This window comes from Trachypithecus francoisi, unplaced genomic scaffold, assembly GCF_009764315.1.
Source record: "Trachypithecus francoisi isolate TF-2019V2 unplaced genomic scaffold, Tfra_2.0 Lachesis_group11, whole genome shotgun sequence".
NCBI classification, from domain to species: Eukaryota; Metazoa; Chordata; class Mammalia; order Primates; family Cercopithecidae; genus Trachypithecus; species Trachypithecus francoisi.
The window spans coordinates 78,304,960-78,508,528 of NW_022681456.1; the positions used below are offsets into that span (position 1 = coordinate 78,304,960).

General features: G+C 47.3%; 8 protein-coding genes across 26 annotated transcripts; 2 read left to right on the forward strand and 6 right to left on the reverse strand.

Moving 5' to 3' along the window:
• Window positions 1-34,398: 34,398 nt before the first annotated feature.
• Window positions 34,399-37,326, reverse strand: RPS26 (ribosomal protein S26). Its single transcript, XM_033221728.1, has 4 exons — window positions 37,016-37,326; window positions 36,590-36,767; window positions 35,091-35,221; window positions 34,399-34,502 (listed from the first exon to the last, which is right to left on the reverse strand). The coding sequence occupies exons 1-4, from the start codon at window positions 37,016-37,018 to the stop codon at window positions 34,467-34,469; spliced, it is 348 nt and encodes a 115-aa protein (XP_033077619.1). The 5' UTR covers window positions 37,019-37,326; the 3' UTR covers window positions 34,399-34,466.
• Window positions 37,327-41,011: 3,685 nt separating this feature from the next.
• Window positions 41,012-74,041, reverse strand: IKZF4 (IKAROS family zinc finger 4). Of its 8 annotated transcripts, none has more exons than XM_033221731.1 (12): window positions 73,702-74,041; window positions 69,698-69,881; window positions 62,745-62,796; window positions 60,887-60,985; window positions 58,644-58,793; window positions 56,779-56,872; window positions 55,375-55,479; window positions 53,187-53,447; window positions 52,294-52,461; window positions 46,685-46,834; window positions 46,077-46,208; window positions 41,012-44,861 (listed from the first exon to the last, which is right to left on the reverse strand). In XM_033221731.1, exons 5-12 carry the CDS (start codon window positions 58,728-58,730, stop codon window positions 44,101-44,103), a joined length of 1,758 nt encoding a protein of 585 aa, XP_033077622.1. In that variant the 5' UTR covers window positions 58,731-58,793; window positions 60,887-60,985; window positions 62,745-62,796; window positions 69,698-69,881; window positions 73,702-74,041; the 3' UTR covers window positions 41,012-44,100. The 8 variants fall into 8 exon arrangements, with proteins under 8 accessions (XP_033077622.1, XP_033077621.1, XP_033077620.1 ...); XM_033221730.1 differs by lacking the exon at window positions 69,698-69,881 and adding an exon at window positions 69,941-70,018; XM_033221729.1 differs by lacking the exon at window positions 69,698-69,881 and adding an exon at window positions 69,941-70,018 and having other exon boundaries at window positions 60,887-60,988.
• A 2,196-nt stretch (window positions 74,042-76,237) lies between these two features.
• SUOX (sulfite oxidase) lies at window positions 76,238-83,291 on the reverse strand. Of its 2 annotated transcripts, XM_033221747.1 has the most exons (5): window positions 83,137-83,267; window positions 82,753-82,861; window positions 79,469-79,528; window positions 79,020-79,197; window positions 76,238-78,132 (listed from the first exon to the last, which is right to left on the reverse strand). In XM_033221747.1, the coding sequence occupies exons 3-5, from the start codon at window positions 79,516-79,518 to the stop codon at window positions 76,723-76,725; spliced, it is 1,638 nt and encodes a 545-aa protein (XP_033077638.1). In that variant the 5' UTR covers window positions 79,519-79,528; window positions 82,753-82,861; window positions 83,137-83,267; the 3' UTR covers window positions 76,238-76,722. The 2 variants fall into 2 exon arrangements, with proteins under 2 accessions (XP_033077638.1, XP_033077639.1); XM_033221748.1 differs by lacking the exon at window positions 82,753-82,861 and having other exon boundaries at window positions 83,137-83,291.
• A 2,414-nt stretch (window positions 83,292-85,705) lies between these two features.
• RAB5B (RAB5B, member RAS oncogene family) lies at window positions 85,706-106,847 on the reverse strand. Its single transcript, XM_033221750.1, has 6 exons — window positions 106,709-106,847; window positions 93,319-93,569; window positions 90,367-90,518; window positions 89,642-89,764; window positions 88,991-89,084; window positions 85,706-88,332 (listed from the first exon to the last, which is right to left on the reverse strand). The coding sequence occupies exons 2-6, from the start codon at window positions 93,479-93,481 to the stop codon at window positions 88,217-88,219; spliced, it is 648 nt and encodes a 215-aa protein (XP_033077641.1). The 5' UTR covers window positions 93,482-93,569; window positions 106,709-106,847; the 3' UTR covers window positions 85,706-88,216.
• Window positions 106,848-107,979: 1,132 nt separating this feature from the next.
• On the reverse strand, window positions 107,980-114,310 carry CDK2 (cyclin dependent kinase 2). Its single transcript, XM_033221749.1, has 7 exons — window positions 113,960-114,310; window positions 113,147-113,224; window positions 112,916-113,036; window positions 112,125-112,295; window positions 111,489-111,590; window positions 109,534-109,737; window positions 107,980-109,260 (listed from the first exon to the last, which is right to left on the reverse strand). Exons 1-7 carry the CDS (start codon window positions 114,073-114,075, stop codon window positions 109,156-109,158), a joined length of 897 nt encoding a protein of 298 aa, XP_033077640.1. The 5' UTR covers window positions 114,076-114,310; the 3' UTR covers window positions 107,980-109,155.
• A 129-nt stretch (window positions 114,311-114,439) lies between these two features.
• On the reverse strand, window positions 114,440-150,988 carry DGKA (diacylglycerol kinase alpha). 8 transcript variants are annotated; one of them, XM_033221738.1, is made up of 25 exons: window positions 146,042-146,353; window positions 145,443-145,587; window positions 144,965-145,038; window positions 144,512-144,647; window positions 144,003-144,077; window positions 143,496-143,545; window positions 142,753-142,827; window positions 142,437-142,556; window positions 142,213-142,327; window positions 141,571-141,659; window positions 141,314-141,433; window positions 141,028-141,126; window positions 140,770-140,853; window positions 140,423-140,496; window positions 140,164-140,238; window positions 139,668-139,753; window positions 139,488-139,577; window positions 129,833-129,993; window positions 129,514-129,578; window positions 129,185-129,275; window positions 128,685-128,883; window positions 128,457-128,577; window positions 128,207-128,267; window positions 123,908-123,968; window positions 114,440-114,557 (listed from the first exon to the last, which is right to left on the reverse strand). In XM_033221738.1, exons 1-25 carry the CDS (start codon window positions 146,072-146,074, stop codon window positions 114,535-114,537), a joined length of 2,322 nt encoding a protein of 773 aa, XP_033077629.1. In that variant the 5' UTR covers window positions 146,075-146,353; the 3' UTR covers window positions 114,440-114,534. The 8 variants fall into 8 exon arrangements, with proteins under 8 accessions (XP_033077629.1, XP_033077632.1, XP_033077633.1 ...); XM_033221741.1 differs by lacking the exons at window positions 114,440-114,557; window positions 123,908-123,968; window positions 146,042-146,353 and adding exons at window positions 127,586-127,924; window positions 146,595-146,695; window positions 149,842-149,937; XM_033221742.1 differs by lacking the exons at window positions 114,440-114,557; window positions 123,908-123,968; window positions 146,042-146,353 and adding exons at window positions 127,586-127,924; window positions 146,595-146,695; window positions 149,710-149,937.
• On the forward strand, window positions 114,553-127,504 carry PMEL (premelanosome protein). 2 transcript variants are annotated; one of them, XM_033221745.1, is made up of 11 exons: window positions 114,553-115,135; window positions 119,564-119,674; window positions 119,833-119,979; window positions 122,991-123,125; window positions 123,516-123,677; window positions 123,929-124,651; window positions 125,381-125,497; window positions 125,737-125,821; window positions 125,931-126,136; window positions 126,218-126,326; window positions 127,261-127,504. In XM_033221745.1, exons 1-11 carry the CDS (start codon window positions 115,060-115,062, stop codon window positions 127,394-127,396), a joined length of 2,007 nt encoding a protein of 668 aa, XP_033077636.1. In that variant the 5' UTR covers window positions 114,553-115,059; the 3' UTR covers window positions 127,397-127,504. The 2 variants fall into 2 exon arrangements, with proteins under 2 accessions (XP_033077636.1, XP_033077637.1); XM_033221746.1 differs by having other exon boundaries at window positions 115,009-115,135; window positions 126,239-126,326.
• Window positions 150,989-153,994: 3,006 nt separating the features above from the next.
• PYM1 (PYM homolog 1, exon junction complex associated factor) lies at window positions 153,995-185,727 on the forward strand. Of its 3 annotated transcripts, XR_004439818.1 has the most exons (4): window positions 154,442-154,851; window positions 172,569-172,659; window positions 183,935-184,028; window positions 184,776-185,727. XR_004439818.1 is itself a non-coding variant. In XM_033221751.1 (3 exons), exons 1-3 carry the CDS (start codon window positions 154,155-154,157, stop codon window positions 185,257-185,259), a joined length of 615 nt encoding a protein of 204 aa, XP_033077642.1. In that variant the 5' UTR covers window positions 153,995-154,154; the 3' UTR covers window positions 185,260-185,727. The 3 variants fall into 3 exon arrangements, 2 of the variants coding, with proteins under 2 accessions (XP_033077642.1, XP_033077643.1); XM_033221751.1 differs by lacking the exons at window positions 154,442-154,851; window positions 172,569-172,659 and adding an exon at window positions 153,995-154,191; XM_033221752.1 differs by lacking the exon at window positions 172,569-172,659 and having other exon boundaries at window positions 154,476-154,851.
• Window positions 185,728-203,569: the final 17,842 nt, after the last annotated feature.

A 203,569-nucleotide genomic window follows, 5' to 3' on the forward strand; every position in this document is an offset into this window, starting at 1 on the left:
AACAGCTGCCTCCCCTTCCACTCTGGAGTCTGGCCGCACCGTCCATGCGGCCGCAGTTCCCGCCGCTCTTCTGGGGACCCAGATGGGCACACACCAAGGCGCTCACACCCTCCCCGGTGCCTTCTAAGTCCAGGCTCGCGCAGGAAAGGGGTGGGGCGGTGAAGCGGGATGCGGAGAGGACACTAGAGACTGCGTCCACCAATGGCGTGGATCTCTGGAACCTCCAGCACCAGCTGCCCGGACTGGCCAGAGGCGGTCGGGCTCGCTGCGGGCTGCTGCCCAAAGCCCTGCTAGTCCCGGGACGGATCCGACCGGCGCCGCCTGGTGCCCAGCCTGTGGCAGTGGAGTCCCAGACGGCCTTGCATTTCAGATCCCTTAAACTGGGATTGGGGATCTCGCCCAGAGAGCCTAGTTATTTTCCCCAGAACGTCAAGCCTGAAGACTTCGAAAACAGTTGAGTCTTGATAAACAAAAATTTCACCCCTCGGGCCTAGCAAGGACTACCGGCTAACATTCCTTAAACAGGCTCCGTATTGATATGCAACCTAGAGGGCCTGTTCTGTATTGGAGAACCTCCGCTTTGGGGAGGTTGGCTTTCTCCAGATCACGTGTATAGCAGTCATAATAATAATAGCAACAACAAAACCATTAACATATACAGTATCTCCATATATCATTTCATTTACAAAGTATGTCCTCAAACTTAGTGCCTTAGAGAATGTGTCACTTAACATAAAAATTATATGATTTAGGCAATATAACTCTCCGTTTTACAGAACTTGAAATGTGTGACTTCTCCAAGGTCATCCACCTGGTGACTGGTGACAGTGGTTGAGGTGATCAGGTGACTGACAAGTGGGGCTCAGACTTTTACCTAGAATTTCTTTCTCTTTTTTCCCCCTTTTCTTTCTTTCTTTCTTTTTTTTTTTTTTTAAGACAGAGTTTTGTTCTTGTTGCTCAGGCTGGAGTGCAATGGCTCGATCTCGGCTCACTGCAACCTCTGCCTCTTGGGTTCAAGCGATTCTCCTGCCTCAGCCTCCCAAGTAGCTGGGATTACAGGCGCCTGCCACAACACCCGACTAATTTTTGTATTTTTAGTAGAGATGAGGTTTCACTGTGTTGACCAGGCTGGTCTTGAACTCCTGACCTCAGGAGATCCACCCACCTTGGCCTTCCAAAGTGCTGGGATTACAGGTGTAAGCCACCACGCCTGGCCTTACCGCCTGGCCTTACCTAGGATTTCTTTATTATTTTTGTATGATGTAGAGATGGGGAGGTGGGTCTGGCTATGTTGCCCAAGCTGGTCTTGAACTCCTGGCCTCTGGCCTCTGCAATCCTTCCACCTCAGTTTACCCAAATTGTTGGGATTTCAGGTGTGAAGCACCCTGCCTGGCCTTCCCTAGGATTTCTTACTATTCTACTGAGACTGGAGCTTCATGTGTTCGGATTCACGCTCCCATCAGATAACAGAGCTGATGCCACTTAAGGGTCTCCACTCCTACCTACCCTCCCCCACATTAAAGGGCTTTTCATTGTATTACTCACTCAGTCCAGCTCAACCTAGTATTCAGGGTCCAAGTTCTGAAGGAGAAAATCTTCCTTGGTTTCCTTGTTTATAAACTGTTGTATCTACTTATAATACTGTTGTTTGGATTTTTTTTTTTTTTTTTTTTTTTTTTTGAGATGGAGTTTCACTCTTGTTGCCCAGCCTGGAGTGCAATGGGTTGATCTCAGCTCACTGCAACCTCCACCTCTCGAGTTCAAGCAATTCTCCTGCCTCAGCCTCTGAGTAGCTGGGATTACAGGCGCCTGCCACCACGCCTGGCTAATTTTTGTGTTTTTAGTAGAGACAGTGTTTCACCACTTTGGCCAGGCTGGTCTTGAACCTCTGACCTCAGGTAATCCACTCACCTCAGCCTCCCAAAGTGCTGGGATTACAGGCATGAGCCACCGCATCCAGCTGACTGTTGTTTGGATTCAATGAGAAAAGTCAAGTGGAACTCTGAATTACTGTGCTCAACCTTTAAGAAGCATTCAATGAATGCTAGCTGTATCTTCTGCTATTTTCCCAACCCCAACCCTTCCCTCTCAGCTAGATCCCAAGATGCGATGGATTCTTCAACACTTAGGGAAACATCATGCTAAGCATCTGGGATATACACAATAGATAAAGCTGCCAGGTAACTGGCCAGCTCTGTTGGGTGCTGTCCTGACTGAATAAATGAAAATCCTAGATGAGGCCAGGCATGGGGTTTCACTGTGTTGACCAGACTGGTCTCGAACTCCCAACCTCGGGCGATCCACCCACCTTGGCCTCCCAAAGTGCTGGGATTACAGGTGTGAGCCACCAGGCTTGGCCCTACCTAGGATTTATTTATTATTTTTGTATGATGTAGAGATGGGGAGTCTGGCTATGTTGGCCAAGCTGGTCTTGAACTTCTGGCCTCTGCAATCCTCCCACCTCAGTTTACCCAAATTGTTTGGATTTCAGGCGTGAACCACCATGCCTGGCCTTACCTCGGATTTCTTACTGTTCTACTGAGACTGGTGATCCGCCTACCTTGGCCTCCCAAAGTCCTGGGATTGCAGGCATGATCCACTGCACCTGGCCCAGGATGTTTTCTTTTACTTTTATTTTCACAGTAAAATAATAGCCAAAGTCATCAGCTAAGAGTAAGGAAAGATAAAGGGATGCTGGAAAACTGCAGAGATTGTTCATAAATAAAGCCTCCCTTCTTTCATTTCTTCAGATGAAAACAAAAATTAGCTGGGTGGCCGGGCGCGGTGGCTCAAGCCTGTAATCCCAGCACTTTGGGAGGCCGAGATGGGCGGATCACGAGGTCAGGAGATCGAGACCATCCTGGCTAACACGGTGAAACCCTGTCTCTACTAAAAATACAAAAACTAGCCGGGCGAGGTGGCGGGCCCCTGTAGTCCCAGCTACTCGGGAGGCTGAGGCAGGAGAATGGCGTAAACCCGGGAGGCGGAGCTTGCAGTGAGCTGAGATCTGGCCACTGCACTCCAGTCCCGGCGACAGAGGGAGACTCCGCCTCAAAAAAAAAAAAAAAAAAAATTAGCCGGGTGTTGTGGCAGGTGACTGTAATCCCAGCTACTTGGGACGCTGAGGCAGGAGAATCGCTTGAACCCGAGAGGTGGCGCCTGCCACCACGCCCGACAAGTTTTTTGTGTTTTTAGTAGAGATGGGGTTTCACCAGCCAGGATGGTCTCAATCTCCTGACCTCGTGATCTGCCCCACCCGGCCTCTCAAAGTGCTGGGATTACAAGCATGAGCCACTGTGCCTGGTCCTTATTTGTTTTTTGAGACAGGGTCTCACTCTGTCACCTGGGTTGGAGTACAATGGTGTGATCTCAGCTCACTGCAACCTCTGTCTCCTGGGCTCAAGCAGTCCTCCAGCCTCAGCCTCCCAAGTAGCTGGGACTATGGGCACAATCCACCACACCTGGCTAATTTTTGTATTTCTTGTGGAGATGGGGTTTCAATATGTTGCCCAGGTTGGTCTTGAACTCCTGAGCTCAAGCGATCCACCCACCTTGGCCTCCCAAAGTGCTAGCATTGTAGGCATGAGCCACTGCACCTGGCCTACAAAATTTAACCTTCTGGGTTTTTTTTGAGAGGGAGTCTCACTCTGCACCCAGGCTGGAGTGTAGTGGCACAATCTCGGCTCACTGCAAGCTCCGCCTCCCGGGTTCACGCCATTCTCCTGTCTCAGCTCCCGAGTAGCTGGGACTACAGGCGCGCACCGCCACGCCAGCTAATTTTTGTATTTTTAGTAGAGACGGGGTTTCACAGTGTTAGCCAGGATAATCTCGATCTCCTGACCTCATGATCCACCCGCCTCGGCCTCCCAAAGTGCAGGGATTACAGGCGTGAGCCACCGCGCCCGGCCACCTTCTATATTTTTTGTGGAGATGAGATTTTGCCATGTTGCCCAGGCTCATTGCTCTTAACTGCGGCAAGATGTTCTATTTTGTGGATCCCTACACTTTGTTTGCAACCCCAGTGACAAACCGTTAGATTGCCTCCAACTTCCTGTTGCCACAAGAGATACTGCAATAAATATGCTCCCACATGACTCAATTGGTTGTACTATAATTTTTTTTTTTTTTTGAGGCGGAGTCTCGTTCTGTCGCCCAGGCTGGAGTGCAGTGGCCGATCTCGTTTCACTGCAAGCTCTGCCTCCCGGGTTCACGCCATTCTCCTACCTCAGCCTCCCGACTACCTGGGACTACAGGCGCCCGCCACCACACCCGGCTAATTTTTTGTATTTTTAGTAGAGACGGGGGTTTCACCATGTTAGCCAGGATGGTCTTGATCTTCTGACCTTGTGATCCGCCCGCCTCGGCTTCCCAAAGTGCTGGGATTACAGGTGTGAGCCACCGCGCCCGGCCCAGTTGTACTATAATTTCTCGTGCATACAGAGCTCTACACTCTCCGGAATGTCTTTACCTTCCCAGCACCAATAGTGGGATTTCTACGTTCCAACTTCCTTGCCAATACTTGATGTCATCGAAGTTTCCAATTTTCCAATTTGTCTTGAGCTTAAAATGGTATTTCAGCCGGGCATGGTGGCTCATGCCTGTAATCCTAGCACTTTGGGAGGCCGAGGCAGGTGGATCACCTGAGGTCAGGAGTTCGAGACCAGCCTGGCCAACATGGTGAAACCCCGTCTCTACTGAAAATACAAAAATTAGTTGGGCAGTCATCTTTTTCTTCTCCTTCTCCTTCTCCTTCTTCTTCTGAGACAGAGTCTCGCTGTCACCCAGGCTGGATTGAATGCAGTGGCACGACCACGGCTCACTGCAACCTCCGCCTCCCAGGTTCAAGCAATTCCTCCTGCCTCATCCTCATGAGTATCTGGGATTACAGGTGCCTGCCACCATGCCCAGCTAATTTTTGTATTTTTTAGTAGAGACAAGGTTTCATCATGTTGGCCAGACTGGTCTTTTTTTTTTTTTTTTTTTTTGAGTTGGAGTCTCGCTCTGTCGCCCGGGCTGGAGTGCAGTGCCGCGATCTTGACTCGCTGCACGCTCCCCCTCCCGGGTTCAAGCCACTCTCCTGGCTCAGCCTCCCACGTAGCTGGGACTACAGGCGCCTGCCACCACACCCAGCTAATTTTTTGTATTTTTAGGAGAGACGGGATTTCATCGTGTTAACCACGATTGTCTCAATCTCCTGACCTCGTGATCCACCTGCCTCAGCCTCCCCAAATGCTGGGATTACAGGTATGAGCCACTGTGCCTGACTGGTGCCTTTTATCCCAGCTGCACGGGAGGCTGATGCATGAGAATCGCTTAAGTACGGACGCTGAGGTTGCAGTGAGCTGAGATCATGCCACTGTACCCCGAGGCCTGGGCAACAGAGAGAGACTGTCTCCAGTAAATAAATAAATAAATAAATAAATAAATAAATAAATAAGGCCAGGTGCGGTGGCTCACACCTGTAATCCCAGCACTTTGGGAGGCTAAGGAGGATGGATCACAAGGTCAGGAGTTCAAGATCAGCCTGACCAACATGGTGAAACCCGGTCTCTACTAAAAATATAAAAATTAGCCAGGCATGGTGGTGCACACCTGTAATCCCAGCTACTTGGGAAGCTGAGGCAGGAGAATCACTTGAACCCAGGAGGCAGAGGTTGCAGTGAGCCGAGATCACACCACTGCACTCTAGCCTGGGTGACAGAGCAAGACTCTGTCTCAAAAAAAAAAAAAAAAAAAAGTAGCAATTTTAATTATTAATATGTTAGAGCATTTGCTCACATTTTTCCTTACTTTTGGTTTTTCTCTTTTATGCATTACCTATTTATTTTTCTTTGCCCACTTTTGTATAGAGTTTCCCATATTTTTTATGTTGATTTCCAATAGTTTATTATATATTTCAGATATTAGTCATTCTTTGATATTAGACATTGTAAATATCTCCAATCTTTAACATTAACTCAGTTAATAATATTCTTTATTGAACAGAAATTCTTTTTTAGCCTGGGTAACATAGTGAAACCCTGTCTCCACCAAAAATTCAAAAAATTAGCTGGGCATGGTGGTGTGCGCCTGTGGTCCCATTACTCAGGAGGCTGAGGCTGGGAGGCCAGCTCGAGCTGGGGAGACACAGGCTTCAGTGAACCTGACACTGCACTCCAGCTGGGGGACAGTGAGGCCTTGTTTCAAAAAAAAAAAGAAAGAAAGAAAGAAAGAAAAACACTATTGAAACTGGAAATATCTACATAGCTCTCTTAGAAACTGATAGATCATACATAAGCAGAATGTGTATGTAAAAAAAAACGAAAAGGGCCGGGCGCGGTGGCTCAAGCCTGTAATCCCAGCACTTTGGGAGGCCGAGACGGGCGGATCACGAGGTCAGGAGATCGAGACCATCCTGGCTAGCATGGTGAAACCCCGTCTCTACTAAAAATACAAAAAAAAAAAAAACTAGCCGGGCGAGGTGGCGGGCGCCTGTAGTCCCAGCTACTCGGGAGGCTGAGGCAGGAGAATGGCGTGAACCCGGGAGGCGGAGCTTGCAGTGAGCCGAGATTGCGCCACTGCACTCCAGTCTGGGCGACAGAGCGAGACTCCGCCTCAAAAAAAAAAAAAAAAAAAAAAAAAAAAACACGAAAATTAAAAAAAGAAACTGGCTGGGTGCAGTGGTTCATGCCTGTAAGCCACTTTGGGAGGTCGTGGCGAGTGGATCACCTGAGGTCAGGAGCTGGAGAACAGCCTGGCAAAATCCCGTCTCTACTAAAAATACAAAAATTGGCCAGACATGGTGGCACACACCTGTAATCCCAGCTACTTGGGAGGCTGAGGCAGGATAATCGCTTGAACCCGGGAGGTGGAGGTTGCCGTGAGTCTAGATTGCGCCTCTGTACTCGTCTGGGTGACAAATTGAGACTTTGTCTCACACAAAAAAAAAAAAAAAAGAAAGAAAGAAAGAAGAGAAAGAAACTGATAAATCAAGCAGACAAATAAGCAGAGATTTATAAATTCTGAATAATGTAATTAATAAGCTCAATCTATGATATATGGAGATTTGTACATCTAACAAACAGATAATATACTTTTTCTGGCACATGTGAAACACTTACAAAAAATGGCTATGAACCAAGTTACAATGGCAGGCTTAATACTGCATTTAAAAATCTGTACACCAAACCCCATGACACACAATTTACTTACTAACAAACCTGCACATATGCCCCTGAACCCAAAATAAAAATGTACCCCTGAACCTAAATAAAACCCAAATTTAAAAAATACATTAGCATAGAAAAAACTGTGAAAATATACAATATATTACTTTTTTTTTCTTTTTTTTTTGAGGCAGGGTCTCATTCTGTTGCCCAGGCTAGAGTGCAGTGGTGGCACAATCATGGCTCACTGCAGCCTTGACTTCCTGGACTCAAAAGATCCTTCCACCTCAGCCTCCTGAGTAGCTGGGACCACAGGTGAGCATGAGATGGCATGAGCCATAGCGCCTAGCCTTTTTTTCTATAGAGATGGGGTTTCACCATGTTGCCCAGGCTGATCTCGAACTCCGGAGCTGAAAGTAATCTGCCTGTTTTGGCCTCCCACAGTGTTGTCATTACAGCCGTGAGCCACCGCACCTGGCCTGTTGTTTTTGAGACAGAATCTTGCTCTGTCACCCAGGCTGGGTTGCAGTGGTGAAATCATAGCTCACACAGCCAAGAACTTCTGGGCTCAGGGAACCCTCCCACCTTATCCTCCAGGGTAGCTGGGACTACAGGCATATGCCACCATGTCCAGATAATTTTTCAAATTTTTTTGTAGAGATGAAGGTGGGAGGCCAGGGGTTTTTTTTGGGGGGTGTCACTATATTGTGTTGCCCAGGGTGGTCTTGAACTCCCAGCTTCAAATGATCCTCCCCGCTCAGGCACCCAAAGTGCTAGGATTACAAGCATGAGCCACCACGCCCAATACATACTTTTTCTTTCCTAGATTTGTCAATTGTTATTTTATAACTATAAATTGTGGAGAATAATAGTAGTTTCTCATAGGACTGTAATAAAGATTATGACTTAATACACAGAAAGCCAGCCAGGTGCAATGGTTCACACCTGTAATCCCAGCACTTTGAGAGGCCAAGGCAGGTGGATGACCTGAGGTCACAACTTTGAGACCAGCCTGGCCAACATGGCAAAACCCTGTTTCTACTAAAAATACAAAAATTAGCCTGGCATGGTGGTGCATGCCTGTAATTCCAGCTACTTAGGTTGAGGCAGGAGAATCACTTGAACCCGGGAAGTGGAGGTTGCTGTGAGCTGAGATTGTGCCACTGCACTCCAGCCCGGTCAACAGAGCTAGACTCTGTCTTAAAAAACAAATAGGCTGGGCGTGGTGGCTCACGCCTGTAATCCCAGCACTTTGGGAGGCCGAGGCGGGCGGATCATTTGAGGTCAGGAGTTTGCAACCTGCCTGACTAATGCGGTGAAACCCTGTCTCTACCAAAAATACAAACACATTAATCGGACATTGTGGTACGTGCCTGTAGTCCCAGCTACTCGCGAGGCTGAGGCAGGAGAATCGTTTGAACCTGGGAGGCGAGGTTGTAGTGAGCTGAGATCGCATCACTGTACTCCAGCCTGGGCGACAGAGTGAGACACTGTCTCAAAAAGCAAAGAAACAGGCAGGGCGCGGTGGCTCAAGCCTGTAATCTCAGCACTTTGGGAGGCCGAGAAGGGGGGATCACGAGGTCAGGAGATGGAGACCATCCTGGCTAATCCGGTGAAACCCCGTCTCTACTAAAAATACAAAAAAAAAAAAAAAAAAAAACTAGCCCGGCGAGGTGGCGGGCGTCTGTAGTCCCAGCTACTCCGGAGGCTGAGGCAGGAGAATGGCGTGAACCTGGGAGGCGGAGCTTGCAGTGAGCTGAGATCCGGCCACTGCACTCCAGCCTGGGCAACAGAGCAAGACTCTGTCTCAAAAAAAAGAAAAAAGAAAAAAGAAAAAAACGAAGAAACAAACATAAAGCCTATGACACATGCCTGACACATCAAAGGTACTCAATAAAGTTAACTATTACTATTTGTATATATTTTTTTCTTGTTTACAAGAAGATTCAGAAGCAATATTTGCGTATTCTGAATCTATATTGGCAAGTACATTTACAGTGGTTATATTTTCTTGCTTTCTTGTTTATTCTAACACTTTCTCTTTTGTGCCATAACTTTTTCCCTTGAATTTTGTCACATATTAAAATCTAATCTTAGGCCGGGCGCAGTGGCTCACACCTGTAATCCCAGGACTTTGGGAAGCTGAGGTGGGCGGATCACAAAGTCAGGAGTTCAAGACCAGCATAGCCAACATAGTGGAGCCCCATCCTTACTAAAACTACAAAAAATCAGCCAGGCGTGGTGGTAGGCTCCTGTAATCCCAGCTAATTGGGAGGCTGAGGCAGGAGAATCGCTTGAACTTGGGAGGCAGAGGTTGCAGTGAGTGGAGACTGTGCCACTGCACTCCAGCCTGGGTGACAGTGCAAGATTCCGTCTCAAAAAACAAATAAACAAACAAAAAAAACCTCACCTCTCTTTTGGGTTATGTTTGCCTGGTACAGCAAAGCTTTACCACACTTTAATTTCCATGGAAGCCAATTATAAGGTGGAAACTAGAGTGTGGGAAGCTTATGAGTGAGTGCACTTGGGATCAATACTTGTAGGAAAAAAAAAGGAAGAAGCAGGACTGGACAGAAGGAGAAGTTGGGCTGCAGAGTAGACACCCCACCAACAGCCAGGCATGGTGGTGGGGACCTGTGGTCCTAGCTACTCAAGAGGCTAAGTGGGAGGATAGCTTGATCCCAGAAGGTTGAGGCTGCAGTGAGCTGTGATTGCACCAGGTACTACAGCCTGGGTGACAAAGTGAGACCCCATATCAAAAAAAAAAAAAAAAAAAGACCAGGTGTGTGACTCAGGCCTGTAATCCCAGCACTTTTGGGAGGCCGAGGCGAGTGAATCACTTGAGGTCAGGAATTTGACACCGGCCTGGCCAACATGGTGGTACCCTGTCTGTACCAAAAATACAAAAATTAGCCAGGCGTGGTGGCACACACCTGTAATCCCAGTTACTTGGGAGGCTGAGGCAGGAGAATCACTTGAACTCGGGAGGTGGAGGCTGCAGTGAGCCGAGATTGCACCACTGCACTCCAGCCTGGGTGACAGAGCGAGACTCAGTCTCTGTCCGCCCCCACCACCCCCAAAAAACTTCAGTTAATCCTGAAAAGAGCTCTGAATTAAAGTTAGTTAATATCCCATCTTCTGGAAGATAAGTGTCTTACCAAGGTATCTGACATACTTGCCATTTCCTGCTCAACCAGTCCAATTTGCATGATGTTATCAATGTAGCAGATCAATATAGTGATGTTTTGAGAGACCTTTAGCTGGTTAGATCTCTTCAGATTGTTTTATGATAGAGGGCAAGAGAGTTAACATAGGCCTGAGGTGCCACCATGCCCAGCTAATTTTTGTATTTTTAGTAGAAACAGGTTTTTGCCATATTGGCCTCAAACTCCTGACCTCAGGTGATCCGCCCGCCTGAGCTTCCCAAAGTGCTGGGATTACAGGCATGAGCCACTGCACAGCCCAAAATATTTTTGTCATCCCAAAATAAAACCCTATATCCATTAGAGAGTTCCTCCCTATCTCCTATTTCTAGCCTCTGGCAAACACTAGTCTTTCTATTTCTATGGATTTACCTATTCTGGATAATTACATAAATGGAATGATACAATGTATAATCTTTTATGTCTGACTTATTTCAACTTAGCATAATATTTTCAAGGTTTATCTATGTTGTAGCATGAGTTAGTACTTCATTCCTTTTTATGACTGAATAACATTCCACTGGATTCCACAAACTGTGTTTTTTTTTTTGTTTTGTTTTGTTTTTTTTTGAGACGGAGTCTCGCTCTGTCGCCCAGGCTGGAGTGCAGTGGCCAGATCTCAGCTCACTGCAGGCTCCGCCTCCCGGGTTTACGCCATTCTCCTGCCTCAGCCTCCCAAGTAGCTGGGACTACAGGCGCCCGCCACCTCGCCCGGCTAGTTTTTTGTATTTTTTTTAGTAGAGACGGGGTTTCACCGTGTTAGCCAGGATGGTCTCAATCTCCTGACCTCATGATCTGCCCGACTCGGCCTCCCAAAGTGCTGGGATTACAGGCTTGAGCCACCGCGCCCGGCCTTGTGTTTTTGTTTTTAAGATGGGGTGCTGCTCTGTCACCCAGGATAGAATGCAGTGGTGCAATCATATCTCACTGCAGCCTTGAACTCCTGGGCTCAAGCGATCCGCCTGCCTTAGCCTCTCAAGTATCTGGCATTACAGGCACATGCCAGAATGCCCAGCTAATTTTTTTTTTTTCTTTGAGACAGAGTCTTGCTCTATCACCAGGATGGAGTGCAGTGGCGCGATCTTGGCTCACTGCAACCTCCGCCTCCCGGGTTCAAGCAATTCTTCTGCCTCAGTCTCCCAAGTAGCTGGGACTACAGGAATGCACCACGACGCCCAGCTAATCTTTGTATATTTAGTAGAGACAGGGTTTCACCATGTTGGCCAGGATAGTCTCCGTCTCTTGACCTGGTGATCCGCCTGCCTTGGCCTCCCACAGTGCTGGGATTACAGCCGTGAGCCACCGCGTCCGGCTTTTTTTTTTTTTCTTGGTAGAGGTGTGGTCTTGCTTTGCTGCCTAGGCTGGTCTTGAACTCCTGGCTTCAAGCAATCCCACTGCCTCGGCCTCACAAAGTGCTGGGATTAGAGCCATGAGCACCTGGCTACTGCAAATTGTTTATCCATTCGTCCATAGAGGGACATTTGGGTTGTTTCCACCTTTTGGCTGTTGTGAATGGTGCTACAGTGAACATTCTGCACAAGTATTTATACTTGTTTGAATACCTGTTTTCTTTCTTTCTTTTGAGACAAGGTCTTTGTTGCCCAGGCTGGAGTGCAGTGGCCTGATCACAGTTCACTGTAACCTCAAACTCCTGTGCCCAAGTGATCATCCCATCTCAGCCTCCTGAGTAGCTGGGACTACAGACACCCACCACCATGCCCGGCTAATTTTTTTAAAAATTTGTATTTTTTATTATTATTATTATTGTTTAATTTTTTAGAGAAGGTATCTCACTGTGTTGCCCAGGCTGGTTTCAAACTTGGCTCAAGTAAGCCTCCTGCCTCAGCCTCCCAAAGTGCTGGAATTATAGGCATGAGCCACTGCTTCTGGACATTAAAAAAAATTTTTTTTTAATTTATAAAGAAATTTTGCTTTCGTCCAGGCTGGCCTGAACTTAATGGGCTCAAGTGATCTTCCTGTCTCAGACTCTTGAGTAGCTGAGACTACATGTACCTGCGATCATGCCTGGCTAAGTTTTTAATTTTGATGAAATCCGATTTATCTATTTTTTTTCTTTTGCTGCTTACACTTTTGGTGTCATATTTAAGAATGAAGCCAGGCACAGTGGCTTATGCCTATAATCCTAGCACTTTGGGAGACCGAGGTGGGCAGACCACCTGAAGTCAGGAGTTCAAGATCAGCCTGGCCAACATGGTGAAACCCTGTCTCTACCAAATATATACAAAATTAGCCGAGTGTGGTGGCAGGCGCCTGTAGGTCCAGCTACTCAAGAGGTTGAGGCATGAGAATCGCTTGAACGCAGGAGGTGGAGGTTGCAGTTGCAGTGAACTAAAATTGCGCCACTGTACTCCAGCTCAGGCGACAGAGCGAGACTCTGTCTCAAAGAAAAAACAGAGAATGAATCAGCTGCCAATTGAAAGAAAGCTGGAGTGACAAAAAAAAAAAAAAGAAAGAAAAAGAAAAAAGAAAAAAAGAAAAAAAAAGAAAGGGAAAGAAAAGAAAAAATTAACTGCCAAATTCAAAGTCATGAAGATTTACCCCTATGTTTTCTTGTAAGTTTTATGGTTTAACTCTTTGGTCCGGCCGGGCGCGGTGGCTCAAGCCTGTAATCCCAGCACTTTGGGAGGCCGAGACGGGCGGATCACGAGGTCATGAGATCGAGACCATCCTGGCTAACACGGTGAAACCCTGTCTCTACTAAAAATACAAAAAACTAGCCGGGCGAGGTGGCGGCGCCTGTAGTCGCAGCTACTCGGGAGGCTGAGGCAGGAGAATGGCGTGAACCCGGGAGGCGGAGCTTGCAGTGAGCTGAGATCCGGCCACTGCACTCCAGCCTGGGTGACAGAGCGAGACTCCGTCTCAAAAAAAAAAAAAAAAAAAAAAAAAAAACCTTTGGTCCATTTTGAGTTAATTTTTATATACAGGGGCCCAACATCCTTCCCTTGCATGTGGATGTCCTGTCGTTGCAGCACCACTTGTTGAAGAGACTATCCTTTCCCCATCAAGTGATCCTGGCACCCTTGTTGAAAATTAATTAGCCATAGACATATGGATTTATTTCTGGACTCTCACGTCTATTTTGTTGGTCTATATGTCTATTTATATGCCAGTTACACACACTTTTTTTTTTTTTTGACATGGAGTCTCGCTTTGTCGCCCAAGCTGGAGTGCAACAGCATGATCTCCACTCACTGCAAGCTCCACCTTCCGGGTTCACACCATCCTCCTGCCTCAGCCTCCCGAGTAGCTGGGACTACAGGCGCCTGCCACCACGCCAGGCTAATTTTTTGTATTTTTAGTAGAGATGGGGTTTCACTGTGTTAGCCAGGATGGTCTTTTTTTTTTTTTTTTTTTTTTTTGAGGCGGAGTCTCGCTCTGTCGCCCAGACTGGAGTGCAGTGGCGCAATCTCGGCTCACTGCAAGCTCCGCCTCCCGGATTCACGCCATTCTCCTGCCTCAGCCTCCCGAGTAGCTGGGACTACAGGCGCCCGCCACCTCGCCCGGCTAGTTTTTTTTTTTTTGTATTTTTAGTAGAGACGGGGTTTCACCATGTTAGCCAGGATGGTCTCGATCTCCTGACCTCGTGATCCGCCCGTCTCGGCCTCCCAAAGTGCTGGGATTACAGGCTTGAGCCACCGCGCCCGGCCGCCAGGATGGTCTTTATCTCCTGACCTCGTGATCTGCCCGCCTCGGCCTCCCAAAGTGCTGGGATTACAGGCGTAAGTCACCGTGCCCAGCATGTTACACACATTTTGATTACTGTAGCTTTGTAGTAAGTTTTGAAATTGGGAAGTGTGAGTTACTCAACTTAGTTCTTTTCAAGGTTGTTTTGGCTCTTCTGGATCCCTGGTTAATTCCATATGAATTTGAAGGTGTTTAACTTTCTTTGGGTTATATTTGTATAAATATGTTATTAATATATGTTTCAAATTGTCTGAAATTCCTAAAATTCTGATGTCTCAATAAATGTTACTAATAATAATTACAGTTATTTTGTCAAATTGTTATATACTACAGAAATAACTATATTTCTTTATCAATTGTGTCATTAACCATGGCTGGAATAGTCAAACCAAAAGTCTTTTGTCATTCACAGACAATTATTGTTTTACTTTGATTCTTCTCAAAAAGTGGTTTATGGTTGCGGCATGGTAGCTCACACCTGTAATCCCAGAATTTTAGGAGGCTGAGGTGGGAGGATTGCTTGAGTTTAGCAGTTTTAATTCAGCCTAGGCAACAGAGCAAGACTCTGTCTCAAAAAAAAAAAAAAAAAGAGAGAGAGAGAGAAATGATAAAAGAAATAACATTTTTGGCCGGGCTCACTGGCTCATGCCTGTAATCCCAGCACTTTGGGAGGCTGAGGCGGGTGGATCACCTGAGGTCGGGAGTTCAAGACCAGCCTGACCAACATGGAGAAACCCTGTCTCCACTAAAAATACAAAATTAGCCTGGCATGGTGGTGCATGCCTGTAATCCCAGCTACTCGGGAGGCTGAAGCAGGAGAACCACTTGAACCCGGGAGGTGGAGGTTGCAGTGAGCTGACTTCACGCCATTGCACTCCAGCCTGAGCAACAAAGAGCGACACTCCATCTAAAAAAGAAAAAAAAAGGGCCGGGCGCGGTGGCTCAAGCCTGTAATCCCAGCACTTTGGGAGGCCAAGACGGGCGGATCATGAGGTCAGGAGATTGAGACCATCCTGGCTAACACGGTGAAACCCCGTCTCTACTAAAAAAAATACAAAAAACTAGCCGGGCGAGGTGGCGGACGCCTGTAGTCCCAGCTACTCGGGAGGCTGAGGCAGGAGAATGGCCTAAACCTGGGAGGCGGAGCTTGCAGTGAGCTGAGATCCGGCCACTGCACTCCAGCCTGGGCGACAGAGCGAGACTCCGTCTCAAAAAAAAAAAAAAAAAAAAAAAAGACAATAATCACATCCTACTCCCCTGTTTGAGCTGTGTATTCATCTCTTGAAACTGCTTCCTTGCTGGGCAGTTTCAGGGTGGCTCATGCCTGTAATTGCAGCACTTTGTGAGGCCAAGGCAGGAGGATCACTTGAGGCTAGGCATTCAAAACCAGCCTGGGCAACATAGTGAGATACTCTCTCTCAAAATTTTTTGAAGAGAAAAAATCCACTTGTTTTTTTTTTTTTTTTTTGAGGCGGAGTCTCGCTCTGTCGCCCGGACTGGAGTGCAGTGGCCGGATCTCAGCTCACTGCAAGCTCCGCCTCCCGGGTTTACGCCATTCTCCTGCCTCAGCCTCCCGAGTAGCTGGGACTACAGGCGCCCGCCACCTCACCCGGCTAGTTTTGTATTTTTAGTAGAGACGGGGTTTCACCGTGTAGCCAGGATGGTCTTGATCTCCTGACCTTGTGATCCGCCCGTCTCGGCCTCCCAAAGTGCTGGGATTACAGGCTTGAGCCACCGCGCCCGGCCAAAAAATCCACTTGTAACTGCTGCTAATCAGAGTGTATATTCAGGACAACTTCAATCTGTGCTCCTGGGTTGTAATCCTCAAGACTGGTCCAGACTGTCTACTTAAACATTAATTTTGGCCAGGTGCGGTGGCTCATGCCTGTAATCCCAGCACTTTGGGAGGCCAAGGTGGGCAGATCACCTGAGGTCAGGAGTTCGAGACCAGCCTGACCAACATGGAGAAACCCCGTCTCTACTAAAAATACAAAAAAATTAGCCGGGCATGGTAGCCCACGCTTGTAATCCCAGCTACTCGGGAGGCTGAGGCAGGAGGATCGCTTGAACCCAGGAGGTGGAGGTTGTGGTGAGCTGAGATCAAGCCATTGCACTCCAGCCTGGGCATCCAAAAGCAAAACTCTGTCTCAAAAAACAAAAACAAAAACAAAAAACAAAAAAAAACATTAATTTTGCCTTGGCTTCTTCCTTTTAGTTTGATGTATCTTCATGTGGTGATCTCATAACATGCAACTTTGCTGAATTCATTTAACTTTAATAGCTTTCTTATAAATTCTTTGGAATTTCCAATATATAGTATTTTAGTCTACTCAGGTTGCTGTAACAAAATATCACAGACTGGGTGGCTTAAACAAAAGAAGTTTATTTTCTCACAATTCTAGAGGCTGGAAGTTCAAAATTTAGGTGCTGATAGGATTGGGTTTTGGTGAGACCTCTCTCCTCAGCTTGCAGATGACAGCTTCTCTGTATGTCCTTACATGGCCTTTTCTCTGCACACATATAGAGAGAGCTCTGGAATCCCTTCCTCTTATAGACAACAGTCCTCTTGGATTAGGGTTCTACCCTTATGACCCATTTAACCTTAAGTTAATCAGTTAAAGGCCCTATCTCTAAATATAGTCACACTGGGAGTTAGGACTCAGCATATGAATTTTGGGGAATACAGTCACTCCATATCATTTTGCTCTCTGCCCCCTCCAAATTCATGTACCTCTGGCATGCAAAATACATTCACCCTATCACCCCCACACTCTCTAAAGGCTAAAACCTTTTCAGCATGAGTTCCAAGTCCAAAGTCTCATCTAATAGGTAAATCAGATCACCTACGGGTGAGGCTCTAGAAACGATTCATACTGAGGTAAAATTTCTCTCCAGCTGTGAATCTATGAAACCAGACAGACTATGTGCTTCCAAAGCACACTGGTGAAACAGCCATGAGATAGATACTCCCATTCCAAAAGGTAGAAATCAGAAAGAAGAAGGTGATGAGTTCCACGCAAGTAAAAAAATTGGGCAAGGCAGGCTGGGCACAGAGGCTCATGCCTGTAATCCCAGCACTTTGGGAGGCCGAGGCGGGTGGATCACAAGGTCAGGAGTTAAAGACCAGCCTGGCCAAGATGGTGAAACTCTGTCTCTACTGAAAATACAAAAAATTAGTCATGTATGGTGCTGGGTACCTGCAATCCCAGCTACTCGGGAGGCTGAGGCAGGACAATCGCTTGAACCCAGGAGGCGGAGGGTGCAGTGAGCCGAGATCGCGCCACTGCACTCCAGTCTGGATGACAGAGAATGAGACTGGGTCTCAGAAAAAAAAAAAAAAAAAAAAAACCATAGAGCAAGGGAAACTATTAGATCACAAGCCTTGAGAATAATCCTCTTGGCCGGGCGCGGTGGCTCACGCCTGTAATCCCAGCATTTGGGAGGCCGAGATGGGTGGATCACGAGGTCAGGAGATCAAGACCATCTTGGCTAACACAGTGAAACCCCGTCTCTACTAAAAAAAAAATACAAAAAAAATCAGCCGGGCGTGGTAGTGGGCGCCTTTAGTCCCAGCTACTCAGGAGGCTGAGGCAGGAGAATGGCGTGAACCCGGGAGGTGGAGCTTGCAGTGAGCTGAGATCGCACCACTGCACTCCAGCCTGGGTGACAGAGGGAGACTCCATCTCAAAAATAAAAAAAAAAAAAAGAAAAAGAGAATAATCCTCTTTGGCTTGATGCTTCACTGTCCAGAGTCACTGGGGTGGCAGCATCACCTCCATGGCACTAGGTGAGGGCATACCGGAGTGTTGAAACTAGGGTTTCATTTGAATACTCATAGTATTTTCCTATAGTCCCTTCTATTTCTGTATGGTTGGTAGTAATGTCTTCATATTTATTTATTCATTTATTTTTATTATTTTTAATTTAATTTAATTTATTTTTGAGACGGATTTTCACTCTTGTTGCCCAGGCTGGAGTGCAATGGTGTGATCATGGCTCACCGAAACCTCTGCCTCTCGGGTTCAAGCGATTCCCCTGCTTCAGCCTCCCCAGTAGCTGGAACTACAGACATGTGCCACCATGCCTGGCTAATTTTATATTTTCAGTAGAGACAAGATTTCTCCATGTTGGTCAGGCTGGTCTTGAACTTCTGACCTCAGGTGATCCGCCCGCCTTGGTCTCCCAAAGTACTGGGATTACAGGCATGAGCCACCGTGCCTGGCCTAGTTTTTATTTTTATAGTATAGAGACAAGGTCTCACTATGTTGCGCAGGCTGAACTCCAACTCCTGAGCTCAAACGATCCTCCTGCCTTCACCTCCCAAAGGGTTAGGATTACAGGTGTGAGTCACCATGCCCAGGCTTCATTTTTATTTCTGATTTTAATTATTTGTCTTCTTTTTTCTTAGCTAAGTGTTTGCCAATTTTATTGATTTTTTTCAAATAACCAAACTTTTGGGTTTGTGTTTTCAATCTGTTAAAAGCCAGTGGGTCAAAGAAGAAATCACAAGGAATATTAGAAAATACTTTGAGATGAATGCAAATGAAATCACAACATATCAAAACTTACTGGATGCAGTGGAAGCAGTGTTCAGAGGAAAATTTGTAGCTGTAAATGCCTACTTTCCAAAAGAAGAAATAGTCCAGGTGTGGTGGCTCACACCTGTAATCCCTTTGGGCGGCTGAGGTGGACGGATCACCTGAGGTGGGGAGTTTGAGACCAGCCTGACCAACATGGAGAAACTCCGTCTCTACTAAAAATACAAAATTAGCTGGGCGTGGTGGCACACGCCTGTAATCCCAGCTGTGTGGGAGGCTGAGACAGGAGAATTGCTTGAACCCGGGAGGCAGAGGTTGCGGTGAGCCAAGATCACGCCATTGCATTCCAGACTGGGTAACAAGAGCAAAACTCTGTTTCAAAAAACAAACAACAACAACAAAAAATTAGCTGGGCATGGTGGCACGCGTCTGTAATCCCAGGAGAATAGCTTGAACCTGGGAGGCGGAGGTTGTGGTGAGCTGAGATTGCGCCATTGCACTCCAGCCTGGGCAACAAGAGCGAAACTCCATATCAAAAAAAATAATAATAATAAATAAAACAAATAAAGAAGAAATATCTCAAATCAATAATCCAACTTCATATCTCAAACTAGAAAAAGAAGAGCAAACTAAACTCAAAACTGGTAGAAGGAAGGAAATAAAGACGGGGTCTCTCCATGTTAGGCAGGTCTCAATCTTCCTTCCGACCTCAGGTGATCCAACCACCTTGGCCTCCCAAAGTGCTGGGATTAAGGCGTGAGCCACCATGCCTGGCCTCTTGTGCTATTTTTTTTTTTTAAGGTGGAGTCTCGCTCTGTTGCTTAGGCTAGAGTGCAATGGTGCAATCTCGGCTCACTGCAACCTCCGTCTCCCAGGTTCAAGCGATTCTCTTGCCTCAGCTTCCCCAGTAGCTGGGATTACAGGCACCCGTCACCACGCGTGGCTAATTTTTGAATTTTTAGTAGACATGGGGTTTCACCATGCTGGCCAGGCTGGTCTGGAACTCCCAACCTCAGGTGATCCTCCTGCCTTGGCCTCCCAAAGTGCTGGGATTACAGGCATGAGCCATCAGGCCAGGCCCCTCTTGTGCCGTATTTTAGGATGTGACTACTATTCTTTTGTGTTGGTTGAGGACATCCTTGTCAATCCACAAATTAAATATTAGTAAATATTTATCAGATACATATAAATTGAATATCTAATATTTTCTTCTCCCATCCTAATAATGGATTTTCTCACACACCTCCTAATGTAGGTGGTCCTCATTTTGGAGACCACTGGTCCATATTTGCTACTTCTACTTCCTTATCTTCCATTCTCTGCAGTGGTGCAATCACAGCTTGCTGTAGCCTAGACCTCCCAGACTCAAGCAATCCTCACATCTCAGCCTTCCAAGTAGCTGGGACAACAGGCATGCACCACCACACCTGGCTAAATTTTTTAATTTTTGTAAAATCACAGCTTGCTGCAGCCTAGACCTCCCAGACTGAAGTGATCCTCCCGTCTCAGCCTTCCAAGTAGCTGGGACAACAGGTGGTACGCCACCACACCTGGCTGAATTTTTTATTTTTTGTAAAGATGGGGGGGTCTCACTTTTTTTCCCAGGCTGGTCTTGAACTCCTGGTCTCAGGTGATCCATCCGCCTGGGCCTCCCGAAGTGCTGGGATTACAGGCGTGAGCCACCCTGACCGGCCACCCATTTGTCTTCTGATGAGTGTACAGATTTAGGTTTTGAGCATCCAGAGTTGTGACCATCACAAAAAGAGATACCAGATATTACGTGTCTCCTGATGGAAGAACTCACCGGCTGGGCACAGTGGCTCACATTTGCAATCCCAGCCCTTTGGGACGCTGAAACAGGTGGATCACGAGGTCAGGAGTTCAAGATCAGCCTGGCCAAGATGGTGAAACCCCATCTCTACTAAAAATACAAAAATTAGCCAGGCATGGTGGCGGGCACCTGTAATCCCAGGTACTCAGGAGGCCGAGGCAGGAGAATCACTTGAGCCCAGGAGGTGGAGATTGCAGTGAGCCGAGATCGTGCCATTGCACTTCAGCCTGGATGACAGAGCAAGACTCCATCTCAAAAAAAAAAAAAAAAAAAAAGAACTCACTACTGTTTATGAAGTAGTCTTACCAAAATAATCAAATCTGAATTTGATCAAACCTTTCTTTTTTTTTTTTTTTTTTTTGAGGCGGAGTCTCGCTCTGTCGCCCGGACTGGAGTGCAGTGGCCAGATCTCAGCTCACTGCAAGCTCCGCCTCCCGGGTTCACGCCATTCTCCTGCCTCAGCCTCCCGAGTAGCTGGGACTACAGGCGCCCGCCACTTTGCCCGGCTAGTTTTTTGTATTTTTAGTAGAGATGGGGTTTCACCGTGTTAGCCAGGATGGTCTCGATCTCCTGACCTCGTGATCCGCCCGTCTCGGCCTCCCAAAGTGCTGGGATTACAGGCTTGAGCCACCGCGCCCGGCCCCAAACCTTTCAATCCAATATCAATTTACAAAAAATCCATAGGACAGAGGAAAGATGGCACACAATCAGCAAAATCCAGAACGCAGGAAATTCTATAGGACAATAATCTGTTTTTTTTTTCTTTTTTTCTTCTTTTTCACCTGGAACAGTGGAGATACAATCCAGTTTTTTCAACAAATAAATTGCAAAAAAAAACCTCAGATGATTTTTTTGTCTATTTCCCCTGAATAGCTCCAGGACAGGAAATGCCTGAGACAGTCATTGCAAGACTGCTGCTACAAGAATAAGAAATATTTTCATTATCTAAAAGCATATTAAATTCCTTTAAAAAATTGTAAAAAGTTTATGTATGCTTAAAATATATCTGAAGGATACACAAGAAACTGGCTCTAGGAACAGGAACTGAATGCAAGACTTTACTAAACATTCTTTTGTACTTTTTATATTTTGTTCATGTTTTTTTTTTTTTTTGAGACGGAGTCTTGCTCTGCCACCCAGGCTGGAGTGCAGTGGCTGGATCTCAGCTCACTGCAAGCTCCGCCTCCCGGGTTCACGCCATTCTCCTGCCTCAGCCTCCCGAGTAGCTGGGACTACAGGCGCCCGCCTCGTCGCCCGGCTAGTTTTTTGTATTTTTAAGTAGAGACAGGGTTTCACCGTATTAGCCAGGATGGTCTCGATCTCCTGACCTCGTGATCCGCCCGTCTCGGCCTCCCAAAGTGCTGGGATTACAGGCTTGAGCCACCGCGCCCGGCTTGTTCATGTTTTATGTGATCAAAAATAAAATAATTGGAAAGGAAAGAAGGAAGAAGGAAGAAAAATTTTAGACCGGTTGTGTTTCTCTATAACTTCTACCAAGCAAGTCTAATTCTATCCTCTGGTTAATCCCTCTTGTATATAACAACCCTTCAGACCTTTGAAAATGTCTCTCTTTTCTCCTTTAGTTTTCTTTTTAATTTAATTTAATTTAATTTTATTTTATTTTGAGACAAGGTCTTGCTCTGTCACCTAGGCTGGGGTACCGTGGCACAATCACAGCTCACTGCAGCCTCAACCTCCTAGGCTCAAGTGATCCTCCCACCTCAGCTTCTCGAGTAGGTGGGACTACGGGTGTGCACCACCATGCTTGGCTAATTTTTAGACGTTTTGTAGAGATGGGGTTTCCCTATGTTGCCAAGGCTGTTCTCAGACTCTTGGGTTCAAGAGGATCTGCCTGCCTTGGCCTCCCAAAGTAGTGGGATTACAGGTATGAGCCACTGTGCCCAGCCTTTAAAATATTTTTATTTTTAATTTTTAGAGATGGGGTCTTGTTATGTTGCCGAGGCTGACCTCGAACTCCTGGACTCAAGGGATCCCCTTCCCTTTGCTTCAGCCTTCTGGGTAGCTGGGACTACAGGTGCATGACACCATGTCTGGCTTCCCTTACGTTTCTTTCCTCCAACTAAACATCTCTGTGTCCTCATTGGTCTTCGAGTGACTCAGTTAATAATCCCTCCATGCCGGGCGCGGTGGCTCAAGCCTGTAATCCCAGCACTTTGGGAGGCCGAGACGGGCGGATCACGAGGTCAGGAGATCGAGACCATCCTGGCTAACACGGTGAAACCCCGTCTCTACTAAAAATACAAAAACTAGCTGGGCGAGGTGGCGGGCGCCTGTAGTCCCAGCTACTCGGGAGGCTGAGGCAGGAGAATGGCGTAAACCCGGGAGGCGGAGCTTGCAGTGAGCTGAGATCTGGCCACTGCACTCCAGTCCGGGCGACAGAGCGAGACTCCGCCTCAAAAAAAAAAAAAAAAAAAAAAAATCCCTCCTTGCTGGGCACGGTGGCTCACCCCTGTAGTCCCAGCTACTTGGGAGGCTGATGTGGGAAGATCACCTGAGCTTGGGAAGTCAAGGCTGCAGTGAGCCAAGATTGCACCACTGCACTCCAGCCTGGGCAGCTAAGCGAGACTCCGTCTCAACAAAACAAAACAAAACAAAACAAAACAAAACAACTTAGTAGGACATAGGCTGGGTGCAGTGGCTCACACCTATAATCCTAGTACATTGGGAGGCCAAGGAGGGCAGATCACTTGAGGTCAGGAGTTTGAAACCAGCCTGGCCAACATGGCAAAATTCCATCTCTATGAAAAATACAAAAATTAGCCAGGTGTGATGTTGCACACCTGTAGTCCCAGCTACGCAGGAGGCTGAGGCAGGAGAATCGCTTGAACCTGGGAGGCGAAAGCTGCAGAGAGCCTGGGTGACAGAATGAGACACTGTTTTAAAAACAAACAAACAAACAAACAAAAAACTTAGTAGGACGTGGACAACAGAGACAAAGAAAGAGAAGGTTTGGACAAAAGTGGGGTAGACGTAGAGAGCCTCAGAGAGCAAGACATCATGTTTTTGAAAACTACCAAAAAACGACAGACGGAAGAATGGAGCTCAGTCTAGGTAGGAAAGCCATCTGAACAAATCCTTCAGAAAAATTAAATTTATATAAATGTTAGCAACAGAAGAGTATCGTGTCAAATTCCACACAAAGTTACTATAAGAAAAAAGAGGGCCGGGCGCGGTGGCTCAAGCCTGTAATCCCAGCACTTTGGGAGGCCGAGACGGGCGGATCACGAGGTCAGGAGATGGAGACCATCCTGGCTAACACGTGAAACCCCGTCTCTACTAAAAATACAAAAACTAGCCGGGCGAGGTGGCGGGCGCCTGTAGTCCCAGCTACTCGGGAGGCTGAGGCAGGAGAATGGCGGGAACCCGGGAGGCGGAGCTTGCAGTGAGCTGAGATCCGGCCACTGCACTCCAGTCCGGGAGACAGAGCGAGACTCCGCCTCAAAAAAAAAAAAAAAAAAGAAAAAACAGAATTGAGGACAGGCATGGTGGCTCATGTCTGTAATCTCAGTACTTTGGGAGGCCAATACGGGCGGATCACCTGAAGTCAGGAGTTCGAGACCAACCTGGTCAACATGATGAAACCCTGTCTCTACTAAAAATACAAAAATTAGCTGGGCATAGTGGCAGGTGCCTGTAATCCCAGCTACTTGGGAGGCTGAGGCAGGAGAATGGTTTGAACCCGGGTGGCGGAGGTTGCAGTGAGCCAAGATCATGTTATTTCACTCCAGCCTGGGAACAAGAATGAGACTTGGTCTCATTAAAAAAAAAAAAAAAAATGTTAAAAAGAAAAAAGAGAATTGAGAGTAGGTAGGTTAAAAAGAAAGAAAGAAAGAAAAAGAAAACAGATAATGAGGACAGAAAAAGATTCATGCCAGAGAGATGCTCATAAAACAGATGAAAATCATAACATTTTATTTTAAAATGAGCTAAAAGGGCCGGGCGCGGTGGCTCAAGCCTGTAATCCCAGCACTTTGGGAGGCCGAGACGGGCGGATCACGAGGTCAGGAGATCAAGACCATCCTGGCTAACACGGTGAAACCCCGTCTCTACTAAAAAATAAAAAAAGTTAGCCGGGTGAGGTGGCGGGCGCCTGTAGTCCCAGCTACTGGGGAGGCTGAGTCAGGAGAATGGCGTAAACCCGGGAGGCGGAGCTTCCAGTGAGCTGAGATCCAGCCACGGCACTCCAGCCTGGGCGACAGAGCGAGACTCCGTCTCAAAAACAAACAAACAAAAAATGAGCTAAAAGACCTTAAGAAAGTAATATAAAGCCAGGTGCTATGGCTCATGCCTGTAATCCCAGCACTTTGGGAGTCTGAGGCAGGCGAATCACAGCACTTTGAGACCAGCCTAGCCAACATGGCAAAACCCCGTCTCTACTAAAAATACAAAAATTAGCCAGGCATGGCGGTGTGCACCAGTAGTCCCAGCCACTCGGGAGGCTGAGGCAGGAGAATCACTTGAACCTGGGAGGTGGAGGTTGCAGTGAGTTGAGATGATGCCACTGCACTCGAGCATTTCAGAGTGAGAGTCTGTCTCAAAAAAAAAATGAAAGAAGCTGGGTGCTGTGGCTTGCACCTGTACTCCAGCCAGGGCAATGGAGTGAGACCTCATCTCTCAAATCAATCAATCAATCAATCAATCAATCAATCAAATAATTTTTTTTTGAGACAGTCTCACTTTGTTGCCCAGGCTGAAGTGCAGTGGTGCAATCTTGGCTCACTGCAACCTCCACCTCCCAGATTCAAGCGATTCTCATGCCTCAGCCTCCCAAGTAGATGGGGTTACAGGCATGCACCATGACACCTGGCTAATTTATGCATTTTTAGTAGAGATGGGGTTTTGCCATGTTGGCCGGGCTGATCTTGATCTCCTGAACTCAAGTGATCCAAAGTGATCAAGTGATCTCATTTGTCCAAAATGACAAATATTGTAATCTGAAAAAGATTACAGGCAACTGCCACCACACCTGGCTAGTTTTTGTGGTTTTTTCTGAGGCACTGCGCCCGGCCCATGTCTTACCTTTTAATAATTTTTTTTTTTTTTTTTTTTTTTGAGACAGAGTCTTGCTCTGTCGCCAGGCTGGAGTGCAGAGGCAGGATCTCGGCTCACTGCAACCTCCGCCTCCCGGGTTCAAGTGATTCTTCTAACCCAGCCTCCCGAGTAGCTGGGACTATAGGTGCGTACCACAACGCCCAGCTAATTTTTATATTTTTATAGAGATGGGGTTTCACCATGTTGGCCAGGATGATCTCGATTTCTTGACCTCGTGATCTGCCTGCCTTGGCCTCCCAAAGTGCTGGGATTACAGGTGTGAGCCACTGCACCCGGCCAGAAAAAAATTTTAAGTAAAAAGATCAAGAATTTTTAAAATAGAAAAAAGCTTACAGAATAAAGATATAAAGAAAGAAATATTTTTGTATAGCTGTACAATGTGTTTGTGTTTTAAACTAAGTGTTATTACAAAAGAGTAAAAAAGATAAAACAGTTAATAAGTTTATAAAGTAAAAGAATTACAGTAACCTGGTGCCAGAGGCAGTGGCTCGTGCCTGTAATCCCAGCACTTTGAGAGGCCGAGGTGAGAGGACTGCTTGAGCCCAGAAGTTCAAGACAAGCCTTCCTGCTAGTTAAGTAAGCTCTCGTGTCTACAAAAAAAAAAAAAAAAAAAAGAGAGAAAAGAAAAGAAAAATTAGCCAGGCATAATGGAGCATGCCTGTTGTCCCAGTTACTCAGGAGGCTAAGGCAGGAAGATCCATTGAGCCTGGGAGGTGGAGGCTGCAATGACCCATGATTATGCCACTGCACTCCAGCGTGGGTGACAAGAGTAAGACCCTGTCTTTGGGAGAAGAAAAAAAAAAAAAAAAGTTACAGTAAGCTAAGGTTAATTTATTATTGAAGAAAAAATATTTAAAATAAATTTGCTGGGCACGGTGGCTCATGCCTGTAATCTCAGCACTTTGGGAGGCCAAGGTGGGTGGATCACGAGGTCAGGAGTTTGAGACCAGCCTGACCACCACGGTGAAACCCCATCTCTACTAAAAATATAAGAATTAGCCAGGAATGGTTGCACATACCTGTAATCCTAGCTACTCAGGAGGCTGAGGCAGAAGAATCACTTGAACCCAGGAGATGGAGGTTGCAGTGAGCAGAGATCGCGCCACTGCATTCCAGACTGGGTGACAGAGCAAGACTCTCTCAAAAATAAAAAATAAAACAAATAAATAAATAAATAAATAAATTTAATGTAGCCTTAGAGTCTTTATAAAGTCAATGGTAGTATACAATAATGCCCTAGGCCTTCACATTCACTCACTACTCACTGACACACCCAGAGCAGCATCCAGTCTGACAAACTCCATTTATGGTAAGCACCCATACAGGTGCACCATTTTTAATCTGTTTTTTTTTTTTTTTGGAGACAGAGTCTCACTCTGTTGCCCAGGCTAGAGTGCAGTGGTGTGGTCTTGGCTCACTGCAACCTCCACCTCCTGGGTTCAAGTGATTCTCCTGCCCCAGCCTCTGGAGTAGCTGGGATTACAGCTGCCTGCCACTATGCCTAGCTAATTTTTTGTATTTTTAGTAGAGATAGGGTTTTGCCAGCTTGGCCAGGCTGGTCTTGAACACCTGACCGCAGGTAATCTACCTGCCTTGGCCTCCCAAAGTGTTGGGATTACAGGCGTGAGCCACCGCGCCTGGCCCCATTTATTTATTTATATTTTTTGAGACAGAATCTCGCTCTGTTGCCCAGGCTGGAGTGCAGTAGCGTGATCTTGGCTCAGTGCAACTTCTGCCTCCCGGGTTCAAGCAGTTCTCTGCTTCAGCCTCCCGAGTAGCTGGGATTACAGGCGCTTGCCACCACACCCGGCTAATTTTTTGTATTTTTAGTAGAGACGGGATTTCACCATGTTGGCCAGGCTGGTCTTGAACTCCTGACCTCGTGATCCACCCACCTCGGCCTCCCAAAATGCTGGGATTACAGGCATGAGCCACCGTGCCTGGCCCATTTTTAATCTTTTATGCCATATTTTTACTGTTCGTTCCCTCGTTCCCTCCTTTTCTCTTTCTTTCTCTCTCTCTCTCTCTCTCTCTCTCTCTCTCTCTCTCTCTCTCTCCTCTCTCCCTCCCTCTCTCTTTCTTCTTTTTCTTTCTTTCTTTCTCTTTCTTCTTTTTTTTTCTCAAGATGGAGTCTTGCTTTGTTGCCCAGGCTGGAGTGCAATGGCGTGATCTTAGCTCACTACAACCTTCGCCTCCAGGGTTAAAGCGATTCTCCTGCCTCAGCCTCACCAGTAGCTGGGACTGCAGATACCTGCCACCACGCCTGGCTAATTTCTGTAATTTTAGTAGAGACGGGGTTTCACCATGTTGGCCAGGCTGGTCTTAAACTCCCGGTCTCAAGTAATCAGCCGCCTCAGCCTCCCAAAGTGTTGGGATTACCGGCATGGCATGAGCCACCATGCCTGGCCTACTGTATCTTTTCTTTTCTATGTTTAGATATGGTTAGATACACAAATACCATTATGTTACAGTTGCCTACGGTGTTGAGTACAGTAGCATGCTGCACAGGTTTGTAGCCTGGGAGTAGTAGACTCTACCATATGGCCTTGGTGTGTAGTAGGCTATACCATCTAGGTTTGTGTAAGTACAAAGATGTTCATATGACAAAACTGCCTAAGGATGAATTTCTCAGAACATATCCCTGTGCTTGAGGACACATGACTATATTTACACAAGAGAAAAGAAAGCATATGTCCACACAGACTTTGTACACAAATGTTTGTAGCAATGGTTTTTTTTTTGAGTCTCCCTGTCACCCAGGCTGGAGTGCAGTGGCGCGATGTGGGCTTACTGCAACCTCCACCTCCCAGGTTCCGGCAATTCTCCTGCCTCAGCTTCCAGAGTAGCTGGGATTACGAGCGCCTGCCACCATGCCCGGCTAATTTATATGTTTTTAGTATACACACATATACACTGCAGGATTCCATTTCTATACAATTCTACAATTCTAGAAATGCAAACTAATCTATAGTTGCAGAAAGCAGGTCAATGGTTGCCTGGGGACAGTGCTGGGAGTAGCAGGATGGTGAGATTACAAAGGAGCAAGAGACAACTTCTGGGGTGATCTATATGTCAATTATCTTGAGTATGGTGATGGTTTCATGGGTATACACATATGTCAGAACTTTTTGACCAGGCACAGTGGCTCATGCCTGTAATCCCTGCACTTTGGAAGGTGGAGACAGGCGGATCATGGGGTCAGGAGTTCGAGACCAGCCTAGACAATATGGTGAAACCCCATCTCTACTAAAAATACAAAAATTAGGCCGGGCACGGTGGCTCAAGCCTGTAATCCCAGCACTTTGGGAGGCCGAGACGGGTGGATCACCAGGTCAGGAGATCAAGACCATCCTGGCTAACACGGTGAAACCCCATCTCTACTAAAAAATACAAAAAACTAGCCGGGCATAGTGGCAGGTGCCTGTAGTCCCAGCTACTCAGGAGGCTGAGGCAGGAGAATGGCGTAAACCCAGGAGGCGGAGCTTGCAGTGAGCTGAGATCTGGCCGCTGCGCTCCAGCCTGGGCGACAGAGCGAGACTCTGTCTCAAAAAAAAAAAACAAAAAAAAAAAACCAAAAATTAGCGGGCGTGGTGGCACATGACTGTAATCCCAGCTACTTGGGAGGCTGAGGCAGTATAATTGTTTGAACTCGGGCAGTGGAGGTTGCAGTGAGCCGAGATTGCGCCATTGCACTCCAGCCTGGGTGACAGACCGAGAGTCTGCCTCAAAAAAAAATCAAAAAACTTCAAATTGTACACTTTAAATACCTACAATGTATTGTACTTTAATTATCCTCAATAAATCTGCAAAAAAACATTGTTTTTTTAAAGACTTACAAAGAGTAAGGCTGGGCCAAAAATAGTAACCACTGCCATTTGTAATGTTGCATTATCTGGCAGGTTCTTTGCAAAGTCCTTTGCATAGATTATTTTGTGTAGTTCTCAAAATGTTCTTGTGAAGTGTTTTTAAATGAATTTTTGGAGCTTTAGATAGAGAACTTACCCAAAGCTACACACAAAGCTACCAAAGAGCAAAGGAAGGATTCAAACTCAGGTGTGTCAGACTCTGAAGCTGGGCTCTTAACTCCTGCACGATACTGCCCTCTATGGTCATCCCGAGGTACTAACATCAGTGAGGCCTGGCTTCCTACCCATGACATTATCTTTAACTGTAGCCTGAGGAAGTCACCTAATTTTCTTTTACTTTCTTTCTTTCTTTCTTTTTTTTTTTTTTTGAGAAAGAATTTCGCACTTCTTTCTTGCCAGGCTGGAATGCAGTGGTACGATCTCGGCTCACTGCAACCTCTGCTCCCGGCTTCAAGCTATTCTCCTGCCTCAGCCTCCCAAGTAGCTGAGATTATAGGCTCAAGCCACCACACCCAGTTAATTTTTTATTTTTAGTAGAGATGGGTTTTCCCCGTGTTGGTCAGGCTGGTCTCAAACTTCTGACCTCAGGTGATGCACCTGCCTCGGCGTCCCAAAGTGTTGGGATTACAGCCGTGAGCCAGGGTGCCTGGTCCGAAAGTCACCTTTCACTCAGAGTGCCTGGATCAGGGTAAATAGTGCCTTATACTAGAAAAAAGGATGTGTCTTCAGAACTTCTTTTTGGGATCCAGGGATGTGGGAGGGAGACTGTATTCCTCCTCCCTACCCCAATCTATCTCCTTTCCTAGTGCTCCCCGCACCCCTCCCAATGTTTCTGGGCCTATCTCACCTTGCTGCCTTCCCACACATTATCATATTTCAGAAACGATGAGTGCAACACTGATCTAAGAGAGTAGAGAGGTTAGGAAAATAGCCTTGGGAGGCAGCTGTGAAGTCAGGGTCCCTGGACCTGCAGATGGTGAGTTGGGACTCCAGGTCACACTGCACACTTAGCTTGTGAGCATGATGTTCACCAGGGCTCAGTTGCACCTGTTCATGTACAGTCACCACCAGAAGCCCAGGCTTCCAGCTCATTCCACATCTCTCAGATTCTGGTTCTCATGCAGCCCTTTCCGACCCCATTTGCACTGTTATCCATCTTCTGAAATGCTTTTGCAGCTTTCTGGAACCCAGGATTCATCATCAATAAAATCCTCCAAACTCAACATTCCTTTCACCATCTGCTCTGCAGTATAGTCCGCAGACCAGTTGCATCAGAATCACTTGGGACACTATTAAAATGCAGATTCCTGGCCAGGCGCGGTGGCTCATGCCTATAATCCCCAGCACTTTGGGAGTCCGAGACAGGCTGATCCCTTGAGATCAGGAGTTCAAGACCAGCCTGGCCAACATGGTGAAACCACATCTCTCCTAAAAATACAAAAATTAGCCGGGTGGGCTGGGTGCGGTGGCTCAAGCCTGTAATCCCAGCACTTTGGGAGGCCGAGACGGGCGGATCACGAGGTCAGGAGATCGAGACCATCCTGGCGAGCACGGTGAACCCCGTCTCTACTAAAAAAATACAAAAATTAGCCGGGTGGGCTGGGTGCGGTGGCTCAAGCCTGTAATCCCAGCACTTTGGGAGGCCGAGACGGGCGGATCACGAGGTCAGGAGATCGAGACCATCCTGGCGAGCACGGTGAAACCCCGTCTCTACTAAAAAAATACAAAAAACTAGCCGGGCGAGGTGGCGGGCGCCTGTAATCCCAGCTACTCGGGAGGCTGAGGCAGGAGAATGGCGTAAACCCGGGAGGCGGAGCTTGCAGTGAGCTGAGATCCGGCCACTGCACTCCAGCCTGGGCGACAGAGCGAGACTCCATCTCAAAAAAAAAAAGACAAAAAACAAAAATTAGCCGGGTGTGGTGGTGGGCGCCTGTAATCCCAGCTACTCGGGAGGCTGAGGCAGGATAATCACTTGAACCTGGGAGCCGGAGGTTGCAGTGAGAGAGATTGGGCCACTGCACTCCAGCCTGGGTAACAAGAGTGAGACTCCGTCTCAAAAACAACAAAGTTTGGGATTATCAAGATGAAAAACTAAGTCAATTCTTAGCAGCTAGGTTCTTGAAAGTAGAATCCAGAGACAGAACCAAACAACATACTCTGCACTTAGAACGCAGAGTATGTTGCGAGTTTGTAAACTCATAGAAGAGATAGTAGTTAGGACCCACGTGACAGGCTGTGCCTCTAGACACTTCAACAGGAATCTTGGATCAGCTCTGTAAGTACGCCCACAACCACGATTTACTATTTGAATCTGGTTCTGTTGAGCAAGCTGGACTTTGGGATCACTCAGATTCAGTACCCATTTTTGCCTTGGACCTCTAATTTTCTTCTATCACTTCCTGTTTACCCTTGGTGTGATCAGGTTACTACAGTATAAAGGAAGGAACACTGATGTCTTGAGCCTCCCTAAAGGATGTAGATTATCGCCTACATTCAGCGCTCTTCCAGACTCAGGATTTGCCACAGCTATTTCAGTACATACACTGGTATATTGAGTCAAGTCAGGTCCCTGTCTGGGATTTCTGTGGGGGAGTGCATTCCAATTAACAGGACAACCTCCACATTCTGAAATACTCTATACCTTTCTTAGGCTGGGCGCGGTGGCTCACACCTATAATCCCAGCACTTTGGGAGGCTGAGGCGAGTGGATCATTTGAGGTCAGGAGTTTGAGACCAGCTTGGCCAACATAGTGAAACCCCATCTCTACCAAAAAAAACAAAAAAACAAAAAAACTAGCTGGCGCACCCTTGTAATCCCAGCTGTTTGGGAGGTTGAGGCAAAACTGCTTGAAACGGGGGAATGGTGCAGGTGACACCCAAATGTCTAAAATCTCCAAGCTAGATAGGTGTTACCTTTCAGTGGCAAAGTCAGTAACAACAATTCACTCCTAAAGAGATTTTTTTCCTGAATTCTGGAACAAATAAAACTATTGTCACACAAAAATAAGGTAGTGGCTGGGAGCGGTGGCTCACACCTGTAATCCCAGTACTTTAGGAGGCCGAGGCAGGCGGATCACGAGGTCAGGAGTTCAAGATCAGCCTGACCAACATGATGAAATCCCATCTCTACTAAAAACACAAAACTTCGCCGGGCTTGGTGACGAGTGCCTGTAATCGCAGCTACTCAGGAGGCTGAGGCAGGAGAATCACTTGAACCAGGGAGGCGGAAGTTGCAGTGAGCCGAGATCATGCCACTGCACTCTAGCCTGGGTGACAGGGACTCCATCTCAAAAAAATATATATATATAAAATAAATAAAATAAGGTAAAGCAGGCTGGGCGCGGTGGCTCAAGCCTGTAATTCCAGCACTTTGGGAGGCCGAGACGGGCGGATCACGAGGTCAGGAGATCGAGACCATCCTGACTAACATGGTGAAACCCCGTCTCTACTAAAAATACAAAAAACTAGCCGGGCGAGGTGGCGGGCGCCTGTAGTCCCAGCTACTTCAGAGGCTGAGGCAGGAGAATGGCGTAAACCCGGGAGGCGGAGCTTGCAGTGAGCTGAGATCCGGCCACTGTACTCCAGCCTGGGGGACAGAGCGAGACTCCGTCTCAAAAAAAAAAAAAATAAAATAAAATACAATAAGGTAAAGCCTTTCTCTATACTTTCCATGATGTCTCATGTTTCCAGAAATGCCTTTAGTAGGCTGGGTGTGGTGGCTCATGCCTGTAATCCCAGCACTTTGGGAGGCCGAGGTGGGCAGATCACAGGGAGATCCAGACCATCCTAACACAGTGAAACCCTGTCTCTACTAAAAACACAAAAAATAAGCCAGGCGTGGTGGCGGGCGCCTGTAGTCCCAGCTATTCGGGAGGCTGAGGTAGGAGAATGGCATGAACTTGGGAAGCGGAGTTTGTAGTAAGCCAAGATTGCACCACTGCACTCCAGCCTGGGCAAGAGTGAAATACCGTCTTAAAAAAAAAAAAAAAAAAAAAAGGCCGGGCGCTGTGGCTCAAGCCTGTAATCCCAGCACTTTGGGAGGCCGAGACGGGCGGATCACCAGGTCAGGAGATGGAGACCATCCTGGCTAACACAGTGAAACCCCATCTCTACTAAAAAATACAAAAAATTAGCCGAGCAAAGTGGCAGGCACCTGTAGTCCCAGCTACTCGGGAGGCTGAGGCAGAATGGCATAAACCTGGGAGGCGGAGTTTGCAGTGAGCTGAGATCCGGCCACTGCACTCCAGCCTGGGCGACACAGCGAGATTCCATCTCAAAAAAGAAAAGAAAAAAAAGAAATACCTTTAGTGTCTTTTCCAAGGTAGGAAAGATGAGCATCTGGACATTAATCCTTTCATGCTCTGAAGCTATCCAAGTCATACACCTATTATTCAACTCGCCGTCCCTCCAGAGGTATAAACACCTCAGTTTAAGTCACTTCCCAATGTGCTCCTCACTCAACTAATAGCTTTTCCTCATTCTCCTAATGTTTATCCATTTTTAGGATGCCAACTTAAACTTGACGCGGTTAAATCCAAAATTCACAGAATAAATCTCCCTTTATTTTACACAGCTATGCAAATTGAGGTCAAGGATATGATCACAATTTAAGGTTTAAATTTACATAAAGCTGGGTGAGGTTGGCTCAAGCCTATAATCCCAGCACTTTGGGAGGCCAAGGCGGGTGGATTAACCGAGGTCAGAAGTTCAAGATCAGCCTGGCCAACATAGTGAAACCCCGTCTCTACCAAAAATACAAAAATTAGCCGGGCGTGGTGGCAGACACCTGTAATCCCAGCTACTCAGGAAGCTGAGACAGGAGAATCACTTGAACCCGGGAGGCGGAGGTTGCAGTGAGCTGAGATCGCGCCACTGCACTTCAGCTGGGCAACAGACTCCGTCTCAAAAAAAAAAAAAAAAAAAAAGAGACTCGAATAAACTTTCTTTCCCATCAAAGTGGTACGTGTCATATCACACCTGGTCTGACACACACAAAACCCCCACCCTATCTGGCACAGATACACTTAACATGCAATGTTAAGTACAATTTCCATTTTATTTTTCTCCAGAGAATAGTCTGTCTCAGTCTTTAAGGACTCAGCTCCTTACATGGGCTTTGGTGGGGGACGTGGGGCAGCACCCTGAAAGACAAAGAAACAAAAGAGTAAATTAAAACCCATGGATTCAAGATTCCCTTCCCCGAAAGAACTCGATCACCATCCTCTCACTAACAATGTATTCAGGCTACAAATGCATGGGAAGCTGGTAGAGGTGGAGGGAGAACACTACTCTGCCCTGTCTCTAAACATGTTCAGGTGTGGGTCTCACCTGCCTTACAGCTTAACCTGAGGCAGAGACCTTAATCTGATATCCCCTGCACCACAGGAGGATGCAACTTTTTTTTATTTAAGAGATAAGGTCTCACTTTTGCCCTGGCTGGAGTGCAAGTGGTATAATCGTAGCTCACTGCAACCTCAAACTCCTGGGCTCAAGTAACCCTCCTGCCTCAGCCTCCTCTCGAGCAGCCAGGACTATAGGTTCACACTATCATGCTTGGCTTCCTTCTAAATATTTTTTGAAAAGTTGGGGTCTTGAACTGTTGGTTTCTAGCAATCCTCTTGCCCTGGCCTCCCAAAGTGTGAGGTTACAAGCATAGGACACCGTGACCCGCCAGAATGAATTTTTTTAAACCAACACTCCCCTGGCTTCCATTATTTTAAAATACTCACCGCAGGTCTAAATCGGGGAGGGGGTGTTCGGTCCTTGCGGGCTTCACGAGATCGATTCCTGACTACTTTGCTGTGAATTGCACAACTCACACAGTAATGTAGCTTCACATACAGCTTGGGAAGCACATAGGCTAAGGAATAGAAAACAGAGTTATGCTGGTATTATATACCTACCTTGCTTTTTTGTTACATGATCTTACATGTTTACGTCAATTAAAACTAAACCTATTTAAATGCCTGTCCCGCACATAAAAGCACCCCCAAAGCACCTGTTCAGCCCAATACCTGAGCACATGTGTTCATCTTGACACTACAAAGACCAGACTGACACTCTAGATGCAATAAACCAATAATCCAGTTCCTTCTACAGCTACACCCGCCCTAATGCCTACCGTGAACCTTGCTCTTTCTATAAAAATAACTTAAGGAAAAGAAACAAAGCGACGTTCTTATTGCTCCAAACATCATCCCTTCTTTTTTATTTATTTATTTTTTTTGAGACGGAGTCTCGCTCTGTCGCCTGGGCTGGAGTGCAGTGGCTGGATTTCAGCTCACTGCAAGCTCCGCCTCCCGGGTTTACGCCATTCTCCTGCCTCAGCCTCCCGAGTAGCTGGGACTACAGGCACCCACCACCTCGCCCGGCTAGTTTTTTGTATTTTTTAGTAGAGACGGGGTTTCACCATGTTAGCCAGGATGGTCTCGATCTCCTGACCTCGTGATCCGGCCGTCTTGGCCTCCCAAAGTGCTGGGATTACAGGCTTGAGCCACCGCGCCCGGCCCAAACATCATCCTTTCACACCAAACTAGACTGCCTCCATTCTAGAAACGTTAAGGACATTCTTCCTCACCTGTACATTTTCACAAGTACTCAAATAATCATAGTATAAAAATTGTCAAATTTACCAAGTTTCTAGTTTTTGGAATCTCATAACCGAAACAGACAAACGTTTACCTCAGAGTAAAGGCTGTGCACTCAGGCCGGGCGCGGTGGCTCAAGCCTGTAATCCCAGCACTTTGGGAGGCCGAGACGGGCGGATCACGAAGTCAGGAGATCGAGACCATCCTGGCTAACACAGTGAAACCCCGTCTCTACTAAAAAATACAAAAAACTAGCCGGGCGAGGTGGTGGGTGCCTGTAGTCCCAGCTACTCGGGAGGCTGAGGCAGGAGAATGGCGTAAACCCGGGAGGCGGAGCTTGCAGTGAGCTGAGATCAGGCCACTGCACTCCAGCCTGGGTGACACAGCGAGACACTCTCTCAAAAAAAAAAAAAAAAAAAAAAAAAAGGCTGTGCACTCTATCACAAAAACTAACCTTCTGCCCAGAAAAGAATCAAAACGACAAACATGAGCACATATATTCTTTTCTACCAGCAACAACCTTACATACGTGGAAAGTGCCTGAGAGGCTCCAACGAACAGAGCCTGCAGAAGGGCGAGGTTGGGTGAAGGCTTTTAAGGTACTGGGATCCTCAAGCAGTTCTAGCCGGTGATCCACTCACCATCAAAGACGCTCGCTTCAGAAATGTCCCTAACCGCTGCGGCCTCCACTATGTTTCGAATGACGAATTTCTTAATGGCCTTGTCCTTGGGCACGCATCGGGCACAGTTAGTGCAGCGAATAGGCTGCACATGGCCGCGGCCCTTTTTGGCACGACCGTTGTTCCTTCTTTTCTTTGTCTGCATTAGGACGGAAAACCTGTTAGGGAGGCGGTGCAACTTACCCAGCCTCAGCCCCTTTCCGGCCACAGGCCGCATCGGGAGCCTCCAGGAAGGCGCCCCTCGGATCTCCTGTTTCTCCGCAAATCCCGCCAAGCCCCAGCGCAAATGTACTCTGTCCACCCCTCAGCTGTGCTCCAGGTTCTCAAATCCCCACAATCCCAGAGTCTGAACCCGAACCCCCACCCTCACCACGCCACACAACTCACCATTTTGGACGTACGGACCAAAGAGAGGAGGCGGTCCCTGGCAGGGCCCTCTTATATAGCATGAGATCCCTACGCGCACACCGGGAGAATCCTTAGGAGACGGGCGTCAAGAACAGCAACTCACTTTACTCAAATATTCCCTTATATTCAGCATTTCTGCTGAAATCTAGGGTGGAAATTGCGTTCCTAGTGTTTATTTGTCTGCGGAACAAGGTGCACGTGGGACTATTTATCCGGCTGGCGGAAGAAAATCGAGGTTATGTGTCTCCCAGCAAGCCTTGCGCCGCGCCGCACCGGAGGCAATGCTGGACGACGCAGTTTTCCGGTTTACGCGACGGTAGGCGTGGAAGTTGCCCGACGCTGGACCACAAGGCGCACTCCTTATTAGAGGCCAGAGAGGGAGAGATGCTTGGTGGGAATTGTAGTGCGAAGCTAAGAGGCGCCCCTGGCCCCAAGTCCTTAGACCGTAGGCGGCACTGCGCCGCCGGGGGACGCCCTGGGCTCATTTCTCTGACAGTCCTGCTACTAGGTAGGTGTAGGATTACGAAGAGGAAGGCCTGAGAGGAAACAAGCATTTTGTGAATCCTTCCGGAATTCCAATATGGAGAAAACCCCACAATGAAGTGCATTAAGGCCTGGGCTATTTCTCATTCATTTTTTTATCTCTGGACCCTGTTGGCACAGTGCCTGGCACTGTGGTAAGCGCCTTTATAAATATTAACTTATTTAACTTTGAGCAAGCCTGTAGGCAGGTACTATTATTATCCTCACTTTAAAAATTGAAGAATTTAGCCGGGCGTGGTGCTGGGCACCTGTAATCCCAGGTACTCAGGAGGCTGAGACAGGAGAATTGAATCTGGGGCGGAGGTTCCAGTGAGCCGAGCGCGCCACTGCACTCCAGCCTGTGTAATAAGATCGAAACTCTGTCTCAAAAATAAATAAATCAATTAAAAAAAAAAGATTGAAGACCTGAGGTGCAGTAGGTATTCTGGCTCCGCTGTGCTATGCTGTATGTCACCTAACAAGTGGATGGAGGAAATAGCCTGGACTAATGACTTAAACGTTTTTCAACCAGATCCATAGCACGAATACATTTTACACTGGTACCCAGTACACACACAAACACGATTACATGCACATGCAGAACTGAAACACAAGCTTCGTGAAACGATACTTACCCTTATATGTTCTATTCTCTATTTTATATTTTTCTGTTCTCTGTTTTATTTTAATAAATGCTGATCAAAAACCATGAAAGTTATTTCACCACTGATTAGTGAGTCTGACCCCTAAGTGAAAGATTCTTTTTTTTTTTTTTTTTTTTTGAGACAGAGTTTTGCTCTGTTGCCCGGGCTAGAGTGCAGTGGCCGGATCTCAGCTCACTGCAAGCTCCGCCTCCCGGGTTTACGCCATTCTCCTGCCTCAGCCTCCGGAGTAGCTGGGACTACAGGCGCCCGCCACCTCGCCCGGCTAGTTTTTTTGTATTTTTAGTAGAGACGGGGTTTCACCGTGTTAGCCAGGATGGTCCCGATCTCCGGACCTCGTGATCCGTCCGTCTCGGCCTCCCAAAGTGCTGGGATTACAGGCTTGAGCCACCGCGCCCGGCGGTGAAAGATTCTTATGTATAAACTCCATTTACCTCTGGAGAGCCATCAGAAAGACTTAAGCCTTAGGCTGGGTGCAGTGGCTTACGCCTGTAATCCCAACACTTTGGGAGGCCAAGGCGGGCAGATCACCTGAGGTCAGGAGTTGGAGACCAGCCTGGCCAATATGGTGAAACCCCATCTCCACTAAAAATACAAAAATTAGGTCTGGTGGCACACACCTGTAATCCCAGCTACTTGGGAGACTGAGACAAGAGAATTGCTTGCACCTGGGAGGCAGAAGTTGCAGCGAGCCGAGACTGGGCTGCTTTGCTACAGCCTGGGCAACAGAGCAGAACTCTGTCTCAGAAAAAAGAAAAAAAGAAAGCTTCAGCCTTGAGCAGGAATGGCTGTCCACAGACAGCCAACCACCCAGTTGTCTCCAAAGCTGAAGACACTAGGGTGGCAAGGGGGCCTCCTAGCATTCAGACCCAAGATGGTACAGATGTTTCATTGTTCATTCATGAGTCACTCTAGAGTCTGAACACACCAGATTCACCTTCCCTCCAGCAACACATCATGCATCATGGTTTCTTTTAACCTTTAACCCACTTTTTGGGGCTAAAATCTGTTTTCTCACTTTCTTTTTCCTTTTTTTTTTTTTTTTTTTTTGAGACAGACTCTTGCTCTGTTACCCAGGCTAGAGTGCACTGGCGCCATCTCAGCTCAGAGCAACCTCTGCCTCCCAGGTTCAAGCGATTCTCCTGCCTCAGCCTCCCAAGTAGGTGGGACTACAGGTGTGCCCAGCTAATTTTTATATTTTTAGTAGAGACAGGGTTTCACCATGTTGGCCAGGATGGTCTCGATCTCTTGACCTCATGATCCATCTGCCTCGACCTCCCAAAGTGCTGGGATTATAGGTGTGAGCCACTGCACCCGGCCCCAGCTAATTTTTGTATTTTTAGTAGAAATAGGGTTTTGCCATGTTGCCCAGGCTGGTCTGCAACGCCTGAGCTCAGGATATCCACCTGATTCGGCCTCCCAAAGTGCCAGGATTACAGGCGTGAGCCATTGTGCCCAGCCTTTTTTTTTTTTTTTTTTTTTTTTTTTGAGATGGAGTCTTGATCTCGGCTCACTGCAAGCTCCGCCTCCCGGGTTCAAGCCATTCTCCTGCCTCAGCCTCCCAAGTAGCTGGCACTACAGGCGTGCGGCACCATGCCTGGCTAATGTTTGTATTTTAGTAGAGATGGGGTTTCACCGTGTTGGCCAGATGGTCTTGATCTCCTGACCTCGTGATCTGCCTGCCTTGGCCTCACAGAGTGCTAGGATTACAGGCGTGAGCCACCGTGCCCAGCCCTTTTTTTCCTTTTTTAAGATGGGTCTGGAGGCTGCAGTGGCGTGATCACACTTCAGTGCAGGCTCGACCTCCTGGGCTGAAGTGATCCTGCCGTCTCAGCCTTCCGAGTAGCTGGGACTACAGGCATGTACCACCATGCCTACCTAATTTTAAAATTTCTTGTAGAGATGGTGTTGCCCAGTGTTGCTGAGGCTGTTCTCAAACTCCTAGGCTCAAGTGATCCTCCCAAGTAGCTGGGATGACAGGTGTGCTCCACCACTCCTAGCTTTCCTGTCTGTTTTGACTTTGAATTTGCCAGTTTCAATGGGACATGGAAAATAATAGACTCTAGATAGGAGTGTCTCTAATTTTCACTTCACTGTAATCTCGTGGAAAACAGAAGGCAGACATTACTATATGGAATAGCAATGAGGTAGATGGAAGAGAACAGAAAAAAGTTCAGAGTGAAGGGAACAGAAAATAGTTACTATTTAAGACAGAAACAAATTGATGTTCCTACTTTGGATTTTTCTAGCTTAGGGGTTTCACTGGCTGCATTCCCTGGCGTAAAGGGATGAGCACATGCTTTGGAGTCACACACCCCTGGGTTCAAATTCTGGTTCTGTCACTTACTGGCTGATGAGCCTTGGACAAGGTATTTATTCTCTCTTGGGCTTTTATTTTTTCACCAATAATTGTGATCATCCTTTTGTAGGTGTTTCTACAATTCAATGAGTACTTAGCATTTATGAGATGCTCAAGCAGTGGTAGACCCTATGATTATCATCATTCACATTATTTTACCCTCGGCATAGAATGTGTTTTGTGCACAGTAGGTACTCAACAAATGTTTGATTAATTTCTACTTTGGGTAGACAGGCAAGTCAGACTTTCTCTCCTATCCTGAAAGCACTCTTTCCTGGTAGGAAAATCTCCTCCATTTCCCAGTCTAGGCTGAAAATTCTTTGTTTTTGTTCACCTCCTAAACTGTTCAGTAGTTGGTATAACATACTGGAAGGAGGACCCCTCCCTCTTAGTAGAAAATCAAGGCAAAGGAAGTCTGCAAAAACAACCAGAGGTGTTAAATTACTCATGTTTATTTATAACAGACTTTCAGCCAGTACAGTACAAAACTTACAGTAGTATATCTCCATTACACAAATATTTACTTACAATATATTACATATACAAAATGCTTTGCAATAAGTCTCAAAAGCTAGTTTAACTCCCCTTGAGAAAGGAGAAAAACTCCTTAAAAAAGTGGGGGAGGGGAAATGAGAAGAAGAGAGGAGGAGGTGAAGGGGCAAAGGTCAAAAGAGACACCAAACATAGGCTACAAAGGAAACCCTAAGAGGAAGGGAGAAGAGAGGTGGTATTGCACTTGCTTCTGTGTTTATTTTTTTTTTGTTCTTCATAACTTCTGATTAAAAATATATATATTTATATATATATATATATTATGTACACAAGGAAAGAAGCTGCCAGAAGTATTACAAAATCCTATCTGCAGCTTGGACACTGACACAAAAAAACAAAGGTCTGGAAAAGTGTCTACTTAGAAATTTTTTTGTTTGTGGTATTGATTTTGAATAGCAATATAAAAGGAAACACCTCTTTTCTCCATGTGGGTTTCAGTGTGTATGTTTTTTTTTTCTTTTTCTTTACTTTTTTTTTTATGCAAAAGGAGCTGGGAGAGAGCATGAGGATGTTTGAGGTTCCAGAGCTGGAAGGCTCTGAAAAGTAGGATTTTGTACCTAAGACCCTGGTTAAAGTGCAGTGATGGTCTGGAGAGAGACAGGATGCCCCCTCTCCCCTCCTTAGCACCTGGTCTTGCCCTTCCAGTCTCTGCTCTCATGGGCACAGAGTATAGCCTCAGAGCATAGTCCTTCATGTTCCGGGAGGTTACAGGTGCCACAGTTGACTGGGGAAGGGGATGGGGGCACCCTAAGGCTCTGATACCCCAGAAGGGACTAGTCCTTATGCAGTGTCACCAAATACACAGCAGACACAGAAGAGGTGGGAGGGGGTAGGTCTAACAGGAAAGGCTCAATAACCAGACTAGTTCAGGAAAAGCCCAGATATTAATCTCAGCTCTGCTGACATTCTAAAATGGAGCTAGCACCCCAGGGTGCCGTTGAGGATTCTTCCTTTCTCTAGAGACCACTCTGCTCTGAGCTAACCTCCCCATTCTCTGCCCTTGGCAGCATCTATTTATTGCTACATTGTCAAGGAGGAACAATCACCCCACAATGCTTCTCCCTGCCAATCTGGTTCTCTTGGGGAAACCTCAGATGGGGGAGAAAAAGGAGGACAAAGAGGAGAAAGATTTTTAGGGTCTCCCTTCCCATATGAAGGTAAGGTAGACTCCTCTCAGAGCCCTTAAGGCCCTAATCCCAGGATCTGTTCCTTAGCCCACCCTTTACCATCCCCCCAAAAATATCCCTGATAGGGAGTGAGAAAAATAGGAGGTAAAAGAGCCAATAAGGAAAGGACATGTGGAAAGAAAGATGGAAGGGGAAGGAAGGGAAGAGAAAAGGAGAGAGAGAAGGACCAAGAGTTACAACTTGTGAGGTGTTGTGTTTGGTTTTTCCTTTTTTTTTTTTCTTTAAACATAGAAAAACAGCCTTTGGTTTGAATCTCAAGGAAGCAGAGAGTGGGATGGCTGTGGCCTCGGGCAGAAAACTCTTATAAAAAGAGACCTCCACTTGCAGTGGAGTTGTATCTCCTTCTGCCCCTTCTCACTAATCCTTGGTTACTCAAATAGCCAGGGGTCTCTGCAGTAGCCAGGAGTACCCTCTCCTACCCTGTGTCTGGGAGCTGAGTGTAGAAGGGGGTAGTAAAGATGACCCCATTTCGGTTGTACCCATCCCAGTCTTGCTGGAACAAGGGTGGAATGGGGTGAAGGGCACATGCCCATGCTCATGCTGGGATAATTTTTGGTTATACTGAAAATTAGAAGAGAGAAAAGAGATACCCGTTTCTCCCTGCCACTGATCCTAAGAACAGGGCCCAGGAGCCCGGGAATGAGAGGGTGAACCCTGCTGGGAGGGAGCAGCAGAAGGCAGCATGACTGAGGGGCTGAGATAACCCCTTGTCATCAGGCAGCAACCCACTAGTTTCTCATAGGATGGGGACTGAAGGAGCCCCTGAGAGCCTAGGAAGGTCACTATAGTGAAGAAGTTTGAGAGGTGGAGGAGAAAGAGAAGAATTTTGACCCACCCCTTTCCCATGCCCTGGTTCCCAATTAGGCACCTGAGGCTCCCAATGTGTCAGAGACAGAGGGTTACAGACCTAGCCTTGGCCCCTGAGAATATAAAATTGGGGCACTCCAAGGAGAGAAAAGCCACCACTGAATAGACCGGTAGGTTGAAGGGACTAGAGCGTGTGGAGGGGTAGTTCAAGGAGAGGGACCAGATCTGTCACATCCTAGAGGGGGATCCTGAATGTAGGCTTTGAGAACTCATGTTACTAGGGGAACATCAAGAGGACCCTCAGTCCCACAGTGCCTGGGGAGAATTTCTTCAGCCCCTCCTACTTCCAAATGAGGAAATAATTCTTCATTCATTCAAGAATAGTGCAAGCTGCCTAAAGTGAGAGGGCACAAGAGGTATGGAGTACCAGGTTGAAGAGTCCCAGAGAGGAGATATAATGCCACAGAGCTAAGGTAGGGCTGGGGGGAGGTAAATCAGCATCAAAACTGAAGAATTAGGTAATGTAAAGGGTGAGGACTTAAAGCAAGAAGCTTGAAGTCTCTTAGTACTAAGAGGAGCTTCCTACCCCTGGGGCTGCTGGAAGATCTAAGAGAGAAAAATTGACCTAAAGTGGAAAGGAGCTGTGGACAGGAGGGTGGGGGAGTGGCAAGTGACTGATGTAAGTTAAAAAAAAAAAAGGCAAAAATAAATCAACGAATTAATAAATAACTCAGTATGCTGGGATGAGAGAAGAGAAAAAGGAAAAACATAAGCAAAAGACCTGTTTCATCACAATGCTTAAATCGGTCAGGATAGAGGAGGAGAATAGATGAGGAGGGGTCAGGGTCAGGTGTGAGGTCAGGTAGCCAGTAGTGAGGGCTACAAAGCAAAACTCCTTGGGAAATGGTGGGGACAGGGATCGATGCCTGTAGGCAGAGCAGTGGAGTGGTGGACTGAGGGGAGAGGGAGAGGTTGCTAGCCCACCTTATGCTCCCCCCGGACAATGTGGGAAGAGAACTCGTACCGGTCCTGGCTGTGATAACCACAGATGTTGCACTCAAAAGGGTCTCTGAAGCCATGGCAGCCCATGTGGATAGTGAACATGACGTGGTCCAGGAAGAGGATACGGCAGTGCTCACACTTGAAGGCCTTCACAGGCTCACCACTCTCGCCCACCACCCGAAGCACTTCCTTGGAGGGGCCTGGGGTGCCCCGCAATAACCCCTCCTGTGGCTTGGGGTCCTCTTTGGCGTAGGCAGGACTGTGCCGGCCCACCACAATGGTGGGAGGTGGCTGGGGTGGGGGACCCTGAGGGAGGGATACCACCCCTGCAACCCGATCTTCGTGGTTGCTTTCTGTGTCTGTGGAGTCCTGGCAGCCATTGCTGGGGGATGCCCCAGGGTCAGTCAGGGGGCCTCGGGCCCGGTAGAGGAGGGGACCTCCATCAGCCAGGTCCTCAGGTCCCTCACCTGCTTCTCGGGATCCTGGAAGCTCCAGTCGACCAGGGAGGGGCTGCATCTGGGTGTAGACAGAGCTGATGACAGGCGTGAGTTCTGAGATGCAATTGGTGGGTGGAAGGCGGAGGGGACGCAGATGCTCTGCACCCACAAAGGCCAGGGAACTTCCAAAGCCAGGTTCCAGGCTGTGGTGTGCCACCAACTCCACATCCTTTTCATAGCCACCCGAGTTCATGTCATAGGGGAGGTCTGAGAGGCTGAAGCGCATCTGCTTTTCGCCTGTGGAGAAGAGGAACTCAGCAGGACTGGGTTTGGAGAATTCTTACACTCTCCTCAGGATTCTTTGTTTTCTTACCTGCGGGGCTGGGTGTAACATTAGTTACTATGCCGCATTTACTTTCCCAGGGTCAGGTCTTTTGTGGGACTGCTCTCTGACTCTAGGCTGTAATCTTAGAGAAAGACTCAGTCCCAGGCCACTGTTTTAATACTTCATTTTCTTACTCTCCATAAAGTTGCAGGTCCTTAGAGAGCTAATGACCATTGCTGGGGATAGGGAGAACCACATACTTAATTTCCTCTCTCTGACTCTCTAAGGGCCCACACAGACTGAAGTTCTTATTCTTAAAAACTGAGACAGCCTGGGCTGGGTGCCAGTGGCTCACGCCTGTAATCCCAGCACTTTGGGAGGCTGAGGTGGGTGGATCACAAGGTCAGGAGATCGAGACCCTCCTGGCTAACACGGTGAAACCCCGTCTCTACTAAAAATGCAAAAAAAAATTTGCTGGGCATGGTGGCAGGCGCCTGTAGTCCCAGCTACTCGGGAGGCTGAGGCAGGAGAATGGCATGAACCCAGGAGACGGAGGTTGCAGTGAGCTGAGATCGTGCCACTGCACTCTAGCTTGGGCGACAGAGCGAGACTCCGTCTCAAAAAAAAACTGAGACAGCCCGATCCCTCAACCCTGTGCCTTACAACCACCACAAGTCTTCAGTGCCAACCCTTCTCCACTCTCTTTGAGTACATCCTCCCTCTTTACTTTCCTCCTGTCCTGAGGATAGATTTTGAGTAACAGAGGCCACCAGACTGCTTTCTTTCCTTTTTTTTTTTTTTGAGACGGAGTCTCGCTCTGCCGCCCAGGCTGGAGTGCAGTGGCGCGATCTTGGCTCACTGCAAGCTCCACCTCTCGGGTTCACACCATTCTCCTGCCTCAGCCTCCTGAGTAGCTGGGACTACAGGCGCCTGCCACCACGCCCGGCTAATTTTTTGTATTTTTAGTAGAGACAGGGTTTCACCGTGTTAACCAGGATGGTCTTAATCTCCTGATCTTGTGATTTGCCAGCCTCGGCCTCCCAGAATGCTGAGATTACAGGAGTGAGCCACCGCGCCCGGCCCACCAGGCTGCTTTTCTTTCCCTAAACCAAATCTCCAGACCACACAGCTCAGATTTATTTGAGCTGTGGCTTAAAGCTGATACCTCTTTCCAACTGGACTCTTACCTACAAACTTCTGGGGTGTGGAACGCTTGCGTTTGGTGAGGCTGTTGGCCAGACGATCGATGAAAGTTGGCCGCTCAGAGGATGAGTGCAGCATGGAGTCTGGCACCATCTCCAGGTCACGTATTTCATCACCTAGTGGGAAGGAGGTGAGGACAAGTAGTAGCAGTTGAGTAGGGGTGGCACTGGCCCCACAGCCTTTTCCTGGAGAAAACCAGCAGGTCAGTAACCAAGGAAGGTCATACCAGATGCCTGGGAAACTGGGCTCTGTTTACCCTACCTAAAGCTCATTCCAAAAACATTTCAGATCATTTGGGGACAATCATACATATCTGGCCCTTGGTTACTTCTTGTGTTCTCTCTCTGCCATTAGGCCAAGGATATAGACCCAAACTTCCCCTACCTCTTGATCTCCCTAAAGCACCCACCACAGACAAGGCTCTGCACCAACTGGGGTACCTAGAATGGGGTGTTTGGCAGATTTACTGGGATAACCATCCCCTGTCCCACAGACTTCATCCCTCAGTGCGGGAGATACTGGAGTCACCCTTGTGCAGCACTCCCTCTCACCATCCCCTTTTAACTCCCCAGTAGTACATCAACAGCCCTACCTGGTTGGCCAGCCAAAGCTTGGGCTTCAGTGCTGAGACTCTGTAGGTAGTTATGGCACCGCTCCTTGTGCTCCTCCAGGGTACTCTGCTGTTTGTAGCTCCGGCCACAGTAGTTACACTTGTAGGGCTTACCCACTGTGGGAGAAGAGACTGGAGGAGAGCGGAAAGATGGCATCAGAGCTACTTCTCGCTGTGCCCTGGCTCTGCAGATTCAGCCAAGAGCAAGTATACACTGGCATGGGGAGGAAAGGATGTTGCTAAATTGAGTTCTTCTGCTTGTCTTTCATTCCCCAACTTCAGCTGCAACCATGGACAGATGAACCATATTTGATGATGAGGGATAATGTGCAGTTATGGGAGCAAGGGAATCCTAGGGCATGTGGCTTCAGACTGGTGGTGGGCTTGTTCAACATGGTCAAATTGCTGCTCAAAAGAAGTGAGGACCCAGGGACTTTGTAGGGGATCATCCCTAGCAGGCAGGCAGGCCCCACTGCAGGATCTCAGAGACTGGGGCCCAGACTGTGGTTTAACCTTTCCATTTGGCAGGCGGATGTAAGTGCTGTTTACCAGACAAGGGGATTTTTTGCTTTTTATGAACTATCTGCTTTGGTTTGGGGGAAACTGGTGGGCTGGCATGACAGAAATGAGAGTCCTTAGATCTGCCAATGTGGGGAGGGGGCAGTTTTCATTGACCTTTACTTGTATTTTGACCTCCAGCCCTAGCCTGGTTTACTGATTATTTTGTCTTTCTGTCTCTCTACACTGAGATACCAAGAGAGCTCTAGAAAGCCCATCACTGATGGAGTAATTCTGAAAAGAGAAAAGGAATAAAAGAACAGAGAATAAAATAAACAAGAGTAAAAAAAAGAGAACAACAAATTTGGGTTGGTTTGTTTATGTGCTTGTAATAAAAGAACAGGTTATAAAGATCTTGTTTCTACTGAAGAAAAAAAAATTAGAAAACAGAGTGGTACTTTATTTAAAGATAACTCTTTTTTGTTTTTTTTTTTGAGACGGAGTCTCGCTGTGTCGCCCAGGCTGGAGGGCAGTGGCGCCATCTCGGCTCACTGCAAGCTCCGCCTCCCGGGTTCACGCCATTCTCCCGCCTCAGCCTCCGAGTAGCTGGGACTACAGGCGCCCGCCACCATGCCCGGCTAATTTTTTTTTGTATTTTTAGTAGAGACGGGGTTTCACCATGTTAGCCAGGATGGTCTCGATCTCCTGACCTCGTGATCTGCCCGCCTCGGCCGCCCAAAGTGCTGGGATTACAGGCTTGAGTCACCGCGCCCGGCCTAAAGATAACTCTTAAGACATATTTGTGAGAGGAGAGAAACAAGGTATTGTGTATATATATATATATATATTTTTTTTTGAGACGGAGTCTCACTCTGTCGCCCAGGCTGGAGTGCAGTGGCCGGATCTTGGCTCACTGCAAGCTCCGTCTCCCGGGTTAACGCCATTCTCCTGCCTCAGCCTCTCCAGTAGCTGGGACTACAGGCGCCCGCCACCTCGCCTGGCTAGTTTTTTTTTTTGTATTTTTTAGTAGAGACGGGGTTTCACCGGGTTAGCCAGGATGGTCTCGATCTCCTGACCTCGTGATCCGCCCGTCTCGGCCTCCCAAAGTGCTGGGATTACAGGCTTGAGCCACCGCACCTGGCTTGTATTGTATATTTGATGTATCTTGCTGCTATTGAGCAGGGAGACAGGAGAAGGTATCTCTAGGAAGTTGGTAATTACTGTTCACCCCTAACCCTGCCATGCCAAAACTGGGCTTTGACTAAATCAACCTACTTCATTTTACTCAGGCTCTGTAAACCCTTGTATTTTAGGGATGAAATGAACACCATGAATCCCAGCACTTTGGGAGGCCAAGGCGGGCGGATCACGAGGTCAGGAGATTGAGACCATCCTGGCTAACATGGTGAAACCCTATCTCTACCAAAAACACAGAAAATTAAGCCGGGCATTATGGCAGGCACCTGTAGTCCCAGCTACTCGGCAGGAGAATGGAGTGAACCCGGGAGGCGGAGGTTGCAGTGAGTCGAGATCACACCACTGCACTCCAGCCTGGGCGACAGATAGAGACTCCGTCTCAAAAAAAAAAAAAAAAAAAGAAATGAACACCATGGTCCCTATCCACCCAAAGACCCTTGGGGAAACGGTTTAACATCTGGGAGAGGAATGATCCTCCAACTGCTTTCTTTTTTTTCAAATTTTAATTGATAATTGATACATAATAATTATACATGCTTATGAGATACATATGATATTTTCATACATGTACACGATGTGTAATGATCAAATTGGGGTAACTGGCATATCTGTCACCTCAAACATTTATCTTTTTTTCCTCTTTTTCTTGGAGACAGAGTCTCACTCTGTCGCCGAGGCTGGAGTACAGTGGCACAATCTCGGTTCACTGCAACCTCCACCTCCTGGGTTCGCACCATTCTCCTGCCTCAGCCTCCCGAGTAGCTGGGACTACAGGCGCCTGACACCATGCCCAGCTAATTTTTTACATTTTTAGTAGAGACGGGGTTTCACCATGTTAGCCAGGATGGTCTCGATCTCCTGACCTCATGATCCATCTGCCTTGGCCTCCCAAAGTGCTGGGATTACAGGTGTGAGCCACCGTGCCCGGCAAACATTTATCATTTCTTTGTGTTGGGAACATTCAAAATCATCTCTTCTAGCTATTTTGAAATATACAATAAATTATTGTTAACTACAGTCATTCTACTATGCTGTAGAACACTACAACTTATTCCTCCTATTTAACTGTAATCTTCTACCCATTAACCAGCCTCTTCCTGTCCACCCACTCCCAACCCTTCTCAGTCAGCCTCTGGTAACCACTGTTCTACTCTCTACCTTTTTTTTTTTTTTTTTGAGACGGAGTCTCACTCTGTCACCCAGGCTGGAGTGCAGTGGCCGGATCTCAGCTCACTGCAAGCTCCGCCTCCCGGGTTCACGCCATTCTCCTGCCTCAGCCTCCCAAGTAGCTGGGACTACAGGCGCCCGCCACCTTGCCCGGTTAGTTTTTTTGTATTTTTTTAGTAGAGACGGGGTTTCACCATGTTAGCCAGGATGGTCTTGATCTCCTGACCTCGTGATCCGCCCATCTTGGCCTCCCAAAGTGCTGGGATTACAGGCTTGAGCCACCGTGCCCGGCCTTTTTTGTTTTTTTTTGAGATGGAGTTTTGCCCTTGTTGCCCAGGCTGGAGTGCAATGGCACAATCTTGGCTCACTACAATCTCTGCTTCCCGGGCTGAAGTGATTTTCCTGTCTCAGCCTCCCAAGTAGCGATGATTATAGGCATGCACCACCACGCCTGGCTAATTTTGTATTTTTAGTAGAAACGGGGTTTCTCCATGTTGGTCAGGCTGGTCTCGAACTCCTGACCTCAGGTGATCCACCCGCCTCAGCCTCCCAAAGTGCTGGGATTACAGGCATGAGCCACCGTGCCTGGCCTTTTTTTTTTCCCCCAAGACGGGGTCTCACTCTGTCACCCAGGCTGGAGTACAATGACATGATCACAGGTCACTGTAGTCTTGACCTCCCAGGTTCAAGTGATCCTCCCTGTCTCAGCGTCCTGAGTAGCTGGGACTACAGGTGTGTGCCACCACACCTGGCTAACTTTTTGTTTGTAATAGAGACAGAGTCTTACTACATTGCCCTGGCTGGTCTCAAACTCCTGGGCTCAAGCGATCCACCCGCCTTGGCTTCCCCGAGTGCTGGGATTATAGACATGAGCCACTGCGCCCAGCCTACTGCATACTTCTATGGGATCGACATTTTAAGCTCCCACATGAGTGAGAACATGCATTCAGTCTCTTTTTTCTTATAATAGGGGTTGCAACAGAAAGCACTTCACAGAGATGGGACCTGACAGTATATCTGTGTCTGCTTCTGTTGTTAATAATCTACAGATCAAAATCCAAAATCTACCCAGTTGACCTCACAGCATAGTTGGTAAGAATTCTAGGGGCCAAGCAATCCTTTTTCCAAACCAGCAGGAGGAGCAGCCCCTTTTCTGAGGAAAAGAAGTACGTATTTCTGGCACTGGAGCTTGATGGGGTTCCAGCTAGGCTGCAGAATAGCTATGTGACCCGCAACTCATTTTCCCCCCAACAGCTTCATTCCCCTTGTCAACAAAATGGGGATAATCACATCTACCTTGGAATTGTTATGAGGGTCACATGAAGAAACATAAGTGAAATGCTCTGTAGATATAAAGCATGAATCAACGATGATCTTTCTCCCTGTTTCTCCACATACATAGAGATAAAGAGGTCCCAATTACAAGGTGGAAGAACCTGAAACAAGGTAAGTGGATGGAGAAAGTAGAAGGTGGTGAAATGATTGCTCTGTCCCTTTAAATCCTGGCTCAGGAGAGTTGAAGAAAAGAGAAAAATAGCCAGGCAAGTTTCCAAGGACAGACCCTACTAATTCTTTCCCCCTTCCTTTCTTCCTGCCTTTTCCCAATCTTGAGCTCCCTCCTTCTTGCCAGCTCAGCTCCTGGCCTCTTCCCAAGTTCAAGCCAAAAGCCGAAAGCTTAGTAAAATACCTAAAAAGTGCTATCTGTCCAGCTGATTCAGACAGATATTGATTCAAACAGTCTTGACTGGGCTAGAAAACCTTGTTAATCCAGTTTCCCAGCACTGTTCCAAACATTGATCTCTAGGCGCCCTCTGGACTTTCTCTTGCCTCTGGGAAGGTGACAACCTCTTGGGATAGGGAACAGAAATAGGATACTCTTTTCCTATTTGGAAGTCCTAGGCTCCCTTTTTTGCAATTTGAGAGGCCCACGGATATTTCCAGGAGCCAGCAGGGAGTAAAGGAGAGGATAGACTGGTTGCCCAAGACCTCTGGTGGTGGGAGGAAGGAGGGTGAAGATGATGACAGGTGTGGGGCCTGGGGCAGATGGGAGTGAGAGGAGGGATCTCCCAGGGGCTTAGATGTTGGGGGTAATAGGGCATGGATTGTGGCATCAACAATCTAAAATACAAAAGTCAGGGAAGGCCAGGCACAGTGGCTTACGCCACGCCTGTAATCCCAGTACTTTGGGAGGCTGAGACAGGCTGTTTGCTTGAGATCAAGAGTTCAAGACAAGCCTGGGCAGCATAGGGAGATCCTGTCTTTATGAAAAAATGCAAAAATTAGCTGGGTGTGGTGGCATGTGTGGTCCCACCTACTCAGGAAGCTGAGGTGGGAGGATGGCTTGAGCTCAGGAGATCAAGTCTGCAGTGAGCCAAAATTGCGCCACTACACTCCAGCCTGGGCAACAGCGTGAGACCCCGTCTTGAAAAAACAAGAAACAAACAAAAGTCAGGGAAGGGTGACTGTTAACATTGCCCCTATTCCTTTTGCTGCAAGTCACAGAATATGGTGGATGTAAAATACCCCATCAAGGTGTCTCCCAAATTTCTCATGGGGCCTTGCTGCCCAGAGGATGGGTGAGAGAGGCAGGGGGCCCTATCTGCTCTGTAAATACTCTCACCCCCTCAATGACAGACACTGTAACTCCCCAAATATAAGAGAAGTCACTGAGCTCTACATACTGGGTGTGTTGGAGCCTCATTCCCTCATCCCACTGGACAGTCACTGACCTGAGTGTGTGCGGAGGTGACCAGTGAGTGCATCACGCCGGCGGCAGGCATAGTTGCAGAAGGGACATTTAAAGGGCTTCTCCCCGGAGTGCAGCTTGATGTGGCGCAGCAGGTTCCCCTTCTGGGTGAAGGAGGCACCACACTGGTTGCAATGGAAGGGCCTTTCACCTGCAAGTGAAAGAACAAATCCCAGAGGACTGCATGTGAGGAACTTTGAAGGCTGAACCTGTTGCCCCACCCTCTGTCCTACCTTGCCCAAGGGAAGGTGCTCTGAACACATTGCTGACTGGCAGAAGTGCAATGCACACAAACCCTGCTTTATCAAGATCCCTTGGGGGATCCCTTGGGTCTTACCCTGGGGAAGGTGTGGATTAGAAGTGTGTGGCAGGGAGAGGGGCCTGGAACACGAGGCCAAAAGACTGTTACCAAAAACTGAGCCCCACAGGGCCCACTCTGCCCTAGGACCCCAAGGCCTGAGAAAGCTGAGAAGAGAAGGCTTTTGTTTTCCGGTTTTTTTTTTTTTTTTTTTTTTATTAGATGGGAGGGCCCAAAGAATACCCAGGAGTCTTACCCCATTGGACCACTGGCTCATTCTTGAGTCTACACTTTCCCCTCCCTCATATACTGAGAAAAATATCAGCTTTTCTTTGTAACAGCAGTTGAGGAAAGTGCCAGGAAACTACAGGTATTGAGGGGAATTAAATTCTGCACCCACCCCCACCCCGCCTCATTTTGTCAGCTAGAAAATGTGCTGGGTGAGACCCTTCCCTTTCTGAGGCTACCCACTCCCTGCATGCCCTCCTCCAGCCCCATCCCTGCTGCTGTCCCAGCACTGCCCCTGCCTCTCAACCCCACCCTGGGAGCTCCTCCCAGAGACCCTCTGGCTTACTTACCAGTGTGGCTGCGCTTGTGCACCATGAGCACGTTGGGTCCAATACAGACCATGCCGCAAACGTCACACTTGAGCTTGCCATTAGGCAGCCGGATGCCCCCAGGGGAGTGAGGCTCTGGCCCACTCCCATCACAGTAGCCCAAGGGCTCAGACAATGAATCTTCCACAATCACACTGTCGTCCTTTTCCAGGAGCCGCTCATCTGGCCCCAGCAGTCTGCTCGACTCCTCATCGCTGTACATCTCCACCTTGATGGAGTTGGCTGAGGGGTGGGATGGTGTTTAGAATAGAGAGAGGCAAAGGGGGGAGCTGCTCCCAGGCCAGAATGGCACTTTTTTTTTTTTTTTGAGATGGAGTTTCACTCTTGTTGTCCAGGCTGGAGTGCAATGGCGCAATCTCGGCTCACTGCAACCTCCGCCTCCCGGATTCAAGTGATTCTCCTGCCTCAGCCTCCCGAGTAGCTGGGATTACAGGCACGCGCCACCACACCCAGCTAATTTTGTATTTTTAGTAGAGATGGGGTTTCTCTGTGTTGGTCAGGATGGTCTCAAACTCCTGACCTCAGGTGATCCGCCCACCTTGGCCTCCCAAGTGCTGAGATTACAGGTGTGAGCCACTGCGCCCGGCCCAGAATGGCACTCTTTCTTTCTTTCTTTTTTTTTTTTTTTGAGACGGAGTCTCGCTCTGCCGACCAGGCTGGAGTGCAGTGGCCGGGTCTCAGCTCACTGCAAGCTCCGCCTCCTGGGTTTACGCCATTCTCCTGCCTCAGCCTCCCAAGCAGCTGGGACTACAGGCGCCCGCCACCTCGCCCGGCTAGTTTTTTGTATTTTTAGTAGAGACGGGGTTTCACCATGTTAGCCAGGATGGTCTCGATCTCCTGACCTCGTGATCCGCCCGTCTCGGCCTCCCAAAGTGCTGGGATTACAGGCTTGAGCCACCGCGCCCGGCCCAGAATGGCACTCTTAAAGTTTAAGAGGGTGTCTTTAGGCCCTGAGACATTCAAGCCTTAAATGGAACTAACACCCTAGTATCCCTGCGGCTGATATCAGAATCCTGCTGGAACCTGAGACAACCTTTTCTCCCACCCACCAGGCAAATAGGCTTCAAGAGAAAAAAGTTGGGCCAGGTGCGGTGGCTCACGCCTGTAATCCCAGCACTTTGGGAGGCGGAGGCGGTGGATTCTTTTGAGGTCAGGAGTTTGAGAGCAGCCTGGCCAACATGGTGAAACACTGTCTTTACTAAAAATACAAAAATTAGCCAGGCATGGTTGTGTATGCCTGTAATCCCAGCTACTTTGGAGGCTGAGGCAGGAGAATCGCTTGAACTCGGGAGGCAGAGGTTGCAGTGAGCCGAGATCGCACCACTGCACTCCAGCCTGGGCAACAGAGCAAGAATCCGTCTCAAAAAGTAAAAAGTTGGGGGTACATAGGATGTCTTCTGTCACTGAGGAGAAAAGGTGACTAAGGGGAGCTTTTTTCTCTACTCTCTTGTCATTAAGAAAGATGTCTGGCTTGGCCCCGGGCAGGAAGCCAGCAAGTTAAGAGTGGCGGGAAAACAGACCTAGGAAGACTGAAGGGGGACAACAGGCCAAAGAGCAAAACTGGAAGACAGACATGCTTACAGTTCCCTCCCACCCCATTAGGCTGAACCCCTCTACCCTCTCCACCTCCATAAAACTCTGAGGCAGGGCAGGAGGGATAAAGGAAGGAGGAACCATTGAAGAGAAGGCTTTGGCTCTAGCTCCGACCTACATTCCTGGCTATTCCAACCATTTAGAGAATGTCATAGATCTAGGGCCAGCTGGGGAGGAGCAGTCATGGGGACCCTGTCTGGGTAGGAGAACGGGCTGTGGGGAGATGGGGAGGTCCTTCTACTCTCTATTTCCTATCTAACTCCACCTGATGACCATTTCTATCTACCTGCTTCTCTAATTCCATAATTTCTCTTTGAAACCTTTACCTTAATCCCACCTATACCTCTTTTAATTCCACCCTAGTCTGCCAGTGACTATTCACTGTCCTTTCAGAAGCCAGAAAAACCATAGACACTGGTCTCCTTATTGCTCTTAAGAGACTAAGCAGGAGACCAGTAGGAGGTGACGATGGGGAAATGGTTGCCAGTAGGTGAACTGAAGGCCAAACGCAAAAGGGTGTGCCTACTGCCAGGAGGTGGTAGGAGGTTACACTTACCGCTGAGTGAGCGGCTGGGAGAAGAGTGCTGGCTGTTGGGGGTGCTCACCGAGGGCCCCACTGGGGCCCCGAGGAACTCCTTCTCCAGAGATGAGTCCCCGCTACCTTGGAGGAGAGAACAAGAGGGCAGGTAAAGCTGGAGCTGGAGTTATCTACTGTCCATTGCCTAATCTTTTAAAAAAATTCAGTTAAATTTGACAAATATTTCCTTCATAGCCATGTACAAGGCAGTATTGTATGCTGGGCACCATACCTTGCGCCCCCACCAGTCTGGATGCTTGGTGCTGCCTTCCGTGAGCTCAGTGGCTGGGCCTTGCCTACCCTACCTTTATCTAGGCCTGAGGGGAAGAGCATCACTGCCTGACGTCCACAGGAAGCCGGGCTGGGGCTGGGCGTGCCAGGGCGGAGAGAAAAATGGGGGCTGCAGAAGGGACAGATGTTCAGGACAGACATTCTTCCCTACTGGTCCTCTCCGGAGCCCCCGGCCCGGTTCAGGATCTGCAGGAAAGGCAACTGGAATTGTCCCTGAATCTAATGATAATATTAGTAATCATCATAGCAGCTAATGATATTAATTGAATACTTGCTATGTGCCAGGCTTTATTCTATGCACTTGAAATGAATAATTTCATTTAATCTTCACAACAACTATATGAAGTAGGTGCTAATATCATGATTTTTTCAGATGAGGCAACTGAGGTACAAAAGAGGTTATGTTACTTGTCTAAGGTTACATAGCTGCTAGTGTGGAACTGGGATCATAGACAATAAGTGTCCATGTCCTTCACCACCACCTACCCAGCCAATTGGGGGTCACTGTCTTAGTAGGGAAGAATTGGGCCCCTTAGACTTTCTAAATTCAGCAAAAATTTGATTACTCCAGAAAGTCTCCTATTGATCTGATTCCAATCACATGTTTACTATTTGATGTCCATTGACTGTTAAGTGATCAATTTATTCTCAGTATATTTGTTTTAATTTTTTGATAAATTGCTTTGTAAAAATGCTTTTTGAGGCTTTCATAATGTTTTTTGAAATCAGATAACATACCTAAAGAAAGATACGAATGTCTTTCTAAAAAAAAATCCCTCCTCCCCGCAATCTTCTGCACAAATACATAGGTGAAATAAAAATACATGTAGATAAACACACACAGAGACACAGCACATATGTAGATACATATAAAGAGAACATACCTATTGGGATAAACATACTGGTAGCCTTCTACATTATCTGCTAACATGAACATGCATGGATGTGTGCACACAGGCCTAAATATGGAAGAGAGAGAGAGAGAGAGAAAGAGCAAGAGAGAGTGCAAGAGGGAGAGAGGAAGCCTAAAATTCATCCCTGACGTCCACCTATTAGTACTTTACCCAATTGCCCAGCTATGTACATACTTACTTTCACAAAATAAAGATTCCATTATAAAATGGTTGGAGTCTTGGGCCTGAGGCAAGAAATCCGGAACACACCCTCCTGAGGGATCCCTCTCCAGCTTTGGTCAGTGGGAAGAAAACAACCACTCAGGACTTTGGGACCATTTCTCATTCATATCCTCTCCTAAAGTCCCATTTTCCCCATTCTATCCCGTCAAAGCCTGAGGAAATTTGTTCACTATCTATAGAAAAAGCCTTATGGCTTAAAGTGGAGTTTTCCCAGCTGGGACTCTTTAGGTGAGCCATGGTTACCTGAAAATGTTGCCCAAAATTGGAACCACACACATATCATGAAGTGAGCATCTCAGGATTGTGGGTTGAGATTTGTAGACTCAGAGCCAGTTTTAAATATGTCCTTTCAACTAAGTGTAGGGTTTACTAGGGTTAGAAGGGCTGAAAAGGGTATCCTCTTATTCCCTTTATTAGTGCTCACTCGCCCTAAATCACTTGATGTTACTAATCAGGGAAGAATAGGGCACTTGGTTTTGAGGCCTTGACCCTAAAAGGATGAGTGAACTTGTTGGAAATCCATCGCTGGTCCCAGCTTATTCGGCTGAGGCTGCCTCTTGAGGCCAGGGACTTGCTATATGGAGGAAAATATATTTAAAGGTACACTTAGAAACACTGAGGGGAAAGTATCCTCTGTGGCTTTCCCAATTAAGGCCCAGAAGCAGGAAGAGGAGCAGGAGTCATACCAGTAATTCAAGAGGCTCTTTGATGCTATTGCCCTTCCTAAGATTAAGGTAAGGGGGAAATCAGGCTCAAGTCTACTTTTATGGGGCTAATATATATGTATAATGAATCTGTTTCAGGAGTCAGAAAGGCTTTCGTGGGCACCAAGGATTTTGAATTCTAGCTCGGGTGAAGGGGACTACAGTAAGATTTAGGAAGTTTAGCAGTTCCTCTCTCAGCCCCAGAAACCCCAGTAAGGGAATTTCAAAAGTCTGGGACTCCCAGGAAATCCCAGACTGTCAAAGCCAAGAATTAAGGCTGCTCTTAGGTCTCTGAGAAATGTTCTTGCTCAAAGGCATCATAGATTGGCTGAACCCCCAGAGGGCAAAGCCCTCTGATGAGGTTCACATCAGAGGAACTGGGAGGTAGGTAAAGGCTGAAAAGTAGGAGGGAGAGAAAGGAACTGGGAAACAGGCCACAAGCTAAAGGCGTTTCACATGTTAAAGGAGGTCAGCCCTCCACTCCTGTTGCCTTTCCTTGAGACCTTTACATAGTGGCTACATCTAGGGAATAGCCATGAGCTTGGAGAACCTCCACGCTTCTCTGCAAGGGACCTCATCATAACTGCTTTCCCTTTCTTGACCATGGGCTCCAGGGTGGCAGGATCCTAGCCTGCTAAGAGGGAATAGTGGGTAGAAGAGCAAAGAAAGACGCCCATCCTCAGCTCTTTTGTGGGGAGGAGGCTGAGGCCCCTCAGATCTCTGTTCCAGGCTGAGGCATCTGCTTGCCAAGGCTCCTCTTCCTTACCTTGATTTTCTCCACTACCCCTTCCCACCCAGGCCTGTCTCGGTATTTCACCCCAGACAGCTCTACCTCTATCCCCAAGGCCTAATCAAGATGTCACCACAGGCTCCCACTGTCCAAGTCGCCGTCTTTGCTTAGCAACACCAAACACCCTTTCCCATCCTCCGCAAGTATAAGGAGGAACGCCCCCTCCCCCGCTACACACATACACACGCGCGCGCACACACACACACATACACACACACAGCCCCCATCCTCTCCATCTCCTCAGGCTTGGGAGTAGTTACTGAATTGGCTCCCTAGCCCCAGCACCCCCTTTCCTCCCTCCACTAGCCGCCTTCTGCCTGAACTTACATTATCCTTCCCTTGCCGGTGAGACCCTGGGGTGCGAACGCGGCCGCCGCCTTGGAAACGGCGAGGGAGTGCGGGTGGTGTATGCATGTCTGCGTCTCAGTGGCAGGCAGGGGTGAGCCCAGCCACTCACCTTCCAGGAAGCGTGGATTCCTGGAAGTGAGGGGAACCGCCGTCATTTCGCAGGCAGCAGCAGCGGCACGGTGAGCAGAGGCCCACGGCTGTAGCCAGCAAGAGCAGCTCAGCCCAGGGTGTATGTGTGTTGAGTGTGTGTGTGTGTGTGTGTGTGTGTGTGTGAGAGAGAGAGAGAGAGGGAGAGAGGGAGAGAGAGACAGGGAGAGAGGGAGAGGGGAGAGCACGCTTGGATGTGCTTGAGGAGGGGGCTGGAGAGAATGTATATGTGTATATGGTGGGGGAGATGCTAGGCTACAGCATCCCTTTTCCAAGACAGTGCAGGGGGTGGGTGGTGGGTGTGTGCACAGGGAGGGAAAGGCAGATGCCGTTGCCCCTCGTGCCCAGCAGACAAAGAGGAACTGCACAACAAATGCCTGAGAGAGGCAAGAGTGTGTGCGAGAAAGAGAGAGAGAGAGAGAGAGAGAGAGAGAGAGAGAGAGAGAGAGAGAGAGAGAGAGAGAGAGATGGATGGGCCTGCGGGTGGGAGGGAGAAAGGGGGGGCCCCAGGGAAGGCCCAATCCTCTGCCAGCTGGGGAAGCCAAGGCCCCAGAGGTCATGGGGCCCAGGACACGGACAGCTTCAAGGCTCTCAGATCGGCAGAAAGCCCCTCCCCCACCAAACTCTTTCCCTCCTCCTCCAGGAGGAAGGTTGCTCTCTAGATCTGGGGACTGACAGCCTCCTCCTTTCCAGCGCAGAGAGGGCCCAGCAGTCTGGTGTCAGGCTAGTGTTGCTCCATGGCCCTGAGACCTTTCAGATCCCAGGCAAAAAGGCTGGTACGGTCTCCCCACTTCCCCTCCCTCCTGTGCCCCTGGGGCCCCAGCAGCCGAAAGCCCTGGATGAATCCGCCCTCTATCAGGACAAGGCCTCTGCTCCCTTCCCTTTCAGAGGAGCTGCTCACTGACAAACTGACCTACTTTGGAAGACTACATTTTCTGATTCCAAGAATTTGGGGGTGGGAGGGGCTGTGAAACTTTGGGTTGCCTACCCCTGAATCCCTTTCTACCAAAGTTCTCTTAAACATTTAAGTCTCAGAAAACGGGGCAAGCACTGCTCAGTCAATTAATGGCATGAGCTGGGTTTGAGCAACTCTGTTTCCCTTGAAAGATAGGAAAATGGAGGGGGTGGTTATCTGTGCCGTAAATTAATAGACTCTTGCTTATCTCCCCCTTTTCCCTGCCCCAGAAAGGAATGATCTGTAGCTTTAAAAAGAGAAAAGGGGAGAAAAGATGGATTTTCTAAATCACGTTCTGTGAGGAATTCAAATCTCTTGGAAGAAAAGGAGAGATACCCTTTTCATCAAGTGGCCTGATGAGGGAAGGTCACCTGGTGTGGAACAGAAGAACTGTGGGGGCCTGTGGAGTTTCGCAGTGTGCTTCAGGAGGGCTGCGTGCTGCGGCCTTTCCCTCTGCTTCCATATGACTCTTCCAGGAGAGATGGGTCAGTGATGAGCACAGCTTTGCCCAGTCCTAAGAGGGGTACTTTTCAGAGCTAATGGTAGCCCTACTTTGACTTTCCCCTTTCCCTTTCTAAGGTAGCTGCTGACATCTAGAATTCTCAAAGTACAGAGGAGGAGTTCCTGGCCTCCACTTCCATTCAAAAACCATCCTGTGCAGAGGCCACTTCTTATCTAGGAAATGCCAATCTGCTGAAAGCAGGGAAAACTTGGCTTCATAGCACAGTGAAGCAAATGACCTCAGTTTTCCACGAGTATCCAGTATTCTCCATAAACAGGTTTGAAAACAGCTCCATGGGATTTGTAGTTTCTCATTTGCCTGCTTTATGGCAGGGACTGGATTTTATCCATCTGAGTGTTCCCCAGCACTAAAGCAGGGTCCCGAGTGTACTTGTTGCTCAGTAGTGGTTTTCTGAATAGGCTTAACTGAGCAGGAGGTAGGAGGACTGGCTCGCTCCTCACAAGCGCCATGACTTTTGTTCTAATAAAGTCTCTTCCAATTAAATGAGTCTGCCTGATCCCTGTCATTCTGTCGAGCATGTGGCAGGTATTGAATGCCTTTACCCATTCCAACTCCTTCCCTCCTTAAACAAGAAAGGGGCCAGAGTCAACATCTTACCTTACATTACCCGGATGTTGCCAATGACTCTCATATGTGTGTCTGACCCATCTTGTCTGACCCATCCTTTAGTGCATGCCAATAATTCCTTCATTGGTCCTACTTTAGAGTAAAAAATAAGCTATAGGTCATTTCCACAATGATGCTTGGGTTTCTGATAGGGATACTCATCACATCAAAACCGAGTTTTGGTTTCTATTATTTCTTTTTTTTTTGAGACGGAGTCTCGCTCTGTCACCCAGGCTGGAGTGCAGTGGCCGGATCTCAGCTCACTGCAAGCTCTGCCTCCCGGGTTTACACCATTCTCCTGCCTCAGCCTCCCGAGTAGCTGTGACTACAGGCGCCCGCCACCTCGCCTGGCTAGTTTTTTGTATTTTTTAGTAGAGACGGGGTTTCACCGTGTTAGCCAGGACGGTCTGGATCTCCTGACCTCGTGATCCGCCCGTCTCGGCCTCCCAAAGTGCTGGGATTACAGGCTTGAGCCACCGCGCCTGGCCAAGTTTCTATTATTTCTTTTTTTTTTTTTGAGACAGAGTCTCACTCTGTCGCCAGGCTGGAGTGCAGTGGCATGATCTTGGCTCACTGCAACCTCCGCCTCCCAGGTTCTCCTGCCTCAGCCTCCTGAGTAGCTGGGACTACAGGCATGCGCCACCACGCCCAGCTAATTTTTGTATTTTTTTTTTTTGAGACGGAGTCTCGCTCTGTCACCCAGGCTGGAGTGCAGTGGCCGGATCTCAGCTCACTGCAAGCTCCGCCTCCCGGGTTCACGCCATTCTCCTGCCTCAGCCTCCCAGGTAGCTGGGACTACAGGCGCCGCCACCTCGCCTGGCTAGTTTTTTGTAGTTTTTAGTAGAGACGGGGTTTCACCGTGTTAGCCAGGATGGTCTCGATCTCCTGACCTCGCGATCCGCCCGTCTCGGCCTCCCAAAGTGCTAGGATTACAGGCTTGAGCCACCGCGCCCAGCCAATTTTTGTATTTTTAGTAGAGAGAGGGTTTCACCATGTTGGCCAGGATGGTCCCGATCTCTTGACCTTGTGATCTGCCCACCTCGGCTTCCCAAAGTGCTGGGATTACAGGCGTGAGCCACTGTGCCTGGCCTAATTTTTGTATTTTTAGTAGAGAAGGGGTTTCACCATGTTGCCTGGGCTGGTCTTGAACTCCTGACCTCACGTGATCTGCCTGTCTCCCAAAGTGCTGGGATTACAGGCGTGAGCCACGGTGCCCAGCCTTGAGTCATTATTTTAAAATGGAGACATTTCATATAAAAATTTGGATTTCTGATTTCTCTTAAACATTTAGAAGTTTTGGCCACACTAGATACACATTCCTGCATGATAAGTTCTAGTGGACACTGAAAGCTGCTGTCCCTTTAAGTGGGACATACGTTCCCCACTTCATGACAGCCCCCACCATTCTTTTCTGCTTATTATCCTAACCTTACTTCACTCATTCACATGACCACCTGGCCCTTGCAGGCCTTTGAGGTTTGAAATCTTGTGCCACTCTATCTGGATAGAACAGGATTTCATGTTTGGCTGGTGACTTCAGAGCAAAGGAGAAGGAACCACGTCTTCTTTCCATCTATTTGCTTCAAATTATTCTTCTAATGATGTCCGCTCATATTCCCCTCCTATTCCCTTCCTCCATCCCCCAAGAAGTCTGGAAAAGAGAATTACTATTTAGGGCATATAAGATCACCAAAATAATTGCACACTACCAAGGGCCACCAAGCAGGAGAGTTAGCTATGTGACTGGGACATTTAGAGGCTATGTGCCTAGGCTGAAGGCTCTGTGCTCTGCTCTACAGGAGAGGGTCTGCTTCCAGCCCCTAACAAACAGAACACACAGAAGGCATACCAGACATATAGGAGCGGCCATTGCAGTCTTCTATGTCCATTTTAAAGAGATTCTGTTGAAAGAGAAAATAGCTGCTATTAGAAGATAGCTCTGGGAAGGGAGGAGGCTTTTCTTTAACATTCTTGAGTTAGCAAGAAACCTAAAGGAGCACTTAAGCATGGTCTGATACTATCCTAAAGAAGAAAAACCTTAGCCAGGCATGGTGGCTCAATGCCTGTAATCCTAGTGCTTTGGGAAGAAGGTGGGAGGATCGCTTGAGCCCAGTAGTTTGAGACCAGCCTGGGCAATATAGGGAGATCTCATCTCTACAAAATATAAAAATAAATTACGCATTGTGGCATGTGCCTGTAGTCCCAGATATTCAGGAGGCTGAGGTGGGAGGATCACTTGAGCCTGGAGGTCGAGGCTGCAGTGAGCTGTGATCTTACCACTGCACTCCAGCCTGGGTAACCAAGTGAGACCCTGTCTCCAAGAAAAACCTTACACTTTGTCCTGATGAAAGACAATGTACCCTGATTTACAAACTTCACTATTTCCTCCAATTTACAACTTCTGCAGGCCTCCCCAGCCTCTGAGGTGGAGACATTATCTTAATCCAGAGTGGTCCTTGATTTTGAGATTAGACTGTGTACGTAGGTGTATGTAGGTGGAGGTTACACCTCAGCCCTGAGGAGGCAAAGAAACAGCCCCTTAGAGGCTCTATACCTCAGTTAAATATGGGGTAGTAATAAGAAGCTGGGTTCAGTCATTCAAGGGATTCTGTCTGGGAGTATGTTGTGTGAGGGATGGTGACAGGAAAAGTAGAAGATGGAGGACAGCAGCCCACTCAGGGTTCAGTGATAAGTCCTCTACTGAAGGTGTGATAAACAAATTAAACCTGTAAATGGTTATCCCCACCCTCTCATCAATTACTCTGCTATGCTTATTTTTAAAAAGGAGGGGGGGAGTCTGAATTTAAAATGAAGGTTAAAGTCTATTTGAGGGAAAGCAAGCAGTAATTGGCAGTAGAGTATTAAACAATCAGGAACTGAGAACACTTAAAAGTGATCATTTGTTGCAATGAATTATCTCTTTAGGAGCCTGTAGGAGGAGAGAAAATAAATCTATCTGGTGGAAATTTACATACATCCAAAATTGCGGCCGGCCTGGTGGCTCACACCTGTAATCCCAGCACTTAGGGAGGCTGAGGCGGGTGGATCATTCAAAATCAGGAATTCAAGACCAGCTTGGCCAACATGGTGAAACCCCGTCTCCACTAAAAATACAAAATTAAGGCCAGGCACACTGGCCCACACCTGTAATCCCAGCACTTTGGGAGGCCAAGGCGGGCAGATCACCTCAGGTCAAGAGTTTGAGACCAGCCTGACCAACATGGAGAAATCCCATCTCCACTAAAAATACAAAAAAAATTAGCCAGGTGTGGTGGCGCATGCCTGTAATCCCAGCTACTCGGGAGGCTGAGACAGGAGAATCACTTGAACCCGGGAGGCGGAGGTTGCAGTGACCCGAGATCACACCATTGCACTCCAGCCTGGGCAACAAGAGCGAAACTCCGTCTCTTAAAAAAACAAATCAAAACAAAATCAGCCAGGCGATAGTGAGTGACGTGAGTCTGTAATCCCAGGTACTTGGGAGGCTGAGGCAGGAGAATCACTTGAGCCTAGGAGGTGGAGGTTGTGGTGTACCGAGATCCTGCCACTGTACTCCAGTCTGGGTGACAGAGTGAGACCTGGTCACAAAAACTAAACTAAACTAAACTAAACTAAATAAATAAAAATTGCAACCCCCACTCATCTGATGAAAACTAAACGCCCTGAGGCAGAGGCAGAAGCAAGAATGGGGCAAGGGAACAGTCTGAGTTGCTGTGGGGATTCTTGGTCTTTTTGAAGGATCTCACTGAGACAGATGGATAAAAATTTGGTTTGCTTGCAATGGTATATTGAGAGAGGTGAGGGTGGGGGTGAGGCGGTGCGGGAAGGCACACAGAGGAAAGTATCTGTTTTCCTGCCCCCCACCCAGTTCTTGTCTGGAATTGAGAGACTCCTTTTAAAGGCTCATGAGAAAACCTGAAACATGGGCTTACCTTCACTTCACAAAGCAATTATCTCTTAAATTTTTTCAGAGAGATTGCTAGTATCAACCCTATTTCCCTAGGAAGCCAGGGCATAGAGAAAAAAATTCTCTAAGTTTATTAACCCTCTTTTCTTGACATCCTTCCTGGGATGAAGTGAACTTTGGGACCAGACCACTAGAACAAGCCATAGTAATAAGTGGTTCCTTGAAGAGTCCCTTAGGAACAATGATTAGAAGAGCCCAAGTCCACTGTTGTTAGAGAACTCATACTCTCTGGAACTAGCCAAGCAACTTGAGATAGAGATCAAAAGATAAAGGAGGGCAGTCTGTTATTGAGGGCTCCTTTCGTTTCCAAATCATTAGATTCATAATTGCCCTTTGGGGCTTTTCAAAATGAATGGAAAGCTTGGGCTGGGCGTGGAGACCCACGCCTGTAATCCCAGCTCTTTGAGAGGGCAAGGTGGGTGGATCACCTCAGGTCAGGAGTTTGAGACCAGCCTGGCCATCATGGTGAAACCCCATCTCTACTAAAAATACAAAAAAATTAGCTGGGCATGTTGGTGCACACCTATAATCCCAGCTACTCGGGAGGCTGAGGCAGAATTGCTTGAACCAGGGAGGTGTAGGTTGCAGTGAGCAGAGACCACACCACTGCACTCTAGCCTGGGCAACAAAGGGAGACTCCATCTCAAAAAAAAAAAAGAATGCAAAGTTCAAAGTGCCACTTGAAGCCGGGCGTGGTGGCTCACACCTGTAATTCTAGCACTTTGGGAGGCTGAGGTGGGCGGATCATGAGGTCAAGAGTTCGAGACCAGCCTGGCCAACATGGCAAAACCCCGTCTCTACTAAAATACAAAAATTAGCCCGGTGTGGTGGGGTGCGCCTGTAATCCCAGCTACTCGGGAGGCTGAGGCAGGAGAATTGCTTGAACCCAGGAGACGGGGGTTACAGTGAGCTGAGATCGTGCCATTGCACTCCAGCCTGGGCGACAAGAGCAAGACACTGTCTCAAACAAAACAAAACGAAACAAAACAAAAAAACCCCAAAGTGGCACTTGAAACTTCTCTCACACACCTCCCCATGCAGGAGAGGCAAGAGTGAGCAGGATTTTCCTGTTTTCTGCTTAGAGAAACTGAGAGAAACTGAGGCTGAGAGCAGTGAAGTTACTTGTCCCAGGGTTCATGGTGAGAATAGGACAAGAACAAGAACACAAGTTGCCTGCCTCTCTGAGGTGTCCTCCTCCTATTAAATCTTTCAAAAGCCAGGCTACTCAAGGCTTTCATGGGTTTTCTTGCTTTTCTCTGTTTTTGTTTTGTTTTTGAGATGGAGTCTCACTGTGTTGCCCAGGCTGGAGTGCAGTGGCATGAGTTTGGCTCTCAGGTTCAAGCAATTCTCCTGCCTCAGCCTTCTGAGTAGTTGGGACTACTGGCATGGACCACCACACTCGGCTAATTCTTTTCCCTGGTTCTAACATCAGGTAAGGCATCTTTTCCTTTGGTGTGATCCCTGTGGGAGTGGGCTCTGTTACTTTAAAAGGAAGAACAAGTCGAGCTGGCTCTACAGGAAGAAATATGCTCGTATTACTTTTTTGTGTGTGTATGTGTGTGCATACAGTATGCCTAATGCCTCTATGAATGAAGGGCTAGACAAGCACTAGGTGGGCAGAACAGGTGAAGCATAGCATTCAGCTAGCACTGGCTCAGGAAGTGTATCTCATTCTTGGACTTCTGCCCAAATCGCCCCAAAACAATTTCCAGAAGGGTCTGAAGGAGTTGTTTTCTGAGTTGGACTTTCTTTCTAACAGTAAGCTGAGTTTTCCTGCTTAATTGCTCTTAACATGTGCTCTGTGACACATCTTGGGCAAAATCAGTACTTAGCTGCCTCCAGCTGGGTTTTTGTTTGTTTCTTTTTTTCTTTTTTTTTCTTTTTGAGACGGAGTCTTGATCTGTCACTCAGGCTGGAGTGCAGTGACATGATCTCGGCTCACTGCAACCTCTGCATCCCGGGTTCAAGTGATTCTCCTGCCTCAGCCTCCTGAGTAGCTGGGATTACAGGTGTGCGCCAACACGCCCAGCTAATTTTTGTATTTTTAGTAGAGGGGTTTTGGCAGCTTGGCCAGGCTGGTCTCGAACCCCTGACCTCAGGTGATCTGCCCTCCTCAGCCTCCCAAAGCATTGGGATTACAGGCGTGAGCCACCGCACTGGTTTTAATACCAAGTTGGTAACCCTGGAAGTGAGAGGGTATTGGATTGAAACTTTGCTATTCTCAGTCCTGGTTTTCTGCGCAAACCAGGAGCAAATCAGTAGATGTACTTTACTCTTTGCTCAAGTCTCCCTGCAGCACATCCCGCCCAGCCTTCCTACTCTCTACCCCTCAAAGCACCTCCTCCCCTGCCTAATCAGCCAGGCAGATCTTAGTGTCTCCTTAGAGGAACTGGGTCAAATTAGGCAGTGCCAATTGGAGACACATTGCAAGAGGAGGAGGTATAAGGAGAGGGAAGTTAGTTACATGAGACAGTTTTAGATCAAAGATCTTGGAAGGAGATTGGCTTTAAAGCAACATAACTGTTGGCCGGGGGCGGTGGCTCACACCTGTAATCCCAGCACTTTGGGAGGCTGAGGCAGGCGGATCACTTGAGGTCAGGAGTTCAAGATCAGCCTGGCTAACGCGGTGAAACCCTGTCTTTAATAAAAATACAAAAATTAGCTGGGCTTGGTGGTACGCGCCTGTAGTCCCAGCTGCTTGGGAGGCTGAGGCATAAGAATTGTTTAAACCCTGGAAACAGAGGTTGGAGTGAGCCGAGATCACGCCATTGCACTCCAGCCTGGGTGACAGAGTGAGACTCTGTCACAAAATAAATAAATAAAGCAACATAACTGTCACTCAGTGATGGGGGGGTAGACACATATGTACTGTAAATTGAGCTCTGAGCTGAATACAAAGCAACTAGAAACAATCAGTGTTCCAATTCAAAAGGAATATCTCTGTGAGGAGGGAGGAAATGCTGGTCATTGTAACCTCTGGAGACACAAATTTTCTTCCCTGTTCTTATTTATTATATTTACTAGAGATGGGATCTCACTATGTTGTCTGGGCTGGAGCGCAGTGGCTGTTCACGGGCACAATCACAGCACACTACAGCCTCAAACTCCTGGCCTCAAGCAATCCTCTCTCAGCCTCATGAGTAGTTGGGACTACAGGTGCATGTGCCACTGTGCCTAGCTCTTCCCCATTTGTTTGAATCCACTTGGCAAAAACAAGAGTCCTCCATGGCCCTAGCTTTCTCCCATCAACATGATAACACATTTGAACAGGAATGGGCATCCTTTCTAGACAGAAGATTTCCCACCAGGCTCCCTGACAGGCAGCAGTGAGGACGAATCCAGAGTCTGATTTCCAAGAGGAGATCAGGTATCAGCTACCACCCCCCCTTTCCCCAGAAACATTCTCACGGCTCTAAGTATTGGTGATAAAAATGTGAGAAAGTCAGGTTTTCTCTATGTGGTGGCTCTGAAAGCCTGAAATAAGATGGACATCACAAGTGATTAAAACTCTTCAAATACTCTAAAGAATCCTGTTTAATCCAGTAACACTTCAAAACTGGAATTTAGGCCGGGCATGGTGGTCCATACCTGTAATCCCAGCACTTTGGGAGGCCAAGGCAAGAGGACTGCTTGAGTCTAGGAGTTGTAGGCCAGCCTGGTCAACATAGTGAGACCTTAAAAAAAAAGTCATTTAGGCCGGGCGCGGTGGCTCACGCCTGTAATCCTAGCACTTTGGGAGGCCGAGGTGGACGGATCACAAGGTCAAGAGATGAAGACCATCCTGGCTAACACAGTGAAACCCCTTCTCTACTAAACATACAAAAAAATCAGCTGGGCGTGGTGGCGGGCGCCTGTAATCCCAGCTACTGGGGAGGCTGAGGCAGGAGAATGGCGTGAACCCGGGAGGCGGAGCTTGCAGTGAGCGGAGATTGCGCCACTGCACTCTAGCCTAGGTGAAAGTGTGAGACGCCATCAAAAAAAAAAAAAAAAAAAAGTCATTTAGGCCAGGTGTGGTGGCTCACGCCAGTAATCCCAGCACTTTGGGAGGCCAAGGCGGGCGGATTACCTGTGGTCAGGAGTTTGAGACCAGTCTGACCAACATGAAGAAACCTCGTCTCTACTAAGAATACAAAATTAGCTGGGGGTGGTGGTGCATGCCTGTAATCCCAGCTACTTGGGAGGCTGAGGCAGGAGAATCGCTTGAACCCGGGAGGTGGAGGTTGCAGCCAGCCGAGATCAGGCCATTGCACTCCAGACTGGGCAACAAGAGCGAAACTCCATCTCAAAAAAAAACAAAAAAAGTCATTTAACACACGCTAATTGTGGCCTAGGGGGTAAAAGGTGATAAGCAGAATATTGTTGGGAAAGAGGGTGAAGGTAGAGAGAATGGCAAGGATCCACACCATGTTTGTGTTATTATTCCCAAACTGTAACAGGCAGAAGTGGAAAATTTTTCTCCACTTTCCCTTAGGCTTGGGTTCTGAGGTGGAGACCAGTGGTTATTAAAAAGACAGAACTTCCCATGTGCCTTGGGTGTGAGCCATTCTGGTGCTACAAGTAGAGCAAACCCACAGCATCATCCTCTACTATCTGTGCCTTCCTGAACTGAATGAAATCTGAGCAAAAACATGTTGGAATCACATAGCTGGCTCTGCTCTCTATCAAAGCTTTGTATAATTGAGGAGGAAGAAGAGGCAAAGGGGCCAGGGAAAGGTACGGAATTAGCCATTGTCTGCAAGCCCCTTTCCAGGAAAACGATGTAGGCATCAAGCAATTTGCAGCTCTGAAATAATCTTTAGGGTCAACCTAGTGCTCCCTGAAGGAAACCCACCAACCTTAGCTCAGCTCATGTGTTTGTCTTTACAGTGGAAAGATCTGACTCATTTTTCACCAGGCTGTAGATGGTGACCTTCTGTCTACATATAATACAGTTGAAGACAGCTCAGCTTCATTATCCAAGTGCTTGGGGAGCAGTGCAGAGGGGATGAATTCCCAGGTCATCCTAGGAATGGCCAGTCTCTAAAATAAAAAGGGGTAAGAGCTGAAAACATAACACCTGGGCAGGGGGAAAATATCACCTCATTGTCTCCTTTTAGATCTCAGATGGATGCATCTTTTCTCTTGTTCTTTGCGCTTCTCTGTCCTCCCCATGTAGACTGCAGAAGAGAGAGAAGGCTAAGGTTTATGAGTGGGAGAAGAAACAATCCTATCCCTCCCATGTCTCATTTCAGGACATAAGGAACTAAGGACAAGGGCCAAACTAAACATGTTAGATCACTAGATATGATACACAGGAGATGATACTTTTTGGGGTTTTTGGGTATACCCCAAAGTATAGCTCTCTGTTGATAGAAAGTCCTCACAAAGTCACTGCTGTTCAGTGGTATGTTTGGGCAGGGGTGGAGGAAGTAGAGCAGGGAAATTCAATTTGAGTTTTATAATAATCAGTTTTAAAGCCAAAGATGCCCAAAACAGGGTTAGCGCTCTCAAGTGAAGTTTGAAATTACAGGGAAGTCTCAATGAACTATTCTGACTAGGGTACAGTAGCAAAAAAATGTAGAAGAGACAGGAACAATTGCCTTTGATTGCAATTGTAGCCAAAAGTCCCTAATGCATGCTGATCAAAAAAGCTCACTGTTGTCTGGGCCAGAAAGATGTTTTCAGGCTCCACTGCTAATAGTTTTGCTCTGACAATCCAATTTGGTAAGCCTCTCTTCTTCATGTGGAGGGTCTAGGGCAGGGGTACTCCAGGACCTGAGGAATCCTGGAGCTGAAATGGAGTTGAAAGATGACCTACAATTTCCTGGTTTTTAACAGAAGAAACTAAGCCCAGTCACCCATCTGGTTAACAACAGAAGTAGGACATGTAGGGCCCAAGTTACCATTAGAGGGTTCTTTCTACTGGAACACTTTATTAAATCTTGCCCCAGTTGGAAGATTTGGGCCACCCTGCTTGCCTTCTTTCTTGGGTTATTAAATGAATGGTTTTTGGGTCTGCGTCTTGGTGACCTAAATACTTGAACAGGAAACACAGGCTTATGAATGGGAGGATAAATAATCCTCTTCCTCCTATGTCTCTTTTCAGAGATAATGGACCTGAGGAAAACCCCAAACTAGATGATCATTAAGTCTCTTTAAAGTAGAAACGGCCTCTTAGCTCGAGGACTACCCCAGCATATGTATTGCATCAGAGCCTACAATGTGGATCCTACCCCCAGCTGGACCAGGTCATTCATATCAGCATTCATATCAGCACTACCCTTTCTTAGATGCTTTTGTCTGATAAACTTTGAACCTATCTCTCTGTTTCCAGAACAGAGTTCATATCTCTTTTAAGAAGAGGAAGCAAATCAAAGCCTGGAATTTAAAGCTTTCTTCAGCAGAGTCAACAGCCCAATAAAGAAAGGGAGTCCCTCTGCCTGTGGTATTGTCTGCACTCACAGGGTCCCACACTCATATTTGTTCCTACAGAGTAAAATGAGGCTAGAAATACCTATCGTTCTTTTTCTTTGGCGTGTGTGTGTGTGTGTGTGTGTGTGTAGAGACAGAGAGAGGTGGCCAGTTGGCGAAAAAAAGAATTCCTTTGTGGATACTGCTGTGTGGGGGGGGGTAGGGTGAAAGGTGGGATAAGTTTCTCCCATGCTGGGAAGTTCAAGCTGCAGATTTCAAACTAAGAGGATATAAAGAGACTTTCAGTTGCATTTTCACTGGAAAAAAGTCAGGACTTATTTCTGAGCCAAGTCCTGAAATATGCCTTACCCTTCACCTACTCAGAGGAAGGGGATTGCCCAAAAGCTACAATTCAACTAACTGCACTCAGTGGGCAACAAAGACATTATATTTTGTGTTTGAGACATCAACTTCTATTGACTAGGGCAAGGTATAATTCTGAAGCTGCCAAAATGAGGGCAGCTCTCACCATCCTGAAGCCCACCCCAGAAGCTCCAGTGAAACTTCTCTTGCTTCCCAATGGTAAAGCTATTTTCTTCTTTTAAGATTTTATTTTTATCTCAGGAGCTACTCATCTGACTTCTCATGATCCAAGGGGCTGTCTCGATTCTCTGGCTTTAGGCTGTTAGTAGGGAAAGCTGAAGTCCTCCTGCAAATGATGGAGCAAGATTCACGGATCTACTGGCAGGTCCATGAGGAGGTGAGGGATTACCAGCTGGTGCCCCAACCAAACGAAACACTATGCTTTCAAAGATTGTCTGATTTGGCCTTTTATCTGGCTTTATCCTCAGAATCTGAGTTATCTTAAGTGGAAATATTCTAGGTAGTCCGATAACATTTTCATGCTTCCTTAAGGATATTGTCCACACTCAGGCAAGGATATTGTTCACCCAGGCAAAGTGAGCAAGTATCAGTAAGGGGAGACAGGCTTCAATGGTCATCTGGTTGACCATGATGTTGGAACACCTAAAGCTGACATGTGAGCATGTCAGGAACATACCATGCCCAACATTGATGCTTTGAGGGCACAGGCCGGGGAGACAGGCACAGTAGGAACTACTAGACATATAAGCGAGGGTTGATAAGAGTCACAACATGAGACAGTTTTGTTCATGAGAGAAGGAAATGGGGCGAAATAAGGTATGCAAAAAATTTTCTGGCCAGGCATGGTGACTCATGCCTGTAATCCTAGCACTTTGGGAGGCCAAGACAGGTGGATCACCTGAGGTCAGAAGTTCGAGACCAGCCTGGCCAACATGGTGAAACCCCATCTCTACTAAAAATACAAAAAATTAGCCAGGGGTGGTGGCGGGCGCCTGTAATCCCAGTTAGTTGGGAGGCTGAGGCAGGAGAATCGCTTGAACCCGGGAGATGGAGGTTGCAGTGAGCCAAGATCATGCTATTGCACTCAAGCCTGGGCAACAAGAGCGACACTCCGTCTCAAAAAAAAAAAAAAAATTCTGGAAGCAGAGTTCATAGGTTCTTGACCTTGGAGGGGGATTGGGGTACAATATTTCATGAACATATCTAAAGGTCCACGTTCCGTTAAACATTCTACTGCTCCCAGACAGGACTAATCATAATTTTTTTAAAGGCACAAAAATAATATAGAAAATTTAAAAAGCGAGAACCTACAACTCTAGCAGCCAAGGGGTAAGAAAATGGGATTTGTGTGAGCAGGTACAGGGAAGGCTGTTTTGGTATACAGGAAGTAGGCAGCCTGCTTCCCAAGTTTGCAGCTCCCATCTGGATGTCTGCCCTGGGGTTTCCTCCGTTGCATTTCTTTCTTAGGGCTCTTAGGCAGTGAATCTCTTCCTTCCCAGCCTTGCTTCCCAAGTTCCCTACACCTCTCACCCTACACTGTGCACTTCTCACTCCATCCTAAGTTTCTTCTCTACATGTTTCCCCAATATGCTCATTGCCTCCCAGATCTTCTCACCTAGGCCTACGTCTTTATCCCCAGACTCCTGTCTTCAGCATTCCTCGACCCAACACCCGGGTCCCTCTCTTGTTTTGTTCAGATACCCTCTCTGCTGCTCCTTTCTCCTCTCTGTCCTTCTGCTGTATACCCAAACCACATCCCCACGGAGGAGCCCCGCGATTGCCAGCTCCAGCCTGTCCTCAGACCCCTGCGGTGATCTGTCTCCCGCCTTTTTAGGACCCCCAAGTCCCTGCTACCTCCCTCTTAATACTGGGGCCTCGGGCCAAACTCCCCCGGCCATCTTCCACCCCTCGGGCCCCAGCCCAACCCGCGCCCCTCTCTCAGCCTGGCCCCTTCCCCCGCCCACGTCTCCCCGCTCCTTCACGCCCGAGCCCCTCAGGCCCCGCCCCCGGCCACCGAGGCCCCGCCCTCGCTTTACTCCCCCCCCAAGCCCCGCCCCTCACTCACCTGAGGAGTCTCCGCGCGCGCGCACAGGCTGTGAGGGGTGGGGGAGAGGGGACGGTGTTGGGGAAAAGGGAGGCGGGGGGGCGGGGGGTCCCCCACTCTGGCCCGGGCGGCCCAGTGCGGGGGGAGTGGGGTCACTGAGGCGGCGGCAGTCGCCGGGCCGGAGCCAGGACCCGGGCGCTTAGAGGCGGCGGCGGCGGCGGCTCCATCTCCATCAGCAGCTTCACCTGAGAAGGGACCTGCCCCCCCATATATCCCCCCCCATCACAGCCGTCCCCCTCCCCCTAACAACTTCCGGTCCCACTACCAGGCGACAGGCGGCGTGGCCGAACACCGAGCGTCCCCAAGCCCGGGAGACTGCTGGGGGAAAAAGGGAGAGGAGCTAGGGGAGAGTAGCCGAGCGCCGAAAGATTCAAGTCCCAAAGGCGCCATCGCCTGCCGAAGGTAACCTAAAAACTGGTCTTTAATCTGCACCCAGTTTGCAATCTAAGCACACACTGGACACCCTATGTGGCCTGGCACGTCAGGCCCTAGAGCCAAGTTTTCCCTCTGTACCTTGTGAATCCCAAAAATCTGAGACAGGTCTCAATTTAGGAAGTTTATTTTGCCGAAATTAAGGACGCACGCCCGTAACACAGCCTCAGGAGATCCTGACGACATTTGCCCTAGGTGATTGGAGCAGAGCTTGGTGTTACACATTTGAGGGAGACGAGAGACATCAATCAATATATGTAAAGGCGGGACAATTCAAAACTGGGAGGAGGCTTACAGGTAATAGGTAGATAAGAGGCAAATGGGGCCAGGCGTAGTGGCTCACGCCTGTAATCCCAGCACTTTGGGAGACCGAGGCGGGCAGATCACCTGAGGTCAGCAGTTCAAGGCCAGCCTGGCCAACATTGTGAAACCCCCGTCTCTACTAAAAATAAAAAACTAGCCGGGCGTGGTGGCAGGCGCCTGTAGTCCCAGCTACTTGGGAGACTGAGGCAGGAGAATGGCTTGAAGCCGGGAGTCGGAGGTTGCAGTGAGCTGAGATCGCGCCACTGCACTCCAGCCTGAGCAACAAAGTGAGATTTCGTCTCAAAAAAAAAAAAAAAAAAAAAAAGCCGGGCTTGGTGGCTCAGGCCTATAATCCTAGCACTTTGGGAGGCAGACAGATTGCCTGAGCTCAGGAGTTCAAGACCAGCCTGGGCAACATGGTGCAACATGGTGAAACATGGTGAAACCCATCTCTACTAAAATACAAAATAAATTAGCCCGGCGTGGTGGTGTGTGCCTGTAGTTCCAGTTACTTGGGACACTGAGACAGGAGAATTGCTTGAATTCCGGAGGCGGAGGTTGCAGTGAGCAGAGATAGCGCTACTGCACTCCTGCACTCCAGCCTGGGTGACAGAGCGAGATTCCATCTCTACAAAAAAAAAAAAAAAAAAAAAGCAAATGGTTGTATTCCTCTCAAAGAAGGCAATCAGATATGCACTTATCTCAGTGAGCAGAGGGATGACTTTGAATGGGAGGCAGGTTTACCCTAATCAGTTCCCAGCTTGACTTTTCCCTATAGCTTAGTGATTCTGGGGCCCCAAGATTTATTTTGCTTTCACAACCTCCTAAGACAATATTGATTTTAAACTCCTAGCACCTTTTGCCTTTCTTGCCAGGTGCATTGGAATTGTTGGGGAGAGGGGTTGGAGGATACATGTTTTTGTCACCTCTTCTCTCTTCATGGTATCCTGAAGTCAATCACCTAGGTGTCCCTGCAGATACTGCCAGACCTCAGAGAAGGAAGCCCCCCCTCCCCTTTTTTTTTTTTGAGACGGAATCTTGCTCTGTTGCCCAGGTTGGGGTGTAGTGTGATCTCGGCTCACTGCAACCTCCGCATCCTTGGTTCAAGCGATTCTCCTGCCTCAGCCTCCCAAGTAGTTGGGATTACAGGCACCCGCCACCACACCCAGCTAATTTTTGTATTTTTGGTAGCGACTGGGTTTTGCCACGTTGGCCAGGCTGGTCTCGAACTCATGACCTCAAGTGATCCACCCGCCTCGGCCTCCCAAAGTGCTGGGATTACAGGCATGAGCCATTGTGCCCAGCCAGAAGCCACACTTCTTAACCTACAAGCCTGCTTCCTCTCTGTCTTCCTCCCCAGTTTTGTTTGTTTTGGACTAATCTCTTTTTTTTTTTTTTTTTTTTGAGGCGGAGTCTCGCTCTGTCTCCCGGACTGGAGTGCAGTGGCCGGATCTCAGCTCACTGCAAGCTCCGCCTCCCGGGTTTACGCCATTCTCCTGCCTCAGCCTCCCGAGTAGCTGGGACTACAGGCGCCCGCCACCTCGCCCAGCTAGTTTTTGTATTTTTAGTAGAGACGGGGTTTCACCGTGTTAGCCAGGATGGTCTCGATCTCCTGACCTCGTGATCCACCCGTCTCGGCCTCCCAAAGTGCTGGGATTACAGGCTTGAGCCACCGCGCCCGGCCTGGACTAATCTCATTATACATCCCAGTGCAAATGCATCCTCCCTCCTGCAATAGGCTCACTCCCCAGGCCCAAGAGTCATGATCTTAAACAGACTATTTATTAGAAAAGTAGAACTGTAAAGGGAGATGATTGTGCCCCTTGCTCTCCTCACAACTTTGCAACCTGGAGAGATAATAGTATATACACTTTTCTTAAACATGCCACACACATTTCTCTGAAGAATCCAAAAAGAAAAGCAAAACAAGGCCTTGATGGCAGTAGGCATTAGAAACGGAGGTGGGGTACGAAAACAAAATAGTGCTTGTCTCCAGAATTACTTGTCTCACTTCTAGCCCCTTGCTGTAACAGCTCACATTTCCTGGCACAGGTTCAAAGGCCAAGAGGGATATGTAACATAGTGTCCAAAGAGGGAGAGGCCCTGGGTGAAATGTGCTATATGTGTACTTGGGTATGGCTTAGGAAGCCAGAGTTGTGATCCAAGAAGTTGAGGGGTGGGAAAGATTCTTCTGAAGCAGTGAGGCTAATGGGTGGGGAAAGGGGTTGAGGTGGCTCTTTTCCATGCTCATGGGGCGACAAAGACATGGACACGATGCCAGGCATTGCTGAGGACACCTCGCAGGTTCCAGATTGGGGCCACAGTGTCTGGCTGCACATTGTAGCCATCATCCACAGCCTTACAAACAATGTTCAGTTCCTTTTGTCCAGCTGGCACAGGGGCTTGCAACTGCCACAGACGCCATGCCCAGGCCTTCCTAGGGCGCTGTTCCTCTTCATCCAGCTTAGCCACCTGCCAGGTTAGGCCCCCATCCAGAGACACATCCACCCGGATCACAGCTCTGCCACCACCACTCCATGCATAACCCTTGATGGTCACCTCCCCTGATTCTACAGTCTCTCCATCCCGGGGCTCTGTGATGGCCGACTGGACAGGAAGTTCCTGAATGGATGGAGCAGAGTCAAAATCTACAGTGTCCCAGTCCACAGATGGAGAGAAGCCTTTGTAATCCCGCCGTTGCCAGTGGCTGTAACTTTCCTCTGGCTGCACACTCACTCTGCCCAGCCATTTGACATGGCGGGCACCCACCACTCCAGGAACCACCACACGCACAGGGAAGCCGTGGTCACGTGGCAGAGGTTGCCCATTCATCTCATATGCCAGCAGGACCTCAGCTTCCGGGTCCATGGCCCGAGCCAGAGGGATGGATGCTCCATAGGCAGTCCCAGTAGGGTCTGAGTCCAGTCCCTCAAAGCAGACGTGGGCCTCAGTTTCACAGAGTTGGTGGCCAGCCTGGGCTAACACATCACAGAGCCGTGCCCCAGCCCAACGTGCAGTGCTGATGGCTCCTGTCCTCCACTCCAGACCTTTTACTTCTTTGACCTGAGTCATCTCAGAGCGCCGGTTGCCGGCACACTGCAGAGTGACTGTGATCTCGTACTTGGGAAAGTTGTGCAAGTCATCCAGGGAAAGAGACAGTGACTGACCCCCAGGTGCTCCTACTATATGTAAGCGATAGGTGTCTGGATCCAGGTTAGGTACAGGCAGATGGTTCCGGGTGAAGAAGATAGGGTTGGGTGTGATGTAGTTTTCTGTCAGCAGCTCAGGCGGGGGCTCTGCATTAAAGGGGCGCTGGCTGTTGACCTTCAGGGCTGGGTGACGTATAGGATCATCAGCATAAGGGTCAGAGGTCTCCATGGTGGGGGCTACTTTGTCTTCGGGGTTCAGCTCCCCAATCTTGTACTGAGCCAGTAACTCACGCACGTGGGACTGGTTGTGAACAGCATAGAGGGCCCAGAAGGGCTCTAGGGGACCCCCAGCTGCTAGCATCAGCTTTGAAGGCCCCCCTGGATGTAGGTCCACAAATTCTGTGACATCAAAGACCTCAGAGCCCAGAGTCACCCAGATCCCAGTCTCAGGGCTGGTATGGGAACTCACTTCCTCCTTAGTGTATATGCGTGTTGACTCCTGAGCAGCCTGTCGGCAGGGAAGGAGTAAGATAAAAGGGAAGAGAGACTTAAGAAGAAAGCACTCGGCCAGGCGTGGTGACTCACGACTGTAATCCTGGCACTTTGGGAGGCCGAGGCGGGCGGATCACCTAAGGTCGGGAGTTGGAGACCAGCCTGACCAACATGGATAAACCCTGTCTCTACTAAAAATACAAAATTAGCCGGGCATGGTGGTGCATGCCTGTAATCCCAGCTACTCGGGAGGTTGAGGCAAGAGAATCACTTGAACCCGGGAGGTGGAGGTTGCGGTGAGCTGACATCATGCCATTGCACTCCAGCCTAGGCAACAAGAGCGAAACTCCGTCTCAAAAAAAAAACTAAAAAAGAAGAAATCACTCTAGCTCACCCTGACCCAACCCACAGTCTTGGCCACTGGGAAGTGAAGGTAGCAGATTAGCGTATTTCATCTCCACTGTGCATGAAGATTGTCACTGTGGACTCTGTTGTAACTGCAGGAACACAGGTCACAGCCTGGGTTACCTGTGGAGTTTACTAGGACTGATTCCTTTATTCTGACAATTTTTTTTTTTTTTGAGATGGAGTCTCACTCTGTCACCCAGGCTGGAGTGCAGTGGCCCGATCTTGATCTCGGCTCGCTGCAGACTTAGCCTCCTGGGTTTAAGCAATTCTTGTGTCTCAGCCTCTCAAGTAGCTGAGATTACAGGCGTGCACCACTACACCTGGCTAATTTTTGTATTTTTACTAGAGATGGAGTTTTGCCATGTTGCCCAGGCTGGGCTCAAACTCCTGACCTCAAGTGATCCACCCACCTTGGCCTCCTATAGTTGGCAGGGATAACAGGCGTGAGCCACTGTGCTCAGTCTGTTCTGACAATGAAGCACCTTCCTTACTTACCCTGCATCGATGGTCCTGATAGGCCAACACTGCACCGAGACCTAATAGGGTTCCCATGACTTTCCATCCCCGGGTGCTGGAGTTATCACCAGAGAAGGTGAGGCCGGGGTACTGGGGCTGAAATGAATCATTTGTGGAGCAGGCCTGAATGTAGATCCTTGAGGGGATTGATTTGAGTCTGGAAGAGAGAGAGGTCTTAGTAGCACGTATGGTCATATGAAAGGGTCAGTGAAGGCCTGGGGTCTACTTCTTTCTCCCTGGTTGGCCATTGGTTCCTTCAGTTGGAACTTAGTTTCTCCAGGGATAGGTAGGAAAAGTAGGATCTGGCTTTCTGTCTCCTCCCTGGACACACTCTCTCAACTATCTTATTTGCAAGATATGACATTGTAAAAGACACTAAGGGTGGGAGGTAGGGGCTAGGGGGCAAGTCTTGGGATGGGCTGGCTTACCTGCAGGCCTGTTGGAGCCTGAGGACCACAGCTCTGTGCAGCAGCAGCATTGTAGCAGACCTGTAGAAGGAAGATTCTGGGATCAAGATAGGGAGACCCTGGAAGGGGATATTAGGGAGGCCTAAGGGAATGGGTGAGAGGAAGACACAGAGAAGGTCAGCAAGGAGCTTTCTGGGCAAATGGGGAGTCCTGAGAGTGGGAGTCCAAATGGGCCCTTAGAGAAAACTTGGAGCACTTCAGAGACAGACTGTGCTGACAGGATGACAGGTAATGTGTGTGGGGAATGGGGTAGGAGGGATGGGTGCTTCTAGAATCAGAATCACCTCTCTCCCATCTTCCATTCTGAACTTCGTCCACCATAGAGAACAATGCCTGGGGCAAACGGCCTAAAGGACCGAAGCCAAATGTCTACTGGCCAGATTATTATTTCTGAAGTCAGCAGAGGACAACTGTGGATCAGACTGACTTAAACAGGGATAAAAAAAAATAAAGAAAAAAAAAAGTAGTGGCAGCCTAATTGGGTGAAGGAGCCCAGATTCTTGGGGCAAAATGCCTTGGGTTTGTGAAACTGGATCTTGCTATTCATTAACCAGCCCGATTTCCTGAGCAAGACTCCAAGCTGTTCTGAACTTGCTTCCTCATCTCTGAAATGATACCTGCCTAGCAGAGCTGACATGAAGAGTCAACAAGTACAGTAGTACCCCCTTATCTACTGGGGATATGTTCTGTGACTCCCAGTAGATGTCTGAAACCACAGATTTTACCAAACCCTATATTACTGTTTTTTCCCCCATACATACATACCTCTTATAGTTTAAGTACTAAATTACCCACAGTAAGAAATTAACAACAATGGCTGGCGCAGTGGTTCATGTCTGTAATCCCAGCACTTTGGGAGGCTGAGGTGGGCAAATCACCTGAGGTCAGGAGTTCGAGACAGCCTGGCCAACATGGGGAAACCCCGTCTCTACAAAAAATACAAAAATAAGCTGGGCGTGGTGACATGTGCCTGTAAACCCCAGTTACTTGGGAAGCTGAGGCAGGAGAATTGCTTGAACCTGGGAGGTGGAGGTTGCAGTGAGCTAAGATCACACCACTGCACTCTAGCCTGGGCAACAGAGAGAGACTCTGTCTCAAAAAAAAAAAAAAAAAAGAGATTAACAACAATAACAAAATAGAAAAATTATAACATTATACTGTACTAAAAGGGCTGGGTGTGGTGGCTCACCCTTATAATCCTAGCACTTTGGGAGACCTAGGCAGGAGGACTGCTAGAGGCCAGGAGTTGGAGACCCCGTCCCTACAAAAAATAAAAAGTTAGTTGGGCATGGTGGAGTGCATCTGTGGTCCCATCTACTCTGGAGGCTGAGATGAGAAGATCTAAGCCCAGGAGTTTGAGGTTACAATGAGGTGACTGTGCCACTGCACTTCAGCTTGGGCAACAGAGCGAGACCCTGTCTCGAAAAAAAAACCAAAAAAAGTCATATGAATGTGGTCTCTCTCTCAAAATACATTTTTTTTTGGACAGGCATGGTGGCTCATGCCTATAATCCCAACATTTTGGTAGGCCACGGAAGGAGGATCACTTGACCCCAGGAATTCAAGACCAGCTTGGGCAACATAGTGAGACTGTGTCTCTAGAAAAAAAAAAAACAGGCCGGGTGCGGTGGCTCAAGCCTGTAATCCCAGAACTTTGGGAGGCCGAGACGGGCGGATCGCGAGGTCAGGAAATCGAGACCATCCTGGCTAACATGGTGAAACCCCGTCTCTACCAAAAAATACAAAAAACTAGCCGGGCGAGGTGGCGGGTGCCTGTAGTCCCAGCTACTCAGGAGGCTGAGGCAGGAGAATGGTGTAAACCCAGGAGGCAGAGCTTGCAGTGAGCTGAGATCGGGCCACTGCACTCCAGCCTGGGCGACAGAGCGAGACTCCGTCTAAAAAAAAAAAAAAAAAAAACAAATTAGGTGGGCATGGTGATGCCTGTCTGTAATCTCAGTTACTGGGGTGGTGAGGAGAGGAGTGCTGAGATGAGAGGATGGCTTGACCCCAGGAGGCCGAGACTTCAATGAATCATGATGGCACCACCGTACTCCAGCCTGGGCAATAGGGTGAGACCTGGTCTCAAAAAAAAAAAAAAAAAAAAAAGCCTGTGTGATGGAGCGAGTGTCAATCATGGCTCACTGCAGCTTCAACCTCCTGGGCTCAAGCCATCCTCCTGCCTCAGCCTCCCCACTAACTGGGACTACAAGTGTGTGTCACCAAGCCTGGCTAATTTTTCTGTAGACATGGGAGTGTCACTGTGTTGTCAGGGCTGGTCTTGAACTCCTGGCCTCTTGCTGCCTCAGCCCCCAAAGTGCTGGGTTTACAGGCATGAGCCACTGTCCGGCTTCCCCTCCCCTCCCCTGCCCCCGACAGGGTCTCGCTCTGTTGCCCAGGCTGGAGTGCAGTGGTGTGATCTCAGCTATTTACAGCCTCAAACTTCTGGGCTCAAGCCATCCTCTTGCCTCAACCTCCTGAGTAGCTGGGACCACAGGCGTGAGCCACCATGCATGGTTTTTTTTTTTTTTTTTTGTAGAGATGAGGTCTTACTATGTTGCCCAGGCTGGTCTCAAATTCCTGGGTTCAAGTGATCCTTCAAACTTGGCCTCACAAAGTCCTGGGATTATTACAGGCATGAGCCACCACTTCCAGCCTCAAAATATCTTATTGAACTGTGTTCACCTATTTTCCAAGCGGTTGACCATGGCTAACTGAAACTCAGGAAAACAAAACCTTGGATAAGGGGAGACTACTATAATAACATTGTCTTTGAAGGCCTTTCAGTCCCCAACTCTCCCCCTATTCACCCTAAAAAAAATTGAACCCAGCTAGGAACTGGACCCCAACCCAGGGTCCCAGACCACCTCAATCTTTTTTTTTTTTTCCTTTTTTTTGGGGGTTTTTTTTTTTTTTTACCTCAATCTTGTCTATGCCACTGTAGTGAGCTCAGCAAATTGAGGAATTATTGGCCAGAGTGTCAGAGGCACGCTGGAGAAGGAAAGTAATTTTTCTGCCTTCTGCCCTGCAACAGTTTCTTCCTCACATTGCTGAACAGAGAGCACTGACCCAGCAGGGCCAGAGTGAGGAGGAGTGAGAAATGTCTAAACTGCTGATGAGATGCTGGAGACCAATGTGTCGGGGTGGGTGGGTCGTGGGTAGGGAGGCAAAGAAAGCTAGAGATGGGAATAGGAGCAGTCTTCACCTTGCCCCTAGGCCAAGGGACCCTTACTCTCTCTGCCACCTACCTCAATGCCAGCAGCCTGTTTGTACTAGACCAGAGCAGTGCAGGTAGTGCTGACTCGTAGGTGAACTCAGTCAACGCAGAATCCCAAGTTTGGGAGGGGCAGCCTTTTGCTGTAATACACAAATGCCACCCGTTGGTGCAGGTGATGACCCCTCACTCCCCACGGGCACATTAGGTAGTAAGATACGTCCGACATTCAGGCACAAAGGGGTCTTGTGGCAACACCCCGCGATCTCAAGAGCACCCAGACAGAGGGAGTGGAGGCAGGTACTGATAGTTTTGTTGCCCTCGAGGTTCGGAGCACAGCTGGACACCAATGCCCCCTCCGCTGCCCAGCTCAGCAGCCCTTCCTCCCCAGCTTCTTTCCCACCCCCAGCCTCCTTACCGAGTCCAGTGTCCTCAGTAATGCAATTTTACCAGCCCAGCTCTCAGCGAGTTCTCGAGGGGCGGGGCCAGCACCGTTGCGTCCGGCTGCAGTAAGGGACCACTCATTCCCCTCAGCTCATCCCCTCAGCCATTGGCTGGAAGCGGGTGACTCAGCCATTGGCTGGAAGTGGGTGACTCAGCCATTGGCTGAAACCCGCCTCCTGGAGCCAAGACAGGCAGGTTGCCAAGAAGCCTCGGAGAAGAGGCTGGCTTTTTGCTGTCACTCTCGCAACAGTCCAGAGTCCATTATACCCCTGGTGTGCAAAGAATGGGACCCTCGCGCACCGGGGCTGTATGTCCGGAGCTCGGGCAGTGTGGAAGGTGACGACGAATCCAAAAGTTGGGCTGAGAGGTCGGAGATTTTGAGACGCCCCTGCCGCCCCTCCCTGGAGGCGGCCTCGGGATCCAGTCCAGTTTCTCCCGGCTGTCATCTCCACTTTAATTAACCCCAGGGTACATACCTCTATCTACCCTGTTGCAACTACAACCACCCTGTTTATCTTTTAGAGAAAGCAAGGTCAGCCGCTCAATTCTCATATTCCAGGAATGAGAACAAAAATGCCAAAAATAGTGGTTCCAAGAATTTGAGATTCCTTGGGCTAGTCGAATTTCTCCCCAAACAAAAATGAACCAACAACACTGAATAGCCATCTTTTATTTTGCATAGAAAAAAAATAATAATAATCGCCCCTTGGTGGTACGCGCCCATAGTCCCAGTACTCGGCAGGCTGAGGCGGGAGGATCGCTTAAGCCCAGGAGTTCGAGGTTGCACTGAGCCAAGATCGTGGCACTGCACTCCTGCCTGGACAACAGAGCAAGACCCTATCTCTAAAACTGCCTCTTAACAAGAGCAATAGCAGCTTTACACCCCGAAGTATGAAGGTTGTAGTCTCTTATCTCAAAGTAAGAAGCACAAATATAATACATTTTCTATTACCCTTTTGTCATTTGATGCAGGACAAAATTTATCAAACCTAGTCCCCTAACCCGGACAAATGTATCCATACACTGCCCTCTACAGGCCAGGGGGTGGAGATACAATTTTAATTAGTTTAAGTGAAGGTGTTCACCTTTAATTTTGAAAGATCATTTCCTTACCTTTCCGCTCTCCAACTAGAGCTTTTACCAGGAATCAGGGAACAGGGGTGTGGGGTATTACTAAGAGATATAAGGTAAGGGAACCGACAGTGAAAAGTTGGCTTTGGCTCTTAAGTGTTTGGAAATGGAAAGGATTTCAATCTGTATACAATCAAATCATTGAAAGAGGCTGATGCCCAACCTATCCTACTAACCTACCAGTTATTTAAAAAAAAAAAAAAAAAAAAAAAAAATATATATATATATATATATATAGAGAGAGAGAGAGAGAGAGAGAGAGAGAGAGTCAGTTAGGGATGATCTAAAAGCCTCCTTCCTAATAGTGTCCTCTACTTTTGTGTTACACACATGCTTTACATAATTGACCTTAATCTTCAGCTTTTATTTTACAGATGAAGAAACGCGGCAGAAAGCACTAACTTGATCAAGGCCACAGTTGCTAAGTTGACAGAGACAGGCCTAGAATGCCAGATTTGTCTGGTACCAGTCCTCTTTCCTATCCTCCTTCAGATTCTTTGGAATTTAAAGCCTCCGGCAACCACACATAATTCTATTTCATCCCCCTTCCCTCAACCTTTAGACTGTGATGGACTGAAGAGTCTGAAGTACACTAGGAGTCAAGAGCAGATCCAAGGGAAATTTTTCCGTTGAGGCAGAAGCTACAAGATGAACCAAAAAAACTAATTCAGTGATGTTTTTCAACCCTTAGGCCATGGACCCCTTTGAGAAACATATAGAAATGGATCCTAGAAATATGCACATACGGCCAGGCTCGGTGGCTCACGCCCATAATCCCAGCACTTTGGGAGGCCAAGGTGGGTGGATCATGAAGTCAGGAGTTCGAGACCAGCCTGACCAACGTGGTGAAACCCCCGTCTCTACTAAAAATACAAAAATTAGATGGGTGTGTTGGTGCGTGCCTGTAATCCCAGCTACTCAGGGATCAGGAAGCTGAGACAGTATCACTTGAACTCGGCAGGTGGAGATTGCTGGGAACCAAGATCACACCACTGCACTCCAGCCTAGTGACAGAGACTCAGTCTCAAAAAAAAAAAAAAAAGCACATACATTTTTATATAATACTTCAAATAGCACCCCTCCCTGCAATCTCATCAGTGGGCCCAAAGATCCACAGACCACACCTTACACATATACATTCTGTTATGAGGACTTAAAAAGACATAATAGGGTTTGATTTGATGAACAATCTAGTGGCCTTAGAATAGGGGTGATTAAATAGCAATAGAAAGGCTATTTTCCAAACTAGATGTTTAAGAAAAGATTAAAGGAATAAGGATGTATCAAGATGCAGGGCAAGGTGTGTTTCTGATTTAGTAAAACATTACTGGGTATCCTTTCTTCCAAATTCCTAGTACCTGACAAACAAATAGCAAAAAAAAAAAAAAAAAAAAAAGAAAGCAACACTCCAATGCCCTTTTCTTTTTTTCCTTTTTTTACTTACATTAAATACATTGGTAAATCAGCAGTCGCATTCTGTTACCACGATTGTTATGCTGGGAGAAGAAGAAAGGCAAATGCTTTCTTAGAAGCGAAACAAAAACAAAAAACCAAAACACCCCCCTTAAAAAAACTGACCAGAAGAAAAAAATGAGCTGGGAAATAATAAAAAAATAATAAACTAAGATCCCCAAGCCCAACAGAGCTCAAAGGAAGGCAGAAGAGGCGGTAGGAAGTAGAGGGAAGGCAGCCGATAGGCCCAGAAGCTAAGGCCAAATCCTTTTCCTATGGGGGTGGGGAAGGAGAAGCCTGGGGAAGTGGTTTCCCAGCCCCAAGACAATGAAACATCTTCACTCCTGCTCCATGGGGGAAAACTGCACAGAGAAAGAGCTTCATTTCTAGGAGACTTTAAAAAGCCATCCTAGTTCTTCCACTTGTAAAACAGATGCACTGGGTGCTTTGGGCCGGGGGTGGTCAGTGGCTTCTGGGAAAGGAAGGGGGAAATGTGTGTGTTTCAGGGCCATGGGAACTAAGGCTGCCCCTGGAAAAGGAAGGGAATTGAGGCCTAAGTGGAAGAAACTAAGCTGGGTCCTTCAGAATCTCAGCTTCATAGATTTCTCAGCTGTTCTGGGATAGAAGGTAGTCTGCAAGCCAAAACAGCAGAAAGGTTCCAATCCTAGGTCACTGTGACCTTTCCTTTCTCTTTCTTTCTTTCCCAAAACTCTAGGCTGGAACAAGGAACTTAAAGTTCTCTTTTGCCTTGATGGCTTCTCAGAGACATCTTAAAACACCTGATAAGGGATATGAAGAGAGACTAGAGATTCAGAAAGGACCAAGGTCCTCTGATAATATGAGCCAGTTGTAAGGTACCTTCAGTGCTGGTCATTCCCTGTCCACAGGAACAGGTGGTATGATATGAGGGCACCACAGGAGGCCTCTGTGGTACTAGCCCCTAGTGGTACACGGATTAAACCACTGGTTGCATGGTGGGGAGGGATGGGGAGATTAAAGATGGAGGGACTAAATTCAAGATATTAACAAAAGGGAAAAGAAACAGGGCCTGATGGGAGGCAGAGGATAGAACAGACTGTACAGTGGGAATAAAGATCATACCTATTTACAAGGAAGTAGAAAAGACATGGTAATGGGTATCAAATTGAGTGTGAAACCTGGGAAAGGAGAGAAAACTCCTCCCTTTTGCCTGTCCTCATTTTTATTTCCCTACCTTAGCCTGTGCTATCCTGAGACTCTCCCCAGTTGCTCAGTTAATTCTCCAGGAAAGGCAAACCTATACTCAATAGCTAGGTTGGCAAGAATATAGGTTAAGAATTAGAGTTGGAGGAAGCTAACAGTGGAGATAGGACTTGAGTAGCTGCCACTGGTACTTTTATCTATAACCTCTCCTCAAACCTTGTATTAACCTCAGATTTCATTGAATTAAAAAGAAGGTGGGAGGGGAAGTAAATCAATCAAAACTTCCATAAAGTAAGTACCCCAACTGAACTACCATCAATTAAAGTGCAAACTGCAGGGGCATATGGTGGCTGGGGCTGAGGCCATCTAAAGGCCAGAGGGAAAAAAATGCATATTATAAATCAGAGGATGGGTACCAGAAACTGTCCCTCCTCCAATCAGATCACAGCAGAGCCAAAGATGCAGGCAACCAGTGAAGATTCTTTGGAGGACTCTGGGGTCCAATCCCCATGATAGGGGAAACACTACCTAAGAGGCTGCATGAGGGGAAACTTGGCCTTTGAAGAGTTACAGAGCCACAGATGACACTGAACCTCCACCTCCACCCAGTTTGCTTACAAGGCACCTCCTGCCTGGTGCCTGAGAGCTTGCCTCCCCATTCTCACCTCTACCTAGGAACACCCTCCACAAGGCCAACTCATGGATACCACAATGTTTTCAAATATGAAAAACTCCAACCAAATAAAAACAAAAAGGAAATGTTTCCTTACTCCCTCCTGCTCTGAGCTTTATTCTCCCCCAGGGCCCTTAATGTCAATGAACTGGAAACCTCCTTCCTCAGCTCCTGGGTTCACCACTTTCTGCATCCTGGGGAGAGGAGAAAAGAGGATCAAGAACAGGGATTGACCAAAAGCAGAAGGGGAAGGGACAGGAGTCAGAAGCGTTTTCTGAAAAAATGGGGAGGAACACTAGGGAGGAGGAGAAAAGATAAGTAAGTCGCTGTCTTGTACCTATAATACAAAGTGAAGAAAGTTTGTTTTGGAAGGTAAGTCCTGGGGGTAGTTGACCCCCAAGCCCCAGAGTAGGGGGTAGGAGGCCAGTGGCAACAGCTGCCTGGTGTTGGTTGCTGAAGCGTTAAAAAGTGCCATGATGGAGCTGTCAGGAGGCAGCCCTTGGGAGCCAGGGCTCAGTGTGCTGTTACCGTAGGGGCTGTGTGCTGAGGGGTAGGGATGGAGGTTATTTCTTAGCTCTCGCGCTAGCTCCATACTTGTTTGCTGCTAGCCACCCCCTCAGTTGCTACAACACTGGCTCTTGTTCTGCTGGGACTGTTCATGGAGATCCACACCCCGGCTTCGGCATGCTGTACCTCCCAGATTCTGGGGTTCACTCTTTGGCAACTTCTTAGCTACAGATAAAAAGAGAAGAGAACAAGGTATGGTAGACTTTACTTCCCTACCCCTCTGCCCCCACCCCCCAAAAATGGCTACTGAGTTGGGGAAAGGGAGAATTTGGGAGATTAAAAGAATGTTCTGAAGATGGGACGGTTCACTGTTTGCAAACTTTTTTTTTTTTGAGACGAAGTCTTGCTCTATTGCCAGGCTGGAGTGCAGTGGCACAATCTCAGCTCCCTGCAACCTCCACCTCCCAGGTTCAATGATTCTCCTGGCTCAGCCTCCCAAGTAGCTGGGACTACAGGTGTGCGCCACCACACCCAGCTAATTTTTGTATTTTTAGTAGAGACAGGGTTTCACCACGTTGGCCAGGATGGTCTCGATCTCTTGACCTCGTGATCCGCCCGCCTCGGCCTCCCAAAATGCTAGGATTACAGGCATGAGTCATGGCACCTGGCCCTGAGCCACCATGCCCAGCCAGCAAACTTACACATTGAAGACAAGGGAGCTAAAGCTGCAGCCAAGGATGGAGGTCACAACAGAAAGTTAAGGTATTTCCATACCTAAAGTTTTTGCAAAAGGAGATAGTTGCACCTATCCTTGATTTGGGTTAGCTATACTTTTGCCTATAAACGAGGGAAAAAGGAAGATCTCAGGATGTTCTGACCTTACCTATTGCCAGGAAGAGATCATTCACATTCATAGCCGTCTTGGCTGAAGTCTCCATGAACAATAAGCTGTTGTCATCTGCATATGCCTGGGCCTCCTGCAAGGAGTGGGGGGTATTGGTGCTCAGAATGTAGGGTGGGAATGAGTATTGACTTTCCACTCCCTAGCACAACAGCTAGGCAAAATCCTAGGTTCCCTCCCTTTAATTAATACCCCTTCGAGCCAGCTAGCCCAGATGCATAATTTAATGACAACTCCCTCAAGATGACCCCATGTCCACTCAGTCCAACACACAAATGTCAGAAAGCTTTATTATAGGGGAGAGGGTAAGTTAGTTGGGGACTTTTGGATTCTGACACTTGAATAGTCCCTTACCTCAAATTTAATTGCTCCCTCCTTCCCGTTTTCACACTGGTACCCCCACAGCTGGTACTTCCCTAACCCTCTGCTCTGGAATTTTCTCCTGACTCCTCTAAAAATCTCCTGGCTGTCATTAGGGTCACAGTGTTGCTGTATTTAACTTGGTGTAGAACTGGGGAACGAGACAATGAATGTCCTCAGTTGATGTTTGAATTCAGAGAGGGCTGGTTTGGAAAAAAAGAGGTCCCAGGAACAGAGGAAGTGTTAAGAGAGGAACTCCATGAGCCATCTTACTTCATACTCCACCATACGCTTGTTGGCCAGGTCAGCTTTGTTCCCTGCCAGGGCAATAACGATGCTAGGACTGGCCTGTCGCTGTAGTTCCTTCACCCATGTCTTTGCTCGGGCAAAGGTTTCCTAGGAAAACATGAAGAGAATGAGTAGGCTGGAATGACTGCTAATCCATATCCATCACCTTTTTTTTTTTTTTCCATTACCTTTTAAAGTGAGTCTCAAAATTCACCTTTTCTAGGTGGTCTTCCCTCACTGAAACCACAGGTCTCTGATAATTCATTATCTATCTTCTTAGCACTTGCAAGCATAATTTGTACTCTTATTTGCTATTTCAAGAACCTGTTTTCTGCCCCCCACCCCCTGTCCCAATCTAACCCCTCTAAACATAAGCAAGGACCTTCTTTTTTTTTTTTTTTGAGACTGAGTTTTGCTCTGTCACCCAGGCTGGAGTGCAGTGGCTCAATCTCAGCTCACTGCAACCTCCGCCTCCTGGATTCAAGAGATTCTCCTGCCTCAGCCTCCTGAGTAGCTGGGACTACAGGCGTGCACCACCACGCCCAACTAATTTTTGTAATTTTAGTAGAGACAGGGTTTCACCATGTTGGCCAGGATGGTCTCAATATCTTGACCTCATGATCCACCTGCCTTGGCCTCCTAAAGTGCTGGGATTACAGGCAGGACCCACCATGCCCGGCCAGCAAGGATAGTCTTCTTTGCTCACTTACCTGATTAGTAATGTCGTAAACCACGATTGCAGCTTGGGCACCCCTGTAGTACATGGGGGCTAAGCTGTGATATCGCTCCTGCCCAGCTGTGTCCCAGATCTCAAACTTGACTGTTGTGTCATCTAGACAAACGGACTGGGTAAGGAAGGCCGCTATGGATGAGAGAATGGAGGGGAAGATGCTGTAAGTGGGAGGATGAATGTGAACATCCCACTCCCCTTTAAAATATAACTGCCTTCACACTAAGACCAGTCACCACCTAGCATACTCAGCTACAGGAAAAGGTTTCGAGTTCTCCTTACACGTAAGTCTTGGAACCAGGATTAAGACTGCCCTTGACTAAGTCCTTCCTGCCAGAAATGTCACTGGCTAAGGAATGGGGGTACATCATAAACTAAGAGGGATAGAAGAACTGGCACTTATAGGCGTCATCTTTCTTCTAACCAAAATAGGAGAATAACAAATGACAGACACAATAGCTTCAGATGAAAGTCATGTCAAGAATTAATTAGAAGATTGGGCCAGGCACGGTGGTTCATGGCTGTAATCCCAGCACTTTGGGAGGTGGAGGCGGGTAGATCACCTGAGGTCAGGAGTTTGAGACCAGTCTGGCCAACATGGCGAAACCCCATCTCTACTAAAAATACAAAAATTAGCCAGGCGTGATGGTGGGCACCTGTAATCCCAGCTACTCAGGAGGCTGAGGCCAGAGAATCTCTTGAACTTGGGAGGTGGAGGTTGTAGTGAGCCAACGTGGCGCTACTGCACTCCAGCCTGGTCAACAAGAGTGGAACTCTGTCTCAAAAAACAAACAAAAGAATTAATTAGAGGATTGGCTGGGCGCAGTGGCTCACATCTGTAATCCCAGCACTTTGGGAGGCCAAGGCAGGCGGATGGCTTGAGGTCAGGAGGTCGAGACCAGCTTGGCCAACATGGTGAAACCCCGCCTCTACTAAAAACACAAAAGTTAACCAGGCGTGGTGGTGGACACCTGTAATCCCAGCTACTCGGGAGGCTGAAGCAGCAGAATTGCTTGAACTGGGGAAGCGGAAGTTGCAGTGGGCAACCATTGCACCACTGCACTCCAGCCTGGGCAACAGGGTGAGGCTCAGTATCCAAAAAAAATAATAATTAATTAGAAGATTTTAAAGCTTGATGGCAAGTCCCATCATTATTAATATTATTTGGCTGTTACTTTTTCATATAATCTGCTGTAGGTCCAGGAATACATTTCGAAGAAGACTAATAAAAAGGGGAAAGCAGCCGGGCATGGTGGCTCATGCCTGTAATCCCAGCACTTTGGGAGGCTGAGGCGGGTGGATCACTTGAGGTCAGGTGTTCGAGACCAGCCTGGCCAACAGGCAAAACCCTGTCTCTATTAAAAGTACAAAAGTTAGCCAGGTGTGGCGGTGCATGCCTATAATCCCCGCTGCTCAGGAGGCTGAGGCACAAGAATCACTTGAACCTGGGAGGTGGAAGTTGCAGTGAGCCAAGATTGCACCACTGCACTCCAGTCTGGGCAACAGAGGGAGACTCCGTCTCAAAAACAAACAAATAAATAAATAAATAAAAATAACAAGGGGAGGGAATAATATGGAGGTTCTCATAAAAGATCCTTTATTGAATTAGCACCCTATTTTGGGGTAGTATCAGGGAAAAGGTAGCAAAGATGAGAAAGACAGACACCCTTTATATTTTGCATTAGTTCCAGCCTCTATTTTACCAGATTTTTTTTTTGAAACACAGTCTCGCTCCTTTGCCTAGGGTAAAATGCACGGGTGCAATTTTGACTCACTGCAACCTCTGCCTCGGGTTCAAGCGAGTCTCCTGCCTCAGCCTCCCAAGTAGATGGAATTACAGGCATGTGCAACCATGCCCAGTTAATTTTTGTTGTTGTTGTTGTTTTTGTTTTTTTGAGATGGATTTTCGCTCTAGTCACCCAGGCTGGAGTGCAATGGCGCAATCTTGGCACACTGCAACCCCCACCTCCTGGGTTCAAGCAATTCTCCTACCTCAGCCTCCTGAGTAGCTGGAATTACAGGCACGTGCCACTACGCCCAGCTAATTTTTGTATTTTTAGTAGATACGGGGTTTCACCATGTTGGCCAGGCTGGTCTAGAACTCCTGGCCTCAAGTGATCTGCCTGCCTCGGCCTCCTAAATGCTGGGATTATAGGTGTGAGCCACCATGCCCAGCCTATTTTACCGAATTTTTTTTTTTTTTTTTTTTGAGATGGAGTTTCGCTTTTGTCACCCAGGGTGGAGTACAGTGGCGCAATCTTGGCTCACTGCAACCTCCACTTCGCGGGTTCAAGTGATTCTCCTGCCTCAGCCTCCCAAGTAGCTGGGATTACAGGCAACCGCCAACATGCCCGGCTAATTTTTTGTATTTTTAGTAGAGACAGGATTTCTTCATGTTGGGCAGACTGGTCTCCAACTCCTGACCTCAGGTGATCCACCCACCTTGGCCTCCCAAAGTGGTGGGCCACTGGGCCCGGCTTCTGTTTTTATAAAGGGTTTCCATTTCTGGGGAAAAGAATGCAACTAAGAGGGCCAGCTCCATAATCAGGTCTTAGATCTCTTTTCAAAAGCCTTACCGGCCAGGCACAGTGGCTCACACCTGTAATCCCAGCACTTTGGGAGGCCGAGGCAGGCAGATCACCTGAGGTCAGGAGTTTGAGACCAGCCTGTCCAACATGGTGAAACTCCCTCTCCACTAAAAATACAAAAATTAGCCAGGCGCCATGGGGTGCACCTGTAGTCCCAGTTACTTGGGAGGCTGAGGCATGAGAATCGCTTGAACCTGGGAGACAGAGGTTACAGTGAGCCAAGATTGCACCATTGCACTGCAGCCTGGGCAACACAGTAAGACTCCATCAAAAAAAAAAAAAAAAAAAAAAAAAGACAAAACCCTTACCAAACATTCAATCTCCTCTTACCCCGAGGCACTCACCTCCAATGGTGCTCTCCTGGTACTCATGGAACTGCCCTTTGACAAAACGTAATACCAGGCTTGACTTTCCCACTGCAGATTCTCCCAGCAGCACCAATTTGAACTGGCAAATTTTGCTGGCCTGGGGTTGCCCATTGGGCCTAGCTGTGCTTCTGCTAGTCATGGCCAGATTATCAGAGTGGGAAAGGGTGGAGGGAGGGGAATGCTGTAAAGGGGGGGGAAGGGGAGGGGATTTCCAGGCTTCAACACTCCTGCAAGAAAAAAAAAGTGAATTAGACATACGTCCATTGAAGCTGCAATCGCTTTTCAGAGAAGGATAGAATCTCTTCATCTCCTTGCTCCTATGAGGACTTAGCTCTTGCAGTCATCTGCTATTGACAGGTTATACCTCTGAGAAGGTCCCAGGCAGCTGACCCTCAGTGGTAAGAGTTGGGAACAGCAAAATAAGAACTGCTTCTGGAGTCTGCCCTATCACATAATCTCTAACTGCCAAGAGAACTGAAATAGAGAGACTGAAAACTGAGAGTTTTTAATTCCCCAGTAATTCCCCACCATGTTTTCAAGGTTTTTTGTTTGAGTCACACAAGTCTTTAGTTGGCCTGAAGAATATCCAGATCCACCCACAGGTACCCTAGATCCCCAGTATCTCCTTGGTATCCTGGTGCTGTGCTCTTCCTTTTTTTTTTTTTTGAGATGTCACACTTGTTGCCCAGGCTGGAGCACAGTGGCGTCATCTTGGCTCACTGCAACCTCCGCCTCACAGGTTCAAGCAATTCTCCCACCTCAGCCTCCCAAGTAGCTAGGATTACAGGCACGCACCACCATGCCTGGCTAATTTTGTATTTTTAGTAAAGATGGGGTTTCCCCATGTTGGTCAGGCTAGTCTTGAACTCTCGAACTCGGGTGATCCGCCCGCCTTGGCCTCCCAAAGTGCTGGGATTACAGGCATGAGCCACCGTGCCTGGCCTTCTTTTCCTTTTTCTTTAGCTCTTTGTCAAAATGAGAGATTCACTCTAGGGGTGTGGGATAAGAGTCACCCCTCCCAAGGGCAGAAGGGTAGATGCTGCTATATCTTTTATATATGACTGGTCTCCCTGATAAGACATTTCTAAAAATCTAACCAGGGTCCCACTGCCAGAAAATCTATCCTTTCTCATTTTTGGCTGAAGGTAAGGAGAGAAATACAACCAACAGATCACATTCATTATCAACTCTTTGTTTCATTAACAACTTTTTTCACTTTGTTTCTGCCATCTTTCCAAATCTGAAAGCCTATCAAGAGTCAGTAAGCTTGACCTACTCTCAACCTGCAGCTGTCTTGCTGGTGCCTAGGGATTAGATTACCCTCCACACCAAAAGGGCCTAACAGCTGTAGCCCTCCAAATTAGAGGCAGAGAAAGGTATACCTTCTAAAGACATAAAGGAGTCTCCAGAGGATGGTATAAGGGATAAGTCTGCAAGCGATCAATATTAGATGAAAGAATACACTGAATCAACTCCTCTATCTTCTAAGAGGGCTAAGAAAGCTGCTGGTGGGGCAGGGAACAGAGAGAAGAGTTGGGACTTTGAGATTCTAATCGTCTAAATCTGAATACATTTCATCATCCTGACTCTGAGCAGAAAGGAGCTATGAAATTCAAAGGGGAGTTAGCATGGGCAGAGCATGCAAAAACCTCTCTCCCAAACCTAAGCACTGCTTGAGAGTTGTACTTTGCTTGTTCAAATTGATCTTTCGCTTTTCCAAAGCAGATCCTAGTGACTTCACAGACATTATACTCTGTGGAATATGTGGGGAAACATTATTTTGTCACCACAATTAGTGGGTCTGGAGTTAAACTGGGGTTTAAATTTCAGTAATCCCACTTACTAGATAGTAAAGACAGAAAATCATACAGGAGGCAATGCAGAGGAATACAGGCTCTGGAGTCCAATTCTCCGGGTTGTTTTCCAGTTCTACTTATTAGCTATGAACCTTGGGCAAGTCACTAAATATATGTGTGCATTCACGGCCGGGCGCGGTGGCTCAAGCCTGTAATCCCAGCACTTTGGGAGGCCAAGATGGGTGGATCACGAGGTCAGGAGATCGAAACCATACTGGCTAACACGGTGAAACCCCGTCTCTACTAAAAAATACAAAAAACTAGCCGGGCAAGGTGGCGGGTGCCTGTAGTCCCAGCTGCTCGGGAGGCTGAGGCTGGAGAATGGTGTGAACCTAGGAGGCGGAGCTTGCAGTGAGCTGAGATCCGGCCATTGCACTCCAGCCTGGGCGACAGAGCGAGACTCTGTCTCAAAAAAAAAAACAAACAAAAAAAATTAGCTGGACGTGGTGGCATGTGCCTGTAGTCCCAGCTACTTGGGAGGCTGAGGCAGGTGAATTGCTTGAACCTGTGAGGTGGAGGTTGCAGTGAGCAGAGGCTGTGGTGACAGAATCACTGGAGCCCAGGAGTTGCAGGTTGTAGTGAGCTGATTGCACCACTGCACTCCAGCATGGGTGACTGAACAAGACCCTGTCTCTGAAAAACAAAAAGGAGACAGAACTAAAGGGTAAAGAGGAAGTTAGCAAAGGAATGAGCGGTGAGAATTCAAGGTCCCAAAGTAGACTACATTAATACAGAGGAACATGACAATTACTTTGATTCTACTGGGTATTCTGTAGTCCCCTTGGTCAGTCAGTCCTAAAAATCCAGATATACATGTACCATTTTATGATTAAGTTTTCAATGGCCTATGACGAAAGGATCAAAATAAAGATGATACAGCAAATTTTTCATAAAGCTAAATTTATTCAATTTAAATGAGTATCTTTAATTACAACATTTTAAAATTTATTTTCAATTTTTAGAGATAGTCTCACTGTGGTGCCCAGGCTGCAGTGCAGTGGAGTGATCATAGCTCATTGTTCGCTCCAACTCCTGGGCTCCAGCGATCCTCCACCACACCTGGCTAATTTTTTCTATTTTGTGTAAAGATGGGGTCTCCCAATGTAATCAGTTTATTTTTAAAGTATTTATTCATTTTTTAAAACTATGAGTTATCATTTTAAAAAAAGTTTTATAAACACTGCTTTGGAGAGGCCTGACACTGAAAGATGGGTTAGTAGGGACGGAAATAAGTTTAGTTTCTGGACAGTCTATAGTTATGGTTACTACTCAAGCACTTCTGGACGGAATTCAGATGAGGACCGAATGATGGGCTTTCCAGGGATCAGAGAATTCTCCAACCCTGCCACTAAAGTTACAGAGCTATCATGAAAGTGGGGAGAGCCAACCTAGACAGAGGCAGTCCTGCAGAGTTGGTAAAGTTTCTGAAATCAGGCAAGATCGAGTTCTCTTCTCTGCTCTGCCACAACTCACTGTGATTTTAGGTTACTCACTCCGTTTGTTTTTCTGATTCTCAGCTTACCCCTTTTTCTTTCTTTTTTTTTTTTTTGAGACAGTTTCGCTCTTGTTGTCCAGGCTGGAGTGCAATGGCACGATCTCGGCTCACCGCAACCTCTGCCTCCCGGGTTCAAGTGATTCTTCTGCCTCAGCCTCCCAAGTAGCTGGGATTCCAGGTATGTACCACCACGCCTGGCTAATTTTGTATTTTTAGTAGAGACGGGGTTTTTCCATGTTGGTCAGGCTGGTCTCGAACTCCCGACCTCAGGTGATCCACCTGCCTCAGCCTCCCTAAGTGCTGGGAGCTTCCCCATTTATAAGGATCTTTGCGGGCGAATGGAATTGGTGAAAATGGCAAAGAGCAGAATTTGAATTCACTTCCAAAGTTCTGTGCACATTTAAGAAACTTGCTGCTTAAGGCATCTGTGAGGATGAATTACTTCTAAAGCATCTCATATTTACGTGGTATTCACATACACTGTCTCGTAGGAAAAGAGAACAGACCAGCAGAATGGTAAACACAGCCTGGCTTGGTGGCTCACACCTGTAATACCAGCACTTTGGAAGGCTGAGGTGGGAGGATTGCTTGAGGCCAGGAGTTCAAGACAAGTGTCGGCAACATAGTGAGACCTTGTCTCTAAAAAATTAAAAAAAAAAAAAAAACAACATTAGCCAGGCATGGTGGCACATGCCTGTCATCCTGGCTACTCAGGAGGCTGAGGTGGGAGGATCGCTTGAGCCCAGGAGGTTGAGGCTGCAGTGAGCTGTGATTATGCCACTGTATTCCAACATGGGCCACAAAGTGAGACCTTGTCTCAAAAAATAAATAAATAGGCCGGGCGCGGTGGCTTATGCCTGTAATCCCAGCACTTTGAGAGGCCAAGGTGGGCAGATCACCTGAGGTCAGGAGTTTGAAACCAGCCTGGCCAACATATAGTGAAACCCCGTCTCTACTAAAAAATACAAAAATTAGCTGGGCAAGGCAGCACATGCTTGTAGTCTCAGCTACTTGGGAAGCTGAGGCAGGAGAATCGCTTGAACCCAGAAGGCGGAGGTTGCAGTGAGCCACGATTACGCCACTGCACTCCAGCCTGAGCAACAGACCAAGACTCTGTCTCTCAAAATAAATAAATAAATAAATGAAGACAGGTGACACAATAATAATAATAAAAAGGACAGATGATAAGCTGATCAAGTTTCCTTCAGGTGACATATATATGCTGTACTCTCAAGAAACAATAGAAAAAGTTACTAGTTTTTTCAACTTACTCCCTCACCACATTTTTATGTATTTCAAAGCATGTGATCCAAGGGGTAGAATATTAAGCCTCAATGTTACTACTCTACAATATAGGAAAATGTGGGAGTTAAAATGGACTGAATTCTCATAGCTAAACATATCACTTGAGCTCTGGGGGAGTATAAAGACAGGAAACAGTTGCAGACACGCTTAAGTTGCAAAGTCCCTGTCACTAACTCCCAGAGATGGGAAGTCAAGCCGGAGCCCAGATGTGGTCAGCAAGCTTTTTTGCTACTAAGCAACCCTGGATTCTCAGAGATCAGTAACTACTAACTTAGAAAAGACTACCTCCCACCCTAATATGTAGCCTTAAGAATATGTTCTGGCTGGACATTGTGGTTCATGTCTGTAATCCCAGCATTTTGGGAGGCCAAGGCGGGAGGACCACTGGAGCCCAGGAGTTTGAGGCCAGCCTGGGCAACGTAACAAGACCCCACCTCTAAAAAAGAAAGAATATGTCCTGCCTTCTTCCCTGTTCACAGCAATTAACGGGCCACCTCTAAGCTTTGATCTTTAATCTCATCATGTTTATAAGGGTATTATTTAAAAAATATACTAGCTGGACTCTCAAAAGATCAGTGGTACAGAAATGAAATAATACATATAAAATTCAACTGATTTATTTCCTATTCTGATTTTTTTCCCACAATTTTTTTTTTTTTTTGGTAAACCAGTCAAGTGGCATGATGATTATTACCTTCAAACCTGAGGCAAGAAAAAGGGAGATGGGGCAGATTTTTCTTTCTTTCAACCTTTTTAGCTCAGAAGAGAAATCAGATTTAACTGCCCTTAGAAGTGCAGCTCTGGGCCGGGCGTGGTGGCTCAAGCCTGTAATCCCAGCACTTTGGGAGGCCGAGACGGGCAGATCCCGAGGTCAGGAGATCAAGACCATCCTGGCTAACACAGTGAAACCCCATCTCTACTAAAAAAATGCAAAAAACTAGCCGGGCAAGGTGGCGGGCGCCTGTAGTCCCAGCTACTTGGGAGGCTGAGGCAGGAGAATGGCGTAAAAAAAAACCCGGGAGGTGGAGCTTGCAGTGAGCTGAGATCCGGCCACTGCACTCCAGCCTGGGTGACAGAGCGAGACTCCACCTCAACAACACAACAACAACAACAACAACAACAAAAAAGAAGTGCAGCTCTGCTGGGTGCAGTGACTCATGCCTGTAATCCCAGCACTTTGGGAGGCCGAGTTGGGTGGATCACCTGAGGTCAGGAGTTCAACACCAATCTGGCTAACATGGTAAAACCCCGTCTCTATTAAAAACACAAAAATTAGCCAGGTGTGGTGGCTGATGCCTGTAATCCCAGCAACTTGGGAGGCTGAAGCAGGAGAACTGCTTGAACCTGGGAGGCGGAGGCTGCAGTGGGTCGAGATTGTGCCACTGCACTCCAGCCTGGGCGACAGAGCAAGACTCCATCTCAAAAAAAAAAAAAAAAAAAAAAAGACCCATTAACTAGGGAGGATTGAGGCCTGACCATGGGTTAGCCCACTGGGGGCAGGAGATGGGGATGGAGGATGTTCTTTAATGTGGGCAGCTCTCCCAAGCAGTGCAGCAAAGTAGGCATAACAGTAAAGGTGTCTTAGCAGTGTCAGCTAGAATAACACTCCATTCCTCAAGCCCCCTTCCACTTGTTAGCTTTGAGTCCCTAAACCAAATACATATGAAGCCTCCAGAAGTCTATCACCTATCAACGGAGACAGAGTTCTCGGTATATATAGCCACTGGAGTCCAACCCAGTACCAACTATCAGCCTTAAGGTCAGTCAGGCAGATCAGAGCCAGTCTAGAGGTCATTTAGTCCAGTCTCTGTATTTTACAGGTGAGGAAACTGAGACACACAAAATTAGTCAATTTGGGCTAGGCACGGTGGCTTATGCCTGTAATCCTAGCACTTTGGGAGGGCAAGGCGGGCGGATCACCTGAGGTCAGGAGTTCGAGACCATCCTGGCTAACACAGTGAAACCCCGTCTCTACTAAAAAATACAAAAAACTAGCCGGGCAAGGTGGCGGGCGCCTGTAGTCCCAGCTACTCGGGAGGCTGAGGCAGGAGAATGGCGTGAACCCGGGAGGCGGAGCTTGCAGTGAGCTGAGATCCGGCCACTGCACTCCAGCCCCGGCGACAGAGCAAGACTTCGTCTCAAAAAAAAAAAAACAACAACAACAACAAAAAAAAAACTACAAAAATTAGCTAGGTGTGGTGGTGCATGCCTGTAATCCCAGCTACTTAGGAGGCTGAGGCACGAGAATTGCTTGAACCTGGGAGGCAGATGTAGCAGTGAGCCTAGATCACGCGACTGACGCGACCGCACTCCAGCCTGGACACAGAACGAAATTCTGTCTCAAAAATAAATAAATAAAAAATAAAATAAAATTAGTCAACTTGTCAAGTGTTACCATACAGCCAACTGCTAAGTAGTAAATGTAGGACTCCTAGTCAGGTACTCCTGCCTCTTTTATACCACTATACTTTTTTTTTTTTTTGAGATGGAGTACAGCGGTGTGATCTCGGCTCACTGCAAGCTGCGCCTCCCGGGTTCATGCCATTCTCCTACCTCAGCCTCCCAAGTAGCTGGGACTACAGGCGCCCGCCACCACGCCTGGCTAATTTTTTGTATTTTTAGTAGAGACGGGGTTTCACCGTGTTAGCCAGGATGGTTTCGATCTCCTGACCTCGTGATCCACCCGCCTTGGCCTCCCAAAGTGCTGGGAACCACTATACTTTTTAAAGAAGCAGGAAATGCTGAACTGTGAAGAGAACACCACAACAGAATCAAGAGCTTAGACTGGATAGAGTTCCTGCCTCTATTCAGTTTAGGTAACTACTTGCTTTGGGACTAAAAACAAATTAAGAAGACCCAGGTCTTCCCTGGTAACTGGGATCCAGTCCCATATCCTTCTGACGTAAGAATTAATTCATCACTACTCTTTTCCCTGCCAGGACAGTTGAAATAGAAGTAATTCAATGGGTGGCAGTAAGAAAACAAGTAGTAAGTTTCGCAAGATTTGGTGGGCCCTGCGATTATTGTGAGAGGTTTATTAAGTAGGGAAGATAGAGCAGAAACCAGTAAATACCTTCATCTCCCTCTCCAACTTTGTTTAAACCCAAGTCACCAAAATCTTGAAATGAGAGTTCTACCACTTGGCTCAGCTCTTCATTTTGTTGATTCAATGTTACCCAATGAGTCACTGGATTAAATGAGATTCCTTCCACATCCCCCACCCTTTCCCTTATATTTCTCCAAGAGGCAAAAAGCATACTTACCTCTTATCAACATGGTGGTACAAACTCCCTATTATTGACCTGGGTAAGACTGGAATGCCCATCCCTACTTGTCTGCCTAGGAAAATTCTATATATCTCATAAGACCAAGCTCAAATGTTACTTCAGTGAAATTACATAATCACCCTCTCCCCCACAGAATTAATCATTCTCTAGAGGCCCGTAGGGTCCCACAGTATTAAGACTGTATTTCTGGCCAGGCATGGTGGCGCACGCCTGTAATCCCAGCACTTTGAGAGGCCAAGGCAGGTGGATGACTGAAGGTCAGGAGTTCGAGACCAGCCTGGTCAACATGGTGAAACCCCATCTGTACTAAAAATACAAAAATTAGCTGGGCATGTTGGCGCAGGCTTGTAATCCCAGTTACCCAGGAGGCTGAGACATGAGAATTGCTTGAACCCGGGAGGCAGAGGTTGCAGTGAGCACAGATTGAGCCACTGCACACCAGCCTGGGCAACAAAGCAAGACTCTGTCTCAAAAAAAAAAAAAAAGACTGTATTTCTATAATAGTATGTGTCACATTATTACAGTATATGAATTGTGTCTGTCTGCTCTGCTACACTATGAACTTCTTTAAAAGTGGGAGTTTCTTCAGAGCACAGCATGCCGCCTGATCCCTAGTAGGTACTCATTAAATGCTCCCTAAATTAAGGCTAAGTAATTCTACTTCTCTCCCCGAATCAACTCCTCCTTTTCTGTATCATCTGAACAGATCTTATTCAATTCCATTTGGGAATTTTTTTTTTTTTTTTTTTCTGAGACAGAGTCTCGCTCTGTCACCCAGGCTGGAGTGCAGTGGTGCAATCTTGGCTCACTACAAGCTCTGCCTCCCAGGTTCACCCCATTCTCCTGCCTCAGCCTCCTGAGTAGCTGGGACTACAGGCGCCCGTCACCACGCCTGGCTAATTTTTTATATTTTGTTTAGTAGAGACAGGGTTTCACTGTGTTAGCCAGGATGGTCTCGATCTCCTGACCTCGTGATCCACCCGCCTCAGCCTCTCAAAGTGCTGGGATTACAGTCGTGTGCCACCGCACATGGCCCCATTTGGGAATGTTTTTAATAGGCCTCAGAGAATCAATTCTCTCCCTGACCCCTCTGTGATCTCCCTTGGATGGAGGGCCCCCTTGGGATCTTGCCCACAAGGTACTATTGCAACTCACATGGGCTAACTGCTTTTCCTGTTACCCGTTACTATGCCTCAGATGGCCTAATCACACCCAATATGTGGCCCTCCCACCCAAACACTGAGGCAACTGTAGCTAAAAACAAAGTTCGCTGAATTTTCAGCTGATGCTGAATGGTCAAAAGTTTTGGGCCACTGTCTATTATTTCCTGACTTGAGAAACACAAAGAGGAGCCATACCACCACAGAACCAGGAGACACTCTGAAAAGGTACCCACTGTCCCCGAACAAAAGCTACAACCTTGCCCAGAAATGTACACACACTTTGTTCACCTGGGTAGCTCCTTCTTCAGTTCAGTGACTGTTCAGTCAATGACTAAATCTTTCCCAAAAGACTTGTGGGAAGTGGGAGTATAACATGTAGGGTTTTATGGTATCCTTCCTCAAAGAGGGCTGCTGCATTTCCTTATTACAAGTTCATTGTCTCACACTTTGGTTACCTTCCAATCTGAAATGCTTTAGGATTAGGGAGCAAATTATATGTTTGCTTCTTCTACCCTATGCCTGCTTCTCAGAAGTAAAATTCATACCAATGAGCAATATTTGCTTTCAGTCAAAGTAAGAGAAGATATGAGGTATGTTATGCAGTATGGATTGTCCAAGAAAAAAATTTAAAAAGTTGTAAGGTATGACTTGAAGGGCAATGGGAAAGCTCTCTTCTCCAAATATATTTTTGCAAATCCAGGTCTATGTATGAAATTCCTTATTGATAATTCTACTCCTAAACTCCCTCTTAAGATGCAAAAAACTGTTGGAAAAATTAGATAGGATTAAAACACACACACACGGCCAGGCGCAGTGGCTCACTCCTGTAATCCCAGCACTTTGGGAGGCTGAGGCACATGGATCACCTGAGGTCAGGAGTTCGAGTCCAGCCTGGCATGGCAAAAGCCCATCTCTACTAATAATACAAAAATTAGCTGGTCGTGGTGGCGCACACCTATAATCCCAGTTACTCCTGAGGCTGAGGCAGGAAAATCGCTTGATCCTAGGAAGCAGATGTTGCAGTGAGCCGAGATCATGCCACTGCACCCCAGCCTGGGTGACAAGAATGAAAAATCATCTAAAAACACACACACACACACCACACACACACACACACCCTTACACACTGTCTCTAGGATAGGTAAGAAAAGTTCCTTGGGGGAAACAACTGAGGTTTCCAATGGGCACTATACAAAGGCTGGGTACAACAGAGAGCTTTTAAAAGGACAAATTCAATTAATAAGGTAGTAGTTGGCTGGGCGCGGCGGCTCACGCCTGTAATCCCGGCACTTTGAGAGCACGAGGTGGGCGGATCACGAGGTCAGGAGATCGAGACCATCCTGGCTAACACCATGAAACCCCGTCTCTAATAAAAATATAAAAAATCAGCCGGGCGTGGTGACAGGCGCTTGTAGTCCCAGCTACTTGGGAGGCTGAGGCAGGAGAATGGCGTGAACTCGGGAGGCGGAGCTTGCAGTGAGCCGAGATCGCACCACTGTACTCCAGCCTGGGTAACAGAGCGTGAGATTTCGTCTCAAAAAAAAAAAAAAAAAAGATGATAGTATGAAATGCCCCAGCTGTACTCTGACTCTGAGATTTAGAGGAAAACCGATTTCAAATCCAGATAAGCTTGGAGCTTCTTGGATCTCCACAGAAAGACACACACTGTACTCCAGCCTGAGCGACAGAGCAAGACTCTGTCTCTAAAAATAGAAGAAAAGAAAAGAAAGACAAATACAGGGGCCTCTTAGGAGAACCATCATTATCATGGATAAGAAAGGGATAGTCAAGTAATGTGAACATGCAGAGACCATGAACATCCAGAGACCATGAATTTGAGATAAGGGTCTGAAATTCCTTTCTTTAGCAGAGATGACAACAATTGTCCCAAACAAAATGATCCTTTCTCCCTATAAAGTTTTGTTCCATCTCTTTGGGCATTTCCTAGGACACCCAGTACACAACTTGGGGTGTGTGTGTGTGTGTGTGTACTGAAGGTGAATAACACACAGTACAGCCCTCTGCTTGTCGGACTTGGTAGAAGACAAAATGAACTGTGAAAGGAACGCAATAAATAACAGAGTATCATCCCAGAAGGGAAAACTGTAGAAAGAATAAGACTAGAGTTTGGTGAGAACATGAAAACAGAATTGCCTTTTGTGGCACATCCCCCAAAACAAAGCAAGATAAGTCTGATTTGCTGTCTCTGATCCTTGACCTTCCTAAATGAAATCTGAGTAAGGTATGTGTGAGAGGATTCATACTTCTTAAACTGCTGTACAGCCTCCATATTTTAAAATATGAACATATTACTTTTGTAATTAAGAAATGTAGTGATAGCCGGGTGCAGTGGCTCATGCCTGTAATCCCAGCACTTTGGGAGACGGAGGCGGGCGGATCATGAGGTCAAGAGATCGAGATCATCCTGGCCAACATGGTAAAACCCCGTCTCTACTAAAAATACAAAAATGAGCTGGGCTTGGTGGCGCACACCTGTAGTCCCAGCTACTTGGGAGGCTGAGGCAGGAGAATCTCTTGAACCTGGGAGGTGGAGGTTGCAGTGAGCCGAGATTGCACCACTGCACTCCAGCCTGGCGACAGAGTGAGACTTCGTCTCAAAAAAAAAAAAAAAAAAAAGAAATGTAGTGATAAAATATATTGGTAAAGAAGGGGAAAAGGAGGAAGTACAGGAGGGAAAATCCAATAGGCTCCAATCTATGAGGGACTAAGAAGGCTAGCAGACCATTAAAAGTATGCAGGGAGGAGGGTACTCCACTCCTCATTTTTTTTTTTTTTTTTTGGAGACAGGGTCTCATTCTGTCGCCTAGGCTGGAGTGCAGTGGCAAGAACATGGCTCACTGCACCCTCGAACTCCTGGGCTCAAGTGATCCTCCTGTCTCAGCCTCCCAAAGTGCTGGGATTACAGACGTGGGCTACTGCACCTCTGTATCTTTTTCTCTACTCACCATCTTCCCCAGATACTTCATAGTTTGACCCAACTTTTTAATAGCACAGAAATCTGGGCTTTTGAAGTAGACAAAGAACAAGGGGTGATACCAAGCTTTTGAAATGGAATTTCTCACTCTTCCCCAAATCTCTTCCTCAGTGATATCACCTCATAGTTTCGGACCTGTTAACTCCATTACCTGCCTGGGAAATACCCAAGTCAAGTCTAAGTCCCACAAAAGTTTCACCAACTATAATCAGAAGACCTCCTGATGGCTGAGGATCTCTAAGCCCCTTTCCCACGTAGATAATGAAATAGATTCTCAGTTCCAGGAGACATGGTATTCACTATAGACCACATTATTAAGTGGGAAAGAAGTGGACAAAACATGCCCCCAATCCAACTCTTGGCTCTTCCATAGGACAGGAAACAGTAAGTTAAGAAACAGACTGCAGTATAGACCAGCTATGAAGCCAAGAGAAAGTGTAGGGGCTGAGTTTGGAGCAGCCAACAGTCATGGAAAAAAAAAATTACTTTGATCTTCATCCCTACCCCGGGAGTTTTAAAAAGCTTCAAATTACCACATCTAAATACTAAAGGGAACAAAAGAGTGTGTACTCCCAAGACCCAGAGCCTCCAGCCCACCCTTCAGCATTCCCAGAAGCTCCTATAACTGATTCAGGCCCTGCTTCCATTACTTCAGCTACCTTAGTCTTCTAGATTAATACAGCCTTCTTCATTTCCCCCAGTTCTCCCTCACTGAACCCAAATCTCTCTCAGCTCAACACCATAGCACCCTCAGTTCTTTTTACAATAGGCACTTTCCCTGAAAAGAACGCTTCTTTCCAACTAAGAACCCTTCTCAGGCCCTTCCAATGAACCTCTCTGGAGGGACCCAGCTCCAGTCACCCCCGGGGCTCGGGCGACAGGTCTGACCCCTCCTCACCTCCCAGCAAATGGGCTTACCTCACCCGCTGCCCTGTCCCTTTCCCCAGCTCCTCCCTCTTCAGCGCTGCTTAATGAGGCCTGCCCCTCCCCTCACTCAAGCTCCGAGCCTCCAGCGCCCGGCCCTCGGCCTGGCCGCCGCCACAGCCCAGCCGCCTTCCCGACTCACCAACTTCGGGGTCCCAGCCCGCTCAGTCCCCTCCTCAGCGCCCCCATTAGGCCTGCCGGAGCCCGGCCCCCTGCTCCCTTCTCCGGTGGGCCACTCTAACCCCTCGCTTAGGACCAGACCCGCCTCCGCTCTCAGGCCAGGTTGCTCTCATCTCCTGGGCGCTTCCGCCCCTGCCCTTTGGGGTCCATCAGCTCGGTACCTGGGGCTTCGTCTCCCCCGTCGGCCCCAAGCCTGTGTCGAACAGACAAACAGCTGCAGCTCAACCAAACCCTCCTGCCCCTCCTTCTCCTCCTCGCCCTGGGGCGGGGGCTCCAGCCAATAGCTCGATTACCCGCCTACCATCGGGGGTGGGCTATATGTGCACTCTTCCACCAATCCTCTGGAGAAAGGCGGGTCTCTTTGGGCGCTGTCACCAACAAGTACGAACAAGGGACTCGACAGGCGGGGCCACAAACCAATAGCAAGGGAGAAACCTCGAAGATGGACGAGGTAAGGAGCCATTAAAGAGCAAGCTCCTGAAGACAGGGGGCGGTACAGTGCGGACAGGCGTATGTACTCACCAATAAAATCTCGACACCCCATGACCCCGCCTTTTGACTCATAAACATCTAATCAGGTGAGTGATGGAGGCGGGTCAAAGTGAAACTTTAACCAGTACTGCGAAAATACGGGACTTGACTGGCAGGCAAGGAGGGGTTGACGGGAGCCTTAGGAAGGCCGCTATTGACCTTCGCCCCTCCCCCTGGACTTGGCTGGGACTGGCTCTAGTGCCCCGCCTTCTATGACAAATTCGCGGGCGTAAAGGGAAATACCTCTTCTAGGGATCCGGAGCCTGGGAATTTAAGTAACCCTGACATCAGCGCTTCCTCCCTTTAGTGAGGTTTCAGGGGACAGGAGTATTTGGGGTGGCCGGCGGGGGGTCTGAGATGTTTTTTGGTGGTGGAGTGAGACAATGGCAACTACAAGAAGTGGTAGCTTGGAGACGCTTTTTCAGAATCGTATGTAAATGTAAATAAAATAATCTTTGGAAAACTTTGCTGTTTGTGATATGAAACAGAAAGGAAAAAGGGCGTGCTTACTGGGAAATGCAGTGTCGAGAGGCAAATTCCCCGGGAGCCCTTTTCCTGCCGCTATGTATGTGCATGGGTGTGTGTGTGTGCGTGCGTGTGTGTATGGGGTGTGTGTGCATATATGGTGTGTATGTGGTGTGTTGTGTGTGTGTAGTATGTTGGCTGGGGGAAAGGAGGTTTGCTGGTGTGTGGAGAAAGTAGGAAGTATATAGACTTCAGTTTCCCCAGCCATAAATAGGAACGATAATAACCACTTTGTTCATCCTCAGCTCTAGCCAAAATGGGGTGGGGTGGGTAGCCATGCACAGAGAGATTAGGAAAAGGGGTCTGAAATCAATGATCACATATACATATTCATATTCTGTTTCTCACCATTCTTTCAGTAAATAGGAAAGAGATGAACTATAAAACTAGGCACATTTTTTTTAATGAACTACAAACTAAATTACAATTAATGTTAATAGCAAGAGCACTCAAGGACAAGGGTGACAGAAACAAATCATAAACAAAAAAAAAATGCTTTTTTTTTTTAAAGCACTGTCATTACAAAACCCCAAGGTGCACATGGCAACAAATCCACCCACTCTAACCAAAAAAAAAAAAAAAAAAAAAGCCAACCCTATTATGGGATATAACCTGAAATATAAATATAATTGTTCATCCTTCTTTTAAAGAATATTTTTGCCCATGCCCTCACTCAATCACAGCCCTAAAAAAGTGTCAGTACTCTCAAAATGATGCCTAAACCCTAACTTCCAACTCCTATGGGGTAGGAGGTGGACTTCAGAGGAAAACGGGATCAAGGATCCCTGGCAACTGAAGAACTAAGAATACTAAAAGGAAGAGAAAAATTCAAACATCTCTCACCTGCCTCATAAGGCCATGGTGAAGCAATAGATTGGAATGAAGCACAATTCCTGTCCCAGGGCCTCCCAGATTCCTCATGCCTGTAGAAGGGACAAACAAGGGGACTGGGGCCAGTCATTTTTCTGCAGCCCCACCCGGGCTGAGTCTTGAGTCTCCCAGCCTATTAGGTGAGGCAGAACACTAACTAGGGTATAAACTGATTGGATCTATTTTTTCAACCGAATTCTTTAAAACAGACTCCTCCCAGTGGTTTTGTTTGACTTGGTTCTCAAAAGTTCCAACTTAGCCCCCTGCTATCATTTGGCCTTTACAAACATTGTGGCAGCAGAAGGCTTGGGATCCTGGTCATCCCAAACACTGGAAATAATAATTATGGGGCATTCAGAGATTGGTACGGCAAATCTAACACGTAGGAAGGCTTTTTTTTTTTTCTTTTTTTTATAGCAACCCTCTTCAGCAGTAACTAAGAGAAGGGGGAAAGGGTGGTGGAGGCTAACTTAAGTGCATCTAATACTGAAACTTCCTTTCATTTTCACCGGTTCCTCCCTTTCACCCCTGTATTCCCAGAGTTGGCTGGCCAAGACTAGAAGGTGAGTGTTTAAGGCAAGATCAGAGGGCCCACCTGAGTCCAAATAGCCCAAGGCCAAGCCAAGTCAAGCCCACACTGGAGCAGAGGGTGAGATTAGGGCTGGGGGCTTCGAGAAGGCTATCAGAGTCGAAGATGGGGTACTGGCTTGGTCACATCCTGGAAGAAAGGGTGAGCCAGGGCTGCCTTGGCCGAAATCCGCTTGTTAGGATCGTAGTGCAGCATTTGCTAGAGGGAGAGATGTATGTTGACTTCAATCATGTGATAGTGGACTAAATGGGCAGCAGGTGTTCCCAGAAATCAGGAAACCAGAACTCGTTCTACCCAAGGCAGAATTCTTACTTCCATCCTCCCATAGCTGAATCAGTGTGCCAACAGGGAGAGCAGGAACCAGGGAAACAAAATACTGAGGCCCAGATTTCAGGGTCTCATCCTTCCTTCATCCTGGAAAAGCCCTTCCCTGGGAGAAATGAATGAGGGAAAACAGGTGCCCACTCTCACCGATAACAAGCTCCGTCCATCTTCATCCAGGGGAGGTACAACTTTACTAAAATCTTGCCGGGCCCACTTGGGGAAACTTGGCTTGTAATCAGGCATAGAAGTAACTCCTGGCCACACCACCTCATCTGGGGTCCCCAGAGTCCGAAAGATCCGGAAGAGCTGGTCAATCTCAGAATCTCCAGGGAATAGGGCCCGGCGAGTCACCTGAAAATGGGGAAAGAGAAAATACTAAGACCTACGTTGACGTCAGTCAAAACTCCTCTATACAAAGGAGTTCCCACAGACAGTAGAAGGTCAGCAGGGCCCCATGACTCCCTCCCCAGGGCCTTTCATGGGGTCAGTCACACAGAACCTGAGACAATGAAGTCCCTTCATCTGTCTGCTCGCCCCCTCCTTCCTTCCCCCAACCATGGTTTTGCAGATCCCCAAGGCTGGGTGGGTCTGGGAGGGGCTGAATGTCTGCGATGTCACTGACATGTAGCAAAGGGATCCCAAGCCACTCACGGGGTATGGGGTAGACACTACAGTCATCCCCCAACCTTGTGATGCAGCCACTTCTAGATAGGAGTACAGCGGGCAGAGGCTCTGTCTTCCATTTCTTCTGTGTTCCCCACAGTACCTAGCATGGTGCTGGCTACCCACTAGGTGCTTAACAAATATTTTTGGATGAATTGAGAGAGGAATATGGACAATTGTAAGGTAATGCACTGGGGGATAAATGCACATTACATTTGTACAGGCTAATGGTCTTTAAGCTGTTGGTTATAACCCAGATAAAAGACAATAAAACATATTGCTGATTTGAAGCCTCAGCCTACTGCACTGCGCTGTTGTATTAAAGGAGATAGGAGCTTCTACATAAAGCCAGGTCTCAAGGATCCTTCAATCTGAAAAGCCAGAGGTTGAAGGGGGACATGATCTAAATCTTTTTTTTTTTTTTTTTTTGAGATGGAATCTCGTTCTGTCGCCCAGGCTGGAGTGCAGTGGTGCAATCTCGGCTCACTGCAACTTCCATCTCCTGGGTTCAAGCGATTCTCCTGCCTTGGCCTCCCAAGTAGCTGGGATTACAGGTGTGTGCCACCACACCTGGCTAATTTTTGTATTTTTAGTACAGATGGGGGGTTCACCATTTTGGCCAGGCTGGTCTCGAACTCCTGACCTCAGGTGATCCACCTATACCTCAGCTTCCCAAAGTGCTGGGACTACAGGTGTGAGCCACTGCACTCTGCCTAAATCTGCAATTTAAATGAAGGGTGTGGATAAAGTGACAACTGTCTTCACTACATTGCTGGCACCACACAACAAGGTCTACAAGCCTTGAAATGAAGGCCTGAAATAAAAGAGGCACTAAATGGGCTGGGCGCCGTGGCTCAAGCCTGTAATCCCAGCACTTTGGGAGGCCGAGACGGGCGGATCACGAGGTCAGGAGATCGAGACCATCCTGGCTAATGCAGTGAAACCCCGTCTCTATTAAAAAATACAAAAAACTAGCCAGGCGAGGTGGCGGGCGCCTGTAGTCCCAGCTACTCGGGAGGCTGAGGCAGGAGAATGGCGTAAAAACCCGGGAGGTGGAGCTTGTAGTGAGCAGAGATCCGGCCACTGCACTCCAGCCTGGACGACAGAGCGAAACTCCGTCTCAAAAAAAAAAAAAAAAAGGCACTAAATGGAATCATTCTCCCAAATATATGCAGACTCAGCTAAAACAGCTGCAGAAATGTTTTGTGTCATTTCAGGGATAAGAGAAGTATACTAGGTACTAAGGCTGTTTGAGGATATCCTAACATTGTGGTTGATATTGGGGCAACAGTTGCATCCTTTCCCACCATTCCCCTTGGTGCTACTTTAGAGACAGAACCCTGTGATAGAAGGGCCATAGGTCTGGGCCAAGAAACAGTTCTGTTGTTCTTGAATGTGGGGAGGAGGCGGCTGGGTGGAACTTGGGCAAGCCTCCATACCATCTCAGCAAAGATGCAGCCCAGGCTCCAGATGTCCACGGCTGTGGAGTAGTATTTGCAGCCCAGGAGGATTTCAGGAGCTCGGTACCACAGGGTCACCACCTGAGGGACAGGAATAGGGAGGGGTGGAGTGGTTTATAGGGTATGGAGATTCCCACATCTCAGTTCCTCAACACTACTCTGCTAACTCATGGCCTCTTAACAAGCAGTTTCCTTCCCTCCATCTTTCCCCTCTCACTGATTTCCAGTCCATAGTTCTGGAGACCATATTTTCTGAACCCCCAATTTGAGATCTTCCTGGAAAAACTTGAGACAAATGGTCATAATTTGATTTCGAAATTTTTTCTTTTTGTAGATTTGTAGAGATGGGGTCTCGCTATGTTGCCCATGATGGTCTCAAACTCCTGGGCTCAAGTGATCCTCCCACTTCAGCCTCCCAAAGTACTGGTATTACAGGCGTGAGCCCAGTTAGCAACACAGTATGAATTCCATGCATGCCCTAAGACTCTTTAAGATGTCAAGAGATTATTTCTACCTAGTAAGAAACTATTAGCCAGATATTTTTAGTAAATTTGTGAATACCCTAGTTAACACCTCTTGGGAAGCTCAAGAGAAGAAAGGCATAAAGGGACTCACCTCATGGGTGTAAGTACGAACAGGGACTCCAAAAGCTCTGGCTAGTCCAAAGTCTGCTAGCTTGATGGCCCCCTCTGTGTTAATAAGCAGATTCTGAGGCTTAAGGTCTCGGTGGAGGACCCGATGAGAATGGCAGAAAGCTAGGCCCTGGAGCAGCTGGAACAGATAGCTCTGACAAAGAAGAAAGAGAGGACTGTGTTTCTCCATCACAGTGAGCAGACTGGGTTTGCTCTGTGCCCCCAAAACTCTACTAAAGCCTTTACTATGTTGGATTATAGTTACATATTTATATATGTAACTATAATCCAACTCCAGACTCCCAATGGACTGTCAGCCCAGAGAGGATAAGGACCAAGTCTTACTCAATTTTGCTTCCCTTTTCTTTATGCTGTGCCTTGAACAAATGTTTGTTAATAAAGTAGCTCTGGGAGTGAAGAATCCAGCCCTAAAATAGACAATAGAGACTTAACTAGCTAGTTCTTCCACCAAACAGAAGGGCTTTTTGGAGGAATTTACCAAGTGCTCTCAAATCCCATTTATCTGAGTTTCATCTGACCTCCCACCTGAGTTGCTAGGTTGACTCACTGGAGTTTCAACTTTGATTGTTCAGTCCAACCCTAGGGTTAATGAATATAATGAGCAGAGAAGGAGACACAAAAAGAAGGGGAGTGTGTGTGTGTAGGAGATGAGGGCTCAGAAGGAGGCCAAGATCATAAAATATCACCCTGAATTGCCTACCACCAGTCCCCCGAGACATGCCCATGATGGGAGGAGCTGATGAGAAGCATTACCTTGATGAGGGGAAGCGGAATGCCAGTGAGAGCAGAGGCATCCATGAATTTCTTGAGATCTTGGTGCAGAAATTCAAAAACCAGGTAGAGTTTATTTTCTGTGTGAATGACATCCAGCAGCCTAGAGAAGTAAAGTTTGAGGAAATGGAGGTGCGAGGGAGAGAAAAGCCCACACTGTACAGACAACTCATCCTCCTTTCCAGCTGGATTGCCTCTCAGACACATACTCACTTGACAATATTAGGATGGTTAAGCTCCTTAAGCAGAGAGATCTCTCGGATGGCAGTACTGGGCACACCCTCAGTCTCACTTGGAGAGGTTGGGAAAGCAGAGACGGGAATATGGTTACAAATATTCCTTTTTCCTCCACCTAGTCATTTCTTTCCCCCAAGGAGACACCACCCAGCACCCCCTAGGAAAGTCAGAGAAAAGAAAGGGTGCTGGAAAGAGCTAATTCTTGGGTAGTCAGGGTATGGCTTTTGCACATATTAAGGTCATTATCTCCTCTTTTCCCAGGGGTAGGTAAGTAAAGCCGTCTGGTGAAGGTGAAGCAGGGAGGCTGTAATGGGGGAAAAAAAATGCAGGAGTAGCCCCCAGTCTCCCCAGAGGGGCCAGTGAGGTTCAACTGCCATTCTTTGGAAAGAGGAGAGAATTCTAAGGTGAGGGTGGGGCAGTGAGGGGAGCTCTTCATTCAGAAAGGCGCTCCTCGCCGGTTCCCACATAACTCCACTCCATGGAGAGTCTTGGACCTCATCTCAGAGGCCTCCTTTCTCTCCCCGAGTCTCTGTGTTCGCACATTTGGGGGCACGATCCGGCTCAGTTTGGGAAGAAAGTTTTCCATGGATTCCACACCACCCTATACTCTCCCCAGGGAGTATAAGTACACACTCCACCTTCTACTGGCCCCCAACCCACCTCTCCACTTCTAAAGAAGTCCGTCCCTGTTGTCTTCCGGTCCCTGGACGGCTACCCGCCCGTGGGGGATTGGAGGGGGACAGTCAAGGAGGTCCCCAGTTAGGAGTCCCGGGTACAGAGGCCACTCACGTGTCCAGGCGGATTTTCTTAAGCGCCACCACTTCTCCCGTCAACTTGTTTCTGGCTTTGTACACAACTCCGTACGTGCCCTCTCCGATCTTTTCCACCTTTTGGAAGTTCTCCATGAAGAGCCAGCAAGTCGGGTCAGCCCGGCCCTGGAGCGGGGGCCTGAGAACCCTGCAGAAGGTGGACCCTGGCTCTCGGGGGCCGAGGAGGGGGAAACAGGGCCCAGTATGGTGCCCCCGGGTCAGGATGGAACGCAGTATACCTCTCGCTCTTGTCAATTTGGCCAACTTGAAACAATGTTGCCGCCTCCCCCAGAGTTCCCGACCGCCACCAGAAGCCCCGCCCCTGCTTCCCGCGTTTCCCTGGCTCCGCCCCCTGGCCTTTCTATTGGTCAACGTCAGAGCCGGGGGGCGAGTGCTGCGCTCCTCCCCACAAATGACCCCGCTCCAGGCAAGTTTGGTTCTTCGGGGGCTAGACAAATTTCTTCCTTGGTGGGGCGGCTGAACAGTCTTCCCAAGTACCTACTTTGGGTCCAAGTTTCCTACCTGTGTCTCCAGTCTGTAGGGATTTCTTGATTTCTAACTCACTATTTTCACCACTCCTGGGGAAAATATGTATCGACCTAAGGTTAAATTCCACCTGGCCCAGGAGCCTCCTTTGAAAAGCAGGAAACCAGGAATCTCGTTGTAAAGAATTCCTGGACCTCAGAGGAGTCGTTGCCTCTGCCTCATAGCTTACCCCGACGCTGTCTCTGTTTTGGGATGCAGGGTTCTGTTTCTTTTTTGAGAAGTTCCTGGTTTAATTCACTCTCCCATGATGAACTGTTGTGTCTGTGTTATGCAGCTGCCTTTCAGTCAGCCCTTGCCCGGGAGTATATGAGAGTGACCCAGTGAAACCAGAAACTGCCACTGAGTAGCAGGATGGGAAAGCAATGTCTAGGGACCAGGATCCCTTTGTCAGTTTTTCCTTTTTCCTCTTCTCCGGCCCCTCCCAGGCCTTCTCTGAGGGAGAAGAGGAAGGGCTATGCAAATGAGCACCCTTTTCTTATATAGGGGCCTATCCCAGTCCCCCCAGTGCCTTTGGTTGCTGGAGGGAAGAACACAATGGATCTGGTGCTAAAAAGATGCCTTCTTCATTTGGCTGTGATAGGTGCTTTGCTGGCTGTGGGGGCTACAAAAGGTATGTGTGGATATGTGGACATGAGCAGGTGTGAACTTGGGGATGAATTCCCCCTGCTTTGGTTTCTCTCCTCCTAATGGGAGATAGCGGCAATATTTCAGGCGTCTCCCACTCATTTGATTTAGTGAGAATGTGGGCACCTGGGCTCCCTCCCTATATGGAGATTTGGGATTGAGCCTGAAAATAATCTCATATGCTTGGAGGGGCAGAAGAATAGAAGGTCTCTGTGGCGCTGATTCTGAGGCTTCCTTGGCAGTGAGCTGGAGCAGGGGCTCCAAAGGGGTGAAATGTGCGGGAGACTCTTTTAAGAAATGTCTCTTGGGGTAGGAGATTTAAAGTGGGGAGTCAGAGAATGTAGTATTGGGTAAGAAGACTCAGGAGATACAATCCTCTCCCCTTGGGATGGGTACGGGTGAACACAGCCCAGACCTTTTGTTCTGGGGCTGGGAGAGATAGGCAGAGGGGTCTCAGCTGAGCATCACATGAAAAGGCTCTGGGGGATTGGGCCTCGTGACAGGAGTAAGGGGAGGGGCTGAGGTGGTGAGAGGGTCTGGAATGTCCCATGCTGCTCTGAGGAGAGTTGGAAGTGGAGAAAGAATGGGGTATCTTATGACTTCTCTTGCTCTAGTGGTGGGATGCTCAATGAGATGATTCCAGATCCTCCCCCAGCAGAATCAACTAGGGTTACAGCACACATTAGAAAGGGGTTGAGGCCGGGCGTGGTGGCTCACACCTGTAATCCCAGCACTTTGGGAGGCCGAAGTGGGTGGATCACAAGGTCAGGAGTGCGAGACCAGCTTCACCAATATGGTGAAACCCCGTCTCTACTAAAAGTACAAAAATTAGCTGGGCATGGTGGTTCATGCCTGTAGTTCCAGCTACTCGGGAGGCTGTGGCAGGAGAATCACTGGAACCCGGAAGGCGGAGGTTGCAGTGAGCCAAGATCACGCTACTGTACTCCAGCCTGAGTGACACAGCGAGTCTCCGTCTCAGAAAAAAAAAGAAAAGAAGGGATGAGGCCTGGCACAGTAACTCATGCCTGTAATCCTAGCACTTTGGGAGACTGAGGTGGGTGGATCACTTGAGGTCAGACCAGCCTGGCCAATACAGCGAAACCCCATCTCTACTAAAAATACAGAAATTAGGTGGGCATGGTGGTGCGCCCCTATAATCCCAGCTACTTGGGAGGCTGAGGCACGAGAATCACTTGAACCTGGGAGGCAGAGGTTGAAGTGAGCTGAGATCACACCACTGCATTCCAGCCTGGGCAAAAGAGCAAGACTCTGTCTGAAAAAAATAAAAAAGAAAAGAAAGGAGATGAGGAGGCTCACACCTGTAATCCTAGTACTTTGGGAGGCCATGGCCATAGGATTGCTTGAGCCTAGGAGTTCAAGACTAGCCTGAGCAACATAGTGAGACCCTGTCTCTACAAAAAGTAAAAAAATTATCCAGGCCTAGGCCGGGCACGGTGGCTCATGCCTGCAATCCAGCACTTTGGAAGGCCAAGGTAGGTGGCTCACCTGAAGTCGGGAGTTTGAGACCAGCCCGACCAACATAGAGAAACCCAGTCTCTACTAAAAATACAAAATTAGCTGGGTGTGGTGGCGCATGCCTGTAATCCCAGCCACTCAGGAGGCTGAGGCAGGAGAATCGCTTGAACCCAGCAGGCGGAGGTTGCAGTAAACCGAGATCAAGCCATTGCACTCCAGCCTTCCAGCCTGGGCAACAAGAGCGAAACTCTGTCTCAAAAGGAAAAAAAAAAAATTATCTGGGCCTGGTGGTGAGCACCTGTGGTCCTAGCTACTTGGGAGGCTAATCAGGAAGATGGCTTCAGCCCAGGAGTTTGAGGGTGCAGTGAGTGATGAATGTGCCACTGCACGCAGGGTGAGAGAGCAAAACCCTGTATCAAAAGGAAAGGAAAAGGAAAAGGAAAGGGGAAAGAAAAGGGGAAAGGGAAGGAAGTTTCTGCAGGAAAGGGAAAAATGGGGTGAGGGTAGCTTTTGCTGTGCTGAAATATATACAGATAGGAGGGGAGGGGAGAGAGGTTTCTGCAGGAAAGGGGAAAATGGGGTGAAAGTAGTTTCTGCTGTGCTGAAATATATGCATTATATCCCAGCCCCGCTTTCTCCCTAGATGCTTAGTCTCACAGATTTCTAGGAAGTTCTCCTTGATCTGACTTTCCTTGCTGTGCTGCAGTTTCAAGTCTTTTTCTTTTACTACATTCCTTAATGTATCCTGGAAAGAGTCTGTTCACACCCACCCACCTAAGGCTCTTAAAAAAAGATTGTGCTTATAGTTTGGATCCTGATTTTAAAAATCATAAGACATTTTTCTAGATATTCATGAAATTTTATATGGACTGAATTTGATAATTTTGTCTAGCATGAAATGACATTGTACTTATGCAAGAAAATACTCATATTTTTTAAATTTGTAGGGTTAAAATAATACGATGTTTGGGATTTGCTTTTACATACTTTAGCCAAAACAAAAACAACAACTAGTAAGGATAAACAAAGCAAATGTGGCAAGGTTTTGATAGTTGTTGGACCTGGGTAGGGCAGATGGAGAGCCAGCATATCCTTTTCTTCTCAGACCTCTCTTGGTCAGTTACAATAATTTTGTCTACCCTGTCCCCATGCCCAATCTCTGCCAGCCTCTAATCCATCCTCCTCACTGCTTGCCATCATGATCTTTCTAAAACACAAATTTGATCATGTTCAAAAGGAAATTTTTTTTTTTGAGATGGAGTCTCGCTCTGTCGCCCAGGCTGGAGTGCAGTGGCATGATCTCGGCTCACTGCCACCTCCGCCTCCCGGGTTCAAGCAATTCTCCTGCCTCAGCCTCCTTAGTAGCTGGAACTACAGGTGCCCGCCACCACGCCCAACTAATTTTTGTATTTTTAGTAGAGACAGGGTTTCACTTGGCCAGGCTGGTCTTGAACTCCTGACCTTGTGATCCACCTGCCTTGGCCTCTCAAAGTGCTGGGATTATAGGCGTGAGTCACAGTGCCTGGCTAAAAGTAAATTTTATGGTATGTGAATTATGTCTTGATTTAAAACAAAACAGGTCAGGCATGGTGGCTCACACCTATAATCCCAGCACTTTGGGAGGCCAAAGCAGACGGATCACTTGAGGTCAGGAGTTCAAGACAAGCCTGGCCAACATGGCGAAACCATGAAACATGGCAAAACTAAAAATACAAAAATTAGTCGGGTGTGGTGGTGGGTGCCTGCAGTCCCAGCTACTTGGGAGGCTGAGGAACGAGAATTGCTTGAACCTAGAAAGCGGAGGCTGTAATGAGCTAAGATCACGCCACTGCATTCCAGCCTAGGGGCAGAGCAAGACATCATCTCAAATAATAATAATAATAATAATAATAATAATAATAAATAAGGTTTTTTTTTTTTTTTTTTTTTGAGATGGAGTCTTACTCTATTGCCAGGCTGGAGTACACTGGGGCAATCTCGGCTCACTGCAACCTCCACCTCCTAGATTCAAGTGATTCTCCTGCCTTAGCCTCCCCCGTAGCTGGAACTACAGGCACACACCACCACACCCAGCTAATTTTTGTATTTTTAGTAGAAACAGAGTTTTACCATGTTGGTCAGGATGGTCTTGATCTCTTGACCTCGTGATCCGCCCACCTCAGCCTCCCAAAGTGCTGGGATTACAGGCGTGAACCACCATGCCCAGCTGAATAAATGAGTTTTAAAAATGCACTTTGGCCAGGCGCAGTGGCTCATGCCTGTAATCCCAGCACTTTGGGATGCCGAGGCAGGCAGATCACCTAAGGTCGGGAGTTCGAGACCAGCCTGACCAACATGGAGAAACCCCATCTCTACTAAAAATACAAAATTAGCTGGGCGTGGTGGCACATGCCTGTAATTCCAACTACTCAGGAGGCTGAGGCAGGAGAATTGCTTGAACCTGGGAGGCAGAGGTTGCAATGAGCTGAGATCACGCTATTGCACTCCAGCCTGGGCAACAAGAGTGAAACTCCATCTCAAAAAAAAAAAAAAAGCCGGGCACGGTGGCTCAAGCCTGTAATCCCAGCACTTTGGGAGGCCGAGACGGGCAGATCACGAGGTCAGGAGATCGAGACCATCCTGGCTAACACGGTGAAACCCCGTCTCTACTAAAAAATAATAAAAAAAAAAACTAGCGGGGCGTGGTGGCGGGCGCCTATAGTCCCAGCTACTCGGGAGGCTGAGGCAGGAGAATGGCCTAAACCCAGGAGGCGGAGCTTGCAGTGAGCTGAGATCCGGCCACTGCACTCCAGCCTGGGCGACAGAGCAAGACTCCATCTCAAAAAAAAAAAAAAAAAGCACTTCGAATGTGAGAATGAATTGGGTGACATGAATAGAGTATTATCCCTGAGAAGGGACTGAAAGGATCCTAGGGCTCTTCATGGCACATTCCTTTTAGGACCCAGAAACCAGGATTGGCTTGGTGTCTCAAGGCAACTCAGAACCAAAGCCTGGAACAGGCAGCTGTATCCAGAGTGGACAGAAGCCCAGAGACTTGACTGCTGGAGAGGTAGGAACTTGGAAGTTCCAGGGGCGGGCATGGTAGGAATGGGATGAGGAAAAAAGCAAGATGACCTGCATTGAGTGTAGCTTGGGAAGAAAAGGAGGGGAAACATATACAGGGAGGGGAAGCCCAGGAGTCCCAGCTAATGTAGCTTTCCTTCCCAGGTGGTCAAGTGTCTCTCAAGGTCAGTAATGATGGGCCTACACTGATTGGTGCAAATGCCTCCTTCTCTATTGCCTTGAACTTCCCTGGAAGCCAAAAGGTATTGCCAGATGGGCAGGTTATCTGGGTCAACAATACCATCGTCAATGGTGAGTACTTCTCTATTCTAGGTCCTTATTCCTAGGGCTCAGGTTCCCTGGTATGCCCAGTGAGCTTAGGGAATGCCCCTTCCTCCTCTACTTTTTTGTTTTTGTTTTTGTTTTCGAGACGGAGTCTCGCTCTGTCACCCAGATTGGAGTGCAGTGGTGCGATCTCGACTCACTGCAAGCTCCGCCTCCCAGGTTCACGCCATTCTCCTGCCTCAGCCTCCTGAGTAGCTGGGACTACAGGTGCCCACCACCACGCCCGGCTACTTTTTTTTGTATTTTTATAGAGATGGGGTTTCACTGTGTTAGCCACGATGGTCTTGATCTCCTGACCTTGTGATCCGCCCGCCTCGGCCTCCCAAAGTGCTGGGATTACAGGTGTGAGCCACCACGCCCAGCCTCCTCCTCTACTTTTTAAAACAAGTTATATATGTAATACATACTCATTGTAGTTAAAATTTAAAAACACAGAGAAGGCCAGGTGCGGTGGTTCACACCTGTAATCCCAGCACTTTAGGAGGCCAAGGCAGGCAGATCAAGAGGTCAGGAGATCGAGACCATCCTGGCTAACACGGTGAAACCCCATCTCTACTAAAAATACAGAAAAAACTAGCCAGGCATGGTGGCAGGCGCCTGTAGTCCCAGCTATTGGGGAGGCTGAGGCAGGAGAATGGTGTGAACCCAGGAGGCGGAGCTTGCGGTGAGCCGAGGTCGCGCCGCTGCACTCCAGCCTGGACGACAGAGCGAGACTCCATCTCAAAAAAAAAACCAAAAACAAAACACAAAAACAGAGAAAGCAAAAAGAAAAGAAAATTACAGCTGTAGTCCCTGCTACTCAGGAGTCTCAGGTGGGAGGATCATGAGCCTGGGAGGTCGAAACTGCATGATCACGCCACCGCACTTCAGCCTGGGTGACAGAGTGAGACCCTGTCTCAAAAAGCAAAAAGAAAAGAAAATTACAGTCCCTAAAGTGGAGGACAGCAGAATTTAGGGGACCTAGAAGTTGAACAGACCTATATTTAAACTTGTCCTTGATATGTGACCTTGGGCAAGTTACTTGTTTTGTGTTTCCCCTTTTTTTTTTTTTTTGGTTCTTTGAGACAGAGTCTGGCTGTGTCGCTCAGGCTAGAGTGCAGTGGCATGATCTCAGCTCACTGCAACCTCCGCCTACTGGGTTCAAGTGATCCTCCCTCCTCAGTCTCCTGAGTAGCTGGGGGTAGCCTCCTGAGTAGCTGGTACAGGCACATGCCACCATGCCCGGCTAATTCTTTTGTATTTTTAGTAGAGACGGGGTTTCACCATGTTACCCAGGCTGGTTTCAAACTCCTGAACTGAGGTGATCTGCCCACCTCATTGTGTTTCCATTTCTGAAGAAAAAAGGATTGTTGTAAGAATTAGAATGTGATAATACGTGTAAAGTATTTAATGTAGTGTCTGCTGCAGCCTACAGTAAAGGCTACATAAATGTTATCTAGTGCTGTTATTTATTTATGTATTTATTTTTGAGACAGAGTCTCGCTCTGTTCCTCAGGCTGGAGTGCAGTGGTGCAATCTTGGCTCACTGCAGCCTTTACCTCCCAGGTTCCACCGATTCTCCTGCCTCAGCCTCCTGGGTAGCTGGGATTACAGGCACCCACCAGCACGCCTGGCTAATTTTTGTATTTTTAGTAGACACAGGGTTTTACCACGTTGGCCAGGCTGGTCTCGAACTCCTGACCTCAGGTGATTTAACCGCTTCAGCCTCCCTAAGTGCTAGGATTACAGGCATGAGCCACTGCGCCTAGCCCCCTAGTGCTGTTATTTTTATTCCACTAGCTAGAGCAAATCACTCTAAATATTTTGATATGTGGCTATGTATATACATATATACACATATACATATATCTTCTTTTTGTTTTCTTTCTTTCTTCTTATTTTATTTATTTATTTTAGAGTCAGGGTCCTTCTCTCTCTCCCAGGCTGGAGTACAGTGGTGCAATCATAGCTAATTGCAGCCTCAACCTCCTGGGCTCAAGTGATCCTCCTTCCTCAGCCCCTGGAGTAGCTGGAACTACAGGTGCATTCCACCACACCTGGCTACTTTTTAAAAAATGTATTTTGTAGCGCCGGGTGTGGTGGCTCAAGCCTGTAATCCCAGCACTTTGGGAGGCCGAGACGGGCGGATCACGAGGTCAGGAGATCGAGACCATCCTGGCTAACACGGTGAAACCCCGTCTCTACTAAAAAATACAAAAAACTAGCCGGGCGAGGTGGCAGGCGCCTGTAGTCCCAGCACCTCGGGAGGCTGAGGCAGGAGAATGGCGTAAACCCGGGAGGCGGAGCTTGCAGTGAGCTGAGATCCGGCCACTGCACTCCAGCCTGGGCGACAGAGCGAGACTCCGTCTCAAAAAAAAAAAAAAAAAAAATGTATTTTGTAGAGACAGGGTCTCGCTATGTTGATCAGGCTGGTCTTGAATTCCTTGCCTCAAGCAATCCTCCCACCTCAGCTTCCCAAAGTGCTGGGTTTACAGCCATGAGACGCCACACCTGGCCAATTAAATTATAGCTTCCGGCCAGGCACAGTGGTGCATGCCTATAAACCCAGCACTTCAGGAGGCTGAGGCGGGAGAATTGCTTAAGCCCAGGAGTTCAAGACCAGCCCTGGCAACATAGCAAGACCATGTCTCTACAACAAAATAAAATTAGCTGGGTATGGTGGTGCATACCTGTAGTCCCAGCTACTTGGGAGGATTGCTTGACTCTGGGAGGTTGACACTGCAGTGAGCTGTGATCACACCACTGCACTCCAGCCTGGGCATCAGAGGAAGACCCTGTCTCCAAAAGAAAAATGTAGTTTCCACACCCTCAGCCCCCAGCTGCCACCTCAAATGGTTATACCGTGGAGAATGTACTTTCTAGCTAGAGAATATTTATATCCCAGAGCCCCTCTCTGATACCCTGGGAACAATTTTAGGGGTTTTGGTATATAAAAAAGAATGCCAGGGTTTGAGAGTGACTCTGTATTTACCTTTCAGGGAGCCAGATGTGGGGAGGACAGCCAGTGTATCCCCAGGAAACTGACGATGCCTGCATCTTCCCTGATGGTGGACCTTGCCCATCTGGCCCTTGGTCTCAGAAGAGAAGCTTTGTTTATGTCTGGAAGACCTGGGGTGAGGGACTCCCTTCTCAGCCTGTCATCTACACTTGTGTTTACTTCTTTGTACCTGATCACCTTTCTTTTGCTCCCCTCTTCCACCTTAACTTCTGTGATTTTCTCTAATCTTCATTTTCCTCTTAGATCTTTTCTCTTCCATAGCACCTAGCCCCCTTGAACTCTATCATAATTCTTTCTGGCAGCTTTTCCTCAATTGTAGTCCTACCCCATGGAATGCCTCATTAGGACCCCTTCCCTGTCCCCCCATATCACAGCCTTCCAAACACCCTCAGAAGTAATCATACCTCGTGACCTCCCATCTCCATTGCCCTGTTTCTAGGCCTGTCCCTCAGTCCCCTTTGACCAGTAATCTCTTCTTCCTTTCTTTTCATTCCAAAAACTTCAGGCCAATACTGGCAAGTTCTAGGGGGCCCAGTGTCTGGGCTGAGCATTGGAACAGGCAGAGCAATGCTGGGCACACACACCATGGAAGTGACTGTCTACCATCGCCGGGGATCCCGGAGCTATGTGCCTCTTGCTCATTCCAGCTCTGCCTTCACCATTACTGGTAAGGGTTTAGGAAGGGGCAAGGCCAGTCATAGGGCAAGAGAAGGCAGGGAGGCTTGGATGGACTGGAAAGGGGAAAGGTGAAATGCTGTGCAAACTTAAAGTAGAAGGGCCAGGAAGACCTAGGCAGAGAAATGTGAGGCTTAGTGCCAGTGAAGGGCCAGCCAGTCACCTTGGGGTTGGAGAGTGTGGCTGTGAAGGGATAAGTTGTGGCTCAGGCCTAGTTCTCACCTTTTCTGGCTCCAATCCCAGACCAGGTGCCTTTCTCCATGAGCGTGTCCCAGCTGCGGGCCTTGGATGGAGGGAACAAGCACTTCCTGAGAAATCAGCCTCTGACTTTTGCCCTCCAGCTCCATGACCCTAGTGGCTATCTGGCTGAAGCTGACCTCTCCTACACCTGGGACTTTGGAGACAGTAGTGGAACCCTGATCTCTCGGGCACTTGTGGTCACTCATACTTATCTGGAGCCTGGCCCAGTCACTGCCCAGGTGGTCCTGCAGGCTGCCATTCCTCTCACCTCCTGTGGCTCCTCCCCAGTTCCAGGCACCACAGATGGGCACAGGCCAACTGCAGAGGCCCCTGACACCACAGCTGGCCGAGTGCCTACTACAGAAGTCGTGGGTACTACACCTGGTCAGGTGCCAACTGCAGAGCCCTCTGGAACCACATCTGTGCAGGTGCCAACCACTGAAGTCATAAGCACTACACCTGTGCAGATGCCAACTGCAGAGAGCACAGGTACGACACCTGAGAAGGTGCCAGTTTCAGAGGTCATGGGTACCACACTGGCAGAGATGTCAACTCCAGAGGCTATAGGTATGACACCTGCAGAGGTGTCAATTGTAGTGCCTTCTGGAACCACAGCTGCACAGGTAACAACTACAGAGTGGGTGGAGACCACAGCTGGAGAGCTACCTACCCCTGAGCCTGAGGGTCCAGATACCAGCTCAATCATGTCTACGGAAAGTATTACAGGTAAGAGGACCAGTGTGAGTGAGGTTCATGGAGGTGGGGTACCCTACTCTACTCTGTAAGTCTTACCCAGGACTCAGACATTACCCAATCCTTTGCTTAGCACTATGGTCCCCTCAGAGCTCTCATTGGCCTGGCTATAAAGCCCTCCAGTCTCTATTAATGACACGGAATAGATCTGGAGTTCAGGAAACCAAGATCTTCCCCTAGGCCGTGAGAGAAGAGCTTGTTGCTTTCTCTACTGCTGAGAATGGTTGGCGAGACCAGGGAACAGACTGTGATCATTTACATAATATTTATAGCTCATTTTCTGTTCAAGCATAATTGCACGGAAATCCTTCCCAGATTCTGAGATCCTGATCCTTCCATTTCCCAACCCTGGATTCCCATCCCAAAACAAAAAGGGAGGAATGAAATAGTGATGCTTGAATGAGTTAACACATGTTGAATGTTTAGCCTAGGACCTGGCATAGTGTGAGATGTGATAAACATTTGAGAATTTTTTAAAACTCCAGTGCCACCCCTAACTGTGATTCTGGAGGAGTCATTTTCTTCTTCTAGGCTTCAGTTTCCTTATCTATAGAATGAAGTTTCCCAGGTCTTATCTGATTCCAAGCCAGTGATTCCAGAATCCAGTAACTCTGGTTCAACCTGAAAAAATGCCTGCTTGGCCTCTGCCTCCAGATGAGTCATCTGTCTCTTGATCTTGCCTCCTCAATCCTCTCCTGCCAGGTTCCCTGGGCCCTCTGCTGGATGGTACGGCCACCTTAAGGCTGGTGAAGAGACAAGTCCCCCTGGACTGTGTTCTGTATCGATATGGTTCCTTTTCCGTCACCCTGGACATCGTCCGTGAGTCCTGCCTACTTTGGGGGCTGATGGAGGCAGCTGTGTGCTGCCTAGGGCTGGTCAGTGGAGGCATACCTTGGGAGGAATTACTCACCTACATAGGAAGAATACCCAAATGCCAGAGTCCTCATTTGAAAGCACGGGGATGAGATTGGTAGAGCAGCCCTGGGGCTTTCCTGTCTATGGGCTTTTGGGGAGGCCAGGTAGAGGAATCCTAACTTGATAATCTTGCAACTCTGCAGAGGGTATTGAAAGTGCCGAGATCCTACAGGTTGTGCCATCCAGTGAGGGAGATGCATTTGAGCTGACTGTGTCCTGCCAAGGCGGGTGAGTGTCCCACTAGTGTGCTGATAACTCTTGGGTTGACTGTTTCTCTGCTCTCTGGCATTTAGTGTCCCGTCCCAGATCCCCTTATATATTGTGACACCTCTTCCAGGCTGCCCACGGAAGCCTGCATGGAGATCTCATCGCCAGGGTGCCAGCCCCCTGCCCAGCAGCTGTGCCAGCCTGTGCCACCCAGCCCAGCCTGCCAGCTGGTTCTGTACCAGATACTGAAGGGTGGCTTGGGGACATACTGCCTCAATGTGTCTCTGGCTGATGCCAACAGCCTGGCAGTGGTCAGCACCCAGCTTATCATGCCTGGTAGGTCCTTGGACAAGAGCTAAGATGACGAAGGGAATGGATAGAGGGTAGCTGGCAAGGAGCAGACACTGAGTGAAGCAGTGCCTGGGATTCTTCTCACAGGTCAAGAAGCAGGCCTTGGGCAGGCTCCCCTGCTCGTGGGTATCTTGCTGGTGTTGATGGCTGTGGTCCTTGCATCTCTGATATATAGGTAAGAGCCTCATCACACAGCTCAGACCCCCTTATCCCTTGTTATCACTACTCACTCTTCCTCAAGGGGAGAAGAAACCACCTCTCCCTTTAAGGAAGCATGGTGTCCAGGAAAGAGCCCAGTCTTGTACGTTAGCCAGACTTGGGCTGCAGTCTTGTTTGTGGGACCTGGGGGAAGTAGCTTAACGTGTCTAAGCATTTGAAAAGTAGGTAAACTAATACTTGCCCTGTGGAGCTGCTGTAAAGGTTAGAAATAATGAGTAAAGCACCTGCCTCTGAAGCAAGAGCGCAATAATTGTTATTCATGACTGTTGTTAATAATATGAAGAGTGGGGGCAGTTTGGGTAAACTGAGTTTTCTTTTTCCTTTTTTTTTTTTGAGACGGAGTTTCACTCTTTTTGCCCAGGCTGGAATATAGTGGCATAATCTCGGCTCACTGTAACCTCCACCTTCCAGTTTCAAGCGATTCTCCTGCTTCAGCCTCCCGAGTAGCTGGGATTTCAGGCACCCGCCACCACACCTGGCTAATTTTTGTATTTTTAGTAGAGACAGGGTTTCACCATGTTGGCCAGGCTGGCCTCAAACTCCTGACCTCGTGATTTGCCTGCCTTGGCCTCCCAAAGTGCTGGGATTACAGGTGTGAGCCACCGTGCCCAGCCTGGAGTAAACTGAGTTTTTTACCTGCAAGAAGGGCAGATTCCCCAGGCCTGGGGTGGCATGATCCTCAGGCAGGGAAGCTTATGGGGTGAGGGAGGAATGGACAGAGGTTACCACAGAAATAAGAGAGGGTAAACCCTGGAGTTGAGGAGAAGGGGAGGGAGCTAGGATCAAGGCTAAGCAGACTGGGATATGGGTGTGTTCCCTTCTTTGGAGAAGCACACAGACAAGCTACTTTTGTCCATTGCTAACCAGTTTACCCCTTCTCCCAATATCAGGCGCAGACTTATGAAGCAAGCCTTCTCCATTTCCCAGCTGCCACATAGCAGCAATCACTGGCTGCGTCTACCCCGCATCTTCCGCTCTTGCCCCATTGGTGAGAACAGCCCACTCCTCAGTGGGCAGGAGGTCTGAGTACTCTCATATGATGCTGTGATTTTCCTGGGTTGACAGAAACACCTATATTTCCCCCAGTCTTTCCTGGGAGACTACTATTAACCGAAATAAATATTCAGAGCCTGATGCTGGTTTTTCGGTCGCTTCTTGGGAGAATCTATGTCATTTAAGGAGTGAAGGTATAAAAGAAGGATGTGTACTACTTACTTAGCAGACCCCAAAGGGGAAACACAAGTCATTTTATTCAGATGAGGCACTTTCAATGTATGTGTTTTGGGGTGTGTGTATGTGTGTGCACAGGGGGAACAGTGAGGTGGTGCAGGATAATAAATACTGTCAGGGTGAAGGAACACTCCCCCAAGCTGGCAGGAGTGTGTGGCAGCAATGTACAGAGCCTCGGGAGTAGAGTCCAGGGGTAGGGAGGTGGGTTCACGGCTGGCTTGGAGGCCAAGGGTGTCCCCTTTAGCTCAAGAAGCCAAAGAAATTGGTGGAGCGGGGGGGTGGGCCCATGAGCATGGGCATCTGGTTCTTGTGGGTGATCTTGATCTGGAAGGGAAGGGAGCACATTCAGAGGCAGGACCTGATGCTTTGGGCTGTGGCTTCAGAGATTTGGAGGGAAATCTGTGGGGTTTGGGTGGGTTGCTAGGTTCCTAGAGAGGCCATGATAGGGAAACCAGGGGCTGAGAAATCAAGGTTCAGCCCCTGGCACAATGAATGATGTGCAGGGGAAGTTCAGGCATTAGAAGGGTGTAAAGAAGCTGTGGAATGGGGATTTAGGATCCATGGAGCTCAAGGGTTTAGTTTTTGGCTGGGATCGTCAATACTCACTGTACAGGGCGTCTGCATCCAGGGTTCTCCATCAATTTGCATGGGAAGGGTTTTTGTGGTGCTATGGGAGACCAAGGAACATTGGTGATTTCCTTACTAATCGAATACCAAAACTCTCCTTCTCAGGTTGACTTTGAGACCTTCTGTCACTGAGGGAGATCTAGTAAAGCTCCTCCCCACCATTCCCATGACCTTTCTGCTGCCCCAGCCCCACACCTTCCCTCAGGGACCCTGGTGGAGTCTTCCTTACTGGAAGGTGATCTCAGAGCACTTGGCCAGCCGACGTCCCGCATTCTTGAGCTTGGTATAGATTTGGCCCATCTCAATTGCACCCTCCAGCCCGACTACTTCCAGTCTCTTGTCACTTAGGTCTGGGGACGAAGTAGGGAGTTAAGTTTTACACAAATAGGGTATCCCCATAGGGAGTCACACTTTCCCTTGGTCCTGCCCACTCAGCTCCCAAGGCTGCTCCTCTCACCTGGTACACAGGTTTTCAGGATATCGGGGTCGGTGATGACTTTAGCTGTAGCACCTAAGGCCTGGTTGATCCCATAGATATCCCCGTGGGGTTTCTTGGTATCACCCCAGAGGTTGGAGCCACCATGCATGCTAGGGATGTTTAGCACTGCGATGCCTTCTAGGGACAGGTTGCTCAGATCCAGCGGTTTCCCACATATCTGAGGGGAGGGGCACATTCCCAGTTAGGGAGGGTACAGATCCTCACCTCATGGCATAATCATAGATGTGATCACTCCCTCCACCAGATGACAAACTGGGGGAGGCAGGATTTGAAGATGTGCAAGGGATGAAAATCGGGACTAGTGTATCTTGAGGACTTGGAGAATTGGAGTAGGAGAGCTGGGAGGTCAAAGAAGTATAGGTTCAAGAATATGGGAAGTTCCTAAGGGTGCCATGGAGGGAGAAACTTGGCTATTAAGAAGCTGAAAAGGATGTAGGGTTGAATCTTATTACACACACCTCAACTGTCAAAGACTCCTCCAGCTTTTTGCATGTTGAGAAGATGGATTCAGATGTGGCAAATTCGAAGTACCATAGCTTGTTCTTCATTCTGTGTCAGCCCCAACACAAGGCCCAGTAGGGAGGGACAGGTTACACAGTGCTGGTGGGGGTGGTAAGTGACAGGGAAGGGCATCAACTGCTTAACTTTAGTCCCATGGGGAACAAGGGTTGCTTTGGTTGGGGGATCTCCTAGAGGTGCCAATGCTCTTCTAAGCAATCTGAGTCAAACTTGATCACAACCTGGCTCCTGACACTGTATGCCCACACCCCCTTCTCCTTTCCCTCACCTGCTGTTGAACTTCTCAGGATATTTCTCTCGCATGATGTGGAATCGATGAGCAATAGAGGCATCCTGGAGAGTTCAGGACATGAAGGTCAGTATAGAGCTCGCTATCTCCCTCCCCGTCTCCCCTCTCTCCCAAGTCCCGATGTTGCTCCCCATAGCATGTGCCAAGATCTTCTCTTGCAACTCACACCACTGTACTGCACTCCCGATTTCCCTGTGTCACAGGTCACTTAACCTCCCCCCTCCCTTTCTGCTCTCCTCCAGCCTCTGACTGCTTGGACCCCGCTTTCTTCCTTCTCCCCAAGCCCCATTCCACTGACCACACCAATGGAGAAGTAGTTATTGATGATTTGAAAGGGGACGGGGTCACTCTTTTCTTCAGTTTGTTGAGGTATCACCTCCACGGACCATCGATCCATATGTACCACTTTACTCATCTCTAAATCCTTGAGGATCTTTGCCAGATTCTGTCCTTCATATCCTAGGAGTGGAGAAGACAGGTTAGCACTGAGCTCTGGGTGCCAGAGAGGCCTCTTCTCAGCTCCCAGCTCCACAAATTCCCAGGGGCCTTCTGCCCTGTTTCTGCAGAGCCTCCCAGCCCTAGCCAGTGACAGGGCAGAGTACATGGTCACAGCTCCTATGGACCTTTCCTCTATACTGTGTGGAGGGTGAATGTTTCCAATGTGTGTGGATATGCAAAGATGGCACCAACAGTCATCTGGAAGGTTGGAGAGAATAGCTAGGGGAATGCTGAAAAAGATGGGTGACAAATAGGGATAATCCTCTCTCACCCTCAACCCCTGATGCTTTCACTCCCCATTCAGACAGACCACAGTATAAAGCAACCATGTGTAAACAGCGTTATACAGGCAGAGTGAATGGAATAAAAGGTTCAGTAGTAAAGAATAGAGAGCCCCCAAATAGACTCAAGTATATATGGAAATTTAGTATGTGATGTCATTTCAAATAAATGGGGAAAAGATAGATTATTCAATAAATGGTGCTGGGAAAAGGGAGGAGCGGAATGAAAAACTGCCTACTGGGTTCTATGCGCACTACCTGCATGACGTGCCCATCCATACCCCAAACCTCCCAAAGTGCTGCGATTATAGGCCACCTGCGCCCGGCCAGAATTTGTACTAGAAGAAAACATTAGTAAATGTTTTTATAATCTTTGAATGGATACAACACTAGAAGCCCAAAAGAAAAAGATAGATAAATATAATTATGTTAAAATTTAAAACTAGACGGACATGGTAGTACCTATAATCCCAGCTACATGGCAAGAAGATTGCTCGAACCCAGGAGTTCGAGACCAGCCTGGTCAACATAGTGAGACCCCATCTCAGAAAACAAACAAGGCCAGGCGCAGTGGCTCACTCCTGTAGACCCAGCACTTTGGGAGGCTGAGGAGGGTGATCACTTGAGGCCAGGAGTTCGAGACCAGCCTGGACAACATGGGAAAACCTCATCTCTACAAAAAATATAAAAATTAGCCCGGTGTTGGTGGCTCACTCCTGTAATCCTAGCACTTTGGGAGGCCGAGGCGGGCGGATCACGAGGTCAGGAGATCAAGACCATCCTGGCTAACATGATGAAACTTTATCTCTACTAAAAATACAAAAAATTAGCCGGGTGTGATGGCAAGTGCCTGTAGTCCCAGCTACTCAGGAGGTTGAGGCAGGAGAAAGGCGTGAACCCAGGAGGCAGAGCTTGCAGTGAGCCGAGATCGCGCCACTGCACTCCAGCCTGGGTGACAGAATGAGACGTCGTCTCAAAAAATAAAAAAATAAAAAAATAAATAAAAAATTAGCCAGATGTAGGCTGGGCGTGATGACTCACGCCTGTAATCCCAGCATTTTGGGAGGCCAAGGCAGGCAGATCACGAGGTCAGGAGTTTCAGACCAGCCTGGCCAACATGGTGAAACCCCAACTCTACTAAAAATACAAAAAATTAGCAAGGCGTGGTGGCAGACACCTGTAATCCCAGCTACTTGGGAGGCTGAGGCAGGAGAATCACTTGAACCCAGGAGGCGGAGGTCGCAGTGAGCCGAGATCACGCCACTGCACTCCAGCCTCGGCAACAAGAGTGAAACTCTCTCAAAAAAAAAAAATTAGCCAGGTGTGGTGGCATGTGACTGTAGTCCTGGCTACTCTGAGGTGGGAGGATTGCATGAGCCTAGGAGTTTGAGGTTGTGGTGAGCTGTGATCTCACCACTGTACTCCAGCATGGGCAGCAGAGCAAGACTATCTCAAAATAAAGAAAGAAACAAAAAACAAAAAAGGAAAAATGGGCAAATAATACAAACAAGTCTATAACAGAAGAAAAAATACAAATGGCCAATATGCATAGGAAAGGTGCTCAGTATTACTAACAATTTCAAGAACCATAATTAAAACAATTAGCTAACTTTTGTTGCCTATCAGGTTGGCAAAGTATAAGGAGATTCAGAAAACCAAGTGCTAATGAGTTTATGAATAAATTGGCATTCTCATTTGCTGTTAGCTACGGCATGACTTGATAACTCATTTTTGGAAAGCATTTTGGCAATTTTTATCAAAATGTTATTGGATTTTATCAAAACATAATTTTCGCTGGGTGCAATGGCTCACACCTGTAATCCCAGCACTGTGGGAGGCCGAGGTGGGCAGATCACCTAAGGTCAGGAGTTCGAGATCAGCCTGGCCAACATGGTGAAACCCTGTCTCTACTAAAAATACAAAAATTAGCTGGGCATGGTGTTGGGCGCCTGTAATCCCAGCTACTCAGGAGGCTGAGGCAGGCAGAATCGCTTGAACCTGGGAGGCAGACATTGCAGTGAGCTGAGATTGCGCCACTGTACTCCAGCCTGGGTGACAGAGTGAGACTCCGTCTCAAAAAAAAAAAAAAAAGTTGTGTGTTTATGCATATGTGTGTATGTGTGTGTGTGTGTGCGCATGCATGTAAAAACAGAAAAAAGTGTAAATAGGAAACAGTGTTTATCTCTGAGGAAGTACATGGAATTTTGGGGGGAGTCTTTAAATCTTTACGGTGACAACATACTGATTATTTAGGTCAGTTTTTTTTTTTGAGATGGAGTCCAGCTCTGTTGCACAGGCTGGAGTGCGGTGGCACGATCTCGGCTCACTGCAACCTCCGCCTCTCTGGTTCCAGCTATGCTCCTGCTCAGCCTCCTGAGTAGCTGGGATTGCAGGCCTGTGCCACCACACCCGGCTAATTTTTTGTGTTTTTAGTAGAGACGGGGTTTCACCATGTTAGCCAGGATGGTCTCGATCTCCTGACCTCGTGACCCACCCACCTTGGCCTCTCAAAGTGCTGGGATTACAGGCATGAGCCACCTCGCCCAGCCTATTTGTGTAATTTTTTTTTTTTCTGAGACGGGATCTTGCTCTCTTGCCCAAGCTGGAGTGCACTGGCTTACTGCAGCCTCAACCTGCCAGGCTCAAGCTATCCTCCTGCCTCCAGCTCCTGAGTATCTGGAACCACAAGCTTGTGCCACCATGCCTGGGTAATTATTTTATTTTTCATAAAGATGAGGTCTCACTATGGAGCCCAGGATGGTCTGAAACTCCTGGGCTCAAGTGATCCTCCAGCCTTGGCCTCCCAAAGTGCTGGGATTACAGGTGTAAGGCACCGTGTTCGGCTATTTGAATAGTTTTTTAAAAAGAAAATACCGTTTTTGTTTTTTTTTTTCCCCAAGATGGAGTCTAGGTTTGTCACCCAGGCTGGAGTACAGCGGCATGATCTTAGCTCATTGCAACTTCCATGTTTCTCCTGCCTCAGCCTCCTGAGTAGCTGGGATTACAGGTGATCCTGCCACCACACCCAGCCAATTTTTGTATTTTTAGTAGAGATGACATTTCACCATCTTGGCCAGGCTGGTCTTGAAGTCCTGACCTCATGATCCACCCACCTTGGCCTCCCAAAGTGCTGGGATTACAGGTGTGAGCCACCACATCTGGCATGAACATTTTACTATTAATAGTTATTTTCAGGCTGGACGCGGTGGCTCATGCCTGTAATCCCAGCACTTTGGGAGGCTGAGGTGGGTGGATCACGAAGTCAAGAGATTGAGACCATCCTGGCTAACATGGCGAAACCCTGTCTCTACTAAAACTACAAAAAAATTAGCCGGGCATGGCGGCTGGTGCCTGTAGTCCCAGTTACTCGGGAGGCTGAGGCAGGAGAATGGCGTGAACCCAGGAGGCGGAGCTTGCAGTGAGCCGAGATCGCACCACTGCACTCCAGCCTGGTCAACAGAGCGAGACTCTGCCTCAAAAAAAAAAAAAAAAAAAAAAAAAAATATATATATATATATATATATATAATTTTTGGCTGGGTGTGGTGGCTCACACTTGTAATCCCAGGACTTTGGGAGGCCGAAGCAGGAGGATCACCTGAGATCAAAGTTCGAGATCAGCCTGACCAACATGGTGAAACCTCATCTCTACTGAAAATACAAAAAATTAGCCAGGTATGGTGGCGCATGCCTTTAGTCCCAGCTACTGGGGAGGCTGAGGCACAAGAATCGCTTGAACCGGGAGGTAGAGGTTGCAGTGAGCCAAGATTGTGCTATTGCACTCCAGCCTGGGCAACAAGAGTGGAACTCTGTCTCAAAAAAATAAATAAAATAAAATAAAAATGTTCATATTCTCCGAGTCAGCAATTCTACTTCTAGAAATCTCTCCTAGAGAAATGTTCATATCTGTGCGCAGAGATAGATGTATGAGTGTTCACTGCACCATGGTTTGTAAGATTAAAAAACTGAATGCTACCCTAATGTCCACCAATAGGGAACTGTTTATAAATGATTACACATTCACACAATAGAACACTATTCAGTCCTAAAATGGATGAAGCAAACCTGACTGTATAGAAATATAATGATAACCAATATGAACTGTTAAGTTAGAAAAAGAAGAAAAACATCTATAAAATGATCTCATTGTTTAAATATATGTTAGTTTGTGTCTAGGAAGTAAAACATGGAGGAACAGCCCCCAAAACTGTAGGGCATAGATTATAGGGAGCTTTCACTTTCTTGGCACATATATATGAAATGTTTGAGCTATTTTTTACCACCAGCATGTATTATAATTGTAGTCAGCGGAGAAAAAAGGTTTTAAAAATGTCTCCATAGGCCAGGCGCAGTGGCTCACACCTGTAATCCCAGCACTTTGGGAGGCTGTGGGGGGCTGAGGCAGGCGGTTCACTTGAGGTCAGGAGTTCCAGACCAGCATGGGCAACACAGTAAAACCTGTCTCTACTAAAAATACAAAAATTAGCAGGCGTGTTGGCACAGGCTTGTAATCCCAGCTACCTGGGAGGCTGAGACATGAGAATCGCTTGAACCAGGGAGGCCAAGGTTGCAATGAGCCAAGATTGTGCCACTGCATTCCAGCCTGGGCAACAGAGGGAGACTCTGTCTAAAAACAAACAAACAAACAAAAAAACGAGGATTTTCAGATGGGAGATCATACTGGATTATCTGGGTGGTACCAGTGTAATCACAGGGGTCCTTATAAGTGAAAGAGGAAGGCAGGAGAAAAGAGTTGTAAAAGGAGATGTGACCACGGAAGCAGGGGTTGGAGTGATAAGACCACTCACTGGTTGGAAGGGGGACCTTGAGCGGAGGAATGCAGACAGCTTGTTGAAACTAGAAAAAGCAAAGGATTCTTCCCTAGAGCCTCTAGAAAAGAACTCAGCTCTGCTAACACCTTGTTTTTAGCCTAGTGAGACCCATTTTGGACTTCTCTCATCCAGAACTGTAAGATAATAAATTTGTGTTGCTTTAAGCCACTGTTTGTGGTAATTGGTGACAGCAGCAATGGGACACTAATGCAGACTCCTTTAATAACTCTTCTTCCTTTGCTCAACTGTTAAATAGGGTGTTTACCAGGATCTTGCTGTCCTTGTTCACCTTCTCTTACCTCTTTGCCGGGGTAATCGCAGCTACTCTAAGAATGTCAATTACCACCTAGGCGCAGATGACTCTTAAACATGTATCTCCTAAAATATTTGACTTCTCTCCTAAATTCCTGATATGTATTTTTAACCACCCACCATAACATCTCCACCTGCCCCAAACTGAATTTTTCCTCCTTAAACTGATCTTCCTCCTGTATTCCCTATCTTAATAAATCCATCCCGAGGCTGGGTGCGGTGGTTTATGCATATAATCCCAGCACTCTGGGAGGCAGAGGCAGGTGGATCACCTGAGGTCAGAAGTTCGAGACCAGCCTGGCCAGCATGGTGAAATCTCATCTCCACTTAAAATACAAAAATTAGCTGGATGTGGTGGTGGACGCCTGTAATCCCAGCTACTCGGGAGGCTGAGGCAGGAGAATCGTCGGAACCTGGGAGGTGGAGGTTGCAGTAAGCTGAGATTGTGCCACTGCACTCCAGTCTAGGCAAGAGAGCAAGACTCTGTCTCAAAAAAAAAAAAAAAAAGAATAAATGAATAAATAAATGCCACCCCCATCTGCTGAGTCCACAAACCTAGGAAATGTCCTAGACTTGTCTCTACCTCCTCCTCCACAACCTGTCAGTTATCCAGAGCTGTGGCTTCTACCTCATTAACTCCATTGCTGCTGCCTTGGCTTCTGTGTTCGTCATCTCTTGTCTGGACTACTGCAAAACAGGTAATTTCCCATTCTGTCTCCTTCCTACAATCCATCTTCCACAGAGCTCCCATAGTGATACTCCTTTCAATCCCCTCTCTTTATTTTTTTTATTTTTTTATTTTATTTTATTTTATTTTTGAGACGGAGTCTGGCTCTGTCGCCCAGGCTGGAGCGCAGTGGCCGGATCTCAGCTCACTGCAAACTCCGCCTCCCAGGTTCATGCCATTCTCCTGCCTCAGCCTCCTGAGTAGCTGGGATTACAGGCGCCCGCCACCTCGCCTGGCTAGTTTTTTGTATTTTTTAGTAGAGACGGGGTTTCACCGTGTTAGCCAGCATGGTCTCGATCTCCTGACCTCGTGATCCACCCGTCTCGGCCTCCCAAAGTGCTGGGATTACAGGCTTGAGCCACCGTGCCCGGCCTCAATCCCCTCTCTTTAAACCTCATGATTTTTTCAGCGTCAACATGTTTTCCTTTTTATTTTTAAATTTAAAGTCTCACACTGTTGCCCAGGCTGGAGTGCAGTGGTGCAATCATGGCTCACTACAGCCTTGATCTTTTCAGCTGAAGCAATCCTCCCGCCTCAGCCTCAGCTGGGACTATAGGCATGCACCACCATGCCTGGCTATTTATTTGTGTGTCTGCTTATTTTTAGAGATGAGTTCTCACTGTGTCACTCAGGATTGAGTGCAGTGGCCCAATCATAGCTCATTGCAGCCTGAAACTCCTGGACTCAAGGGATCCTCCAGTCTCTACCTCTTGAGTTGTTGAGACTACAGGCATGTGCCACTATGCCCAGTTAATTTTTTAAAAAATATTTTGTAGAGGCCGGGCGCGGTGGCTCAAGCCTGTAATCCCAGCACTTTGGCAGGCTGAGGCGGGCGGATCACGAGGTCAGGAGATAGAGACCACCCTGGCTGACACGGTGAAACCCCGTCTCTACTAAAAAAATACAAAAAAAAAAAAAAAAAAAAACTAACCGGGCGAGATGCCGGCGCCTGTAGTCCCAGCTACTCAGGAGGCTGAGGCAGGAGAATGGTGTGAACCCAGGAGGCGGAGCTTGCAGTGAGCCAAGATTGCGCCACTGCACTCCAGCCTGGGCGACAGAGCAAGACTCCATCTCAAAAAATAAATTAATTAATTAAAAAAAAATTTTGTAGAGACTTGGTCTCACTTTGTTGTCCAGGCTGGTCTCCAGCTCCTGTCTTAAAGCGATCTTCTGATCTCGGCCTCCCAAAGTGTTGGGATTACAGGAAGGAACCACCATGCCCAGCCCAACATACATTTTCATTAGTGCTATATTTATATCCTTATTGTCCTGATTCAGGTTGAGTTACCAGAAAACTGCAATGTTTTCTGCTAACTTGTTTGCTTGGTTATGCTGACTTGATTCTTGTTTGCAGAATACAGGGAAGACATAAAATACGTAATTTCAAAATGTCTAATATTATAAATGAAAAAGTCAGATATTGAGGATCTGAAAATTGGTCAAAGAATTGGTTATATGTCTACATATAAAACTTAAATTATAATAAGCACTCAGAGATATTTCTTCCTAATTTTTCTTTTAGTTACATCTTTTACTTGACATCGAGTTCCCCCGACTGCTGCTTGTTTGATTGGGTTAAAAAAGAAAGAAAAGAAAAAAAAAGAGTTCGCCCATAGTGCAAGGATTGCACACTCAAATACCTGAGTGGCATGAATGGTAAAGTGGGTTGGGCAGGGTGGCTCACGCGTGTAATGCCAACACTTTGGGAGGCCTAGGTGGGTGGATCACTTGATGTCAGGAGTTCGAGACCAGCCTGGCCAACATGGTGAACCCTCGTCTCTACTAAAAATACAAAAATTAGCCAGGCATGATGGCGCACACCTGTAATCCCAGCTACTCGGGAGGCTGAGACAGGAGAATCACTTGAACCTGGGAGGCAGAGGTTGCAGTGAGCTGAAGTGGCACCACTGCACTCCAGCCTAGGCAACAGAGCGAGACTCCATCTCAAGAAAAAAAAAAAGAAAAAGAAAAAGAAAGGTAAAGTGAATAAGGGACTAGCAGGGAGCCAACGGGATTGTGATAAACTGAAGAACACATGTCCCACTTAGAAATGATCAAGTACAAAGAAATCGAAAACACTGCAAGGCAACCAATACAAAACAACACAAAATAATTACTGTGGGCTGTCAGCTTGCAATCTCTGGCAGGATAAAATTAAAAACTCCCCGGCACAGTATTCATAACCCTCCATAATCTGGACGCTGCTCAACTAGTCTTCCCTCTCCAAGTTTTCCACCTTGCACCCTATGTCCCAATCATGATGAATGACTTACAGTTCCCCCAATGCACCACTATGTTGTTTGGTGGCTCCTCTGGCCTTACACTACTTCCTCCATCTAGAATGCCTTCCACTGCCCTTAGCAGATCTCTATTCCATAAGATCTCCAGCAAGATCTTAGAGCTGGACTCTGAACCCAATAACCTCAACTCCAAGATTCCTCAAACACAATCTGCCCTACACTGACCTCTTTATCTACCAATGCTATCCCTCAAACTCTTTCTGTTTGAAAGGCATAAGAGATTAGAAATGGGAGAGCAGTTAGGAGACTATTGCAATACTCAGAAAAAAGTCATAATGAATTAATTAATGACTACCTGGTTAATTGTTTGAATGAGTGAATGAGACATGACCAAGCTCCCTGCTAGCTCCATCAATCAGTATCTGGCTTAGCTGATACAGCCTTCCTTATTCCCACATTGTTCCCCACCCCCATATTCCTTGATTCTCTGAGCCATAAGGGTTGGTTGGGAGAAACATAAAAATATTTACAGGAGCCGGGCGCGGTGGCTCAAGCCTGTAATCCCACCACTTTGGGAGGCCGAGACGGGCGGATCACAAGGTCAGGAGATCGAGACCATCCTGGCTAACCCGGTGAAACCCCATCTCTACTAAAAAATACAAAAAACTAGCCGGGGGAGGTGGTGGGTGCCTGTAGTCCCAGCTACTCGGGAGGCTGAGGCAGGAGAATGGTGTAAACCTGGAAGGCGGAGCTTGCAGTGAGCTGAGATCCAGCCACTGCACTCCAGCCTGGGCGACAGAGCGAGACTCCGTCTCAAAATATATATATATATATATTTACAGGAAAGGGGACTATCACCCTTGACCCTTCTAGGTTCAGATTGTGGTCCCTGCTTCTTCCAAAGCTGTCTTCTTTTTGGACATTCCACTTTGTAACCACCTGTCTGTGCTCCTCTTCTTCCCCAATCCTCTTTCTATACCAGATGCCTAGTTTCTTCTCCAAGTGCCTTTCCCATCCTACACAACTCCCCACATCCTACAGCAAAACAATTTCTAACCACTTACCTCCTCCCCATCTTAGGCATCGAGCCAGATCATTTCCAGTACCCAGAGGCAACACAGCAACAGGAGGCAAAACCGGCAAGTTAGCTTTGTCTGCGGAGGCAGGTGAAGAGAAGGATGGAGTGAGTTAGCTCTGCAAGACTACGACCCCAATCTCTTCCTAGAGCCCCTCCCTGCACTGACCAATGGTCTCTAGAATCCAGCCTACTGTGCCGTCTCCACCACACACCAAAATCCGGCCATCAGGAACATCCTTGAACAATCGGAGCCTGAGACAAAGGGGAGAGAGAAGATGAAGAAGGATAACAGGACTGAGGTTACCCAACTCCTGGGCAGGCACATTGCTTCTTGTCTCTCATTCCTTAGGACCCTCCTCCTTTTTGTCAAAAGACTTGAGTTTCTATGAAGGTCAGAGAAAAGAACAACGGGGAAAGTTATAGCCACTCCTCAGTGGTTAGGGAAAAATTGGTATCTTCATTCTTGGAGAGTACAAAGATGGGCCAGAGAGCTCGGAGGATGGGATACCCAGTGACCCCAGGGAAGGAAACATTCCGAATTATGGCCTCTTGGGGATCTCTAGCCCTCCTCTCCCAACTGTACTCTTTCCTGCACTCTTCTAACATATACAGATACACAGACCAACGAAAACACTGTGATACAGCCCCTAACCTGTGCTCACCCTATCTCAGGACCATCCTTCAGGAGGTTAAACACCTGTCGAGGGTTTAATATATACTGGAACTTCCAGAGCACCCTGTGTGTGGGAAAAAGAAAAGCTCATGGCAGGCGCGGGGGTAGGGGGTGGTCTTCTGAACCTCACCCTCTTGATGTGTTCCTCAAGGTATGCACCTCCAGACACACACATCCCCCTCCACCTTCCAAGTATTGCAGGCAGGCCCTCCCTCTCATCTTAGAAGGCCCAATATATCTCTCCTCACCTCTGGCCCTGCTTCCCGCCACTCTTAGGATTGACAAAGACAAGAAGTGGGTGAGTGTTAGGAACAGGGTCAATCTGCATTGGGGGAAGAAAGTAAGGATAAAGAAAGCAGGATTTTGTCAGAGTTAAGGTGGGCCCTGGAGACAGGGGCAGAGGGCTGGCATTCCACCAAGATATTTTCCCCCTCCCTCCTGTTTCCCTCCCCTTCCCTCCCCCACCATGGTGGAGTTTCTGGAGAGTGAGAGCATCAACCGCCCCCCACCAGGCACTCCCTCTTCATTCCCACCCATGAGGGATCCACTGAAAAATCGGCCCCCATCATGAAGCCCCAGACTCTTAGCCCTGTACCCGCAGAGCCTCAGAGGTGCTCAAATTTAAATCATCCATGGTCTTCTGGCTTGTTTTGCTATTTTTACGATCCGGTCCAGAGGCCTGGGAGGGGAAGAAAGCAGAGGGAAGGAAAGCTGTATTGTGCACGAATCCCTAAATAGAGGGGTCTGACTTGACTCCTAAAAGTATGAGCTCTCTATTCTAAATGCCACTCAGTGAGTGTGGGAAATCGGGGAGGCACTCCTGTCCCCTCCCCGCTGCTGCGGAGGGTCTCACCAGGACACTAGGATAGATGGAAGATGGAGGCAGGATGTGATCTCGGAGCAGCCCACAGTCACACTCATGGCCCACCGCTTGCAGGCAGTCATCGTGGATCTGAAAGACGAGGTGGGCACAGAGAGATCACGAAGGGACCCCTGTCTCCTCTCATCCTGGCAGTTTGGGCTGGAAAGAGCCCCTGGGGCAACTGTGGCTGTAAGGGAGGTGTGTCTGGGAGGCCCGTGGAGAGGGCAGCTCTGCGGGGCCCTAAGACGCAGCCAGGAGGGATGGCTCCCAAACTGACCTCTAGGTGGCACCATACACAATGCAGCCCGGTTAGACTGTGGTAGATCCGGATCTTTTTCTGACAGCGGTCGCAGCGTCCGGACTCACAGCCTCCTCGCACCCACACATGTGATTGGACCTTGGGGAGAAAGGCAGTCCCTTGTCTGGGAGGGTGTGAGCAGGACCTAGGGGAGGGAGGAGCTGAGGGCAGCAATGGGCCAAGGGCCAGGGCCAGGATGGAGGTGATGTTGGGAGCAGGGGCTTGAGGTCACTCACACCAATGTCCTTCCGAGACTTGGCATAGGTGCTGACTTCACAAGGCAGGGCTTTCATGGCACACTGGTCGTGAACAGTGTACTTACAGACTGAGGGAGAAAGAAGAAGTTGGGAGGCTTAGCTGAGCCCCTCCCCCTATTTCCTTCTTACCTGGGGGTGAGGCAGGATCAGATATGTGATCCCTTGCTTCAGGGTGTACCAGAATAAAAGTTTGGGGTGAAGTGCCCGCCTCCAAAAGCCATGCCTTTTCCTTACTCTTCCTCCTAAAAGATCAGCTGCTACCCCATGCCTGCCCCACACCATCCATGTGCCAGGCAGGAACTGAGCTGGATGATGCTTGGGAGGCTCAGGTCTAACAGCAATAGTAATCATAATAGATATTTTTTTTATTGCATGTTATAGTATGTGCATGCACCATCTGAAGCACTTTTCTTGCACTAACTTTTTTAATGCTCACAATTACCTCATTTTCAGTTGAGGAAACTAAGGCTTAAAGAAGTGATGTGGCTTTCCCAAGGTCACATAACTAGTCAGTGGCAGAGCCCAGGATTCAAACCTAGGTCTTTCTAAGTTCAGACAGCCAAGCTTCCACAGATAGCTACGCTGACCCGCTTCCCCTACCTCCAAGGTCCCATTACTCACGGTTACAGCTCAGCCCCTGTTTGCCAAGACCAATGCTTGACTCGCACAGATTGCAGTAAACTGGCCTGGGGAACCTCTTAGGCCTCCACATGTGCTGTCCATCGTCCTTCAGAGTCTAGGAAGGCACAGTAGATGCTAGGGAGTGTCAAAGCCCTTACAGGGCCAATCCTGGCAAGCATAACCCAAAGCTGTCTTACTCATCCTCCAAAGTCTCTCCTACTCACCATCTCCAGACCCAGCAGCACTAGCAGTGGCACGGTGGTGGCCCCAGCCCGGACCCACTCAGCTTGAGAGACAGAGCCACTACCATCATAGTCAATCTCTTTCATCATCTCCTGAAGGATCTGAGCACAGAATGGAAATGGACTTTCAGTGTGAGTGGGTCTTCAGACCCAACACCTCTCCACTGCCTCTTAGGATACCCAGCCCTGCCATCCTAGCCAAGGGAACCAGGTTGCCTGTCAGAGATGAGGTAAGGCAGATGCAGGACTCATCAGGGAAGAAGATACAAGAAGGGACAAGAAGGAAGAGCTGCCTTACCGGCCTCAGCTCAGACACATCCCAATCCAGGTATTCAGCCACTCGCATCATCTGTAGGATAATTTTGTCCACTTCCTGGAGCAAAAAGGGCAAGAGCCACAGCCATATCCCCCTTACTACCACCATCCAAATTCTTTTCCAGAAATCAGTGTTCCGGGGTTCCACCCCAGATTCACACCTCTCATTCTCAGGTACGTCTGCCAAGTAAATAAATGTGTTTGTATGCTTGTAAGGCAGACCCAATTCATGTCTCCAACATTCTCTTTGAGGAGTCAAGAGCTTGGGACTTACTTTCAAATTTAGTCCTATAGGACTCAACCTCTCCCCCCATCCTCTTCTGTTTCTTTTTTTTTTTTTTTTTTTTGAGAGAGAGTCTCGCTCTGTCGCCGGGCTGGAGTGCAGTGGCCGGATCTCAGCTCACTGCAAGCTCCGCCTCCCGGGTTTACGCCATTCTCCTGCCTCAGCCTCCCGAGTAGCTGGGACTACAGGCGCCCGCCACCTCGCCCGGCTAGTTTTTTGTATTTTTAAGTAGAGACGGGGTTTCACTGTATTAGCCAGGATGGTCTCGATTTCCTGACCTCGTGATCTGCCCGTCTCGGCCTCCCAAAGTGCTGGGATTACAGGCTTGAGCCACCGCGCCCGGCCTCTCTTCTGTTTCTTAAGACCCTGGAACAGTAGGGGCAGGAGGGTGCAGACAAATGAACACATATTCCCTTGCCCAGCGTACAGGGTCCCCAACTCACTGAGCTGTCCAGGATCCCATTTCTGTCCGTATCGTACAGCTTGAAGGTGACTGTGGGGTGTTTTAGGGGGTCCAGAGTCAGTTTGTGAGAGATACTCAAAGAATTCATAGCAGAATATGGGGGAAACAAAGAGACAGGGAGAGAGCTTTTGGGTGAGAAGCCTAGAGCCTGGGATGGGACTGAGAAAGAGACAAAAAGGAGGGGAAAACAAGCTTGGATTCCCCCTCAGTGAATGTGTCAGGGGAGACAATACACAATCCATATCCCAAGGACATCCTAGGCCGCCTACATGGGAATGTACAAGACATGGGAACTGGGGTGACTATGGTGAAGGGTATTAGGTATAAATAGTCTGGGAGAACAGAGGAAATGGGCTCATTCTCTGGCCCCACCTTTGTCTAGACCTGTCAGCCTTTAGGAATCCTGAAGGAATAAGGGAAAGGAGGCTGGGAAACACCTCACTCTCCCTTCACTGCCCCACCACCTCACTCCAGAAGGGCAACTCACATTCTAACTTGTCTTCTGGCCGACCACCCTCCAGAAGGGAAAAGTAGCAGGAAACATCATTGAGACACACCACATCTGGTTACAAAAAAGCAGATCAGAAGTCAGGGCTCCCTCCAGTTTGGCTCATGTTTTATCCTTTGTCTGTTCCACCTCTTCCTTTTAAAAAAAAAAAAAAATTACTAATTTCTTTAAGAGACAGGGTCTCACTCTGTCACTGAGGCTGGAGTGCAGTGGCATGATTACTGCTCACTGCACTTTGAACTCCTGGCCTCAAGCAATCCTCCCACCTCAGCCTCCCAAAGTGCTAGGACTACAGGTGTGAGCCACTGCCCTCAGCTTACCTCTCCCTTTTACCTTTCCTCCCTTTAGCTCCTAGACCAGCCTGACTATTCTCCACTAATTTCCCCCAACCTGCACAACATGTGACTCAAGTCAATTCTCATCCCCAAATCCATAAGTTTGATTTTTTCTTCCAGAGGCTCAGCCCAGTCCTACCTGCTTGACCATACCTTTTGTCACATTTGCCTCATTTAAGCAGTGATCAGTCTTAAAGGATTGAAACAGTGCCAGGCTTAGGTGTCTGGGAACATTATCCACTTCCAGATAGATTTTCAGGAATTGCTGGAATCCCTCGTACCCAATGGCCTATAATGAGAGTGAGCATTATCCTGGGGAGTCTGCAAGGTCGGAGCTGGGGCTGAAGAATTGGGAGTAGTGGGGACAGGGATAATAAGTGCAGAGCTGAGAAGCATCTGAGGCAGGAGTATGGTTTCTTTAATTAAGTCCTGAGTTAATAGAATCTCCTGTTTTGTCCTAAAGCAATAGTCGGAGTGACAATGGACACTAGGGTATCTCTAGAGGGGGTAGTGAGGGACAGGTCCAGAATAATTCCTGGAAATTGGGGACCAAAAACAAAGATGGGAAGAGTTGATCAAGGAGAGGATTTCCCTGCTGCCACTCACATCTCCTTGGACATATTTGGCCATCTCACCATCCTCGAAGAGCTTTAGGACATCACTGACCTTTTTGGTGGAGTCTAGGGTGTGGAGAGAGTAAGAGAACAGCATTATTAGTTCAGCTGAGTTCTCCTGCCAGAGAAATCCAGCAGGAAAAAAGATTCAAATAACATGAAGAAATTCCAAGAAGAAACAAAGAAATACAGAGGAAAAAATATGTCAGATCCTCCAAAACAGTACCACTCTTTACTCCTCTTCTCTGAGAGCTGGTGCAAGCAGTCCAAGTACAGCGAAGGTGGGTAGAGAGCCCAGACCTTGTGCATCTCCCCATCTCCCGCTCCTCCGGCTCCCAGTCATGAGCACATCTAAGCAGCACACTGCTCAGAGCCACTAAGGAAGCTGGGGGGCAGGAGGTGCAATGATGGGGAGGAGGGATTCTCTGGGGCAAGGTCTCCAGAACTGAAGGCCTGACAGGAAGACTCACATTCCATGTATTTTTGCAGCTGGGCAAAATCACTGGGGCTTATTAGGCCCCTCTCCTTGGCCATCTGTCTGTTTTTCTCAAGGATGGCCAGAAAGGCAGCTTCGTAGTAGTACTTCCGTTGCTTGGACCTCTTCAGAGGGTAGGCCTGGGGAAAGGTGACAGACTGTACCATGGGAAGAGCCAGCTGTCTGGGTGTCTTTTCTTCTGTCTGTTCCATTCTGTCTGTACTCCCACTATTATTTTTGTTCTTTCCTTCTCTCCTAGTCCCTCCCTAAATATCTTCCTTTCCCTGTGTCCCTCTTCCCTGTGCCTCTACCCTCCCTGACAGTGTCTGTCCTCTGTCTCTGTTTCTCTGACTCATCTCTGTCTCTCCATTTCTGGATCCTTCTCCTGCTCCCCCAACCTATCTTGATTCATCTGACTACCCTCACCTTCCCAACCGCACCCGGCTTTCTCAGTCTATATATGTTTCTGTGGGTGTGTCCCTTGTCTGTTTCTGCGTTTCCTCCCGCCATCGTCAATCTGTGCAGACTCTCCCCAGCCTGCGCTCTTTCCCATCTCGGGTCCTCGGCAGTTCCCGCCCTCTAGGTGACTCTTACTGCGTTAGCGCGTCTTCCTGGCCATGACCCCATTTTGTTCCGCCTCTGGCCCGGGACCCCAGCTCCGCTCAGCCACCGACTCCCCGAGCCACCCACGCCCCGCAACGACCTCTAGCGCTTCTGACGCGCGACATAGAACCAGCTCTGGCAAGGTCCCTAGACCGGGCCCCGCCTAGACTGCGTTCCGCGGAGCTCCACTAGGGAAGGATGGGGAGCTAGGCGCGGGGTAGGGAAGAGGCAGGGGAAGAGACTCTGGGTACCCACAGAGTCTCTTCCTCAGAAGAGGGTTCTGAGATACTGACATCCTAGAGAAAGGACTCACCCATCTGGCAGTTTTCAGTGACTATAGTCCAACTTCTGCTGCCAACACATCTAGTGTTTCCCAGTCCCGGGACGGTGGAGCCAAGTGCTACTGTCTCAGCTACTGGGAACTTCCTTCCACTCTGCTAGGTCAGCAGTGCTTAGGGAGCCCCAAGTTTTGGCTACTGGACCCAGGGACCAAGGTGCAGTGAGCGACTTGCTTTGATTCGATAATGATAATAATATATCTTACGTGAATATGATACAGTACGGTTTTGGAACAGAACTAGGATCGGTCGTATCTGGGTCCCATTCTTAGCTCTGATACCACTGTGTAACTTGGAGAAGTTATATCTGTAAAATGGGGAGAATGAGAACCCATTTTTCACAGTTGTGTGGTTTAAGTAAAGCAATATATGAAAAGTGGCTTGTATAATGCCTGACATTTAGGAGGCCTACAAGAAATGCTAGTTATTATTGTATTAACAATTAGAATCAAATCCTGAGACATAGGAAACTACTGGCATAATCATTCTACAGATGAGGAAACTGGAGCTCAGAGAAGCTTGGATTTCCTAAGGCAGTTGATAGACGGAAAATCCAAGGCTCCAGCCCAAGGCCATGTGGTAGTGCCTCTGCTTGTTACTCTGCCCTCCTCTTGTTCCGCTGTCTCCTCACAGCGGGCCCTCTGGTGTCACTGCACTCCTTTCTGTTCCTCAGGCATGCCAAGCTCTCCCCTGCTCAGAACGATGAGACTTACTGTTCTGTTTGTGGGACACCCTTCCCAGTTTGTAGTGGGTGCTCAATATTGGTTGTACAAGTGATTGTGTAAAGCTGGGGATTCATAATTTGGGGCTATTAATCCAAATATGGTTACATGAGAATGGGATGCCAGAGTGTCCACCTGACAGTCAGAGGAAAGGAGATAATTTGTAGTACATAGAATAGGTGCTAAATAAATATTTGTTAAATGAATGAATGAATGATCCTGAAAAGCACTCATTGACTACCCCATCAAACACCCTGATCTCCACCTACTAATTTAGGGCTTGTTGGGTTAGGGAAGCAGTTTGGGTGTTCAAGAACAGCCCAGCCCCTTTCCTTTCTGATGGTACAAGAACCTTCTCTGCAGCTTCTACCCTTGGGACATCTCTGCTGCCTACTTTTATGCAGCACACCATTCCTGTTCCAGCAGCTCTCTGGGAATACTCAGAAGAAGGTTCTGGGATACTGACATCCTAGAGAAAGGACTCTATCCATCTGGCACTTTTCAATGACTGTAGTCCAACTTCTGCTGCCAACAGATCTAATGAATACTAATAGTCTTATGGCTAATGGGGCCTCTATAGCTTAATTGGCCTCTCTGATTACTTCTGGGAATTCTAAGATGACTCTAAAGTTCTAGGAAATGGAATCTGAGGGAGAAGTGACAGGGAGGGAGCAAATAAGTTACAGTGTAAAGGAGAGAGGACAGGCTTCTTCTCTGCCTCTCTTTTTACAATGATCTAACTCTTTCTTGCTCCTTTCTAGCTCCGCAGGTCTTAAACCTGGAGAAGTAGTATAGAGTAGAAGTTAAGAGAATGGACTTGCAAATTGGACAGGCAAGGATCAGAAGCCTAGCTCTTTGAGAGGTCATTTCATCTCCCTGAGCCTCAGTTTTCTCATCAGTAAGGTGGGCACCTACAGAAATCAGTCGCAATGTGGGCATTAAATAAGATGATATATGCAATGTACTTAGCAAACAGCATGGCACAGAATAGGAACTCAATGATCATCAGCTCTTATCATTCCTACACAAGGGTAGTACCTAGAGAAACATTTCTGGAGATTAGGAAAAATGATGTCTTTGAACCAGGAAGGCATAAATTTCAGGGACTTCCAGCATCAGTGAAGCCCAGTTGTACATCTTACCCCTTGTTATTAATATATCTGTCAGGTGCAACCATGTAGTATCAGGATCGTGAACTTTGCCTCTGGGAGGATGATGAGGTAGCTAGAACTAGACTCTTAGCGTTCAAGGACACCACTGGGCTGGAATCTTTGACATGAGTGCTCCTGGGATCTTTTCAGTGGTTCTCTTGACCTCTCTTACTGAAAATTTAGCTATCCTTGGAGCTGAAGGGCAGCAAACTGTGGGATCCTGGGGACTTAAAGACCTGGAACAAGTCAATTTTCTTCCTCCAGGTCCATCCCAACCCTGAGGCTATAACCTGGGCTAGTCTAGGCAAACGCCAGGGCTGGGAGGGTGGGGTCTGCTGCCAGCCTGCCAGCTATTTGTGACTCACCCTTCCCTTCCCTCCTCTGGTTTCCCTGCCCCCCCCTACCCACTTGGGGTGAGAAAGGAAGAAGTTGACTTGGAGGCAGAGAATCTTAGAACATCCACAGAGCTGAGAGTCACCAACCCTCGTATTTTACAGAGGAGGAAATTAAGGCATAGAGAGAGAATTACTCTCTTAAGGGCACAGACTCTAGACACCCATCCGTAGTACATTCCACTAAATCTTAGAGCTCATGGGTCTCTGGATCTAATTTTAAACATCAAATACAAAAATTTTAACCAAGAGATAAATATTATTTCCAAAGCCTGTGTTAATATTTAAAGTTTCCTTTTTTCACTTAAGCATTCATTGCTCACATTCCAAGTCCTTTAAGTCGACCATTACTCAGGAAATAGCTATGTCCCCAGAATATTGAGGCTGCCCCAGGGGGCAGGAGCTCCGAATTTGAAGGCCCAAGATTGATTACCTGGACTTCTGAATTCCTTAATCATATCATAGACTGTATCCTCCTCCTCTGGTGGACCGCTGCTGCTAGTAGGTAGCCCCCAAGAGGGAATCATTTGCTTGAAGCCTCAAAACTTATTAAGCCTCCACAAACACTGAAGACTGCAGTGCTGCCTGGCTGAGGGGGTTGTGTGTGTGTGTGTAGAGGGTGTCATTGCGTAGCACAGGAGGAAGTTACGATACTGGCATGGTTGGGGGATGTGGGCTTGTCTGTGCTGAGGCTGAAGAGATGCCCAATAATATATTTGCCTTTCTTCCTCAGGAAGGCTTATTTCTCCTATCTAAGGGTGAAAAGTGAGATTCAGACTCAGGTATTTTCAGAAACTTCCCAGTGACAGGTGGGGAGAGGTTGGGGGTGGGAAGTTGGGGACCTGGAGGCCAAACAAGAACCCTTCTCCACCCGTGCGGCACTGTGGAGGTTCCGAAAAGGACTTCCCTCAGAGTCGGGTCCCAGGAACCAGGCTTCAACATCCCTCCGAATGAGCTGGCGGGATGGAGGGGAAGGCCTGGGAGACGTTACCCACTGGGTTCTGGCCCAGCCCTCCCGCTGCACCCCCGCGTCCCAGCGCAGACCCTTCTCGATACCCGCTCCAGCTGTCACGCTTCCTCCTTCCCGACCCAGCAGCACGAACGCAGCCCGTGGGTCCTGGCCTTTCCTACCCCTGTCCTGTTCCAACGGGGGAGGGCGGGGCGCTGGGGGGCTCGCGGAGTCTCTACCTTGCTTGGGAGGGCTCGCGGTCGCAGCTGAAGCGCCGGCGCTGGAGCTGGAGCCCGAGCTGGGCTGGAGGGGACGGGCCAGGCAGACGCGGCCGCAGCGGGGCCGCCCCGTTCCTGACGACACAGCTGCCCGCCCCCCACCCCAGCCTGCCCGCCGCGCCCGCGCCAGGCGCCCCCAACTCTGGGAACTTCGAAGTTGGAGAGGCCCGTTTCTAGGTTTCCAGTTCACCATAACCTGCTCCACCCTCTCTTGAATATGTCCCGGGCTTTGGACACATTTTCTCCATTTGCTGCGCTCCTCATCTTCTTCCCGCGCCGGGGCAGCTCTGCTTCTATTTTCTCTTTCTAATCACTCACAGCCTCTCCCTTCACCCCAAACCTGGGAGGCCAAGATACCGGGCGGGCCCCTAACAGAACAGCTCGGCAGTTGGGCACCCAACCAACGTCTCACTCTCTTCTGATTGCTGCCATCCTGAATTTCCCTGTCCAACTCCCTTCCATCCACCACTGACTTCACACTCAAGAGATCCCACGGAGGCAAGGCCAGAGTCCCAGACTCCATAACCTGACCAAACACCTCCCTGCGGCCCGGGCTCCACCCTGCTTGAGAGAATCTGCCCACCTTCTCCACGTCCCTCTCCTCCCTTTTAGACTTATTTTCTCCAGTCTAAGGACACCTCCTGTCAAGACTCATGTCCTCTCCTTAATTCTAGGGTGGAGGTTTGCACTCTGGTCTGTGTCCACCCTTTCTCCACACCCTCATCCTCCCACTTTACCTGCTGGCCTTGGCAGGTAGCACAGAAGGCCCTGGCCAAAAGTAGGGAGTCAAAGGTCCTTTCAGTTTCTCCTGCCTGGAGTCTCTTCTAGAGTCATTAAGGCTCTTGGGGTCGCATGGCTGGTGGTGAAGGTGGTACAGCAAGGGAGACAGATGGAGGCCTAGGGACTTACTGGCAGGAACTGGAGACCTAGGCATCCTGCTTACTGGCCCCGCCCTAACCCCTGTCTAACTCCCTCCTACCTTTCATTGAAAATGGGGTAGAGTAACAAAGCCTTAAGTTCCTGGAATCTCCTTCTTACACCTGGGGGTGGGAAGAAGGGGGAGGGGAGACCTCTGACTAGAAGGGTATATGCATGTGTGGGTATTGTGGATGCATACATACACACACCTAATATATACATATTTTTTGTGGGAGTTGGAGAGGAAAGGGAATTAATACATGAGGCCCTCTAGTGGGAACAGGGGTATCTAAGCAGTTCTTGATTGTTTCAAGACAGGCTTGTTGGAACAGACTCCTCCACATTTGCCAGAAATATAGCTGCTGAGTAATAGGGTTTGGGAGTATTGTTGTTGTATCTACACTGGAGATTTTGGGCATAGGTTGAAGAGGGTCTCTTGCTCCTGTGCCCCTCCGGATCTCACCCTCTCACCCCCAATCATAAAAAGACAAGGGCCAAAGGCCGGGAGCAGTGGCTCACACCTGTAATCCCAGCACTTTGGGAGGCTGAGGCAGGCGGATCATGAGGTCAGGAGATCCAGACAATCTTGGCTAACACGGTGAAAACCCGTCTCTGCTAAAAATACAAAAAATTAGCTGAGCGTGGTGGCACGTGCCTGTAGTCCCAGCTACTTGGGAGGCTGAAGCAGGAGAATAACTTCAACCCGGGAGGTGGAGGTTGCAGTGAGCTGAGATCATGCCACTGCACTCCAGTCTGGGCAACACGAGCGAAACTCTGTCTCAAAAAAACAAAACAAAACAAAAACAAGACAAGGTCCTTGACACTCCCCATCCTTTGTCTTTACAGTATTCTCTTCACTGTTAGCAAAGCTTCATCTCTCCTTCCTCTATGACCTCCTTAGTCATAGTAAACAAACTCGTCTGAAGGCCTTTTATACACCAAGTCCTGTACTTATTCTGCAATACAAGCAAAAACATAGTCCAGTTTAGGGACTATACCAATGAGTGGTGCAACGTGTGTAAAGCCTCTCCGGTCTGAGCTACTTTAAACAAACATACAATATAAGAATAGGTCCCCTAACACCTCTGCCTATCAGTTTTCTGTCCCTGGATCTTTCATTTAGAAATCTTGGAACGATATTAATCTCTAAGGCACTCAGCTTGCCTTGCAAAGAATGCTTAAAGTAATGCCACCCTACATATTACCTGTGTTTCTCACTCTATCGTCTTTAGATATGTCCCTAAATAAAGGTGAAGACATTCCTTTTAAGATAGTTTTGGCACTTCAGAGTGGGGTGTAATGTTATCTCTCTCGAATAAGGAATAAGGTTGAATCAGTCTTACTCTAGACTTCTTTGTGTCTTCTTTAGGATCTGTGCTCCATCATACCCCAAGTCAGTTACTGGGGGGTGTGGGTGGGGGAAGAAAAGCCAAGAAACATCTAAGAAGGAGGCGTTTAATGCCTACGGTTCCAGGTGCTCATTTCTTTAATCAACCACATCATAAAAATCAGAAAGAAAGAAACCGCAATGAACAAAGGGAAAGGAAAAAACAACAGCCTGTTCTCCCCGGCCTTTTTTGCCCCGTTCCTCCTCAGGGTGGGGGGCCACATCCGGGGCCCAGGGTTGGGTCCCAGGCAGGTCTACTAAGCAGACAATTGAGTTTCACTTCCTGTCAACCCCAGTGCTGAGGCAGGATGTCTGGGGGTGGGAAGGGGGCCTAGGGTTGGTAGTGAACAGGGGCCACTTTAGGTTTCCCTCCTGCAGAAAGGTTTATTGAGCAGCCTCTGGAAGCTGCAGAGACCACTCCTAAGGTAGTTCAGTCAAGACCAACATATCCCATTAGTTTGTAGAAGCTTCTTCCCACACTCTAACGTCTAATCGTAACAAGGTTAAGGACAAGATGTTAGATGCAGGGTCTGAAGCACAATTGGTGAAAGGAGAGCAAAGGTTTAAGACCACAGTTTAAGAACACTCGCAATAACTGTGTATTGTATGCAAATACTTTTTATTTATTTTGAGACTGAGTCTTGCTCTATCATACAGGCTGGAGTTCAGTGGCATGATCTTGGCTCATGCCAAGATCACTTGGTTCAAGTGATTCTCCTGCCTCAGCCTCCCGAGTAGCTGGGATTACAGGCACGCACCACCACACCCAGCTAATTTTTGTATTTTTAGTAGAGACAGGGTTTCACCATGTTGGCCATGGCTGGTCTCGAACTCCTGACCTCCAGTGATCCACCCACCTCGGCCTCCCAAAGTGCTGGGATTACAGGCATGAGCCACCGCGCCCGCCTGGAAATACTTTTTAAATGAGCCTTCGCTCCCCACCCCCAGATATTCTGAATTGGCCTCTAGTGGAAGTCAAGGAGATGGAGGACGGGAAGGAAGGCAAGCTGCGGCCCCCAGAAAACTTCTGAGGCCTAATTTGTCTTATAAAGGTCCTAGACGGAGTCTCACTCTGTCGTCCAGGCTGGAGTGCAGTGGCGCGATCTCGGCTTACTGCAACCTCTGCCTCCTGGGTTCAAGAAATTCTCTGTCTCAGCCTCCCGATTAGCTGAGATTACAGGCGCCCGCCACCATGCCCGGCTAATTTTTTTGTATTTTTAGTAGAGACGGGGTTTCACCATCTTGGCCAGGTTGGTCTTGAACTCCTGACCTCGTGATCCACCCGCCTTGGCCTCCCAAAGTGCTGGGATTACAGGCCTGAGCCACTGCGCCCGGCTTTAGTTTTGTTTTTTAAATGGGACATGCTGCCTAGTGTAAGAGGTAATCACCAATATTTACCTCCTCCCTCCTTCCTGGTTCCAGGGGTACTGCTGGACATTAAACTAAGCCAAAGTGGGGACATATGGAGGAAGGTAAAAGGATTGACAAGGAAAAAGCTATATGAGGGTGGAGCAGGGCAGAGTTGACACCTGAGGAGAAGAACCTGCAGCCGGGCCCCTCCCAGGCTGTAAGGGAAACAAGTTTAACAGAACTTAGCCCTGAAGGAACAACAGTTGCTGAAGTGGGCAGCGGAGGGAAGAGCTTTTGGGTTCATCTGAACAATAGGGAGGTACGGGACAGGGGAGCACTACAAATGGAGTGATCCTACGGGACCGGATTATTGGCGAGCTGCCCCGCTTTAGATCCTCAGCGGTTGGACGAGTTTTATTAGAATACTAAGTAGGTCCGCCCAGAAGCCTTTACCCTGCCCTCTGACCCTAGGGCCCAACCCAAGGAGGCACTGAGGGTTAGGTCTGGGCGAGAAGCAAGTAGGGCCCTCATCACTTCGCCGCCGAATCTCCGGCGCCGCCCAGCGGGGCAGAGCCAGGCCAGGGCCGCCCGCCCAACCTGGCCAGCTGCCTCTTCGGCCATGGAAGCTGCCGGCAACCCTGCGGCTACGGAGACAGGTGACCGACCCGTGGCGCTCTCCGCCTTGCACGCCCCTCCCGCGGGTCTCTGGAGGTTGACTGGGGCGGCCGACAGCAATCGGCACGCGAATTCGACCTCCTCACCTTCTTAGAGAGGGTTACATGGGGTCTTACAACCGTCCCCAGAAACACTTGTGCACCCCAGTGCGTTCCTGGAGTTTGTCTGCTCCACGTCACCAAGCTGCTCTCAGGTCTGGGTGCAGGCCAAAACCTGGATAGTCTTTTCTTCATTTATAAGGCCCCCTTTTTGGGTGCAGGTGGGCCTTGCGCCCTTTTCCCTCGCAGGTCCTGGACATACGAGGAGTTCCTGGGATGAGAGGGACTGTGCCTCGGAACTTCTCTTGGCTCCCCGAGGACTGTTTTACAGGCAGCAAGCGCTCAATAATGGTATCGGTGGCAGTAAAAGAGCCCACGGCTTTATTTTATTAACTATTTCAGCTTCTCCCCTCTTCCTCTTCCTCCTTCTCCTCCACCTCCGCCCATGAAATGGTGCACTCTCCCTTTAAGACTAAGATGGTGGCTTGCTACGATCGGGACTCCACTTCCGGTGGGGAGGGGGGCGGGACCCCAGCCCGCTCACGCCGGAAGTGGTTTGCGTTTTCAAGATGGCGACTCCCTATGTTACTGACGAGACCGGCGGTGAGTGCGGGAGGCGCGGAGCCGCTTCTCCCCGGGCTCTCGGGGCAGGGGTTCGGACTTGGAAAGGGGTCTGTGCCCCGCCCATCCCGGGGCCCCTCCTTTGCCCCGCCCCCCGGACCGCCTTCCCCATTCATTCTCTCCTGCGGGGTGTCTCCTGCGCCCCCTTCTGGTCTCGTGTTTGGGGGTCTCTGCTTCCGGTCACCCAAACCCTGGGGTCCTTCAGTGCTAGTCCCTGCTTCAGGACCCTCACGGGCCCTTAGCTTTTCTCCAGCAGTTGGAGCACTCATGTCTCTTATAGATTCTTCAGCCTTGGGGACTCCTAGACTCTCAGTTCCCTCCAATTCCTGCCCTCCTACTTTTCCCCTCCCCCATCTCAGCTATACTTGCTTTCTGCCCTACCTCAGTCCCGTTTTCATTATTTTTCTCGAAGCGGTATTTGCTGAAGACCTTCTCGTTTCTACATAGTACTTTTTCCTCTCCCTTATCTTCATTTGTTGGGTCACTGAGGTTTAGAGGTGTGAAGGGAAGAGGACCCTAATACAACTTTCAGCTTGAGTTTTCTCCCTGATGGAGCCACCCTTCGCTATCTTCTCCCGTGATGGTGATAGAAATTGAGGGGTCTAAGGTGGGAAAAGGCAAACAGGAAAGTGTCTAGTGGCTTTTCTCCGAAGCCCTTTGACAAGTGAATAAAACCCACTATTCCTTCTGACTAGAGAAGAATTTCCAGCCTGGCTGGTCGAGATGCTGAAGTGTCTGCTGTGTATGTGAGGTGTATGTGTTGGAAACGGAGAATCACAGCTTTTATCATGGTTTTGTCCCTTCCTAATGGCCTCATCTTTAGAAAAATATGCGTAGTAGTAATAGCTACTCAATGATGATCAAATAAGATAATATATGTGAAAGCAATTTACAAAATGCTGTGCAAGTGCAAAGTGTTTCTGTTTTTGTAGCCCTCATATGTGTAGTCTGTAGAAGCAACACTGTGCCTGTGCCTTGGTACTCACGGTCTGTTTTAAAATGTGCCATTTTGCTTCTTGCTCTGCTGCTTTCCATGTTCCTTACACCTCTTCCACCTGTCTTATGGTACCTGATGACAACCCAGGTTGCTGCTACTTCTTCCCAACCTCACAATTTAAAAGTGGTACTACCTCTTTCCTTCTGTTCTCTACCTAGTAGCTCCTTCATGAATTACCAATTTTTAATGTGTGCTTTGAAAATACTACTTATCCAGTATATTTCTCTTTACTCTTAATCATTTTCTTTACTCTGACTCCGTGAAAATCCAGGTATCACACCCTACCTTGCCACTAAAAGCTGTTTTCTGTTTTTAGTGACTATGTGGAAGAAAAGAAGGAATAAACTGCTTTTTATTTTCCTTTACTATGTCCAGATCATTGATCTACCACTGTCACTCTAATCCTCATGAAAGGTATTGCCATGCAATTATAGCAGTTTCAACTTTAGTTAAAGTCGTCATTTACTGCCCACAAGGACCCAGACCTATTGCATCATATTTTTTTCTCTCCTCTTTTTCTTGCTGTCATTTTCAGTGTCTCCAGCACCATTGGAATACTCTGATCTCATAGTTCCTCAGCATGAGACGGTCGACTTTGCTTTGTATTTTCAAACCAGTTGCACATCAGAATCAGTACAACCTGGATCTCATCTAGGACACCGCTTTTTCTTCAGGTGCTCCCCATCACTTTAGCCTCCTTATCAGTCACCTATTTCACTATCTTAAACCCTCAGGATCAGCTTTGTGTCCTCAGGTTCTCTGGTTCTTGACCTTTCCATTTCATTGAATTTGTCAGTACCTTGTGGCCTTTGGTACTGCCCAGCTAGACCTCTGTGACCAGCCACTTTGATAATATCCTCTTGCTTTCTTTATTCATTTTGATTTTCTATACTAAGCAGGCACTTCTGTTATCTCTAATGATGGCTATGATTAGAGATGTTTTCTTGGCTTCTGCTTCTAGGCCACAGCATGTTGCTAGAGAAAAAGTACAGAAGCTATCAGATTCAATATAACTTAATATTAACTTCTGCCAAGATCATGGCTTCTAATCATTCTTTTCTTTTTAAAACATTTTTTTGCTAGGCACGGTGGCTCACGCCTATAATCGCAGCACTTTGGGAGGCTGAGGTGGGTGGATCAACTGAGGTCAGGAGTTCAAAACCGGCCTGACCAGTATGGTGAAACTCCATCTCTACTATAACTACTAAAATTAGCTGGGTGTGGTGGGGTGGTGGTGTGGGCCTGTCATCTTAGTTACTCGGGAGGTTGAGACAGGAGAATTGCTTGAACCCAGGAGGCGGAGGTTGCAGTGAGCTGAGATCGTGCCACTGCACTCCACTCTGGGCGATAGAGCGAGACTCTGTTTCAAAAATAAATAAATAAATAAAAATTTAAATTTATTTTTTGTGTTCTTCCATAGCTGTTTTCCCCAAACTTTTCCAGCTCTGTGTGACCATCCCTTTTAATTCTCCTTCTTTTGGCAGATGACTTCATTTTTATTTTACTGAAAAATCAATGCCTATCATTTTTGTTTCCTTTTTCTCATAGCAAGATTTTGTTTGTTTCTTTTTTTTTTTTTTTTTTTTTTTTTTTTTTTTTGAGACGAAGTCTCGCTCTGTCGCCCAGACTGGAGTGCAGTGGCCGGATCTCAGCTCACTGCAAGCTCCGCCTCCCGAGTTTATGCCATTCTCCTGCCTCAGCCTCCCAAGTAGCTGGGACTACAGGCGCCCGCCACCTCGCCCGGCTAGTTTTTTGTATTTTTTAGTAGAGATGGGGTTTCACCGTGTTAGCCAGGATGGTCTCGATCTCCTGACCTCGTGATCCGCCCGTCTCGGCCTCCCAAAGTGCTGGGATTACAGGCTTGAGCCACCGCGCCCGGCTGTTTCTTTTTTTTAAATGTAGGGACGCAGACTTGCTATGTTGCCCAGGCTGGTTTTAAACTCCTGGCCTCAAGTGATCTTCCCACCTCAGTCTGCCAAAATGTTGGAATTACGGGTGTAAAGAGCGTTTACCTCTCCCCAGATTTCTTGAATGTGAAGAAATTTACTCCTGATATTTCTGTTTCCTTGCTGCCTATTTGTTTCTTCACTCTTTGCAGACATTATTTCTAGCACTACCCTCTCTCGAGTTGCCTATCCCTTTTTCTAATTGTTTGGTGAATATCTTCACTCTTGGATGTACTGTCATACCTCAAATCCAACCTGACCAAAACCAGTATCACAGTATCAGTTTTTCCATCCCTATTTCTGTTAAAGGCACCATTGTTCTAGCCAACCCAAGATAAACTTTTATGTTGTTTCTTTTTTTTTTTTTTGAGACGGAGTCTCACTCTGTCTCCCAGTAGCGCGATCTCGGCTCACTGCAACCTCTGCCTCCCTGGTTCAAGCAATTCTTCTGCCTCAGCCTCCTGAGTAGCTGGGATTACAGGCGCGCATCACCACGCCTGACTAATTTTTGTATTTTTAGTAGAGATGGAGTTTCATCATGTTGGTCAGGCTGGTCTTGAACTCCTGACCTCGTGATCCACCTGCCTTGGCCTCCCAAAGTGCTGGGATTACAGGTGTCAGCCACTGCGCCCGACTGTTTCTTTTTTTTTTTTTTTTTTGAGACGGAGTCTCGCTCTGTCGCCCAGGCTGGAGTGCAGTGGCCGGATCTCAGCTCACTGCAAGCTCCGCCTCCCGGGTTTACACCATTCTCTCGCCTCAGCCTCCCGAGTAGCTGGGACTACAGGCGCCCGCCATCTCGCCCGGCTAATTTTTTGTATATTTTAGTAGAGACGGGGTTTCACCGTGTTAGCCAGGATGGTCTCGATCTCCTGACCTCGTGATCCGCCCGTCTCGGCCTCCCAAAGTGCTGGGATTACAGGCTTGAGCCACCGCGCCCGGCCTCTTTTTTTAATATTCTAACTATACTTGATTTTTTAGAACACTTAGATTTATAGAAAAATTGAGAAGATGCTACAGAGATTTCCCATATACGCTACACTCGGTTTCCCCTATTACTGTCATCTTACGTTAATATGGTACTTTGCTTTTAATTAATGAAGCAATATTGATATATTATTATTAACTAGAATCCATACATCATTTCATTAGTTTTTTTCAGACAGGGTCTGCTGTGTCACCCAGGCTGGGGTGCACTGGTGCAGTCACCATTTACTGTAGTCTTAACTTCTGGGCTCAAGTGATCCTCCCACCTCAACCTACTGAGTAGCTGGGACTACAGGTACACACCACCACTCCTGACTCATTTTTGTATTTTTTGTAGAGATGCAGTCTTGCTCTGTTGCCCAGTCTGATCTCAAATTCCTGGGCTCAAGTGATCCTCACGCCCTGGCCTCCCAAAGTGCTGGGATTACAGGTGTGAACTACCACACCTGGCTGATTTCCTTAGTTTTTACTTAATTTATTATTTATTTATTTATTATTTTTTTGAGACAGAGCTTTGCTCTTGTTGCCTAGGCTGGAGTGAAATGGCGAGATCTTGGCTCACCGTAACCTCCACCTCCCGAGTTCAAGTGATTCTCTTGCCTTAGCCTTCCAGGTAGCTGGGATTACAGGCATGCGCCGCCCTGCCCAGCTAATTTTGTATTTTTAGTAGAGACGGGGTTTCTCCATGTTGGTCAGGCTGGTCTCGAACTCCTGGCCTCAGGTAATCTGCCCACCTCAGCCTCCCAAAGTGCTGGGATTACAGGTGTGAGCCACCGTGCCTGGACTTTTTACCTAATTTTTTTGTTGTTGTTCCAGGATCTTATCCAGGGTACTACATAATATTTAGTTCTCATGTCTCTCTAAGAGTCCAAGCTCCTCTTGGCTGTGACATTTTCACAGGCTTTCCTTGTTTTCGATGACCTTGAGTTTTGAGGAGTACTGGTCAGGTATTTTGTAGGATGTCCTTCTATTGGAATTTGTCTGATGTATTTCTCGTGATTAGATGTGGGGTATATGTTTTGGGGAGGAAGACCACAGAGGTAAAGTGACATTTTCTTTTTTTTTGTTTTTTTTTTTTGAGACGGAGTCTCGCTCTGTCGCCCAGGCTGGAGTGCAGTGGCCGAATCTCAGCTCACTGCAAGCTCCGCCTCCCGGGTTTACGCCATTCTCCTGCCTCAGCCTCCCGAGTAGCTGGGACTACAGGTGCCCGCTACCTTGCCCGGCTAGTTTTTTGTATTTTTTAGTAGAGACGGGGTTTCACCGTGTTAGCCAGGATGGTCTCGATCTCCTGACCTCGTGATCCGCCCGTCTCGGCCTCCCAAAGTGCTGGGATTACAGGCTTGAGCCACCTCGCCCGGCCTAAAGTGACATTTTCATCACATATCAGGGTACATAGAATCACAGTGATTTTTTACTGTTAATTTTTTTGTTTTTTTGAGACAGAGTCTTCCCTCTGTTGCCCAGAGTGGAGTGCGGTGACACCGTCATGGCTCATTGAAGCCTTGACCTCCCAGGCTCAATCGATTCTCCCACCTCAGCTTCCTGAGTATCTAGGATCATAGGCGTGTGCCATCATGCCTGGCTAATTTTTTTTTTTTTTGGTAAAGATGGGGTCTCACTATGTTGCCTGGGCTGGTGTTGAACTCCTAAGCTCAAGGTATTGTCCCCCTTTGGCCTACCAAAATTCTGGGATAACTAGGCATGAGCCACTATGCCCAGCCTGTTAGTATTGACTATGATCATCTGGCAGAGATACTGTTTGTAAGGCGTCACTGTAAAGTTACGCTTTACCCCCTTCCTTTCCATACTGTAGAGAAGTCACTATTCCTAGTCCGTGCATGAGGAGTAGGGACCCGTGCATGAGGAGTAGGGAGTTGTGCCTCCTTAAAAAAAGAGATTGAGGGCTGGGCATGGTGGCATATGCCTGTAATCCCAGCACTTTGGGAGGCTGAGGCAGGAGGATCGCTTGAGGCCATCCTAGGCAACATAACAAGACCTAGTATCTACAAAAAAAAAAAAAAAAAAAAAAAAATGAGCTGAGTAAGATGGCACACACCTGTGGTCCCAACTGCTCAGGGAGCCTGAGGGGGAAGATTGTTTGAGCCAGGGAGGTTGAGGCTGCATTGAGCCGTGCTTGTGCCACTGTACTCCAGCCTTGGTGACAGTGAGACCCTATCTCAAAAAAACAATAAAAAAAAACACATTATTTGGCATTCTTCTGCCCAGATTTTTTTCTTTCCCCTTGTTTGTTTATTAATTTATGTATATCAATATGGACTTATAGGTGTTTATTTTATATGGTAGGTTATAATCCAATACTATTTTATTTGCTTTATTGCTCAAATGTTTCAGTTTTGAACATTGGGAACCCTTTTTAGTTTTTTACTTGGCCCATCTCCCTTTGACATTCGCCATCATTGTAGGTTATGATTTTGTTCTCTGCTCCAGTCCTGTGGTCTGCCATTTCTCTAAGAAGCCCTTGTTCTTTTTACTGAAGAATAATGTTAGAAACTAAGATCTGATCACTAGGTGTTTTTATTTGTATGGGAGTTTTTTTTTTTTTTTTTTAATTTATGAGAGTTTTTTTTTTATGATTATTTTTATTATCATCTTTTACTTCTCTCTTGCCCTCCTCACGTATATCATTTATCAAAATATCATTCTTTTATTCCTACTGCTGTTACCCTTAGTACTTGTTAGCTATATAACCTTGGGAATCTAAGTCTTAGTTTTCTCATCATTGAAATTGGAATAACTCTTGCAACACAGGATTATTATAAGTATTAAAATTTAAATAAAATGATTTGCATGTTTGGCACATAAAAAGTGTCCAACATGTTGTTCTGTAATTATTACTATTATGTAAGGGTTATTGTATGGGTTAGAAGAAATTACTATATATGGCCAAGTACCAGGCATAGTGTACTTGGGCCATTTTAAGTGCCTGCTAAAATTCTAGTTTCTGTTGTCCTGCAAATATTACTGTGACCTCCTAAACAGGTCATCCTATTTCCAGTCTCTCTCTTGTTTCATTTCTTCTGATACACTGCTACCAGATTACTGCTCCTTAAGTACAAATTTAGTTATGTAATTTTTGTTCAATATTAATTCATCAACCCAGAGTCTGCTGTTATATTTGGCATATATCTTTCTAAACTGTTTTAAACATAGCAGAATCAGATGGTATATACATTTTTATATCTTGCCTTTTCATTTAGCCTTATGAGGTAAATGTTTTTCCTTGCTATTAAAAACTCTGTAAACATCTTTTAAAATACTGGCAGAGTGTTTTTTTTTTTTTTTTTTTTTGAGATGGAGTCTCGCTCTGTCGCCCAGGCTGTAGTGCAGTGGTGTGATCTCGGCTCACTGCAAGCTCCGCCTCCCGGGTTCCCGCCATTCTCCTGGCAGAGTGTTTTATAGTTTGGGCATGCACCTTATCTTACCTTTCTTCTGTTATTGGACTTGTAGATTGTTTTCAGAATTTTTTTTTTTTTTTTTTTGAGACGGAGTCTCGCTGTGTCGCCCAGGCTGGAGTGCAGTGGCCAGATCTCAGCTCACTGCAAGCTCCGCCTCCCAGGTTCACGCCATTCTCCTGCCTCAGCCTCCCGAGTAACTGGTACTACAGGCGCACGCAACCACGCCCGGCTAATTTTTTTGTATTTTTAGTAGAAACGGGGTTTCACCGTGTTAGCCAGGATGGTCTCGATCTTCTGACCTCGTGATCCACCCGTCTCGGCCTCCCAAAGTGCTGGGATTACAGGCTTGAGCCACCGCGCCCGGCCTTTTTTTTTTTTTTTTTTTTTGAGACGGAGTCTCACTCTGTCACCAGGCTGGAGTGCGGTGGCGGATCTCGGCTCACTGCAAGCTCCGCCTCCCAGGTTCACGCCATTCTCCTGCCTCAGCCTCCCGAGTAACTGGTACTACAGGCGCACGCAACCACGCCCGGCTAATTTTTTTGTATTTTTAGTAGAGATGGGGTTTCACCGTGTTAGCCAGGATGGTCTTGATCTCCTGACCTCGTGATTTGCCCACCTCGGCCTCCCAAAGTGCTGGAATTACAGGCGTGAGCCACCACCCCGGCCCAGAATTTTTATTATAAGAACACTATGGGCCGGGTGCAGTGGCTTACGCCTGTAATCCCAGCAGTTTGGGAGGCCGAGGTGGGCAGATCACGAGGTCAGGAGATGGAGACCATCCTGACTAACACGGTGAAACCCCGTCTCTACTAAAAATACAAAAAAGTAGCTAGGCGTGGTGGCGGGCGCCTGTAGTCCCAGCTACTCGGGAGGCTGAGGCAGGAGAATGGCGTGAACCTGGGAGGCGGAGCTTGCAGTGAGCCGAGATAGCGCCACTGCACTCCAGCCTGGGAGACAGAGTGAGACTCCGTCTCAAAAAAAAAAAAAAAGAAAAAAGAACACTATGAATGTTTTTGTGCATGCATCTTTGTCTGCACTTTGGGTTATTTTCTTTTTCTTTTTCTTTTTCTTTTTTTTTTTTTTTGAGACGGAGTCTTGCTCTGTCACCAGGCTGGAGTGCAGTGGTGCGATCTCTGCTCACTACAATCTCCACCTCCTGGGTTCAAGTAATTCTCTTGCCTCAGCCTCCCAAGTAGCTGGGACTACAGGCGCCCGCCACCTCGCCCGGCTAGTTTTTTGTATTTTTAGTAGAAACGGGGTTTCACCGTGTTAGCCAGGATGGTCTCGATCTTCTGACCTCGTGATCCACCCGTCTCGGCCTCCCAAAGTGCTGGGATTACAGGCTTGAGCCACCGCGCCCGGCCTTTTTTTTTTTTTTTCTTTTTTTGAGACGGAGTCTCACTCTGTCACCCAGGCTGGAGTGCGGTGGCGGATCTCGGCTCACTGCAAGCTCCGCCTCCCAGGTTCACGCCATTCTCCTGCCTCAGCCTCCCGAGTAACTGGTACTACAGGCGCACGCAACCACGCCCGGCTAATTTTTTTGTATTTTTAGTAGAGATGGGGTTTCACCGTGTTAGCCAGGATGGTCTTGATCTCCTGACCTCGTGATTTGCCCACCTCGGCCTCCCAAAGTGCTGGAATTACAGGCGTGAGCCACCACCCCGGCCCAGAATTTTTATTATAAGAACACTATGGGCCGGGTGCAGTGGCTTACGCCTGTAATCCCAGCAGTTTGGGAGGCCGAGGTGGGCAGATCACGAGGTCAGGAGATGGAGACCATCCTGACTAACACGGTGAAACCCCGTCTCTACTAAAAATACAAAAAAGTAGCTAGGCGTGGTGGCGGGCGCCTGTAGTCCCAGCTACTCGGGAGGCTGAGGCAGGAGAATGGCGTGAACCTGGGAGGCGGAGCTTGCAGTGAGCCGAGATAGCGCCACTGCACTCCAGCCTGGGAGACAGAGTGAGACTCCGTCTCAAAAAAAAAAAAAAGAAAAAAGAACACTATGAATGTTTTTGTGCATGCATCTTTGTCTGCACTTTGGGTTATTTTCTTTTTCTTTTCTTTTTCTTTTTTTTTTTTTGAGACGGAGTCTTGCTCTGTCACCAGGCTGGAGTGCAGTGGTGCGATCTCTGCTCACTACAATCTCCACCTCCTGGGTTCAAGTAATTCTCTTGCCTCAGCCTCCTGAGTAGCTGGAATTACAGGTGTGCACCCCCACACCCAGCTAATTTTTGTATTTTTAGTAGAGATGGGGTTTTACCATGTTGTCTAGGCTGATCTTGAACTCCTGGCCTCAAAGGATCGCCCGTCTCAGCCTCCCAAAATGCTAGAACTACAGGCGTGAGCCACTGTGCTCGGCCTAATTTTTTAAATTATCTGTAGGATGAGGTCAGGCTGTGTTTCCCAGGCTGGTCTCCAACTCCTGGGCTCAAGTGATCCTCTCGCCTCGGCCTTCTGAAGTGTTGGGATTATAGGCATGAGCAACTAGTTTTTCTTTTCCTTTTTTCTTTAAAGATACAAGGTCTTGCTCTGTTGCCCAGGTTAGAGTGCAGTGGCACAGTCATACCTTGCTGTAGTCTCAACTGTTGGGGTCAAGCAATTCTCTTGCCTCCGCCTCCCGAGTAGCTAGTACTAGTACTACAGGCATATGCCACCATGCCTGTCTAATTTTTGAATTTTTTTATAGAGCTGTGCTGCCCAGACTGTTCTCAAACTCCTTTTCACAATCAGTCCTCCCACCTTGGCCTTCCAAAGCGGTGGGATTACAGGCATGAGCCACTGCACCCAGCTTAGTTTTTCTTTTATCTCTCTTTTTTTTTTTGAGACAGAGTCTCGCTGTGTCGCCCAGGCTGGAGCGCAGTGGCGCGATCTCGGCTCACTGCAAGCTCCGCCTCCCGGGTTCACGCCATTCTCCCGCCTCAGCCTCCAAGTAGCTGGGACTACAGGTGCCCGCCACCCCGCTGGGCTAGTTTTTTTTTTGTATTTTTAGTAGAGACGGGGTTTCACCATGTTAGCCAGGATGGTCTCGATCTCCTGACCTCGTGATCCACCCGCCTCGGCCTCCCAAAGTGCTGGGATTACAGGCTTGAGCCACCGCGCCCGGCCCCTTTTCTTTTTTTTTTTTTGAGACAGTCTTCCTGCTCTGTCTCCAGTTGCCCAGACTGGAGTGCAATGACGCCATCTCTGCTCTGCCAACCAGGCTCAAGCTATTCTCCTGCCTCAGCCTCCCAAATAGATGGGATTACAGGCACGTACCACCATACCCAGCTATTTTTTTGTATTTTTAGTTAGAGACGGGGTTTCACTGTGTTGGCCAGGCTGGTCTCGAACTCCTGACCTCAGGTGATCTGCCCTTGGCCTCCCAAAGTGCTGGGATTACAGGCGTGAGCCACCATGCCTGGCCCCCAGCCTAGTTTTTCTAAGCACATATGCATATATAACATAATGTAAAATGATATATTTGGAATTATACTGTTAAGATTGGCTGTTATTTTCCAAAATATGAATCCTTGAAACACCTAGTAGTCCTCTGAGATGTGACACAAAATAAATAACTAAAATAGAGCTGGGAGCGGTGGCTCACGCCTGTGATCTCAACACTTTGGGAGGCTGAGGCGGGTGGATTGCTTGAGCCCAGGAATTCAAGACCAGCCTGGGCAACATGGCAAAACCTCGTCTCTACTAAAAATACAAAAAATTTACTGGGTGTGGTGACACACACACTCCTGTAGTCCCAGCTACTTGGGAGACTGAGGTGGGAGGAATTGCTTGAGCCTGGGAGGTGGAGACTGCAGTGAGTCAAGGTCTGGCTACTGCACTCCAGCCTGGGTGACAGTGACCTCTCAAAGATAAATAAAATAAAATACAAATAATGTTTCTGTGCACAAATTTTGGGAAACACTGTAAACCATATTCCCATCTTGCATATTCATCTGAATAAGAACATAGTAACTCATTTAAGCCTTGCTGTTAAAAAAAAAAAAACAAAACACAAAATCTTTTTTTGTGTTTAACCCAGAATTTCCCAAACTTATGTAACAATGTTTAGGGATAATCCCTGTTTAATATCTTATGGGAGTAGTATTTTACATAGCAAAAGCTTTGGGAAATGTGATGAAATGATAGGACTACCTTTTTTATTTTTACTTTTATTTATTTATTTATTTTTGAGATGCAGTCTCGCTGGTTGCCCAGGCTGGAGTGCAGTGGCGCAATCTCGGCTCACTGCAAGCTCTGCCTGCCGGAATCACGCCATTCTCCTGCCTCAGCCTACTGAGCAGTTGGGACTACAGGCTACTGCCACCATGCCCGGCTAATTTTTTGTATCTTTTTTATAGAGACAGGGTTTCACCGTGTTAGTCAGGATGGTCTCGATCTACTGACCCTGTGATGCGCCCACGTCAGCCTCCCAAAGTGCTGGGATTACAGGTGTGAGCCACCGCGCCCGGCTATTTTTATTTTTTTGAGATGGAGTCTTGCTCTGTTGCCCAGGCTGGAGTGCAGTGGCACAATCTCGGCTCAGTGCAACCTCTGCCTCCTGGGTTCAAGCGATTTTCCTGCCTCAGCCTCCCAAGTAGCTGGGACTACAGGCACCTGCCACCACGCCCAGCTAATTTTTGTATTTTTGGTAGAGACGGGGTTTCACTTAGTTGGCCAGGCTGGTCTCAAACTCCTGACCTCAGGTGATCCACCTGCCTTGGCCTCCCAGTGCTGGGATTACAGGTGTAAACCACCATGCCCAGCCTAATTTTTAAATTTTTTATAGAGATGGAGATCTTAACCATCTTACCCAGGATGGTCTTGAACTCAGCTCAAATGATCCTCCTACCTCTGCCTCCCAATGTGCTGCGATTACAGGCGTGAGCCACCATGCCTGGCCTATTTGTTGTTCATTTCAATTTTTATTTTAGATTTAGAAAATGTGCAGGTTTGTTACATGGGTATAATTGTGTGATGCTGAGGTTTGGGGTACAAGTGATCCCATCACCCAGATAATGAGCATAGTACCCAATAGTTAGTTTTTTTTTTTTTTTTTTTGAGATGGAGTCTTGCTCTGTTGCCCAGGCTGGAGTTCAGTGGTGTGATCTTGGCTCACTACAACCTCTGTCTCCTGGGTTGAAGTGATTCTCCTGCCTCAGCATCCTGAATAGCTGGGATTACAGGCACGCACCACCACGACTGGCTAAGTTTTGTGTTTAGTTGAGTTGGGGTTTCACTGTGTTGGCCAGGATGGTCTCCAGCTCCTGACCTCAGGTGATCTGTCTAGCTTGGCCTCCCAAAGTGTTGGGATTACAGGCGTGAGCCACTGTGCCTGGCCCCAGTAGATAGTTTTTAAACCCGTGCCTGCCTCTAGTAGTCCCCAGTGTCCGTTGTTGCCAGCTTTATGTCTGTGAGTACCCAGTGTTTAGCTCCTACTTATAAGTGAGAACATACAGTATTTGGTTTTCTGTTCCTGTGTTAATTTGCTTAGGATAATGGACTTCAGCTGCATCCATGTTGTTACAAAGGACATGATTTTGTTTTTTATGGCTGTGACAAACTACTTTTTATTTAATTAATTTTTTTTTTTGAGTTGCAGTCTTGCTCTTGTTGCCCAAGCTGGAGTGCAGTGGTGCGATCTCAGCTCACTGCAACCTCCGCCTCCTGGGTTTAAGTGATTCTCCTGCCTCAGCCTCCCAAGTAGCTGGGATTATAGGCGCCTGCCACCACGCCCGGCTAATTTTTTAAATTTTTAATGGAGACGGGCTTTCACCATGTTGGCCAGGCCTGTCTTGAGCTCCTGACCTCAGGTGATCCACCCATCTTGGCCTCCCAAAGTGCTGGGATTGCAGGTGTGGTGAGCCACTGTGCACGGCCGGCCGACAAACTACTTTTTAAATTTTTTTTATTTTTGAGACAGTATCTCACTCTGTTGCCCAGGCTGGAGTACAGTGGTATGATTGCAGTTTACTGCAGCCTTGACCTCCTGGGTTCAAGTGATTCTCCCAGCTTAGCCTCCCAGTAACTGGGATTACAGGTGTGTACCAACATGCCCAGCTAATTTTTATAAAGAAGAGATTTCACCATGTTGCCCAGGCTGGTCTTAAACTCCTGGACGCAAGCGATCTGCCTGCCTCAGCCTCCCAAAGTGTTGGGATTACAGGCATGAGCCACTATGCCCAACCTCAGACTACTTTTTTTTTTCTTTTTTTGAGACTGACTTTCGCTGTTGTTGCCCAGGCTGTGGAGTGCAATGGCCTGACCTCGGCTAACCGCAACATCCATCTCCCAGGTTCAAGCGATTCTTCTGCCTCAGCCTCCCGAGTAGCTGGGATTATGGGCATGTGCCACCACACCTGGCTAATTTTTGTATTTTTAGTAGAGACGGGGGTTTCTCCATGTTGGTCAGGCTGGTCTTGAACTCCTGACCTCAGGTGATCTGCCCGCCTTGGCCTCCCAAAGTGCTGGGATTACAGGCATGAGCCACCATGCCTGGCTACTTTTTTTTTTTTTTTTTTTTTTTTTTTGAGACTGAGTCTCGCTTGGTTGCCCATGCTGGAGTGCAGTAGCATGATCTTGGCTCATCGCAAGTTCTGCTTCCCAGGTTCATGCTATTCTCCTGCCTCAGTCTCCCAAGTAACTGGGACTACAGGCGCCCGGGGACTACAGGCGCCCACCACCACGCGCAGCTAATTTTTTGTATTTTTAGTAGAGACAGGGTTTCACCATGTTAGCCAGGATAGTCTCGATCTCCTGAGCTCGTGATCCACCCGCCTTGGCCTCCCAAAGTGCTGGGATTACAGGCGTGAGCCACCGCGCTCGGCCTACTTTTAAATATGGTATTATCACATGCCATGTTTTTGCCTATACCCTCTAGTGAAACTGGGCTGTATAACTGATGTGGAACAGCAGTGCAATGATGTGTAAGCTTTGGCATCAGACTTGAGTTCAGGTTACAGGCATATGCTACCTTTGGAATCTTGACCATGTCTTTTTTGTTTGAGATGGAGTCTCACTCTGTCACCTAGGCTGGAGTCCAGTGGCATGGTTTCAGCTCACTGCAACCTCCGCCTCCTGACTTCAAGCGATTCTCCTGCCTCAGCCTCCCAAGTAGCTGGGATTATAGGCGCCTGCCACCACGCCCGGCTAATTTTTTAAATTTTTAATGGAGACGGGCTTTCACCATGTTGGCCAGGCCTGTCTTGAGCTCCTGACCTCAGGTGATCCACCCATCTTGGCCTCCCAAAGTGCTGGGATTGCAGGTGTGGTGAGCCACTGTGCACGGCCGGCCGACAAACTACTTTTTAAATTTTTTTTATTTTTGAGACAGTATCTCACTCTGTTGCCCAGGCTGGAGTACAGTGGTATGATTGCAGTTTACTGCAGCCTTGACCTCCTGGGTTCAAGTGATTCTCCCAGCTTAGCCTCCCAAGTAACTGGGATTACAGGTGTGTACCAACATGCCCAGCTAATTTTTATAAAGAAGAGATTTCACCATGTTGCCCAGGCTGGTCTTAAACTCCTGGACGCAAGCGATCTGCCTGCCTCAGCCTCCCAAAGTGTTGGGATTACAGGCATGAGCCACTATGCCCAACCTCAGACTACTTTTTTTTTTCTTTTTTTGAGACTGACTTTCGCTGTTGTTGCCCAGGCTGTGGAGTGCAATGGCCTGACCTCGGCTAACCGCAACATCCATCTCCCAGGTTCAAGCGATTCTTCTGCCTCAGCCTCCCGAGTAGCTGGGATTATGGGCATGTGCCACCACACCTGGCTAATTTTTGTATTTTTAGTAGAGACGGGGGTTTCTCCATGTTGGTCAGGCTGGTCTTGAACTCCTGACCTCAGGTGATCTGCCCGCCTTGGCCTCCCAAAGTGCTGGGATTACAGGCATGAGCCACCATGCCTGGCTACTTTTTTTTTTTTTTTTTTTTTTTTTTTGAGACTGAGTCTCGCTTGGTTGCCCATGCTGGAGTGCAGTAGCATGATCTTGGCTCATCGCAAGTTCTGCTTCCCAGGTTCATGCTATTCTCCTGCCTCAGTCTCCCAAGTAACTGGGACTACAGGCGCCCGGGGACTACAGGCGCCCACCACCACGCGCAGCTAATTTTTTGTATTTTTAGTAGAGACAGGGTTTCACCATGTTAGCCAGGATAGTCTCGATCTCCTGAGCTCGTGATCCACCCGCCTTGGCCTCCCAAAGTGCTGGGATTACAGGCGTGAGCCACCGCGCTCGGCCTACTTTTAAATATGGTATTATCACATGCCATGTTTTTGCCTATACCCTCTAGTGAAACTGGGCTGTATAACTGATGTGGAACAGCAGTGCAATGATGTGTAAGCTTTGGCATCAGACTTGAGTTCAGGTTACAGGCATATGCTACCTTTGGAATCTTGACCATGTCTTTTTTGTTTGAGATGGAGTCTCACTCTGTCACCTAGGCTGGAGTCCAGTGGCATGGTTTCAGCTCACTGCAACCTCCGCCTCCTGACTTCAAGCGATTCTCCTGCCTCAGCCTCCTCAGTAGCTGGTATTACAAGCATTCGCCACCACGTCTGGCTAATTTTTGTATTTTTAGTAGATATGGGGCTTTGCCATACTGCCCAGGCTGGTCTCGAACTCCTGACCTCAGGTGATCCACCCGCCTTGGCCTCCCAGAGTGCTGGGATTACAGGTGTGAGCCACTGCACCAAGCCTTGACTGTCTTTAACCTCTTGAAGACTGTTTCCTTGGCTGTAAATGATAATATCTATCTATCGTTTATATTTAACAGGATAATGTATACAAAGTTCCTCTTGTAATGTAGCTACTTATTAATAAATACTCTTTACTAATCATTCTTAAATACTGAGTTTTCCACTGCTAGGATTTTGCTTTTGTTGTTCCTCTTATCCCCTTTCCCTTTTCTCTGCCTGCAGAAATATTGGCTGCTGATTTGTTGTTGTTATTAATTATTACTACTTTCTAGTCTTTAGTGTCAAATGAGGTTTTCCTGATTATCTTCTGTCATCACTTAGGATACTTATGACACTCTTACTTTTGTCTTAGACTTAGCTTGCCTAATTTGCCCACCTCCTCCTTACTTAGTCTGTAAATTTTTTGAAAATTGGGACCATCTTACTCACCTTGATAACCCTATTAACACTTATGGTACTTTTCTTCTAGGAGGCTTTTTTTTTTTTTAAAGATGAAGTCTTGCTCTGTCTCCCAGACTGGAGTGCAATGGCACAATCTTGGCTCACTGCAACCTGTGCCTCCCAGGATCAACTGATTCTCCTGTCTCAGCCTTCCGAGTAGCTGGGATTACAGGTGTGTGCCACCATGCCCAGCTAGGAGGCTTTTAGTGTTTATTGTGTTTAATTTGTAGTCTGGCCTCTTTACCACCATGCTTTTCTGAGGCTGTATTTGTGGAGATAACCAGGGATTTCTAAAATACCAAAACAGAACCTTTTTTTCAGTTCTCCTTTCCTTGATTTCTCCGCAGTATTTAATACTGTTAATCACCTACCTTTACTTTTATTGATTTATTTATTTTTTTTAGATGGAGTCTCGGTCTGTCGCCCAGGCTGGAGTGCAGTGGCGCGATCTCGACTCACTGCAACCTCCACCTCCTGGGTTCACGCCATTCTCCTGCCTCAGCCTCCCAAGTAGCTGGGACTATAGGCGCATGCCTCCATGCCCGGCTGATTTTTTCTATTTTTAGTAGAGACGGGGTTTCATCGTGTTAGCCAGGATGGTCTCCATCTCCTGACCTCGTGATTCACCTGCCTCGGCCTCCCAAAGTGTTAGGATTACAGGCGTGAGCCACCGCGGCCAGCCATCACCTACCTTTACTTAAAACTTTTGGTCTCCATGGCTTAGCATGTCCTGGTCTTCTTTTCCTATGAATCATTTCCTGTTGTTGCTGTCACCTTTTCCTCCTTGAGGGAAATGATTATGACCATTATTTCAGGGTCATTCCTCCAGCTCTAATCTCTTTGTTATATTTTCTCTGTGTTGGAAACCACATCCAGGTCTTATTTTGGCCCTGAGATCATCCGCAGGCTGAGACCTGTGACTTAGATCTCTTTTCTTATTTGAAGCAAGTCTCATACCTTGAACAACCATGTCCCTACCTCCTTGGAGTTCCTCCATGCCTTGCTATGTTGTCTTTTCACTGTCTACCTGCAACCCCTGGAAACAAGGACCCTTTCAGTGTAAGGGTTTTTATTGCTGACAGACTTTAGAAAACAGATTGAGAATTAAAAAACGGCAGATGTGAGAAAATGACAAAGCTTAAAAAGATTCTTACAGTAGCAATCCCCAATCTCTAGTTTTTGACTCTCTGCAAGATATTATCTGAAAGTCCTGATATTCTGCCCTTGGTTTTTATTTCTAGGGGTGGGAACTGCCAAACCTCTCCCTTCTTTTTGACTTCACCCTTGGATACCATCAAGGCCAGAGGATGGAACCAAGATAACATAAAATAGGTGCTCCTTTGTGATAATGGGCTATTTGTATCTCTGAGGGCTTCCACACAGGATGGCCATTCAAGAAGCTTCTGCTCTGCCTTTCATTGCAGTCTATCTTTTGTCCTCCTAAACCTTCAGCTATAATCTCTATGCAATCAACTTAAATATATGTTTCTAGTATTGTCCCTTTCTCCCAAATTCCATGTAAAATACTTGTCTAGAATTGAATTGTTGTTTCCACAAAGTTGTTTTCCTCTATGGACTTTGTTTATATCAGTAGTTTTTATTTTCCCAATTTTCCAAATTCAAGAGTGATATTATAAATAGTTGTATCCTTGTTTGTTATCTTTTTCACTAGAATGTATACTATAAAAAGGCAAGAGCCTTGCTTGCTTTATTCATTGTTGTATCCCTAGTTTCTGTTACAGTGTGTGGCACAAGAGTAAGTGCTCAATAAAAATTTAAAATCCATGTGTGAATAAATGTGATTACCATGTGCCCTATGGTATATTGAGAAAAATAATACACGTGAAAAGCACGAGATTAAATCCACGGTGTCACTGTTTTGATTGTTTCCTCTCTAATTCACATCTTGGTAAGTCTTTGGATCCTGTTGATTTAATCTTCACAATGAATTTCTCTTTCATTTTCCTTTTAATACCTGTAGAAACCATCGAAGTCAAGTCTTCTCACATTGCAGCTGTTGCTTTCATTTTCTCTACCTTTAGTTTATGGTACACATTTTTCAGTTTAATCTTAAAGCATTGCTTTGAACAGATCACCTGTATGTACTCCCTTATTGGCCATCAGTATTCTACAGCTTAAGGCTTCAGTCCAAACCCAGTGGAGGTTGGAGACCTTTCATAGTTTCACTAATTTACCCTGAGTCTCTTTTCACATATGCTTTTTGCCCAGAACATTCTGGATTCTTGGCGCTTCCCTAATGAGATACATTAATTTACTCATTAATTCAGTCCGTATTTACTGTCTTCTGTGGGCCAGGCTCTTTGCTACAAAGTTTAAAGGTAGTTTCTGCTTTCCAACAAGCAAATAATTATGTCAAGCATTAGAGCAAGATAAAAGCTAAAACAGGTGCTGTGAGTGCAAGTTTTAACTTGGCTTGGCATAAAGAAATCAGGAAGGCTGCCTTGAGTTGATACTTGAATTCGACCTTAAAGACCAGTAGGAATGAACTTAAGATAAGCAAATATAGTCTATTCCAGGCCAGAGGAAGCAAAAGCAAAAAGGCACAGAGAATAGAGACATGGGTCAGGTTGAGATTTGTGAATATTTCAGTTTCTTTTTTTTTTTTTTTTTTCTTTTGAGACAGAGTTTTGCTTTTGTCGCCCAGGCTGGAGTGCAATGGCGTGATCTTGGCTCACTGCAACCTCCGCCTCCTGGGTTCCAGTGATTCTCCTGCCTCAGGCTCCCAAGTAGCTGGGATTACAGGTGCTCGCCACAACGCCCTGCTAATTTTTGTATTTTTAGTAGAGATGGGGTTTCTCCATGTTGGCCAGGCTGGTTTCGAATTCCTGACCTCGGGTGATCCATCCACCTCCCAAAGTGCTGGGATTACATATGGGAGCCACTGTGCTCAGCCAAATATTTGTTTCTAGAGGAAAGAGCATGGTGGATTTATGCTAACAGACTGAAAACTAGCAAGAGGTAAATCAAGAAGGCCTTTTTTTTTTTTTTCTTGAGGCGGAGTTTCGCTCCTATTGCCCAGGCTGGAGTGCAATGGCGCGATCTTGGCTCACTGCAGCCTTTGCCTCCCAACTTCAAGCAATTCTCCTGCCTTAGCTTCCCAAGTAGCTGGGATTACAGGCATGAGCCAGTGCGCCTGGCCTAACGGAAATTTTTAACAGAAAAGTTATCACCCCAATAGAATTTTCATTATTGCATGTTCTTTTCTTTTTTAAATTATTTTGAGATGGAGTCTCGCTCTCTCACCCAGGCTGGAGTGCAGTGGCGTGATCTTGGTTCACTGCAACCTCCACTTCCCAGACTCAAGTGATTGTCCCACCTTAGCCTCCCTAGTAGCTGGGACTACAGGCATGCGCCACCATGCTCAGGTAATTTTTTTGTATTTTTATAGAGACAGGGTTTCACCATGTTGGCCGGGCTGGTCTCAAATTCCTGACCTTAGGTGACCCACCTGCCTTGGCTTCCCAAAATGTTGGCATCACAGACATGAGCCACTGTGCTCTGCCTTGCACATTATTTTCAAACAAGTTTTTTTTTTTTTTTTGAGACGGAGTCTCGCTCTGCCGCCTAGGCTGGAGTGCAGTGGCCGGATCTCAGCTCACTGCAAGCTCCGCCTCCCGGGTTTACGCCATTCTCCTGACTCAGCCTCCCGAGTAGCTGGGACTACAGGCGCCCGCCACCTCGCCCGGCTAGTTTTTTGTATTTTTTTAGTAGAGACGGGGTTTCACCGTGTTAGCCAGGATGGTCTTGATCTCCTGACCTCGTGATCCGCCTGTCTCGGCCTCCCAAAGTGCTGGGATTACAGGCTTGAGCCACCGCGCCCGGCCTCAAACAAGTTTTTAAATAGAGATGGGGTCTCAATATGCTGTCCAAGACTCCATTGATCCTCCCACATGAGGACTAAGCTCTGATTTTTTTCGTCTTGCCGAAATTCCTATCTAAGGTGTGTAGGGAGTCATGCCCTACAAACCATAAGTTCTCATCAGATGCATTTTATTTAACCTTGTATCTCCCCTCCTCTCCCCTCCCCTTTCCTCCCCTCCCCTCCCCTTTCTTCCCCTTCCCTTTCTTCCCCTTCCCTTTCCTCCCCTCCCCTCCCCTTTCTTCCCCTTCCCTTCCCTTCCCTCCCCTCCCCTCCCCTCCCCTCCCCTTTCCTCCCCTTCCCTCCTCGCTCCTTCCCTCCCCTCCTCTCCCCTTTTCTTTTCTTGATGGAGTTTCGCTGTTGTCAGCCAGGCTGGAGTGCAATGGCATGATCTCGGCTCACTGCAATCTCTGCCTCCTGGGATCAAGTGATTCTCCTGCCTCAGCCTCCGGAGTAGCTGGGATTACAGGCGCCCGCCACCACTCCCAACTAATTTTTGTATTTTTACTGGAGACGGGGTTTCACCATGTTGACCAGGCTGGTTTTAAACTCCTGACTTCAGGTGATCCACCCACCTGGGCCTCCCAAAGTGCTGTGATTACAAGTGTGAGTCACCGCACCTGGCCTCGTTACTTACTTTTCAATCTGACTCTGACGTAACAAGAAAATAAAAATATTTTACCCCAAAACATGTTTCTTGCCATATCTTAAAATGGCCCTGCAAAGCTGACCTTTGTGGGGGAAACGGCATCTGTAAAAAATCTCTATTAATAGGCCAGACTCCATCACTCACACCTGTAATCTCAGCACTTTGGGAGGCCGAGGCGGGTGGATCACATGAGGTCAGGAGTTCAAGACCAGCTTGGCCAACATGGCGAAACCCTGTCTCTACTAAAAAAAATATAAAAATTAGCTGGACGTGGTGGCACGCATCTGTAATCCCAGCTACTCGGGAGGCTGAGGCAGGAGAATCGCTTGAACCTGGGAGGTGGAGGTTGCAGTGAGCTGAGATGGTGCCACTGCACTCCAGCCTGGGCTACAAGAGCAAAGCTCTGTCTCAAAAAAATAAAATTCTGTATTAACATAGCTAGATCTGTTTCTTCAAGGCCCTCCCAATGCTGAAGAGATTAAAAGTCCAGCACCTTTTAAAGAACTGAATAGGAAACATTTGTCATCTGTTGTCTCTAAGGGTAGCCACTATAAGACTTCAAAAGAACCTTGGTCTCCACAATCTTTTATCTGAATCTGAACCTTTCTATTGATCCCAGGCCTTTAGACAAACTCAACCAATTGTCAGCCAGAAATGTTTAAATTTACCTGTAGCCTGGAAGCCCCCCACTTGGAGTTGTCCCACCTTTCTGAACCAAACCCAATGTATTACTTAAATATATTTGAGTGATGTCTCATGCTTTCCTAAAATATATAAAACCAGGCGCGGTGGCTCAGGCCTGTAATCCCAGCACTTTGGGAGGCTGAGGTGGGTGGATCACCTGAGGTCAGGAGTTTGAGACCAGCCTGGCCAACATGGCGAAAACCTGTCTCTACTAAAAATACAAAAAATTAGCCGGGTGCGGTGGTAGGTGCCTGTAGTCCAGCTACTCGGGAGACTGAGGCAGGAGAATCGCTTGAACCTGGGAGGCGGAGGTTGCAGTGAGCCAAGATCGTGCCACTATACTCCAGCCTGGGCAACAGGGTGAGACTGTGTCAAAAAACAAAAACAATAATTAGCCAGGTGTGGTGATGCACTGTAGTCCCAGCTACTCGCTAGGCTGAGGCAAAAGAATCTCTTTAACCCGGGAGTCAGAGGTTGCAGTGAGTCAAGATTGGGCCACTGCACTCCAGCCTGAGAGACAAAGTGAGATTCCGCCTCAGAAAAAAAAAAAAACAAATGTTTATATGTATATAAGACCAAGCTATACCCCAAGCACCTAGGGCACGTGTTCTCAGCACCTCCTGAGGTCAGTGTCACAGGCCATGGTCACTCGTACATATTTGGCTCAGAATCTCTAAAAATATTTTACAGAGTTTGACTACTTTCCTCAACACAGGTCAGCCTCCTGAGTAGCTGGTACCACAGGTACATGCCACCAACCATACCCAGCTAATTTTTGTATAGTTCGTAAAGACGGGAGTCTCCCTATGTTGCTCAGGCTGGTCTTGAATGCCTGGGCTCAAGGGATCTTCCCATCTTGGCCTCCCAAAGTGCTGAGATTACAGGCATGAGCCTCTGTGCCTGACCTTTCACTATTTATTGATAATGCCATAATACTCGTATGATTATCTCTTCCTTTCTTTTTTGTTTTTGTTTTTATTTTTTCCTATTGTAACTATTTATGGTAAATTATTGACATTGAGATTACTAAAATAAAAAGTGTATTGAATTATCTTTGATTTCTAACCCTCTTACTCCTTCCCTGGTCAGTGAATTTACCAAGTGTTGTTGATTCTTTGATAATGTATCTGCCCTTAGTCTCTTACTTTCCAGTGCCCCTGTTTCAGCCAATCTGTCCCTTCATGCCAGGATTATCGCAATATTTTTTCCCTAACTAGCTTCCACAGTCTCTAGTGTTTTTTCTTTTCTAAATCACCCTTTTATTATGCTAGATTAAATACTCTAAAACACTGCTTTGTATAAAGGATTCATTCATTTATTCAAAGCCCTAAGATAATACTTCGCATAAAGGATTCGTTCATTTGACAAATATTTGTTGAGTGCATGCCATGTGCCAGATATTAAACTCTTTATCTGGTATTCAAGGTCTGAACATTCCAACTCAGCCTGACTGGTCTATTTGTCATTGCCTGAAAATGCTATCTACATTCCCATGCGTGAGTTTTTGTTTGAGAACAAACTGTTTCTAATCTACTCTGTCTCCCTTTTTGTTTAGTTTGACTCTTCCTTCAAAGCCCAGCTCTAGTCTCAGTCCTCCCTCCAGGAAGCCTCCCAGTTTTTTTTTTCTTTGGTTTTTATTCTTGTCACAGCTGGGCAAAAATATCCTTAGTAGTTCTCTTTTACTCACCCAATAAAGTCCAAAGTTCTTGACCTTGTTTTTAAGGCTTTCTGTGATTACCCCATTTTTCGTTTCCAGGCTTCCTATTCCCTAACATGAACTGTCTCATTCACCTGAACCTCTCTACTTTCTGTTCCCTACTCACGCCCATTCCCACATCCATGCCTCTCTTTGCTCAAGTTTGAGCCCCTTTGCTCATGATTTTTCTTTCTTCCATCCCCTTCACCAGTCAAATCACCCATTGCTTTAACAACTTTTTTTTTTGGAGACAGAGTCTTGCCCTGTCACCCAGGCTGGAGTGCGATGGTACAATCTTGGCTCACTGCAACCTCCGTCTCCTCAGCTCAAGTGATTCTCCTGCCTCAGCCTCTAGAATAGCTGGGATTACTGATGCCCAGCCACCATGCCTGGCTATTTTTTGTATTTTAGTAGAGACAGTGTTGGCCAGGCTGGTCTCAAGCTCCTGACCTCAGGTGATCGCCTGCCTCCGCCTCCCAAAGTGCTGGGAGTACAGGAGTGAGCCACTGCACCTAGACTTTTTTGTTTTAATATATTAATGAAATTTGCCTTTTGAGCAAAAAACCAATTCATGTAAAAATATATAATTCATGTAGGAGGCCCTAGACTTTTATTTTAAAAGTCTTTTTTTCCTTTTTCTTTTCTTTTCTTTTTTTTTTTTGAGAAAGATTCTCACTCTGTTGCCCAAGTTGGAGTGCAGTGGCACGATGTCGGCTCACTGCAGCCTCCACCTCCTGGGCTCAAGCAGTTCTTGTGCTTCAGCATCCCCAGTAGCTGGGATTACAAATGTGCCACCACACCCAGCTAATTTTTTAATTTTTATTTATTTTACTTGTTTTTACTTTTTGAGATGGAGTCTTTCTCTGTCACGCAGGTTGGAGTGCAGCGGTGCGATCTCGGCTTACTGCAACCTCCGCCTCCTGGGTTCAAGCAATTCTCCTGCCAGGTAGCTGGAATTACAGGCGCCTGCCACCATGCCTGGCTATTTTTTGTATTTTTGTAGAGACGGGGTTTCACCATGTTGGCCAGGCTGGTCTCGAACTCCTGATCTCAAGTAATCCGCCCGCCTCGGCCTCCCACAGTGCTGGGATTACAGGCATGAGCCACCATGCCCAGCCTTATTTTTTTATTTTTTTGAGACGGAGTCTCGCTCTGTCGCCCAGGCTGGAGTGCAATGGCATGATCTCGACTCACTGCAACCCTGCTTCCCAGGTTCAAGCGATTCTCCTGCCTCAGCCTCCCGAGTAGCTGAGACTACAGGCACCTGCCACCACACCCAGCTAATTTTTGTGTTTTTAATGGAGATGGGGTTTCACCATGTTGGCCAGGCTGGTCTCGAACTCCTGATTTTAAGTGATCCACCCGCCTCAGCTTCCCAAAGTGCTGGGATTACAGGTGTGCACCACCACGCCTGGCCTCTAGTTTCATTTTTTGTTTTTTTTTTCACATGGAGTCTCACTCTGTCACAAGGCTGGAGTGCAGTGGCGTGATCTCGGCTCACTGCAACCTCCGACCCCCTGTTTCAAGCGATTGTCCTGCTTCCACCTCCCGAGTAGCTGGGATTATAGGTGCATGCCACCATGTCCGGCTAATTGTTTTTTTTTTTTTTTTTTTTTTTTTTTGTATTTATGTAGAGACAAGGTTTTTTTGTATGTAGAGACAGAGTTTCACCGTGTTGCCCAGGCTGGTTTCGAACTCCTGAGTTCAGGCAATCCACCTACCTTAGCCTCCCAAAGTGCTGGGATTACGGGTGTGAGCCACCATGCCTTGCCAATCTTTGTGTTTTTAGTAGAGGCGGGGTTTTGCCATGTTGGCCAGGCTGGTCTGTGTGATCTGCCCACTTCAGCCTCCCAAATTGCTGGGATTACAGGTGTGAACTGCCGCACCTGGCCTTAAAAATCTTTTTTCCTTTATTTTTACAAAAGTAATACTTAAAATAAGAGAGCTACAACAAAACATATGTATATAAAGAAGTTAAATTTCTCTCTTAAGGTAACCAGCATTAACAGTTCGATATGTGTCCTTGCACACCTTTTTCTTTGTCCCTCTACACAGGCTACATGTCTTTAAGTGTTGCCCCTTACTCCAACAAGAATAGTACCATACTAGCTGGGTGCGGTGGCTCACACCTATAATCTCAGGACTTTGGGAGGCCGAGGCAGGCAGATCACCTGCCGTTGGGAGTTGGAGACCAGCCTGACAAACACGGAGAAACCCTGTCTCTACTAAAAATACAAAATTAGCCAGGAGTTGCGGTGCATGCCTGTAATCCCAGCTACTCAGGAGGCTGAGGCAGGAGAATCGCTTGAACCTGGGAGGAGGTTGCAGTGAGCCGAGATTGCACCATTGCACTCCAGCCTGGGCAACAAGAGCAAAACTCCGTCTCAAAAAAAAAAAAATAAAATAGTACCCTATATATACCAGTGATTCTCAGAGTGTGATTCGGGACCCTTGAGGGGGTCCCTAAGACTCTTTTGGAAGGTCTGCAAGCAAAACTATTCTCATAATCATGCTAAGATTTCTTTGTCTTTTTCATGGGCTTGACTGTGTACCAATGGTCAAAATACATGGTTTGTGAAACTGCTGGCCCTGCAAGCATGCATTTGTCAGGGCAGTGGCACCAAGCTATATTAATCATTGTGTTCTTCACTGCCACACACTTGCTGTAAATGCCAGTTTCACCTAAGGATATCATTGATGATGCAATAAAAATAATCGTATTAAGCCCAGCCCTTGAATACATAATTTTTTGATGTTCTCTGTGACTCATGGGATGTAAGCATGAAACACTTCTGCTGCATACCGAAGTAGGATAGTTGTCTGAATTGCAAGCTGAGCAAACTTTCTTCTCATGGAACAGTATTTTTTACTTGAAAAAAAAAAAACACCGACAAACTGTGGTAATTCAGACCTGACTATCCAATGATCATTTTCCTGAAAATAAAGGAAAACGACTGGTAGTTTTTCTCACCAATGATAAAATTCAAAAGCTTAAGTGAAAATTAGAATTTTGGAAAACTTATTTATTTTATATATATATTTCATATATATATATATTTAATTGAGATGAAGTCTCGCTGTGTCACACAGGCTGGAGTGCAGTGGCGCAATATTTGCTGGCTACAACCTCCGCCTCCCGGGTTCCAGCAGTTCTTCCTGCCTCAGCCTCCTGAGTAGCTGGGATTACAGGCGCCCACCACCACGCCCAGCTAATTTTTGTACTTTTAGTAGAGACAGAGTTTTGTCATGTAAGCCAGGCTGCTCTCGAACTCCTGACCTCAGGTGATCCGCCCACCTCAGCCTCTCAAAGTGCTGGGATTACAGGCATGAGCTACTGTGCCCTGCCAAGAATTTTTGGAAAACTTATAGCTCCCATTCTGAGCTTGATAGCTCCCATGTACTTAAATACTGTAGTGATGAGATTAATGAATATGATCTCTTTTAAATATTGTATAATGGCAGGGCGTGGTGGCTCACGCCTGTAATCCCAGCATTTTGAGAGGCCGAGGTGGGCAGATCACGAGGTCAGGAGATAGAGACCATCCTGGCTAACACGGTGAAACTCTGTCTCTACTAAAAATACAAAAAATTAGCCAGGCGTGGTGGCATGAGCCTGTAGTCCCAGCTGCTGGGGAGGCTGAGGCAGGGGAATGGCGTGAACCCGGGAGGCGGAGCTTGCAGTGAGCTGAGACCGCGCCATTGAACGCCAGCCTAGGTGACAGAGCAAGACTCCATCTCAAAAAAAAAAAAAAAAAAATCTATCTATCTATCTATCTATATATATGTATATATATAATAATGGGCGGGCGCAGTGGCTCACACCTGTAATCCCAGCACTTTTGGAGGCTGAGGCGGGTGGACCACGAGGTCAGGAGATGGGGACCATCCTGGCTAACATGGTGAAACCCCGTCTTTACTAAAAATACAAAAAAAAAAAGCCAGGCGTGGTGGCGGGCGCCTGTAGTCCCAGCTACTTGGGAGGCTGAGGCAGGAGAATGGCATGAACCCAGGAGGCAGAGCTTGCAGTGAGCCAAGATTGTGCTACTGCACTCAAGCCTGGGCGACAGAGTGAGATGCCATCTCAAAAATAAATAAATAAATAAAAATAAAAATAAATAAATAAATAAATATTGTATGATGATACACATATTACAAAATAACAATGTAAAGGGGGTCCTGAAATAAAAAAAAGTTAGAGGACCACTACTCCACATGTTATCCTGCAGCTTGCTTTTTCACTTAGCATATCATGAACACTAGTCAATGTCAGAACATTTATTTTATTTTTTTTGAGACTCACTGCAACCTCTGCCTCCCAGGTTCAAGCGATTCTCGTGCCTCAGCCTCCCCAGTAGCTGGGATTACAGACATGTGCCATCACACCCGGCTAATTTTTGTATTTTTAGTAGACAGGGTTTCACCATGTTGGCCAGGCTGGTCTCGAACTCCTGACCTCAAGGGATCTGCCAGCCTCTGTCTCCCAAAGTGCTGTCTAATTACTCATTTATTGATGACCATTTAAATTGCTTTCAGCTTTTTGCTAATTTTTTTTCTTTTTTTGAGATGGAGTCTCGCTCTGTTGCCCAGGCTGGAGTGCAGTGGTGCAATCTCGACTCACTGCAATCTCTGCCTCCTGGGTTCAAGCGATTCTCCTGCCTCAGCCTCCTGAGTAGCTGGGACTACAGGCGTGCTGTAGCACGCCCAGCTAATTTTTTTTGTATTTTAGTAGAGACGGGGTTTCACTATGTTGGTCAGGCTGGTCTCGAACTCCTGACCTTGTGATTCACCGCCCCCCCCGCCCCCCGCTTGGCCTCCCAAAGTGCTGGGATTACAGGCGTGAGCCACCGTACCTGGCCAGCTTTTTGCTAATTTAAATCATGCATCAACGAATACCCTTTAAAGGCCGGGCACAGTGGCTCATGCCTATAATCCGAGCAATTTGGGAGGCCAAGGTGGGTGGATCACCTGAGGTCAGGAGTTCGAGATTAGCCTAGCTGACATGGCGAAACCCATCTCTACTAATAATACAAAAATTAGCCGGATGTGGTGGCAGGGGCTTGTAATCCCAGATACTCAGGAGGCTGAGGCAGGAGAATCGATTGAACCTGGGAGGTGGAGGTTGCGGTGAGGTGAGATTGTACCACTGCACTCCAGCCTGGGTGAGAGTGTGAAACTCCATCTCAAAACAGAACAAAACAAAAACCAAATACCGTTTAAATATATCCTTGTGTACTGGTGTGTATATATCTATGGTATGATTTCTTAAAAGTTGACCTATTTTTTTAAGGTCCATATAAATAAAATTTCTCCTTCTTTACAACATCTGCTCTTGTCATTTCTCCTCTCTATGGTTTTTGCGTCTTTTTAGCCTCTTGTTCATTTACCGCCTTCCATGTTCCCATGCTATTGCCTTGGTTTTTTTAACAAAATTCTTCCTCTGTGCCTATCCTGTCTTACCTACTAAATTATACAAATAGAATCTTCCTGAGGGCAAGGATAGTTTGTTGTACAGTGTATTGGCATTCAGTAAATAAATAATGAGAGAGGGGTTGAGTGTTGGTATGAGAAAAGGAGACTTAATGGTTGCATTTGGATGAATGGGTGCTGAGAGATGGTGTGTACATTTATACATTCTTGTCTCATCTTGTAAAATGTTTGAAAATAAGAGTAATTTTCAACTTAATTTTTCGTATTTTAGGCAAGTATATCGCCTCAACACAGCGACCTGACGGGACCTGGCGCAAGCAGCGGAGGGTGAAAGAAGGATATGTGCCCCAGGAGGAGGTCCCAGTGTACGTGGTTAGGCTTGAGTAGGAGTTTTCTGATGGGGTCCCTACAGAAGGATAGAATATCTTCATGCCTTCAAGTTCAGGGAGGACTCTCCTAAGCCCCAGGGAAATGGAAGGAGGGGCAACTATCAGAAAGGAGAGGAAGGGTCTGGGATTCAGGGATGAGTGAGGGTTACAGATCACTAGTCCTATACTTTTGACCTCTGTTCATTAGAACCTCCAGAGCTCTAAAGCTCTTCTAGGGACTTTGCTGCACCTTTCCTGCAGAGCAGAGGAAAGTTGGGGAGGGACCATAAAGAGAAAAACGTGGCCGTCGGGTCCGATGGCCTACATCTGTAATCCGAGCACTTTGGGAGGCACAGGCAGGTGGATTACGTGAGGTCAGTAGTTCAAGAACAGCCTCGCCATATGGCGAAACCCCATCTCTACTGAAAATACAAAATTACAAAATACAAAAATCATCCAGGTGTGGTGGCACAAGCCTGTAATCCCAGCTACTCAGGAGGCTGAGGCAGGAGAATCTCTTGAACCCGGGAAGTGGGAGGTTGCAGTGAGCCCAGATTGCGCCACTGCACTCCGGCCTGGGCAACTAAGCAAGACTCCGTCTCAAAAAACAAACAAAAAACCCCACAAAAACAGCAACAAAAAAAGGAAGCAAGAATGTAATGAGGATGAAGTGTTTGGAAGTTTAAGAAAAGGGATCAAAAAGTTGGTGATTCTCTGAAACTTGACATCCTTTGTTTCCTGCAGATATGAAAACAAGTATGTGAAGTTTTTCAAGAGTAAACCAGAATTGCCCCCAGGGTTAAGCCCTGAGGCCACTGCTCCTGTCACCCCATCCAGGCCTGAAGGTGGTGAACCAGGCCTCTCCAAGACAGCCAAACGCAACCTGAAGCGAAAGGAGAAGAGGCGGCAGCAGCAAGAGAAAGGAGAGGCAGAGGCCTTGAGCAGGACTCTTGATAAGGTGTCCCTGGAAGAGACAGCCCAACCCCTCAATGCTCCACAGGGCTCCCGGGCAGCCCCCACAGCTGCATCTGACCAGCCTGACTCAGCTGCCACCACTGAGAAAGCCAAGAAGATAAAGAACCTAAAGAAGAAGCTCCGGCAGGTGGAAGAGCTGCAGCAGCGGATCCAGGCTGGGGAAGTCAGCCAGCCCAGCAAAGAGCAGCTGGAAAAGCTAGCAAGGAGGAGGGCGCTAGAAGAGGAGTTAGAGGACTTGGAGTTAGGCCTCTGAGGCCTTTGGGGAATTGGGAATGGACTGCAGAACAAACCATGGGGCTCTCTGGGGTCCGGGGGAATATGGGCAACAGCAGTCAGGAGGGGTACCCCTATACTGGCTTACTTCCACCTCTTGCGGCCCAGCTCTGTCCTCCAGAGCCTAGCATTTCCCTCAATCCTTCCCTTTTCTTCCCAACTTCTACTTTTTGGACTTTCCCCCTCCCATTCCCAGTGTTCAAAATCTCAGTGACTGCCCCAGGTACCTTTGCTGCTGATTTGGGTGTCTTGTTTTAAAAGAAAATCAGGTGGGTGGGAATCTCTTGGAGAACCGGGGCCGAGGGTAGAGGGAGTATGCCCGAGTCTTGGAGTCTTGGTTCCTGTTCGCGGTGTTTATGGGTTATTTCCCTCTCCATCCCTCATCTTTTTTTTTTTTTTTTTTAAAAAAAAAAAAGCAAAAATGAGAATAAACACAAGTAGACCTGTCTGACTTTGCCTCCTTATTTTCAGCTCCTAGTAGATGCTGTATCTCCTAAGAGTTTGGCACAGGAAGACAAGTATTGGGAGTGATACTTATTTTTCGTTTTATTTTATTTTTTTGAGAGAGTTTTGTGCTGTTGCCCAGGCTGGAATGCAGTGGCGTAATCTGGGCTCACTGCAAACTCTGTCTCCTGAGTTCAAGCAATTCTCCTGCCTCAGCCTCCCTCCCGAGTAGCTGGGATTACAGGCGCCCACACACCTGGCTAATTTGTGTATTTTTAGTAGAGACGGGGTTTCACCATGTTGGCTAGGCTGGTCTCGAACTCCTGATTTCAGGTGATCAATCCACCTTGGCCTCCTAAAGTGCTGGGATTATGGGCGTGAGTTACAGTGCCCCGCCGATATTTCTTTTTTTTTTCTTTTTCTTTTTTATGAGATAGAGTCTATCTCTGTCTCCCAGGCTGGAGTGTAGTGGGGCGGTTTCAGCTCACTGCAACCTCTACCTCCCAGGTTCAAGCAATTCTGCCTCAGCCTCCCGAGTAGCTGGGATTACAGACGCCCACCGCCACACTCCCTAATTTTTGTATTTTTAGTAGAGACAGGGTTTCAGCATGTTGGCCAGGCTGGTCTCAAACTCCTGACCTCAGGTGATCCACCTCAGGCCTCCCACCCTGGCCCAATATTTCTTTCAATTTTTTTTTTCCTCTTAGAAACTTTATTGGTCCTGGACAAAGGGAGGCAGACAGCCCCTGCCTCCCGCTGAGAGTCCCCCCAGACTTCACTGTTTCCCGTTGCCGTTGATGGGGGTGGTTGAGGTGCTCAGGGGAGGCCAGGAAGGCCTTGAGCTTGGGCCGGGCCCTGGTGCCACCTAGGCCGAGAGCATTGGGAACACATCCAGGCAGCTGGTGGCCAGGACCTCGTGCATCAGCAGCAAGTCCAGCAGGTTGTAGTAAGCAAAGGAGATCTGGTCGCCCACAATGAAGGCCTAGCCTCCCTGGTTCTGGGATGGCAGGGTCTCAAAAGGCTTCAGGGGAGTGCCTTCACATAGTCATGCTTGCCCACCTCGTAGTTGGTGTAGATAAGGGTGAGGTATTCAATTTTTTTTTTTTTTGAGACAGTTTCCCTCTTGTTGCCCAGGCTGGAGTGCAATGGTGCAATCTCGGCTCTCTGCAACCTCTGCTTCCCGGGTTCAAATGATTCTCCTGCCTCAGCCTCCCCAGTAGCTGGGATTACAGGGTCCCACCACCATGCCTGGCTAATTTTTGTATTTTTAGTAGAGACTGGGTTTCACCACGTTGGCCAGGCTGGTCTCCAACTCCTGACCTCAAGAGATCTGCCTGTATCAGCCTCCCAAAGTGCTGGGATACAGGTGTGAGCCATCACTCCCGGCCTTTCTGAGACAGGATCTCTGTCACCCAGGCTGGAGTGCAGTGGTATGTTAACGGCTTACTGAAGCCTTAAATCCTTGGGCTCAAGTGATCCTTCCACCTCAGCCTCCTTAGTAGCTGGGAGTACAGGCGTGTGCCACCACACCCTGCTAAGTTTTAAAATTTTTTCTAGAGATGGGTTCTGACTATGTTACTCAGGCTGGTCTCAAACTTCTAGGCTCAAGCAATCAGCCTACCTCAGCTTCCCAAAGTGCTGGGATTACAGGTGTGAGCCACTACGCCCAGTTCCCATGTCTTAGGTTTTGTTTTGTTTTGTTTTGTTGAAATGAAGTCTCCCTCTGTCACCCAGGCTGTAGTGCAGTGGTGCGATCTTGGCTCACTGCAACCTCTGTCTCCTGAGTTCAAGCAATTCTTCTCCCTCAGCCTCCATGAGTAGCTGGAACTACAGGCGTGTGCCACCATGCCCGACTATTTTTTTTTTTTTGTATTTTTAGTAGAGACTAAAAGTTACTAAAACATTACTAAAAGTTACTGCACCCTGTCCTATGTCTTAGTTTTTAACAAAATTTTATACAATACAAATAAAATAAAAATTTTAAAAATAGAAAAAAGAGCCGGGTGCAGTGGCTCACGCCCTGTAATCCCAGCACTTTGGGAGGCTGAAGCAGGCAGATCACTTGAGATCAGGAGTTCAAGACCAGCCTGGCCAACATGGTGAAACCCCGTCTCTACTAAAAATACAAAAAAATTAGCTGGCACCGTGGCATGTGCCTGTAATCCTGGCTACTCAGGAGGCTGAGGCAGGAGAATTGCTTGAACCTGGGAGGCAGAAGTTGCAGTGATCCGAGATCGCGCCATTGCACTCCAGCCTGGGCAACAGAGCAAGACACCATTTCAAAATAAATAAATAAAAAACTTTATAGAATAAGGACATAAATATTTTTGTACAGCTGTCCAAAGTGTTTCTGTTTTAAGCTAAGTGTTTTTTATGAAAGAGTCAAAAAGTTAACAAAAAATTTAAAAGTTTATAAAGTAAAAATATCAGCTGGGCACGGTGGCTCACACCTATAATCCCAACACTTTGGAAGGCCGAGCTGGGTTTATCACTTGATGCCTGGTCATCATGGTGAAACCCTGTCTCTACTAAAAAGACAAAAACTTAGCCAGGCATGGTGGTGCAAGCCTGTAATCCCAGCTTCTCGGGAGGCTGAAGCAGGAGAATCACTTGAATCCGGGAGATGGAGGTTGCAGTGAGCTGAAATCGCACCACTGCACTCCAGCCTGGGTGACACAGTGAGACTCCATAACAACAACAACAACAACAACACTTACAGTAAGCTAAGGTTAATTTATTATTGAAGAAAAATACTTTCTTATAAATTTAGTTCAGCCTAAGTATACATTAATAAAGTCTACAGTAGTGTACAATAATGTCCTAGGCCTTCACATTCACTCACTGACTCACCCAGAGCAACTTCTAGTCCTGCAAGCTCCATTCATGGTGTACCATTTTTTACCTTTTATATCCTAATTTTTCTGTACCTTTTCTATGTTTACATATGGTTAGATACACAAATAATATACCATTGTGTTACATTTGCCTACAATATTCAGTAGATGCTTGTACACGCCATAGGGGTTTGTAGCCTAGGAGCAATAGGCCATACTATATAACCTAGGTGTGTAGGAGGCTGTACCATCTAGTGTGTAAGTACACTCTATAATGTTGGTACAGTGACGAAAAGGCCTAATGATGCGTTTCTCAGAACACATCTCTGTTGCTAAGCAACACACAACTGTATATAATACTATATATATATAATACATTTGAAAGCCACTGATACAATCAATTGTGAGGGTCTGAGGTGTCACACATCCTTTCCTTCTTCTAGTTCCTGTATTTGGGATGTGTGAGGTAGAAGGATATTCTTTTAATTACTTCCCCAATGGGACCTTGTAGCTTATGGCAAATTAAATTATCGCCTGACTTTCTTTTCTATTTCTAAGGCTATTTATTTAATACTGCTCTCCTCCTTGCATGTGATTCTGTCATAATGTGCAAATAGCAAGACTCTAGGGATCTGGAAGTGAGTTATTTTAGGACTAGTCGTTTACTTTCATGGGCTCAGAACCTGTGTGTTAGTTTATTATTGTCCACTAGGTGGTACTAGGAGGAGCCAACGTTTGCAAGTTACCTTGACCCTAGACTCCAGCTTTTTTTCAGAGCAGCAGACAGGTTTATTTTGCTAGATAGCTTTTTCACCCCAGGCTCCCAAGAATTTCAGGAAAGGGTATCTAGAGCTTCCTCTCCTTCCCAAATATAACCTAGATGAACAAATTGAGGAGGATAGAAAATCTAGGATGAAGAAGGTACATTTTTGGGTCAATATTGCCACCTCTTAAAGATCAGTAATGCATTCCATTCTCTACTGGAGATTAAAGAAGATGCTCTATTGCAGTGGAAGGGATAGGGGTTATACCCCAAATGAACAACTGGCTGTGTGGGGTAATTGGTTGAGAGGAGAAAAGGGAAATGTTAAAGGATCTCTTCCTTGGGAAAGCAACAAGTCATAAAATTTGAATAAATGAAAATATTGAAAATAAAAACATTTTTCAAGAGCATTCTATAGGCCAGAAGCATAAAAAGTTTAATAAATTTTCCTTTCTAGAAACTAAAAGAAAACACAGGTAAATACCCAACCACAATACAGTGTGATAAATACACTAATAGGGACATACACAGGGTACCATGGAAGCAGGGAGTGGACTCTTTTTTTGAGATGGAGTCTTGCTCTTGTCGCCCAGGCTGGAGTGCAGTGGCGTGATCTCAGCTCACTACAACCTCCATCTCCCGGGTCCAAGCTCAGCCTCCTGAGTAGCTGGGATTCTCCTGCCTCAGCCTCCTTGAGTAGCTGGGATTACAGGTGTGCACCACCATGCCCAACTAATTTTTGTACTTTTAGTAGAGATGGGGTTTCGTCATGTTGTCTAGACTGGTCTCGAACTCGTGACCTCAAGTAGTCTGCCCACTTCGGCCTCCCAAAGTGCTGTGATTACTGGTGTGAGCCCCCGCGCCTGGCTGAGAGTGGACTCTTAAGTCATCTATGAAGATGGGGATGGGGAGGTGTTGCTCAGGGAAGGCTTCCCAGAGGAGATGACGTGGAAGCCAAGGCTGAGTCTGGAAAAATTAATAGGAACTCTCTAATATCCTGAAAATCCACACATTTCTACTGTATTCAAGTCTTCCTTGGTGACTTCATTTACTCCTGTGATTTCAATAATTACCTCTATGCTAATAATGCCCGATCTTTTTCTAGCCCAGTCACCTCTCTAAAACCATCAGATAGCTCCTATTTTGGTGTTGGTGCTTCAAATTCAACTTGTCTAAAAACCAAAGGCTGAAGGAAGACTGAGGCTATGAGCTTTTATGGTGATCATAATAATCTGTATCCATATTTTTATTACCCAGGTGGATATCTTAGTTACTTCTCGTCTGGGCTACTACAAACCAGTGGTCCACACTAACTGGTCTTCAACTTAGGTCTCTCCCCACCACCCACTTCCCCAGTATGTCCTAAACATTTTGATTTTCAACAAGATTTGCCTCCCTAAAGCCCAATGTTGATGGTACATTTCACTGAATGACCACCTTTAGTAGTTCACTTTGCTCTACCTGGTGAAGATGAAGTTCGTCCTTTGAATAATCAAGGCACACTATGTTCTGGTCCTAAATTACTCTTTCAGTCTTATACTGTATAATTCCCTTAAGTGCCTTTTACAGACAAACTCACCTACTTACTACTTCCTGAACATAGCTTATGCTTTTTTACCTCTGGGTCTAAGTTTATGCTATTACTTTTGTCTTGCTTGTCACAACACTCTTTTGGAAAGGGAAACGTTTCCGAAGCATAACATTTATATATAACAGAGAATTTATATGTTAATATATAAAGAGCTCTTGCAAATTGACAAGATAACTACTCCGACAGAAAAACAGGCAAAGTACATAAAGAGACAATTTCTATTGAGATGGTTGGGTTTGGCCGGGCGCGGTGGCTCAAGCCTGTAATCCCAGCACTTTGGGAGGCCGAGACGGGCGGATCACGAGGTCAGGAGATCGAGACCATCCTGGCTAACACTGTGAAACCCCGTCTCTACTAAAAACTACAAAAAAAAAAACTAGCCGGGCGAGGTGGCGGGCGCCTGTCGTCCCAGCTACTCGGGAGGCTAAGGCAGGAGAATGGCGTGAACCCGGGAGGCGGAGCTTGCAGTGAGCTGAGATCCGGCCACTGCACTCCAGCCTGGGCGACAGAGCGAGACTCCGTCTCAAAAAAAAAAAAAAAAAAAAAAAAAGAAACAGATGGTTGGGTTTAAGTCTACCATAATCTCCCACAGTGCTGTTTTCTGTTTGTTCCATCCTTTTTTCTTTTTTTTTTGACAGAGTCTTGCTCTGTTGCCCAGGCTGTAGTGCAGTGGCACAATCATGGCTCACCGCAGCCTCAACCTCCTGGGCACAAGTGGGCCTCCCTCAGCCTCCTGAGTAGCCGAGACTACAGGCACATGCTACCACATTTGGCTAATTTTTTTGTATTTTCAGTAAAGATGGTGTTTTGCATGTAACCTAGACTGGTCTTGAACCCATGGGTTCAAGCAATCTGCCCACCTCAGCCTCACAGAGTGTTAGGATTACAGGCATGAGCCACAGTGCCCAGTTTATTTTTGTTTTCTTCCTCTTTTCCTGCTGTCTTTGGATTATTTTTGATATTTCACATTATCTCTCCTTATATTTCTTATTTTTTCCAGTGGTTACTCTTAGGTTTATCATAGGTATCTTTAATTTATTAGTCTACATTCAAATAATATATATAAATCATATTTATATATTATGTGATTTTATATATATGTGTATGTGTGTGTGTATATATATATATATATATATAATATATATATATATACTTTTTTTTTTTTGAGATGGAGTTTCACTCTTATCACCCAGGCTGGAGTGCAATGGCATGATCTTGGCTCACTGCAACCTCCGCCTCCTGGGTTCAAGCGATTCTCCTGCCTCAGCCTCTTGAGTATCTGGGATTATAGGTGCCCACCACCACACCTGGCTAATTTTTTTTTGAATTTTTAGTAGAGACAGGGTTTCGCCATGTTGGCCAGATTGGTCTCAAACTCTTGACCTCAAATGATCCACCCGCCTCAGCCTCCCAAAGTGTTGAGATTACAGGTGTGAGCCACCGATGCCAGCCCCAAATAATATTATACCACTTCATATGTAATGTAAAAACTTTATAAAATCATACTTCTGTTTTCCCTTCTCCCATCCTTTTTGCTATTGTTGTCATACTTTTTACTTACTTCTACATATATTATATCCCTATTATATCCCACAATATACTATTATTATTGTTATTATTATTATTTTGAGACGGAGTCTTGCTCTGTCACCCAGGTTGGAGTGCAGTGGTGCGATCTTGGCTCGCTGCAACCTCTGCCTCCCAGGTTCAAGTCATTCTCCTGCCTCAGCCTCCCAAGTAGCTGGGATTACAGGGATGTGCCACCAAGCCAAGCTAATTTTTGTATTTTTTGATAGAGATGAGGTTTCATCATGTTGGCCAGCCTGGTCTCAAACTTCTGGCTTCAAGTGATCCTCCCACCTGGGCCTCCCAAAGTTCTGGGATAGCAGGCATGAGCCACTGTGTTTGGCCCTGGCTCTTTTAAATAATTAAAAAAATTAAAAAATATATTTACTTACATGTTTACTATTTCCCATGCCCTTTCTTCTTCCTTCCTCTTCTTCTTTCCTCCTTCTTTTTCTTTTTTGAGAGGGTCTCACTCTGTCACCCAGGTTGGGGTGCAAGTGGTGCGATCACAGCTCACTGCAACCTTGTACTCAAGCAATCTTCCCATCTCAGCCTTCTAAGCAGCTGGGACTATAGGCACATGTGACCACACTTGGCTAATTAAAACAATTATTTTTCTAGAGACAGAATCTTGTTATGTTGCTCAGGCTGGTCTCTAACTCCTGCATAGCCTTTTATTGTGTGTGTAAATCTCAGTTACGTTTTTCTTTTTCTTTTCTTTTTTTTTGAGACGGAGTCTTGCTCTGTCGCCCAGGCTGGAGTGCAGTGGCCGGATCTCAGCTCACTGCAAGCTCCGCCTCCCGGATTTACGCCATTCTCCTGCCTCAGCCTCCCGAGTAGCTGGGACTACAGGCGCCCGCCACCTCGCCTGGCTAGTTTTTTGTATTTTTAGTAGGGACGGGGTTTCACCGTGTTAGCCAGGATGGTCTCGATCTCCTGACCTCGTGATCCGCCCGTCTCAGCCTCCCAAAGTGCTGGGATTACAGGCTTGAGCCACTGCACCTGGCTATTCTTTTTTTTTTTTTTTTTTTTTTTTTGAGATGGAGTCTCGCTCTGTCACCCAGGGTGGAGTACAGTGGTGTGATCTTGACTCACTGCAAACTCCGCCTCCCAGGTTCACGCCATTCTCCTGTGTTAGCCTCCCGAGTAGCTGGGACTACAGGCGCCTGCCACCATGCCCGGCTAAATTTTTTTTTTTTTTTTTTTTTGTATTTTTAGTAGAGATGGGGTTTCACCATGTTAGCCAGGATGGTCTCAATGTCCTGACCTTGTGATCCACCTGCTTCGGCCTCTCAAAGTGCTGGGATTACAGGCATTAGCCACCACACCTGGCCTCAGTTACCATTTAATATCATTTTTCTTCAATCTGCAGAACCTCCTTTAAAATTTCTTGTAGGCCGGGCGCGGTGGCTCAAGCCTGTAATCCCAGCACTTTGGGAGGCCGAGACGGGTGGATCACGAGGTCAGGAGATCCAGACCATCCTGGCGAACGCGGTGAAACCCCGTCTCTACTAAAAAATACAAAAAACTAGCCGGGCGAGGTGGCGGGCGCCTGTAGTCCCAGCTACTCAGGAGGTTGAGGCAGGAGAATGGTGTAAACCCGGGAGGCAGAGCTTGCAGTGAGCTGAGATCCGGCCACTGCACTCCAGCCTGGGCGACAGAGCGAGACTCCGTCTCAAAAAAAAAAAAAAAAAAATGTTATTCTATTGTCTTCTGGCCTGCATTATTTCCAGTAAGTCAGTGATTATTCTTATTTTTGCTTCCCTATATGTAAGTTATCTTTTTCTCTGGCTTCTTTTCAGATTTCCTTTTGATAATTTTTTATTATTTTTTATTTTATTTTATTTTATTTTTTGAGATATAGCACCCCTCTGTCACCCAGGCTAGAGTGCAGTGGTGCCATCTTGGCTCACTGCAACCTCTGCCTCCTGGGTTCAAGCAATTCTCCTGCCTCAGCCTCCCAAGCAGCTGGGACAACAGGCTAGGACAAAAATTAGCATGCCACCACCCCCAGCTAATTTTTGTATTTTTGGGAGAGATGGGGTTTAACCATCTTGGCCAGGCTAGTCTTGAATTCCTGACCTTGTGATCCACCTGCCTTGGCCTCTCAAAGTGCTGGAATTACAGGTGTGAGCCACCGTGCCCAGCCGTGATAACTGATTTTCATAGCTGCATGTGGTGGCTCACACTTGTAATCCCAGTACTTTGGGAGGCCAACACGGAGCTGTTTCTTTGCATAGCTCCCTTCCTTCCTGTACTCTCTTCCATAACATCTACCTCCTCAGTCTCCCCAACCTCTGATCTTTGACCTTTCAACTCAGCAAAATTACTGTGCTCTGCTTGGGTTTCCCATTCCTGTGCTATAGTCTGGAAAGTTTCTCTGGGGAGATAGCTGGGATAATTTAAAGGCTTACACAATTTGTTTTCTTTCCTTTTCTCAGGGATCATAATCCTATGCTGCCTTTGTCTAACATCTGAAAAATGTTGTTTCACAAATTTTGTATAGTTTAAGTTTTTAAAATGGTAGATGGGTTAGTCAGATACCAGTTACTTTGTCATGGTCATAAATAGACAATTCCATTTTCACTGGATATAACATTTTAGGTTGACATTTTTTCATTAATACTTCAAAGGTGTCATTCTATTGTCTTTAGACTTACATTGTTATCTTTGTTCCCATATATGTAATGCGTCTTTGTTAGAAAGGAAAAGTAAAACAGCAATAAGATATACTTTACTATTGTGTTGTTTAAATAAAAAGAGGCTGGGCATGGTGGCTCACACCTGTAATTGCAGCACTTTTGGAGGTCAAGGCAGTCAGATCACTTAAGGTCAGGAGTTGGAGACCAGCCTGACCAACATGGTAAAACCCCATCTCTACTAAAAATACAAAAAAATTAGCCGAGCGAGGTGGCACACACCTGTAATCCCAGCTACCTGGGAGGCTAAGGCAGGAGGATCACTTGAGCCCAGGGGACAGAGGTTGCAGTGAGCCAGGTCATACCACTGCATTCCAGTTTGTGTGACAGAATGAGACTCTGTCTCAAAAATAAATAAATTAATTAAATAAATATAAAGAGTCCACTGTCGGTAAGACTCAGGGAAATGGGTACATTCACAATATTTCTGGTGGTGCAAATTTCCTGTATGGACAGTTTGTTAAAAGTATTAGAGGCCGATAGCCAAAAAGCAGAAACAACCCAAGTTGGTTAACCCCTCTGTTAATTATCCAACAACAGATGAATAAACAAAAATGTGGTATATACATAGAATGGAATACTATTCAGCCATGGAAAGAAATAAAATTATGAAACTTGCTTCAACATGGATGAACCTTGAAAATACTATGCTAAGTGAAATAAACCAGACAGAAAATGAAAAATATTGTATGGTTCTCCTTATAAGAGGTACTTAGAAAAGCATATTCATAGAGATAAGTAGAAAAGTGGTTGCCAGGGACTAGGAGGGAGAATTGAGAGTATTGTTTTATGGATATAGAGTTTTTGTCTGGGATGATTGAAAAGTTCTAGAAGTTGTGGTGATGGTTATAACACATTGTGAATGTGCTTAACGCCACTGCATTATACACTTAAATACAGTTAAAATGGCCAAGTGTGGTGGCTCATGCCTGTTTTCCCAGCACTTTGGGAGGCTGAGGCAGGAGGATTGCTTGAGGTCAGGAGTTTGAGACCAGCCTGGGTAATATAGCAAGAACCCATTTCTATAAAAACATTAAAAAATTAGCTGGGCATGGTGGTGCATGCCTGTAGTTCCAGCTACTCAGGAGGCTGGGGTGAGAGGAATGCTTGACACCAGCAGATCGAGGCGGCAGTGAGCTACGAGTATGTCACTGCACCCAGCCTGGGTGACAGACTAAGACCCAGTCTCACACACAGACAAAAAGATGGTTAAAATAGTACATTTTATGTTATGTGTATTTTACCACAATTAAAAAGTAAGAAAAATTTCGGCCGGGTGCGGTGGTTCACGCCTGTAATTCCAGCACTTTGGGAGGCCGAGGCGGGTGGATCACAAGGTCAGGAGATCGAGACCACCCTGGCGAACATGGTGAAACCCCATCTCTACTAAAAATACAAAAAAATTAGCCAGGCGTGGTGGTGGGTGCCTGTAGTCCCAGCTACTCGGGAGGCTGAGGCAGGAGAATGGCGTGAACCCAGGAGGCGACGGAGTTTGCAGTGAGCAGAGATCGCACCACTGCCCTCCAGCCTGGGAGACAGAGCGAGACTCTGTCTCAACAAAAAAAAAAAAAAAAGAAAAAATTTAAAAACGAGAGGGCTAAGATGGTACATTTTCTTTGACACAGTAATTATACTTGTAAGAATTTTTCCCAAGGAAAAAATGAGATGTGTAAATATTTAGTCACATGGATTTTTAAAGAGTAGTTTTACAAAACAAAATGAAACAAAACAAAACAAAAACAAAGAATTCAATTTTAATGTCCCCAAAGAGACCCACTGGTGAAATATACTATGATATACAATAAAATGCCATATAGGCACCAAAAAAAAAAAAAAAAACCCAAAACCCACTATTCTCTTTTTTTTTTTTTTTTTTTGAGACAGAGTCTCACTCTGATGCCCCAGGCTGTAGTGCAGTGGTGCAATCTCGGCTCACTGCAAACGCCACGTCCTGGTTCACGCCATTCTCCTGCCCCAGTTTCCCGAGCAGCTGGAACTACAGGCGCCCACCGCCACGCCCAGCTAATTTTTTTTTTTTTTTTTTTGTATTTTTAGTAGAGACGGGGTTTCACCGTGTTAGCCAGGATGGTCTCGATCTCCTGACCATGTGATCCACCCACCTTGGCCTCCCAAAGTGTTGGGATTACAGGCGTGAGCCACCATGCCCAGCCTCCAAAACCCACTATTCTATCTGAAGATAGATTAGAAAAAAAATAAAGAACTATGTTGTAAAATAATAATTTTTTTTTTTTTTTGAGATGGAGTCTTGCTCTTGTCACCTAGGGTGGAGTGCAGTGGCATGATCTCAGCTCACTACAACCTCCTCCTCCTGGGTTTAAATGATTCTCCTGCCTCAGCCTCCCAAGTAGCTGGGATTACAGCCAAGTACCAGCACGCCTGACTAATTTTGTTGTTGTTGTTTTGAGACGGAGTTTCGCTCTTGTTACCCAAACTGGAGTGCAATGGCGTGAGCTTAGCTCACTGCAACCTCTGCCTCCTGGGTTCAAGAGATTCTTCTGCCTCAGCCTCCCGAGTAGCTGGAATTACAGGCGGGCACCACCACGCCCGAATAATTTTTTGCATTTTTAGTAGAAACAGGGTTTTACCATGTTAGCCAGGCTGGTTTCGAATTCCTTACCTCAGGCGATCCGCCTGCCTCGCCCTCCCAAAGTGCTGGGATTACAGGCGTAAGCCACCACCTCCAACCTGTTTTTTGTGTTTTTAGTAGAGATGGGGTTTCACCACGTTGGCCAGGCTGGTCTTGAACTCCTGACCTCAAGTGAATCACTGCCTTGGCCTCCCAAAGTGCTGGGATTACCAGCATGAGCCACAGTGCCCGACCTGATATGAATTCCTTCTGCCTGGAGTTCCTCTCCTTGAGTGACAAGCTTGTTTTAAATGGGTTGTAAAAACAATGCCTTATCTAACAATAGTGTTTCAGATAATAAAGTGCAGGCTGTAACAGTCCTCAAATACTAAAATACAAAGGCAAATTCGTGAATTATTCCTATTTATTCCTACTAGATTGGTAGCTCCACGTGGCCGTAGAAATGACTAGTCTTATCCATTTCTAAATCCCTGATTCTTGGTACCTAGTGTATAATGAAACATAATATAGATGTTTGTTTTTTGAACAAATCTGGTCCCTAGGGTTTGGTGTCAGAATACCTGGGTTCAAATCTTAGTTCTTTTTTTTTTTTTTTTTTCTTTTTGAGACAGAGTCTTGCTCTGTCTCCCGGACTGCAGTGCTGTGGCGCGATCTCAGCTCACTGCAACTTCCACCTACTGGGCTCAAGCAATCCGCTCACCTCAGCCTCCCAAATAGCTAGGACTACAGGCATGCACCAAAATGCCTGGCTGCTTTTATAATTGTATTTGTAGAGACAGGGTCTTGCTATATTGCCCAGGCTGGTTGTGAACTTCCGGCTTCAGGTGGTCCTCCTGCCTGGGCTTCCCAAAGTGTTGGAGTTACAGGCATGAGCCATCATGCCCAGCCTAAAGTTAGTTATTATCGATGACGTTTTGAAATAGAGAACTGATGGAAAGATCATGGAAAACGATGAGAAACCAGGTACGTACTTCCCAAGATACCTCAACAAAATAGTATTTCTTTTCCTGATGTGTTTACCATGGTCTGGATCTTGCCAACATCCCTACAGACATCTGGTTTTTTTTTTTTTTTTTTTTTTTGAGACGGAGTCTTGCTCTGCCACCCAGGCTGGAGTACAGTGGCCGGATCTCAGCTCACTGCAAGCTCCGCCTCCCGGGTTTACGCCATTCTCCTGCCTCAGCCTCCCGAGTAGCTGGGACTACAGGCGCCCGCCTCGTCGCCCGGCTAGTTTTTTGTATTTTTAAGTAGAGACAGGGTTTCACCGTATTAGCCAGGATGGTCTGGATCTCCTGACCTCGTGATCTGCCCGTCTCGGCCTCCCAAAGTGCTGGGATTACAGGCTTGAGCCACCGCGCCGGGCCCCAGACATCTGGTTTTGTCAGCACAGATAGTAGATCCAACTCTTGAGGATAGACTCATATTAATCAAGTTTACAAGGCTGATTTATAAACTAGAACATATAAATTAGAATGTTAGTTTATCAATTTATACAAACCAAGCCTACCATGAGGAATAGAACATTTGAGTCAGCACAACCAGCACTCTCACTGCCCACAAACATTGCTCCTTGGTTCACCAAGTTATATTCAGAAGGTTACTTGGTGAGTATGCATATTAGTTTCCTGTGACTGCTATAACAAATTACCAAACTTGGTGGCTTAAAATAGCAGAAATGTATTCTCTGAAAGAACTAGAGGCTAGAAGTCCAAAATCAGCATCACTGGATCAAAGTAAAGGTGTCGGCCAGGCATAGTGGTACACGCCTATAGTCCCAGTTACTAGGGAGCTACTAGTACTAGGGAGGGTGAGTTAGGAGGATCGATTGAGCCCAGTGGGTGGAGGCTGCAGTGAGCTATGATTGCACCATAGCACTGCAGCCTGGGTGGCAGAGGGAGACTCTGTCTCAAAAAAAAAAAAAGAGAGAAAAAACCAGGTGTGGTGGCTCACACCTGTAATCCCAGCACTTTGGGAGGCCGGGTGGATCACCTGAGGTCAGAAGTTCGAGACCAGCCTGACCAACATGGTGAAATCCCGCCTCTACTAAAAATACAAAATTAGCAGCGTGTGTGGTGCACACCTGTAATCCCAGCTACTTCGGAGGCTGAGGCAGGAGAATCATTTGAATCCAGTAGGTAGAGGTTGCAATGAGCCAAGTTTGCACCATTGCACTCCATCCAGCCTGGGCAATAAGAGCGAAACTCCATTCTCAGAGAAAGGAAAAAAAAAGGAAAAAAAAGGAAAGAAAAATCAAGGTGTTGACAAGGCTGCACTCTCCCTCCCCAGGGGCTGTAGGGGAGAATCTAATCCTTGTCTTTTCCAGCTTCTGGTAGTTGCCAGCATTTCTTGGCTTGTGACAGCATCACTCCAATCCCTGCCTTTATCTTCACATTGTCTTCTCCGCTCTTCATGCGTGAAACCTCTCTCTCTCTCTCTCTCTCTCTCTCTCTCGGATACAGGTGATTGTATTTAGGGCCCACCCACATAATCTAGAGTAATATAATCTCAAGATCCTGAACTCAATCACATCTGCAAAGACACTCTCCGCCTCGCTTTTTTTTTTTTTTTTTTTTTGCCACATAAGGCATTGTTTACAGGTTGTAGGGATTAGGAAGTTAAGATCTTTTTTCAGAGAACATTTTTCAACTTATCACAGCATGGACATTGGGACTAGGGGAGTGACCTGGTTTAGATGTGTGTCCCTCCAAATCTCATGTTGAAATGTGACCTTCAATGTTGGAGGTTGGAGGTGGGTGTTTGGGTCATGGGGGCAGATCCCTCATGAATGGCGTGGTGCCCTCCCCATGGTAATGAGTGAGTTCTCACTCTATTAGTTCACATAAAAGATGGTTATTTAAAAGAGCCTGGAATCTCTCTTGCTTCCTCTCTTGCCATGTGACGTGCCTGCTCCCCTGTCACCTTCCGCCATGAGTAAAAGCTTCGTGAGACCTCACTGGTGCCATACTTGTACTGCCTGCAGGGCCGTGAGTCAAATAAACCTCTTTCTTTGTAAATTACCCACTCTCAGGTATTCCGTTATAGCAATGCAAAATGGACTAATACAGGGAGTGAGTTATACTGCTAGAAAGATTGAAGACATCAGGCTACCATTGTGTGATGCATTTACTTCCACAGTTGGGATGGCCTAGTCGAGTGTCCTGAATACTCAAGTCCATTGCCAAGATTTATTCTCCCAAATACCATCCTTGAATGATCACTACCAGTGTTTGCTTCTTTTTCTTTTCTTTTTTTTTTTTTTGAGACAGAGTCTCACTCTGTTGCCCAGGCTGGAGTGCAGTGGCATGATCTCAGCTCATTGCAACCTCTGCCTGCTGGGTTCAAGCTATTCTCATGTCTCAGACTCTCAAATAGCTGGGGTTACAGGAGCCCACCACCATGCCTGGCTAATTTTTGTACTTTTAGTAGAGACAGGGTTTCACCATGTTGGTCAGGTTGGCCTCAAACTCCTGACCTCAGGTGATCCACCCGCCTTGGTCTCCCAAAATGCTGGGATTACAGGCGTGAGCCACAATGCCTGGCAATGCTGCTCCTTTATAGCTCTATCCCCACCCCTTTTAGTTATTGATATCACAGAATTATATCTTTTTTTTTTACTTTTTTTTTTTTTTGAGACCCAGTCTCCCTCTGTCACCCAGGCTGGAGTGCAGTGGCACGATCTCCACTCACTGCAGCCTCCACCTCCTAGGTTCAAGCGATTCTCCTCCTTCAGCCTCCTGAGTAGCTGGGATTACCACCACACCCGGCTAATTTTTGTTTGTTTATTTGTTTGGAGACCTAGTCTCACTCTGTTGCCTAGGCTAGAGTGCAGTGGCACAATTTCGGCTCATTGGAATCTCCGCCTCCCAGTTCAAGAAAGTCTTGTGCCTTAGCCAATTGAATAGCTGGGATTGCAGGTGCATGCCACCACACTCAGCTAATTTTTGTATTTTTAATAGAGACGGTGTTTTGTCATGTTGGTCAGGCTGGTCTCAAACTCCTGACCTCAGGTGATCCGCCTGCCTCGGCCTCCCAAAATGCTGAGATTACAAGTATGAGCCACCGTGCCCGGCCTAATTTTTTTGTTTGTTTGTTTGTTTTTTTTGTTTTTGTTTTTGAGACAGAGTCTTGCTCTGTTGCCTAGGTTGCAGTGGTGCGATCTCGGCTTACTGCAACCTCCGGGTCCTGGGTTCAAGCGATTCTCCTGCCTCAGCCTCCTGAGTAGCTGTGATCACAGGTGCTCACCCCCATGCCCAGCTCATTTTTTTTTTTTTTTTTAAATTAAAGACAGGGTTTCACTATATTGGCAAAGGCTGCTCTAGAACTCCTGACATCAAGTGATCCTCTCTCCTTGGCCTCCCAAAATGCTGGGGTTACAGGCGTGAGCCACCATGCCTGGCCAGAATTACATCTTTATACATTATATGCCCTACAACATAAATTAACACTTCTTTAAACTGCATTACTCTCTGAAATGATGTAGAGAACGGAATGTGGATTTATAAACCAAAGTTACAATAATAATACCTTTTAGACTAATAGTTGTTTTTGAAAAATGTGTTAGTCTTTTAAATCATGTATTAAGCAAAAAGTAGTTACAAACCATTGTTACAATGCTATCTTTTATAATTGCCCATGTATTTTCCTTTTTTTTTTTTTTTTTGAGATGGAGCCTCACTCTGTTGCCCAGGCTCAAGTACAGTGGTGCAATCTCGGCTCATCGCAACCTCCACCTCCCAGGTTCAAGTGATTCTCCTGTCTCAGTCTCCCAAGTAGTTAGGATTACAGGTGCATGCCACCACACCCTGCTAATTTTTGTATTTTTAGTAGAGACGGGATTTTGTCATGTTGGCCAGGCTGGTCTCAAACTCCTGACCTCAAGTGATTCACCCGCCGTGGCCTCCCAAAGTGTTGGGATTATAGGCATGAGCTACTGAGTCTGTCCCCATGTATTTACTTTTGCTGAGATCTGTGTTTCTTCACACAGCTTCAAGTGACTGTCTAGTGTTCTTTTATTTCACCCTGTAGGACTCCCTTGGACATTTCTTGCAGGGCAGGTCTAATGGTAATGAACTCTCTCAGCTTTGTTTTTTGAGAATATTTTAATTTCTCCCTCACTTTTCCAGGTTTGTTATTTGAGAATATCTTAATTTTCCTTCACTTTTGAAGGATAGTTTTGCTGGATATAGAATTATTGGTTGAACTTTTTTTCCCTTTGAATATATCTAGCATTTCAGAAACTCTGAAGTTTCTGATGAGAAATCTGTTCATGATCTTACTGAAGATCCCTTGTGTGTCATGAGTCACTTCTCTCTTATTACTTTGGCTTCTCTCTGTCTTTTGACAGTTTGATTATAATATTTGTCATGTAGATCTCTTCAAGTTCATCTTACTTAGAGTTTTTTGAGCTTCTTGGCTGTTCAAATTCATGTTTTTTAAATCAAACTTAGAAAGTTTTCAGCTACTGTTTTTAAAAATATTCTCTGTCCCTTTCACTTTCTCTTCTCCTCTGGGATTCCCACAATGTGTATATTGGTCTGCTTGATGGTGTCCCACACGTTCCTTAGGCTCTGTTCACTTTTCTTGAATCTTTTTCCTTTCTGTTCCTCAGGCCTGATAATTTCCTTTGTCTTTTATTCAAGTTCCCTAATTCTTTTTTCTGCCTGTTCAAACTGTCTTTTAGTTACATTTTCACTTCAGTTATTGTAATTTTAGCTCCAGAATTTCTTTTTGGTTTCTTTAAAAATTTTCCATCTCTTTATTGATATTTCCATTTAGTTTATGCCTC

Excerpts from the sequence above, each read along its gene's own strand:
- RPS26 (XM_033221728.1), bottom strand. Across the intron at positions 35,222-36,589 it reads TGAAGCGAGCGTCTTTGATG|CCTATGTGCTTCCCAAGCTG; the intron begins GTGAGTGGATCA and ends TCTATTCCTTAG. Across the intron at positions 34,503-35,090 it reads CTCCCCGATTTAGACCTGCG|GGTGCTGCCCCACGTCCCCC; the intron begins GTGAGTATTTTA and ends TTTGTCTTTCAG.
- IKZF4 (XM_033221731.1), bottom strand. The coding sequence starts at position 58,730 with ATGCATACACCACCCGCACTCCCTCGCCGTTTCCAAGGCGGCGGCCGC. Across the intron at positions 53,448-55,374 it reads TCCCAGCCGCTCACTCAGCG|CCAACTCCATCAAGGTGGAG; the intron begins GTAAGTGTAACC and ends CCCACCCCTCAG. Across the intron at positions 46,209-46,684 it reads AGCTTTGGCTGGCCAACCAG|GTGATGAAATACGTGACCTG; the intron begins GTAGGGCTGTTG and ends CCTTCCCACTAG.
- SUOX (XM_033221748.1), bottom strand. The coding sequence starts at position 79,518 with ATGCTGCTGCTGCACAGAGCTGTGGTCCTCAGGCTCCAACAGGCCTGC. Across the intron at positions 79,198-79,468 it reads AGGCTCCAACAGGCCTGCAG|ACTCAAATCAATCCCCTCAA; the intron begins GTAAGCCAGCCC and ends TCTCTCTTCCAG. Across the intron at positions 78,133-79,019 it reads ATCAGGACCATCGATGCAGG|GCTGCTCAGGAGTCAACACG; the intron begins GTAAGTAAGGAA and ends CCCTGCCGACAG.
- RAB5B (XM_033221750.1), bottom strand. The coding sequence starts at position 93,481 with ATGACTAGCAGAAGCACAGCTAGGCCCAATGGGCAACCCCAGGCCAGC. Across the intron at positions 89,085-89,641 it reads AGCGTATGGTGGAGTATGAA|GAGGCCCAGGCATATGCAGA; the intron begins GTAAGATGGCTC and ends CACTCCTTGCAG. Across the intron at positions 88,333-88,990 it reads TGATCTCTTCCTGGCAATAG|CTAAGAAGTTGCCAAAGAGT; the intron begins GTAAGGTCAGAA and ends TTTTATCTGTAG.
- CDK2 (XM_033221749.1), bottom strand. The coding sequence starts at position 114,075 with ATGGAGAACTTCCAAAAGGTGGAAAAGATCGGAGAGGGCACGTACGGA. Across the intron at positions 113,225-113,959 it reads AAGAAAATCCGCCTGGACAC|TGAGACTGAGGGTGTGCCCA; the intron begins GTGAGTGGCCTC and ends AACCTCTCCAAG. Across the intron at positions 113,037-113,146 it reads AACCATCCTAATATTGTCAA|GCTGCTGGATGTCATTCACA; the intron begins GTGAGTATGTGT and ends TTACTTCTCTAG.
- PMEL (XM_033221745.1), top strand. The coding sequence starts at position 115,060 with ATGGATCTGGTGCTAAAAAGATGCCTTCTTCATTTGGCTGTGATAGGT. Across the intron at positions 119,675-119,832 it reads GAGACTTGACTGCTGGAGAG|GTGGTCAAGTGTCTCTCAAG; the intron begins GTAGGAACTTGG and ends TTTCCTTCCCAG. Across the intron at positions 126,137-126,217 it reads CACCCAGCTTATCATGCCTG|TGCCTGGGATTCTTCTCACA; the intron begins GTAGGTCCTTGG and ends TGAGTGAAGCAG.
- DGKA (XM_033221738.1), bottom strand. The coding sequence starts at position 146,074 with ATGGGGTCATGGCCAGGAAGACGCGCTAACGCA. Across the intron at positions 142,828-143,495 it reads ATGGGATCCTGGACAGCTCA|GAAGTGGACAAAATTATCCT; the intron begins GTGAGTTGGGGA and ends TTTTTGCTCCAG. Across the intron at positions 128,884-129,184 it reads AGGAGTCTTTGACAGTTGAG|ATATGTGGGAAACCGCTGGA; the intron begins GTGTGTGTAATA and ends CCCTCCCCTCAG.
- PYM1 (XM_033221751.1), top strand. The coding sequence starts at position 154,155 with ATGGAAGCTGCCGGCAACCCTGCGGCTACGGAGACAG. Across the intron at positions 154,192-183,934 it reads CCCTGCGGCTACGGAGACAG|GCAAGTATATCGCCTCAACA; the intron begins GTGACCGACCCG and ends TTCGTATTTTAG. Across the intron at positions 184,029-184,775 it reads CCCCAGGAGGAGGTCCCAGT|ATATGAAAACAAGTATGTGA; the intron begins GTACGTGGTTAG and ends TGTTTCCTGCAG.